Genomic DNA, 288358 nt, shown 5'->3' on the forward strand with positions numbered 1-288358 from the left:
TACTGGTTGCCTAACACTAGTTTCGGCTGCAAGAATGTTAATATTATGGGCTCAAAACGGACCTTAAAATGCTGAATAGAATAATAAAGACACGGCTTTTGAAAATTTGAATGAGAAATGGACAATCTACACAAAATTTGGAATCGACCAGCAAAAACGGCACGTTTCTAGCACTTGTCTTTTTCGAGATCTCATTGTCGAAAAGATTGGAGACAAACATATAAACCTAACATTTTAATATATAGGGTGGCCCAAATGCAAGGGTGTATACCTACTTTTGAGCAACCCTGTATAGATAATAAATTCTGGAGAAAACACCTGGCTATGCTTTACGGATCTAGTGCCCTTCACCTAGGTCTGCTAGGTAAAGAAGCTAGAACATCTACTTATTCACATACGAATATATAGAAATAATTAATAAAATAAAAATATACTGATTTTTAAAAGGCCTCAAGTAATGGCAACAACGTTTCACCAAAACACCACGCATGTGCCATTTATTACTTGTTAGAAGAGTTGTGGTCATTGGGAAGTGTCTTGCCTTAATACAAATACAGCCGACAATTTTGCTGCGCCGACTTTACATACACTCACCTAACACATTTGTAAAAACGCCCAGGCGCTGCACACGGATCTACAGTGTTACCACCTCACACATCGTGCTTGTTGCAAACTACAGGTGATTTCATTATTTTGATAACCGTCGTTACACCATTAGTTTCATGACAAACATAAGAATGAACTTGCTTTTGATTTGTCCAAACTTTTCTCGGAGAATTAATTTATTTCACTGGGTTTATCGCAGGAGTCACATGGCTAGTGACGGAAATTCTGGAGATTTTCCATGAGGTCTTTAATAATCTGTAGCCAGCTGATATCTTCAGGTCGGACAATACAAAGCTTTAAGGGGACGTCGTATCTTCAAAATAAATCTGTATAATCTGCAAAAGCATATAAACTATAGGGAGCCATGCTGACCTGATGGTAATCGCAAATGTCGCACATGATTATGCTGCCCATTTCTGTTTTTTTTCTTTTTTTTTAAATAAGGAATAAAAGATCTTTCAAGCTTAGTTTCATTATGCTAAAAACATACGTATACATAATTTTTTTCTTGCCTGTTACCAATTCACCTGTCTCTACTGAGTGAAGCAATTTGGCTGATGCTAAGACAATGAGTATGCTTTGTTACAAGGACTCCAAACCTATTTTCATATTTACATCCATAGATATGCGCACAACACAGTTAATTTTCTCTGGCCTGGGCAAAATATAGATGACTTGCAGAGGACAAAGGCAGAATCCTAGCCAAACATTCAACCGAGGAGGCGTGTAGCTGTTTTCGACTTTCAGCAACTATCGCAGCAGCCTGTTGACACAAGTAAAAACAAAAATACGAAACGTACTACTGAATCACAACAAACTAAATGCAATGTCCTCTACTTTCCTGCTTAACTGTCTAGGTTCTTCCAAATGTTTTAAATACTTTGATTTTTGTTTTCTTTTGTTTTGTTTTGGAAAATGAAGAAAGTCTTGATCCTGGGAAGGTAAAGATAGTGACTATGCTCATATCCCTCTGTTTCGACCAATCAGCAGCTTTTGCACTCTTAGAACGCACACAGCAGTATTTTGGTTACCTGTGAAACTATTTTTGCGTTACGCACTCTCCCTATGTTCAATTTGCTTTAGAGAAGTTAACTTCTCCCATAGTTTCTGTCGCACGGAATTCTGTTTTTGTTTTCGTAGAAATTTCACAAATTCGCATTTGTCCACGCTTATTCTTTTGAAGGTCGTGACAGCTAATGGTTTTAAGAAATTACCAACTGATCACGAGACAAATGCGAATTATACAGGGAATTATTATAAATTCTAACCGGATTATATTTATATGTTTTATGAATAAGCGGCCATTTAATATCTATCCGTATTGGAACTGGAGTATGGTAAACATTGTCTATAATTTTTATGGCGGTCATTTGGATATTCAATCTCATTATTTTAAACGACAACATGGTGGTACGATATATCAACAAAGGCGATGTTTCAACTGGCGATGAAAGCTTCCTCGCCCACCAAATGAACTTATACATACTTTGTTAGTTTTGTTAAAACTATCGTTAGTTTCACGGAAATAGGGATGCGCACGAGACGAGTCGAGACAGAATTTTCCTGACAAAATTCGAGTCGAGTCACAGCTCTTCCAATAGAGAAATATACATTTTTCGAGTCGAGACATCACTTTTACAGCACATTTTCGAGACGAGACAGCCTCAAATCTTGTCTCGTGCGCATCCCTACACGGAAAACACTGTTTATTGAAAAAATAAAGCGGCAGGCCAACTTCACGCTTCACAACCTACAACGAGATTTCAACATTCCGCCACCTCATATCGTTAGTTTGCCTTAGTTACGCTTAAAAGTATAGTTAGTTTCGCAAAAAATACTTTTTTTTTTTATTCTAGAAATAAAGTTGCTCGCCAAGTGTAAAGTTATAATTAATTCTCATAATTTTCCATCTCATATCGTTAATTTATAGTTGGTTTACGTTAGTTTTGCTAAAACTATAGTTAGTTTCGCAAAAAATATATCGTTTTTTCCAAAAATGAAGGTACTCGCTAAGTGCGAAGTTAGTCAGTCCATAAAAAAATTCTCATAACTTTCCACCTTATATCGTTAGTTTACGTTAGTTTTGCTAAAACTATTGTTAATTTCAAAAAAGATACACTTTTTATACAAGAAATAAACTTGTTCGCCAACTTAACACGCCTATAAACAATTCTCCTAATTTTCCACCGCATCATTAGTTTATCGTTAGTTTACGTTAATTTTTGTTAAAAATAACGTAAATTTCGTAAAAATACACTTTTTATTCGAGAAAAAAATTGCCCGTCAAGTATGAAGTTATCCCACCTATAAACAATTCTAATAAATTTTCACCTCATACTGTTAGTTTAATTTAGTTTTGCTAAAACTATTTTCAGTTGTGCGAAAAAAAAATACATTTTTTTAAAGAAATAAAGTTGCCTGCCAAGTATGAACTTAGCCTGCCCACAAACAATTATCATAATTTTCCACGCATATCGTTAGTTTATTGTTGGCTTATGTTGGTTATGCTAAAAATATTGTTAGTTTCACAAAAATTCTTTTCTTATTCGAGAAATAAAGTTGTCTGCCAAGAGTAAAGTTAACCTGTAGATAAAAAAGTTCATAATTTCCCGCCTCATGTCGTTAGTTTTGTTAAAACTATCTTTAGTTTCGCAAAATACATATTTTCTTCGAGGAATAAGTTTGCCCGTCGAGTGTGATTTTAGCCGTCCCATAAACAATTTTACACCTCATATCTTTAGTTTACCTCAGTTTTTCTGAAACTATGGTTGTTTCCGTAAAATAAACTTTTTATTCAAGTATAAATTCGCCCGACAAGTGTGAAATTAGTCTGCTCTTAAATACTTTTTTTTTTTTTTTTTTTACAAATTTCCACCTGATTGTATTAGTTTTGCTAAAACTAGCATTAGTTTGCGTTAAACATTTTTTTCATATAAAATGGAAGGAAAGCGAGCAGTAGGGAAACGAACACAACTCATCAATGATTTAAAAAATAGAAGAAAATATTGGGAGTTCAAAGAGGAAGCTGAAGATCGAGAAACGTGGAAGAAACATTTCCAAGTCCAAATTTGAAATTCATTAATTCTAGTATTTGCCAAAAGACAGGTGTGTTTCGTGTGGTAAAATATTATCGTCTGTGTCTTTCTACCACAACACTAGTAAACATTCTTGTAGTTATATAGAGTCAATTCGTATACAGTGATCCAGTAAGGGTTCTTGACTATATGTTTTATTTTATTTTTCATATACTATTACCATATTCATTGGCAGCACAAATCTGGTTTTCAAAAATATAGTTTAATTTCGTCCCGTATGTGAGTGGAATAATTTTTGTTAAGCACCGCGTACCACAGGCCCGTAGCCAGCCTGATTGCTTAGGGCGGGCAATGATGAATACTGAGGGGGCAATGGCAGGGACTTCAAGGAACACAAAACTTTTTCTCTCTAATACATATAATTTTTGTTCCTTGAGGCGCTTGCCGTTGTCAATGTCTATGTCCATTTATATATTTATTTATTATTTATGGAATCTATAAGAAAGTTGAAACACTTTACTATGTTGATAAATATTACAGTACCAAATCCACGACTATCAAATATCATCATTAACATTTTTTCTTAAAATGATGGTGTATAATTCAATATATATTTTAATACACTAAGTAGTACTAAAAGTAAAAAATAATAATTTATTTTAGGAACATTTATTAACTGTCATCTAAATTATAGTATTTTGGAACTACAATACTTTTATTACAAGTAGATTATGGAATATTTTTATGGAATATATAAAAATTAAGAAACAACCCTGACATAAGTAAAATAAATATTGTTTACAGTCCTTATGTAAGTAATTACATCAAAAGGAGTTTACGTGAGCACTTCGCAAATTCAATTACAAACTGGTCTAGATCTAGTGCACGCAGAATATCTTTGTTATAAGCCAGGAGAACGAGGTCCGATTTTCTTTCATGTCCCATAGACAGATGTTGATGTCGAAGGAGAGCTGTCAGATGTGAGAAGCAGTTTTCGACCGTGGACATAGAAGACGGAATAATTAGAGCAGCTTCTGTAAGCATCTTTAGTCCCGGGAAAGCCTCGCCATATTTTCCAATTTGTTTTGTGAGCTCTTCCAGAGATGATGTCTTGGTGATCAGTCGATTTGCTAGATCTATTTCCTGCTTTAAATTCTGAAGCACTTTGCAATGCAGGTCTTTGTACTTTACAATATCACACACAGGTTTTAAATTTTCTTCACTTCTTTTCTCGCTCAGTAAGTGGTGAATGCCACCAATCACAGCTGTCCCTGTCTCACTGAATCTGCTCCGAATTTCTTCGACGGAGATATCGAGAACTTCGCAGAATAATCTTTTCAGCTCCTTCTCGTCTTCCTTTCCCTTCTCCAAATTTATGCCTTCCAAATCAACAACCGAATCAGCTAAGCTACTGGGGAGTGTGCATTTGTGTTTCAATGGTTGCTGAATCGAAGTGTTTAAGGCATATGCCTTCATTGCATCGTGAAGGATATTTTCAAATATTCCTTCGTCTTGCCGGCAAGACCTGAGCTGTTCCGTTACCGATCCTATTAACTTCACAGCGGCATCAATGTCCAAATCTCTTCTTGGTAGCAGTGCGTTTGTCGGTTTTAGATATCCAAGAACCCTGAACATGAGCTCAGTAAGGAAACAGAAAGTCTTAGTGGAGATCTGATGTAATAAACCGGTTGCTTCAACTTTCATTGACGCGTGTTCATCACGGGAAGTTTGAATTGCCATCAGCACACTTAATATGTGAAACCTGTCGTCATGAATTACAGTCACTGTGTCAAGATGTCCAGTCCAACGTTGTTCCAACAATCGCTTTAAACTCCTTCCTGCGTAATCTGCTGCAACGCGTCCTTTTCTGAGAAAGTAATATAGTTGTTGACAAATATCGAAGGACTCTTTCAGTTCAGGAATTGTGTCAATGGCTCTACAAATAACTAAATGTAATTGGTGATTGAAACAGTGAACAAACAAAATATTCCTCTTCAAATCCTCAGACAAAAGAGCTTGCACTTCATTTTTCTGTCCACTCATGACAGGTGCTCATCGTAGCACTGTGCTATTATCGTGTCGGTTTTGAATTTTACTTTTCTTAAACAATCTAAAATGGCGTTCTTAATGCTGGCAGCGTCTTGTTTGTCCAACTTCAGTATACCTACGCATCTTTCTTGCACTTTAAAATTCACAAGGTATCTAATTGCGATAGACAAATCTTCCGATTCGTTGCTTGTCTCTGGTTTCATCTGCAAGTAATGAACAGAATGTACTTTCGTTTGCTTCATTTACTATTTTCCTCTTAACAGATTCTGCCATGAAATGAATGATCTCATTCTGAATATCCGGACTAGTGTGTGTTGCATTGGCAGGGATAGTTTTGACAATTTCTGCTAATTTCGGATCTTTACGAATACTAAACTCAAACAAATTTAAGAATAATCCACTTGGTTGTTTTCCGAGTTGCTCACACCCAGAATCTCCCCTAAAGGACAACTGATTCACAGCCAAGAATTGAATAACTTCCATCACACTTTTCACATAGTGCCTATTATTCATAATTACATCACTACACACTTTCTTCACGACCGTTTCGCCCGAGTCCTCACGTTTCCGTTGCTCCAAGTAGCAAGCCACAGCGTGCCTATGAGTTTCAGATTCGGCGTGACGAGAAAATCCCTTATTTTTGTCGGCTGCATGCTTCCAGTCTCTGAAACCATTCCGCACAAATGAGGGATCACTGTTTCTTGACGGATATTTCCGGCATGGGAAGCAAAAGGCAGCATCTAACATAACAGAATACTCGAGCCAATCCCACGTTTTGTACCATATTGAACGAAATCGTCGAATTGAACCAGAAATGTCGGAACCTGGAAAATTTGCAAGATGCGGTTTTGTATCGCCAGGGTCTGATACATTATGGAAATCAACACCAACATGGTGGAAATCAGATGTTTGACGTTTAGTTTCTTCTTGACCTTGGCGATACAGATGACCCTGCTTCTGAATTAGTCTCATTTTCGATAACTTTTGCACCAAAAAATGACTTGATGGATGCCTGCTTCATATTTATGGCGTTATAATAGTCAGTAGAGTAATTGGAAACGTCTGGCGAGGTACATTTGCATGTAGTTCATTTTCTACTGTTTTTATTTCCTTCTGGAAATTCGCGAAGCACTCTGCTACTTATCATTGCGCGCAATTATAATGGTGTGTGACGAAATGTTTTTAAAATAATAGGTTCGGTGTTCTGCTGCCGTCTTTATTTTTTTTTCTCTGAGTGCATATAAGGAATTAACGTTCTCTTCATTCCGTATATTTGTAAACAAATCGTGAAACAAATGGTTCGGGGCCACTCAGAATGGGAGTATTGGGAGATTATTGAGTATATCTAGCAATAAGATAACTGTTGTTTTTCGTAGAATTATACGATACATTCAATTTCATTTGTTAGTAGTAGGAAATGCGCGCTAAGTTCAACTCTATTTAGTAAATAAAATCACAAGATTTTCCTATTTGGAATTTGCTGAAACAATTTGAAACTTTTGGACAACGTCCTTTTTAGAGCGGGCATTGCCCGCTCTAGCCCTTCCCTGGCTACGGGCCTGGCGTACCAAATTATTGACTTTGCAGACGTTTGCGTAAACTTTTATATCTCACGACTGGATGACTCAAAGACATTGCAGCAAACACAATTTTCTTAGCGCTTTCTGTTCTTTAATTTTATATCTTAACATGAAAAACCTTAATTGAACCCTAATAGGTGATAATTACTCTCTAAGTTTAGCATCAAAATTTAACAAGTCCCACTTTTTAGAGCTGAAATTTATAATGATGGGGTGAAATATTAAAGTTGACATTTTAAAAATTATAACTCATATGGTACTATAGTTACTGTAACAATAGTAACAACACTGATACGTGCTTTCTACAACTGATCTTTTATGATTTTTCTAAAAGTTGAAATTTTGTAATTTGAAAAATATGATATCCTGGTGGGACATGGAATAGTTTTCTTTTCACAGAATATACATCTATATAAGGAAAGCTAAAGTAAAAATTTTTAACTTTATTAGTTGACTCTTAACAAAACTTTGAATTTTTAAAGCGTTGTTGAAGATTGCTGGATGGAAGCTGTCACACGCACTACATTTTCCGACCTTACGGACAGAGGTCGGACAGGAGATTTGTTTTCTCAGTACCTCAGTACAAAAACTGTAGCTCTAAACCAGTAGTTCTCAATCTAATTCCTATCGCAACCCCCATTTTATCACATTCTTTTGCCAGCTACCCGCTTATAATTTCTGGTTTGATTTTTAAACAACTCTGCATCTGTTGAAAATGTTTAGCAGGCCTATTTTCTGTTGTTCTTAACATTATATATAAAAATAACCAGTGCATTGCCAGAACGAACTTAAAAAGAACGGAGAGATGGAGAGGGAAGGATAACTGTGATTGTTCCTACATGTAAAAGTAAATATTTTTATCCTCGCCTTCTGTTTCTCGCAAAAATGAGCAATATATCATCTCTCTATGACTTACAGTTCTCGAGATATGGCTGCTTAAATATCTAGAAATTCGAACCTTTTGACCAATATCACGGGAATGGTAAGTCATAAAGAGATGATATTGATGTTAATCAATCCCTCATAGAATGCTAAACATTTTCATACCGATATTAATTGATAGTCACTATCCAACTGGCCACTGGTTTGGCCAGTTATCAGTTGAACAGTGGCCACCGGTTACTGTTTGGTACCAAAATGTTCACCATGTTCTTAGGTATTGATCAACATCAATATCATCTCTCTACAACTTGTGGTTCCCGAGCTATGGCTCGTTGAATATCTAGAAATTGGCCATTTTTGGCTAATATCACGGAAACAGTAAGTCCTAGAGAGATGATATTGGTGTTAATCAATACCTAAGAGTATGGTAAACATTTTGGTACCGATAATAATTGGTGACCACTGGCCAACTGGCCATTGGCCAAACCAGTGACCAGTTGGACAGTGGCCACCGATTACTATTTGGTACCAAAATATTTACCATCATTTTATATATTGATCAGCACCAATATGATCTCTCTATGACTTACGGTTCCCGAGATATGGCTCCATAAATCTCTGGAAGTTGGACATTTTTGGTCAATATCTCGGATAAAAGTGACGCGAAAAATTGAATCACTTTCTCTGATAGTTTTTTATGCTCTATCGAATGCAGGGTTCAAAATTGAAAAAATCGCAAATAACATACAGACGGACAGACAGACACACAAACACACAGACATAGTTCAGTAACGAACTTTTAAGTTCGTTGAAAATATGCCTATCAGAACAAAATTCAAAATAATATTTAAAAATATTTTCCGGTATTAGATTCTAATTATATTTGTCTTCCGCTTATCTTCGCGACCCCCAGGTTGAGAAACTCGTATCATCCTACTTTCGATACAGTAAGATGGAGTTACTTTGCCCACGATTTACGGAATTTTAAAGAAAATTGCATGTAACTTACAAACGTAATGATTTAGAATACTGTATTTTAAACATATAATAGCTAGAAATATGTGGAAAACATTCGTGCAAGTTCATTAGGAAACATTCAGTATGACCATAGCTATTGAAATATAAACTTTGGTGCAAGTCTTATGTGCTACAGGAACTGTCAACTGTCCTACGAGCGACCGATTCGATCTGCTAACTGGCCTATGAGTCACCGATTCGTTTATACTAAGATATTGGAAAAAGATATGGTTCCCTCTTCTTTAACTTGTTTCACGCTAGTGCGACTTAGAGCCTAACAAAATGTACTATGAAAAATTTACATTTTGAGAGGCCTCATTTCTTCCAGCTGTTTCACAATTACAAGGAACATACACCCTTAACAATTAATAATTAAAAAAATAAACCTTAATGTTACATCTATAAGAAAAGCCTCAGTTCCCTTCCTTACTTTACATATCTTTACAAATAAACATCTATACATAAACCATTTCGTAACATTCTGGTAATTTACAACAGGAGGAAAGGTAATTTAAATAGTTTGTTTACCTTTTGGATTGTTTAGAGTGCACTGTATTGCAATTGGTGGGATTGGTTGGGAATAGCCAATCAGATATAAGGAATCTCATATGCTGTCTTATTATTGAAATGTTTTTCTAATTTCGTTCATAGAATCTCTGGAAGGCTAAAAAGTAGATAGCTGGCGAAAATGTTACACGTTTAAATTTTCCAAAATAAAAAATATTGCTTTGCTTAGCGAGTAATTGTATTTGAATTAAATATAAGAAGAAAGAGGATATTACAATTGGATTTTCAGGAATATACTTCTCATAGAAATATCCCTGTTGTCTCGTTAAGTTATTTGATATGTTTTATGTCAAATCTAACTCAAAATTAAGATAAGTTTTATTGCACTCACAGTAAAGAGAAAGATATATTTGATAATCAGTATCAGTGGCACGTACATTTTTCATAGCAAGGTTGTTCGGACGCTAATAACGCCAGAGGCAAACATATTTTACGAGAGGAAATCATATCATCTTCCACCATCTCAATGTAAATGAATCGGTCGCTCATAGGACAGATAACAGTTCCTGTCGCTAATAGTACTGTCGCATCTAGGACTAATTCGAAAAACCCTGCTCTAAAGTCTGATACCCAAACATAAACATTTTTTCTATGGGAACAGAATCATGTCGTCTAAGTCCGAACCGAATAGGAAATGATCGCTAGGTAGTAATCAGAACCACCTTAGGAATATACTCATCCGCAATAAACGCACGATGCTCACCACGCCACGCCATTGTGATTACTGAAAATGACACTATACCGCTATCGGTCAATACCCTCTCCGTCGCCATATTCCCGCCACAACTCACACAGCGCCCTCAACAAATACGGGAGGTCTTTTTGGAGTACCCTGTACAAAGTTGAAATGTTTTCTCTCTTTACTTTAGTTTTCTCTTATATAGATATACAGTATATTCTGAAAAAAAAAAACTTTTTATTCCATGTATACCACCAGAGACATCATACTTCAAACTTTGTAAAAATTACAAAATTTTAAATTTTAAAAAATGATAAGAATTGTAATAAGCACGTATCAGTTTTATTATTCTAGCTATACTGATTAAGTATTATAGTACCATATGTAATTATAATAAAAGAAAATCAAGTTTGCTATATCATGCCTTCATTATAAACTTCAGCTCCAAAAAGTGGGACTTGTTAAAGGACCCTGTGTAAGCTCTCGTCAAAAATAAAAGTTCTATTTGCCTCGCTTTTTTGCTGTATTCCTATAGATATAAAGGCAACTCCTCAGGAAAAATATATTTCGACAACACTTATAAAGATTTCAAGAAAGTAGGGAAAAAATACCGCAAATGTTTATAATGGAATATATGGGAAACTACATGTCATGTTCGGATTTTTGTAGGTACCGTCCACAACTCTGAGATCAATGATTTGCATATATGATGTGCACAAGACTACGGGGCAAATAATAGGTAGAAACGAAAATGGTGTTATGTTTCCTTTGGCTGATACAGGGTGTTGAAATTGGGCACCATCTGGTAGTTTAATAGACTGTATGGGAGAGAATTTGGTGGTTGGGAATTGTATTACGTACCATCAGCGCCTCCGAAATGCAGATCAAGATGATGTGGTGTTCCTCCCGAAGGCAGGGTTGTGACCCGAAGGTCCCTGGGCAAGGTGAACCCACGATGGTTTGCCATTGCCTGCCATGAGATGATGACGTCCGAAGGATGAAACCTACAGTTGAATAAGGGATCCGGACTTCCTCTGTCCCCACTGGGAATCGAACCTGAGATCCCTTGATTACAAGGCGAAGAGCTTATCCATTCATCCACCAGGAACATATTCTGACAAATAAGACCATTGTCATATTATGATGTACAGCAGGGTAAGGGGCAAATACTTGAAGACGTCAGTGGCATTATGTTCTGTTTGACCGATCTGGACGTTTGAGGTTATGTATATGCAAACATTCGCTTCATATTCGCTATCTGTATGTTGCGAGGCTGCCTCTATCGAGGGAAGTACAGTAGAAGCGTCATTGTGGAGATGTTGGTTTCTGTAGAAGCTTACTCGTCTTTAATGACTGCAAGTAGGTGGCGATCGATTCGTATGTTGTGCCTACTTCATTGTGCCTGCAAGAAGTTGCAATTCCTGCATGCTTTCGTCCAGTGACTTTTGCTGTTCTGTTTCTCGCGAATTTTATGCGAACTTTGTTGTTGTGTACTATTTGGTGTTATTTTCTGGTAGGTTTCGCCAGTATGGAAACGTGTAATGCAAAAGCAATATTATTCATTTCACAACAATTTGGTGATGTGTGTGACAAATAGCTTCCGATGGAAGCACGGATAAACATCGGCAATGTTCCGTGTGCGAACTATGGTTTAGAGGGCAAAGAAAGCGCCCGGTGCGTGGAAGTGAGTTCTTACAAGCGGTTAGTTACATGCGTGGGAACGAAGGTAAGTCATTCTAGTGCTTCGGTCCATCAACAGTACTATGTACAACATGCTACATAAAGGCAAGTTCTTCTGTGAGAAGTGTGCAGAAACAACCAGAAATGGGTAGTCAGAGATCGGATCTCAACGTTGAAGATACGTCAACTGTGCCTATGCACATGAAGGTAAACCTCGCAGAAATTCCTGAAGAACCGTTAGTAGTATTCACGGGATTGAACAATGAACAGTTGACTGCTGTGCAGCTTCTGTGACACCTTACATAACAGTAGTGTTACAAGCGTTGAAACCAGACTGGGCATGTTGTTAATGAAACTCAGGCATGATCTTTGTAATGACTTTCTGGGAGCAATATTTGGATATCCATGCCACGTAAGTGTGTCAAATGCATTGAAATCAGTCAGACAGGCTTTGATGAGGCAGTTTGTACCGTCCGTATTGGGTCCAAAGCATTTATCTCGTTCGTTTCTTCTGAACAAGGTTCCAGCTTGGACCCGCAAACTTTATGGGGTAGGGGATGACAAGCTGGTTTTAGTCTTTGACGGAACATACATTTACACCGAAAAATCGACGAACTACACTCTGCAAAGGTGTCTCTATAGTATGCAAAAAGGACGTCCGTCAGTGAAACCCATGATGATCGTTACACCCAGTGGGTACATTGTCGACATTCTTGGTCCATTTGTTAGTGTAAATAATGATGGTAGTATTACTAACTCTATGTTCGCCAACACCACAAATGGTTTAAACCAGCCCTTACAACCAGGGGACTGCGTTTTGGTTGATAGGGGATTCCTAGATTCCATGACGGTGTTGGAGGAGGCGGGGATCATTGCGAAAATGCCATGTCTTTTAGAAAAGGGAAAGAAGCAGCATGACTGCCTGGCTGCAAACCAATCCCGTATTGTCACAAAGGGCAGGTGGTGTGTAGAGGCGAAAATGGCCATCTCAAAATGAAATACAAGATGTTTAGGAATAGGGTTCCAATTGCGACTCTTCCCTACTTACGCGAGTATTTACTCATTGCAGGTGCCTTAGAGAATCAGTTTGCGCTTCCATTGACCAACTATGCACCAGAAAAGTCTGGCAAAAGTATTGAAATCTTATCACGTTCTCGTTTAACAAACGAACTACAAAAGAAACTACAGACATCCGGTGATATTGACAAACGCTCAGCAAAGATTTAAGAACCGTGTGGCGGATCGTCAATTACTGACTTCCCTCGATTAACAGAAGAATACTTATTCAAAATCACGCTTGTAATTTATCAAATCCAAAATACTCACGCATATGCAGCAGAGCACATGAAATCTGTTGGTAGTTTTTCACTGTTCCATTTTCATATCACTCCACACATCCTGAGGTTTAAAATTCAATCTCGACATGTACAGAGTTTGCAGTACACACTTTTCATTAAATATGATCCAGAAAAATCAGGAGCAGCCAACGCTATTCTTGGATGGTACTGCAAATGCCCCAGTGGAGCTCGTGTTCTCGGATGTTGCTCGCATGTAGCTTCTGTTCTTTGTTATCTTGGTGCTGCTCGTTGTGAAACTGTTCATTTTCCAGCTTCGCACCTAAGTGGTATTTTTCTCGACACTAAGGACATACACGGTAATGAACAAACTCCATGGCTCTGGATAAGTAGAGTAACAAATAAAACACAGTTCTGACCAGAGCAGAATGAAATATATTAAAAACTATACTTACAATGTGTTACTATACTTACAAAAAAAAAAAAAACATTGTAAGTATAGTTTTTAATATATTTCATTCTGCTCTGGTCAGAACTGTGTTTTCTTTGTTACGGTAATGAAGATCCAGGCATGACTTAACTTTGGTTATAAAGAAATCTGCTGCACATTTTGACCACTAATCGTGGTGTTGTCATTCACATCTACGGACAATATTGTCCAATCCCATAGAATTTAAAACTTTGTGATCTTTATGTTTCCGACGCCTTATTTGTGTGTCTATGTATGTGTGTGTATCGGTGAGTGTATGTGTGTGTGAAACAGACCCAAACACTTTCTTTTCTGCCTATTTCGTAATATTAAATATCATAATATGACAATGGTCTTATTTGTAAGATTGTGTCCCCGGTGGATGAATGGATAAGCTCTTCGCCTTGTAATCAAGGGATCTCAGGTTCGATTCCCGGTGGGGACAGAGGAAGTCCGGATCCCTTGTTCAACTGTAGGTTTCATCCTTCGGACGTCATCATCTCATGGCAGGCAATGGCAAACCATCGTGGGTTCACCTTGCCCAGGGACCTTCGGGTCACAGCCCTGCCTTCGGGAGGAACACCACATCATCTTGATCTGCATTTCGGAGGCTCTGATGGTACGTAATACAATTCCCAGCCACCAAATACTCTCCCATACAGTCTATTAAACTACCAGATGGTGCCCAATTTCAACACCCTGTATCAGCCAAAGGAAACATAACACCACTTTCGTTTCTACCTATTATTTGTCCCGTACTCTGATGCACGCCATATGTGCAAATCATTGATCTGAGAGTTGTGGACGGTACCTACAAAAATCCGAATATGACATGTAGTTTCCCATATACTCCATTATAAACATTTGAGGTATTTTGGCCCTACTTTCTTGAAATCGTTATCAGTGTTGTCGAAATATATTTTTCCTGAGGAGTTGCCTTTATATCTATAGGAATACAGCAAAAAAGCGAGGCAAATAGAACTTTTATTTTTGTCGAGAACTTACACAGGGTCCTTTCGATGCTAAACTTACGGAGCAATTCTCACCTATTAGGATTCAATGAAGGCTTTTCATGAGCTAAGAGATAAAATTCAAGAACGGAAAGTGCTAAAGAAAATTGTGTTTGTTGCAATGTCTTTGAGTCATCCACGTGTAAAATACGGGTATACAAGTTTATACTAATATCTGCAAAGTCAGTAATTAGCCCGCAATGCTCAACAAAACTGGCTGCCACTCACAAACGAGTCGGAATTAAACAATAGTTTTTAAAAAAAAACAGTTTTATGCTGCAATGAATATGGTAATAGCATGTTAAAAAATGAGAAAATAAATAAACATGGTCAAGAACCCTCATTGGATCACTTTACATAGATTGACTTTATATAAATTATGTGCTAATACCACGAAATTAAATGAAATGAAATATTTCAGTTTAACGTCCCACGATTATGCTCTTTAGACTAAGGGAAACGATGATTAAGGCAAGTGAATGGTGATGGAATAATTGGTGGAATGAGAAAGTGGGAGTAAACAGGAGTACCCCGAGAAAACCCACGGACACGATGTTGTCCACCACAAACTTACTTCGCCGGGGATCGAACCAGGAATCTCACGCACCAAAGATAACCGCTCTACCACTGAGTCACCATTCTCCTTCCAAGATGTTCTCATGAAACTATTGTGTCTCATTTGATTTTCCTTCACTTTATTGTATATAACTATTCTCCTTTCTCTTTAATTTCATAAACACACTTTGGTTGCTTTTAATTTTCTTCAGCTGGCCTTCATAAATCTTCTCTATAGCCACATTTCATCTATCTCAAGTGTCCTTTTGTTTCTTTTTTTTAATGCCCATGTCTTATCCATAGCTTAGTACAACCCATGCAAAGATTCTTACTTGCTAGAAACTTCTTCCTTGTGGTTGCTCAGCAGGAAATTTTTCTTGCATGAAAAGCATGTTTTGCTAGCGCTATTCTGATTTTAATTCGTACGTAGCCTGCGTTTATTTCAGAAATCATAACGAAATGTTCATCTTCTCACCACTCACTCTAATATAGAACAGGAAAATAACATATGAGATAGCAGAACAATCCTTACAAAATATAGAAGCCTTTTGTCTGTTGGATGAAGCACCCACTCATAAATTACTTCATGTGCAAAAAGCATAACGAGATGTCAGAAAAGAAAAAAAAATAGCGTCACAAACATATTCTACTCCAAAAATAACAGCATACCTTGCGAGGTATGAAGAAGAATAGTCATCTATTTTAAGTACCACAATGGCTCACTTGAATAGTTTGCTGCTAACAACTTGGCACATTGCTAGTTGAATAATAACGCGCACAGAATATTCATGAGGTAAATATGTCTTTATAAACATCGTATGTGAACGTTTATAAGACTTACTCAAATCATTTTAAGCACTTGTCATTCTTACTAAACTGTTCGTAATAAATCTTGAAAATGTCGTAAAGAGGTCATATAAGGAATACACGCGAAGGATAAATTTAGAGCTTCGAGCTTATCCTCTATATAAATATTTTAACCATTAGAAATTTTACTGAGCTCCCTTGTAGCTATATGATTAGCGTATGAGCCATTGATGCGGAAGATCTGGGTTCGATTCTCCGTAGTACTCCATGTGATTAGGATTCTATGTTGAGATTTAAGTCTATGTCCCGTATAGTTTTGGCGCTGAAAGGGGCATTAACTAACTATATATACATACACACTAGCCTCTGGCTAGCTGGGGGCTCCGCCCCCAGAACCCCGCGTTTGCTCGGCCTACGGCCTCGCATTTCTTATCTATCGGCCTTTGTATCAACAGTGAATTTCGTGAACTTGCTCTTCATATTTCCTGAATCTGCCCGTCCGGGGGGGGGACTCCGCCCCCACACAATGTCTTTGCTCGATCTACGGCCTCGTGCCTCTTGAACCAATAATTCTATCGTTCTTTTTTTTATTTTAATTATCTAAAAGATAAGATTTTGTATCCCAAGAAAACACCCATTTAAATAGCATGGGAATTTCTTCATCCCCCTTTAGACCCCTAAAAATTAAAAATATTCACTTTTGGCAATTTTCCTATCGGTTAGTCTTGGAAGGCTACAATCATGTCAAATTTCATCGTTCTAATCCTGCCAGAAGTGCCTAAACATTTTGGGGTGTAGAAGACGCCCCATATAAATAACATGGGAAAGATTTTTCGGATTCCCATAAAACCACTCTACGGTTGGAAATTTTTATTTCTGATGATTCTCTTAGCTAACGCTAACGAAAACGTACAAGCATACGGAATTTCAAGTTTTTATTCCAATTCTAAGTACCTAAGACATGAGATTATATGTCCAAAAAAGAGGCCCATTTAAATAACATAGAGAAATTCTTCATCCCCTCTTTAGACCCCCTAAAAGTTACAAATATTCACTTTTGGCAATTTTTCTGTGGGTTTGTCCCGAAAAGCTACAATCATGCTAAATTTAATGATTGTAGCCCCACAGGAAGTGCTCAATAATTTGGGGGTGTAAAAGGTGTTCCATATAAATAACATGGGAACGATTTTTCACTTCCCCATAAAACCACTCTAAAGTTTGAACTTTCTATTTTTACTGATTTAGTTAGGTAGTGCTAACGAAAACGTACAAGCATACCGAATTTCAAGTTTTTATTTTAATTCTAAGTACCTAAAACATGAGTTTATAGATCCGAAAAAAGTCCCATTTAAATAATATGGGGAAATTTTTCATCCCCTCTTTAGACCCCCTAAAAATTAAAAATATTCACTTTTGGCAATTTTCCTGTCGGTTAGTTCCGGAAAGCTACAATCATGCCAAATTTAGTCATTGTAAGGCCTACAGGAAGTAGGCTCAATAATTTATGTCAGCTCATGTATATATATATATATATATATATATATATATATATATATATATATATATATATATATATATATATATAATTATACAATAATGGTACAAAAAGAATGCTGTTTAACCAGAAATATATATACTTCTTGAAACAACACCAGTTATTAAGTTGTTCCCTTTTGGGCATTAGAATTACATGAAACTTCTCAGTTGATCCTTCTCCCTTGTTTAATAAATAGGAGCCTAGTTTTTTCACGTTATGTTTCTTGCCTTCCAAGTTCAGTAATACGTAACATAGTTGTTTCGAATGAAAAGAAAGTATTGAAAATAGAAGAAAGTTTCTGTATTTATTGTATTATAAAAAATGTTATTTAAGTGTCTTTACACAGTTCATATTCATTCATAGTGCAATCATAAAACTAAAATCAGTAGGCCCTATATACTCCCGAAAAGATGGAATCTTTATGTTTCACGGCTTAGATTATGCCGTGTAGGCTAAAAGAGACAGTGATGATGAGAAGGAATCAAATGGTTGAATGGAGAAAATGGAAGGAAACGGGAGAACCTCGAGAAAACACATGCACACAGTGTTTGTCTATCATAGAACTCACTTGGAGCAAGAGTACATATTTGTGTGTTAGAAATAGGTATGCAACATGAAAGAAACAGTGCATACATAATGCTAAGGATCAAAGTTCCTTCCGTCCTTTTTTTTTTTTTTTTTTTTTTTGTTTTGTTATTGTAATATGCAATGCTGTTTCAATAAAGCATATGGACCACCAATTGAAGGGCCCTCTGCAATAACAAAGTAAGTGCAAAATGGATGTTTTGAGTTAGAAAGCTTATAAACTTAAAGTACAACGTGCTAATTAACAGGAGTAAATCTGTGTATATATGCCTATGGAGAAAAGTGGTGTAGCACCTGGTCTGTGCTTTGGAGCATAAAATGGCGAATATCGAAAAAATGAAATAATAACCTAAACCTAAGCTAATGATGAAAAGAAAGAGGACAGTAGGAACACATAACAACATGTATGAGAACGTTTAGGGTCTATGTATTGTAACACATGAGAATTAATCTGTGGGCTGTATGCAGCAAAATCCAGAAACTGCACTGTCCTGAGCCCTGTCCTGAGCCTTTAAAATTCCAAATCAGATATGTCCATTTCAGATTCAGGGCCCGGAGCACAGATTTTTTTCTTTTTTCTTTTCTTTTCTTTTCTTTTCTTTTTTCTTAAAGCAGTGTTCAGCACGCTCTTGTAAAACTGCTGCTTGGCAAGAGTAACAAATCGTAGCCAGAGCTTCCACACCCTTCTTTGAATTCTTGATTCCCAGTTTGACTGATTTCTTGAGGAAGAACAGAATGGTCTCCACTTGTGGTGTCTTCACAGAATAAGCTCTTTCTCCTACACCACGATTCGTTTCCGAAACTGACACAGATCCATGTGGGGAGTTTTCACTCCCTCCCCCTTGCCCGATTTACTAGTAAATCCGAAAACCGGATTCGGATTAGATATCCAAATTAAAAATCATGAATTTTAATTTTTAAATTCGAGATCTGAAATTCGGATTTAAATCCGGAATCTGAACTTTTCGAAATCCGAATATTCCAATATCCAGATTTTTGACAGCACTGTTTGAATTTCCATATTAACATCGAGGAAAGAAAGAACACACTGCATTCCTCCCTGATTTTGTTATATTTCTTTGCCAGAGTTCACGATTTAGTTTCTCTTTCATCCCTTCCGTTTCTGTCATTCTGATTCGACTGCTTCTATTTTGTCCATTTCGAAACAAAATGGTCAAGTATGTCTCCGCACCTGTTTGAATTTTTCTACCTGTCTGGTAGAATGTGATATGCATTTCAGTTGAATTTCATTTTTTCTGTCTCTCTCTCTCTCTCTCTCTCTTTCTCATCCAAGAGGACTACAAGAACAGATTTCGAGGACCAGACTACAGATTGAGAAACGCTGCCATAGCGGGAACTGTGTAAGTTATACGTCAAGTCCTGTTAGTTGCTATGGTAATGACTACGCTGTGAGCTGGTCAGCCGTGCTGACACTGAGATAATATACAACGTGATCAGATTACAAGCACATTATTTACTCAGTTGAAACTACGTTCGTTAAGCAGTATAATAATAATAATAATAATAATAATAATAATAATAATAATAATAATAATAATAATAATAATAATAATAATAATAGAGAACAATTAAAAATGTCCAAAGATGCGGCATACATCAATCAATAGTGTTCATTTCATTCTCAAACTAGATATTTCATTTCTTTTTCATTTCGAAAACAACAACAACAACAACAAAAAAAAGCTTTCTCGTGACTAAATATTTACCATGCACGCCTTCAATGTGGAACACTCGGGTTTGCTTTCTGGTGAGAACTCATCTTCCTTGGACTTCATCTTAAGGTCCATGTCTACAGCCTCTTTGCTGAAAAGTGACGGTAAATCAGTAATCGAGTACTATATAGCAGTTAAAGTTCAAATTTAGGACAGCGCCTTTGGCGTGGGAGACCCGGGTTCGATTCCCGGCGGGAGCTCATGTGGTTCGGATTCCACGTTAATTAGTAGGTCCACGTCTCATATAGCCTCGCTGCTGAACGGGACGTTAAGCTCAAAATCAACTCAACTCAAATTTAGGACAATGATATTGGATATTATTAAGGTTGTTCACTACAGCGAAATTAAATTACCGCAAATTTTAGAGTTTTTCTGTAATATCTTCAAAACAAATAAAAATATTCGAAAAACAGAAACGTAGTGAACTAGACAGTACGATTTTGCATGTGATACCGTTATCACAACTGATCTATCTGCTTTCGATTTGCAACTGTAGATAGATTTAGCATTTTTGAGGGTTCTGTAAATAGCAACATACCAAAAACAGATAAAGGTGAATTGCGGTAAAGGTATCACATGGAAAATCGTATTGTCTAGTTCACTACGTTTCTGCTTTTCGAATATTTTTATTTGTTTTGAAGATATTCCAGAAAAACTCTAAAATTAGTGGTAATTTAATTTCGCTGTAGTGAAGATTTCTCGTTGACCAAAAATATCCCCCCTGGAGAACAAATGTTTCATCCCTCGTAGCGATAACTTTTCCCCCACTGGATTTTTTTTTTTTTCGAATGCAACCTTTTTGTAGTCATTAGGATCATTTGTTTCTTCCATATATAACTTTGGCCCTTGGGGAAAATATTAAATTTGCACACTGGGAATAGTGGTCTGAAAACTTCATTTGCTTAAATTGAAATTTGTACTAAAACACGTGAAAGTACACTTCCCTTAGTTTCCAAGACGAATTCTCGTATACTACCTTCAAACATATAGTTTCTGGTCAACATCATTCCTGAAATTTTCTTCACAGGTTTCCATTATTAAGCCAACGTAAAGTAGTAAACTGAAGTGAACTGAAATGAAATCCTTCTGTTTAATGTCACCCGTTAAGCTAAGGGAGATGATGATTAAGGCAAATGAATGATCATGAATGAATTGGTGGAGTGAAAATGTAAGAGGAAACTGGAGTACCCCTGGAAAATCCACAGACACGATGTTGTCCACTACAAACTTACTTGCCGGGATCGAACCAGAGACCCCACACACCACAGGTAAGCGCTATACCACTTTCTTCAAAAAAAAAAAATAAATAAATAAATAAATAAAAGACAAGAAGAACAGTTAAGTGATTCACCGAGCGTGCCTCATTTACTTTCTTAACTACTTATTACCAGGTTTCTACTTAATTTCACTCGCTTTTCACTCACCTAGAACGACAGGGACACGACCGCAGAAGCATCGAGGACAGTTAAAATTCCAAAGGGTCTCCCACCGGGAATCGGAAACGGAACCCCTACACCAAAGGCGCACGTACTAGCCACTACACCAGCGGGGAGGGCAACCACTGAGCCACCGTGTCCCATGTAAAATAGCCTTACGGATTTATTTGAAATATGCGCAAATAAATTACTTGCAAATAAACCCTGAAATATTGCTTTGAAGCATTGGTGAGTATCAATAGGCTAAGAAAAAAGAAAGGAAGAAAACGAACTTGCTTTCTATTTACAAGCTATTTTTGTTTGTAAATTCAGTGCATTCGCGTTGTAAACCACGTGGTGTACAACAACCACTCTAGTGCTTTGGCACTCGGCCGTGGCTAGTAACAGCTAGTTCAGTCATTGCCAAGAAGTAGTGGCGTGTCCTCCAAACGAAAGAGAGAAAAAAAGATCCCGTACGCGCTTTAATTGGGAAATATTTTTGTGACTTTAATGTTGACAGGCTAGTGCTTTGTAAAAGCGCTTGGGAGTTTTATTCTTAGCCTCTTTACTTACGCTAGTGCAGAATTGGCAGATCTATCTATAACTACGCGTGAATCATTTGCGGTATGTTGTCGTGGAACTTCTATTTTCAGGAACTCATCATTATAGATATGTAACGTACCGTCCGTATATTTGTATTCTTGTTCTCCTCATTGTTGAGTTTCAACTTATATAGAGTGCTCCTCATTTGTTTCTCCTCTCTTTCTCTCTCTCGCTCTCTCTCTCTCTCACACACACATACATACACACACCATATTGTATCAGAAGAGAAGCATATCTCACTCAATGTTGACACAGTTTCAATGACGTGTCAGTTGTAAAGGAATGTAAGCACACGCATATATCATGGAACAAAAGCTGTCTTCCTGTTAGCAATTTATGACAGGAGTGTGTCCCAGTAAAATATTGCAGGATATGTAGGCGATGATTTTCAATTATAAATACGGAGCTCTTGCACTATATTCAGTATGTACAGTCACTAACAAAAATGGGTCTACACCATTGATTCCCAACCTTGTTTTTCTTGCGGCCTCCTTCGTAAACCCTACATAATTCACGCTTCCCTCTTTCCCGCTCGTTGGTTATACCTGCTCTTTGTTTAACCTCTTCTGCGATTTCAGATGCAGCATTGAAGTCTCAAATCTTCAAAAATATTACTACCAGTACTACTACTACTACTACTACTACTACTACTACTACTACTACTACTAATAATAATAATAATAATAATAATAATAATAATAATAATAATAATAATAATAATAATAATAATAATAATCTCACCAATTCATATTTATTTCCAGCAAGACTTCTGCGTATCTTTGTAGCTGCTTTTTACCAGCTTTGTTCTGAATGAAGATGGGAGCCCACAAAAATTTTAATTTAACAATTATTTACTTTCATTAGTCACGTGTTTCCTTTAGCCTAAAGCGATTAACCATGGGACCTTATAATCTAAAAGTTTCATATTTTTTCTTAATGAAATAATAGTTCCGAGTCAATAACCACTTTGTGCTTGTACAGTACTTACTTTAACTCCTCTTTGTTTAGCTCGTAATATTTGTAATTACGAATATAGTTTATTTCCGTCAGTAGCTTGTTCCCCTCTTGCTCACTCTTCACGCCTCCAGGTTGGGAACCATTGGTCAACATCATAGAAGAACATCTTTATTTTGTCGTCGTCAAGGCGTCATCACCGTCCTCATTTTAGTATGTGAGGAGGAATGCGTCTAATACGTTTGTCTTTCGAGGGTGACGGTGACACATGTATTTGAGAATGAGGGCTCTGAGAGTGAGAGTATTAATATTATTTGTGAGTATGCGCAAAAATGTAAATATTAATTAAGGTTGAAGGTAAGTGAGCTTCGTGGAAGTGAATCTGAGGACGAGAAAGAAATCTTGATTTGAGAATGAAGTGAAAGACGATTAAGGTATCGATATTACAATGCTGTGCAAAACTTAAGGATGTCTCATTCTTAAGGAGCACAGGTCGTTGACACTTAAACCATCTACATAGAAATTAGTGTCATAGAGTGATAGAGGAAACAATAATAAGAAACACGAAAATTAGAACAACAAAAATGGCACTGTTATATAGAAACAATAGTCTACACCAGCGTTTCCAAACCGGTGTGCCGCGGCACACTGGTGTGCCGCGAATGGGCCGCTGGTGTGCCGCGAGGAAATCGAAACAAATTATTAATTCTATAGGAACCAAATTGCAAGACATAGGGGAAAATATGTATTTGTATTTCACATTACTATAAATCTACAATTTTAAGTTTCATGCTGTGTTCCTTTTCTGTACATTTTTAATGTTGAAAAACGTATTTATCATTGTCATAACCATTATTGCTTATTTATTGTTGCAGACTATTTCGTAACTTGAAATTTTAACATATCATTCAATAAATTCAACAAAGCAAGCATGCATACAAATTACCTACATTTGTGTTTAAAAAGTATAGGAGATTTGTTTATTTGTTCGTTATTTAGTGATCTTTCCTTTTAGTTAAAGGTTAGATACAGTTTTTGAAAGAGAAAGTGGATTTTTAAAAACCGGAGTCCTATATTTCATTGTAATTTTTTCTATTTTAAAATTAGAATGAAAAATAAGCATAATGATTTACCACGGGGGGAAAATCAATGACCGAGCTTTCTTCTCTGTAAGATGGAGATCAGAAATCACATTAAAATACTACGGTATTTTATATTTACAAATAATAATAGTAGTTATATATATATATTTATATATATATAAATATTTATATATATATATATATATTATATATATATAATATATATATATAATATATATATATATATATATATATATATATATATATATATATATATATATATATATATATATATAATATATAATATATATATATTATATATTATATATTATATATATATATATATATATATATATATATATATATATATATATATATATATATATATTATATATATATATTATATATATATATATATATATATATTTATATATATATATTTATATATATATATATATATATATATATATATATATATATATATATATATATATATATATATATATATATATATGGGTGTGCCGCGAGAATTCAAGTTACACCTGTGGTGTGCCGCAAGTTGAAAAAGGTTGGGAAACGCTGGTCTACACTGAAATCACTTCGGCTTACGATGCCACTACCCCAGTCATTAGAGAAGAAGTGAGCTTTTTCTTAGAAGAGTGTATGACCAGAGCCAGATCCAGGATTGTCTGAGTGATACAATAACTACCAAAATAACCAGTCACACTGAAACTCTTCAAAGTGCTTGTGACAATATTCTTTACCCCTGACAATGCTGATACATAGAACGGAGGGTGGAGTATTCTAAAGAGGGTCACAAGTGCTATGCAGGACAAAATGTTGTTCTCTCCTCCTGGCTTCTGTTTTCTTCTCCACTTGACAAATGCTATATTATTTTGCTTGGTGAATCCTTTTCCTTCAACCTTCAGAAAATCAACTAAAACTATTGCTTTTGCAAAGCTCTGCTTTCTTTTAAGCCCCAAACGGATACATGATGGTAGAAAGTTTTGGAAAGTGTTGCTATTTTCACTGCTAGCTTCTCATTTTAGATAGTGTATAATTACAACGAAGGGGGGGGGGGGATTTGCACGTGCACCGGTGCACCTCTCCTAAATCCGGCCCTGTGTAGACCACGATGAACAGTGATGCATGTTCTGCAACATGATGTCATACTGCTCATAAGATAGGCAATGAGTTGCTATTGTATGGACTTTCATTCCTTGATCAGCGCTGTTGACAACTGTTGGATGTTCCTTGGTGCACCTGGACATGCAAGACGTGTCTTTATAGCATCTCACAGGTACTCGATAGGATTGATATCGGAGCGATGAGTAGGCCAGTCTATTCGCCGAATATCCTCTCGTTCCAAGAACTCCGGCAGTTATTTGTTCGATGCGGTCGCACACTATAATCCATAAAGGTGAAGTAAGGACTGACTACACTTATGAAAATACACACATGGGAAGGAGTACAGTGTCGCAATAACGTTGACCAGTGAGTTTACCGCGATCAAGAATTTGGAGATCTGTATGGCTATGTAACGTTATACCACTTGGGCACAAAACGATCACAATAGACAGTATTCATGACTTCATCGTATTCCTATATTTCGCCAGATAAATGTACGTCCTAATCACTCAGACGGAATCTTTTCTCATCGGACAAGAGAACGCGACTTCACTCCTCCTCGATCCATCCCGATGTTCACCATCGCCACAAACGGTGCCGCCGAGTGCGAGTATCTGCGGAACACAACGTAATTACCGTTGGGCAAAGATATCACGCCCAATGAAATCGACGTGCCACTGTAAACAGCGAGGTTGGGCGCCTTGTAGTTCTGTTAAGGTGTTTGCAAATTCACTCGCTATTTAACATCAGTCCCTTCTTGCCTATTGTATAAAGTAACCATGGTCGACCATCTCTCTTCTTTACACAGCATTGGGTGTGCTTTGGAACACTCATCATGTGGGTGAAACAATGCTGTAGGCAATACCAAACTCCTGGGTAATATTTATCCCATACTTTATTCTTCTTTCAGTTTTCCGATGATTCTTCCTCTTGTGAAGTCATCGAAATTTGTATCCGGGCCGTGTTGTTGTCGGTGACCATAATAAACCTTAAAAACTCTCTTTCTGACACATACTCTAACGTCTGTTTCACTCAACTGCTTCGTGTAGAGAGAGCAGACCCATTCGGCGTTACAGTTACGTTGACTCATACCATACAACGCCTTGCTGTGTGTGCACGGTGGAACTTTAATTTATTTCCACCTACTATACACAATGTTTTACGTTACTTCATCTATTTCGTCCTTCAGCTTTGTATATGAAGGTAATTGTGTGTGAGGGCGAGAACGATTACATTATTTGAGAGTAAAGACGAATGAGGGCGAGGAATAAATATTGATTTGAGTCTGAGAAAGTTGCATTCAAGTGAGAGCGATATTAATTTGAGAATGGTCAGCACACCCTATATATTTTTGTGTCAATAATTCCCAAAGGAATTATTTACGAGTAATTGGAATACAGTTTTCAGCATGTTAATAGTATGTACCCCAGTTGTACAGACAATAGACCAAACACACAGTAGGCTGAAATCCTTAAAAGCTAGTCAAAATATGAAAACGTTGTTCAATTTGCATGATAAAATGAATATATAGGTATTCGAGGTCGCTGATAATGAGTATGAGGTCAAAACATAAATATTCAAAATGGAGGATCCAATATGACGGGCAGACATTTTTAAAGGGGTCTTTCCTGGTAAGATAGTGAAATCGGCCCTTGATCCAAATTGGGTCGCTATTGACCCAAAAGGTTAGCCTTGACCTAAAACTACCTCAAAAAAAATTTTTGACCCCCTGCCCCCTCCCCTTACCGAATTATCGTATCATACATGCTCAAAATTGAATATTTTTAAATTTTGGTGGGGGTGATCGAAAACTTTTGAAAGTTTCACAGATTGTAGATACTTTGTAGATGTAAATGTGCATTTTTTTTTCAAAACTATCGATGCGTATTTTCTTTATTTTATTTTTATTTTATTTTTATTTATTTATTATTTTTTTTGCGTTTGAAAATTTCAAAATTTTTTTAGGGTGACACGTTGCTAATTTTTTGGTTAAAAAATTTGTTATGCCCTTAGATACAACACATATTTTTTTTCGGGGCCTGAAAGTGATGGCAACATTATCAAAAATAAATAAAACTGAAAACAAACGTGTTTTTCGCACAGTTTTTCCACCATTTTAGGGCCCTCAAGGTGAGGGCCTCTTCAAACAATCCTTTGCCAGAGTTCACAATTTTCCTTTCCCTTGCGTCCCTTCCGCTTCTGTCGTTCTTCGGCTGTTCGATTGTGTCCGTTTTGGAATAGAAACACCAACTATATCTCCGTAACAGTGCTTCCACTTCAACCGACTCTCGCACAACGAAGTTAAACACATCTCGCGTCGGCTCCTCGTATCTATCAGAGTTTGCTTTACAGGCCGCATACAGTGGCGCTCTCTACTGCGAGCTGTAGAGAGCGCCACTGGATCGGATCGGATGGGATCCAGGATTTTCTGAGGGGGGTTCACCAATAACTACTAAAATAATCAATCACACTGAAACTCTTCAAAATAACATGCAACGATATTGTTTATCCCTGACAACGCTGATACATTGAACGGGGGAAGGGGGGAGAGAGAGATAGTATTTTAAAGAGGGTCGCAAGTGATAATGTAGGAAAAAATGTTCTCTCCTCCTGTCTTCTGTTTTCTTCCCCTATTTGACAAATGTAATATTGTTTTGCTTGGTGAATCCTTTTCCTTCAGCGTTAAGAAAATTGACTAAAACTATTGCTTTTGCAAATCCCTGTTTTCTTTTAAACCCCAAATGGAAACATGATGGTAAATAGTTTCGAAAAGTGTTGCTATTTTCACTGCTAGCTTCTCATTTTAGTGTATATTTTCAACGAAGAGAGGTGCACGTGCACCGGTGCACCCCCTAAATTCGGCTATATATATAGGGGGGAGTTGTATAAAACGGGGACGGCGGTTCAAACGGGGACATGGTGTTTCTACATGATTGGCGCTGCTTACAGCGGCAAGGCTATGCATTATTGTTCAAGACAACGATTACACCATTTTGGGCAGGAATAAAAACATCATTGTACAATTAGTGTGTATGTGTATTGCTTTGAAGTTTTTGGCGAAATATTTTTCGATGTGTCGCAGTTCAACTATTTGACTTACTCCCTGATTACATGTAGAAATAAATTTGGTAAATACACTAATGCATTCATTAGATTTAAGCTAGTGTATACACGTTTCACTTATTTGGTTATATAACCTATGAACATAGGGAAGCCATGTTTTTCCATGTACCTGTATGTCACATTCTGCCAAAACGGGGACATAGAAGATAGTACAAATTGGGGACGTCCCCATTTTAGACGACATGTAATATCATTACAATTTACTTATAGTTCGCGTATTACAGTCCACTTGAGGCTGCGTATTACAGTCCAGCACATACTAACACTAGAAGAAAGTCTTTTTGGCCTGACACTAACAGATTTACGTTCTCTTGCGTTCGAGTTAACTGAAGCGAACCGTATTTCCCACTCGTTTAACAGGGACAAGAAGATTGCTGGAAAACACTGGCTTACGGTTTTCTCTGAGACACCCTAACCTTTCTTCGCGTGAGACTTTCAAAGTTTTTGATCTATTGGAGTCTTTTTATGAACAATATAATTTCACTCCGAATAATATTTATAATGTTAACGAGACAGTCATCAGGATGGTACTTAATAAGCCGTCTAAAGTGCTTGCGCTCTTTGTGAAAAAAAAAAAAAAAGTAGGTGCTTTGACATCATCTGAAAAAGGGGTTTTAGTGGCTACAACAATATGTATAAACGCGACTGGTAATTTTGTGCCTGCCATGTTTGTTTTCCCCAGGAAAAGGGAAAATCATATGTTGATAGATGATGCACCTCTTGGTTTATTTGTTGTGTATCACGGGAGTGGCTGGATAAGTAAGGAAAATTTTTGGTTTGGTTTAATAAATATTTAGAGTTCGCAAATCGTACTTCTGAGTAACCTGTGCTACTTCTATTAGTCGGTCACAATTAACATGTCAAGAGCTTATAACTGATCAAATCTAGCAAAGAAAAGGAATGTAATTTTGTTCTGCTTTCCACTACACATCCCATAGATTACAACCTCTGGATGTTAGTTTCATGGCACCTCTAAGTAACTACTATTCTGGAGAAGTAAGGAAATGGTTGATAAATCATCCTGGCCGGGGGGCGCGGTGGCTCAGTGGTAGAGCGTTCACCTCCGGTGCTTGGCGTCCCTGGTTCGATCCCAGCTCGCACCGTGTTGACTTTGTGGTGGACAAACACCGTGCTCGTGGGTTTTCTCGGGGTTCTCCCGTTTCCTCCCACTTTCTTTATTCCACCATTTCACTCATCTCTCATCATCACCGTCTCCTTTAGCCTAACCGCCATAACCGTGGGACGTAAAACTTAACGATTTCATTTCATTTATCATCCTGGCCGGAAAGTAACCATTTATCAAGTCGGGAAAACTCTTCAATGTAGCTTTTGTAAAGCAGCTTCAGTGCAAACGACAGTAAATTGCTGTAAGAAAACTGGAATATACTCCTTAAACAGAGATGCATTTACTGATCACTTATTCACTCTGAGAAGATCGAAAGACCATGCGGATCGACAACAACTGCTGAGCTTTCTCAACTTTCTACCTCTGTGCCTATTTATATCCTACCACCAGCTGCAGAACTATCTCAACACTCTACGTATGCGGCCGCCACTTCTCCGACATAAAAATGTTAAACCTTCTCAACCTTCAATATCTGGGATTAATTGGGATCCGGTGGAAAGTTTTTCAAGTTTTCGCATTTCATGAAAATTGATCATACCTTCACCTAAAGAGCTGAACAGAGTTAAGAAACATAAAAATAGTAAAAGAGGGGGTAAGACGGTAGTTCTCACTTCCTCACCGTACAAAGTTGAATTAGAAGCAGAAGAAAAACGAAAGGAAGAAAATAAGAAAGAGCTACAGAAAGTTTGCTAAATAAGACTAATCCTATGATCTAATAGTAAAGAACGAAAAGTGAGCAAGCGTATTGGAATGAACAGTGAGATCTTGTCTGATAAGGGTTATACTCTTAGAGGTCCGAAATCAAAGAAAATTAAACTCGAGACGGAAGCAACACTATCTTCATCGTCGGAAGAGAATTCTGATGTGGCTTGTGTTTTTTGTAACGGACTCTATAGGCATTCAAAAGCAAAAGAAGGATGGATTAGGTGTTCTGGCTGCAATGGGTGGGCACACGATGCCTGTTCTAAAGGATGATATATCTGTTTGTGACTTTTGTAGCACGTAAAGTTTAAAATGTTGCTTACTAGGCAAAAGTATTTTATTTCTAATTAGTTTTATTTATTGCGAAAATCTCATTTTTATTTCTTTTTTGATTAATTATAAACAAGATATTTGTGAACTAGATATGTGTATAAGATATAAACAAGTTGTAAACAAGATGTAAAAAGTTTTAAGCAAAATATTTCTAAGTTTTGAAAGTATTTGGTAAGTTTTTAAAGGCAACCCTATTTTACCCGACTAGTAGTATAAAACGGGGACTTTCATCCTTTTTCAGTTTCCCTTATTTTTTGTTAAAATAAACGTTCTTATGATACAAAAAGGCCTGTTTCATGGTAGCCAACATTCCACTGAATGTTTTGATTTACATCTAGCAATTTTATCATGGATAGTTTTGGTTTTATATACTAAAATATATAAGGGTCCCCATTTTGTACAACTTTCCCCTATATCTATATCTATCTATCTATCTATCTATCTATCTATAACGTTTTTTGTTACTTGTCATAGATAATAGAATAATCCTAGCAATTATCTTAATATTTTTCTTAAGTACGATGCTATTAAAATGTTACGAGGTGCCATTCAAGGAAAAACAAATTCTTGGTTGAGTGCTACGAGTTATAGAAACAAACCATTGATTGTTTAGTATGAGAAAACTTGTTGGTAAATCGCGACCCCAAATTCTTTAAAAATATTTCTGTATGTACTAAAAAAAAATCAAATGAAAGATATTTTTGATTCTACGCTATGACAGCATATTTAAAAAAGAAAGAAGGAGAAAACAGAGCAGAAGAAGCAGAAATTAGCAGCTCTTCTGACGTAGCTATACGCTCATCTCACAATTTACGATGTTGTTATTTCAGTCGAATATTTTGGTTTCACCTGGAGAACTTGGTAAACGAAGAGCGGAAATAGCACTCACCTTCTTTCATAGCTTCTCGTATTTTATTTTTCTTACTCCAACGTTGCAAAGCATGTCTTTTTTCGTATAAACATAACGAAAGGTAGTGTTGCTAAGGGAGAAAGCAAGAGCTAAAGCAGATCAAAAAAGTACGCGGAATTTGTAATAATAATAATAATAATATGATCAGTAGGGTTGTAGTCACGGGAGGAGACAAACGTTGTTTTACCTCTTGAAACGTTGTTTCACCCCAGCCAGTGGTGTATTTAGGGGGAGGGCTATCAGGCTCAAGTCCCCCTCCTGAAATAAATTTGTTATATGCACAACTTTATTAAAATATGCCGGCACCTAAAAAGAAAAATATACGTGCTTATTCACGTGTTGTGCATAGCCCCCTCGAAACAAAATCCTAAATACGCCAGTGGTAACAGTAAATAAAGAATGTTTATAACGCGCAGAATATAATCTGAAAAATAGATTTTAAAAATTTAATCTACATCAAAATGTTAAAATAATTAAAACTTCTGGAAGTTTATTTAAAACATTGCTCTATATCAATTCTATTTGCTTTAAAACAATTCTGAGTTTCACAATAAATGATAATAGCAAATACAGTATAGTGTATTGTGTAATATACATGTTAATATTACTGACAGGAAAGAAAACGTACAACTGTTTGTGAATCTGCCATTCCGCACCATAATGTGGAAAATATGATAACTAAATTAGGCAAACCTATAGTTCTGTGAGGAGAGGCAATGAAAGTTTCCAATACATTACTAAGAGAGTAGAACTTGCAAATACAAACAATGCATAGTGTAGATAAGTGACAACATAAGCGAAATACGAAGGATCTATGAAAGAAAGAAAAATAAAATTGAAAATTCCAAATGAGAACACATGATCTTATTACCACAAAGACATCAATGACAACACATTCAGCGCAAAGTGATCGTGCTTGCTTGTGCATTTGATGTACGTGATCCCAGATTCGATTCCCAGTGGAAGAGCTTTCGGAATTTTAACTGTCCTCGATCTTTCTGTGTTGATGTTCTTGTCCAGTCCAGTAGTCCTGAACAGTTGAAAAAAGGTTAAAGTACGAGCAGGAAGTTGTTTTTCTAATGGTTAAGGCAGTTAATTACGAATCTGAAGGACCATAGTTCAAGCTCACTCAAACTATTCTTTTATTATTATTTTATATACAGTATTATGATTCTTTTACGATTTTTAATAGGACAAAAATTTTAATATTTACTTTAAAGTGGAAAAGAATTCCATTTCATTGGCGATATAATTTTGACGATGAAAACTAAGTTTGTATATAATGGAAAAATAAATATTTAAGGAGGGGGTAAAGATAAGGGGACCAAATAATTTTTGAGGCTGGTACAAGAGAACTGATTCTAGTGCCGATGCCGGGACGAATGATCAACTGGTTTATATTGATGTTCTGGAAAACACATTGCTACCATCCCTTCTTGCAAACTTTCCAGACCAAGAGGTGTTTGTGTTCATGCACGATAACAGTGCTGTGCATACGTCCAGACTACCCAAGCGTGGCTACAAGAACCCAAGACTGCCCAAAACTTATATTCATGAACTGGCCTCTACGGTATCCTTATCTCAATCCAATAGAATACCGGTATATATGTCCATAGGGATGCACGCGAGACGAGACGAGACGAAAAATGGAAAAGTCTCGTCTCGTCTCGCAGCCTCAAATGTTGGTCTCGTCTCGCGTCTCGTCTCGTCTCGCAAATGTGAAGTCTCGTCTCGCGTCTCGCATAAAATTTTGAGTCTCGTCTCGCGTCTCGCGCGAGACTTTCTCGCATGGTCTCGCAGTCTCGCATATATCCTGGGTTAAAATTTTGTAATGTGTTATTCTATGGCTGTTAATGAATGATGATGTGATATTCTGTCCGAAGGCAGGTATTTGACCTAAAAGTCCCTTGGCGAGGCGAACCCATGCTGGTTTGCCATTGCTTTCCATGGGATGAATGTTCATAACATCCTAAGGAGACGGAACCTAGAGTTCAACATGTATCCGAATTTGTGTCCCCTCCGCCCCAAATTAAAAGAAAAGTTGTGCTGGAATTTGATTGCTGGACCATTAATTTTCGTCAAATTAACAGCATAATTTACTGCAAAACCAGCATAAATTGTTGCTGGATCCAACACTGTTTTCCAGCTTAGAGGTCTCCAGCAATATTTTCCAGTATGAAATGCGGGCACATTTTTGCCCCGAAAAAAAAGTCGCCAATGTAATTAGGATATAAAGAATATAACGTTTCCGTATATGTTTATCTGAACTCATTGAACCAAACCCGGATCCTTTACTATATCTATATGTAAATTTCTTCGTCTTTATTTAGCCGGATTTCAGCCTTGTCTTTGCCTGCTTCTAGTCCGAGGAATGCTCTAACGTCACAATATCCAAAATTGACACGGATTGTTCCCTTAGAATAGTTTTGTACTTTCTTTTCAGAAAGTTTAAACTCTCTAGCATTAAATTTGTGGAAGCAGCAGAGAAAATATAACAATACGTTACTTGTGTAGGAGAACAGTGCTGCTATCTATTGTCGCCTATCTCCCTTTACACCAGGCACCAAGGAATAACATTACTTGTGTCAACGGACTTGTGGATAACATATACTAATATACTAACCTAAATAAGTGATATACAACATAATTATCCAGATCCTGGCTTTTTGGGCTATTTTTTAGACTTTCAGTCAAGCAGCTACTGCATCGTCACTATTTATCCTAGGATCATGGTTCATACATCATTCTCTTCAGAATGGAGCTGGCTTTCAAATGGTAACACTTGCTTGCCTATACCGTATACCAGGAGAGGGAAAAGTGATGTCAAAGGGAAAATTTTGAGGGATATTTTTCAAACTTTGGGACCCTCTGGAGCAGCCCTGTGTGAACGTAGAAATCTCAAAAAAAAATCTGATAAATAGTACTTGGTAGACTAAATGTGTGTACCATATTTCAAGTTTCTATCTTGAATAGTAAGGGCGGGAGAAATTTTATCAAGAATCCCCACAATGCCCCAAATTACCGCAAAACACCATGATCTCAGGGAAAAAAATTCCTGAGACATCCCTAATTACCCTAGGGTCATGTTTCGCCCATCATTCTCTTCAGAATAGAACTGCCTTTCAGACGGTATGACTCACGTGTCTCCATCATGTATGTGAGGAGAGAAAATCCCGAAAAACGGGATTTTTGGGTCTAAATATTCCTTTTTTCTACTTTTTCCCCCTCTGGATCCCCCCTGTTTTAACGCAGAGATCTGAAAAAAATCTGATAAATACTACTAGGTGGGCTGAATGTTTATGCACAATTTCAATCTTCTAGGTGCAAAAGTAAGCCCGCCAAAAAAAATATACCGACCATGTCCCATTTTCCCCTAAAAATTCCCTGAGACATCCCTAATTACCCTAGGATAATAATCCGACCGTCATTCTCTTCAGAATGGAACTTCCTTTCAGACGGTATGGCTCACGTGTCTCCATCATGTATGTGAGGCGGGAAAATCCAGAAAAACGGGATTTTTGGGGTAATAATATCCGTTTTTTCAACCCTTTGCCCCTCTGGATTCCCCCTGTTTTAACGCAGAAATCGGAAAAAAAATCTGGTAAATACAACTCGGTAGACTGAATGTTTGTGCAAAATTTCAATCTTCCACGTGAAAAAATAAGCCCGCCAAAAAATAATGAACATAGGCTTAATAAGGGAAAATATATATTTTTAAAATTATGACGTCATCACCTCCTATGTCTGGACGCAGGAAGGTGTGAAACCATACGTAAGGTCTTCTACAATGCCTCTGGACTTGAAAAACAAAACAAAAAAAAAAAAACGGACGAAAAAGCTCAAATAGAAGAGTTATAACGCAATGTACCATGAAACACCCGTATGGTACAAATTGTATCATAGGATCCCCAAAATGCTAATAACAATTATATCAATGGCTCGCAACCGGAGTGCCGCGGGGAATAGTGATAATTAATTTTCAACACTTTAGACACTGTCAAATATGCTATGCACTTACCTTAGTTTCCTTCTTCTGAGGGAAATATATTGTTATATCCTCCTTCCTGTAGCTACTCTTCTGATCTTTGTCGCTGTCGGGGTAGAGAATCGCGTACTCTTTCTTGTGAATATTTTGCAAGTGTTTCTTCAGCCCCGTTATATCACGAGAATGCATTTTCAATTCTATCTTCTTAGGCTTACATACTTTACAAATAGCCAATTCAGCATTCGTCGCAATTTCAAAGTAATCCTGGAACTTACTTTTACGCCCTGCTGTTTTGGGTGATTCAAGACTCGAACTTGCAGAAATAGTACCTGAATCCGTTTCACTTTCAACTGGATCCCCATTTGGCTCTTCTAAAATATCGTCGCCACTATCAACATTTACACGTTTTGGTCGTTTCCTTGAAGGGTGATTTTCCATTATAAAGATGTTTTTATACCACCAAAAGCGCTTGTAGATAACAAAAGAACTTCTCACAACACAATACGACCCAATTCTTTTGATTCGTTCGCGCTTGTAGCAATGTTGCATTATCGCATTTTATCAACTTTCGCTTTCAACTTATATAGTGTTGCAGAAAATAAAATTACTGACAGATATAGGGCTATTCCTACCATCTCCCACCAAACCTATAGGGCCATCCTACCAAACCAGTATTTGAATTAAACTTCTGAACTAGAGGGGAATGTTTTTGATAAATATATAGAAAGAAAATACTTATTCCATGTAAAAAATATCATGTTATTTCTGCGAGCCGGACCGGGGATAAACTTTAACGAGAGGGAATTTCCCCGCCATCCCCCAACATTAATCGTTAGCAGTAATATGAAAAAGCGAGAAACAACAGAAATATCACATTTCGCAGCAATAAGGAGTCTTATTCGCTTTTCAGACCAAAAACAATTGTTCATGTATTCGTGCGCGCCTGCGTGAATGTGTTTGTGTCGCAAAATAAAGTCCTAAATCGATGCTGTAATAAATTTCCAATTTACAAAGCTTTTCTTTTTTAATGATGTTTAGAAACTAAAGAAGGCTTTAATTCTGAAAATCAACCTTGAATAATAATAAATCTCATAAAATGTCTATTGCCCCAATCACTTTTTTGTTCCTGGAGACATTAACGCTCAACTTAGAAAACTCAATAAATGTAAAATCACTAAATATACAATTAAATGTAATTTATAAATGTTGCGAGACTGCGAGAAGTCTCGCGAGACTTCTCGTGCGAGACTTAACCGAGTCTCGTCTCGCGTCTCGTCTCGCATGGTTTAGTCTCGTCTCGCGTCTCGCATAAAATTTTCAGTCTCGTCTCGCGTCTCGCGTGCATCCCTATATGTCCAGCAATGGGGGGAAAGGCGAGAGGATGGAAACCAAGTTATTATAGAAGCCTGTATTTTAGAAATATGTCTGTATTATCGCAATAACCGTGGTTATCTTTCTGCACTTGTGACAAGCAGGAGCGACTGCGTGCAGTTGGGGCACGGTGGCCGTTGGTGATAGTCCAACACTGTGACCGTGGGTTTTCTCGGCAGTTTTTCCGTTTCTCCAACTTCATTAGTCACTTGCATTTATCATCGTCTTCTTTAGCTCTAGTTGAATTACCATGGGACATTAAACTAGAATACTCATGTAGTTTTCATTTCACGATCGTTTGTAAGGTTCCGTTTTTCAGCTATATAACATTGGAGTAATAATGCTAGATGTGTGAACGAGAAGTTCTCGTTCAACTGTTGAAAGCATCATTTTATTTATATGCTCTGCTCATTCCTAGCGGAGAAGGAAATGATTAATAGTGTTCTTTTCGTTTGTTTTATTTCTTATTGATTATTTTCCAGATTACTGTGTGAGTTTCATTTTCATCACTAACCAGCTGAAACGCCCCTTTTTTCGAACGAGAAGAATACATTTATCGAAAGCACGTATTGTTCCTTAGAATGAGCATCACAATGAAGTGTAATAATAAAAATCCGTAATGTCGTCCCTTTCAATACATAACCCCATGCCAATGAGAGCTATACTTGGACTTACGGCATTGAGGGTCTTACTCTACATCTCTGCAAACCGGAAAACTATGAATTGGACACTAATCTCGGTCAATTTCGATTATTTTTACATATCATTCAATTTTTCGCGTAAGTTATGACTCCCCCACTCCTCTTTAATATATGTATTTTAACCAATTTAATACAAAATCCTTAGAAGGTCTAAAGTTGATGATCAAGCAAAGTACAGTATAATTTTGTTGTACTACTTATTGTGTGACTCAATTTTTCGCATAAATTGTAACCCCGCTTCCTTTTAGTATAAGCATTTTAATCAATTTAATATCATATAATCCTCGCTAAGGATGATAAGCATGCTAAGTAGACTTTAATTGGCTCAGTAGTTATTGTGTAGTGCTACCAGACAGACACTAACATTCGCTTTTACATCATAGATTTTATTTCGGATTTGACTAATAGCCAAATATCGATATGTCTGGATCATATGTTCTTGATTCTGTTCTATTCGTATTCCGCTAGACCTTTGTGTCATGTGATTCACAGTCATTTCAAGCATTTACTACTGGACATCTTAAGTGCAAACGCTAATGTAGACGGGCATTATCATCAAGACAGAAACCAAGTGGTGTAGGGAAGAGTGTGTCAGAATTACACGCATACGATCCTTTTTATTATGGGTTCGAATCCCAACTATGAAAATATCTTTTGAAAGGAATCCTAGTTTTCTTAACAACGAAAACTCATCAATGAACGGAAGAAATTTGTGAAACGTGACGCGGGTTTTAAAACGCAAATTAAGTTTACAAACTACTTAAGCGTATTTGTTCTTGTCCTAATTGGTTGTGAAACTTGGAAGCTTGCTTTCTCGTTATTCGACTGCAATTTTCCCCTAAGACTTGTTTTTCATTCAATACTTCAAAATTACACTACTTCCACACGACGGCCCGAAACTTCAAAACCCAAATAGGATCCTCCCTTTGTGAAAGATATTTTCTCGAAAAAGAAAATGAATAAAACAATTGCAATGTTGTATCGTGCAAAATTCAGCACAAGTAAAAATAAATATGGTATCGGTCTCCGTGGCGTAAATCCCTTTGTCTACTGAGGGTTAGATTCTGTTGTAAGCTTGCTTTTCTTACTAATTTAACCAAAATTTGCTTCTATGTTTTACTTCGTCCTACTAATAGACGTGGCCAAGTACGTTCCTAAACAACCTTTTATAGTAGTTCCACGCAGTAATTGTCTGTTCAGTAATGCTTCGGCGCTGTGTTACCACATCCACAAGGACAGATAAAAGAAAACTATGACGAGCTAGCTCATTTCTTTGTTTTGATTGAAATTGGAAATGTTTTGTTTTTCATTCTCTGTTTAAAGTAAATACAAGTAGCACTCGTAAGAATAGGAACCAGTTTAAAACTTTAGTTTAGATTGAACCGTATTGTTTAGATGGTGTAACTTATTTTATTTAAATATTTAGCGTCTTAAACATGTGCACTACGCAACCAGTTACGAGAGAACAATTCCCACAGTTTAATTACTTAAAATGTACAAAACATATCCCTTTGTGTCATCCGAGCATATTCAACGATGCTTGAGATTTAGGCCTACAACTTTTCTTATTTTTATTAAAATAACTCTTATAGGCAGTAATAACACTCAGTCGGTTTGCCCGAACCGGACACTACAAGTATCTCTTCACCTCTAATTCCAGTACGAAACAATTAGTTCTCTAGTACTAGTTTTGAAAATCAATATACAAAATATCAGTAGTAAATAAAACAAACCTGACCAAAGCACCACGTATATATTAATAAAACTTGTGTAACAGTTTCGGCAATGTAACATTGCCTTCATCAGACGCGTTATCAACGCGGATGATGAAGGAGGTCTTAAGCAAAAATGTTGAATTATTTAAAAAATACAGAAAGATTTGAAAGTAATCAGTCAATCAAATTTCATCAAGAATAACTTTTAAGTGTTCAATCAATCTGATTCCACCAATAACAACTTTCTATTATTGATCTTAGACTATGATTTGTGACTAAAGTTCAAAGTGTGATATCGATCAATTTTAATAATTACATGTCCGGTATCAAATCTGAAAATTTTTACACCAATGACGTTAGACTATGAGTTGTAGGTACAATCCTAGAGTTCAAAGTGTAAAATTGTTACGTATGTCAATGCTGAACTATTTAAATTGCACCAGGGGTAGTTTTCTACTAATGACAAACTATTAGTTGGCACTAAAGTTCAAAGTGTGAAATTGTTGTTACATATCAACCGGTTTCAATAGTTACATATTTGGTTTCAAGTCATAAATTTTTCCACCAATGACTTTACAGTAACTACAATCGTAAGGTTAAACAATTTTCAAACTAACATTTTAAAACATGATCAAACAATTTTAAGTTAAAATTTTGAAACCTATTTAAACCATTTTGAACAAAGGTTTGAAAGAGATCAGCCGATGCTACCAAGAATAATTCTTAGAGAACAATTACGAATTTTTTGACAACTCCAAAATTTAAGCTATGTACTTGTGCGGTCTCAAGATACTCATGCTTAATAGAAAACAGTGGGACCTTGTATTCATCGATACGGTTATATGTTACAATCTGTCTTAGTGAACGTTAAGCACAACATTCAAAATTAGAATCTCATGCTAATTCATTTTCCCCACCAAATATAAAGTGTTACTTTTGCATTATGTTATTGACAATTTTATACACATAAAAGGAGATAAGAAGAACCAACCAAATTCAGAGAAGCCCGAGGGAACATTTATAACCACACATTTTTTGACAATTCTGAAATTTAAGAGATGGACCTGGTACCCTCCCAATTTCTAAAAAGAGAGCATCAATGTACCATATGAAAGAAAATCGACCCCTGTACTCAACCACATAACCATATTGTAATAAACCCTCATCTAAGAAGATAAATTAGGTTAACAACCAACTACCTGACAATATGAATATTTTGACAATTTAATGTGATAAGCAGAAGCATCCAAATTTATAGTTATATACTCGAGTCGTAGAGAACACATACCCAATTTTATTTCCTTTTTACAATTCCCAAATTTAAGGAGTGGTCCTATGTACCCCTGCCAAAATTTAAAAGTAAGCATCATTGTACTCAGGTATTATGAAAGAAAATTGACTCCTGTATTCTCTTAGAAATAATAAACGTATAATATACTAAAGTCTCATCAAATATGATATAACAGGTCAAAAACCTCCAAATTTTGAATATTTTTACCCATATAAGAGGATAAACTGGATCATTCAAATGTACAGAAATCTAAATTTCGTTTCCAAGAAAAATTTATTTTTGACAATTCACAAATTTAACCCCTTGCACTGAAATGACAAGTCTAGCTCGTCATGGCCTCCCGGTGTCAAATCGCACAACGACGAACTACACTCGTCATAAACTTTAAACCATTGTAGCATCACGTAGGGTTACTATATTGATGTTTTGAAAGTTATATAATGATAAACCATCTATAATATACTTTTATAACTTACACTTCAATTATCAGAATTCAGAAAATAAATCGTAGTAGAAGGGGTAGTCCTATGTACACTTCCAAATTTTAAGAATCCTTTGGCGTGGGAGACTCGGGTTCGATTCCCGGTGGGAGCTCCTGTGGCTCGGATTCCACGTTAGTCAGTCGGTCCACGTCTCATATAATATCGCTGCTGAAAGAGACACTAAACTAAAAATCCAATCCAATCCAAATTATAAGAAGAAAGCATCAATGTATCCATTTCCTATATAAGAGAACAGATCCTTCTATTCATCCATATAACAATATAACGTGATAAAAACGTCATCAAAGAAGATAAATTATACCAATAACCTACCACGTGATAAGACGTGTTTTCATGTTTATATTTTGGCAACTTTTTACCCATAGGAGGGGATAAGCAGGAACAATCAAATCTACAGAAATGTGTATTTGGGCCAAATTTTATTTTTTGATAATTCCCAAATTTAAGGGATGGTCCTGTTTACCCTACCCAAAATTTAAAACAGGATCATCAATGTACTCATGTCTTATAAAAGAGAATGGTCTCCTGTACTCCACCATGTAACCACATAACGTGTTAGAGGTTCATCAAAGAAGATAAATTATATCAATAAGAGATCACATGGTGAACACATAGCTATACTATTGTTTGTCATTTTTCCCCATATAACAGGATGAGTAGGACCACCCAAATTTACAAAGTTATACCGATTTTCGAACGGGTACCGATTTTCGTTATTTGGCGATTTCTAAATTTAAGAGGTGGGCCAATGTACCCCTTCCAAAAGTTTAGAGGGACACCTCAGCTCTATATCAATGGAACGTGATAAACCATTGTCAAAGGAGATAAATCATGTCAAAAACCTCCAAATTTTGAATTTTTAGCAATTTTATACCCATGAAAGAAAACAAAATAGACCACCAAAATTTACAGTGGCATATATTAGGGTCCTAGTGAATTTGCCAATTATTGTTTTTTTAACAATTCCCAAATTTAAGAGGTGGTTCTATGTATTCCTCCCAAAATTTACGAGGGCTGCATCAATGTACTCATACCCTATAAAAGGGAATGGACCCTCATACTCACCTCTTTAACCATATATGTTAATAATCCTTCATGAAAGAGGATAAAATAGGTCAAAATCCTCCGAAGTTTGAATTTTTGGCAATTTTTTGCCCATAAAAGGAAACGAGAGGAACTCCCAAAACTTACAGAGATACATATCCCGGTCCTATACTGCCATACCAAATTTTTAAATTTTGGGAATTTCCAAAATTTAAGAAGTGTGATTCTAGATTTCCCTGACAAAATTTAGATGATAGCCCAAGGTACACCTGCCAAAATTTAGAGGGGGTGGGTCCTAGGTCATTGACCCTTGGCCATCCAAACATTTTTGCTGACTCGACTAGCCATACAGCTCACCTACTACTATAATTCCTCATTGGTTTTCTCTTCTGCCCAATTAATCTCTATTTCCAAGGGCTAGTCGTCTTTTGTCACGTTTCCCTAATGATTACTTTCTACTCCGTACAGCACAATACTGTACACGAAACATTTGATAGATCTTTCTCCCCAACTCTTTACAATATTGTGTATTTTGAACTTCATCCTGACTATTATAACTACATTTTGTTACATATACTCATACAGTGCATAAATAAATAATAAAATCTTACATTAAAGCGAAAACTGCCATGGGAAAGAACGACATACTTTTTAGTGCCAAAGAAGTTAGATTTTTTTTTACCCTACTATGTCTTATATTTCAACGATATTTTACCTCTACACAGGGACTCACACACGCGGGTTTCTACCGGGTTCAGACCCCCCAAATTTGTAATTCGAAATGCCCTACACTTTTCTAGCAAAACTATACTTACTTAGCGATAAAAAAAATGATATAGCCTAAAGATTTGATTTTGCACTTCATCTATATTCTCTTTTCGACCATGAAAAAAAGTTAGTTCTGTCATTTACTGGTTATTTTTCGTTTACTAGTACGGAAAAACACTGGTTCAATATCATATAAGTGTAGTATCTTGTAGTATAGTGCCCCTCCCCACAAACATTTGAACCCCTCCTAACAAAAAAATTTACGTCCGCGTCTGCTTCTACAGAAATTAAAATTTAAGAATTAATGTTAAATTTAAGGTATATCTTATTACCTATCCAATCTACTGTTGTTTTGCTAGTGAGATAACGAAGAACTTTGTGAGTTAATATCAATTTCACTTCAGTAAATGTAGTGGTCGAAGTGAGACGGTATGCGGTGGTATGCCATACCGCCTCTGGTTTTTCAGTAATGAGGACATACCGTCTCTGTTTTTCCAGTGATCAAGACAATATTTAAATATCCGGTATGTTCAGTCAAAATTATAATAAAACATACCACCTTTGTTTTGTTTTTTTTTTCACTTCGAACACTGAGTAAATGGCTTCATACAGCATAAATTTTTGGGTTTGCCAAAACATTTGTTTTTTTTTTTTTCTTGATTTTCTTGAAAACTGCACATGGAGGTTCACACTTACTACATTTTATTGTGTTGAGCTCAATAAGATTTATTGATTTGTCCATGCAGGTACGTACGCAGGAGTTTATTTCGGACAGGGTCCAAATTATATATGGAGATAAGTTATATTAAAATTTGTAAAATCAACCCTAAAATTGAACTAAAAATGCAGAAAAGTCGGGATATAGAGGAGGAGGGGTCCAGACTCATCCTCTGCGTACGCCCAGGGTATTTGATCCAGAAATAAGGATCCCATCAATTTTACAAATAGACAACATTGTTTATTCTCACAGCAATATACATTGTTCGAAAGAAGACACTTTGCTCTATTTTTCAACATAATCGCCATCTTTTTCTACGCATTTTTGAAGATGATGCTCCAATTTCTGTATCCCAATGTCATGGAACTCCGCCGCCAACCCGTTGAGGTAGCGTTCACCTCGTCTTTGACTTCATCGTCGCTTCGGATGTATTGACCACTCAAGTGTTCCTTTAACTTTGGGAACAAATGATAATCGCTAGGCGCGAGGTCCGGACTGTACGATGGGTGGGGTACTTCCGAAACTGACGGTCTTCCACTCCGTTCTTCATCGTGGACGGCCTTCCATCGGCACTAAACTTCCTGCACCACTTTCGAAGTGTTGAACAGACATACTCTTGTCGCCATACACCTCTGTTAACTGACGATGAATATGCACGGGTGGAGTCCCTTTGATGTGCAAAAAGCGAATTACGGAACGAATCTCGCACCTGGCGGGAGCAACAATGGGTACCTCCATCTCGAACGGCTGCTGAGCCAAGACTGAACGGCGCAACGTAGCACGGCCAGGCGGAGTCGAGAATGGGGGAACAACCGCTCACAGCGGTGTTGCCGGATTTCGCTTCGCACCTTCCCGTGCGGCTGGAGCTCTTTGGGAACCTTATTTCTGGATCAAACCTCGTATTATATATTATCCTTGGACTTTCTTTCGTTAAACGCTAACAATATTGTAGAAATTAGTGGCCCCAGAAAATACGCTTTTCTTATGCCTAAAAATCTTTATAATTTCTTTTATCCTTCATTTATTTCCTGCCCACGCTGACTTTTACTTTCAATAATGATGGTACTTAGACACTGAAAATTTTCATGTTACTTATACTTTCCGTCTTTCAGTATTTTCTACAACTTTTATATACAAAATAAAGTTAACAATAATTTATTTTTCCTGACATAGACTACATTCTTCAAAACTATTTTATTATTTTCCAGATTTATCTAATGAAGATCTACAGTATAAGATTACACTTTGTCATGAACTTTTGGACCTCTTACAACTTCTTCGTGCAGGTCAATGCAGAATGAGAGGTAAGGGAACATTTTTTTAACATATTATACAATATTTCAGTTTCAAAATGATTTATCACAGAAACTCAACTAAAGATTATTAATATGCTAAAAATAAGTACTTATACGACGCTTTTACTTATTTTGATTTTATTAGAGAGGAGATACGTGCATTTCCAGAACACTAAAAGGATATACTTCGTGGTAATTTAAACAATAATTCAAAGAAACAAAGAATTCAACCAGTCATCACTTTGAATCTTATACGAAACTTAAGCAATCTACATGCATTATCATTTATTAAAAGGACATAAAGAACGTTTGATAATGGAACAAAAATAATGGAGAAACCAATGGTGTACAGAGAATCTCATGAAGGGAGGCACTCAACCTCTCAAGATATCTTTACAGGGTTTTGTACACATACCTGGATATGGTAAATGTATTTTTTTTTATAATATCTCATTGAAGGGAAGTTTAAACCCCGTACCCCCCCCCCAACGCACTCTACGTCCCTCTAGGCCTATATGTATATATATAGTACTGGAGTCATAAATTCTGGTACTTAATGGCACTATTGCCTATGTAGATACCTTCGAACTAGTCCCGTTCAGGACTCGCAATATGTAGGACTTCAGAGGTCTGCCGTTTTCAATTTGACTTCTTCAATCGAGGCAAAACGTGTTCCATTGAGGCCAGATTTCAGTTTCATGAAAAGAAAAGCCACATTGTACCACACTTGGCGAGTACCCAAGTAACCAAAATGGTCGGTGTAACGTACAAAATTTTAACATAATTTAGTAGAAAATGCAAAAAATAAACTTATTTTATGAATACTTTTGTTTAAACGATTTTTAAATAAATTTTAATGAATTTTCATTTTGAATCTACTATAAAGATTTAAATAGTTACAACTTTATATTTTTTTAAAGTAATGTGTAAAGAATGATGTTTTATTTTTACAATATGCACTAGTACAATAGTAAAAGAAATTCATTTTGGATTTTCCTCCGTGATAATGTGAATACTCAAACACTAAAATTATCACTAAAACAAATAGAATAATTGTTTTGATCAAGGGCGTCATTTTAGACTTTGTTTGGGGGGAGCAAGACCACCACCGACATAAGACTTTCACATTTTGTACTAGTATATTAGTATACTTGCCGCGACCTTATCCTGATAGCCGAGATTCAGGCGACTCCGCGCACATTACATAGTTCCTCCCGTTACACAAGTAAAACATCCCAGATAGCACAGAAAAATTTTTAAAAATGTTTAAAAATTTGCAAAGGCAAACTAAAAAGTTTGCAAAAAATTTGCCTTTTCAAATAAGAAAATTTGCCGAAAGTTCAATGCAAATAACGAAGTTGACGCTGGCTGAGTTTGCAGCAAAGTTGCCTCAGAAAATGAAAACATCTGCCAATACAAACGAAATGTTTGCGACTGTACAGCAAGAAAGTTTGCCAGGACTTTGCAGCAAATAGTTTGTGCAAATTTTCTTTGACAAAATGTCCGAAAATGAGCTGATGAATTTGGTGAAAATATTAAAAGGTTTGCAGCAACATTGTAGAAAGTGTTTTCACGATCGCAAGATCATGTTTGCTGCAAATGTATCAGGTAATGTTTGCTGCAAATTTATAAAGTGAAACCTAACTTTATGAAACATCAAAATTTTTATAATGTGGATCCGTCTTTTCTTAGTGGCAAGCATTAAACATCTTTAGCTACTTGCCAAAGATAAGAAACTTACGAACGATAAACGCACAGACAAAGGACATCGCAATTTATCTACTTACTCAACGATCATATCCCTGTACTTACTCTCACACACATTCACAAAATAACGTCAGGCTGCCTGGGTCAATAAAAACATCTGATAAGAGAGCAGTGAGTTTACTGGAGTCCTTTGATGTATGGGTTTTTCTCGATTCTCACTTCCCGCTTGTTTTGTCACAGTTGATGTAGCGCAGTGAATTCTGGGTACCATGCGCGCGCACTCTGTAATATCATCACATATTTGCTTTCAGCAAGTTTTTCTAAACAAGTTTTTTACAGAGTTGCAAACTGTTTGCGACGGCAAACTTTCTACGCTATATTTTCAAAAAAGATGCAAATTAATTGCAGTGGTGAATTTATTTTTACAAATCAGCGAAAATTTGCAGATCATATTGAAAGCTTTTAATAAATATTAAAAAATTTTGCCTTCGCAAACTTTCAGATTGTTTGTTCCACTAAACGAAGCAAAAATTTGCCGCAAGTATTCGTGCTATCTGGGATCACTTAGGAGATCAATTCAAAGAGCTAATTGAGTTCAAGTATATAAAAATGTCAATACAGAAACAATATTTAAAATAAATGATACTACATTTATTAGTAAAGGGTTATGAAAATGACGTCACGACTCAGAATCGGAAAGAGAGAAGGAAAGAAAGGAATGAAAAGCCGGCAGCTAAGATGCGAGTCTCTTGCAAGTGTTGCAAGATTATAAACTTGAAAAACCTTATAACAAAAGCAGAGGACCAGTAAAATTACTTAATTGGTCAATGTTAGAAACCGTCCACAATGGATAGGAAATGGCTTAATATTTTTATATGATATATAAATTAAATAGAGTAACTACCCCGTAAGAAACTTCATTGCCTGCTGATAAATGAAACAAAAGAAATAACGGAACTCACATGTAACTTCTGCAATTTTTGTGCAGAGAGTAACACTGCTCTGCCAAATATCGTCTTCGCGCGTGCGTTAGAGTAAGTACGTGGGTGTACTGAAACTGAAACCATGAAGAGTGTTAAGCGCGAAGTTGAAAATATGAATGAATCCGAATTATCATCTTCTCAGTATTATCGCAAACACGAGGAAGGGAAACCTCTTTAAAGTCAAGCAAAGTAAATTGTCAACAATTTGTAAACTCGACTAAGAGAAAAATATGCAGACACAACTATTGAAGAAATTGTTAATATGATTGTTGCCGGTTCGCTGTGGTTTACTCAGTGTCAATGTAGAGTTGCTGTGCTTTTAGAAAAAAATCGTACTTTTAATTTATTGTGTGGGAGGGTGGCTGCTCGTATGTTTCTGTTTATGATTGACCTTTTCCAGGTAGATATATGAGAATAACTTCATTTCTTATCCTTTCTTACCTTAATCAATTGAAATGAATAAGCAAAATCATTTTCATGCTCTCGGGTTTTAATTGTGAGGACTGCAAATACATGACGTGCGAATTTCCAATACATTTATTACTATTGTCGTGTCTTCATGAATTATTAAAACAAATAGACCAAAAAACATATTTTTTGTAAGCGGCAGGAAAAGGACGAGAAATCATCGCTCCGCGCATATCAGCTGAAACTCAGAACAGCGCCAGTTGAAATCCTGGCGATTGAGAGCCAAACCAAAACACACACACACACATACAAAGGCTTCCCTGTGAAAAGGTTCGCGCGCCGACATGTATTAATGCGCTTGTGATGCGGCTCTCAAGTTAACATTGCGTTTAGTATAGACACTCGACTAAAGTATATGTATTCCTCAAACTCTTGGGGGGCAATTGCCCCTTCCTGCCCTCCCTAAATGACGCCCATGGTTTTGATTAGTGGAATTCATGTTTCTGGTCTGTACTGTACCTAACAAAATTAATAAATAAAACCTCCTTTTTTATAATTGTCCTTTCTATTCACATTAAAAAGTATAAAAAGTAAATGAAGGAAAAAAGGGGTAGGCCTATTATAAAACAGTATAAGAAAATTTCTTGTCATTGTCCAGAAACAGTTTTGTGTAAGTATTAGCCTTTAAAATAAATTAAAAGTGAATTTTTAAATTTTCTTCCAATAAGGCCCCAGCCCCGAGCCTAGTGATAAATCCGGGCCTGTCGTTGGGATAAATCCAATAGTTTTGTGTAATGACACTCTCAATACTACCGTTCATGCCAATGGTAAAAGTGTGCACGCTTGGATAAACTTCTAATTGCGCTATTTACACTAATTTGAGGACGGGAAATCCAATGGAACTATTGTTAAACATATCCATCCATAGGACCATGAGAAACAATACTTCAAAGTTGGGATATAAATTTTGCTTATACGATAGGGTGACCAAATCGTCAACTAGAGAAAACGGGACACTTTTTATATCTGAATAGGTTGCTCCCCCAAATATATTTTTTAGCCTCTCTGCTCTCTCTCTCTCTCTTTCTCTCTCTCTTTGTATCTCTCACAAAAAAGGATAAATTTACACTTTTTCGTTTTAAAACCTACTGAAAAGGTTGTGAAATTAATTAGATAACAAATAACTATCAGCAGCTAAAAAAAAAAAATGAAATATTTGAAAACATTACTAAAAATATATGAGCGCTCAAATCTGTCACCGACAGGGTTTATAATTACTCTCAGCATCGGATTCCAACTCCTTTTATTTGCATTTTCTTACTTTTAAACATTATTTCACTTACAACTAGTTTTCTTTTTACTTTCATTTTTATAGTCTGTACCTTTGCTCCCTTTTCGTAGTGTGTTACATCTTAGTCAAATCACGTAAATACTGTACTGTACTGTACTGATGACAGTGCCTCAATCTTCCACCGCCCGGGACAGAGAGTAAAAACAGATTACATTTGTTCTTCATACGACTTTCAGCCCCTTGCACTGTCTTCTGCGAAGTGGGGAGGCCTGATGGAAAACAGTGCAGCCACCACATCCAATATCGCAAACATCGTAATGACGTTACTCAGTAATTAGACATATTCCAATATAATCACATAGCTTAGAAAATAATAATATAAATTAGGAAATTTTAGCGATTCGAAAGATTTTTTTTGTTCCCAACGTACGTAAATACGGGACATTTTGGCGTCCCGAGAAAATTTTTCGGGACACCGGGAATGGTAGTGAAAAACGGGACAATCCCGTTTTTACGGGACGGTTTGTCACCCTATTATACGAGGATGTCAAGCATGTGTACTTCTGCTCTAATTGTCTTGTAGATTGGTTGTACTGCTTTCTGCACTTGCAAGCCGATAATGGTATCATGGTCTTCGCTTGTGACAGGTTTCAACGTCGTTTACACCACAGAAGAGTACCAGATAATTTATTTCAAAGAAGTTTCACCGTCATTAGTATGACTGTCCAGTAGGTGCTGACAAATTATTACACGATTACGCTTGCGCTCTTCAGGGAATTGTTTTGGGACCTCTTTCGCAAAGATGTCCTGCGCTTTCCTTGTCCTTCCTCGCTTCTTCGAATGCATTTAACTTTTCAATCCACTGGTAAACACTTCGCCGTTATAAAACATTGTCCCCATATTGTGCTGAAAGTCCTCAATGCATTTTAGCTCCAGGTACACCTTCAGACCACAAAATACGGATTACGAAATGCCGTTCTATGATGCAAGCGGACAGTGGCGCAGCCTTATGTACTTTGCAACAGATCAAAGAGAGCTGAAGTGCCACAAGCGAAGACAATGGTGCCATCTATCGGCTTTCAAGCGGAGAAAGCCGACCTACAGACAATTAGAACAAAAGTGATTATTGACTTAGTATCTCAGATATTACTGATACGTTTTTTTTAAAAAAAAAAATATTGTATAAGCACTACATATAATTCCTGTATAGCTTAGGTTTTTAATGCAAACATTATAACTACGAAATAATGGGCAAAAAGTAATTTAAAAAACATTAATATGAAAAAGTTGTAACGGGAGCGCGGTGGCTCAGTGGTAGAGCGTTCACCTCCGGTGCTTAGGGTCCCTGGTTCGATCCCAGCTCGCGCCGTGTGGACTTTGTGGTGGACAAACACCGTGCTCGTGGGTTTTCTCGGGGTTCTCCCGTTTCCTCCCACTTTCATTTCACCATTTCTCTCATATCACCGTCTGCTTTAGCCTAATCGGCATAACCGTGTGACGTAAAACAAATATTTCATTTCATTTTCTCCCTGCTGATGTAGTAGCTAGCGCATGTGCCTTTATTGCGTGTGGTCCCAGGTTCGATTCCTGGTGGGAAAACATTAAATATTTCATTTCATATTCTCCCTGCTGATGTAGTAGCTAGCACATGTGCCTTTATTGCGCGTGATCCCAGGTTCGATTCCCGGTGGGAAAACACAAAAATTTAATTCCACAGTCATTCACTTTCATATATCATCCGTCTCCTTTAGCCTGAAACGCATAAGCGTGTGATATTAAACCAGGGGCGTCATTTAGGGGGAGAGGGGGGCAATTGACCCCCCAAGAGTTTGAGGAATACATATACTTTACTCGATTTTCTACTAATATACTACTACAAAACGTGAAAGTTTTATGTCAGTGGTGGTCTGTCCCCCCCCCTTTCCCAAGCGAAGTCTGAAATTACGCTCCTGTATTAAACTTTAAAAAAATAATTTCTTTTTTCATAAAAAAAGAGTTGATGAGACTGTTCAAATATATTTCAGACAGGTAATTATAAACAAGTGTTCATGTGCATAACCATTTTTTAATTAATTATCTTAGTAAGGAACCGGAAATTTAATAAGAAAAAATGTTTGCATATCATTAAGTACTATTTGTATATATATATAATTAATGCAAACACTTGGAGTTAGAAACATTAGATGCATTGGTTGGTAACGGTCAGGCGGCAACCGCAGGGCCAGATTGCCGGTGGTGTTAGGACAAACTCCGAACTTAGGGGAGCGATAGAACGGCAGTGTGTAGTGATCTGAGCAGGCGGTGATAGTATAAAATGGGCAAAATCTCTTATTTCCAAAGATGGCAAATTGTCAGTGCTCCGTTATGTGGTATTAGCGTGACATTAAATGGCAATTGTATCGGACAGTGTCCAGGATGATGAAGGCTTACAAAACTCACTGCAAAATCACATCAGCTAAGAGGAACAGTGATCAGAAGAAAACCTCGAGTAACAGGTGCCGCCGAGCATTAAAAGCAGACTGTCACTCAGAACCTTCATGCGAATGTGGTGTAAGTGACGAAAAAAATCAAGTAATACTTCCCCAACCTAGTCAACAATCATAGTTCGTCACGAGTTACATGACATAGACATACGTGATCTAGTTGCACAGGCGAAACTTGAGGTAAGGGATCATAACGCTTTAGCACGGCGCAGGCCCATAGCCAGCCCCAAAATGTAGGGGGAGGGCGGCTGAAGTTAGGGGGGCCCGATCCAACCATATGATAGTTCATCACCATATTATAGTTCTTTTGCAAGCCTACTGTAAAATTTTAGGGGGCCAACAAAAATTTAGGGGGGCCCGACCCCATAGACCCCCCTGGATACGGGCCTGGCATGGCGGCAATGGTGAACATGCAACATTAACTGCTGATTATTTGAAACGTGATATAGTCGGGTGAGTTGTCGTTCACCTTATTTCAAACCAAGGCGTGTTTATGTGCTGCGGACGCCCAAAGAAGCGTATGATTCGCAGTGTCTCTGCCGAACCACGAAACAAAGTGTCAGCTCTGTGATACTATGGGATCCTAATATCTTGGTTTTCAATAGATGTATGCTAACGTTTACTGATCGCGTCACTGCCCGTGTTCATGGTCACCGATTCCGGGGGATATTCCGGTGCTCAGGAAACCCCCGAAATCTTTGTAGGTCTTCAGTACGGGCACAAAAAAGAAAAGAAAAAATATGAAAGAAAAAAGAAGAAAAATTCTAATATTTTACCACATTTCTTAAAATGATAGTGTACCCCGATATTTTCGATGAACGGAGAACCAGGATATAAAATTTGGGCAGATTTTACGAAGAACACGTAAAATTCTGCAATTCTGGCACTGAGGATTTCTTAAGGAATAAATTCAACAAGAGTTTCTGCATGCTTTTTTTATAGCTATTTTTTCACACTTTTTATATCACAAATGTCTGGCGTTCAGAATGGTGTGACGAGTACTTATCTCGGAAGTTAGAACTCTAGAACATCCCTGGTTACGCCGCCATAGTCTCATCACGATTACATATTTCCTACTGTGATTTAAAAAAAAAAAAAAAAAAAAAGAACAAGAAAAGAAAACAAACACGAAAAAAATATTCTAATTTTATTCAAAAATATGTAAAACTGCATTTCCAAGTAAGTAGATTTTCAAAATTTTCCGGAAGATGGCCCTCGGACACCCTGTTTAGCCTGAATGTTATATCATACTCCGAGATCCTTTGGTCATGAACTATGAAAGCACCAACACTGATGTTGAAACCTGGAGACCTTCCCCGTGATTATGTAGCTATTTTACGGAACCACGTACGTACATCATATGGTGCAGGTGTTGTTTCCGGGCTACAATGCCATATTCCAGGATAATAATACGCCAGTTCATTCAGCTACAGGTGTTGCGACATGGCTTCAGGAGCATCGGGAACATCTTCCGTGGACCGCACGATCCCCAGACATGAACATAATTGAACATTAGTGGTTCGTTTTGGAGACACGAATCCGGCGCAAGTTCCGCCTCCATTCTTTCTCACGGAACTGAACGATATAGTGCACGAGGATTTTATGACTCCATTCCACATTGCATCAGAGTTTTTCTGAGGGCGAAAGAGTTTCCAACGCCATATTAATCTGGAAAGTTGCACTTTTTTAAAAAATATACATATTTCCATTATACTGATAAGTATCTATATATCCCAACTCTGAGGTGATCCCATGGACTGATATTTTTATGGATATCTAGTTCTAATGGATTCCACGTCTTCAAACCGTCATTGTAATACAAGAACATTTCAGGTTGTGTGTAACGCTAATTCTTAGTTCAGAGTTACCCTAATGGTATCTTTACGTATGCTGCCAGCCTGTCGTCAATAGACGGCGCTAGTATGCAGACGATTTGCAGATTCATTTGCAACTTAAAAACTACATTGTTTCAATTAAGGAAAATAGGAAATTATTTTCCTATTTGAAAATATAAAAAGCACGAATTTAACCTATAGTGTTCAGAGAGCCAAAAGTTTGAGGGCAACAACTAGTTAGCTAGTATAAAAGCGCATTTAGAAATCAATCCAAGTGGGGCACTTTTACCATTGGCATAAGTAGTAGTTTTTTACATAAGTATTGCGCAGTTAAAATTAAAATGGGTGAATTTAAAGATTTCAAATATTTTCTTTCATTAACAAATTATCAATTTCCCTTTCGTTTTAGGTTTGCTGCTATATGAACTATATGCTTCGCTTATGGAACAGATTGCCAGAATTAAAGTACAAAATGGCGAAAATGAGACTGCAATTGTGTCACGGATACAGGTATAAGAACTAATAATCAATAGCACGTTTCTATTTAGCTTTATACAAGGTAATCAAATAAGTTCTTGCCGTTTTTGACGTCCCATTAATTATGTTCAAGTAGAGGAAACGAAATGACGCACGTGCCTGCCAAGCGATAGGGAGTTAGTCTGACCTTTAGTAATACAGGCATGTTGTGCACATACAGCAGTTATAGCTCGTTCAGTATCGAAAAGAAATGAAGGTATCGAGGCGTCTTGTTCGCGTGTTTGTTGTGTGACTTTAAAGCGAGCCTGTCAGCTGCTGCATATACCAGGCATTTGAAGAGAATGCAGTAAACGAACGTACCGCCAGGCATTGGCTTCAGAAATTCCGTTCGGGATACATGAGCCTTTCGGATGAACCTCGCAGTGGATAACCACATGTATTGGATGACGAAGCCCTGAAAGCAGTCATCGAGGAGGACAGTGGTCTAAGTTCTGATGAATTAGCAAAAAAAGTTCCGTGTTTCCGCTGAAACAGTCAGACTGCACCGGCAAAGGATAGGAAAATTATACAACTTAAGCAAGTGGGTACTCCACACATTGTAGCAGCCAACAAAGAACAACGAGAGACAGCCTGTTTGTCCTTCCTCATTTGGGACCTGAACACACCCATCTTTGATCGCTTAGTCACTGGTGGCGAAAAATGGGTCCTCTATGACACTCCTAAGTGTACCAGACGTTGGTTGTCGCCACGTAACCCTATTCCTCACACCTCAAGACCACTTTTGCTCCCACGAAAGGTTATGCTCTCTGTATAGTGGAATTGTCGATAAGTGGTGCATTATGAGCACCTTCCACCTGGTCAGACCATCATTGCTAATCTTTAACCGTTGTAAAGGGTGCACCGTGCATTGCGGCAAAAGAAGACGGTATTGATGAATCGCAAGGGTGTGCTGTTCCTGCACGATAATGCTAAGCCGCATGTGCCTAAGAGAACCCGAAGATCCTTCAACAACTTCGCTGAGAGACAGTGCTATGCACCATATTCACCGGACCTTGCGCCAACGGATTACCACCTATTCCTCGACAACCACCTCCGTAGGAGATCCTTCGCAAATGAGGGAGACCTGCGGAGCGCACTCAAGTACTTTTTTGCATCCACGATTGTCGAGTTTTCTCACCAGAGTATTGTGCAGCTCCAGGAACGTTGACAAAAGATGTTGGATACTGATGGAGATTACTTCGAAACCTAAAGGCACGTACTCTTAACTGTATTGCTTTACGCTCACTCACTGCTCTAGAATGGTAGGATTTTTTTTTGGTTACCTTGTGTTTACGGATGTCTAGTTAATAAACAAATCCCTCCAGTATGTTTCAAATTAAAAGTAAACTTAGTTCTAAATAAAGAACAATTACTCTTTCTTCCCAGAAGCGAATATCATGAAATGATAGTTCAACTAACAGCTGAGTACGTACGACATCTTGTTTGTTCCTGAGCTCATTGACTTATAAGAGATTTAATTTTTTTAAATGAACTAAACTTTTAACTTAGATTTTATTGATTTATTCATCAAATGTCTCTTAATTTTTTTTTTTTCAAAATGGATTTCATTACTTGTAAATGTAATACAGTGAAACCTCTGAATAACGGACACCAATGGGACATGAATTTTTGTCCGTTATTGAGAGGTGTCCGTTACAGAGAGATTACAGAAATTTAATTTCTCAACGGTAATTGTGTGCTGTAATATACAGTAAATACATTATGTATGAACGTAAGTACGTAAAATTCAATATGAAAATACCCTATTTAGTACGTATTTGAATTACTGGGAGGGATGATAAGAAATTCATCTCTGTTAAATATTATTATTGCTGAGGGATGTGTTAATATATTCCTATACTGGTACTGCAAAACATAATGCGTGTATGTTAATTTTCTTAAGTACTTGTCATCCCCCTGTAAGCGTTTCTTATTTATTTCAAATTCTCAGAACCTTCTCAAAAGACGCGTAAGGAACCAACTAATCGGCTAAACTCTTTTGTTTATCGAAAAGGCATACTTTTTCCTCTACAAGGGTAATAAAACTCATTAGCAAGTGTCCTCTAAGAAGCCTTGGAAAGAAACATATATATATATATATATATATATATATATATATATATATATATATATATATATATATATATATATATATATATATGTGTGTGTGTGTGTGTGTGTGTGTGTGTTTTGTACTTGCGCAGTATCTTCGTTGGTGAAACGGATGAAAAGGCATATGGGAGTGCATATGTTTACTGACGCAGCCCCAATCACAAAGAATATCCTCTTAGAGAAAGTGAAAAAGAAAGCCGAGAAAACTCCAACCCAGACTTGTTCCAGTACCATAAGTAAAAGAAAAATGTTGCTTTTCCAAAAAAAGTAAGAGAGGAAACATTGCTCGTTGAAAATGTTATTGTAAAACAAACATTGTTTGTTTTGTTATCTATAAAATTGTCGAGAAAGATACAAGGTCCACAGGCAAAATGACTAAATTTGTTAGAGAAGGGAAGATAGTTCGCATAGAATTCTTGGCCATACGACTGACCCTGCACGAATGTTATCGAGTATTGAAGGTTTTCTAGGATTTCCACCAGAAAGCAGTTTATTGCGGGCAGAAAAAAAATTCAAGTTCAGCATGAAGCACTTCTGTTTGATGGTTCACCAGGTATAGACTCATGATAGACACGCTTATGAGGAATAATATATCGCAGAACTCAGAATAATTCCTGTCCGTTATTAAGAGGTTATTGAAACGTCTGGGGGGGGGGAGTACTGCTCGCGTCCGTATCTGAGAGTGTCCGTAAAAGGAAGGGTTTTGTTCCATAAGGGAATATATATTTTTGACGGGACAAAAAATGTGCCCGTATTATAGAGGTGTCCGTTAAGGGGGTTTCACTGTAATACTTAAATTGAACTTGATTATTAAATATTAAAATTGTATAAAACAAACTTTAACTATCACGAAGTAAGTGACATTTAAATAGATTTGAAGAAGAGACCAGTAGAATCAAACCATTGAAATTCTAATTCATTTCACAGTGGACAGAAAAATAATTCTCATATAAATCAATGGAATAAAAGACAAAGATGGCCCGGGATGTGTTAATATATCCCTATACTGGTCACCATTAAGAGTACTGAGCTATTTCTTGACTTAAAATAATGGAAATGTATTCGTTCATCATTAGCTGTAAATATGGAAGTTAAAAACACACGTTATGCCACATTTAATAAAATGGTCAAATTCTTAAACTAACTAAAATTTAATTCAAACAATGTAAGTGTAAATAAAGTACACTGAGTGCTCACTTAATTGCGACCACTTACCTAATATTTTGTTGGTCCCCCTTTTGCTCAGAGGACGGCTTGAACACGGCGTGGCATGGATTCTGGTAGTTGCTGATATATTTCCGTGGGGATCTGACACCATACATTCCTGATGACATCCCACAATGAGCTCACAGATATTGGTGCAGGAGGCATGGTGTGAAGAGCTCGTTCCGCAATAACCCATAAATGTTCTATAGGCTTAAGATCTGGTGAGTTAGGGAGCCAATTCATACGCTGCAACTCTCTGGAATGTTCCTTAAGCCAAGCAAATAGAGTCCTGACTTGGTGGCACTGTGCATTGTCGTCCTGGAAAGTGTCGTCTTCGTATGGGTATATGGGTTGCATTGTAGGGTGTATGTGATTTTCTAACACCTGCACGTACACAACGAATGTCTCGCTGTGGTCTATATACACCAACGGTCCCAGTCCATGTCAACAGAAACATCCCCGAACTATACAGCCGCCCTCACCTCCCTATACAGTATGCACCATGCACGAGGGATCCATAGTTTTGTGCTGTTGGCGCCCACATGCACATGCCCATCCGAAAGTAGTAGTAAAAACCGTGATTTATCGGACCAACACACCCTTTTCCAATCTCCATGGTCCAGTTAGCGTATTCCTATGTCCAAGCGCGATGAAGTTGGCAGTGACGACGAACTGAATAGAATAGCAAATATATGAATTGATCATGCTGATTACGTTGATATTGGAATTCGTCCTTGGTATCCACATTCCCCGAATATTACACCATGTTTCTCTCTGGGAAGTCTGTCAAAATATTCTAAACTCACTACTACTCACTCTTACTATTCACCATGCTGACTTCTTTACCCCAGTAGAAAAAGACCCCTTGGAGTGAAATACGTCAAGCTCTTCATATTTTCCCATGGTGCTTACTTGCTTCAGGCTCAATTGACGATGCAGCTAACTTATTTGCTGACGTCATTCAGGCTGTAGTAAAGACTTTGTACCTTTCCGTAAAAGACCTTTTTCAAAGTTTCCCCATGGTTTGATGAGGAACTAAAGTGCATACTTCGCAACAAAAGTGCATGGAAGCTATGGAATGACTTTTCCAGTGAGTATACTTACAAGAACTTTACAGATATTAGAAAACATAGTAAACATCTTATGAAAAGAAAGTATGACGAGTACATCAAACACATTACAATCGATACAAATAAATATCCTAAGCGTTTCTGGACCTTAATAAACAATCGAAGAAATAGTTCTCGCATACCGACATAACTGACCTACAAAAATCCTTGTGTAAATGAAGAAGACAGGGCAAAGGTATTTAATGAATATTTTGTTAGCAGCTTTGCACCACCCCTTCCCAATTCTCCTCCTTCAGTACCCTCTTCAACCTCTTTGTTCTGAATCTCTATCAGTATCACACCGACCGAAGTACTTTCTTTTCTCTTGTCATTGCCCCAACAGCGCGCCTTAGGGCCAGATAATATCTATACTTGCTTCCTACGCAGTGTTGCCAGTTCGCTTTCTCAACTCCTTTCGGTTTTACTAAATCGCTGTTTCGCAGAAGGTGTCTTTCCTACCAGTTGGAAGAGAGCTAATATCACTCCTGTTCATAAGTCTGGTAAAAATAAAAATGATGTGTCCTCCTATCGACCTATTTCCTTATTATCTCCACCCACTTGTTTGTAAAAAGATAATCAAAAACAGACTCTTTCAATTTGTTGCTCCATTTATTAACTCCTCACAACACGGCTTTTTGCCAGGAAAATCTTGTATTATTAATTTATCAGTTCTTCTGTCCGATGCTGTGGACAGCATCTCAGAAAATTCTCAACTCGACATTTTGTATTTGGACCTGCCTAAGGCTTTTGATTCTCTTCTTATATATAAACTCAGTTCTAGATTCAATATACATGGTAAATTACTTAGTCTTCTAGAAACCTATCTCAGTAATAGGACACAACGAGTTTCAGTTTCAGGTTACTTTTCTGACTTTATTCCCGTAACTTCTGGAGTTCCTCAAGGCAGTTTTCTGGGTCCACTTCTATTTCTATTATTCATGGATGATCTGCCTTCTTTGTTCACAAACAGCTCTAAAAATATTCTTCTATTTGCTAACGATTGCAAACTCTACAGACAAGTTAAATCAGAGTACGATCTCTTGCTCTTCAGCATGATGCTTAAATTCTTCTCAACTGGTGTAACTCTTGGAAAATTAGTTTATAAAAACGGAACCTATAAACCACACCTACAAAATTGGTCATAAGAACATAAATCCTCTCACCTCTTTCAGAGATCTCGGTGTTATTATTGACAGTAAGCTTACTTTTGCAGATCATATAAGCACAATATCTTGTACTGTAATGAGAAAACTGGGACTCCTTTATCGCTTCACTGACACAAAAAATCAAAATTCCTTAAGCTTGTTCTATAAGTCATATGTTGCTCCCACTATTGAGTACTGTTCTCCTACCTGGTCTATGATCTGCCTTACTCATCTAAAAAAAATTAAATTCTGTAATTAATTTCTTTTTAGCCATTGTATCCTACCGAGTACCTCACCTCCGAACACTTCCAAAAAATGACGTTTTAAAATCCCTCAATATCAAACCTCCCCTAGTGAAAAACAAAATTTCTGATCTAATATTTTTGCATAAAATTGCAAATGCCCATACATCATGTGAACAGTTGTTAAGTCAGATCAATTTTCGCGTACCCGCTAGAACACGGTCTAGTGATCTCTTTTACACTCGAGCTGCGAGGGTAAATATTGTCCAAAGGTCCCTTCTAAACCGAATTGTTAGTATGTATAATCAGTTACCAGAAACTGTAGACGTTTTTTTTTTTCTAGTGAGTATACTTTCAGATCCTCTATAACTAAGCTATCTTTGAAATGTTGCCATTGTGCTGTACCACCTTGAGCTCAAATTGTTGTTACATAAATGTTAAAATGTTTCAGTGTAAAATGGCTAGTGCTGTATCTGAAACCTATTATAAATAAAATAAAATAAAACTGTCCGTAGCACCAAATATATATTAATTATATTTGTCTAATAGTTTAGGCAATGTAACATCGCTTTTATCAAACATGTTTCGAAAGATCAACCCAAGAATAACTAACTTAAATATGCCAAAAAGTGAAAGGAGGACACGCCCACACTTTCCAGAGCCAATCAAGATTTCCCTTCACTTTTTATATCCATCTATACAAACCGTAAACTTTTTACATTTGTTCTGAATTTGACACCTGAAGTATTGTTTACTCTTTCAGTTCTTTCGTTTCTATTTTGTCCAGCACTCACAACTCAGGAATCATAAGACCGCTCGTCCAGTTCATCAATACGTCAAGATTGCTCTGTGTCAATGAAATAAAATTGAAGGCGGAGTAAACCATAAACGAACTTTTTTCCAGTTATATTACTATCCATCTGTACTTGTATATTACTATCAGTTTTTGTCCAAGGATTAGGATATCTCACATTTATTTGTTTTCACACTCGAAAGAAAAATGAAACTTCATTCTCATAGATTCTTTAACACTGATATGTTCAAAAATTCGAATGATGTATACATGACAATGACTGAAAATTAGCTGAACAAAATAGGAGGAAAAGGAGCATTCTGACAACTCACAGACATGATGTCCACCAGAAGTCGCACGAACTATTCGCACCAGAAGTGAGAGCTCTACAAGTAAGCAACAGTCTTCTCATAGTTAATGTTAAGAGAGCTGTTAAGGGTTCATACCGCGTATTTTCAATTTTTTTTAAATAACACACAATAGAATTTTATATTCTTTAAATACAAAATACTATACATACCTACTGTATTCACGACATTGTTCTTTCTGAGCAATACTTCCGCCAGTCCATGACGGAGGCACGTTACTTTCCTTTGCAGGATTAAAGGAAAAAAGAAAAATTACGCTTTTTGCTGGAAAATTCAACAAATATCATTACTTAATGATCTGTGATTCTCTCTATCAAGAATTGATGCACTATTAAACTTATATCAGATTTTTAAATAATTGACGTAATTAGTAAAATATGGTGGTAAACTCCTTGTCAATACGTCCCTATGGATATCTTAGTAACTTTTTTTTCTTTCTCAGGAAATAATAAAGCTCATAGTTTTTCAGTTACAGGAATTTTGCTCTCTTTATGAAATCTCAACCATAGCTGTAACACTAAGTATTATCATCTTAGGTTTGCCATATTTAATACTATAAAGAATACTTTTGTTTTAGGAAATTAACTAACTAATTAATTGTTGTATTAATTATGCATTAATTAGCTATTAAATTATGTGTATTTATTCTATATTTAATTATATGAAATAGTTATGTATAAAAATTGCAGATGTTACTAAGAGATGCTGAACAAAGCCTTGGTGAAGCTCAGGACATTCTAAGTGGCGACATTTCCGCACCGGACGATATTAAACACTGTTCGAGCAGGATACAGGAAATCCAAGCAACCATACAAAAGTGTACCTGAAAATATTGCTTAGATCTCCAATGAAATTTAACAGAAATCCTGTAAATATATAAGATTTTTTTACTTTTTATTGATGTAACAATTTGTATTTTTGGACATTTTATTGAAAATAAAAGTTTAACACGGCTTGTAATTTTGTTATTATTCACAATAAGGAGAAAAAGAATGGAGTAGTTTATGATCCTTCCTGGTTATATAAACTAAAGAGCAAATGCTTTTAACCTATAATCTTACGTACATAGTATGTCGTAAGTTTATACACAGAAACAGAAGTAATAGTGAATAACTTACCAAACAAAACAAAACAAACCCTTGCTCCTATCATTATGCAAGCATTCGCAAATCAACTTCAAACATTTTGGAGACAATATTGTAATTCAGAATAATACAGGGCTTTTGTTACTGCTAAGACTATAAAGGTACTGGAAAAAAGAAAGAAAGAAAAAAAAAGAGTACCATGTACTACGGGTTTTCTTACACTAACAATTATTTTAAAAAACTGTTTCCGATTTAAAGTAATGATTTTTCACAAGCGATAGTAAAGCCATCTAACGTGAAGTGAACATCAGCGGTCGAATAGACACATTGGACCTATTCAGCCGTAAAAGGTGTGGTGAATGCTCGTGTCGAAGAATACCACCGATGATCGATTCCCATTGGGAGATAACATAATGGCACTTTCCAATGTGACAATCAAGATAAGCAGGAAATGTAGATTCATCGTGTCGAAGAACAGCAAAGTACGTGCGTTAAAGGGAACAATGAAAGCAAAGGCGTTTCCCATACGCAAAAATAAACCAAGCCCTATCCTGCTAGCCCCGCATCACCTACTATCTAAAAACTGCACGAAAGAACCCAGGTACACAGATATATATTACAAACCGTTTTTGGAACATCAAACACAATTTAAACCATAACTAAACGAGATCTGTACTTGGAGAAGCGTCATAAGGGTTAAGTACATAAACTCTTACTAAAACATATTGCAGAACGTCGCACCAATTATTGACGACTCTACAAGCATCATATAGCGGGCGACAGGTGAAAATAAGTTTTTACATTCGACGACGCATAAATAGTTTCTGTTACAATGGAAAGTTAAACATGCATCATGTTACCAAAAATGCCAAGGTGAATTCCAATCAGACTAGCGTCCTGACACTAATTTATCGCCATGACATTCCTCGCTTGTAAGGAAGCGAGACAAATCAGATATGCCTGCATCAAGTAACACCTCTTACTTATTTTCCTTCAACGAATCGTTATATATATCTCCGTAAAATCTCCGGACGCCTCGCACAAGATTAACAAGATTTATTGCATTTCGCACTTCGGTCTCCTCAAACAGGTCTTGGTCCAGTGCTTACCCTGCACCATTGATAGCCTGTGGAAAGTTTGTGACGAGAAGTGGTTGTGATTGGACATATCTACAACGCATGCCAGTTGGGTATTTATGAGAGTATACGGCGTATACTCTCATAATATTTTTTTGAATCCAGCGGATGCTCACCTTAAATTTACGAAAGAACAAGCGTATGTGGGGGTGGATGTATGCTATATGTTTGAAAAGGACCGAGCGTATACCTACCACAAATTTTAATATTACATCATTGACGCCAGCCTCCTCGAACGAAGACCTAGATGCTGAACCATAGAAAGAAAGAAGGTTCAACATACAGGATCATCGATGGTGCAATTACGGAACTTCCTAAGGTAGGTACTGTACATCTTGAAATCGCCACAATAGATTGAAACAGCCTTTGGGGATATGTTCTTCTTAGTTACTTTAAGATCATTTTTTAAAACAAGGGTGAATAAAAACAAAGACTGATATTATAAATATGTATTTCATAAAACTACTCATATTTTCCAGTCTATTATGTACTGCATCAAAAACTAAGTAATATACACATGAAATGTGTACTCGTATATTCATGTTTCAACTGTCAACATCAACAAACACTACATAATAATAACGTCACCTTCACAACATACGCAATTTCAATTTGTACACTTTAAATGAAAAGTGTCTTATGTCAAATTGGCACACATTCATAAACAAACAATGCACTCATACAGTGCCATTTTATTTACGCTGTATTTCTCTCAAACAACTGTACACTTAATCGAAATAGTTCATTGTCTTGAGATGGAGGCTGACCCTCGCACGTTATTTCTCGCACAGGTAAATTGCAGAGCTGACGCCTGGAAATAAAACAACAAATCACATTACATCATTTTTACATAACTTAAAATCTAATACAGATGAAAAACGCATTTGTTTCAAAATACAAGTCGATATTAATGGACAGTAAATAAATAAGTATAACAGTAATATGTATGCAGTAATATTTTTTCAACACAAAATATGTGCACAAATAATATCTACAAGGCATCAATATCGTGCAGAATCACATTGTATATCTCAAATGCAAAGATAGTGCAGTCATTTAAACAAAATTACTCGCACATATAAACATACTAAAACAAAACTAGAAGACACAAGATAGAACGTTTATTATATCAACTGATATTTTTAAAAAATCAAGTAAAGTTAGGCACCATAAGACATTGATGTTAAATACTTAAAATTTGAAATTTAAAGTGGCAGTTCGAATCCTTAGAAGAGCAATTTACAAAATAGATGTTTCAGTCATTTTACCAAATGTGCTTCCGTAAAATAAGAATAACTTACACACAAGTTTCGTGTATGTCGAAAGAAAATTTTAAATGTTTCTCGATTCCTGCAATCTAGTCCTGGAACCCAGAACTGCTTTTCCGGTGCTGTTCACCCGAAATGCCCACTTTGACGGCACATATGTCTGCTTTAAGGTTATCAAGATTTCTCGGTTTCTCCGCGTAAAACTTCCGTTTTAACATAGCTCCACAGCCAAATGTTATGGGGAATGAGGGCCAATCTACTTCCCTTCAAATTATTGATTTAGAAGTGTCTAACTTGGAAGAGTAATAAAAAGAAACCCTCATTTTGTTGGAAGCGCACGTCATCCATGATAGCCAATGCAACTAGTTAGGGAAAGGGGAATGTCTGCAGCATGTTCAGGAGCTAGCGCCTATCACAATATCATTCTCAAGAGAAGCCCGATTAAGTGCTAAATGGATACGACGCGCCACACATTGACTTTAGATATCTTTACCACAGATTTGGAATTCATGTGATACCCAGAGTCGGCAAATGTGTTGGATCACCTTTCCAGACACGTAGAAGATTGCCTCACCTGGAAACATAATGTTCCTGGAAACCAATGCATCATCACTCTGTAGAATTAGCCCACAGAATTTCAGCCTGATCCTCCTTATTCAGACAATTCTCAGCTTGTAGGGTTCCACGTAAATTCAACTCCGGAGGACCCTAAACATTGTAGACTGCAGCACATGAATCTCCAAGGACCTTTGAGGAATCGACCTCCTCGGGATCCTCGCAATGTTCTTCATCACTCGGTCAACCGTCTCCTCCTTTGTCCTCAGCGGCCACTTAGCAGTAAATACGTGACGTTTCCTTCTTTAGAAATTTTACACTCCACTTCTTCAACGCCGTCGTACAACCACGTTTTCGCGCAGTCACGCAATTATCTCAAATAAAACTTTACTTTACTGAAATATCTGTGTTCGTTAGGCAATTGAAGTGAACTGAAACGTCGAAAACACTTTCGGGAAACTGTGTTTAATTTGTTAGTCAAGAGTGTTTTTATTTTAGAAATTTAATCTGAATCGATTGATTTGCCAATTATTAAATTGATCTTATCAAGGCAAAACTAGCGTTATCCAAAACTGAAAGCATGCATGGAATTATATGGTGTTTCAGCTCCCTTTTAGCCGGTGCGCTCAAGTTCATGAAAGCTTCATTTATTTGCAGGTAGTTTGAAAAACGGCTATGAGATTTAATATCCATGAATCCGTTTTTTACATTGCAGTTCTGTTGTATTCTGAAAAATTCCTTAATGTGGATAACGCGAGTTTTGCATTTAACGGACCCATATAACTATTATGATTTACAAGATATAAATAAACTGATTCATAACCTATAATTTTAGCTTTCCTATTGACAAACATTAAACTTCTTCCATAAAGGATTGACACAATACTGTTTGATTGAGCAATGAAATATTAGATTCATTCACAAAATATTAAATCATTTGTATTGCTAACTGCTATGCAAGTGATCTTCAACACTACACTGACGCGAGTTAAACTTCAGTGTAGCTATCACCATGGCACTACCGCGAAAATTCATGGTAATTCATGACTCAAGATTTAAACAATTTATTTTAGAAGTTACTCAAGTGTTTGACATACAGCCGTTATTTGGTTGCACAACTCTTTACAATATTTTAATCGATCACATATTTTACTCCACGACTAAATCAGTAATTAATTATGGATTATTTCATCTTCAACTTACATAAACAGTTTATCCAGTTCCGGTTTAGTGTAACTCCGACAGAAAAGAAATACCAAAAACAACCTGATACTCAGTTGTTACTTTAGAACATTTGACCTATTCTATGATACAACGGATGCACTGTGAACATGTCCGACTAATGCTTGGTTCTAAAAGGACGTATCAGGATAAAAATCTATTTGAACTGTAAAACAGTGGTTTCCGTTCGTGTTACTATACTACTGTACAAAATCGAATTCCATATTTACTTAAGTGATAGTAATCGTGACAGCGAAACCAATAAGAGAAATAATTACTCAATACGAGGGAAAATCTGAAAGACTTTGTGCTTTTTTTTCGTTTGTTTGTTTGTTTTTCAAGCGTGTAATAAATTTTACTACAAAATCGGGACATACGATCGATGCGGTAGGCTTTTCTTGCAACGGTCCCAATGTAACTTCTAATATGGTTGGAATGCTCAGGATGTCCACGCCATTTGAACAGCGAAGTGTTATTCGTTTTCTATGGTGCAAGAGACACAGCTACAGAATCCACAGGGAAATGGAACCAGCGTATGGGCACAAGTGTTTAGCAATGCCAAGTATGCAGTGGTGGTGCAAGAACTTTGAAAATGGACGAGAAAATGTCCAAAATAATGAGCGATCGAACAGACATCAATCCTCGCTGACACCGTATATGACGCGTGTTGACAAAATGGTGAAAGCGGAATGACGTTTTCATCTGAAGAACTTTGATATATGGTGCCTTCTATGGTAGTATTTATAACACTGTCCACGATTCGTTGGGATACCACAAGATGTCGTGTCGCTGGGTTCCTAAGCTTCTTAATGATGCTAAGAGCAAGTGATTGATCACATAATTAAACCATTTGCACGTTACGTCGAAGAGGGCGACAGTTTCCTGGACATCATTGTCACTGGCGAAGAAGAGTTACTGCATTACACTCCCGAGTCAAACAACAGAACATGATAAGAAAACATTCCGGCTCACCAGTAAGAAAAAAATTCCGAACAGCACCATCGACAAGTAAACTGATGCTCACAATATTGAAAACTGTCGGAGACCACTTCTACTAGATTTCCTAAAAGTGATGAAATCATCAACAAGAAAGCTACTGTCACAGACTCTCTCATCTGAGAGCAGAAATTCGGGATGTTGACGATGTGGTTTTCCTCCATGACAACGTAAGAAAGTACAGGGTGAACACAACAATTGTTAAACTTTACTCTTGGGGGTGGAATATTACGGAGCATCCTCTTGACAGTTCAGACGTTCCCCCCATTATCATCTTTTTGGTCTATTGAAGAAGTTCATGGCAGGACAGAGGTTCACGAACGACACCAAATGGTAGCACATTGTTCGTCGTTAGTTCCATGATCAGCTAGCCACCTTCTATGCAGCGGGCATCGAGGAACTTGTGGAACGGTGGGACACGTGCCTATGGTGATTATGTAGAAAAATAGACAAAGATGCGTAGAATATTGTGTTTTTCGTTTATAATTTGTAATCTCACAATAAATCCAGAGATGCGAAGACTCTTCGATTTTCCCTTGCATTTTTTGAAGCCAGCAACCACGTCCTTCTTGGATAAGCGAGGTAACAAAATCTAGAATAATCGTTCCATCCGAAATAAAAGAAACTTGTTCAGTGGGATTTGAAATGGAAACAGTTAAATATTTTAATACTTTTTATGATGTAGTTGTGTGGACAATGTTGCGTGTACTATAATGCATATTTTCAAACTCTATATCTAGGTATTGTTATAATTCCTAAGGTCTTAAGTTTCACTTTACTAATTCTGTGATTTTTGCGTTCACGTATGATATGCGCACAATTTTGTTGCGGTGCAGAATAAGATAATGGCGCGAATTAGGGAAAACAATATAGCAAGTCTGCTGAACTCCTTATTGAACATATAACAAACGAAGATCGATAGTGGATTTATCCACAGGGAAACATTACATGCTGCCGTTCTGCTACAGTTGTTACGAGTCTCTGGCTGACAACGCAATGCTAACAGAGACTACGGAAGTTATCTCCTCCATATTAATGCAAGTTCAAGTGCAATATAGGCAACAAACGAGGGTTGTAACATGCCCACAAGAAACAGTACCCCCCCCCCCCCCACACACACACACAAACTATTCCATTTCATACCACTTTCTTAGTGTGTATTTCCTAAGTCAAGTTAACTGAGCGGGAATAAACTAGCGATTAACTTTCTTGGTGAATAATCGGATGGTTCCGAGTGCAAATCTAATGAGCCGATTATACTACTTAAAATCCCTTTTTCTCGATATCTCATCTTTCACTAGGCGAATGCCGGGATTGCAGTACCTCCTACTACATGGCATACACATCCTTTCTTACTGTTGTAGCTGCTCACTGTTAATTCTTTCTAATGTAAATTGACCTGGCAGGCAGTATATTGAAATTTGTTTTAAAAAAATCAAAATAAATGGATGATCCAGGCATTGTTCTTCAATGTATATTTAATGTTACTTTGATCGACTTCCCACGTTACATACCTGTAGTACTAGAAATTTATATTTCTTCTTTTACAGCTTTGCTTAGTTAGTAATAATACCTATAATTAAGATTTGTAGTAATATTTTCAACTTCACTTCTTCCAACCAGTTTTTCTTGGTTTGGACGTTACAGTATTACTAACGCAACGCTGACGTAAAATGGACATATTCATTGTATCTTGACCTTTACATTTTTTTACATGGACTTTTAATTACCTTATTTAAATATGCAAGAATAATTATGATTACTAATGGCAGCATTCGATAGTCATTTGACATTATGTTCTATAATATGAATCCAAAACATTTTTAAGAAGTGAAGATTATAATAAAGCTGTTCAGTTGCTGCTGTTAAATACGTCCAGCTCACCTTATGGCTAGATCTCGTCTAGCTGACAAAGCTCGTTTGAATGGTCCACACGTAGAAAATAAAGCCCTCCGACGCGCTTTCTTCTCACGTAAAGCTACATGAATAGCGGCTACTGGATGAAGTAACTTAAAGCTATCTTCAGCCTCATCTTCTTGTACCTCTTCCTTCTTTTCTTCTTCTGCCTCGGTTTTTGTTGCTTCCTCTTCTTCAGTTTTCTTCGTATCTCCCTCAGCATTCGAAGTTTCAGGCCAATTTTCTTTATCTGTAATCAGAAAAGGTTTTTAATTATGTACTATAGACGAGAGGCTTATGATAACAAAAACTTATGCAACGATATTTCGTAAAGGACAATTTTGCTGGGCAAGAAAATTAAATAATACCAGTAACAATAGATAACTTTATTTTGGTAACAATAAAATCGCAACAACAAACTGTATATACAGGACGGATTATTTGAAACGCCCTTGTAACTTTTTTTTAAAATTACTACATAAAAATCGCTAAGAATTTGTTTATTAGCATCGAAACATTGTTTGATACACTCTACAATAACAGCAGATTAACACTGTTCCAAACCCACTATAAAGTTATATTTTCTTCAAATTGTACTACGTCATACTATCACATACTTACATGTTAAAAGAAAACTTAAAATATCTCCTTTATCATTCAGTGCTAACAAACTAAGGAAATTACAGTATCACAAATATCTTAAATATTGGACGCTCTACAACACTAATAATGCAAGTGAGACGGTCGGGGCAATCCAGACTCAAAGTACCTTAGTGTCAACTACTATGATCATATGATATATTTTGATTAAAAAGCAAGAAACTGCAAGGAACTGAAAATATAACTCTTTTCAGAGGCTTCACTTCGAAGAAAAAAAAAGTATGATACCAATGGTTTCCAACAGACGAAAATAGCATAATGATGTTTACAGTAATTTGACCGGCGATATAATAAACATTGATAAAGCTTGGAACAATGCTTAAAACTATGTAACTACGAGATTTGTTGCAAATACAACTTCTGACGCTTATAATAGTAAAAGAAAGTAACGATCATTTTACACATTTCCTACAAATACGTTATTTCAAGCAATACCGCAATCCATGCTTTTCATTCATATATACATCATATATACATAATCGTAATGAACTACCAGAAAACAGTGAAAACACAATCAACGCATTAAAGAAATACAATATAAATACACGAGAAATTAAAAATATAACTTTCGCTAAAGGTTTTATTATATGGGTAGGAAACGTAATACAAAGAAAAGAGAAGACAAATTATAGAAAAACACTAAGTATGAAATATCCAGGAGGACGCCATGTTGCAATGCAGCGTTCGAACGAGGACATGAAAACTACACTCCGACCGGGTAACTGAATAGCGTAGTAAAAATGAAATACGTACTCCTTCACCATCTTAAAATATTTACAATATAGAAAAACCCACAGTGGAAACCTAGAGATGCGAGTATTTATTTACTATATAAAAATTAAACTGATCTTGTCGGTGCTGGGACCAAGAGAAAAAGTCTGAACTGTTTGAAGTCAGTTTTGGAATATAGTTATCCTACTTCGAACTGGATTTCTCCACGACAATTTGATTAAAATGCATATCTTAAGGGAGAGTGGAACAATTTATGAGAAACATTTAATACCTCACGAGTCCGTCAAGTTAGGAACATGAAACTCAGTACAAAAAACAAACATCTCATTATAAATAAACGGACAAGTGATTCAGTGTTTTTGAAAACTCCCGTTTTAAGGGGGTGAAACGGGCCATTTTATATATATTTTTTCTTCACACTGAAAGAGACATTGTCTGATGTTTATGATAGCATCACGGAAAAATGGCTGATCTGTTTGAAATTAATTTTGGCATATAGTTAATACCTTCCTGAAGCTAGATTTCTATCATATTGTTTTGGTTAAAGGGCATATCCAAAGCGGATAAGGAGTTTGAGAGTGTATGCCAAAAGCAGATTGTCTTACAAGTTTCTATCATTTTATTGAAATGCGAATTCTCAAGGAAAAGGTGTTGAAATACTTTCCATAACCCTTTCCTCTGTGCAAAGATAGTTATTTATGAGTCACTCATCTTGATAGGTGCCAGTGAAGGCAGCAAAAATTTGACGATTCATACCTGTTCCATATATCAGTAACACAATACAACACAAGCAAGGTAAGTACTTTTTTAATTTTATTTCTTAAAAACTAACAAATTTTCATGATACACGACAAAAGTTTTTTTTTTTTTTTTTTTTTTTTTTTTTTTTTTTTTTCTACCCAATAGTGCCATAGGTTGAAATTAATCAGAATTTTCATATAATATTTCAAGGTGATCTCTGTAATTTTCTAATATGCAAGAAACATTGTTTTTTTAAGCTTAAGAATTTCCCATATTGCCTGAAGCTGAAATTAATCAATTATAAAAGGTAATTTTCTCTTTCCAACTTAAAAATATAATTCGCTCGGTTCTACCAGGTACGGTACTATCACCAAAAATAATACTAACAAGACCCGCATTTCTTAATCACACTAAAAGGGTAATAGGGAAGTCTAAAATATTCGCATACCTTCCTTTTTCACCTCTTTTGGTATTTCATCCTTTATTTTCGTAGTCTTGGTGGATTCCTTCAACGCCTTTTGCTTAGCAATCAAATCGTCGATCACAGCTTGGCCAGCATAACGCAACGACACTCCAATTCGAGATAACACGCGTAGTCCTTCCCATCGATGTCGAGCAGAACCACGACCAACTTCAGCCTTTGTTCGTGGACGAGATTCAGCTACAAGACTAGCCCAATCCACAACAAGAGCATCGATGCTGCCTATAAAGTAAAAAGAAACAGATCTGTAAACTTGTACACTTAAAATTCAAAAGTTTAGAAATTTAAGTTCTAACTACAATGAGATCGATCTACTGAGTTTCCAAGACTGCTCTCTAAAACTGCGTGAATCTGAATCTTAGAAATTTCAAAAACAAGGTTACAAATCATTTTCAAAAATATAATTGAATAAAATTATCTTTAGGCGATGAGATTACGAAATTTAATTTTGAAAAAAGTGCAAAAAATAAACAATAAAAATTATAAAACAAAACAAAAGCATAAAAAGAAAATGGTCAAATTCTACTGTTTATTGCTCTTATATAAAATGTATTATAATGAGAACTTTTTAAATATGAATACTGTAATAATATAATTAGTACTGCAATTTTGGCGTGACCAAGATGTTGAAATACATGATAAAGTCCATTAATTGAGATGGTTCAACCACGCACATGATTATTAGTCGTTTGGTGTATAAGAAATGTCGGTATTATTAAGATTATTGTAGAGAATTTAATTTAGATGTATTACTGGGCTGATTACTACCAACGTGGTTCAAATTAATATGTGTATGGAGTGGTTGTAGTTGTAGCTCTATGTGAGTTTAAAAACTCTGGTAAAGACAGTAGAATGGGCTATAAATAGCTACTGCTAAGGTCACCGAAAAAAAAAAACTTTTCCTCTATTTTGCTTTTCATTATCGTACGTGTTACTTCTTTATTTTATATTGTATTGTATTTTATATTGTATTGTATTTTATATTGTATATTGAAATTGAGGTTTACGTTTACCTTGTTTAGTACTGCTCTTCTCAAGAAAAAAAAATTGTTTAAGTGCAGAAACTGATCATGAGTTTATCCGGAATTCCTTGTACATTTGTTTTCGAAGATCTAGGTCTTATTAACTCCTCTATGATAATCCAACATATAGAAGATCCTATTAATGAGGCTAAGTACATAGTTTATGGATTACTGAAGAAGACATCAGAGTATGTTGAAATAAAATAATAATCATAATCATAATCATAATAATAATAATAATAATAATAATAATAATAATAATAATAATAATAATAATAATAATAATTCGTTGAACCGAACACTAAAGGTACGAAATCTTAGTTATTTAGTCTGTTCTGTAGTTCTTCAGGTTTATATATTCTAAAAAAGAAACTCTCGAATTTCTTTCTTTTTTTAAATCTTGTTTAAAAGTTTGTACTAGTGGTTTCCTTACAATTTATCGAACAGATCTTCCTCATGTATCGTTGTATCTTCTTTCTTTATCATTATTTATTTTACTTATGTTTGTGTATACTTTGGAAATATATTTTTCTATTACATATTTTAATTCATTTAAATATACCTACCTGGTCTTTCTTCTAATTCATCCTCTGATATTTCTTCGAAATCTAAATTATCCAACATCTCCTCGTCAGGCCTTTCATCCAACACTGACATTGGCCTTCAAAAAGTAAAGCAGAATATAAGAATAAAGCAAATGAAACTTAGTCACTATTACTTAATTAAAAAAAAAAAAAAAAAAAGTTGGTACTTTGTTTCACTCATATTATGTCTCATCAATAAGAAAAGACCAAAGAAAGAAAGAAAGAAAGAAAAAGAGAAAAAACGACAAAAGTTGGTTGTCAAGGAACTCTAATGTAACCTCAAGAAAGTTTGAAAATAACAGAAAATCACTAGGAAGGTGCATGGTTCTGAAGGAAAATGCCGGTTGGTTGACTCAAGTGCGAATGAAACCATTCAGGGTGTCTACTAAAATTCCAAAATAAAATTTCGTGACTTTATCGTGACCTTTTCTTTACCAAATCATAAAATTTAGTAATATTTTCAAGAGCGAATTTGGGTCGAATTAGGCCGAATTTTCCTCCATGCGATAGAAACGTACTTTGCTTGCCATTTGGTAGCGTCTAAAGCCGACAATAGACATTTTTGGAAGTGAAATTTGACATTTTATAGAATTTTTCAATCTGTACTTACATTTGTACAGTTAAAAAAAATCGTGACCCAAAAGCTAAATTTCGTGACTTTTTCGTGACTTTCATGACCGTTTTCTGATTTCGTGACTTTTTCGTGACATTCATGACTTTCGTGGCCGATAGACACCCTGCCATTGCTGAATTGTATCCGAATCATATATCCCCACCAGAAACCAAAACTTGCGGGTGAGAATTCCTTACTTTCCAGAACATTTTTTTGATATTTTCCCTGATATGTAATTAGCCACACAGACTTTCCTATGTTCATGGAAAAACAAGATCAATAAAACATGACAACGATCACGCATAAGCAAATATTTTATTATGAAATTACAGAACGCTTAGCTAATAGAAATTCCCACACACAAACCAACTAATTAAACATCTTCCCTGAAACTTTAATCTGTAACTTTAGTCACATGATGAAAGTCATGTCACATATGAAAAGCCATAGTAAGTAACTCACCGAAAATGGGTAGATGTATGTACACAGTCGTCACAAAATCCTGTTACCCTCTATGTATTACATAAATGTTAAGGAATTGTTGTTTCTTATTGTTGCAGGTCCTGATATACATCTAAATCATGGCTGATTAGTCAATTTACAAAATGGAGGAACGCGTACGTAATAAGCACGTGGGCTCATGAACAACTCCATACAGGAAAATCAATGAGAGATATTCAACATGATTTCACTGTAATGTTTCAGAAACCTTACTCTCCAAAACCAACAATTTTACGGTAGGAGAAAAACTCTTTGCAACAGCTTGCATAAAAGATAGATCATCCTCAAGACTACCACCAATACGACTTTACACATACGTGCAGACTGCAATGTCTGTCAAACGTTCGCCGAAAAAGCCCATTCGTAAGCGATAGTATGTTCCATACTCGACATTACAGAAATATATGAAGAAGGATTTGCAGTTAAAGACAATTAAACCTTTGTTTTAAACGAATTGAGGGATAATGACATGCAGAAACGTCAGAAGGGTTGTGGGCGAATGCTCGATGTCTTTACAACTCTTCCTTCAAGAGAGAAATTGTTTTTCTCGGACGAGTGTGCAATATATCACAGTTCAAACGTTTATTTCTGAAGTAAAGAAAAACACACATCTTTATGAAGTACTTGAACACAATCCACCACATATCATAATCTGGGCTGCAATATCTGCAACCCACTTGGTAGATCCATATTTCTTTGACGGTGCTGTGAATCACATTGCGTATCTCATCATGTTGCGTGACTGGTTCATTCCATATCTGCAAAAGCGGGAATTGCTCGGCTGTGTATCGTTCCAGCAGGACGGAGCACCATCTCATTAGGCTATTGCCGCTATGGAATATCTTAATGAAGTATTTCCTGATAAAAGAATCGGACGTGGTTCTGTTCATTTGCTTGCACCTTTGGAGTATCCACCCGGAAGTTCTGATCTGCCATCTTGCAACACTGTATTATGAGGGGTGTGGCAAGGTTGCTGCCACACGTTACGAGACAGTTGATGAACTTAAGGATGCTGTTCGACGTGCATTTACTCCCATCACGCCACCAATATTGAGAAAAATTTCACATCGTACATGGAGGAGAATCACACTATGCTATGAAAACGACGATGTACACACAGACACTCTGGAATAAACAGTAAAGAATAGTCTCACTACCTCAAAGTTGTCCTCTGCCATAATCCCACATTAATACAACGTGACCATCTATGAATATTTGGACAACACGCGATAGGGGGTAAAGACTCCCTCCCTCCTATTGGATACGAACAATATTCTTTGAACTGCCTCACAATTTGATCTGCTCTATTGCGATTAAACCAATTATTTTCAACTAATTCAACTAAAAGAGGATGCACTTCAACACCAGATCCTACAGAAACATTAAGATCCAAACACAAAAGAGCTCTTGTCAATTTATAATTTAAAAGGTGACTTTTCCAGACGTTTAAGTACAAATTTCTAAAGATACTTTCTGCAATTTCGGCGAAAATCCAAAATATCCAAATCCGTTATTAGCTGACATTTCTTAAAGTTGATCAATGTAAACATTCTTTACAGGGTTTTCTTCATTTTCTGCATGACCTCGAAGAACTAAAAGTTTCTGGTTTTACAAACTTTTGCATCACATCCGATAACGTGTTGTAAAGAATTGGACCAAGAGGAGTGTCAGGCAGAAATTCAATAAAGAAAACTTCTCTTTCTGAAGCAAAGATTTTAAAACTGTAAGTTTAGGAATAAGCATTTTATCTTCTTAAAACACGCTTGACATGATCTGATAGCTTGAAGAACTGGGAAATATTTTATCCTTCCTAATATCTTGAATATACAACAGCAGATACGGATAAATGTGAATGGCTCGCTGAGCAACATTATTGTTTTCCAACCCAAAACAACAAAACTTCACAGGAAAATTTTCTAAGCCTTTATAAGTGTAATCGGAATCTTAGAACAACCATTCTTCCGTTCTTTACCTCACTTTCAGCCTTAAATGATCCATACAAACCAAGAAACGCACAGCTTCCAATAGCAATTACTACAGCGTCATTTGCGATGTCTTGGTATCTGACTTGAAAATATGGAGAAATGTGAAGTTTACTCTAAGGCGATTCAATGAAATTTGAAGTAGCTTTTGCAAGATCACCGGTGAATGCGTTTCTTTGAAAGCAAAAATCAGAAGCTGTAAAATTTCTTAAAAACACTGATGTCAAATAACGCATTCACACTTACCCTTTCACCGTACTTCAGAATCTCACACTTATGTCTCCTTGAACAACTGAATTAGTTCACTACTACAGTATGGTTATAGTAACACGTAAGTGCATATTATTTTGTAACGTTCAAAACTGCATTTTCCTAACAATCTCATTGTCAGGAACATAAATGAAATGAAATCTTTTAGTTTTACGTATGCCGTGTACGCTACAGGAGACGGTGATAATAAAAATAAATGAAATGCACAAATTAAAATGCATAATTAAGTGTTAACTAAAAAGAAGTAAGAGAGTAATAGAGATTTTAAACTAAGGATATCTAGTGAAAGTTAGTTAATACTGAAATAGTTGAGGGGACATGATTTGTTCAATTACCGTTCCGAATTCGATCGAAAAAGTGTAATAGCTGAGTGAAGTTTTTCCTGGGTTTTCCTCATTCACATCAACCAAATGCTGGGATAGTATCTCACATAATGGTCCAGGTCACTTCCTCCACAATTCCCCGGGCAGTGTGATTGCTGGGGGACGTCATCCCTCATACGTGACGGGCTAATATGGCCACAATGCCAAAAGCCCAAAAATCTCATTCCTAACCCTAACCGTGCAAAATAAGTTTGCGATACACTGGATTCTATACAAATCGAAGTCAAATTCCGACAGTAATACTTTGTTTGAAATATACAGGATTTCTGTTGTCAAATTTTCTTTTAAAAAATACAATATCTTAAAATCACTATTTTCAAACCTTTTTTTACCAAGTAGGTAAGCTTTATTACCTAGAATCCGGTGCTTCTTTATTTTCTTGAATAATTCCTGCATCTTTCTCATTATCCTTTTCTTCTTTTTCTCCTCCCTCTTCTTCCTCTTCTTTTTTCTTCTCCTGTTCTTCCACTTCTTTCTTCACTAACTCGCTCACTGCATTTATAGCTTCAATCACGGAGCCCTCCATCGTATTTGAATCCTGCTGGAATTCCATAAACATCAACCATTAATATGAAACTTACCATACAAAACCTTATTTAAAAATAGTAAATCACACGAATAGGAATTCGTAGTTAAATTAATATTTACATATAAAGTAAACTCTCGATTATCCGGCTTACGTACCATACGGCATATTTCCAAAAAAGAAAGAAAGAAAAAAAATCCGTAATAAAATGAGATTTTCTTAACGATTTCTTCGACGTATAACGCTTGAGAAAAACGCAACTTTGCCAGACAAAAGCATTGACCTACCAAAAACTAAAAAGCTGTAAGTTTTGACTCTTTTAGGCGCGTCTTTTCACATTTGTGTAATCATTTATCGATGAAAAGAACAAGTTTAGATCATTTATGAATCAGACCTACGTTTTACGTTAATGTTTTGTCATTTTAAAATTGTAGTAAGTACAGTGTATATCATTTTATGTTACCTAGAGTTAAATTAGACATTACAATTTATCTTAAATGTGTATAATATTTTCATCAGGGTGTCTACTAAAATTCCAAAATGAAATTTCGTGACTTTTCTTTATCAAACTATAAAATTTCGTAACATTCAAAAACTAATAACAGTACCTATATTCTTCACCACTTATCTTATCTCTACTTTCAAAGGCTGTTTCCTGGAGCGATAAAAACTTGATGTCTTCTCACAGTTAAATAAATTGGTTGGATGCGTAGGTGGTTTCCGTGATGCGATGCGATTTGCATCACCACTGCTCAATGATGCCAGTTAAAGGACGATCTGAAGAGCGAATTTGGGTGTGAATTAGGCTGAACTTTCATGTAGGCGATAGAACCGTGCTTTGCTTGCGATTTGGTAGCGTCTAAAGCCGACCATAGTCATTTTTGGCAGTGAATCTTGACGTTTTATAGAATTTAAAGAACAAAATTTTCCAGTCTCTACTTACATTTATACAGATTTTAAAAAATCGTGACCCAAAAGCTAAATTTTGTGACTTTTTCTTGACTTTCATGACCGTTTTCTGATTTCGTGACATTTGTGACCGATAGACACCCTGATTTATTCTTGGACTTCCTTTTTCTGTAATGAACTTTCAATTAAAAGTACACTACAGCACATAATAAACATTTACATGTTCTGTACAAAGAGGTCAGAAAACATGAATAAGTTCAGATTTGGTGTATAAAGTTTGTTTTCAATATTATGAGTGGGGCAAGAAGTAACTAATTATAGAACTCTGTTCACGCTTTTTTGTTAGTCGACCTACCCTTCTGTCATGTTAGGCCTGATAGTTGAAAGTCTACTGTATATAGAAACTAGAATCTTAAACAGATTTAGTGGACAGGAGATTCTATCGGGGTACTTCCGTTTCTACCCAGATTCTCACTACATCAATTCTTCCATCATCATTCACTTGATTTAATCATCCGTCTCCTTTGGCCTAAAGGGCATAATTATGGGACGTTAAACTGAAATATATATATATATATATATTTTTTTAACAAATTTGCGAGGGATGTGGGAAAAGTCATATCTAATTACCTCTATTTTCCTTTTTAGGTGAATGAAAGCAACCTGATCATAAAGGAAGAGCATATTTAAGAAGGTGTATAAGAAGGGAAAATGTCAAGTGACCGGGTCACCAGAGCCTCCACAAGTGCACAAGTTGAGCAAAATCCTAATTTAGAACAGAGAAAACACTAATTTAGACAGAGACATGTGATTCGCTTTCTCTTTCGTAAGGGCGTCAGTGTTAATGAAATTCATCAAAACCTGGTGGAAGTGTATGGTGATGATGCACTGCCGCATCGACAAGTAACACGATGGATAAGTTCATTTAAATGTGGTAAAACAAACGTTAAAGATGAGCCTAGGAGTGGTCGACCAAAAACAGCAACTTCACCTGAAGTCGTGGAAATTGTACAAAAATTGGTAATGTTCGATCGACGAAAAAAGATTAGAAAAATAGCGGAGGAAGTAAAGATTGATATTTATAGTGTTTGGGATATTATACACTAACACCTTCGGCCCACAAAGGTCTGTTCCAAATGGGTTCCGGACAATTTGAACGTTTTTAGAAGCAAACTCGGGTGCAAATGTGTCAGGGAATGGAACGGACTCACTGGTATGATCCAGAATCTAAACAAGAGTCCATGCAGTGGAGACATCAGGGGTCACCAACTTAAAAACAGGGCAAAGAAATCTGCGGGCAAGGTTATGGTAACTATTTTCTGGGACAGGGAAAGAATTATTTTGCTTGAAGCTATACCAAAGGGGCCTACCATCACAGGGATTACTACAAAAGATCTCGAAGATTTATGCCGAGCAGTTCAGAATAAACGACGCAGAGGTGCAAATCGTCGAATTTTGCTTCTTCATGACAATGCGTCTGGACACACATACCATCTTGCGCAGGCTGCTATCACAGAACAGGAAATAATTTAACTTTACCACCCCCCCAAAATCCTGACCTAGCCCCAAGTGATTATTATCTGTTTCGTCATTTGAAAAAAATACCTCAGGGGCCAGCGATTTTCAAGCGACAAGCAGGTAATAGATGCTGTGATTCAGTTCTTTGACTCCAAGGAGAAATCTTTTTATGTTGAAGGCATTGAGTCACTTGAAACAAAATGGAGACGATGTGTAGAATTGGAAGGTGATTACATTGAAAAATAATAATGGTTTTTCTTTCTCAGTTCATTGGTTTTCTTGTTAGCCCGCCATAGATATGAGTTTCCCAACACCCCTCGTATTTATTATTCGTAGCTGATACTTCTTGTTAATCTATTCTGGCGAGGTTAACTTCAAGAGTGAGAGTTATAATTCCTCGGGTGCTTTAAATCGATGTAATATATCGCTATACGAAAAATACTGAAAGACATTATATAGCAAGTAAAATATAAAGCTTCATACTTACCACAATAATCAAAATATTAAGTAGCATTTTCAAGAAATGCGGTCCTAATTATCAGCTTAATTAAGTCTAAAAGCAGTTTAAAAAGAAACATGTGGGAAGGTAAAAAGGCTAAAAATTGATTCGAAGTACATACACCACTTCAGTCAGAAAATAATAATATAGTATTTTGTGATATGAAGTGGTGTATTACGTTGTATCAATTTTTATCCTTTTCACCTTTGAGCGTTATTTTTTTTTTTAAAGAGCGTTATTATTTTTTTTTTTTAATAAACTTTTTTCAAACTTAAATACACTGAGGAGAACCCCGTTCCTCGAAAACGTTATTTAATTTATGGATTACTGTGGTGAGTATGAATATTTTTATTTTACTTGCTATATTATTTTAACTGCTAAATTATTATTATTAATTTGTACTTCTATACTGAAGCAGAATCTCCACATATTCTGTCCACTTTCTTTATTCTACTGTCTCATCCTTTACATTGGACCTACACAGATTCCAACGACCCATATACATTTACTATAATAATAAAGCGAATACACATTGCTCGGTGCTCGCACATCGTTTATAATCAAAAATGATACTTGTCATAAACCAAACACTGCAACAACTTTAAACAACTACTATCAACATCAACAAACGCTTACGGAATATCCAACAGCAATTCCTAGCAGTAAGGTATATGCCTATTTCTTAAGTACTTCCTATCCTTCCACTAACTACTCAATAGTAGCTCCTATTGTATTATAAATGTTATTTCTTCCTTTTGCCATAACAAAAATTTAAGAGGATTCCCCTGGAATTAGAGACACGTCGGAGTAGGTCACGGAAGATGTTACCATGTAGTCTAAAAATATTGAGCCTATTGCGCACGAGATGACGTTACTATCTCAAATATCAGGGAATATGAGTCGCAGAGGGTCAGGGCTAACGCCATTTGACAGCTGACAGTTGAAGCTAGTAGATGTGCAAAAAAAAAAAAAAAAAAAAAAAAAGTTGGTATTCTTATAATCACACGTAAGGTATTGCACTGTGAAGCCGAGTGAAGTTTCCGCAAAACTGCGCTTTTTATTACAATTTTATTTCTATAAAGGCGCAAATGCTTTGCAGGTCCGTGAAGATACATGTGGTGTTTATGAGCAAGATATGTTATCGAAGCAACAGCCAAAAGATGTTTCAGTTGTCTTTGTTCGAGAAATTTCGATGTCCAAGATGCTCCTCGCAGTAAGCGACCAATCACAGAAAAAGTGAATGATATTCTGATAAAAGTCGAGGAATTCCAGTCATGACATCGCCAATGATCTAAACACTCATGATCAAATAATGTTAAAATATTTCGGAAAGATGACTGCAAAAAGAAGCTCGATATTTGGGAGCCACATGATCTGACTCAAAAACATTTACTCGATCGAATTTCCTGTGATTCTCTACTTAAATTATGAACTTGAGCCACTTCTGAAGTGGCTGATCACACGTGATGAAAGTGGATAATCTATGATAACCGTGTGCAACAAAAATCGTGGTTCAAGCGAGAAGAAGCTTCACAGTCTGTGCAACTTAGCCCACACAGACGCCCAGGAAGGTTATGCTGCGTTTGGTGGGATTGGAAGAGTATAATGCATCACAAGCTGCTGCAGTTGAATAGAATGATAGACTTGTACTTTTCTGTCGAGAACAAGTACACCTACCAAGTCAAAAGAAACGGCTAGAACTGGTCAGCACAAAGGATGTCGTACACTATGCTGACATCAGACCGCATATACCTTGACGACCAGTCAGAAGTTACAAGATCTTCCACCGTATAGCCTGGATCGAGCACCGTCAGATTATCATTTGTTTCGGTCTCTGCAAAACTCTCTAAATGGTGTTAGATTAGTTTCAAAAGAGCCCTGTGAAAACCACGTGTCTTTATATACACACATATCAGACCATATAGGTCCTATAGCGACAGGATTATGGTGTTGCTGGAAAAATGACAATAGGTCATCAAACGAAATGGTGCATATGTGGTTTCGCAATATTCTGTTTAATCACACTACATGATTTTTCAATTTTGACCTTTAAAGACTCAATACATTTTAGATAACATGATATTTAAAAGTTTAACGTATATTACTTTATTAAACAACATACACACATACTATTTACATTACCAAGTATGTAAAAAAACACACATGAATGGACTGGTACCCAAGTTTACCACATGTATTCATCGACTCAAAATGTTCCCCACTCATCTAAAATGCAACCTGAATGTTTACTAACTTTAATGCAGATACATTACAGTGCTTATTTGAAGTACTAATACTTCGCCTTAGACAGAGGTGTATGATATATATATATTCCGCATTTATAAACAACAAAAAATATTATAGTCAAGTGTGTACAATCTTGTTCAACAAATTCTGGCCACCTATCTGTTTTTAAAAGGCCCTGTATCTTTGTTCATACATGAATTAAATCAAACAAAAGCTGATCTTTAACCAATCAAGAACTCTCCTCAAACCAAAGAATTATTATTTAATATATAGTGATGCAAGAATACAGTATTTAAAAGAGAGGAGAGTGGCCAGACTTCTTTGTGAACATGATTGTACCAGGGTGAAGCATAAGTTCGTTTCGTTTTTGAACCCATCCGAAAGATTCATATCGTTCGTGTTACGTGGAAGCATCAAGCGTAAAAAGGAGTTTGTACACATGAAGCACTGTCAATCATCATCCAAACAGCTCACGTTTCCGAATTGCAGTCATACTGAGACGGTCAAACATGGAGCTTGATCAAGTCGCAAGTGGGTATTCATATACTGTCAAGACATTATTGGAGGCAAGTGGTTAAATATATACAGGATGGGCCATTTTAATTAATCCACGGAAATATCTGAAAAATGATAAAACATAGAAGAAATGTTTCAAGTACACGTTATTTATTTCTAAGGGGGAAAACCAATTCCGCCAAAAGTACCCCTTCCCGCCCCCCCTAAATGGGGGTAACGGGGGGTAACTTTGAAATGTCAAATGGGAACATGGGTCGAGTAATACCTCGTTCGAAAGGTCTTGGAAAACTGAGTAACGCTGTACCAAAAGATGTTCCATATTGTGCACCAGTTTCAAAATGGCCGCCATGATATGGTTCGGAAACTCCAGTACCCGTAGTATGAAAACCATGGAAGGTAAATGAATGGAACAAAATTGAAATACGTAAATATCATAGGGCAGATCGAATGATGTAATTCCTGTGATCCCAGTGGCCTCCCTGAAAGGGTCTTGTGGGCTAACTTCAAAATTTCAATGTCCGACCGGACAACGGTTCGGGCGTACGCTTGACCTAACCAATGCTGTTTGGAAGGCAGACTTTATGCATAGAGAATTGGTGCACTAAGTTAACGCGGATGGCCACAGTTACATTTTGATTAACTATTAACATTCATGTCATATTGTGAGCTTGAGGGAAGAAACGGTGTGTACGTATATCCCCGAAATGCTTTCTGAATAACCAGCACGCATTGCATAAAAGTTTATCTTTTTTTAGTCACTACAGCGTCATCCTTACAAACAAATGTTTCAACCACACCATACCTATTTGTAAGGTTAGCCTTAATTTACGAATTAAAGTAGAGTTCTCGTTTGAACTTTCACTTTACTTTCCACCCCACTCACATACAGAGCGCAGGGAGAGATTATTTTGCAGGACTTGGATTTCTCTATATACATTATGGCAATTTTACTCTAATATTTTTATCTCTGTTGTATTATTCTCGAGCCTTGGAACGCCTCCGTGGTTTTCCTATTTAATTTTCGTTATTTTCATTCATGTCTAACCGTATTCATACTATGGGCACTAGACGTTTTCTTAGACACAGTCACCATATCTTTGCGATCATTTTGAAAACGGTGTCTCATGTCGAAAATTTTCTTACAGAAGCTGTTTGATATTAATTTGTCTATGTAACGTGATGTTACTCGCTTCAAGCTGCTATTTGAAATTTTAAAGTTGGCCCCGGATACCTTTCAGTTGGCCCTTGGAGTCACCCCGACAACACCTCTCGATGTGCCTTACGTCAGTTAGCTACTCCAGTTTTTCTTTTGTTGATTTATCTCCAATCGCTTTCATACTACGGGTACTAAACCTTTTCTCTGACACGGATACTATGTTTCGGCGGCCTTTTGAGAATACTGCCATTTCACATCAATCGTTTTCTCCTGCAATATGTTAGATTTTGCACGATTTATCGAACGAGGTACCACTCGACTCATGTTACTATTTGAAATTTTGAAGTTAGCCCCCAAGACCCCTTTAGGGAGGCCACTGGGATTACAGGGACCACACCGTTCGATATGCCCTATGATATTTATGTATTTCAATTTTGTTCCATTCATTTACCTTCCATGGTTTTCACAAAACGTGTACTGGAGTTTCTGAATCATATTATGGCGGCCATTTTGAAACCGGTGCACAATATGGAACATCTTTTGGTACAGCGTTACTCCGTTTTCCAAGACCTTTCGAACGAGGTATTACTCGACCCATGTTCCCATTTGACATTTCAAAGTTACCCCCGTTACCCCCATTTAGGGGGGGCGCGGAGGGGTACTTTTGGCGGAATTGGTTTTCCCCCTTAGCAATATATAACGTGTACTTGAAACATTTCTTCTATGTTTTATCATTTTTCAGATATTTCCGTGGATTAATTAAAATGGCCCACCCTGTATATATATATATATATATATATATGAATGAAGGAAATCTGTGTTATGAAAGAAGAGTGAACTATAAATATTCGAGATTACCAAAAAGAAAGTCGGGCGACACGAGCATTGATGACTAATCTGGCGTCGGGAGACAAGTTGCCACAAACAGAGACCTCCCAGGACAGATTGTAACCGATGTAATCACAAGCACGTGTCAATTGGAAATACAGGTAAGATCATCCCAAAATACAGTGTATCGTAACCTTCAACTGGGGTTTGTCTCGAGGTTTCGACTTGTGCTCCACAAGCTGACACTGCAACAATCTGGAAGATGACTAATCTATTACCACACAAAGACCTTCCCTAATACCTTTCTCTTGACTGGGGAGGAAGAAAGAATGGGGAAGGAAGCGGTTAATTTGCTGCTCTTTCTCCTTCCATGGTCGTCCCAACCAGTTCCTCTTCTTCTTCTTATGTTTTCCCTGCACCTACATATTTTTAACTGAGTGCAAAGAAACTAGAAATAATTCAAACTCTTTCCTCTAAATATTTCTTTATTTCTTTTCTTCCTTTTTCGGGATCAAAAAAGCTAAACCATCTAAAGGGATTTCAAACAATGCTATTGTTATAATTACATGGGCGCATGGGGGGGATATTCAAAATAAACAAAAAAAATTGGCTACTTGCCAATGAATCCATCCTTGAAAAATTTAAAGGTTTTGACGTTTCGGAACTCTCAGCTGGTTCCTTCCTCAGTGGCAAGGTAAAAAGGATTAATACGGAAAGGAGAGAAAAGGAGTAAAACCAGGAATACATACCACTATATAAAAGTAACGTACAAAAAAGATCCTGAGATGGATAGAGCAGAATGAAAAAAGAATGAACTGAATAAAAAAGAACGTGGTGTCTGTTAGGTCACTATTGCGAGATCCAAAGTATGCATCAAAAGTAGGTACCCAAGTTCGATCAATGTTGCCAGTATCAAGGTTCAATGCAGGTTTGTATTTATGAATAAAGAACGATTCTTTAATTTCCCGGTTTTATATATATATATATTTTGCTGAACCTATTACCTTAACCTGTTTTATATTATGTGAATGTTGTTTTAGATGAAGCGCTAAACCCGACATGCCTTCTTCATGTGACTTTTTTGATTGTCTAACATGTTCCTTCACACGCATGTTAATATTACGTTTAGTTTGGCCAAGATATGAGGAATCACATTGGCAATGGACGCGGTAAACACCTGCCTTATTTAATGGATCGACAAAATAGCTTTTAAATCCAGTGAGATGTTTTTGTAAACTTTGGGGGGAATACTTGAAGCAGATATGTTATGCTTTGCAAGAATACGTTGATTTTTTGTTGAAAGTTGTGGAAAATAAGGAATTCCAATCTAAGTTCTTTTTTATTCAGTTCATTCTTTTTTCATTCTGCTCTATCCATTTCAGGATATTTTTGTACGTTACTTTTATATAGTGGTATGTATTCCTGGTTTTACTCCTTTTCTCTTCTTTCCGTATTAATCCTTTTTTTTACCTTGCCACTGAGGAAGGAACCAGCTGAGAGTTCCGAAACGTCAAAACCTTTAAATTTTTCAAGGGAGGATTCATTGGTAAGTAGCCAATTTTTTGTTTATAATGCTATTGTTGTTTATCTAGTGGAATATCAATAATTCAGTATTCTGGAAACTCATTCCACACCACCGTGCTATTGATGATGAATAATTTCAGCGAGTTCATGATAAGCGACAGAAATACCTGGCTTTGATGAACAGGGAGAGTTTCATAGCGCCCTGTGTAACCAGTCACGGGTAGTTATCCAGAAAATCCAGGAATTTCATGGATTTGAACTGCTACATCATCTCACATACAGCCCAGATCTTGTCCCTTTACATTATCATTTGTTTCGCTTCCTCATGTATTTCCTACACGGACGAGGATTTCAAATAGCTGACGACTGGAAAACAGCGTATGTGCGAGCTTTTGGTCTCCAAACCACCGAATGTACTCGCTATGGGATTGTGGCTTTCGTAGAACGTTGGCTAAGGGTCATCCAACACAAACTTTCCTTTTCCAGAATAAGGTACGTACACATCACCAATTCTTACATAATAATACTTCATACATGAAAATATGAGCGACCCTAAAAGCGAATATTCTGTTTTGAGGACGCCTGAACATTTTTAAAAGTACACGATGCAAAAAATATAGTTTTACACAGAAGAAAATAACTGAGATAGACGGGTTGAGGAACTTTGGAATACTATCATAATAACAATATTAATAATAAAATGGAATTTCTCATTAACGTCACACAATTATGCACCGAGAATAAGGGAGAACGTGATGAAGATAATGAATGAAATGGTGGAATGAAGAAAGTGGAAGAACGGGAAACTCAGAGAAAACCCACAAACAGGAATTTTATCCATCACAAAGCCGTAGCGCGAGCTGGGATCGAATTGAAAAAAGGACCCACGCACCAAACTGAGCCGCCAATAATAATAATAATAATAATAATAATAACAATAATAATAATAATAAAACTAAGTTCTGACAATGGTCATTTGACTAAACTATAATGGGTCAATCTTGCAAGAAAAAATGAACTGAGATAATCCAGTTTTACGTTCCATAGTTATGTTCTATAAATTTATCAATATGATTACAAATTTCGCAAATTATAAGGTAAAAAGCATTGTATAATGCCAAACTCTACTTTCTATATACTTACAACAAATGGTTCCTCTTTGCTTCGTTCGCTTATATGCGACAATGGCCTCTCAGGAACTTCGGATTCTTGTGCTGTTTCATCTAAGGTTGGGCCTTCTTCTATTTGAGGAGACTGTAAGAAATAAAGCAAGCTCAATGAAATAGTATCCATATTGTTGCTATTATATTGCAGAAACCTATTTATGTCATGTTAAAACTGATACCTTATTCATTTTCAAAGGATGATCAAATCTTTGGGCTCATTTCTAAAGGCGCTTAAACCAAATAAAATAGCGGTGAAGTACAGAACAGAAGGGGCAATTGTATTAACCAGCAAACGTGCTTTTCTGCTATTACTAACATACGGAGAGTGAAAACATTATCACTAAACTGCAATGGAGTCAGAATTAAGGTATTAACAAAAGATGATCAACGTTCAGAACATATGAATCAATCTAAGGTTAATATTTCTTGATGATAATTGTTAAGACTGCAAAGATCTTCAATATTTAATATATATATATAAAATTGTCTGTGTCTGCACGAAAATGGAAGCAAGCTGATCATTCCAGAATTATAGGAGGCTGAAGGCTGGCTTTTGGTTCATAATACTACGACTTACAAAGCGGTTTTGGACGAGGATTTAGTTCCAAAACATGTATGTATGAAGCAACAGTCTGTTACCTTCTACTACTATGCCAAGTAATTTTGATTGTAAGTAAAAGTACTTTCTACTGGATACGTAAAGTTACCTTAACAAGTCTTTCTGGGAGTTTTACTACATCAACGCAAAAGAAGTGAGCTATCTTAAGATAAAAACAAATCTACAGTAATGATTTCCAATTTGTTGCTTACATTAAAAACTAAATGTGTCGCTATTTTATCAGGACATTAAGTTTATCACAAACTAAACAAAGATCATATTAATATTGTGAATTTTGACTGCTGAAAACAAATTTAAGAAATGAATATTATTATAGTGCACATTCAGTAATCACACATTTTTAGTTTATCATGGAACGAAAAGGGGTCGCTGTCTCATCTAATAACAAATGAAGGCCTTCATATTGTACGAAAATATACTTAAGATACTTGAGGCATGAAACACTCTCTCGTTGCTTATCTCTTTCTTCATTTTTCCAACGAAAGTTAGATCACAGCAATGCACTGAAAAAATAACTTTATAATAATCCAATCAAAACTGTTTGTTCGCTATTCAAAGTCAATTACCGAAGACTGAATTTATACTTTAAAGTGAGTTTCGCATCACTCTGTTCAACGCCATTCTATCACTGTTTGAAACAAAGAATGATGAGTTAGAACATGGGTGCTAGTCATCTGGACACTTAAAAGCCTTAAATTATATTTTATTTTCATTTTCATTTTTTTTTTTTTTTTTTTTTTTAGAATATCATAAGTGTTTTTCTTTTTTCTACTTTAAAGAAGGAGGTTTGGAGAAATCCCTATAATTTCTAAATTAAAATGTTTTTGAAGACGATGGAAATGAATAATAATTTGAAGATATTGTTACAGAGCAATTGGAGTATAAAGTTTATTTTGAGCAAAAAATGTACGTCAAAATGCCACATATTTCTTGTAATAGCGGAGTAGTACATGTCTGGTTTTTTTTTTTTTTTTTTTTTTTTTTAAGTAAAGTTTTATTAGCGCACAGTCATTACCCGTCGTTCATCATCAGATAACTATAGTTACGAAAATACAAAATTAGATATGATCGATAGTACTTCTTTCCACTAACACTGACGTACTAGTTACTAAACATATCTGGGCGAGAATTTACTCGATTACTTAATTCTTCGAAATTTCAGATTCAGATGATCAAGAAAATAGATCAAATATAAGGCTAGTAAATATTGCAAAATTTTCCAAGTATATTACAATATTTTTGTTTACATAATTAGAAAAGTATTTGCGTACGAAGACGAATCTTGGACCCTTAAACAAAATAGATCACATTCAAAAAATTTAAACTCGGTCCACGATAATGTGCGCATGACATCATTATGTAACGTAAACAATTTAATTACCCAAATATTTGGCACTCTATAATAAATTTTAAATGTAGATGCAAACACATTAATTATTTAAGAAATCTCATAATGCACACTGCAAAAATTTCTTTATAATATACGTTGACACACTGAAAGCGATAATTCATTTTTTTTCCCCGTTTAGTCCAGAAGTATGCAACTTAAAGCGTGTACGGTTGTATGTGTGTGTGTGTGTGTTTTCAATAGTACCAAAAAACTGTCACTCTTACTACCAGGTGCGAATCATCACAACTCCGTGAAACATTCAACAGAACCTACGTACACATAATTTAAAAAGGCATACTTTCGTAACAATAATGACTCAAAGGATAAACCGCGAACGTCACAAGGAATAAGCCAAGAGAAATTATAAATTTTAAGACACATATCAAAATTTTGCATTTAACTAACTACTTAACCCTTTTTTTTTCTAATTAATATTAGAATGACTTAGATAAATATTCTCTGTATTGTACTTTATTTTTGTGTAATTTTACATCTCAAGCATTTAAAAATGTGAAGAAAAAAATCTCAAGTTTAAGGTCCAACAATTATGAATATTAGAGAAAATGCAACGTGTGATAAGCACACAATTATTATAAAATAAAAATAACAGAAGAAACAAGAGTAACTCAAGAAAGAAAAAAAGAACTATTAACACTGTTTCTGTCCAAAGCTCACTTGTAACCAGGTTCGAACCTGTGACTCCCCGTTATCAGAAGTAGACATTGTATCACTAAAACTTCAAAATGAAACCGACAGAAATATTTTAATATCCCAAGGTTATCTGTTACAGACTAAAGGATTTGGATGATAAAACCAAGTGAATTATTATGCACGAATTAGCACAACGAAGAAATGAGAGGACCTGAGATATTTTCACCAGGTTGTTAAGTACGCGTAAATAGTTCTATTGAGTTTAAGTTCCGAAAGACGATTCCGACCTCGGAAGCGAAAGAAGGTTTCTCGTGCAGAAAAAGGAAGTTTCAGACCATATACCGAAAGACATTTACTGAGACAATCGGTTGTGCACCCGCAACTGAAATTGGTTGTTTGAGAAAATTCGACTTTGGTTCCGGAACCTATATAGGAATGGAAGCGAAATTACGGATACAAGAGAAATAAGTTCTGTAACAAAACCTATCTTTCGTTGCTGTGATTCCCTCAAATCATTATTTCACAGCTGCTCAACATCGTTTGCAGCTTGTAACAATGTTTGTGAACGATGATGATGAAACCGTTTCAGAACATAAACCAATATGACTGGTTTTCGGCTTAGTAAAAGGGACCGATAAGCCTAAATATATTTCAATTCTCTTCCTGAACACGCCAAATTACAGTTTTCGGTTCCGTGAAAAGAACCGATATGTCGAAATGTATTTTGGCTCTCTTCCCGAAGCAGCATAAATTAAAACGTTTATTTAGGCTTCAGACTGGAATCCTATTAACATTTCGGTTTCGTTACCATTAATAACCTTGGTTTTCACTAAATCGAAAAACAATCTGGGTATGAAATTAAATAAATGGCGAGTGCTCTACACTGTGATCACAATTTATCTTATAACAACAAGAGTGTAACATTGTTCAAACAGGTTCTCCCTTGACTACTTGATGGACAAATCATCTCCTACGTTTCTCTAAGATCCTTTATATACTTCTATTGTATTGTATTTTTTGAGCTTTACGTCCCATATATATGATCTTTAGGCTCAAGGAGATGATGAGAAATGAAAGATGATAATGAAATGAGCAGTGAAAGAACAATATCCACAACTTAAAAAACTAATCTGAGACATGATTAAAAATATTAACTTGGACTAACTTGGTACCTGTCTATCATCTAATATAATAATTATTGAAATTTGTAGTAGAATGGCATTTTTTTCTCTTTCTTTAGTTTAACGTTCCATGTTATGTATCGAGGGTAAGGGAGACGATGATAACAGTGGATTGACAAGACGAAGGAAACGGGGAAAACCCCGAGAAAACAAAATGTACACTGGGTTCTGTCCACCACAAAGTCCACTTAGCGAAAGCTGGGATCGAACCAGGAACCTCACGCCCAGAAGTGGACGCTCTACCACTGAACCACCGTGACGCTTTCTTAAAGCATTGTCGCAAACTTAACTCACATCTTATAGCATCACTTGTTATGGTAAAGAAGTACCAAACAAAAATCAAATATTTGTGCATATATGATTTTTACTTCAAGAAGGAAGACTTTTTGTTCTATGCCATACCATCTGACACAAAATGTGAGATGAAGTGTGCATTCAGTGATTTAAGAAAACGCCGCTTAGTAAGATGAAGGTTCCTATGGAAATTTCGGAGATTTTTAAATGATAGACGTACACCAAGGTTAATCCAACACACTAATATTCAAGCCGTGAGCAGGATTGTAACACATGAGATACATATCTTGCGATCAGTAACTTAATACTTTAGACCGCTTCAGTATATCAGCCGACTTCGTATGCTTCTGTTTAACTATTTGCAACAATACAGTTAAAACTTCGAAGAAAGGAAAGAAAAAAAAAATATTATCAATACTTTATAACAAGACTGCATACTTGCTTTGAAAGATGATATTGAATAACTTTGACAATTTTGACGTACATTCTAAATTCTTTAGTTTGCAAAGAAGAATATGCAAACAAAGCGAGACTGACCTTGAAAAGTATCCCATGATAAAAATCTACCAATATGAAGCTAAAACTAGAGTCCTTAACTTTTTATCAGAATGGACGATTTTCAAAACTATTTAATTACAAAATGATAATGAAATAACGTATTTTACTTGTTCAATGCAAATACAAATGCGTATGGTTTTATTTTATTTTTAAATCAAGATCACTATTACCACTCAACCACAGAAAGGTTATTCAGTTCAATAGTTTTTACACTACAAGAAGTGGCAGATTGATCGTGTAAGTGATTATTGCGTTGTGAATATGTCGGTGCCAAATGCAATTATACAGACTTGCTTAATATTAGAGTTTAACTCGGGTACTAAAGCAACAAAGGCAGCTCGGAAAATGTACTGGATGTTTGGGACAGATATGATGGTCAATACATAGCACAAGTGTGGCACCAAATTTGGAGCCAGAGACGAGACCTTCGAAGATCGTATACCCCATTCTGCTCGACCACCAGCTATCGATAAAGTTCAATTAAAGGAAGCTATCAGACAGAATTCAAGCCAAACATTCCGAGAGCTAGCGTAAAGGTTCAACATATCCGCTGAAATCATTTGCTTACACATGCATCAACTCAGATAAACGTGGACGATTAGTAGGGGATATTTCACCAACTGAGCGTAAGGAAAAAGCTCCAGGAACTTAAGCTGTAAACGTCAAAACAGCATTTTTTGACCGCATAGTAAATATAATACAAAATGGCTTATGGGTTATTTACTAGAAAAGAAAGTGTTCTCATCATTATCACCAAATGACTCTGCCTCTTTGACCTCTAAACCAAATGTTCATGTACAAAAGGCAATGTTGTGTGTTCCTGGACCAGTTCTCTTGCACCAGGACAATGAGAAACCATATACAACAAATTTAGCTAGAAAATTCTGCCACACCATACTACTCCCCAAACAGCGGTCCTTCAGATTATCACTTGTTCATAAGCACAGACAATCACATGCGTAATCGACAATTCAAAAACCACAAGATTGCAATTGTATTTGGGTCTAGAGAAAAAGACCTACAAAAACGCTATTTTTGAGTTGTACATCGTTGGGGACAGGTTATTGAGACTAATGGTGATTATTCTGGAATAAAAACAGTGAAAATTTCATTTTCTGTTACTTTATTTCAGTAGTGGAATACAGTAGTTAGTTTAACTGCCTTGTTTTTATTTTACGGTCATTAGAAATCGCTAAAAAGGAAAACGAATTTCAAGGGAATTTTTATAAGATTAATAGTTGTAATATGATTTATTTCCTTTATGTTTCTATACGGTTCTTACTTAAGTCCTTTGTCATGTATTTGATTTTCTACACGAGTATCGAATGAATTTACTTCCTCCATTTTTGTACATACAGTAACAAAAGATGATAAAATACATCCAAAATATGGTACGCAAATAAAGACATATAATCGACCAGTCGATAACTATCTTTTCTGGATACAGATGGTACTATCTAGATACACAAGTACGGGAAGCTATTAAATATTAGTTGTTGCACCCAAGTCTTCGACCCGCTGTACACTATTAAGTTAAAACCTTTAATTGTTTACACTTTTTCAATTTGCCCATCAACTGCCCCATATTTATGATACATTTATTCAAGGGCTTCCTTATACACCACAATCTCACAGGTAGCGATATCTATTGGCGTCAGCCAAGAGTAAGTGATTGCACTTGTACGGCATCATTAGCGTGAATGTTTACTACTAGAAGTCAGCGTGACGCACTGAAATGGTTGTCATTTATTATAAGGAATTGTCATTGTGCCCCTTGTCTTTCTACAACTAACATTACAAATCTCTTAGAAACGTTGTATACATTTCAGGATAGCGTAATGCACAAACTGACATGTTTCCCGTTTACAATTAGGATATATACGAGTTAGCTTAATATTTACGGAAGTTTGAGGCATTGGAATGTCGTTAATTTTCCAAGTAAAGTGAATAACAACAATGTAACTTCTCGTAAATTTAGTAATATTGGGAGGCAAGAAATTAAATCAGTTTATGAGCATGCAGTTATGCCTTGTAGGCTAAAGGAAGTTGATGAGAAATAGAAGTGAATGATTACAGAAGAACTATTGGAATGGAAAACTGGAAGGAAAAAGAACTCTCAAAAAACACGTGAACATAATGACGTCCAACAGAACCACAAATTTTTCGCAACAGAGATGAAGATTCCACTGAGCAATAACAGCTACTAGAGTGTATGGGTTCAACAGAGAACGTGCATATAACGATAAGAAATACCGTTGTAAAGTCATTTGAATTGGTAAAGTATGCCAGAGCTGAATCATGTAACACCCATCCGCGCAACAATAAAAAAAGATTGATAATTTAATTTGCTGCTGGAATCTAGAAGAAAACGGCGTGTTTTTCTGTTGGGACAACTTCGTATTTGTACATAGTGTTCGCAGAACTATTAAGACACGACATTCAACAAGGTGCAGGGCTACACTATCCTTTTGCACTGAATGTATTCCTAGCTCATGATATAAGAATGTTTGCTCAGTGCTGCACATAGTAATTTCAAAGTAAGGCAGAGCAACATACTAAAAATAATACAGGTTGGATTTCAAAATGATTCTATCTATTCTATCTCTGAACTACAACGTTTTGAATTTCGCTCCTAAAAATATCATCGACTAACACAAATGCACTAAGTATATAAGATTTTAAGATTACATATAGTATAACGAACTTTTGGAAACACGGAAAAGTGTCGTACTTGAACTTACAGTAAAATCACAAAAGTGGAGGCTCTACGATACAAAAATAATTCTGACAGTAACATCTAAACGTACGTATAGACCAATTACAATACAGTATTCACTGCCTTAAAAATCACATTATCATAAAAATAACAAAAAGTCTTACAGGAATTGGTCCATTCATCAGATAGGAAAATAAATCTTTTTTATGGAACCCTACTTTTGAATGTGATCATGCCAATCGATAGTATTCCTAATATTGCCATACTGAGTCTTATCACGTCAAAATAATAGTGTATGTATCTAACTAGATCTGTAAAACATTTGCGCTTTTCAAACTGAACTTTTTCGTATTATAAGTAACTAGTGGACACAAAATGAAAAATAAAGGTTCTGGATGTGGAATACGCACATCATAGCCTTCAATCTTATGAAACACAATATGCATTTATGAAATATATGATTAACAACTTACAATTTTTCCTATAGGCCAGGAATGGCCAAACTTTTTGATTCAGCAATCTACCTCAGATTATGAAAATCTTTAACGATCTACCACTGTCCTTTGGCGACCCAAATATGTGCAATGGGCACTGGCACATTCATTTCCCGTAATTCACCTTTAGCAGAAAAATCGGGCTTATATTTCTTTTGCAAAGTGAAAAATGCCCTTCCAAACTGCCTTTCTCTATCAGAGCAACACAAAAATGTTCTCTCTCTTCACGAAAATGTTATGCTTTCACCCTTTTTTTCGAGATCATTTTTACTCAATTCTTTCCAGATCACTTTTTCTACCAAGTTTCGCGATTTACCTGATACCCAACGATGATCGACTGTTTGGCCAGCCCTGCTATAGGTTAATGAAGAATATCCCACTTCCTTCTAGTTTTCAAAACCCACTGTTTCGAACTGTTTAAGTTTTCAGACAGGAGTTTGCCATTTCTTGACACATGTGAATTCTCGATTGTTACAACAATACACAAAAAGCGCAAACTAACTAAAGAAATTGAAATCAATCAGAAAGTATGAACTTGTTTCTTCTTAGGGATAATTTAATTACTATAATCAGGATTTTATTGTTCTACAGAAGTCCTGCGTTATTCGATAAAATCATTGTAACAATTTTGTTTCATTCTCATGTGTAAAGATTTTGAGTCAATTTATTGAGTATGTGTGTAGCATTGTCAAGAGATATCAAACAACAATAGATACAATTTGCAACTTAAGAGGGTACACTTTTCTTACGCAGTATAAATATAAATAAATAATTTATTTTCAACACAATAATATTTATCAATATATCAGATTCGTAAGGAGCGACATACTTTTTAATGCCATAAAAATTAGTTTCTCCCAATTTTCTCGAAAACTATGCACGAGAATTGACCTTCAAGTAACTCATTTTGTTCAGCTTGATGTGATCTATCGATGCATGCGTCTTATCTCTGCATAAACAGTTAAACAAAAACTAAAAGTTTAGAGTTAATCACAATTTTGGACTATATTTCATTAACCACACTGTACACCAGTGGTTCCCAACCTTTTTTTCTTTTTACCTACGACATACTTCACTGAACACCCACAATACGGACACACTTATTTCCTTTATGATTAAAAATAATAATAAGTAATACCTAATTCTGAATATTGAACATCTAGTGTACAAGGGCCAATGCTAACATCTAAGCGGCGCATTCTTGTATATTCAGTATATTCAAGCAGCATGTCGAGCGGCATCAGAAAAATACAAAGATAAAAGATGCCTGGAATCCGATCTATCTATACCGATAGTTCCATTATATATATATATATATATATATATATATATATATATATATATATATATATATATATGGCCGGATCCAGGATTTTCTGACAGGGGGTGCACCAATAACTACCCAAATAACCAATCACACTAAAACTCTTCAAAGTGACATATGACAATTCTTTATTCCTGACAACGCTGAAGCACAGAATGGAGGGGTATTTTAAAGAAGGTTACAAGTGCCATACAGGAAAAAAATCATCTCTCCTCCTGGTTTCTGTTTTCTTCCCTACTTCAGAAATGTTGTTTTCCTTGGTGAATCCTTTTCCTTCAATCTATAGAAAAATTGACTTAAACTATTACTTTGGCAATACTCCGGTTTCTTTTAAGCCTCAAACGGAAACGTGACGGCAGAATGTTCCGGAAAGTGTTGCTATTTTCGCTGTTAAATTCTAATTTTAGATAGTGTACATTTACAACGAAGGGGGATGCACCCCCTAAATCCGGCCCTGTATATAAAGTCCGGAATATTATGAAAGAAACATAAGGAACCTGACAATTCGAGAGTCAGATGGTTTTCGAACTGAGGTCCGCGTGCTCGATTCAAATAAGGTATTTTATTCTCTCCACTCTATTTTATACATCTTTTCCACAAGTTTTACACAATAAAAGCTCCTTCACGCTTTATTATATAAAGACTTTCTGAACGACACATACAATCTATTTTAAAACTCTAAAATTTCGAGACACACCCCACGGACCTGAGTGACACACCGGTTGGGAACCACTGCTGTATATTATAGTCTGGCTAATATCATAATGAAAATTTTGATATCTACGCTTCCGTATCAGATTTCATCTTAATAGGTGGCGTGACATCATGCAGCATCAATTTTTAGTTTACTAAAGAAATAGTTTCTACGGATTTCCTCCAAACTCACGCCTATTAGTTTCTTCAATTCACGATATCTATTGACTGGTATATCTCTAAGCCTTGGATATATATATTGAACGCTAACAATATCGTGGATTTTTTTAGTCCTTGTGTCTATAGATTTAAAATTTGTATCGCATGTATGATCTACTTATACCAGATGTGCAAAAATCTCTCATGCTCATTCTAAACATGTTCAGAAGCATTTATGTTCACTCTTTTTATTATAATTATTTAAATTTGACATACCGCTGTGTCATACATGAATATAGCAATGTTTCAATTGTAATATCAGTTTTAATCAGTTAAGGCTAAATTGAAAAGCAGAACAATAAATTCCTAAACTTGTATTTATCCTATCTTACCCTCTAAATATAATTTACGGATGAATTTTTTTTTTAACGCACAAAGAGTGAAAAAGTGACTAGACCGGGACTCGAACTCGGGACCTCCGGCATACCGTGCCGATGTGTTAACCACTACACCACCCAGTCCGCTTCCCAGAACAGCCACTCACTCTCTCACTCGCGAGGTCGGTGCTCTCCACTCAGACTACATGGGTTGTACCAAAGCTCCCTGCTGTGATTGGACAATACCTGCGTCCATATATTGAGCATCCATGACGGTTTTGACTTCATACATATATTATTGAAAGAGGAAACAACCGACTATATTAACACACCATATCTTCTATAGATGTGAATTCAATAACGCACAAGAGTGAAAAAGTGACTGACTGGACCGAGACTCGAACCCGGGATCTCCGGCATACCGTGCCGATGCGTTAACCACTACACCACCCTACCGTGATCTGAGTAGAGAAACCCGACTTTGAGAGATTTCTGGAAGTTGGTCGCAAAGCTTCACGGATTCTAAAGAAACAGCTGCTGATACACATCAAAGCCAGTGAAACGATTTATGACCGACAATAAGAATAATTGGACTTGACTGGGAATTCTTCAGACGTAAACCCCATTGAGAATTTGTGGACTATATAAAGAAAAGCTGAAGAAAATAGTCTATACCACGAAAAAAATTTGATTTGTGCAGTGATTCGGTATTGTTTTCATGGCCCTCAAACGAAAGAAATTTCTACTACACTAGTAAATTCAATAACTGTAGGGTTAGAATGCTTATTAAAGGTAAGGGAGGACATATTACGTACTAAAAACCTGTAACATGAATGTAAAAAATTATGAATTCTCAAAAAATTATTGTATTTTTTTTTACAAATAAACTGTAAAAAATGAAATTTTCCTGTTGTTCACATTAATATGTACAATCCGCGGCAAAAAACCTGCGACATGAGCATATAAGTTTATTGTGAAATGACAAAGTCTTTTGCTCCAAAATAAGTGTGCACGGGAGGAGGCCGAGGTTTATCTTGGCGTGATTCGTTCCACTTAGACGTTATGTTCATTCCCTGTGCTGTTAGGCGTAGTTTCACAATAAACTTACATCCTCATGTTGCAGTTTTTTTGCCGCTGATTGTACAAGACTGTACAATACTCTTTTGTTTTATTTTTTTAAATTTTGGTGTCTGTTACTTATGCACTGTTGTTATATATTTTTAAGATTTTTTAAAAAATAATAAGAAATATCTCTAACGTATAAAATTTTTCATACATCCATAAAAGCAAGATCACTGCTAATTAATTTGATCATATATCAAAAAAATGGCCCTACTATTTAAAATGAGATTCGAAGAACCTCTGTTTGGTTTTCATCGGAGGCAAGTACCTCCAGCAGGACGACGAAAAACATGCACACTTTCTTTCAGCTACAGAGAAATACTACTTACTGGTTATTTTGCTATTTCATTGGAAGATAGAACTGATAAAGAGTCATTTTCTGATTTCAATCTTGCGTTTTTGCCATACAGAAGGTTATCTTGTTCGGTTGACCTGAACGAGGTAATAGTTATGTTCTAAGGATGGCACTAATTCCTCCTTTTACCCTGTCTGTTTTCAGCTTTTATCTTTTTTCGAAGCGGAACTGATATTAATTCTCTACTACAACTTATATGGAATGAGATTAAAGTTAGAGATCGTTTTTTAGCTTTGAATGAAGAAAAGACTGAGAAGCTAAAAATTGACATTAGTGATGGTTTGTTGATATTTACTACAGATATAGTTATGAAGGGACTGGAGGTATGGGAAGATGATTTTAATATGAAAGTAAAGAAAGATTAGAGAAAAAGGGATGGCGGTTAGGATGGAAGAGAGAAGAAGAAAACATTGACAAAAAAGTGGTAGTAATACGTGATGTGAATTGTCGAATAATGAAAAGAAAGTATTGAGTTTAGGATATAACTTTAAAGTGAAATAACCAAGAGTGGACGCAGAAGAGGTTATATACTTGATAGAGCAAGCGATTGTTCAAGTGCAGGACAAGGAGATAAGGGACAAGATAAGAAGAAAGGCTAAGGTGATAGTGGAAAGGAACATAAAGAAGCCAAGGGGAAACCTTTCAAACCACAAGTACAGTGTGTTGAAATAAATAAAGAAAAGAGAAGACATATGTGTGCAACAAGCAGACAAAGGTGGCGCCATGGATAAGCAATGGTAGAAAGAAAAGTTGAATGATATCTGTGATGATACTTACGAGGTGATAGGTGAAAGATCTATGTGTGAGGAAATTAAAGAAAAAGTTATGGTGTCAATTACAAAAGCAGGTTTTGAAAGAGGTCTCAATAAAGAAGGTAGAATACCGATAATGAAAGGTTTTCCAAAAGTTCATAAGGAGGATATAAAACTGAGACCAGTATTAGATTGCAGAGGGAATATATTTGAACCACTGGAGGAGGAGCAAGTTATGGAAGCAACAAGAAAGTAGCAGTGCGAAAAACTCGATGGAGTTAAAAAGGATAGAGGAAGTAGGACAGAACAAAGCTAAAACAATCATGTTCAGTGTTGACGTGAAAGCTATGTTTCCAAGCCTAAGAAGGAACAACATTCTTAGTCATTACAGAATTGATGAAGGATAGGAGGATCAATGATTGCAGTGGAGAAAGATTGAAGGGGGCCTTGAAGAATATATGTAACAACGGTTATTGTGTTGTAGGTGAAAAGTTAGTAAAAAATAAGGAGGGAATAAGCATAGGTTCCAGGTTGAGTCCAGCTGGCGGAAATTGTTATGAACGACTGGGAGAAGAAAGTAAGGATGAAAGGAAGTGACAAATTAGTGTTTTTGGTAGATATGTTGATGATTGCATAGGGATTTGGAAAAGAACTGTAAGGCAATTGGAAAAGTTTGTAAAAGAAATTGAAGATACAGAGAAAGGCATACAACTGGAGCTAGAGGTGGAAAAGAAAGAGGCTATAGTGTTCCTGGACATGAGAATAAGGAGGAAACAAGGAGTGATATACACAGAATGGTACCAAAAAAGTTGTTTGTCGGGAAACTATTGCCACGCCTGAAGTGATGTGGATCACTCTATCAAGAATAATTTCATCAATAATATGGAGAAAGGAATTATGCAAATAATCAGTGAAGAAGATAAAACTGAACAAAGTATAAAATCATTCCATAAGCAGGTAGAGAAAAATGGATATGATAGAAAAAAGTTAAAGTACAGAAGATGGGAGAACAAAAATGGAGCAAGAGATGAAAGAAGATAAGGAGAACGAAGTGAAGGAGGGATAGGAGAAAGAAAAAGGTGGTGGGGGATAGAAAGTTTGGGAGAAGTAACAGAAATTATTAAAGAATGCTGAACAAAATGGGAGGCATATCAACATATAGAAAAAGAAGCAAGAGACTACTGGAAGTAATAAGGGAGAAAAGAAGGAAGAAGAGTGACGAAGAACAAGGAACACTGATGAAGAAAAAAGGACTTATCTACAAAATTCAGTGCAGCGAGTGTGATATGTGTTATATTGGAGAAACTGGAAAGAGACTCAAGGAACGTATAAAACATCATAAAGATGAAGTTAGGTAAGAGAGGGCCAAAAACGCGGTCTACAAACACATAAGGGACACGGGACATGCAGTAAATTGGAAAGAAGTAAAAATTCTAGGACAAGAAGATAGAAGCATAATCAAAAAATGGAGGGAGGCACGATGTATTGAAATGGAGGGCAATAATATTGATTGATGCACATCTTGTATGTGTGCATATCTAGGTGTAATAGTTTATATATATATATATATATATATATATATATATATATATATATATATATATATATATATATATATATATATATATATATATATATATATATGTATGTATATTATTTACTTAATTATTTAAGCTAATTAATTGTTAGTTTAAATTAGTTTAGTTAAGATCGTCATTTTGTGTTATTAGCAACAATAGCAAGAATCTATATAGGAATTTTTAAATAAGTGTATTTGAAGGGGATTTGCTGCTGCCAGGAGCCAATCAGAAGAAAGATGTTTCAGCTGTTGTATATATATATATATATATATATATATATATATATATATATATGATTATACAGTTATTCTGTATCTCATAGTGTCTGATGAAGCCAAAGAGTTAGTTGGTGAAACTATAACACACATTTATTTTTTAATGAAAATATATGGTTTTGCTCAGCAAACAATTAGTGTCTATACAATGAAGTGTGTCATGGTCTTATTACCGTTTAATTTTAGAAGTATCCATTCAGTTATTACAGCAACTTTCAATTTATTTCTCAATATTCTTTTGTCCCCTTCCTGTACTGGAGTCGATACAAAGAAAGAAGGGAATTCCCCACTAGCCACTGACTGATTTCCACTTCCAGCACTTCGAATAACGTTTCAAGCTTAAAGAAAATGCACAATATGATCCATCAAAATCGGAGATTTTTAGAAATTTATAGCGGAAATGTTGTTTACCACATTTTGTACGTATGCAAATTTCGAAGTTGAGGATGAATTTACTCCCCTTAATCTTGATCAATCCCAAGCAACGAAAATTTTACGGAAGTTATTGCGAAATAGGTAAGCATATATATAAATGTATGTTGAGACAAATGATAAAAGCTCCCTTTAATGATCAGTTTGTTAAATTTTAATGTTCCTATTCAACTGCCATTTATACGATATTTCGACAACAATTTCACATGGGATCAATACATTCAAACAAATAAACGAAACAAAATTTCACACGCACTAACGCTAATAATTTAACTAGCTGGAGGGAACTCTATATAAATAATTAAACTGTAAATCTGTGTTTATATCAGAAATTAAGTTGTAATAATACTTGTATCTTTGAAAAAAATTATATATGGACTTGAACACTAAAATTTTATGTAGGTGTGCTATAAAATATAATGCACTACTTCATTTGTTAGTTTTTGTTCATTATTTTTTTTTTTTAAATAATGTTTTACTCCTACTATATTTTTGTAATTTACAAGTTATCAAAATTGCAACTCAAACAATGACTGATATTATTTAAGTATAGTAAATACACAACTGCCCAATCTTGTAGGGAATATACCAGGAAAAAGATCAAATAAACAAAAAAACATAGGAGACATCTGTAAAAATAAGAAAGAATGTATTCACTCCATTTTTCACTATCTGCAATCGATAGCTTATTAAATGGCTTATTCCTCGTAACTTGTAACAACGAAAATTCTCCAAAACATCAACTGTTCACTCACTGACGAAAATTACGTGCTATAACAAATTCAAACACAGAAAAAGCCACTGCAAGAAAGAAACAGATGTTCAAAAACCAAACAGTGTCTGCGAATTGCCAAGAAATCACAAACTCTTGCTCTGCGAAAAACCCAAACATTATATAAACATATATGTATATATCCGACTCACACGAACAATGTATGTTTTGTAACTCTTAAAAGTAACATGTGATGTTATATAGTAACCACATGAGCCTCTTTTTTTCACAGTTCTTGTAGTTACAATGCGCCTGGTCACCTGAAAGTTAAATATTATTAAATACAAAATACAATGGACAACATATGGAAGTGACTTTTAAATGTAATTTAAATCTCCCACTTTATGCTTGATTATCTTTGGATTATTTTTATTTTTCTCAGAATGTTATTTGTTTATTTATTAATGCTTTTAAACTTCTAAAGATGTAATTTTATCACCCGGTTTTTGCAGTTCTTTTACTACCTACTTTAATCAGGTCTGTTTTATTTATTAGCATACCACCTTAAAAATATGCGAATTTCTCCTACAAATATTACTAAACTATACAAGACGATTGTATAAAACGTTAACATAATTCATTTTTGTTTACGTACTTGTATATTAATATGTAAGTAAAATTAAGTATTTATCTAATACATTTTGGTGGGGCTGTGTTGGCTCAGTGTTAGAGCGTTCACCTCTTGTGTATGGAGTCCGTGGTTCGATCCCAGCTTACACCAAATGGATTTTGTGGTGGACTAACACTGTGTGCGTGAATTTTCTCAGGGTTCTACAGTTTTCTTCCACTTTCGTCATTCCACAATTTCATTCATTCTCATCACCACTGTCTCCTTCAGAACACACAGTATAACCGTGGGATGTAAAACGGAACGATTTCATTTCATTTCAATCCTGAGTACGTCTTGTTTTATTTGTTTACCCGAATTTTCGGTAACTCTTGGGTGTTATCTTTTGTGAGGGACGAATTCGACGAAAAACGAGATTCCAACTAATTACATTTCTGTTTTTTTACCTAAATGTTGTTTCCCCAAAATTCTTATTACACTATCCTGTTGATCGTATTTTTCCTTTGGTTCCCTACCAAGTTATCTTCAATTGTTATTTCCTGAAATATTTAACGCAAATAATAAAACGTAAGCGGAAAGTATGACGATCTTAAGCACAAAACTGCCCATATTTTCTCGCATCCATGTTGCAATATTGCCACGCCCCGAATCCAACAATTACATCTCCATGAGTTGAAGAAACCCCTAAATATGTTAATGAGTAACATTTTTATTTCCTGGGGAGTGTTGATTACTTGATTTATTGAATTATATGATCCAAAAAAATTATCTAACATGCCAACATCCTGGTTTAGTTCTGGATTCCTGGTTTTAAGAAATTATGACTCATACATAATTCTTTCAATTTCTGAAAACGCCTCGTAAAGTATTTTTTAAACCTTGTTTATGGAATGTTTTGTTTCCAATAGATGTCTTGATAAGCCTGACGCTGCTATCTGCCTTGTTCCTGTGAAGCCTTGGAAACAAAGCATTCCATAAAAAAAGATAATACTTCACGAAGTGTCTTCACAAACTGAATGAATTAAATATGACTCATATTTTATTAAAACCAGGAAACCAGAACTAAACCAGGATGTTGGTATGCAAGATAAACTTAAGGATCACATCATGCGATATGGTAAAACCACGGAATCACCACTCCCCAGGAAATAAAAATGTTACGCATTAACATATTCAGGGTTTTCTTCAACCCATGGATATTAAATAATTGGATTCGGTTTGTGACAACAATGCAACATGGATGCTAAAAAACTGAAGGAGTTTTGTGGTCAAGATCATCATAATTTTAGCTTGTTTTCATTATTTGCGCTGAATATTTTAGGAACTAACAATTGAAGATAACTTTGTAGTGAATCAAAAGAAAAATACCAATAACAGAACAGTGCAATAAATTTTGAGGAACAAATCAAGAAAAGAAAGAAGAAAAAAAAGGTAACTAGGAGGAATCTTGTTTTCGTCGAATTTCGTCCTTCACAAAAGATTAACGGTCACGAGTTACCGAAGATTCGGGAAAGCAAATGAAACACGACGTACTTAAGTATTTATTTTACTTATTATTATACATTAAGATGATTACAGTTTAAGATTAATTGACCTGATTATTCATTTTAGAAAAGAGTTTATAACAACAATCGACATACAGGGTTACATACAAGAGCCAAAGCCCGCAACAGGGAAATTATAGGTTCCACTAGAAACAAAATAAAAAATAAAAAAAAAAAAATAGCATCACAGAAATATAATATGTAGGGAAAATCTTTCATGAAACGAAAATAAAAGAAAGATGTAAAGGCAAGAATAAAAGAATACAACGGTTATAAATATTTATTAAAAGCAAAATTAATTTTAACCACTTAACGACCACTTATTTACTTGATAATTAAATGCTTGGAGATTGCATCAGATACAAAACGTATGTTATTATTTGTATATTAAATATCTTTTGATTTACAGACTCAAGAATGCATTACTGTGTCTTTTATGAAAACCCTTTTTCAAGGACGAGGAAACTTAAGGTTAGATTTATATATAAAATACCACTTATTACGACAAACGTTTTTATCACTGTTCTTGCCGCATGGCAAAATCTAGCGTCATTAACAGTATTACTGTTAGCACACAGGACTTCAAATACACACTTTAAAAATATGTTTCTGTGAAATACTTATTCCGACATTTCAAAAATTTACACCTTTTGCAATAATTTTATATTTTACGACTAGAAACCTGGATTAAATAATTATTATTTATTTAAAGTTCTTTAAATAGTATATTGAATTATGTCATCTTTACACATTGCAGGTGTATCTGGGAAGAAGACTGAAAAAACTACTAGACAATTTTCTAGCTTCCCGTGCACTATTTAATATAAGTTGGTTAATTAAGTGCAAACGACAAATTTATAACTTTTATGCATTGTTCCATTAATACAGAAAAATCCTTGCTTAAGACAGAAGACTGTCATCTATAAAATAGCTACCAAAAGTTGCCCAGAAGTTACTATCGAGGAATGACCAACCAGGTAAGACAACAGACTGTGCTGCTGTTAGTTTCATATAAACAAATTTATATTTACAATTATTTTTTCTTTACTTTTTCTACCTAAAATTATTAAAACGAAGAATGATTCAAAAAATGAATGAAACTTACCATATCTTCTCTGTTTAATATTTCGTCGGCATCGTCACTGATGTCACTTAATTCCTCTACCATACCCTCAATGGGTGCAGGAGCAGGAAGAGGTTCTGCAAGACAAATTTTCTTCAGGTCTGGCTTCTCTGAGTCACTGTCTGACCCCTCCCTCAGTCTTTTTGCAGCTGCAATTTCCAAAGCATCTTTTTTGTGCGGAACATCACCTTCCACATCGGCAGACACTAATAATAAATAAATACATAAAATTCCAGTGTAAGAGAACAGACATTTTAACATCATAATGAAAGTTCAAGTAATTTTATATTAAATAATAACGTTCTAACCTTGTACCTCGAATTTTGGTGATTCATTTAGACAGTTTCAGTGTATTCTGACATTTTCTTCAGTACCAGTAACATCTTAAAAGTGCTAAACTGGACGCACAGTTGATTTTCTGCTTTGCCTTGAAATTATCCTACAAAAATTACTAAAACCTTCATCTTCGTAACTTGTAGAAACAATGTTTCTTTTATGGAAACTCGTGTGTAGTACTGTTATGATTACTTATCACTTTTCTTATAAAGTTACAATTAACTTACTATTACAAAAACCTATCTTTTATCTTTTTTTAAAAAAAAAAATCATTCACAGTTAAAATCATACGTAACAGCAACACGAAAAACAGCTTGGTCCAGAAGTCCTTTTCGTTTGTTCACCAGCACGGCGGAGTCTTTTGCGAATATATGTTTTACACACGATTCTGTAATATATTTTATAACGCTATCTTCATATGTTTATATAACCAGTATGTTAGTGAATCTACACTTATCCAGGTATTCATTCCAACATTTACACACACGACCGAGAAAGTTGTCAAACTCAAAGTAACATTTAATCGGTGCATCATACTTTTTCTAAGCCTATTTTGTTGAAGTGTGGAAAATGATTAATTGTTTTCTGGAGTTTCACTAGTATTTTATTCACAGAAAGGATTAAGTATTAAAGGTTAGTGATAATTGTAACAGCACTAGCCACGAGTTTCCATAAAAGAAAAAACACTGCTTCTACAAGTTACAAGGATTAAGGTTTTACTACTTTTTCTACGATAGTTATATAGGAAAAAAGCATACCGAGTATGCGTCCAGTTTAGCAAGTCTGAGATCTTACTGGAGAAAAACGGAAGAGTATACTGAAACTGCCTAAGTTAATCACCAAAATAAAAGATTTATTTTAAAAAATAATTAGAAAAACATATTGCAATAAATAAATAAAGTGAGACATCTTTGCACAACGGGAATTTGGACCAACTGTTAAAACAAAGAAAATAGAAAGAAACGATATAAGTCGATTCTCTCAAGGACAACTACATTAGGTGGGCCTGTTTGGTCGAGATGAATGATTTTGTTGACAGGTACTGAGTAATATTCACATTACCTGAACAGTCCATGAGAATAGATTTTGAAAGTAGTCTCGGTATTTACTGAGTTGCAACAACAAACTCATCTGAAGAAAATACAATCAGTCTTTATATGAAAACCACAATAGCACTGTTTGACAAATACACATTGCCTGAATAAAGAACAATTTGGTTTTGTTACGAAAAACGTGTATCCAGTTTAATGTTGATACAGGATTTTAAGAGCATGACGAGAGAAAGAAACAATTGGGGGAGAGAAACAATATTATAATGACATTGTATAAGTTTTACTCTTTTAAAAATGAAATTAAATCTAATTTTACGTCCCATGGATATTCCATATACGCTAACGGAAACAGAGATTAATGAAAGTGAATTCAATGATGTGAAGCAATTGGTGGAATGACAATGTGGAGGAAATTGGAAATCCCGGGCAAACCCATGGACATGATATTGTACACCACAAACTCACATGGCCTGGGATCGAACCAGGGATTCCTTGCACCACAGATAAGCGCTCTATCACTGAGCCACTGTGTTTCCCCTAACTCTTAATAAATCACCATTTTTTTTAAGGACATTATTTGACTTTCACTTTGGAAGCTGCTGTTCTTATCCTAATTAAGAATGATTCATAATTAGTATATCATCATCTCTGGAATAATCAGCTTTTGAATGATACAACGCACATTGCTCTCAGAAGAGAAATTCGGACAGTTTTCAGTAATCTTCATGAAAAGGAAAATCTGGTAACCTACTTGGGTGACTAGATTTTCGAACCAAAAGCGTCAATTTTTGCACAAATATTACTGTTTGAGAAAGCGAGAGAAAGGGAGGGAGAAAATGTCTTCATCCGTAACTTTAGGTGCAAGAAGGGTTGTAGTAATTTTGTACAGTACTGAAAAAAAAATGGTCACCAACCTGTTTTTGATGCCTGTAAGCTAACTCACACTTGGAATTAAATCTAATATGTTGATTTTCTTAGGCTAATTGATATCTTTACATAGAGCCAAAGCATTTAAATTTCCTACATATCGTTGCCAGAATATGACCTTTTAAAGTAAGGTGGATGGACAAGATGTTTTTTGAACAAGACTTTACACATAAATAACAATTGAATGACACCTTTCTGCAGCTATATGGCGAGTTATTGGTCTTAAGAAGGTTAAGCGAATAATTCTCTGTTGTCATATTATAAAATATGTACTTTTTAGGAAATGCGAAAGATGATATCGCATTATATTCATGCGTCAATTAATGATAATAATAATCACGTTGCACACATATTAATATTTTTAAAAAATGCAATCTTCCTATGAAACAACAATGGGCAGAACGTTTCCTTACTATTTGACAGGGGGAAAAAAGTGAACAAGTTACTTCCATTTCTTAATTAAAGTAGACATGAATATTATTATCACTTTTTTACCTTCAGGTTCTTCTGGCACTGTAAGTTTTGCTTCTATATCGAGCTCCTTTTCTTTCGTCTCAATATCTTGTGTTCTTCTTGCACTACAAGATAAAGTTAAAGAATCATTATTAAAATATATTTACATCAAACTTGACTATTGAAACTTAACCCCAGGTTAGACTAAGCCTAAGCCATTGTTAGTTTTGGAGAAGGAACGTATAATCTGCAACTGTGCCACAAATTACTCTTTAACTATTATTCACAACTAAGTACCTCCACATTCATAAGAGTATTTTCCTAAGTTCTGAGTTAGGCTTAAGCATCTGTACAAAACTGATCAACACACTATTTAATCAAGAGATATTTATTATTCTCTATTTTCACATTTCATATATGATATCTGATTCTAATCGTACTCCAACTAATTCTCATATAATCATAGTAACATGAGAGAGAGAGAGAGAGAGAGAGAGAGAGAGAGAGAGATTTCACTACATGAGAGAACATACGAAATTCTATAAGTACTAATCCGTCTTGATTTGAATGCGATTCTCCATGATTTGTTTATACGGTATCTATCAACCAATATTCTAAATAGAAGCATGTACCAGTATTCCGTAATGTTGTGTCCGTAACATTGTAGCCTCATTCCCAACACTAACAGTGAAATTTAAAGGTATTAATTTAAATCAATTTACACTAGTTTTACAAGCCGTGTGATTTCTTAAGGGACGTACAATGGGAATGGCAACTACAGGTCGTTGAAACCTATGCGTGGAACTGTTAAATGAGTGCCTTAGTGAGTACTTTTCCTGGTTAGTCCTCGCCGCTGGTCTAGTGGTTAACTCATGTGGCTTTGGTGCACGAGGTTCCGAGCTTGATTCCCGGAGGGACAGCTCTAAACCTTAAACGGATTATGGTAATTTGGATTCCATCTTAAACGTCTCATAACGTCGATGTTGAAAGTGATTCTAAACTCCAATCTAACGAACCTTTATTATTATTATTATTATTATTATTATTATTATTATTATTATTATTATTATTATTATTATTATTATTATTATTATTATTATTAATTGATGTGAGTCTAACACGTCACTGAGCAAACCTACATCAACAATCGAAAGGGAAACTTCAAGAGATTTTGGGTTTGACCTCAGCCTCCTTTACACTTGTTAATATTAAAGATGTTTAAAACAAATCACCATCCTTGCTAATGATGATACACTTTTCTCACCACTGTTCACTTACCTTTCCTGTTCAACTTCTATTTTCCTGTTCTCTCTTGTATCCTCCGGCTTGACTATCTCCCTTTGTAAGCCCTCTTCTCTCACAGGTATCATTCGTCCTCTCACTGGAACTTCCGGCCATTCTTCCCAGCTTCTTCTGTCTCCTCCTGTCCATTCGTGAGAGCCTTTTGGAGGAAATCCTGTCCATTCTTCCTCCTGAGGCAACATCAACTCTCTCTCATTCCACTCAGGATTACTGCTATGTTTTGAATCCCATTCTTCTCTGTGTGCAGGATCCCATTCACCAACTGGAGCTCCTCGTCTGCAAATAATTTCAATATTCATTAACGCACTAGTACTAGTACCTTTAAATATACCGGTAAATGTTTATTTTTCTAACAATGAACAATACTATCTAAATTCCACGAGACATTTGCAACACCGAAAACCATGTGGATAACTAGTTCAGTAAATCTCGACAATAATGAGTCTGACCACTGAGCATATACACGAAGTCTTTGTAATTCTAGTCAGAAAGCTACTGGAAAAGCTTTTCTTGTACGCAAATTAAATATGATAACACAGTGTTCAATGCATTACGGACAAACTTCGAGAGATTATTTACGTTATGTTGAACATTTTGAGATAGGAAACTTGGAGTAGGCGAAGCCAAAGTAAGAAGATATACAGTGTATTCCAAAGTGATAACAGACTATTTCAGTCATTTTCAAATCGCTGTGCCCGGCACATTAGTACAGAGTGATTCTTTTAAAACTCACGGATTTCATTTGGGTCTAGAATTTCTAACTGAGGTCCGATTTTCATGCGGTTTGTGGCAAATGATCAAGTAACGAGGGGAGATTTATGGGACTATGTTTACTGGTTTAAGTTCATCCGGGGTAATATCGGCCACGCCTCAAGCAAAACAGCAAATATTCGCCAGTGTCCTTGCGATTGGAATGAGGTTTTGGATTTTTGAAGCGAAATTGCAGAATACAAATTAAGTGTTAGTGAGAATACAAATTAAGTGTTAGCGGTAACACCCAAAAATCCCATGTTGAATAGCTACAGCCGATTTCTTGCGACAAACAACGGAGATATTCCTTGAGCGACATAAGGAGTCGATTAATGACATTTTCCACAAAAGCTGTCTATAGGGTCCGATGCTTCCCTGTCTCACTCAGAAGCGATCCTGTTTCTTCCAATTTATTCACTAGCGACCATAGGTATATTATCTTACTATCTGGGGCAGAACGTGAGGCAAATTTGTTTCTAAATGACCTTCGCGAAGTAACAACAGATTCCGTTTACCGAAAACTTTTAACGATAAACTCATGTTGCTCCAAAGAGTACACTATTCTCACTGCGTCCTGATTATACTCACACAGTAGCACGGAATTGTACAGCGCAATTCCCAATACAACGACCCAGTTTCCTACTTCTTATTGTTATTGACCTTGGTGAGGTTTCCATGTACGAAGAACTCAAATCTTCACACCCCACCGCACTTGATTCCAATTGTAAGGTACACTGGCGAATATTTGCGGTTTTTCCTGAGGCATGGCCGATATTATCCCCGATGAATTTAAACCAGTAAACATGGTCCCATAAATGTCTCATCCTTTCTTGATCATTTGCCACAATCCGCATGAAAATTGGACTTTTGTTAGAAATTGTAGACCCAAATGAAATCCGTTAGTTTTAAAAAATCACCCTGTATATCGCGACGGAACCACTGGTGTACAAGGGAAAAATTAGGACACTGAAACTACGTACGTAAACAATGATGCAGATCTCCGTTAAAGAATAAAGATCTTCGTTTTCTGAAATAATATTTTCTATTATTCAACTGCATTTCTTTTGTACGATATACACAGTAACTTGGAATTACTTGCGAAAAATAAATATTTTTTTATAGCTGCGCCGCAGGATTTTAAATTTCAGTTACAGTGCCTAAAATGGAAACTTCAATGCCAAGCACTAGGATATCCGCAATCCCGTCCCTCTTGAATCCGAAAAAGTTAAGAAAACGACTCGCAAAATCTTTTGTGTGAAGTATTGTACTCTATGAGGCACAAGTATGGATATACCGAAAAAGCGACGAAAAAAAGCTGGATGTTTTCAAAATATGATGTGAAGAAGAATAGAGAAAATTAGCTAAGTGGAACGGAAAACAAATTAGGAAGTGTTAGGAATGGCAGGGGCAAAAAGAACAATTTAAGATATAAACAAAAGAGGAAGAGAATTTAGTTGGAATATACTGAGAAGAAACAGTCATGTTGCCAGGGATTTTTCAAATCAATTTTCCCTGACAATTTCAGGTTTTCCAGCAAGATCTATTATTTCCAGACATAATTCCTTCCTTCAAAGCAGAATGGATGGAACGCTCTCCATAACATCTACCCACTGCCTTCCATTCACTTTTTTTTTTCTTTTGTAAATACGCAATTAACAAGATTTAAATCTTTGATATATCTCTTTCATTACAATAAAATCGTAGTACCATACTTATGATTGCACTCTATATAAATAATTTCTGTTATGGAACTTCACACTAAACAAATTATTACTGTATGTTTCCTTAGTTTCTACAGTTCTCTACCTTAGAGATGCTTTCAAGATTTCAATTTCGTGTTTCAAATTTTGCATTCAATGGAAGTCTAATGAAAGTTTCGCTTCCTTCTTTATAAAATGGTAATCTGTTCAGCTATGCGCTTATTTCCTTTTTTCTTTAATTCCCTTGCAGTGGTTTTCGTCCTTTTCCTTTGCATGGCTTCTTCATAACGTGCATATGACACACGTACGTACTGAAGCATTTTTGTCTATACATAAATACCAAGGGGCCATCTAGCACATTGTCATGAACAACTCGTAAACCCACCGAAGATTCTTCATATGTTCCACCAGTATGTCATTGTTAATTGAGAAGTCTTTCTCAACGGAAGTATTTCCATGGGAAAGGACAAGTAACACTGTAACTATGTCCCACAAATCAATGAACCCGATAGCAGAACTTTCTTTGTTTTTCTGCGATGAGATTCCGTAAGTCAAAAATTTTCTGCAAATATTTCAAAATAAAAACTCAAGATGATACTATCATGTTTTTATTAGGCGTTACATGAAGCATGGTTACAGTTTTCAGCGGTATCCCTAGTTCGAGTTGCAACCTGTCGAGTCACATTTTTTGAAAGAGTTTTGCTAAAAGAAGCAGATTTAAAATATTTATGATACTATACACAGTATTTTGTAATGAGAGCAGCTTTAGGAAATTTTCTTGTTTTATATATATATATCCTGATGGGGGCCATTTAGGATAATGTATATAAGCTGGTCTGTTGTTCCAATATCACCACTAAGTCATCCTTTGCTGCTGGCCTTTTCTCCATCACATTAGTAATCACACTGAACCCCTGCTTTCACATATGGGCTCAGACAATAGTATACTCAAACAAAACATCATTAGCTTTATTGAAACAGAGTATTTGTCTCGGAAATCTGTTACTGCAACTTTAAAAGAGGCAAATTTTCAGGCGCGGTAAATTTTCTGCGATTACATCGCAGATCGCGGCATGTTCTGCTATGGGGTCAACGAATTCACAATTATCAAGCACACTACAATAAAAGACATTTAGCCTATCTGTGTATACATTAAATGACTCGAATTCCTTCTTTGCTTTTATTGCTGGAACACATAATTTGGAAAATTGATGTTTTATTTTTTCAGCTGTGGCAGCTACAACTATATTCTTGTTATGGAGTTTCTCAAGAACATTATATATCTTCCCTTCGCTTACACTTTGGTTAGTACAAATTTTATTTGGAATAAGACATAACAGATTTCGCACTATTTTGTGTTTTAATGGGCATTTTTTCAATAATTTTTGAAGTTGTTCCAGACAGAAAGTTCCTACATTCAAGCAAAAACTCCAGTTTACAACGCTCATTAACTTATTCTGTTCTAAAAAATTCTTTGCAGCAAAACCAACGTTGGAACAAACAACCAACTAATCCACATGATTTACATCCACTCGAGGTAATTTCAAAATAGAGTCTGCTTTCTGAAAAGTGTCTTTCTTAACAAATCTGTTCATGGCTCTTCGATTAATCCTTCACACTCGGATCCCAAAACTGGTGCTAGAAGTTGAGCTGATTGGAATCTTCTCAAAAAAGTTTCTAGATCTGCATGGGAAACAAAAAATGCTAACTTAGCTAGCGTTAAAGGATCATCGATTGCCTTTTGTACAGAAGCAATCTCAACGTGTTTAGGAAGATTCTCTTGTACTGTTGCAGGAAAAGATCTACTGCACACTTTGCAACAATGGCATTTTCAGTCCATCTAATATGACGAAATTTCTTAGGAAAAATTTGTTTTCCAGTACATAACGGAAATCTGCTCAACGTATGGACTGCCTTTGAAGAGTTTGTACAAATCTTTCAGAAGTCCATTTAAATTGCACTTTGTCTGTTGCTAGCCAGTATGAAATGCTCCATGAATTACATTTAAGTCCACCTTACAAATCAGATCCGCTAAAAATTTCTAATTCTCACTGGGACCGTCCATTGATATTGTATGATTTTTGATAATGGCAGCCCACACAAACCCTCCTTAAATTTCGTGGGTAAGTCCTGTTGAGTGTCCAAGAAATACTGAATTAACGTATCTGGTTGATACTTGTTTCAAGTTTCTATTCCAAAACCTGACCATCATCACCTTTTTGTGCATAATGTTATTTAAAAATTCACCAAAACAGAATACAAAATATCGTACCGTTTTTTAGCATGTCCAGCAATTTCCCTTTCATATAAAGTGCTAAACCAAATACAATAACATATGATACTTTGGTTTTTCCTAACGGTAACTGTTTAGCAATGCTACTGTGGGGAAATACAGCTTTGAACATAGAAGGTAATCCACTACACGAATTGAATGAGAATTGCCCACTTACTGACAAGAAAAATATATTACCAAATAAGGTTCATACAATTCGCAAGAATAACATCAGAGTGGCCAATTTCTCTAACTTATGCCTGGTACCTATACACCAAGTATCCACTAAAGTCATCACTGGAAACTGCTTTGAATCTAATGTAAAACAGGTAACATATATCAACTCAAGAAAGGTCCTCTCAAAAAAAAAAAAAAAAAAAAAAAAAAAAAAAAAAAAAAAAAATAATAATAATAATATTATCAGCATACAAAATTCCCTGACATTTCCAGGTTTTTCAGGTTTTCCAGGTCGTTGGCAAGCCTGGAACTACTAGAAGGTACGGTGGAAAGAAAACGAGGGGCGAAAAAGGTACTGAGGTATGACATATAACACAAAATTGCTGTAAGATAAAGTGGTCAGCTGAACGCCGTAATGAACAGAAATTTCTCATCTTGCGACAAGTGACCTGCCTGTAATGACTGAATATTCATGATGATGATAATGATGATGATGCATGTTTATCTTATTATGAATTAGATCATTATGCTTAAAACATGAACGTATACAAATCCTGTACTTACCTTCCTCTTCCATCCCATTCTCGTCGCGTATCTGGATATTCTCGACCTTCCCAGTCTCTTCCCTTCACTGATGCAGTGGCTGGCCTCGATTCTTCTCTATCATAGCATCTCCTCCTATCAGGCTCCCTTTCTCTCTCTCTTTCGCGTCCTTCCCATGTCTCACGAGCACGACCAGGCTCTGTGCTGCCTCGACCTTCTCGACGACTGAAAAGAGAAGATGGAAATAACGAATATTTTGTTACGAAACACTACGAAAAGTAGCTTAAAACCTTACAGACATTTATCAGTCCTACCCACTCATTTTTGTTTTATTTATTTGTTTCAAAATAATATTAGGAGATCAAGTTTAGTGTTTTAGGTTCTTATGCAACATCAAAGATATGAAGAACATCGGTTTCTATTAACGTGAACTCCAAACAATAACCGGGGTTTGAATCTAGTACAGTTGGTGGCTGCACAGACGATCATGCAAGATCAACCTTCGCTGTATAAGACGCTCCAAACAACATTATCTCCTCACCAGCAGACAGTGACGTAACTAGGGGGGGGGCAAAAGGGGCTTGTGTCCCGCTCGCCGGATTAACGGGGCGCAAAACTGGCAAATATTTATTTTCACTATAGGGCAAGGAAAGGAGTTTTAGCACAATAAAAATCATAAAAAATTACCTCAGAAACTTAACAGGACAACAACGGCTCACCAACTTCATCCATAGAGCAGAACTTACGTTAGCTTCAAAGCTATCTTTTGAGGACAATGAGGACCTTTGCAATCAAAGAGCCCGCAAAGTTAAATTTTAGTTTCAGTTTTTTGTGTTTTCATTTAACTTATGTCGATTAAAATATTTACAAAATGTCCGAGTATAATACTCGAGACAACAGCTTGACTGTTTGTCATAATAAAATATTCTATTCTAAAGCAACGGACTATTGATTCATTCTACACATATGCACATCCCGATATAATTCCAAAAACATTGTGATTTGCATTTACTATGATAAGACTATAAGAATATGTCAAGCATGCTACTCTCAGATTATTTGGCAATCATATACTAATTAGTTTGGTGTTTTATCTTGTATTAAAAATTAAATTACATACTGCAATTTTGAAATCAAGCTTTACGACTTGAAGAAAAAATGGAATAGGAGAATTACTGTGTGATGCCCATATCAGGTGTAGTCGGAAAGCCTTTTAGTTTGATTGATCAGGAGGGGGGAGGGGGATGCTCCAGGCGACAACTAGCCTATAGACTGAAATAGTGTGATATCACATCCTTCTCGTTGCCATGGTGATCGTCATTTTATTTTCTAAACAACAAGTAGCCTAAATACCTAAAGAACCTATGTGCAAAACGAAAACAGTGATTAAATATTTCGGAACTGCAAACATTAGAGTAGAACGAATGTTTCTTTTTAAATATTTCTAATGATTGAAACTGAAAAAAAGGTAGAAAAGGTAATTAGAAAAGAAATATGTTAAATAATGTTACGTGCATGACAAGCATTGACACTGAAATTAGCGAGTTCACATGTCTTGTGAAAATTTCCCTCTGATGTATATTTTGAGAATTTCTATATTTTCAGATTAAATTAAACCTTAAAGTGTACTTACCCTGTTCATGATCATATATTAACTTTAAATAATTCCGGAAATTTTTTGATTCAGTAATATGAATATGATATACTATTGCAAATTTGAAGAGGATTATTGTTTAACAGTTGTTATACTGAACCATTCATAATTGGATGAGTAATTATTGTACGTTTTCTACATGCTTTAAAAAAAAAATTGATAGAGAATATAAGAAAAGATATTACCTATATCCACTGATGATCTGGATGAATATTTGTAAAGGCTAGCCTTTTCTTTCTTTTGTAATGTATACTTAGAAATAATACTGTGCACTCCCATTATAAACAGTAGACATTAGAGGTGTAAATGTCCCAATAGAATTAACATTAACATTATTCTAAAAGACTTTTTTTTTCCTTTTTTAAAAATCATATATTTTTACAGCTTTCTCCATGCCGACAGTTTGTCAATCTACACGTTAGGGAGTTTATATTGCGTATAATTGCTTCTTAGGTGAATTACATGATAATTGTGCTTACATTAACTATTCGATTTCTACCTTATTACTTAGGGATGTGGAGCTTTTAGAAATAAGCTCTTTAGTTCCATTAGCATCACGTGTTTGTATAGAAAAAAACATGGCGATCACCATGGTAACGGGAAGGAAATGACGACATCACTATTTCAGTCTATTTGCGTCGCTGCCAACAGAGATGGATTACAGTATTATGCAATTAGTCCTGGCTAAAAAATATTTCAGAAATCAAACTGTAGCATTATAATTTCTCTGCGTAATTTTATAGTAAAGACAAACTACTACTTAGGAAATAACCTACATTAAAATGATCTTCACTCCTGCTCAGTTCGTCGCCTATGCCTACGTCTTAACAATTGATTTGAAGCTACAAACTATTTCATTAAGCAATTATTAACTGACACGATGAGATGCATACTTATATTAAGAGAAGGTAAAATTCTTAAACCTGAACATCCAAATGCATAAAATATGTGAACGGTTTCTGTGTACTCTGCATCCCTTCTTCATAGCATCTAAAGAAACTCTGCTGCTACATAAAGCAGTTAAAGACCGTTAACTGGCTGCTAATTCAAGGTCATCTATTAACTGTATTGACTGTGTGTTATTTATGACCTTACCTAGAAGTACATACTAAGGACTTCTCATTACTATAAATTCAAAAAAGAAGAAAATCTTACTATCGAACTACAAAGTCATCAATTTTAATCTGTACGATGAACAAGAAGAGAATTTCATACATATGTCTTTTATGTGGCAATAGGTTTTCTTTAGATGCGCTGAAGAAGAGGTGAGGAGTCCATTCGAAACTTCGCAGACTATGCATTTGGATGCTTTAAGGATTGATAATTTTACTCATTGTATTTCTCCAAACATTAAATCAATACGTTGAGAATTTTTAGTATTGGTAATCTTTGCTTTCATTAATATTTTGAAAAACGTGAAAAAGTGGTGGAGAAACTCATAAGCACTTTTAGATCTATTTTTATTTTATTTTATTTATTTTTTTAATTAATAATAAATACAATAAATGGATAACTTGACCTAATTTTCTGGAATATAAATAAAAGCCTCAGACAACGTGTAAAGAATCTAAGAAGTGTGTGTATATGAAGCAACCTAACTGATTCTTGTTGCATATCAAAATGAACTAACGTAAGAAATCTACATGCCGACAAGAATGGCCACTAGACAACTGTACCCAAATAACCTCAAGAATAAGAATAAGAAGTCCAAACACCTATTAACTCTTGATTCCGCATTAACACAGTTCTACACATTCCTTAGTACAGTAATATTTTAAACGTGTAACACTTCTAAAAACCTACAACTACATTTCATTCTTGTGTATATATATTCTAACATGTCAATATAACAGGAGTAACATTTCCGCAGTTAAATTATTAAATTCATCTTCGACTCCAGTAAAATATTTCCATTAGCTATCTTCTTTGTTCGCAACATCAATTATCCGAACAAGTGGTACACTTATATTCTCCTGCATTACTACTACTTTGTGTAAGGATTGAACTGTATCATTATAGCGAGGGCATGGTGGCTCAATTTAGAGCGCTCACTTCTGGTGTGAGAGTACCTGGTTCGATCCCAAGCCATATGAGTTTGTGGTGAACAACGTAAGTATTTGTGGGTTTTCTCGGAGTTCCCCACACATTCATTCCACCAATTATCTCAATCATCCACTTTCATTAATCATTCGTCTTCTTTAGCCTAAAAGGCATAATCGTGGGACGTTAGATGAAAAAAATTATGTTCATTTTTTCTAGCATTATAGCCCGAGGGGGTTTAAATTGTACAGATAGTGCACATATCAGGTGTATCGGAAGTTCGGGACCACAGCCCAAACTCTTTGTGAATGAAAATACGAGAAAAATGGAAAGAAAAAGAAGTGTTGGAAATAGGTGGTTTTCAATCTGAAATTGTGAATTTTTTCCAATCGCACCAACCATTTGGGCTCCACATTGATAAGGCACCCTTCGTTAAAAGAAAAAGCAACGTTGTTACTTCAGTAGGCTGTTCGAACGGAATATCATGGCACGCTAAATGACAAGGTAAATGTACATTTTGTTATGTGACGGAATCTAGAACACTTCGAATGCGTTTCCAATAATGCTGTATTGGTGTAGTGAGCGTCCAAAGGAACAACTGGCTGAACTGGCAACTTTGCTTTTTCATTTATTATCGGATGCCTTATCAGTGCGGAGCCCAAACGGCTGGTGCTATTGTAAAGTTACAACATTTTAGACTTCTCTTTCCAACAATTCTCCTTCGAATCTTAACTTGTAATGGAGTTGGCCAATGGCTCCGGAATTTTGATACGTCCTGTATATCTAATTTGGATGGTTTCATCCAAAGCAGTCTACTGTTCACTTTCTGCGAACACTCATTAAAGTCTTTTCAAAACTTGAAGCAAATTGACAGCTCAAAAAAACATGCAGATTTGTTTTGAAGAAGGGAATCTACGTCACATAGTTATTGCGGTCACTCAGCGAGGGTCGAATCAGAAACATAATTTTAGTAACAGTGCGTGGAGGGCAACCTTGGCAACAGACCTTAACATTCCAATGTTGCCACTGCTTTCTTTATACACGCGGTCTCTAAGTTCGATTCTCGGTGAGCCACTTGCCTCGCAAGGTTCTGATCCAACAGGCAGTAATTCCCACTTGAGTTTTACATAGCCTCGGCACTGAAACTTCAATCAAGCAGAACCAAGATCATTTATTTGTAAATATTTGTAGACAAATAACTAACAAATGCATATCCCCCAGGCTCAAAGTCCAGATGAACCCGGACATTCAGAAGTTCTTTATAATTTCTTTCCATCCTCATGATTTGTATGTATTTTTATTTTATTTTTTTAAAGTATTTTTTTAATTATGTACCTTTTATTACATATTGAGAAAATAATTGTAGAATTTGAAAATAAAAGAAAATACATCAGATTATGAAACTACCAGATACAAACATAAGAAATAGTTTTAGTATTTTAAGGTAACATTGATATCGCTAATTTACTTTAATTTGTAATGGAAAAAAGTTTGCATTTTACATTATGATATTATCAAACACAATTATGCGTCCCTTTACCCATTAATTGAAGGACTTTTGCCCCGCTGAACATTAAGTGCGGCCTTTTGCCCCGCTTTACTCTACTAGAGAAGAATTATCTCCTCCAGTTCCCTTCCAGGCGGCAACGTACCAAGAACTGACAAAACGTTGCCTCGTTGGACCGCAATGGATATACGTTGTATTAAGAAGGATGCTGAACGAACATCTCCAGAAACGATAGATATGCGTCTGCCTACCTCTCTGATCAAGGCTTCTAGAACGCCATGCCCCACTGCACTCGATGGCTATTGGAGCAAAAATAAATTTGTCGAGGAGATTGTTGTATTTCCTTTCCTTTTCTGCCTCTCTACGTCTAGCAACTTTTCCAGCATTCATAATAGTCAATGGGAGGCTTGAATGGGCAAATGTGTCCGAACATGTAAAATCCCAAACTAGTGATTTGCCTCTCATCCAAGGTATTAATGTCATGCCGTCAGGTCGTTTACTATCAAAACGACAACAGCCTGACGGTTCACGAATGGAAGGAATTCCTGCCGTTGTGAGGGCTCGCAAAATGATGTCATTAACAGATGAATGTCTGGTGTTCCTGCCAATGCTCTTCATGCATGAGAGGCCATGCAGGCCGCGTTGGGTAACTTGATCCCCGCAAGCTGGACAGCGATGTGGCTCACAAACATCTGAACCGTGTCTTAAGGCTACTGCGATTCGAAAGATTTCATTAGACATGTGAAGACCTAATTGGGGGGAAGGTAACGCATTTAACCATGCCCCAGCATGGGGGGATGACGCAGCAAAAAGTCTAGCTTTATCCTCTGGAACTGGTAACGGATTGTAAAAGAAGTTCATGAAAATGTGCTGCTATTGGTGTGTACCAAGATGCCTGAAAACCTCTTTTGCTGATTTCTGGAAGGTCCGTATCTGTTATATTTATCCATTTACTTGAGCCTTCTTGAACTATTTCATCTGGGTCCAGGTGGTAACCTTGTGGAAGGAGAGCCTCGATTAAACGAAGAGATCCGTAGTAGGACGCTAAAAGGGTAGGAATTGCCATATCAACGGTTCGTCGAATACCAAGACCTCCTAATCCAACAGGTAAGGATGCTTGCATCCAAGAGTCGTCACTCAAGGAGCAATTCAAAATTGACTCCAGACCCATTCTAAGGATAAGATCATATTTTTCCAGTAGTGGAGTCTCATTCCAAGATGGAAAGCATCTTAAGAAGTAGTTTAAACGAGGGATCGATATTTATTTTCTTCCTCATAAGCATTTTAAAAAGTGTTCTATTGTTTAAAGAAAACACGTATTTAAAAAACTGTACTTTCTTTACAATCACAAGCAAGATCTTATTTTTCTTTTCTGTCTCTTTCTGTCACATACACAAACACACACACACACATCCCCCCTTCCCAACATGCACAAACTAGGACGACAAACATATCCTTTCATCCATCCAAACAAAGTAATATTTAGAAATTTTCCTCTTTGTTACGACTCACAGGACAGTTCCAGCTGATGACTCACCGGGGACGGACGATGTGGCAACGTCCAAACGTTAATTTGTTTCTAGTTTTGAAAGCACTATAAACATTCTCAATTTCTCACAATATGTCTTGAGAAGTAGACCTAAGTACATCTTATAGATATGGTGAAGTTTATATGAGGAAACACTGATTAACATTTAATCTAAGGGTAGACGATAGTATGCAACTTACCCTCCTCTCCTTTCTTCAGGAAAATTCCTAGGCTCTGCCGACATCTCATTACGACGACCAAGCATAGCAGGTGGCTCCTCATGTGGTATATCTTCAAAGCGATTTCTCTCCGACTGATCTGAGAATCGTCCTCCTCCCCGTTCTTGACGACCTACAGACAATTAGAATAATCGAAAATATTCTTTTCAAAGTGCACGTTTTTAATAATAATAATTTTAAAATGATATACTAAAAAGCCAAATGAATCACCTGAAAATTTTCCCATTTTTCACCTGTTAAAGTCGAGAAATCCAGTAAATAGTCAAAATAAGATGTTTACATAAACATTTTTTTTAATTAAACCAGTGCATCAAATGTACCTTACAACAAACTGAGATTTTCAAACCAACAAAATGTTAGAAAAATCTATTTTAACATCTCTCTCTCTCACGTATATATATATACACACAACACACATAAATATGAAAAAACTTAACTAACTGATACAGTTTCCACTCACATATCCTTGCAACGCTTGGTCTATCCTTATTATACAAAAGGATATCCTTATTTTAATAAGCACTGGATGTTAATCATGAAATTTGCGTATGTCATGTGTGATTTGTTAATGTAGAACCTGCTGCAATGCTTGACTCAAATCTTCAGAAGCTCCAGTACATCAATAAATAAAGTGAACATTAAACTTAAATTGTTTAGATGAGTATACTTATTGATTTTTATCATTCATTCATTTAATTATTTATTTATTTTACAGAAAATTTCAGTACAGCTCCAGGTCATTTGATTCTGAAAAAATAAATTATATACGAGGAGGAGTCCGAAAATAAGTTTCCCCAGGCGACTGTGGACAGAGGGATGCAAGGGGTGCTGAAATTGCGCAAACTTTCACCCTTATTTGTTGACACAGATAAAGCCTTATGAGCAGGCAACAAAACTGGAAATTGAGCAAAAAATGTTGTGCAACGTTGCCACCATTACCATAAGCATTTCTGTATCATATCTATCTGTAAGATTATTGGAAGCAAATAGTTATTGGAAAACTGTAAGGAAAACAAATTTATACAAAATAAACAAAACATATCTAGAAGTTCCCTTTAAATATCGTGGACAGACGTTCGACCAATCATAGATAAGGATCTGTTTACATTTTTTCCAGATTTGGCCAATCAGAAACAAGCATTTGTTTACAAATTTCAGGTGTATCTACCATGTATCTTAGTAATTGTCCTTTCACCTTTCTACAAATGATCCTTATAATTGCATTTGCATCTTAGTTACTGTTCTTAGGTGATGTGAGAAAGATTTGTTATATATTATTATCGTATAAATTGTTACAAGAATGAGCGGCCAGTGTGCCGGTTGCGGATATAATACTACAATAACATAACAAGCCAATGAGGAATGAGAATCACAACGAGCTAATCAGGATCGCAATGTTAGAATGCTTTCTAAATATTAGAATGCAATACAAGTAAGGTAACTGCAGGTATATAAGCCAGTGCAGCTAAATACGCCAAGTGTTCAGGATATTATTATTTCAATAGAGGTAAGAATCCCGTTATTAGAACTGTGCTAACTCAGAACATTGTCGATTGTTTACATAATGTACGCCTTATTTCGTGTGCGTCTAAGAACACTGTTTTGTAAGTGTAATTTCAGTTTGTGATTTCATTGCTACTAAATCAATACCATGCATAGTGCAGCGAAATACGCCAGGGCTTGTGCAGGACTGACTGGAGAAGGCAAAGATGCTTTCACTTATTCCACATGTGCCGTATAATATCGGTATAGTTTTTTAAAGTCATAGTACAGTGTCATTGTACTATGGAACTTTATTTCAACTTTGGAGATTGTCATTTTTACATTTTAACTTTTTTAATTTCATCTTGTATTTTGGTTGTTCTACTTTTTGCTTCAGCCATGGTGTGTAGTAATATTTGAGTTCGTATAATACAGATGATGTACGCAAATTGCAAGATTTATTATAAGTTTCTAGTAGTATTCTAGACTTGGCGTAATTACCTGCAAGTGTTGGCAAATACGAAATTTTGTAACACTTTTTTCTATTACCTTGGGTGCAAAATAGAAGTGAGTCGCATCATTGCCACATTTTTTTCTACACGCAGAAAAGGCTTCTTTGCAACGCACATGTCTTATTCTTTGTGTTTCATGAAAATTAAGACCATAAAAAATACAACACCCTTAACATGGCGTATTTACCTGCACCTACCTTATATCTCACAAAGGAATGGCGTTCATACATTTTATTTCAGTGCAAAATTTCACACAATTTCCTGAATTATGTTGTTGGAAACGTCGCGGTAGAAACTTGCGCAATTTCAGCACTTTCTGCTCCTCGTTAATAAGCAATAATTACAGAGATTCTGAACGATCTAATCTTTAGAAAAAATTGCGCAATGTTGTTGCACCGGATGTAAGACCAAAAAACAGACATGTGACAATCACCATCAGACGTAAGTACCACTTTCATTGAGACATTTGTTATACCGGTCTATAAGCTTCAAAAACCCTTCCAGGAAAAATTCAGGGAAACTAATTTTCGGACTCCCCCCCTCATACAAATAACGCTTATATGTAGAAAATATGTAACTAAATATGTAAATATGTAACATACATACTACAACACTATATCACATATTTACATTATTTGCTTCGGCTGACTTTTTAAACAATTATCTGTATTGTCAATATTAATGTTCCATAATGTAGAACTGAAATTAACACTAAGTCTTTAATGTTACAATAAGGAGCACATAACAAGCGATAATTTACTGCTTTATAGGAGAACAAATTATGTGGAGTGTTTGATGGATAGAATTACGAATATAGTAGAAGTTCCGAGATAATTTTACCATTTACTATCTTGAAAAATAAAATCACTCAAACAACACTATCTTTCTAAGGAATCAACATTCAATATCAATATTACCTCATGCTTTGATGAACGTAATACAGTTCTGAATAGGGCTATTGTAAGAAAAAAAATTAAGGAGCTATCAACCGAATATATGGCATTAATGAGTTAACTCTGATAGGTTAGTACAACAAGAGCATCCAATGCAGTTTAATGGGACAGGAGCATCCATCTCAAAAGTTATGTTGAGTACTTTTAGATATGGTTTTATTATATTATACAGTATGTCCTTCATTTTCTCGCAGAGAACTGAGAAACGTACTTCTGTCTCGAGGATACAGTAATGACGCCTGCTTTTCTATATGTTAAGGAACACGCCTTCAGAAAAGAATTTGTTGAGTGACATGGATACTCTTTTGTAGGGACAGGTGGGACAGTGAGCCTGCCATGTTGTGACATAGTACTAATATGATCAGGACCAGAGGCACGGTAACTAGAGTAAGTTGTTTACTTCAGCAGACGAAGTGTTAATTGAAGTCAATGAACGCAGAGTGAGCGAGAGAGAGAGAGAAAAAGACTGAAGGGTGGAAAAAATATAGAAGTACTTACTAAACATTTATTTTTAAAGAAAAATGTTTAAAACTATTTATAAAAATATGTCAAAGGAGATTCATAATCGCTAACGACAGTTTTAATTTAATGGAATTTTTTTACCGGAATACTACGTAATTGTCTCCACGAACTAAAATCTATTTGGACTAGTGTTTAATTGATCTAATATGAAGTTACTGTGATTCTTATATTTCAACTGCATAAAACATTTAGTATGACGTTTGAATTCATTAGGATATGTTTCCACAATAACTAAGTAGTGTGTGGAACAAAAGTTTCAGTAATGACAGTAATGATATCTGTAAACAAGGAAGCATCATTATTTAAATCACCATTATTCGATAGGTACTGAGGGATAACATCTAGGATATCCTTTAGGCTATTTCACGGAGGTTTTCGCCATAGTCAGAAGTACTGCTTATGCAAAGTATGATTACTAATCTGCATAATACTAAACACAGGGATACCCATATCTGAAGAATGATTAACTGACGGGAAAAGATTCATAAGAGAAATAAGAATCAAATGAAATAATCTAGAATATTATCGCTTCGAATAAGAAATAAGTTACGCTGACAAAGGCCTAAGCCATGAATAAATGTCAAGAAATTAACGTCATTTGGACAATTACCTATGCCAGTGATCGGACTTGACCAATCAATAGATCAACTGATTTACCTGAGACTCAAAACGACTTTAATTTATTTTTTTTATTTATTTATTTATTTTTTTTCATTAATCTGAAAAATTTCTAGATACTCAAGCTTTGATAACGAAATCCACGGCTTCAGTTGGGTGGGAAGCCTACATAATACTACTAGCACGGACAGTAAAAACCTCTACACCTGTTAACACAAACTATGGCTACTTCACTTTTCCACTTTATTTTGCTTACAAAGTTGCCTAATAATAATTAATTCTATTTGTTTTCTGTCTTCCTATACTACCAGTTCACACGTCAGTTACACATGAATTACTGTAATTAATTTGCTAACTTCTGACAATAGACACCTTATTCCAATTGAAACAAATTACCAATGCGGTAATTTTATTCCAAATACGTAAGTAGGGAAAATCCTCCCACGAGTTCGCATCCTGCTTACAGATTAATCACGTTTACTTAAACAGAAAATTTGCTCGATTATTATGACATTATAACTTTTTTCTTTTTTCGGTTTCAATAGAAGCATTGAAAAAAGTTCACTTACCTCTTCTGTCAAATTGCCCTTCATATTCTTTTTCTTCTGGTATTCTCCTGTTATCAGGCTCCCGATTTCTTCCCCCAAAATCTCTGTCTCGCTCCCTTTCTCTCTCCACATTTCTTTGTCCATGAGGTTGAGCTCCTTCAGCTCGGGTGTCACGATTGCGATGAGGGAACTCCTTGGGATTGTGAGTGAGAATAGTAAGCAGCGACGGAATTTCTCTCTCATATTCTCTGGCCTTGGCAATATCACGGTCCCGATCTCGATCACGGTCACGATCGCGATCTCTTTCTCGATCCTTCTCTCTTTCTCTTTCACGATCTCGTTCTTTTTCTCTGCTCCTGTCCTTTTCTTTCTCTCTTTCCTTTTCTCTCTCTCGTTCCTTGTCTCTGTCTCGATCCCTATTATTTCTATTGTCTCTCTCCCTATCTCGATCTCTTTCTCGTTCTCTTTCACGATCTCGATCACGATCCACATCATGATCACGGCCTGAAAAAGGAACAATAGTGTGTCAGACTTTAATTTTTGGCGACAGAAAACAATGATAAAACACACATTATTGTACTTTAAGCTTAACTTCATTAAAGCCATATTAGTCTTCGCCAGTGCTTTCTTCTAGCTGTATAAAATACCGGCACCTTTCTTCTCATGTTTTTTAAAAAAAAATCTCTACATTTTTTCTTTACTTTTGTCACATAAGTCTGAAAAAAGCTGTCAGAAAGCCTTTGCTTGAAGGACAAATACTGATCTACCTTATATACTAAGACTGTTCGGTTCCAAGTACTGGCCAGAAAATCCTGGATCGGCATTTGGTGAAGTCACAATTAGAAACTTACCATACAAATTCTGCCTAAACGGAAGAAAGTCAGTTCGTGAATATCTTCAAGAATATAAAGAACCGAACATGTTACATCTTATAAACTAGTAATTTTCAACCTTTTGTTACTCGTGAACCAGCAAAGATAGAAACAAAAGTGTAGGGAACCGGAAAAATACAATCACCACAATCTGTTTCGATGTTTCAGTAGTTACTATTGAAATGATGAACTTAAACATTACAAATTTTAGTCTAAAGTGAAATTGTAGTCACACAACTATTTAATTTATTTTCCTTTGGTGGATTAAATTTGGAAACTACAAGATAGAGAGAATCATTACATCCAGTCCATTCTTGTATTTGTCTTAATTGCATAATCTGAATAGAAAGTTGTTTCAGAAACAGTAGCTGAAAATGTCACTAATAATTTCACAACTTTTCTGCTCAGATTCGGATTTTCTTCGCTCGCAGATAACCAAAACTGAATCTATTTAAGTTTTAATGCTTTACGTGCTCCCAAAGGAGGCTTCAGTAAGTATCAAAAATGGTTCCTTCCCTACACTGCAACGTAGTAATAGCTACTGGCTCATTTACGGGAAATTATTTATGTTAGGGTAGTGTAAATGAAATGCATAAATTTTCCAAAGCGGATCAGCAAAATAACTTCGCAGACCAGCGGATATTCAGCTCCCAACTGCAATATCTTCTGGCAAATGAGAAAGATTTTCTCAGATGAAGCTTACAGTTACTTTATCAAGGTCATCTCTGCATGTGCAGCTCATCTTTGTATTGTTGCTAATCAAGAAATTAGGACCGCCTCTCACATAGTATAACCCTTGCAAATATGTTTTACTCACAGCTGCTCAGTGGTCATCAATTTGCGGTTGGATATCAGAAGCAAGAAGCGATCTAGAGACGTCACGGGCATATCGGAGGATACGTTAAATTATGGAAGTACTAATAACAAATTCACCGTGAGTACTGGCACCTTTTTCTTCAGAAACAAAAGCACTGGTCATAGCTTCCTGGTATTATACTGCCCACGAAGGACTATGAGAAATATGGAGCACCTCCAATGTGTAATGCGTGGATAGTAGTATGTTATTTATAAGAAAGATTTATGATTCGGCAAGAGAGATAAATACTTCAAAACTTGCACTATATCATTAGTATGTTAACAATTATCAATCAGTGTGCAGTTTAGTCGTCAAAGTATAACTATTTCAAAATATCACTACATAAGCAAATGTCCAAAAACTAGATTTGCATAAGCACTATCACTTAAAATAAACTTTAGCATCATACGAAATACAGTGTTTTAGCCGCAAAAGATAAAATTTTAATGTATTATTCCAACAACACCAATTATACAATATTTCAACTTCACTTTACTGTCCCAACAGTCACAATTTAAAATGAAAACTCCATACTGTCCCTGAAGCTGATTTCACATAATATACTCCATTAACCACTAATCTGGCTGACTATCCAAATGTAAACAAGGATACAGTTCACTGTATTACGATGTTACAGCTGTCTGACTGAAACCTAAGTCATTCCACATACCCTGTGCTTTGAAAAAATAAAAATAAAAATCTAAGAATTAGAATGTGTGCTTTCAAGAGATGAGGTCTTACATTAATGATACGCACAGAGACTATCAGTATCAGTACAAGTGATACCTTCCTCTCCCTCCAGAAGGTAAAAAATCAGTTGGATGAAACACGTACTAGTAAATGTATTCTATTCAAAGCATGGGAAATTCTTAGCTACTGTCACAGCAATGAAAATAAAGATATAGAAGAAACAGAAATACACTCTCTTCAAAGAATTAACATCGTGAGTTCTCGCAAATTAAGAAGGTTAAGTTTCCTGCATAAAATCATACAACAGATAACACTCTTGCCCAAATAAACTTTCTGATACTTTCTAACACATGTAGTAATAATTTTGTGCGTTCTAACTTATATTTTTACATATGTGGCAAACAGAGTCGTATTTTGCCATTTATTTATGTCAAGAGGATTCTAACTATGAACTTTAGATACAATTTAATCTCTTGTATAATACAGAAGAGGGAAGGAAGAAGTGAAGTGTAAACTCTAGTACACTTACAAACGACGCGTAAACATTTATTTGTTTATTATTTTGACTTGTAAAGTTGAGGTTAAGATTAAAGAAATAAAGATCATTGTAAGTTTTGTTACTAATAAACCACAAATATCACTTTTCATACACGACCTTCACTTACACATACAAATTACATATACAGGGTGTTAATGAACTATACCGACGAACTTTAAGAGGTGATTCCTCACATCAAAATAAGACAAAAAGTTCATATGGACCTATGGCGAGAAGTGCATAGTTTCAGAGCTAGAGCCGTCCAAAATTGCGAAAAAGACAAATTTCAAGAGGCCATATTTCGAATTCGAGAGAATGAGGATAGTGGACCTTATCAGCATAAAGAAAGTCACGCAGACGCAATCCAAAAATGCATATTTCATTAATGTTCAGTGGTTGTACAGATTATTCCCTGCAGGGTAAAATTCCCACACATGCCATCAACCGACTTTTGAGATATGCTCTGACTTTATGATTGGATCATAGTAGGCAAACGATAAGCCTTGATAGCAGTGAACACGGAATCCTTTGGCGCAATGTCGGAAGTTAAGGATCATCAGCAGCACGGTCTCTTGTACTTGGGAAATCGAATGGTGCGACGTTTTCTTTCACGCTTATTAAGTGAAGAAATCATGAAATATACCGTGACGAAATACATATCATCACACATTATTCCGAACAAAAAAACATGGAGCTGCCAGTTGTTAACACTTCCGCCTTCCCTCCAAAGCACTGGATGTCCACTGTGTCAAGGTTTACCCCCTGCCTACTTTGGACCCTTCTTGAAATCAGGGTATATCGAAAACTGTATTGAAAACATATCTGAGAATTACACCCTGTAGGGAATACCCTCTACACCTATTGACAATTGATGAAATATGCACTTTAGGATTGTGTATGTGTGTCATCCTTTACGCTGATAAGAACCGCCATCCACAGTTTCTGGAATTCGAAATAGGGCCTATTGAAATTTAGCTTTTTCACGATTTTGAACAGCCCTAGTTCTGAAACTATACACTTTTCGCCATAGATCCATATGAACTTTTTCTCTCATTTTGATGTGAGGAATCACCTCTTACAGTTTGTCGGTATAGTTCATTAACACCTTGTATATGTGGTTCTTCTGTCCCCTAGATCTCCCATTTGCAAAACCACCTCAGTTACTTTTGAAGGGCAAGTGCAACTAATTACAATTCTATAACCAGAAGTTGAACCGGTAATATGGCTTTAAAAATCTGAAAGCTCTTTACCGCAGAAATTAAAGCCTGCCAGTAGATTCTACCCAGTATCTTAAGTCAATTCAATGATTGCTGTTCTGCTGTTCTTAAGATCCATTTTTATATTATTTCTCCATCTTCTCATTGATGTAACTAAAACACGTGTCCAACCGCAGCCTGTCAACCAACCTTCCGCAGTCCATAAATCTCTAAATGTTAGCACTTTATAATGTAAAAAACAACACATCTGAATTGCTCTGGGTTCAATTACAACTTGTCCCACATAGGAAAAAATAAAAATCGAGATACCATTCGTTGACGTAACATTGCATAACGTGCAAGTACTCGCATTTGAAATTAACGTTTAGCATCTTTGAAAAATTATAAGGAAAGATGTGGTTAAAAAAAAAAAAAAAAATGAATACAGTCCCCTAACAGAAAAAAAGTGGACATTCTGACCTGAAGGCCTCCGAGGTAAAATTCCATTAACAGATGTGTATTTTCCGCTCGAATGACATGGATACATTCATCTCATTTGCATTATAACCTATGAAGTAGATATTATGGACTTCCGCCGCTATGTAACTTTTTCCATGCGCTCTTCTTTCAGCTAGTTTTCAACTAAATTCTCTTCGCAAAACCTAGTTTTTATAGAGTTTGGTTTACAAAAACTCCTTTATACAAGGGATGTTCTAGGAGGAAGTGACAATACTTTGGGAAATGGTAGTATGTGTGATTCTAAGCAAAAAAAAAAAAAAAAAAAAAAAAAACCATATGGACATAAGTCCTATGCTTGGATGTTTGAGAGCAACAAGTTCTCAACTATTCTTGACCTTATGTTTCTTATTGTTCACCCTGTAGTTATGCACAGAGGTGAAACATAGGACTTTTAAAAGGTGATGGAATGGCCTTTTCAACGGTATGTAGTATATGGGTGGTGTCTTTTGAAGGAAAGTACTGAGGGAAATTTGGAAATCAGTGTTGCCATCCAATTCCACTAAATAATCTTGACTTTCCCTTCCAAAGAAACCATGTTGCATACAGCAGGAAGAATCATTTCATCATTTTTCAAATGTGCTATCTATGTATGGATAGATAGATAGGATTTCGAAATTACTTTTTTCACCATTATCAATGTTTTGAATCGATGATTTTTGAACATTTAGCACAGTTGGAAAAAATAATGAAAAATTAATTTTCACTATTGTGCACCGAGAACTGCCTTGAGTTGTAAAAGTTAATAAAAAATTTAATGAATAAAATTAAGGCCACGGAAAAATTAATAGAGTATTATGAAAAGTTACTGTTTCGAACAAAACTAATAATTAATAAAATAAATGTCACAAAACTGAGAAAAATATCAATAAAATTAGGTATTTTCTAATAAAATTCTTGTGTATTTGTAAGTTCTATGACGAACACAAAGGTTAGATTATGTATATGAAAGTGTATATCATGTCAGTTATGCTATATACTAGGTACATACAACTCTTTAATAACGGCGATTTCACTGTTACAAATGCCATGAGTTTATAATCCAGATTTCAAGACAAATTGCAGCACGTTTCAGAAAAGGGGCCTGCATTAATGCACATGCGTAGTCGAACTGCCCACAGAGTTTCTGACAAACAAATTCTTGCAGAATATCCATTTCAAATAATTCTTCAAGAGAAAACAACGATTAGCGTTTTAATTGTTACAATTTTTTTTAACGACTATCAATTAAAAAATTAACTCTTACAAAATTAAATTGATTAAATTAAAATTTAACAACATATTTTTGACTGATTAATGTAATCGTTAAAGTTTTAACGGAATAATTACAAACGTGCAAATTATTATCCGTTTTCTAACAAACGACCATAGATTATCCGTTTTCTAACAAATGACCGTAGATTATTCGTTTTCTAACAAATCACCGTAGATAATCCGTTTTCTAATAAATGACCGTAGATTATCCGTTTTCTAACAAATGACCGCAGATTATCCGTTTTCTAATAAATGACCGGAGACTATCCGTTTTCTAATAAATGACCGTAGTTGCATAAAAGTGAACAAGTCATGTTTGCTAAAGTCAATAATTTAGAAAGTAATTTTATTCCTCTGGTGTCTAGACGTCCTTCTTCAGCATCAAGAATACCGCATATACGCATTAATATATAGTGCACAGCGTGTAATCCAAACTATATTGAGCTTCTACCTGCACCAAAAAACAAAACAGGAAATAATTTTGCCCGGAGGGATTCTCAAATTTAGAAAACAGATATGTGTTTCAAGTTTTCCAACTTCCTTCTTATTCTCTTCCATTTTAATTCTAATGAGATGTATGAGAAATCTGTATACATACTGCAATATATATTTTGAACTAGTGCTTAACAGAGTTTCCAAGAAGGTAAAATTTACTACAATTCGACATCTAAGAACTGAACACGACCGCGTTAAGAAGTCAAATGAATTCCTACAACTTTTAAGTGTTGTGTTGCAATTTAGTGTATTTTATAATTGTTATCTTCTTAATGATTCTTCATGCAATTTTTATCTAAGTTACTTCTTCCAATGTAATTTTCATGTGCATAAAAACCATATACTGTAGAAACAATTACCTAAAATATTTCCGGCCTTTGCTTAACAGAACTAAGATATAAAATCAGCGTGCAGACATTTCGAAGTAACTTTATTTACACGTCTCACTGCGAAGAAACTTCAAATGAATTTGGACTAAGGGAACTTTAAGAAACGTTGAATGAATATCATAAAATTATTAAGACAAATAATTTTAACGTAGTAAAATATTATTTCAAGCAATCTTCTAACGTAAGTTTCAAACATATAATTAGTTAATGGATGTTTTTAGTGTGACGGTGACCACTGCATAAAAACATGTATACGCAACACTAATCAATATAATTACACACCAAGATGAAAAGTTAGTGAAGACAGTGACAGTTTCTGCAATGGCTTATTCTTTGGATATTTCAAAGTTGTGTTTAACGCTTACACATGTTCACAACAGTTCACTCAAAAATAAAACTATTTTTCCTTCTTCTTAGTTTAAACAGCCAATAGACACGCGTGTATTTTAAATGAATTTGACATTTTAAATTGTACTTTGTTGGGAGGCGAGTAAATAAAATTATTTCATTATACCACATGAAAATAACGATCTTACTTTGATTCTTCAATTGAAGTTTAAGATGTCAAGATCAAAAACCTGACATTTCAGCTAGTGACGTCAGACAATGATAGGTGGAAAGAAAAGACAGGAAAAAGGTTTATGATATGAAGGACGAGAGAGTAGCTGGCTTCTCTGGCACATAGTTTATTGCAGTTTATTTTAAATGGCATTAAAGGGTTAAATTGTGAGAATTACTAACCTTTACTAGAGAATTCATGATCATCATGGCTTCTATCAAGCATTGGTTCTCTTCTTCTGTCTCTGCCTGAATCTCTATCTTTTCCATAATCTCTGTCCATTTCTCTTCTGTTATTATCACGATCATCCTTGCCCCTGTTGCCAGATCGATCCAAGTCTCTGGAGAAGACGCGTTCCTTTGAAAGTCTCTCCCTAGATATTCGATCTCTCCTATCATCTCTTCGATTATCTCGCTCGTCTTTTTTCCTATCATCATCCTTATCTCGGCCTCTATCGTAATCTCTCCTGTAAAAAGTGCAGAAAGGGGAAAACTTAGCGTAACTGTGACAGCCTCTAAACAAAAAAATGTTAAACTTAGCAAAATGATATCACGCCGAAATTAACAGTTTCGAAATTTAAGGGAGTGTAACAACTGTTGGACTAAAGGGATCTCAAGCAAACATGGAAAGAAATTATTTACCAGAAAATAGCGAAACTGAAGAAGGTATACTAGATGCACTTTCGCTAAATTTATCACATAAAAAGAGGGAGGAGGAAGAAAAGAAAAAAATAAAACTCAGAAAACTTGCTGTGAAGCAGCCAGTTGGGTGCCACTTACCTTCCTACTATTCCCCTTTCTATCAAAAGAAGTGCTTAGCAAAATAAATTACAATGTACTTTCTTCCCTAGTATAATAATTTTTACTTTTTTTGATGATTCAGAAGTTTCAAACACCCGTTTTCTTCTAAAACGAATACATTTACGGTAGGTCCGATTTTGTCTGTGCAAACCGAATTAGCATGCACACTTTCCGGGCACTTGGCCAGCATCTTGAATCAATGACTCATTCTGTAAACGGCGAGGAGGTCCGTCATGTAGGTTATCAGACAACACGAGGTTTCTCCCACAAACGTAATGTTCTAATTAATTTCCAAGTACCTGTAACGATACAAAAATTATCTAAGGCCCAGTCACAGAATTCGACTTGCCTGTCTGGGTTATCTTCTCACAGTTTCGACGCATTTGTATCTTCTACGAATGAAACTTGGGGTTTGCCGAATTCGCACAATGTATGCCTGATTGACACCACACTTCGCTGGTAGAGTCGTAGCTTCTGGTTGGACTTCTCACAAAGGACAAAAAAATGAAATCTTTCAGTTTTACGTCCCACGTAATGCCGGTTAGGCTAAAGGAGACGGTGATGAGTAATGAATGAAATGGTGGAATGAAGAAAGTGGGAGGAAACGAGAGAACCCCGAGGAAATCCACGTACACGGCGTTTGTCCACCACAAAGTTCACTCGGCGGGGGCTGGGATCGAACCCGGGACCGCAAGCACCGGAGGTGAACGCTCTACCACTGAGCAGCCGCGACCACTTCTCACGAAGGACAACAGGACCATCGTGGATGCGTATGGATTGCCAGTACGGAGATTGTCCACTACATTACCTGTTTTATGAAACTTGGTTATCAAAGATATGACACTGCGACGGGAAAATGGGAGCTCACTCGGAGTAGCTGTGGTTTAAGTTAGCTGTCGTCATTACTTGCAATAAACAGAGACGGTGCGTACCGTTAAATGTAAGTAGCTTTTGAATTGTTATACTCATAAGAAACTAATTACGAAGTTACATTTATGGAAGAATTCTCGCGTTGTTTGATAAACCCGCAACCCCCCTTCCATTTACAAAATGTGGTCTCGATACAATACGATGTCCGCTTTAAGCCACTAACCTGGTTTACACAGATGTGTCGTAATCTTGTCCGTTTCGGAGAAAAATTGGGTATATGGGATTTTTGAATAATTTGCATATATAATGTATCGTCCTGTTAAAACCAGCTGATTTCAATATATATGAATTTTGCACTTAAACTGAAGGTTCTTTAAAGAGAAGATTAATGTAAATTAAGCCCCCTCTAACTCGACGACATACAAAAATTCCAAGTGAACAGGGAGGTGGTTGTTTTTGCATATAAAAGTTAAGATGTAAAGATTCCAGATTTCTATTTAGTAAATGTCTGAATTTAATAAAGACATTAGGACGATACTGAAATAATTATCCAGATAAAAGCTCCCAGGGCGTTGAGATGAGTTCTGTTTCCTTATATTCGATATAGAATGAACTATTTGCAAACTTTGGCATATGAAAGGCATTATTATTATATTCTGATTAAAAAGACTTAAAATTTTCGAAGATCAAAAAGAAAAATGATTACTCCATAGAGAAAGAAGGTTATATTGTATTATGTGGTGAGTTTACTAGTTTCAACGAATGATCCGTATTTTTGCTATTTCCAGAACTGCTACAGTAATGTTCAACTACAAAAACTCCTCTAGTGAAAAGACTCAGTGGCACCAATAACCATATTAAAAATGTGGTAATTAGATTTTGTTTCACTGAATTATCAATTAGAATTTACTCACATGTTTGACGAACTGAAGTAATACTTTAAGTAGGAGAAAAAATCGAACAAATATGTATAAAAATCTTTAAAATTTAGGAGACAAGGAACTTATATTCTTAATAAATACAGGTGTCCACATTACCACAGCGAGTACCGTTCTGTCAGTAATAAAAGCTCTCATTACTGTACAGTTCATGAACCATTTCAGCACAGCAGCCAAGGGCTAATCACTTGTAACTGTCCGAGGCCGTCCCGATCATCGGCCTTTGTGAACATCATACGCTGCAGTTCGAATTTATCAGGTATAGGAGCAACTGTCAGCTGTGAAGGGGAATTAGCATCAACGTAACCACTGTCTCTGAACCTCAACCACATCTCAAATTTTCAGTACCACTATAACAAATTCAAAATTCAATCGTGTTTCCGCCATCTTGATATGAATCATTCGCTATTAGACACTTTATTGATCTAACATCACACTATTTTGAATTTGAACCGTGTTTCATCCTTTCTAATGGAAATGTGAATTTTTTGTCGCTTTAAAACGTTTATACAATTTTGTTAACATTCTGTATATTGCAAAAAAAAAAAAAAAAAAAACTCCCAGCAGAATTATCAAACTACTTATTACTTGGTTTTATTTATTTATTGGATATCATTTGGAAATATGCAAATCACATTTAGAGACAAGCTTGCGACAATACGAACATAGGCTAACTTTTACGAATTTGTGTACGTCTTTCCAACTGAAACTCTCAGCCGGTATAAATTTTCAGTAATTAAAATTAGACAATCACAAAGAAAACTGCATGGCCTTGAATTCTTTCTCATGACACTTTGTATCGTCTGTGATAGAGTTCTACAATATCATCAATATACACAAAAGATTTTATTATCTTCTTTCGCTTTACTTCTACAATTACATTCTTTCTCTTTTCTTCCTTTATCATCCCCTTTTTTCTCACAGTTCGTACTTTTATTTAATGTTTATAAGGAATTACATTACGTGGCAGCCGAATTGATGTTTGACGTGAACCCATGACCCTGCGACGTGCTATTACCAAATTTGCAGTGAGAAATTTGCTTTTACTGGGCGAATAATATGTTGACAAGGTTTTTACATCCTACTAATACGAGAGCAGTTCTTTTTTCAACCTCTGTTAAGCCACCAGAAGAGAATCACGTGAGATAATGAAACGTGGATAAGCCAAATTTATTCATTGGAAGTCGCACATCTCCCAGACCAAAAGACACTCTACCGTTCAATCACTGTAGAGCAGCAAGTGTGAAAACACATCGAATGCAATCGAAGCGCCCGCCAAGTGTGAACTACGTGATGTAATTCGATTTCTCCAGCTACTGAGTTACCTTAAATTCCGAGATCAGACAGTTTAAAAACCATACTCTACTCCTTTCACGTATCACATGGTTTACACGTTTATCAAAGTCGTCTTCCGTCACAAATTTCCACTCTTGGTTACTCTCATCGTGTACGTCAGTAAGTTTTTCTTTAAACTCTTCGTAGCACTTGTGCACACAGCAATCATTTGATGATGAAATGTGGCTAATTACATCATCTAGTACATCCTTGACGAGCGCTTCGATTGCAGTCGATACTGTTCAACGCTCGCTACTCCACAATGATTGAACACCCGAGTCTGTCAGATTTTTAGTAGAGTCTATTAACGACTTTATCGTTATCAACTGGATTAAAGCACCAACTTCAAACAGTGAAACCACATTACTCGTATGTAGATCTGATTGGGATGTGCTCGACCTGCCCCTTCGCCATCTTGATATAAGACGTCATATTGAACTTTCTTTTATCACTTCAATCAACCATGGTTTTTTTAAGAACTAGGGGTCGGTTTGAATCATTCTTTCTTTGAAATAAAGATAAAGAGCTAATGATTTGTTAGAAATAGTCACACTGATAAACTAATGTATGGTTTTATATTTTTAAAAAAATGATACAGATAGAAACAGCCATTACTTAAAAGTGTTTTATTTTTTGGCAATCTTACTTAAGTAACGTTTTAAAGTATATTTCATAATCTTTACCTGTGATCTGTAAATCTTGAAATTTGCACAAACATGGTGGAGGTATAGTCATTTAAATTATAACATATGTTAAACATTTAACAGTAGTGCGGTAATATGGCATAAACTTACCCTCAAAATAATATTGTTCGATGTGAAGTGATTGTTCATTCTCTGGGATTGTCTTAAATTATTCTACGGCCATTCTTGTCAGTGTTGCCACTGTATACGGATATAAAAGTAAAAATAGCTGAGGCACACAAATCAGTTTTATGCGAGAATTTTACAAAAGAATAAACGATTTTTTCTTCAATTACTACGATAATTCTCTTTAATCAGATTGGCAATATTGAGTGCCAGAAGTCAATCGTTTTCGTTGTGTCAATATGTTTATTTGTGTGTAGACTGAGTGTGTTAGTGCTCATTGTTATTAATTTGAAGCAGGATAATACTTCAGGTATTGTTTCTCGCAGCATATTTTGTTGTTCATCCCTGTATATACTACACTAATTTATGTTTTCATTAATTAGTAACTATGTTTTATTGCACAATAATGAGTTGCAGCCGTTGTGTTATTTGCAGTTCAGGGGAAGGTAAACTTGTATGTCCGTCAATCAATAAATCACGCAATTTTAATTCAATATTCAAAGTGTTTCAAGAAATAATTGCAAAACAGAGGTATTACTGAAGAATAAAGCAAAATGTCATAGGGTTTGTCGATTACTATTTGTATTGTTGAAGCTTGAAATAGCACGGGAGTATCGCCCACACAAACGCCAAAGCGATGAAAGTGTGAATGTTCGTATCTCGAAACGAGCATATATGCAAGTTTCAGATTGTTCTCGGTGACAAACGCATCCTTTCCATGAAAACGAGTGAAAAGTTGAAGCTATGTTTGACTCTAAATCTTGAGCAAACTTTAAAATAATAGCAACGGGCTGGATGATACTGACTTACTTGCTCGAATTGTTTCAGGTGATCCAATTGATATTGAAGACAAATACCACAATACTTACCGCATTTCTAACACAAACAAGTATCGTTCCTTAAAAAAAATCAGGACACGTCTAAAAGGGCCACATGTTTTCTCTGAACTGGTAAATCATGTAGAGAACTGTATGAGGAAGGTCAATTTATATTCCAAGCTTTGTGACCTCCATAGGTTATAGGAAAATCATTTGGAAGTTTTAGATAGTAACAAATCTATTAATAAATCTAGGTTAACAGAATTACCGAGTATTTTGCATAAGTTTGTGAGGAACAAAGTGACGGCATCTTTCATGAATGCTTTAACATCGTTCTGAAAGATCCAATTCTGTAATAGTAAGAGTAAAGATACTGTGATAAAGTCGTCTGTTACAACCACTCTTAAGACGGGAAATTGAAGATCTGTACCTTCCAGAATTTTCCGCTTCACTTACTACAAATTTGTCTAAAGAGAGTGTATCTCAGTTTATTTGTGAAATTAAAAATGAAATGAAACCTTTGAGTTTTACGTCCCACGGTTATGCCGGTTAGGCTAAAGGAGACGCTGATGATGAGTAATGAATGAAATGGTGGAATGAAGAAAGTAGGAGGAAACAGGAGAACCCCGAGAAAACCCACGCACACGGTGTTTGTCCACCACAAAGTTCACTTGGCGGGGGCTGGGATCGAACCCGGGACCCCAAGCACCAGAGGTGAACGCTCTACCACTGAGCCACCGCGGCCCCTAAGTGTGAAATTTTCTGGAATATCTCGCCATTCCACTTCACGTAAAACACTACTTCCACTCTTTGTTGGCTTGAACATACGTAAACTTGGAGCAAAAAAAAAAAAAAAAAAAAATATATATATATATATATATATATAGCAGATGTATGACTTGTTATGCTCTTTAAGTTAAGAGAGAAGGATGACTAAGACATGAATCCTGATGGAAGAATTGGTAAAATAAGAATGTGGGAAGAAACAGGAGAACCCCCAGAAAACCTATGGACACGATGGTGTCCATCACAAGACATACTTGGACGGGAATCGAACCAGGGACTCCACATACCAGAGATAAGCGCTCTACCACTGAGCCAGAATATTATCTTCTCTAAAGTAAATGATTTACGGGAATTGAAAGTAATTTCCAAACATAATTCCCCACTGATAAGAAGATGGAACAGATACACATACACAAACACAATTGTTTTATAACAAATGTGCACCATTCACCGCGCTACGGTTAAACGACGAACATATGTTGCAAGTTAAATAAATTATATCTTCGTCATTTTTTATAAGAATTTCAAGATGTATGCATCAAATTAACGGTTGTGAAATATAAATTTACAACAAATTTGTTACTTATCAATATATCCTCCCATGGGACAACTAGATATTCTCCAGACGTATCAGAAAAACAAACTAGTTCCGTCTTCAATGATAAGGGAACAAGGATAAAATGGATGAGAGAAATATGGTAAGCAAAAAGGGATATATAAATATAAATACTCCACCAAATAAATAAAACGTGAGAGATGAGTACTAAAAACCACGAGCAGAGCACAGTGAGCGAAAGAAAGAGCTGAGTTGAAGGAGAGAACGGAGTCCATGTTACGTCACTGTTGCCAGATCCGAAATATACATCAAAGGTAGGTAGCCAGATTTTATCAACCGACTTATATTTATAAATAAAGATTTTTTTCCTGAACTTATCACATTAATTTGTTTTATATTGTGTGTATGTTGTTTTAGGTCAAGTGACAATTCCGACATACCCTCCTCTTGTGACTTTTTGATTGTCTAATGTGTTCTTTAATTTGGATGTTAATATTGCGTTTGGTTTGATTTATATATGAAGAGTCACATTCACATTGAGCATGATAAATGCCAGACTTATTTAGTGGACCAACAAAATTAACTTTTAAAGCCGGTAAGATGTTTTTTCTAAACTTTTCGGAGAGATACTGGAATCATGATATGTTATGCTTTGCAAGAGTATGTTGAACTTTTGTCGATAATTGCGGAAAGTAAGGAATTCTATCTAAGTTTTGCTTCTTTGAAAACTGTTTTAGGGGCTTGCACCGAACTACGTATTTGATTAAACCACTTTTGTAAAGTGTGCAACTTCCCCCCCCCCCTATTTGATATAAAAACTGTATTTCATCATTGAGATCATTTGGACGATCACCAATTAGTAATGCTACGAAAGGAATTCTTCCAAATATTGGTCTTGTATAGTAGTGGATGCACTGATGACTGTTGATATATGTAAGTAGTGCCTCTAGTGGGGTTTACGATATACCTTTGTTATAAATTTATTGTGCAATCGGGTAATCTGTAAATCTAAAAGACATCAGATTCACGCTAGGCGATGAATTTCAGCCTAGGATGCTGATTATTGAATTGTTCAAATATTTGTTAAAGAGTTATTTTCATCACGTACAAGTAGTAAAATGTCATCGGCATAATGGTAATATCTAATAGACTTCAATGTATCCTGCTGTAAAATAGACGTTTCTATCTTGTATCAAACAATGTTGGACATGACTAGACCATTCATGGAGATAAGTGTTACTCATGGCTAGAATATCATTCTCGGAAAAATTCTGATTTTCAAATTGAAATACATCGGTTGTTAAACAGCCCTCAAGCAATTGTAGTAAAAACGTAAGTTTCATACGCAAATTCACCATTTTGTAATAACCAAGATCGTGTACTATTCATAGTTCTAACGGTATGGACAGAAACATATCAACAATGTCTAAGGATGCAAGTAAAATAGCTTTAGAATTTACAAAGGTAACGTCAAGACTATTTTCTACAACACATTTGAAACCACTATTGTAATCACTAAGTTTTTTGTATAAACGTTTGGAAAGTAAGTTGGATGATCGAAATCTGATATAATCGGACGAAGGGGAATGTCGGACTTGTGCACTTTTGGAAGGCCATAGGAAGGAAAGGTGCATGTATTTTTATCCTATCTTTTTCAGAGTTTATCAAGGTGGAAAAAGGATAATAATTTATATCATCCTCTCATGCGCCTATATAATATAAAATATACTTTAAAACGTAACTGAAGTAAGACTGCCATAAAATAAGCCATCTTTAGTAAGTGCTGTCTGTATCAACTTCTTTCTCCTAAAATAAAAAAATGAAAAAGCACATAAAAGCATACATTAGTTGATCAATGTGACTATACCTCGAAACAACCATTAGCTCTTTAATCTTCATTTAAAAAAAAAAAAAAAATCGAATCGACCTATTATTTCTTGAGAAAAGCAGGGCTGAATAAATTGATTAATAAGTTCAATATAATCTTATATTTCAAGATAGTTGAAGGGCAAGTAGTGCACAGCTTCGCAATACCGACATACTAGTAATGTAGATTCACTGTGTGAAGTTTAGTACTTTAATCTAGTCTCTAACGATCGGGCCAATTTTTGACACTACTGGAAGGAATTCCACTACTTGGCTTATACGCGTTCCGCATCTCACGTGTTTCTCCCATGTAGGTTGAATCGGACTCCCACATCTCAGAGTTGGTAACGTCGCAATAAGCAGAGCTCAAGGTGGAACGTCACTTCAGCTGCCGCGCACAATAGTGCACTTCTATACACAAGCATTAAAGATACAAAATGCTAAAACTATATAAATATAAAAATCGTAGTAACATATGCACTGTTTTCCCCATACTAGTTTATTTCGCTTAAAAAGATGTTTTATGCGATCTTTCATTTACCTCTATAACTCGTCATGCTTCTTTTGACTACGTTATTCGAATGATTCTGAGCGTTAATTGTATAGTTTTATAAGTTTATTACACATTCATTTGAAAATAACTAGGTGTAAGTAGAAGTCTTAAGAACTTCAATCAGAATAGCAAGTGTGCACTACTCTAGAACTATGGTCTTAATAATTATGGATATTCCTGCATAAGACTACGGGACAATGATTATGGAAATTTATAATTGATAATATCCCATACCGTCCTACTATGTTCTTCATATTTCACCCCAGATTCAGTTTCTGTTTGCAAATTCTCTACTATAAGTAACTTCTTACTTTCTACGTATGCAGCAATGACAGGCTTTACCTATTTCGAAAGCTGAATATTGCGAATTTTAATCCTATTGAAAATGCATCTTCCACATTCCTTTCTAATACTCTTCATGTTATTTGTAATCATAAAGTCATTCACCACATTGCAGTAAAGTAATTCTGTTTGTTAAGAAAGAAATACTGAAGTGTGACTATCTCTAGATACTTATTAATTTAATGTAAACGCCTGAAGTTGGGAACATGTTAAATGCCCGAGTTGGCAACGATCGGGCGGCAACATCAGCGCCGGACTTTTAGTAATGATGGTGTGTTAGCGCAAACTCCGTAAGGAGCAGTTAAACGGCAGTAGGCAGTGTACATGCAGACGTGAGTAAAATGGGTGACCTCATCTCTGATTTCCAAACAGGAAGAATTGAAATGGAAACATGAAATGAAATCTTTCAGTTTTACGTCCCACGATTATGCCGGCTAGGCTAAAGGAGACGATGATGATAAGAAATGAATCAAGTAATGGAATGAATAAAGTGGAAGGAAACGGGAAAACCCCAAGAAAACCCACGCACACGGTGTTTGTTCACTTAGCGCAAGCTGAGATCGAACCAGGGACCCCATGCACCAGAGGTGAACGCTCTACCACTGACCCACCGCGGCGCAAATAGGAAGAATTGCTGGCGCTCTGTTATGTGGTGAAAACGTGATGAAAATGGCAAGTGTCTTGGGTGTGTCGCGACTAGGGTTGCCACCTTTCCAAACCAAAACGTCGGGACGCTTCATGTGGGTTGTTCTTTTTCGAAACAAAATGTAAGGACACTTCGAGCAGCTATTCGGAGGAGGGGATGTAATAGCGTTTCTTTTTCCGTAATAATGTCTCACGTCTGCGAATTAGTCGATAGTTTTAAACATTTTTACACACTCTTAAAGACACAAACGCACTGTAAATGTTCTCACAGCTGGACTTGGCTTGTCAATAGATGACACAAATCGTTGTGCGTTGTCAGAATCGCAAATGCAGCGCCGACGTGGAAATATTTTGAAAAGATACTTTCTTTAAAAACGTTCCACCGGAAATGGCAAATGCAGAGCCATCAGAATACGTGAAAATATAGTAATAGCGTTAGCGGGAGGAACTAATTTCCAGCAAACGTTGCCCGGTCGGTCTCGTATTTTGTTGCTGGCCCAACTAACACTTCCCGTCCTTCGCCTACAAAGGTAACGGAATTCTAGCTTATGATTTAAGGTGGTAGGCACATTGCCACTGTTGTGAGGTTCCCCCTTAATTTGAAGGATCTGTATAATAATGTGGAAATTACGTTCCAAGCATAATAATACTTATCAAACTCATCAATAAATATGAAAACAAGGACAGGACAGAATTGAGTCGGGGCGCGGGACGTTTTGTCTAAAATCGGGATGGGTGGCAACCTAGTCGCGACAGTGTGCGTACAAAACTACATCAGCAAAGAGGAACTGTAGTCGAAAGAAAACCCTTAGTGACTGGTCTCGCCGAACATTAAAGTAGACAGTCACAGAAAACTGTAGTGCGACTTCAGTGAAAGTGACTGATGAATTCAAACAGCACCTTCCACCGCCTGTGTTGATAATCACAGTTCTCTGTGAGTTACTAACATAGGCATACAGAGCCGAGATGCACGGGCGAAACCGCTGATATGGGATCATCACGACTTAGTATGACGTCAATGGTGATACGATCATGCAACGTGAACCACTGATGACTGGAAACATGTAATATGGTCGAATGATTTATCGTTCATCTTATTTTAAACCAGGGACTGTATATATGTGTGGCAAACGTCCAAAGGAGAGTATGATTCACAGTGTTTCCGCCCAACCGTGTTTCCGTTAAACATAGCAACGACCTTGTGATGCTGAAGGTCGCAATATTACCCTGGTTTTCGGTGAATGCTGTGCTGACGCTTATCAGTCGCGTCACTGCTGGTTTATGTCGTCATTTTAGAAGACTATGAGCGTCCTACGGTCCAGATATTGTTTCCAGGCAAGGAACCACCACGCACGACTCACACATGTTCAACATCTTACTTGGCCCGCACAATCTCTGAACCAATATAATTTAACATCTGTGATTCGTTTTGGAGACATGAATCGAATGCAGATTCCGCCTCCATCCTTCCTCACATAACTGAATGATGCACTGCACACGAATGGTGTAATGTTCTTCTTGCTACCATTTGCGACCTCTATGACTCCAATCCACGTCGCATTAGAGGTGTTCTGAAGGCGGAAATATCTGAACATAACTGAAACAAAGTATTTCTGAATTTGATACGGGAAACAAATGTTTACTAGAAAACAGTAAAGATTTTCGCATAATACTAAAGAAAGTACACTACTCTATAAGCGTTTTCGCTAATCACTTTATTGGATAAGGAGGAAAGAAGTAGGAAGCAAAGAAAAGAAATTGAGAAGTAGCTACGACGCGCCCAATTCGGCGTCACACTGAAATGCAAAATCATGAGATATTATTGCCATGTTGGAAACTGAGAGAATGTAGTCGACGAAGATAAAATTAAGATGGATGCGCTGAGTATAGAGAGCAGGTAAGTGTAATTCTACAATATTATTAGCGTTTAACGGGAAGAAAAATGTCCAAAGATGAGTCATATATGAATTGATAAATCTAATCGAGCTAAACAAAATGATATGCGTGAGTGTAAACCGTCAAGGGCAGTCATACAGACAACCAAGTTGTTGTTGTTGTGGTGGTGGTGGTGGTGGTGGTGCTGTACTAAAACCATGCCACGTATCAAGAAGAAAGTAACACATCACGCTTTCCATTACGATACTAGTAAGACGACAGTACATATTATGATTAATGACGTATAGCCAAAAATTACGATTAAGTCTTAAAGGGTCTATCCGGTTTCAATGTTGTGAACACACTTCGGGGGAGATGGCTGAAATTCAGCTCAATGTAGAAAAGATTATGTACATTCTATATTCCAAAAGCAAATTGTCCTAAAATGGATGTAACGTAGACAAAAAAAGAAATAAGTCCTTCACTTATTTCAAAAACCAAAAGAGGGAGATGGCTGAAATTCAACTCAAATGTAGAAGAGTCTATGTAGATTTTATATTCCAAAAGAAAATTGTCCTAAAATGGATGCAACATAGTAAAAAAAAATCACGAAACATGAACATTAAAATCAATGGCAAATCAATGAAAAAAAATGTCGTCCACATATCTCTAAAACTATAATAAGGAGGAGGCTAATTGAAAGCTTATTGCGAAGACATAATGAAAAGCTTAAAAACGATGTATAGCACGTAAGGTACATATGAATAGAACATTGTCAAAAGTCAGTTGTATGAGTAAGATCAATAATAATGATAAACTATATGCATCTTCTTCGAATTACCCAGGGTGCTCCATGCAGAGGTTACATGCTTGAAATATCTCACATCTGGCTTTGGAATCTCCAGACTCGATTTAATAGGAAACGTGACTTTTGACCTGATCACGTAACACCATCTGGTCCTTATAGCAAACCGAATAGGCTCTTTAATTCTTGTTTGCCTAAAATAGATGGATCACATCGAGGTGAACAAAATGCCAGGTGTGTCGTTCGTTAGTTTCTCTTCAGTTGGTACAAATGATTTATTTATTTAGAGTATGTGTAAAAAATAAACGGTGACACACACACACAGTCCAAACAGTGACACAACAATCCTAACAGTAACGCACGTACTGCTAACAGTAACGAACAAACTCCTACTATTAATGCGCATAACTAAATAAATTACATAATAGCAAGAAAATATTAAAAAACAAGTACTGAAAATGAAAAAAAAATCCATATGTCATAATAAAAGGAAACGAAAACAGCGAAAATTAATGTTTTTTTTTTTCTTCATACTTTTCATTTTGTATTAATTCTCACATTATAATTATTTCATTTTATTATTATGAAATAAATATTTTTCATTAAGTTGTATTTTATATGTTTCCTTGTGTTTTATTCCTTTTCTATTATTTTACACAATTATACAAATATCTTCGTTTATTCTTCCTTTGTCTTGTGTTTTTATTAAACAACTCATCCCATTAGTTTTACTTTTCTCATTTAAATTCCCTCCACTTTCACCATGGCAACTTTTTACATGATTCTGCATTCCAATGTTGCATTCACTTTCGCTTTACAGTTTCCACTCCCTATCTGATAAAATATTTTGAGGAAGTATTGGGTTGATCCATTATTTCGTGCCGCTCATTTTTGAGAATTTTTCCAAACGTCAGTGTTATGGAATACATTAAATTGTACCCATGTTATCAGAATGTGTAGCATTATTTGTGGTTTTGCTGGGGCTAATCAATTTTTGTTTTTTAGGGTCTGAAGTGTGAAGTGTAAAATCGAAACGAAGGATCATCTTTTACATGTTCTCTGTACGAGTTCAACAAAGATTGTAGTTCTAAAGAATCATCCAACCAAATCAACGTAGTGTATGGAGAGGACGCTATTGCTGAAAGGACTAGCCGGAAGTGGTTTGACAGACTCCAAAGTGCAAATTTTGACCCGACGGATGCCCAACGCTTTGGACGTCCATCCTACTAGGATGGGGACCATTTGAATGACTTTATCCATCATGGTCCACATCATAACACCCGGAAATTGACCGCGGGGAAGGGCAGTAGACAGGCAACTGTTGTTCGACACCTTCAACGCATGGGAAAGGCCTAAGTTCGTAGGTGTTGCATTCACTCAGTGCAGACAAGAACCAAAGTGTTGCTATATATGGTTCTTTGCTTCAGTCGGAAACATCAACCATTTCTCTCACGTATTATTACTGGAGATGAGAAATACTGCCTGCACGTAAAGCTGAAGCAGAGGAAGGAATGGATCAGCCCAAACAGAAAGGCAACACCACGTCTCAACAGGATTTGCATTACAAGAAGGCAATGTTGTGTGTCTGGTGGACATTATCCACAGTAAACTTCTATCCCTAATTGCACCATCATTGCTGCTGTATACTGTGGTCAACTGTAACGTGTTTATGCACACTTCAATAAAAAGAAGCCCGAATACATTAATGGCATCATCATCCACATGGACAACGCTAGACTACATGTGGCACATATGACAACTTCTGCCATTTTAACAGCTTCAATGGAAAGTTCTTCCTTATCCGGCGCATTCCCCAGATGTAGCTCCTACAGATTACCATCTTCTCCGGTTCCTATAGAAAGCACTCCATGACACATCATTCGAAAACGATGAGCAGCTGTAAAATTCCACTGATGACTTCTATGCATCCAATCCACCCCGTTTTTCGATAAAAAGCATCCAACAACTGCCTGAACGCTGGGAACGGATTATGAACAATGTGAGAGAATACATTAGTGCTCCATTGTCTGATTAGTCCAACCCTCAAACAAGAAGTGTATCCATGGGTTTCAAAAAGTACAAACTAATGAATCAACGCAATACTTACACAGTATACCTTCCTTAGTGTTATGTCATAATGATTCCCTATTTTCTGGTAATTTGATATATATTAACCGTAATTTTGTAATACGGATCTGCAGATTTCACGTTACCTGAATTACAATTACTACCAAGTACAGGTAAACAGAAGTAAAAGTACTCGTTAATGTGCTGTAAGATACTTCAATTCTCCTTATGCTTTAAGTACATTACTATTTCTTCAGGCAAGTAAAGAAAACCTATTTTTCTCACGTGTTGTTATGTACCTTAAAATGTTTCGCTTCATTAGAACTTCAGTAGATATTTTTCCAAGTAATGAGAATGAGATATAAAGAAACTACACATAGTAGAAATATGCCTGCCCAAGAAGTTGTAGTGAAACAAAAGAAATACTTTAAAGTATATGAAGATAAAGAACACTCGTTTATTGTATTCGTCCTTGGATCACTGTAAAATCACTTATTATTATTATTATTATTATTATTATTATTATTATTGTCATCTTAGGTAATCCTCAATTCTTTAGGTCTCCTTGTTATTTAAATGTAAATAACATCCTTCATTCGAACCTGCAACCTTCTGATTGAATTTTACACCTTAATCCAATAACCTTCTGATTAAATTTTACACCTTAGTCTAGTGAATTATCTATTAAGCGAATTAAAACTAAATTCAAAGCATTCTTAAATGAAAGCCGCAAAAGCATAAGTTAAGTCTTACTTTGCAGTTAACGGTGAATTAAATTTTTTATTCCCAAATGAAAGAAATAATTCAACTGTCCAATCACCTACGCACTAGATAAAAGGAGTGTATTTACCGCAATACAAGCACCGAATTTTGCGATTATAGGTAAGAACCCAATCCTGATTCCCAATCGTATAAACGAAGAAATTCTAAAAGTACTACTGATCATAGACACCATTCCATAAACACTAAATATGTGTGCTACTAGAGGAATAGGCAAAGACATAATACTATTGGGTTGTAGTAAAAGTCATGACGTATTTTTTGCAGTTTTTCAAAAAGCAAAGATTTGTATTTATATAAAGAACGAAGATCAATCAATGATATATTACCTGCCTTGTTCAATAATCTTTTGCTATGTTTTAAAGAGTTCTAGAAGTCCTTCATAGAAGAACCTGTCTACATGGACGAAAAAATTGATCAAAGTGCTGATTTACAGCCTCATCTGAATTGACAACTATACGACGCACAGAGCTTTAAAGATAGCGGAACAAGTAGAAATGTGACGGCACAAGATCAGACTAGTATGGTGGGTGTGGCAACACACCCCATCCGAGTTCCAATAATTTTTGACGGTGATCGAATTAGTGAGTACATTCGCGTTGTCGTGGTGGAAATCAACTCTTTTACGATTAACGAGATCAAGACGTTTCTGGATGATGGATTCGTTATACTGGACCCAGCTGTCGACAGGACACATTCAAACTGATTGTTTGGTTCCCTGGAAAGAGTTCGAAAAATTTAACACTGAAAGCATAACCTTCCTCTGATGAATGACTGCTTTCAATGTTATTTGAAGCATATTAACATGTCGGCATCAAGAACTTTTGCGCATAACATTTCTTTAAATAATCCGTTTATCACCAGTTATCATCTGCTTCAATGAAGAACATTTTTCTGCACATGTAATGAGCATATCGCACATATGCGCCAACAAATGAACTTCTTTTGAGTTCATGAGGAACCTAAACTTCCAGCCTGCTTACGTATCCCAGCTTCCTCGGGTAGTCGAGAACGCCTGAATGACTATGTTTCAATGTTTCGTCAATCTCTCGTGTCATGCAACGTGGGTTTGACTCAGTGTCTTTTATTTTGTCATCAAATTCGGTCGCTTTCCTGACCGATAAGTGTCGCTGAGATCAAAATCACCAGCTTATAGGATACTGTCACCGTAAACTTGAAGCAACTTTTCACAAGCTTGGTGCGCATTCTTCCCTTTACGTAAGTAATACAGTTATACAACCTGCAGAATTAAGTAAGTCACTAAATTCCTTTTAAGAATGAAGCTACAATTATCAATTGTCTAATTACATAGCATAGCATAGTACTGACTTTAGTATTTCCAAAAATAAACTAACATCATCTGTTGCAAAAATTTGTCTTGACTTTCCGACAGTCCAATAGTATATCAGTTTCTAAAACGGTTTTAAGGGCATGCAGGGAAGTTGGTTAGAGGACAAAAATTCTAATTACCACTTCTACCGCACTATTTCAACTGAATTTCTGATTTCATGAGCTGAGGAGAGAAGTTAACATGGAGAAAAGTTAATTCTCTCCTACGGCTTTCTCTTCGACTTGCCATCCTACAGCAGCTCGAATTTCTCCATCCTACTGGGAAGGCGCCAATTCCTTTAGATGTCCGAATACTTCTTATGTTTAAAATTTCTTGTAGATTTATGCTGTTATAATGCTATAATACAATTTCAAAAAATTTTTACCTGCCACCACGGGAGAGGTACCTTGAATCTCCTGATCTTGACCAGTTCTCTCTTCCAGAATCTCGACCGTCGTTACGAGAAACGTCTCGGCGGTCTGAATCTTTCGAATGACTCGGCGATCTCTTTCCACCTCTTCGATCAAGACTAGTATCCCGTCCTCTGCCAAGTCCAGGACGAGATTTCACTGGTGGAGATCTGAAATAAAATTAATTTTAAAAAAACAATGAAAGGATTTCACATTAAATGTTTCCACTGCTCAAAGTTTTGTTACATTACAACAATGATGGACCACTCTAACAACACAGTAAGGATAATGCTAAGCAGAAACTTACCACAAATACGAGGGTGGATCAACAAATAACGCACAACAATTTGTGTTGAAGGAAGTGTAATAGGTAACACATCAATAATAATATATACAAAGTAAAGGCTCATATTAAAGCAGATCTTTCAACATACTTGCCGAGTTTCTCAACAGATTTCTCACATCGTGGCACAAGTATCAAAATGCCTTGTTCATAAAAGTCCGTCTGCGCATAACTAATTTGACAGTCATCGGAACCGAAACATTGCCTGGCCGTACAAAAGGCTGAACATGATGGACAATGATCGAAGGTAGATAAGCCAGTCATTGCTAAATTGTTTCTTGAATGGTTGTGACATCCTATTTACTTGATGCTGTTACTCGAAGGCAGACACGTGGTAAATCCGCAATGTTTACAGGCCTTCTTCAAAGAATTTGTATCACCTGGAGATATTGCTACAGTTTTCCCCATATACGTACACCGTTTCCCCGTGAATTTCAATCGGATTTAGTTCTTTTATCCCCCCTCCCAAAAAAAATCTAAACCCCTCTGCTTTTCACAAGTAAACGACTGTAACACACTCATCATCACTGTTCAGTAGTTCACGCTTCTGCCGCAGAGACACACCTGATCGAACAACTGCCGACTACAGTGAAAATTTCGAAGTACTTTTCTTTCAATTTTCCCGTCCCAGATTCCCAGATTAGTATAATATAGCGTGAAAAAATTGTCATGCATTATTTATTGATCCGCTTTTGTATAATAATACAATATGTAACTTCCCACATCAAGAGTTTCTTTTCTTTTCTTTTTTTTTTTATGTAAATTCAACACTAACATTTTCTCTCTTCCTTCCATTGAGCAGAAATAAATTTACAATTTTAAATTATTAACTGTTAGTGCAAGAGAATGACAAAAATCACAACTTTGTGTGTGTATCACGAGTAATACGCGAAATGTTAATTTTAACACCGCTCATCAATACTAAAAAAAAGATCAGTGAATTAAAATTTGCGATTCTAGGCACTGTCCTCGACTTTTTACCTGGTAGTTTTATCACTCCTTTTCTTCCTAGTATCTGATGCAGAATCCCGAGGCTTTTCGAAAGGTAGCGGAGATATTTCGGCAATTTGTAGTTTATTATTATATTTCTTTGTTATTATCTCCTTTGTACATTCGCTGGTTTGTGACTATCTAGCAAACAGAAACATTTAAGGTTGGTCAAACAACCTTTACTTATAGTTGTATCAAGAATGGCATACCTCAAGGATCTCCTCTAGGATCCCTCTTTTTTTTTCATATTTATTAATGATCTGCCTGAGAAAATTAAATACTCAAATATTTTGCTGTATGCCAATAATTTAAAATTATTTAGAATAGTAAATAGTGAGTATGACAACTACTTACTACAGGAAGATCTAGATACTGTTAGTACATGGTGTAAAAATAACTTATTGAAAATAAACTGTGAGAAAACTAAATATACATCATATACTAACAAAACCCAATATTACATGAGCAAATATGTAGTTAATGGAGTAACATTGCATAAAGCTCAACAGATTAAAGATTTGGGTATAATGTTTTGACGGAAGTATGAAATTTACCTCTCACATTAACGATATAATCCAAGGGACAAGAAGAATAATAGGGTTTATTTTCAAACAATGGCCTGAGTTTAGAAATGCCAGTTCGTATGTATATTTATACAAGATGTTTGCAAGATCAAGATAGAGTTTGGTGTAGTTATTTCGAATAGTATAGGTATAACATTGGCAAACAAACTTGAGTCAGTACAAAAATGTTTTATTACGTTACTATGCCATAAAATGAATAGAGATTACTACTCACGTAGTTATGAATACTGAAATCAATTTTTGGGGATTACAGGTATTGAGCGACAGGAGAAAACTTATTGAAAGAGATTTTATTAAGAAAATATTTGACAATAGATACAGTGAATATTGCTTGCATAATATAGGTATAAGGGTACCAATGTGTAATACGAGATATTTGGTATTAATATGACAAGGAATTATTAATCCGATACTATTTTATTTTATCATTATGTTTTATTGTTTCAGTAGGTATGTTACATTGTACGCAATATGTGCTTTTGTCTGATAAAGTGCCGAATTTTTGCCGTTAGGTTGTTCATGGCACAGAAATAATAATAATAATAATAATAATAATAATAATAATAATAATAATAATAATAATAATAATAATAATAATAATATTCACATTAAAATTTAGTAGAAGAATATGCTGTATCTTCATTACAACTTAAGATACAACAAGTACTGAAAGTTCAACGACGTAGTAGTAAATCCCTAAATTAAAACGACCAACGCATTACATTGTAACAGATCTTTTTCACTAGTTATCTCAATTAACGCTTAGTTTCAAGCATCATATGAAGACTAACATAGTAACATGAAACTGAAAGAAATCGTGATTTCCTTGTTGATACTCGGAAGAATAAAAATCCACATATACGTACATATGCAGAGACACACACTTCCAACTTCTACAACGTAGTTTTCGAATTGGACGATATGATACATAAATCTTGTTTTTTTATAATATGGTGTAGCACAAACTATTTTGTGTTAATTACTTGATTGCCCAAAACCTCAATGGTTTATTTATTTATTTATTTATTTATTTTTATTATGATGTTATCATCTTACCTGTAAGCTTTATCTCTTGAACCACCGGAGTCTGGAGATTCTTTTCGTCTAGAATCCTTAAGTGGTCTGCTGTCCCTTCTTGGCGAGTGCGATAAATGATCTTTGTTTCGCAATGGAGGAGTCTTTCGTAGCGGAGGCGTTCTACTCCTATCTCTGTCCCTGTTTCTCTCCCGCTCTCGCTCTTTCTCTCGTTCTCGCTCTTTTTCCTTTTCACGTTCTTTCTCTCGCTCTCGTTCCCGTTCTTTCTCTCTTTCGCGCTCTCGCTCACGTTCTCTTTCTTTTTCACGCTCTCGATCTCTTTCCCGTTCTCTTTCACGCTCCCTTTCCTTTTCTCGCTCTCGTTCCTTCTCCCTTTCCTTTTCTCGTTCTCGCTCTCTGTCTCTGTCACGTATCCTGTCTCGGTCTCTGCTTCGGTCTCTTGCTTCACTGTGAGGAGAAAGGCTTCGATTTCGTTTATCCTTCCGATCTGGTGACGGCGATCTCTTTGATGATCTTGGCGATTGATTGTAACGATTTCCTGCAAGAAAAATATCGAAAACATTTACTTAAGTTATTGAAAAGTTTGACAATATATAAATTCTGTACAAAATTTTGATATAACAACCATTAATATGGAAAAAAATCACTAATATACGAGGATCGATCACATAAAAAGAAATTATGTAAGTGCTGTTGTAGACTTGGTTTGGTTACGTGCGTGTCAAGGTATTATGTGACTACAGGGAGTACTCGTGCTGCGCAATGTACAGAATGGGCCAAAACTCACGAACATGTTATAACTGCGAATAGCTTCTCTATTTATCGTTGTTTCCATTGATATTTCATAGATTTAAAAATCAAAGGTGGGAGATTATTTACACTTATGTGTGAAATCTAATCTCAGATAGCTGTCCGCAATTATGCGCCTCACAGATACGAATCCTAATGCATAACAGGGGTCAGCACTTCTGGTCCATGTTTGGTTATGTTTTGTTCACATACATTTTGTCCTTCAAACCCCAAAGAAAATAATCAAGCGGAATAAGGTCAGGTGAACGGAAGAACCAGTTTATGTCAGTGTTTTTCGAGATGATGTGGTAGCCGAAAATGGTCCTCAGAAGTTCAATTCAGGCCCTTGTCATGTGTGGTTACCCCTCTTGTTGAAATCACATCTCAAGCATGTTCTCAACTGCAGGACGTACAATAGTCTCAATCATGTTTCGATATCTATCACCGTTACTATATCTTTTACTCTGTGAAATATCAACGGAAATCAATGATAAATAAAATAGTTATTCACAGTTATAACCACTTCGTGACTTGTGCCCACTCTGTATAATGTTTAAAACTCTACACATAATTTGGTACTAAGACCTTTCAAATTGCAAGAGTACAAATGACGGGCATTTGTTGATTTATACACACACATTATATATATATATATATATATATATATATATATATATATATATATATATATATATATATATATATATATTCTTAAATATTCTCAGGCATATTGCTCGTTCTTGGGCAACGTGCAAGAGTCAGCGTTTCAATACTTTGTAACTTAATATATATGACTCCGAAAATGACTGATAAAAATTTAAGAATTACGTATTCGTGAAACGTGCCTTTCACTCATTCTTCCACTATTAAACATACGGCTAAAGTAACATATTCACAAGCCACAAAGAGTCTAGATACAAGACTAGATACAAGACTCCAACAGTCCACTGTTGCCACAGTAATTATCGTTGAAGCATCCTGCTTCTATTAAAGGATACATACAGGGAATAACTGATCTTTCCACACACCATATCCCCTACAGGTGCTAATTCGCTCACTTCTATCTTAGTGCAAATAAAAGTAGTTCAACACAAATGTAGTTGATTTTTCAGTTACAGTTACTCAGTCAGTAAATAAATCCATTTTATGAGTTCCTTATACCTTCAGAACCTAATTTATTTATAAAACAATTAACCTTTTTTTTTTCTTAAATACAGCTCGCAAAGGACAGTAGAGGACTGTCAAAAATTTGCTGTTTGGAAAAAATAACGATACCTGCCAAAGTAGGTAATACGCATCTTGTCCCTCCATATACTGATCACTTTATATGTATATTTCAGTTATTCTTAAATTACCTTCGATAATATGTAGGGTTCCTAACATTGATAATGGATAAACTTCCAGGATATTTGCAAGATTTAAAGAACAACAAATGAAATATCAACACAATCTTTCCCTTCAAGTAACCGAAGCTAACAATTGACAAATCATGCTTAATTCCTTCTATTTACGTTATCTATACAAATGTATATACAACTAAATTTCAATCCCTGTTATACTTGTTGAGTGCGTAGTGTGTGTAGGTGACCGGGTAACATTTCTGAGTAGGTAATCCTGAGTTCGGATACGATCGAAGACGATTATCCTAACAGGTTTTTCCAATTTTACAAGACCAATGCTACAGTACATCTTTAAATTCAAATCCTGACCAACACTTTTGCAAATGTCACTTTTCTCGTTCCATTGTTAGTTATTTCCAGTGTATGAGTTGTTTCATTGAAAATTTGAAGTTACTTAATAAATAACAAATATATCGTAGAACGCCTAGTTTTTTTTTTCCTTACGTTCCCCACCAAAGCTAAGGGAAACGGGGATGATGATAATGATGGAATGATGAAGGTAGGAGGACACGGGAGAACCCAAAAAAAACCATGCATATGGTGTTTGTCTACCATAAAGCCACAGTTGGAAGCTGGGATCAAACCAGGGATCTCACGCGTCAGAGTTTAGCACTGAGCCACCGCATCACCCAAAATTGTTAGTTGTTTTGCTATTCTGATAGGTGAAAGTAATGTTTTCATCCCTTACGATTATATGTAATGTTAGTTCTATTGCTCTGTTGTCTGTATGTAATGCTAGTTCTGTTACTCTGCGTAGTAACGTCGGCGTGCTAGTCACATTGTGAAATGTATGTTATTTAGCGAAAGATCATGTTTGTGAATTACAGTCAAGAGGAGAAATAATAATGGCTGAAGTGTTTGTGAACCTTTTAATGATACGGAATCTTTACTTGAATAAGTGATGTAAAAAGTATTCCCCCAAATAAAATCGATTTCAACTTAAAACTCTAACTTATTTGAGTTTTATATACAAACATATCCTCCTTTTCTTGTTGATGTGACAGAAGATTTCAAACTTCTTATTTCAATGACTTTTCCTTTATGACTATTTTAATGTCTCATTGCTATGCAAAAATGAACTCGAGTTGTTTACAAAATTAATATTTTTTAAATACACCAAAAGCTTTTTTTTTTTTTTTTTTTTTTTTAATAAAATCTCACAGTGTTATATTCCATTTCCATTGCTGACACGGTTTCGTTTAATATATGTAACTCGAAAACAATATAATTAATGTATTTACTACAGTGTTCAGAATTAAATATTCATTAGGGTAATGTCAAAATCATACATCAACTTTCTACATACATATTAACTATATACTTAGGTATTATAGTGCAGTCAAATTACCAAAAAGTAAGGAACATTTTAGTAACAAGCTGAAAATTGGTACAGATGTTCGGAATGATGTTCTAAACAACATACGAAAAGTCCCCTGAAATCCCAGGTGACCTTCGTCACCATATTGAAAAATGGCCGCTGGAAGTGTCAAATGAACAATACCCAGATAAAAATAGCAATATCTTCGCTATGCTTGAACATAAAGAGATAAACTTAATGTCGTTTTATAGAACATAGATAATACAATATTTTTGAAGAGAAACAATTTTTCATAAAACGCATTCTTTTAGAAATATTTAGCTCTAAATTCTAAAATTCCGAAAATTACCATCAAACTGATATAAAATTTTATTGAACAGGAATAATTATTCACAAAATAAAATTTGACATAGATGTTGATAAAGATTATTTAAATGACATACTAAAATCCCACAACTTCTTCGCTCACCATATTGGAAAATGTTCAAATGTCCGAAGTAATTGAAAGATAATATTTTGTTAAGTGAAATCCAAAATCTGGACCGGGCTAAATATTTGAGAAACTGTAATGTCGTCGATCCGACGTCAATTAGGATCAATGGTGGTGCGAGGAGGGAACATTATGACGTGTTTAAGGTTGTCTTCCGCCATCTTGAAATCAACTTGTTTATTTTAAATGGCAACATGACCGTGTGGCATATTAAACAACATCCTCGTTCGAAGAGAAACCCAATGGTAAGGTTATTTTTCCAAAACCTGCAACAGTTCTGAAGTTGTGAATAGATTTAGGATACGTTATATGTGAAATGCTGTGAAATGTGCTGTGCGAAGTTTCAAGTTGAGTTGATTGTGAGTTTAAACGTCCCTCTTCAGTAGTGACGCTATATGAGACGTGGATCTACTGATTAACGTGGAATCCGAACCACATGAGGTCCCGCAGGGAATCGAACCCGGGTCTCCCGCGCCAAAGTGCGAAGTTTCGAATTAAGGATAAAGTAAAAAAAAAAAAAAAAAAAAAGCTTTGTAACATCTCACATTACGTATTCTTTAATAACCAGGAAAAAAGAGAGAGAATACACATGAGACAACTACAATCACATGACATGATCAGCATGCCCACCGTTCTGTTCTATGCATATTCTTAACCGTGAGACCCAGTACTTGTGCACTCTGCGAAGCGTACTTAGTGATATTTGTTCACAGACAGTAAGGATTCTCCTTTTCAGGTAGCCAATGTCAATAATTTTACACTGGTAGACAATAGGTTTAAAGTGCCCCCAAAGATAGAAACTCAACAGAGTTACGTAGGGAGGCTTCGCTGGCCACTCAACTGGTCCATTCTGATCTATCCAGCAACTGGGAAAGTGTTAATTGAGCCATCGATTACATTACGATCATAATGCGGTGCCCCATCTTGTTGTCAATATTGATGAAATCACCCCTTCTCTTCCAACAAAAGTGGCATAAAGTATTTTTAAGTATATCTCAATACTGCGCAGTATCCAAGGTCCCATCAATGAAAACATGTCCAATAAGTTTTTCGCCCCATATTCCACACCACACCATTACGTTAACTGCACGTTGCATCTTTGATGCATCTATCTAATTAAGATTTGTATTAGCCCTGTACCGAACATTCTGCCCAATACCGAGAAATCCTATGGTATTTTTTTTTTTTTTTTTCAAAATCTGCAACGGTATTGAAGTTGTGAATGGATTTAGGCTAGAATATGTTATCATTTAGACTTAAATTTTGTTGTGTGGAACATTGTTTAGTCGGGAACCGACTATCTCTTTTTCTTTTTTCTTGCACGTAGGACAGGATGCTAACTCGAGAGGAAAGAATCGAAATTTTCCTTTTGGCTGCGGGATGCAGTTCAACAATAACATCCTTCCTCAAAGAACGACATCCTAATCGCGAGCCGGTGACAGACAGTGATGTACAAAAACTAATCCGCAAATGCATAGCAAAGGGAAATGTTGATGATTTACCTCGATCAGGACGACCACGAAATGCAATTGATCCAGACACATCAGCACCTGTGTTGGGTATATTGATGGAAAGTCCTACGAAGAGTGTGCGACGTCTATCAAGTGAACATAATGTTAGTGTTCAAAGAACATTAAACAGGGGAAAGTGGCATCCTCAAAAATTATAGTTGAAACAAAAACTGCCAGAGGATGATTGAGATAGACCAATAAAGTTTTGTGAGTAGGCGTTGGAACAGATAGCTCGAGACTGTAACAGTAATGTTCAAAAAAGGTATGAGAAAAAAGTTTTCATCTCGATATATAAAGAACTAATATTGTCTTCGAAGTTCATAGACTCATGATAGATGTCAGGTTTGCTTGTACTTATAATTAATGCTCTATCTTGTGCTGCCATCTATGGACAGTAACGTAAAATAGTGCAGCATAGAACTCGTTACAGTGTGAAAGGTAATTCCTTAGTGTGAAGAAGTCAAATTTTTGCTGGAACAGAGTTGCGGTGATTTACGTAGAATGGAGGAAACTATATAATTAGTTGGGTTTGTAAATGATCGATAGACAATCAGCAGTTTTCCGTATGTAGAAATGTATTTCTATAGTAGTATTTATTTTACCTTTTTTTGTAGTAATTTCGTTACTTTATATTTCTTTATTATTTCAACATAGGGTTGATTACTGATTGCCTATCAATCATAGTAGAGAAATAATTTGGTAATGTTAAATTGCTCTTTCGGAATAACCTCCTCAAAATCTAGAATTAGAACTTGTATCGTAATAAATTCACCACGTGCAACGTATACACGGTAAAATTGATCCAGCAAAGATTTCACCAATCCCTTTCGATATCTTTGTATATAATGTTAGTTGTTTTATATTTATCTCTTGTAAAATTCAGTTTTTTTGTTACAATAAATTGTTAATACCGAAAGGAGAATTTATCTTTATAAGCCGGTTCCTGCAACTATATTACAGCTGGGCACATTAAACCTAACCACTGAGCTGTTGGTACCTCACAGTACCATTACACAGCCACAAGACCCAGTGTTTCTCATAACATTATTTCTAGTGATGGGGCAAATTTCTATATAACAGGTGAGATTAACAACCAAAATGCCCGGTACTAGGCTAACACAACTCTTAATTGGATAGGTGCATCAAAGATGCAAGGTGCAGGTAAGGTGATGGTGTGGTGTGGAATATGGGGCCAAAACTTATTGAACTTTTTTTCAATTATGAGATTTGGGATGCTGCACAATATTGAGATATGCTTGAAAACACTTTATGCCACTTTTGTAATTAAAGAGGAAGGGTAATTTTATCAATATTGGCAACAAGATGGGGCACCGCATTATGGTCGTAATGTAATCGATGCCTCAATGAACACTTTCCCAATTGCTGGATAGATCAGAATGGACCAGTTGAGTAGCCAACAAGGTTCCCGGACCTAACTCTGTTGAGTTTCTATCTTTGGGGGCACTTTAAACCTATTGTCTACCAGTGTAAAATTATTGACATTGGCTACCTGAAAAGGAGAATCCTTACTGTCTATGAACAAATATCAGCAACTATGCTTTGCAGAGTGCACAAGCACTGGGTCTCACGGTTAAGGATATGCATAGAACAGAACAGTGGGCATGATGAACATGTTATGTGATTGTAATTGTCTCATATGTGTTAGCTCTCTCTTTTCCTGGTTATTAAAAAATACGTAATGTGAGATGTTACAAAGCTTTTTTTTTTTTTTTCTTAAACTTTATCTTTATCCTCCAATTCGAAACTTCGCACAGCAAATTTTACAAAATTTCACATGTAACATATCCTAAATCTATTCACAACTTCAAAACTGTTGCAGGTTTTGGAAAAATAACCTTACCATTGGGTTTCTCATCGAACGAGGATGATTTTTAATATGCCACATGGTCATGTTGCCATTTAAAATAAACAAGTTGATTAACAATCCCAAATTTTAACCTGTTAATAATTACTTCCTAAGTTCAATAAAATTTTAAATCAGTTTGACGGTAGTTTTCGGAGTTTTAGAATTTAGAGCTAAATATTTCTAAAAGAATGCGTTTTATGAAAAATTGTTTCTCTTTAAAAATATTATGTTATCTATGTTCTATAAAACGACACTAAGTTTATCTCTTTATGTTCAAGCATTGCGAAGATATTGCTATTTTTATCTGGGTATTGTTCATTTGACACTTCCAGTGGCCATTTTCCAATATGGTGACGAAGGTCACCTGGGATTTCAGGGGACTTTTCGTATGTTGTTTAGAACATCATTCCGAACATCTGTACCAATTTTCAGCTTGTTACTAATTTGTTCCTTTCTTCATTAAAATTTGAGCTTCATTTACTGCACTAATTAAGGCTCTTCGCTCTCACTGGTCAATCCCTATAAGGTGATAAAAAAATTCTTTATTGCATCCATTTTTAATTTTTTATTATACTATTACCACATTCACTGACAGCACAAATATACTATTGCCATGTTCTTTAAAAACATTTAATTCCAATCATGAGTGATAGCCATTTTTGTTAAGAATCGCGTACCAATTAGTGACTTTCAGAGTTAGCGTAAACTTGTACACGTTAGGACTGGATTATTAGAAAGCGCTGAACCGTCGCTTTTTTCAGCTTTTACTGTTCTTTAATTTTATCTCATAGCATGAAAAGCCTTAATTGAACAATAAAAGGGAAAATTACAACCTAAGTTTAGAATCGAAATTGTTTATATACTATTTCCACATTCACTAACATCACATAGCTGATCTTTATATTTGAAGTTTTTGAATAATCCAGTATTAAGATACAAGTTTAAGTTGAAACATCACTAATTGGCACACAATGTTCAATAAAAATGGCCGCTTCACACGAACGGGCTGGGATTAATTTTTTTCTTAAACCAGCTTTGTGTTGCCAATGAATATGGCAATAGTATATATATATATATATATATATATATATATAGGATAAATTAAAAATGAACACGTCTCACGATTATGCCCTTTACGCTAAGAGAGACGGATGAGTAAGACAAGTGAATGATGAGGCAATAATTGATGGAATAAGAATGTGGGAGGAAACGGGAGTACCCCGAAAACCCATGGACACGATATTGTCCACCACAAATTTATTTAGCCGGGAATCGAACTAAGGACCCTACGCATCAGAGGTAAGCGATCTATCACTGAGCTGCCGTGCCCTCCCCTTCCCCCCGACTTCATATGGATCGATACCACTTTTTTAAATTTTACTGAATAACTAAAGACAACAAATAATATCAAGAAGTTAGGAAGTAAGCTAAATAGTATCTGCAAAATGCTAATATAGTTGTTTCCAAAGCTAAACCAAGTTTTCTTATCAGCAGTAAAGCTGTGAAAAGGTTATTAGCAGCCACGTACGGTTTGTCAATCAGTTGGATGTTGCCAATATTATAAAAACTTAGCCGCTCTCTCTGTCGCCAGGGTAAACAATGAAGATTGTAACTATTCTCTGTACTCCGTATTACAAACCAATAATCAGATAAATAAAACAAGAATAACCGTTCAAAATAGAAATAAAATACGTACAGGTTATTCAACGAAGTAATTTTCTCTCCTAATAATATAATAATAACAATAATAAATTATTATTATTATTATTATTATTATTATTATTATTATTATTATTATTATTATTATTATTATTATTATTATTATAGTTGTAGTAGTAGTAGTAGTTGTTGTAGTTGTTGCTGTTGTTGTTGTTATTGTTGTTGTTTCGGGCTACTGTGCATTATGGGTAATGCTCGGAAAATAGAATCGACCCTGGACCGCCCGCTGGACAGGTATTGTATTTTTATCCGTATGAATCAGGTTCGCCCGATTGACCCGTATGAATCGGATTGGCCCATTTGACCCTATGAACAGGATTGGTTTCCCGTTCGTATGAAGCGTACTTTCTCATTATTGTAAATAATGTGTTGTTTCAATTTATTATTGTAACACAAATTGTTGTGTTTATTATGTACGAACTCGTAACGACGATCTATCGGGTCATACGGGTTTATCAGGTCTACCGGTCGAGTAAACCAAATGCAACGGGTATCGGGTGGTATATGTTTACCCGAAAAGTTCAAACACTAATTATAGATTAAAATCATATTTAATTAAGAGCTCTAATTGTTTGCACTTTTTTAAGTTAGCTGATCAATGAACTTAAGGTTACATAAATATAAATGCTCAAATCTAAATTATTGCATTATATTATTGCAATGAGCATGAACGTGATTTACTATTAGAAGTTAACGTGACGCACTACTATATTAGTCTTATTATTATTATTATTATTATTATTATTTCTTGTTTATGCTCTTCATGGAACTTAGAATCAATCTCACACAAAGCACTATATCAGGTCTGATTGAATATTATTTTCAAAATTCTTACATAAATAGATAAAAAAAAATATTGTCAAATGACGTGGGCTGACTGCAAAGCCTAGCAACCGAAATGTACGTTCTTCAATCACGCTAATACTATCTTATATTACTGTAAAGGATACAGATAAAGACGGAACAAAAGCTGTACGATACTACTATGGTAACCGTAATGGGGTTAGCCATACTGAGAGCTGAATATAGTTCTATCTGAGTTAGAGTGGCAACGCCAGAATCTAGTTAGAAAGAAGGATTTATGGTAGGAATAAGTAAACCCTTAGATCTTATGGAAAATATTGGTTTTATGTTTTGAAAGAAACTATACATGAACTAATAATTGTTTTCAAAACCGTTTGTATAGTGTAGAAATTTGGGTACCCAAACATTATGAATCATATCCAGTACAGCCTCGCTGAACCGGATCAGGTTTGTAGACATTCCAGAAACAGCTGTTGACACATGCAGACGCTGCGCACCAGCTGACAATCATCATGGCATACCTGGAGCGTCAGCCCGACTATTAATGATAAACGTTTACGTGACCGTGCTTCATTCACACGTTTTTGAAACAGAATACAGTGGGCCAATTTTTTATTAAGAAATGGTGTGAAAAGTTATCTAATAAACAGTAAGTCTGCTTATTTAAGGATCTGTTTTGCTTATTACTCATATTACCCGGATTTTCGATTTTCCGGATTGCTTTTGGTACCAGTTAGTCCGGATAAACGAAGTTGTACTGTACTGACAATTCAAATCTCTGGTTTACTTTTTTAAAATCTTGGAAATAATTTTTAGTTTATTTAATAGCGCTTTGTTGATACTTTCTGGCCCACTTTCTTCATTTTCGATATTCTTCACCGACTTTTAAAGTTATTCACTAAAATTTTAAAAGTAGAAAGGAGCACAGCGAAGATCCTTAACTTTACTTAGTATTTAACACAGACTCATGGATTGTTACAGGTCACCCTGGATTGACAATTTTTTTTTTTAATTTTTTTTTTTATTTTTTTTTTATTTTATTTTATACATGTAGAGCATGACTTACCAGACTTATTCGCTGGAAGTGCTCGCCCAGAACCAGCACCTTTTCCTTTAGGAACTGGACTCGGTGATCTTTTACGATGATTCCTACTTGGAGATAGAGACTTTTTCTTGGGAGAAAGAAGTGAAGCCTTTGGCACTACTTGTTTCCTTGGAGGAGGAGATTCACGTTTCTTTGTAACTCGTTCTTGCCGCCGACTTTGGAGGACCTTCTTTGACACAACATTTGGACTTGCGCCTTTTAAATTCGCCTTCAGTCTAATGCAAAGAATGGGGAAAAAATGTAATACAAATATCTTAACAATGTTACTAACAGAATAAAATACTAAATCATTAACTCTTTAGTATGATTTCAGTTATACGTACCGGTATATTGTAAAGCTATAAAATATCTAAAGTTTGTATGCAGCAAGAATGTAAATTATGAACTTTTATATATATATAGAAAAGGGTTCTAGAATATATATATATATATATATATATATATATATATATATATATATATATATATATATATATATATATATATATATATATATATATATATATATATATATATATATATATATATATATATATATATATATATATATATATATATATATTTTAGAACCCTTTTCTGATCAATGCATATCTGTACAAAAACGTACCACGACTACACGACTAAGAGAAAGGCAAAGAAAGAGACCAAAGACATATTTCCTGAAATCTATCATTCGTTCTCGCACATAAAACCACCAGTTTAATATTCCATGATCATTTAACATAAATTAATACAACTGATTTAAATGAATAACATTATGAGACAATGCACGTATTCTGAAAACACACCACATACAGAGTTTCTCTACATCACAGATCAAGTAGGGCAAAAATATGAATCAGATGCTCCATTACTGAACTATCGTAACCTTAATATCATCCTATAATTCACTTGATATGATTCTAGAAAACTATAAAGTACAACTTTCAGAACAAATAGGATTTAAATCTTGGAGCTCTGGATTATAAGGCTATGCTGCCAATGCTTACTCTATCTACATGGGTAGAATCATTTCATATATAGTCAAGGGACCAACTCCGGTCCCATATGTACAAAGATGTACTCTCAGGTTGACTCTACAGGTACCTATGGCGTAGTCGGAAGAAGAAAAAAAAATTAGTCGCATGATGTGAATCCTGTCAGTTTATCCAATATGGCGGATTCAAGATGGCTGCTAAGCACAACCATTTAATCAACAAATTGCTTTAAATCTAAGAAGCATATGCAACAGATCCGAGAATTGTTCCATTAGTAATAACTATACGTAATGCAACTATCATTATGTGCAATTTATCCAAATAAAATATTTTTGAGTTACACGATTGGAAGTTATATGTAAATTTTCGTACTATCTTTATTACTTCATTTTTTTTAAATATTTACGGAAAACTATTTACCACACGTGAAAACACTCCGAAACAGAAGTTCTTCTTGTGTACTTTAGTAAGAGAATGAAGCAAGTCACATGCCTCTATCTGACTCCATTTTTTCACAATAGGCTAAAACACGGTGTGACTTCATACTGAAAGTATTATATTTTCGGTCCCTAAATACACGAAAACTGGAGATATAACTTCAGTTCTCAGAATTGTGTGCAAAAGATTCAAAAACAGTCGCACATATAATAGTTATAAATAACGTACCTATCACATTATATAAAATTTGTTTCTTTAAAATACTTTTGAATAACAGAGTTGGAAACTATATGTTAATTTTCATTCTTTTTCATTTTTCTTCTTCTTCGTATTATTGTTTATTTCACGGGAAACCACTGATAATATGCAAAAACATCCCAGAATAAAAGTTATTCTCATGTTCTTAGGTTCATATAGTTCACTGTCGAAATATATCACACTGATTATATTATCCGTATATAGGTATTGAGTTTTACTTTCATTAGTTTTCACATTGGTAAATGTTTGAAAACGCAGTAAGAATTAGTGCTGATAGGACCACTTTCACATTTACAAAATTCACTACATGGTATTTTTCACGCCTCACAGGGGCTCATGTTGTCTCTGTAACATTTCTGGCATGAACATGGCTTCGGAAAGTCATGTGCAGCACTGGTTATTTTACAACTGCTGGAAGAAGTAGGTTATTAATCCTTATATATATCCATATTCTATTGGATTTAGAGACATAGGCGACTTTATGTTTATTCACTGACAGCACTGAAGGTAAGAACATTTTTTTCTTTTTTTATGAAATGATATGGGTGGTGGCATACGATTTTCAAAAGAAAGTTCCTTTTTTTTCTTTCTTATTATTTTTTTTTTTTTCTGAAACTGGTGATAGCAGATGCTACCAAATGCATTAAAATCTGACTGAAATCAGAAACATTTCAATCTCAGAAACCATACTGTCATTGATACCATATTGACTAAACCTTTGCAGCCAGAGATAATCACCTTCTTTTGCAGTTGTAAGAGTTGAGCGTTTCGTGGTGATTTCAGTTGTAGTGCTCATCCACTTAAAACCTACAGAGTAGGAAGACAATATATAACTTATTCTTGTATTTTGCCTGCTAAATTGCGTAGGGGTACTACCGTTGTCGGTTTGTCAACTCTGTACATCACTTAAGAGCTCTTTATATTTGATGTCTGGAAGTGGTGTAAAGCGTCAACAATAACATCGGTATCTGTTAAAGATATAAATATACGTTTTATATTATTTTGAGCTGCTATGTCTGAAATATGTAGAAAGAGTCGAACATCTGCTTCTTCATTCTTAATAAAGATGTGATGGTTAATATACTTCTAAGTCATCTATGCAAAGCATTTGACTTTATCCTCTGTATGTGTGACTCTCAAATTTACAGACGTTTTTCCTTTCCTTCCAGTATCCATCACCCATTATACGAATAACTGCTGAAACTTTCCCTTGTTAGATGCTGAAGCCCAGAATCGTTGTTTCTCCATATGAAGTGATGTGTCACATGTTGGTAAAGCAACCGGAATAGGACTTGTCTTTACTCAACGAAGCCTTTCGTGCTGATTAATGCCTCCATCATAAAGTCTATTCGTTCAGATATTTGTCATATTACAGATTTTCTCGGTGGTTAAACTGGTAGTTTCACAACGAAACCTCCTGATACACATTCTTTATATTAATTCTGAAAATTCACTTCCCAAATTAAAATAATCTTGCAAGAGTAAGGAGCCCCATGTGTCATAACGTACTATGTTAAAGAAAAATGGGAAGGATATAGCCTTTGAAATTGAGGTAACAAATAGTTTCCAACTTCCAAAACAGGTAAAACAGTTAGTTTTCAATAGTAATGCGGACCACTCGGATGCCAAGTAGTAATTCCAAAATGAAAATTTCTCAGGACAGAGCTTTGACGTTCACAATATCTCGTGAACAATTCATACTTATTTTATGATTGCAACCAGAACAATTATGAAGTTTCTTCTCTCAAGCTGACAGTGTATAACATTATCTTCATGTGATTTACCTAAGATTTTGAAGTTCAAAGTTTTCTTCCGGAAAATTTCTATTTTGGTATAACACCTCTTGGTATACAAGAGGTCCATACTTGGAGAAACACTACAGTTTGTAACAATGAAAAATCCTTTAAACATTATAAATATTGCGTGTAATTTTTTGAAAATCCAATTAAGGACTTTATGATTTGGGATGTGCACATTCATAATTGCAATCCATATCTGCCCTTCTCGTGAATTTATGAAAGAAATTACTTAATCCGAGTCAAATTGCACCAATTCTGGGATGTTTTTACAGTCAATGGTTTTCCGTGATTTTTTAATGCATAAAAAATATTTTAAAAAATCGAATGCAGTTTCCGAAACTGTTATTCAAAAGTATTTTAAAGAAACAAATTTTATATGATATGATAAGTACGTTATTTATAACTACTGTGTGTGCAATTATTTCAGAGATTCCTGCACATGATTCTGAGAACAGTTGTTTACATCTTCATCTTTCGTATATTTAGGAACGAAAAATTTTTAACTTTCAGTACGAAGTAGCCCCATAGGGTAGATTACTGTGAAAAAACGGAGCCGGTTAGAGGCATATGATTTCTTGCATTCTCATACTAAAGAACACGAAAAAAAACTTTATTTCGGAGTGTTCTTATGTATGATGAATAGCTTTCCGTAAAATTTGAAAAACATGAAATGTAACAAAAAAAAAAAAAAAGTACGAAAATTCACATATAACTTCCAACCTTGTAACTCAAAAGTATTTTATTTCGACAAATTACTTATTACTTATGGGACAATTCTCGGATTTATCGCATACGCTTCTTAGAATTAAAACTATTTGTCGATTAAGTGGTTTTGCTCAGCCGCCATCTTTAATCCGTCATATTGGATAAACTGACAGGATTCAGATCATGTACCCATTTTTCCTTCTTCGTCCAACTATGCCATAGGTACCTATAAAGTCAAACTACGAGTACATCTTTGTGCACATGCGACCGGAGTTGGCTCCTTGACTAATAATTCTTATTATGTGGAAAACTTCAATCACACGCTCCAAATATAATCTTTAAAATAGACCAGACTTTAAAATGCATAAAGATACAATATTGGTGTTATTATTATTATTATTATTATTATTATTATTATTATTATTATTATTATTATTATTATTATTATTATCTACTAAAACTTAATTCAAAATCAAGGGAAATCATCAACCAAAATCATCATCACTATCAACGAACTAATCTACACTACTGCAGCAATGCATTTTAAGTAATTAACAACTATAACTATTCAGACAAATTTCATAAATTAAGACGTCTAATCACTGCGAAATTAAGATACTGCTAATTTTACAGTAATTACGTGATCGCTAGACAATATTATTTTGAATGTGGAACCGTTATCACGAGTCACTAGCAGCTTTCCGTTTGCAGTCATTTAAAAACGTGAAAATAAATGCCGATTTTCTAAATGGCTGGAAATCGAAAGCAGATAAGTGAGTTGTGATAACGGTATCACCTGTAAAATAATATTATCTACAGAACTCTTGTTCCACTTTTCTATTATCTTTTATCTACTTGAAGATATCACATAATTACTGTAAAATTAGCGGTATTTTAATTTCGCCATGATAGGGTATCTTAAGCAAATTCTCTTACAAGCCCTACGACAGTTTACGATTAAAGTAAAAAATCAACAATTATAGATATATACAAGGTCCTGAAAAAAAAGTGACTAAAAGTGTCACACAATGAAACAATACCTCTCTTAAGCTCTAGTATATACTATATACTGGACTTTGTTTATTACTTAATTAACTACTTCTCACGCGATTGTATCGAGATCACGTCAGTCTCTAAGGAACATCTAAGAAATAATAATATACTAGCCGTACTTACGTAATTCTTAATTTTCTTCAATTCTACCTAACAAGGATTTATTAGATACGCAGTAACTAGAAATTAAAGCGAACAGTCTATGTGATTTACGCTTACCCATGTCTTTGGGGAAAAAAGTAGGTGTTGAAGCTTGGTTTAAAGAAGGTAGGCTGTTTAAACATACCGCTCGTTAAGTCACTATAGGTTGGATAAAAGCAGGATTGGTGAAATATCAAATAAAAAACATGTAAAAATTTAAAAAAACAAATGTAAAGTTAAAATAATATAACTAAAACTGTATAACTGAATTAACATCTTTTATATTATCACTTATAAATAAGTTCGGCGAATTTGTTCTAAACAATCAACGAACTGAAACACCTAATTTAAAAAAATGATTAAACAAAATTTAGGAGTATAATTTAATTTCTGAGCAAATATAACGGCGTAAATTCAAAAATCAAAAAGCGAAGCGAAAGTTGCATAGAATTACAATTCTATTATAATTTTTAAACTAACGGAAATGCGAAAAACAATTGCCTCTTCTGTCAAGAATCTGTTTTCTTGGCACTCATATTCTTATGCTGAAGGAATTTTAAGCAACGTTGTGCTAGCAATTATCTGTGTAATGAGGCCATTATTACTCAGTTCACATATTAAATAGACTTTCTAATCTTAAATCTCGATCCAGTTCCTTAATTTCCCGTTTTCCATATACTTTTTCAGTAAGAGTAAAAAATTGGACATCCTACTCCATCTCGCTTAGTAACCTCACTATTGGGAGGTGGGAATCTAATTCAAAAATGAAATGAAATGAAATCTTTGAGTTTTACGTCCGACGGTTATGCCGGTTAGGCTAAAGGAGACGGTGATGATGAGAGATGAGTGAAATAGTGGAATGAAGAAAGTGGGAGGAAACGGGAGAACCCCGATAAAACCCACGAGCACGGTGTTTGTCGACCACAAAGTTCACTTGGCAGGGGCTGGGAGAATCTAATTCAAGTTTGACTTTAAACACTGCTCTTACTTCGACAACCCACAATGATCAATGAATAACTTCATACTAATTAGAGTGACATGGAAAAAAAAAAAAAAATAAAACGATTTTTCAACACTTCCTGAACTTCAAAGATTTAATGTTTACACTGTTTGACCGGTCTTAAATTCGGATAATAAAATATTACGGCAAATTTTATGGGAACTTATATCATTGTGTTCTATGGTTAAAATCCCATATCCAATTAAATTATATACAAGGGTAATTCGAAGAGTACAGCTGTTCTTTATTTTTCAACATAATCGTCACGTAAATTCAAGCACTTGTCATAACATTTCACCAACTTACAAATTCCTTTTGCATAAAACTCGGCCGCCTGAAAATTCAACCAACTTGTCACAGCATTTTGAAGATCCCGTCGTCAGGGAAGTGCTGTGACTCAAGACATTTATTCATGTGAGTGGGCAAATGAAAAATCAAAAGGAGCAAGTATAGCTTGTGCGAAGAACGATCAAATTTTCTTGACATCATCATTTACTACAGAAGTACTAACATTTCTAAGCTCACCATGAATATTTGTTTTTCTCTTTTTTGAAAACTCTGACGCACAACACCTTCACTTATAATGTTTGGGTCATATCAGCACACAATTCACGATGGAAGTCTGCTTCTGACAGATTTTTTTGCCCAAAGAAAATCTTATTACTTCGTGTACCTCGCATCTGGTGGGATTTTCTATGGCGTCACTCATTTTATGACGTTATTGCCAGCACACGCGCGGCAACACGCTGCTCCCATTGGCACAGTTGAAAGCTTCCCGAATCCAGATTACGTGATGTAAGAACGGTACCGCTATGCCCACTACAACTAGCACTACATCACAAGGCTGCTACTTTTCGAATTACGCTCGTATGATATTATTAATCCTTTTTACTTCCCTTGTGAATTTAAAACAGTAATCACTCAGTTTTACGGTTATGCTTTACGGTGGCCACGGTTATGTTTTGTTAGTTAAAGGACAGGAAAATAGCTACAACGAATAATTACGAACGAAATTTATGTAATAAAGAGGACGGGAAGGAACGGAACTCAAATAAAACTCACGAACACGTTGTCAGTCACAAGCTCACATGTATGGAACTGGACCAAATTCTTAACACAAAAGGCTGGTGCGCCACCACAAAACCACCGTGTTTTCTGCTCCCCATATCCATATCTCATGAACTGGTTAATACCAAACAACACTAGATTGTTTTGTACAGTTTTCCTTTCATGCTAACGTACGAATAAAGTGGACACATATTTACGTTATTTATAACTAATTACATTACAGGGTATCTACTAAAATTCCAAAATGAAATTTCGTGACCTCTTCTTTGCCAAACCTTAAAATTTCGTAACATTCTCAAGGGCGAATTTAGGTGCGAATGAGGCAGAATTTTCATGCATGCGATTAAAGCGTGCTTTGCTTCCAATTTGGTAGCGTCTAAAGCCAACCATAGACATTTCTGGTTGTGAATGTTTACGTTTTATAGAACAAAATTTTCCAGTCTGTACAGATTATATTTGTACAGATAAAAAAAAAAAAAAAAAAAAAAAAAAAAATCGTGACCCAAAAGCTAAATTTCATGACTTTCGTGACCGATAGACATCCTGCATTATTTATAAATACGATAACTGTTCAGAAAGTTCGGGGACTGAATCCACAATTCGGAGTAGGAGTCAGTAGGAGCGTTGGTGAGAGTTTCCTTTTCGAAATAGCGTCCATCACACCCTATACACCGTTTCCAGTTATGTATTAGCTTCTTAAAACACGTTGCAGACCATTTTCTGAGAGTCAGTATAATGTAGTGGGTTGATAGCTTTCACTTCCTGGTCCGTGCAAAACTTACTTCCGCGAAAGTCCTTCTTACGTATCGGAAAAGCCCAAAAGTTGCAGGGTGCGAGGTCTGGGCTGATGGAGAATGAACTAGAGAATGCTCATCAATTTTCTCCAAAGCTTCCATAGCCTGCTGTGCTACATGTGGCCTAGCGTTATCCTACAGGAAAAAGGATCCTTTATATTAATTGCTCGCTTTAAATGTACTTCCAAATATTAGCATAATCATCTCCGTTTGTAGTTTGATTATCTCAAACCAAATGCTGGAGTACTATTTCACGGATACCAAACAAACAAAATTAGCATTAACTTCTTTGACGAAAAAGAAACTCGAAATTTTTTACAGGCGGTTAAGTCGCTGAGTTTCCATAAGTTGGACTGCTGCTTTGATTCGGAATCATAATGTCTGATACAGGACTCGTCAATGGTGATTATTCTGTTCAAGAATTGAATAAATTATACCACTTGTTGCATAAATTCCTACCAACATTGAACACGAGGAAGCTATTCTTCTTTACTCGATGAACGTACGTGGCATCAATCTTGTACAAACACGAGACATTTTGCTCATGATATTTCAGGTGTTTCTTAACAATTTCTTTACATCTTGCTATATCAAAATTAGCTGAAAATTCACAAATCATAAGCGTATATCTTCTTTTAACAATATCTCTACTTTCACAATGTTCTCATCCTTCAGTGATGATGATGGATTCACTTCTCATCTCGTCCTGCACATTGCATTTGCCTTCCTTAAAATGCTTCCACCACTTGAATACGGCCGATCTGCAAATTGCTTCTTCGCCGTACTCTTGTCTTATCATCTCACATGTTTTCTGCCCACTTCTGAGTAACTTCACACAAAATTCAATAGCAATCCTTTATATGGTAAGGTATATAATTCCCATCTGCTATTGTAATACATACTGAAGTTTGACTTTATAGAGAGCAAACAAACGACAACTGTACGATGGCTCTACTTACATTAACAAAGTACGCTACACGCTATCTTCACGTGCGACAAGCACAGACTCGCTTACACAGAATCGGCTCGGTGTTGCTAGTCCACGAACTTTCGAAGCAACCATCATATATTCAATTACTAATGTGATGATTACTACTGTGATATTGTTGTAACATTTTATATATTCCTCATGAGACGAGAGCTTTCTCAAACTATCTCAACATTCGTCTGCTTAAAATGATTTTGTGTGATTACAAGTTTGGTTAACATTAAACAAAAAACTGGCTGCCGCATAGTACTAATAGCTAAAGTGGGCTAGAAACTACTTTCAAAGAAGAATATTACTACTGTATAATTTTATAAACCAATGATGACCAAATATATTTAAAAACATTTATTAAACTTCTTTCAAAAATTTCGAAACATTTTTTCAAGTATATCTTTTGTTCCCCAAAATATATCACAAAACTTCCACAATCTGAACGTAAAACTTTCCAAAGAGATCACAAAAATAACTTCGTTTCTATCAAAAAGATCACCACAAAATATAACTTTAAGCATGACAATCACAATAAAACAATTTCTGCCCAAATATGACATCTCTGAGATTTAAACTTCTGACGATTACTATAATACTGAAAACAGCAGTCTAGTCTTAGGAGTGCTGTACGGTGCGGTGGTATAGTCGAAAAAACATTTACTTACTAACTAGATGGCCCGGGCTCGACTAGACGGCCAATGAAATGGGATTTATTCTCATTTTTCCTTCGTTCAAATGTAGCTGAAAGGTTCAATCAGCCACCTAGGGCAATCTAGGAATACAGTGGCAGAGCATAGTGCTGATCATTTCATCTCATAATCTCAATGCCGAAGTCTCTAAATTATGGGTCCGTTCCTTTACTCCCCTCATAGGCTTATAGCGACATGGCCAAACGAAGAATTGTCATGTTATTGCAATTTGATTCTTCATCAATTAACGGTCATAGAGCAAGAACGAGTTATTTGGCGCTACACGATATGCTGAAAACTGACCACATGGTCAGTTCGTTCTTAACGCATTTTTAAAAAATTTACAGCAATACTTTCTAAGCTTTACTACATTTCTACGTTTTTCTGTTCATCTGAAAATCGGATAAGAAAAATGAATTGATTGTGACTCTCCCCTAAATATATTAAAAAGATATATTCAAGTATAAACGAACTTTGTTATATATATATATAAAGCAAATGAGAAGGAAAGGAATACTGTACTCAAGTATTAGAAAGTACTAGCCACTACATCTCTGTCTTTACTAAGATTTGTTGTTTTGACACGCAGCTCTTTAAATATGAAAGGTCTTCCATGATGCCATATGCTTGCTAACAAACAAACATTAGTTGAACTCATTAATCTTTAAAATAATCTTTTCTTTAAGTATACTTTGGTATCATTCTCTATAGCTCCCGTAAAACTGAATAATAATGGCAGAATAGGCACAATGAAGAAAGTAGGGAAAACAATGACACAACCTTAAGAGCTGCATACAAATTTTTGCCCAATACCAAACCGCATGACCCAAATGCAGTACACTAGACCTATACTGTCCTACAACATTACACAATATGCCGAAGGTATTAAAAATTCCCCTCACTCCCCATAATCTTAAAGGCTACAGACGGTCAGACAGCTGTTAGTTGAAGTAATATGATCAGTACATCGGCTTCCATCTCCATTAATTCTAGCGTTTTACACTGGAATTCGTTACCTCTTAACCGAATTGACTCACAATGTTAGCTCAATATCCTAAATTATGTACCATCATTGGAAATTGATCTAGAACCATGAATACTAAAGGCACTCGCGTTAGTTATTAGGATAAATAGGAACAGAGCTTCATACCAGTAATTATAATTCCAGATAATGCTATTCATGCCTGCACTTCCTCTTCTAGTTTTTTTTTATTATTATTATTATTATTTACTAATTTTATTGAAACTTAATAAGGTTTTAAATTTAAAATCCACCGCTACTATTACTACATCAAAATTGCAAGTAGTAACTCACCTTGCAGTAGACTTTTTAGGAGGCCTTTCACTTCCTGAACTCGAAGAACTTGAGTCTCTCTTGGAAGCTTTCTTTGATTTTACTTTCTTTCTTCGAGAATCTGTTGATGATGATGATGAACTGGAACTTGAATCATCGCTGCTCGACGACGAATCTGAAGAGCTCGAGGAACTTCCTGAGCTCGAAGAGGAACTACATGGTGAACTCTAGGGAAGAATTTTTTACAAATATAATATAATATTGGTTCTCGCTTCTTCGTTGAGATGTAGCTAACCTGGATAGGTGGCCAACTTACACTTAAAAGTATATTTTGAACCAGGCGCTTCGAGAAGAGTCCAAATTTAATATGAGGATTAAAATTTGCAAAACCACCCCTAAAATTATTCTAAATTTACAGAAATCGTGATTTCGGAAGGTAGACCTGGACCCCCAAGATCCACTTCCTATGTATGTCCTTATTTATTAGCAAATAGGTAACCAACTTAGAGTATAGTATATTTTGAAGCAAAATTTGACATATTAAAAGACTTTGGTATACGTATTTTCGATGCAATGACTGATTCTTATCTACGTCTGTAGCTTGTATTTTATGATTAGTACGTAGTAAAAGTTACTTCTGCACTATGAAAACCAGGTCAATTGGACGAGACTTTTAAAAATACTCAAAAGAAATCGGGATCAACTGGAGGGATCATAAACTCATTCGCAACGTGTATACAGGACAAAGAGTGAAGGTGTGAACGAACCAAGGAAATACCAATAGTGTGAAGATTAGGAGAGGAGTCAGACAAGGATGTAGCATATCACCTGGATCAGTTTACACCTCAAGGTTTACAGTGCATACCGGTACTTAATGAAGGAAGGATTTATGAATGTTGCAGGGAGATCAAACGAAGTGAGATATATGGATCACGTAGTTCCATTGCCGAAGAAGACTATAGGAGATGATGGGTAGAATAATTGAGACTGGGAAACAATATGGAATGGAGATCAACACCGTATAGTTTAAAATCATGAGGATATCCCATGAAAGTTTGCCCTTACGGATCAAAGTAGAACAAAAAGAGCTTGAAAGTGTTGATCTATTCAAATATCTGGGAGGTTTTTTTTTTTTTTTTTTTTTTTTTTTTGACAAGAGACACCGTGCAAAACAGATCAGGTCAAGAATTGCCAAAGAGGAATCTAAGAAAAGTTTACTCCTAACACGCAGGATTAACACTGGACTAAGGAAGAAGCTGGTCAAATGATATATATATATATATATATATATAGAGAGAGAGAGAGAGAGTATTGGACAGTGTTGTTCGGAGACTTGGACATTACGAAGTTAAAGAAATATTCAGAGAGCTTCGAAATGTGGTGTTGGAGGAAGATAGAATGGATGAAGAGGGCACCAAACAAAGATGTTTTAAATGGGTAGGAAAGAAGAGAAAGATGAAGATAGAGAAATAGTGGAAGAAACGTTTTTTAGACCCGTATCTTAGAAACGGAAAAGAAAAAGAACTCGTATTATTTCCAGGACCTGCCGATTGGTAGAATACATAACAATAACATAAAAACATTGCATGTAATGAAGATCTTAGTTTGTCATTCATATACTATGATTTAAATTTAGAAGTGTTATTACTTACAAAACGCTACAGTGCATAATTCCATTACTATTTCCACCTATGGCGATAGATGTTGATAAATACTCACTTTCTGAAACACACGAAACATCAATGCTGCTCCATCCACGTACATCAAACACAACTCTCAGTTGAATACATGCGAATATCTACATTCATCTTGCTAATGGGGGTTTATCAAGAATATGTTCACAATTTATTAGAAATGTTCTGGAAGTTTTGCCGAGAAGAAAAGTGTTTCAAAAATAATGCAAGAAAAAAAGGAGGAGAGGGGGGAAGCGCAGCTCAATAAATTCATCTGGACTGAACTAGCAAATATCTTACAATTATAGAATATAAACGGGAAGAACTACAAAATATGAATGGTTTCAATGCAGGAGCTTAGTTCCAGGATACAAAAGTGGCCAACTTACAGAGTGATAAGTAATGCATGTGGAAAAATATGTTCCACAAGAATGATAAGGTTAAACTTGGCAACTGGCTACGGTAAATTTCATGTACATAGTGAAGCAGAAATGTAAAAATGCCAGAATTTCAGAATCTGGCAACTAAATAATTTGCCACAATGAGGAATAAATTCTTACCTGTGAGGGTGATCACCCGGAAATCGAACATCATAACCAAATTTACTATAAACAATTCAATGACTAAAACAATTCTACGACTCGGAAAGAAGCAGTTGGAAATTCAGTATTTGGAACAGAACGGAACTGATCTCTGTTCAAACTAATTAGATTCGAAAATAGTGAGGCAGTAGTTTTTTCTTCTTCTTTCTTTCTTTTCTTCACGGAAACCTCTACAACTTCTTTCCGAATCATGTAGATATTTTAATCACAACACAAATTATAGAAATTGACTTAACCATGTACACTTATGTCCAAAATTATTGTCGCATGTCTATAAGTATGTTGTTGTAGGAATATAATTTGATAACGAATTCATCCGGTATTTCTTATAACGTTAGTATGTGTATAATTGGAAAAGACATGTATGTGGCAAATTTCATGTCAAAAGAGCAATAAATAAGAACAATAAAATGAAAATAAAACTTTCTTGCCATTTAGCAACATTTTGTTTTACTCATAATTTTTGTATTTATAATTCATTTCCTATGAAATTTACCACAAATATACATTTCTCGATTATACACATAGTATCAGTATTACAAGTACTCTGCAAAATCATTGTCAAATTATATTCTCACAAGAAGACAGTTATAGATATGCGACAATCATTTTGGACATGAGTGTACATACAACCAACCTTTTTAGCCTTTCTCTCTCGTTTTCTTTGTTCTTCTTCCTTCTTCATCTGTCTTTCGAGTTCCCTCTGCAACAACTGTCTTCTCTTCTCCAATACTTTCTCGTCTTCATACTCAAGCGCCTTCTGGTCCCAATTTTCCCAGTTCACCTCAGGGCTCTGAGTTTTAACAACCACTGTTGAATGCAGGCGTTTGTTGCTCTCATCTTTACTGCCTTTCGAGACTCCTCGATTCTAAATGTAAAAACACAACAAGTAAATCCACACTAATCACAGCAAAAAACAAAGTTAATACTTTAGAACAATGAAACTAAGCGTACCTCAGCGGAATTAAACTGTATAGAAAAAGTAAGTCTTAGTGAAAATGCTGAAGAATGAGTATGTTCAATCCACTCATTTTATTTCTTCTTCACGAAGTTCTTATATACTTTTTGAATAATCTTAATCAAATTTTGCGCGGTGTTAGAATTTGGAATAAAAATATTGTTCCGTCGAAATTTTAAAGACTCGACCAAATTATTCAGGAATGAACGGCTGAAAAAGCAAAAAGTTCCTTGTATTTAACATTGCAATATAGAACTATACTCTTAAACATAAATTAAACATAACTTTCTTACAAGGCTGTCTGTATTCTTTATTATAAATTAACGAGAAATGTAACAGTTTCGGAATAGTAGTCGGAAGAGTTGAAATAGTAGTCTGAAGAAGGAAGTGATATACTTCCGAAACTGTTACATTTCTCGTTAATTTATAATAAAGAATACAGACAGCCTTGTAAGAAAGTTATGTTTAATTTATGTTTAAGATGGACACAAGGCCTTTTTATAAAAAAGAACTATACTCTGTATCGCAGCCCGTGTTAGTTCAAGTTACTTCAAAATTATGAAACAAGAAAGCACCATATGCGAAAATGTTTGCGCCACTTTGCGATTAAATGTTTGCACCCTGCCGCCTTGCCACATTATGAATTTCGTCCATAAGACACTTCCCTTCAGGTACCTTACTACAGTTCATGGAGCTGGAAAACAATTTCAAACCTCCGATCTGTACAATTATTATTTATACTGGACGAAATGAATAGTATTCTCGAAATCGGTATTTAGCGCAGAATTCGAAAAATATTACAGAAATGAGTTTCTATCACATTGTGAAAATAAAGCAGACTTAGTTACGAAGTATGAGAACTTAAATACTAAAACCAGAAAAATTTACAGATCTTCCAGTTGCAACAGAATTGAAAGGTCCGAGATGGAAATAGTTCTTCGGGCGCTGAATCCATATTAAATCAGTCTCTCACTATCTTTAATGATCATTACTATGCAAGAATCAATATTGAAACCGGAAGCTGTACTAGTTTGAACGACTTTCGAATTCAGCACAAGAATAAGACGCTGAGATGTAACCTATTCTGGAGATCCTGAACACCCACATTAAAAAGCCATTTCTCTCTCTCTCTCTTACCGTTTCTGCTCTATGGAGAGCAATAATGAATCAAAACTAGTAGCAAAATTTCTACTACTTCCGGTTTTAGTAGAGATAGAACCCATTATTGGGAAGCTGAATCGATTCTAAGGAAACCGCACTATTTTTGCTCTGATACATGCCGACAGACAGAGGGATGAACTGATAAATAACTTTCCATACTTATGCACAGCTTAGTTTAAAAGTCTGAAACGGTATGTACAACGAATTTAGCGTCCAAATTCGTCGTCCTCTCGAATACGGTTAATAGTTCAGAAGACAAGAAACGGAATTGTGCGCCCACAGTACAGTATCAAGTCAAGATCTATTAATTCTTTTATGATCAGTTATTTTGTTACGCCCATATAAGAATAGGCCGTCTCCTGAAAAGGAATAGCAGTAAGCGATTTCTATGGTAGGATTAACAGTAGTTAATTGTGATTTTTGTATGCGCACGTTGCTTTTAAGTCAGTTCAGCTTAATTTCACAAATCAAGTGTCATTGTCCGGATTTAACTTCCTTTCCGTACTTCAAGGAATTCTTTTGAATTAATGATTTTCTTCCCTTATTGTTTACGAAGACCATATATACAGCTGGTAATGTGTCAATATGATTATTACAATTAAACTTTTTAAAATATAGAACTTTTAATATATGTTGAACACTAAGAGAAAAATAAAAACAGAAGAAAATACATAAAAATTATGGTATGTATAGTATTACTATAATTTATCAGCAAAAAAATTCAAGTGCTCAAAATGTCAACATGATTTACTCAAAACTACAATCTAAGATAGACCAAGTTAGTCGAGTCACAAAAAATATGAAAATGTCAATGAACATCAACAAGATTGTGACAAAGTAAAGTTACATTCACATCGTTTTACTTAAAGATGACTTAAAATTCAGTGACGGTATTCTAAACGTTCAAAGAAATTAAGCTCTTATCAAATAACTCAACTCCTGAAATTAACTTTCATTAACCATTTTTGTTCTTAACTTAAGTGACTGAGTATGGGTAAAGCACTCACGAACATGAAACTACGCGGGAATAAATAATGAAAACACGTTACTGATCAAAGACTTCAGGAAACAGAAAGAAAAAAAACTAAATATCCTGAAGTTTCAGGACCAGGCAATAAGACACAAGTTCACACATGACATAACATGAAGTTGAATTTATAGAGGACTACAAGACATAAGGAAATATATAAAAGCGACAGAAGATAAATATACGACATCCGGAAGAAGAAACGAAAATCCTACTATGTAGTGGAACAACAAGAAATGAAAGTAAAAAGCAAGGCCTGGAGAGAATGATATAGAACTGGATCTGCAAATACTGAAGACAAATAAAAAAGAAATAAGAAAATAGGAAAAGAAGGAAAAAGACATATATGATCAGAATTCAGTGCATATATGAAAAGGAATACTGAAGAACGAAGAACATATTCATGGACAATAAAAGGATATACAAAGAAACAAGAACAAACAATAAAATGAATACAACAGTGGAAGAGCCATTACGCAACGTATTATAAAAAAAAGAAATGGAGGAAGTACTTTGAGAAATTCCTGAAAGGAAATCTAGTACTGAGTCGGTCACACCCCTGGACACAACAACAGGAGGAAGATCAGACAGCAACATATTAGCAGCAGACGTGTATTGGATGGTAAAGTGTGTGTCCGAGCAGTAAGAGAATGTCTCGTCATTGTTTGGGTAGTAATTCCTGCAGATTTCCGCCTTTGATAACGCAAGAATTGTGCCATTTCTTTGCTGCGGAATATCCTTCCGTAACATTACTGCTTATTTTGCAACTTGAAGCAAATGGACAGAAGGATATGGCATTCATATGAGTCAAGTGAACTGCGCCGATCTGATCATTTCAAGAAACAAATACCAGCGAAACAAGTAAATAAATCATTGAGAACACCAGTAACTTGTTTTAGAAGTGACGGTAAATAGCCCATAAAGAGAAGTTAAAAGAGACTTCAGCGAGATTTTATCAAAGCATGACAAGTGATACGGAACGAAAAATACAGCTATGAAAACCGAAATCCTACTGCACTTCAAAACCTGAGCTGAGAAAACTTAACTAATGATGAAAAGAGAGCAGAGTAGTCGAAGCCCAGAAAGGATCGACTAGGAAATGAAAAAAATCAGGAATACTGTCAATCAACTATGTTCGAAAAAGAGCAGAAAAAAAAAAAAAAAACATTCTAGTAAAAACCTGTGAAAAGACAAGAAAAGATCGAATAGGGAATGAAGTTATCAGGGATGCTCTCAACCAACAGTGTTCCAAAAAGTATAGAAAGACCTAGACGCTGTTATAAACATTTAGAAAAGCAAGAAACAATAGAATAAGAAATTAAATTATCAGGAATACTCTCGAAAAGTGGCAGAAAGATATAGGATATGTTGGTAAAAACATGCAGAAATACTGTAAGAAGAGTATTTTTGCATGTCCTTACATCTAAGAATCTACACTTGATGACTGAAAAATGGACGAGAAAAATACAGAAACTTTTTTTTTTTTTTTTAAATGTCCTACGATTATGCAACGTAACTAAGGGAAATGGTGATAGTGAGATGGATCATAATAATGTGTTAATGATGAAAGTGGGAAGAAACGAAAAGACCTCGAGAAAACTCATCCACACGGTGTTTGTCCACCACACCACTTGGCGGAAGCTGAGATCGAATCAGCGACCTCACGTGTCAGAGATAAGCGCTCTACCACTCACCGCGACCTCCGGAAAGATGAAGTGTTGAAGGATGAGAAAAGAAGAAAAAATACGAAAAGTTCTAGAATGATAAATGACAGTGAAACAAGTCATTCTAAAAGCATCATACACAGACTCACTAAACTGCTGGAATTGGGAATTTATGATGATAAAGATGAATCTTATTTTACTGTATGTAGAAAAAATCTTACCTGCTTCTGTCGTAATTCACCTTCCTTCTTCGCTGCACGCTGCTTCGATGGACTAATCAAGGCATGTGAACCGGAAAACCTGAAGAAGAAGAAGATATTTGTATGACACAAAATGATCCTACACCATTTCGGATTATGTGTAATCCTTCATGAAAAGGAATAAACTGATCAGAAAAAAGGACGTAAAAGTTAAAAATGAACAGGTGAAACATTATTTTTGGAAGTTGTATAAAGTGCAAAGCTTCCATTCGAACATGTGACATTAGTTAACGAAGGCGTCATTTGCAATGAGTAATCAATACTACTATGTAGGAATGGGGTTGTTAGCCCTCTAGTTAAGTTTAAACAACAGAAATTGGGATCTGAGCTAACAATTCTATCTTAGGATATTGCTTTATATATTGGGATTGTAACTTGCGTTACATTGAAATGAAAAATAACACTTTTATTTAATAGAAAGCAGATTATGAGGTAGAGTAAACGAGAATGAAAGAAAGGCAGGGAAAATATAGGTTATTTTAACACAGTACTTCTATTACTCGATGATGTTGACTCTCCGACGTTTTCTTCATGTGCAGAGTAATCGGTCGATGACGAGGGCTTTGGCTGGACATGAGTTTTACCGTCGTTTTTCAGGGTGCTGAACTATGAAGACGGAGTCAACAGCTAAGGGCGTCGAAAGGATGTCTGTTGTTGGTAACTTTCAAAGACTAGCTTTCTCTTTTTTTTAAATCTTAATCGGTGAACCACACTGCTCTTTAAGGCTCTAGGCAAAGATGCCCCAATCAACAGGTTGATTCGTTCTGCTCTATCGACAACCTCAAATTACAAAAATCAGTCTGACAATTTATCACGTCTCAACGTATCTTTTGCTTTTGCTATCAATCACTGATTAAAGTTTTTTCGTCTATTAATACTAATGACGTACGATCGGAAGATACTGTGCATAAAGAATACGCCATATAAACGTGAGAGCTACAGTGTATGAAAAAAGGTAACCAGCCTGCTGGTTTATTTTCATTGATTTTATAATGCAGAAAAGCCTAACTTAACATTTTTAACTTTCATGCCTTAAGGACTGAGCTACTGTGTATATTAAAGTAATGAACTGTGTGTTTATAACTGTCTTTCAAAATTATGTTTCTATATTTCTTCATATCTTCTCTTCGCCTATTGCCAATTAAAACATTTAGCTTATTTTTTATTCTCAATATAGTAAAAATTTATAATCAATTTTCCTCTGATTCCAAGCATTATGCACAGTATAACAAGATCTTCGGTTTGTCGTTCCAACTCACTTTAAGTCATGTAGAGTTTTTACATCTGTAACTATCCAGTAACGGTTCTTTTAAATGTTTTGGTAAATCTGATACTGAAATTGCTCTCTTGAATCTCTTGTTCTTTCACTCAAATCACGATGTTTCTTTTTGTATTTCCGATTTAGGAATTATTGCAAGAACATTTAACTCTGAACATTATTAACCACTTACATTATTAAAAATAGGTTTCAAATTCTGAAAAGTACTTGGAAAATTCGGTATACTCATCCTTATAATGTTCTTTCGCTGAAACTTTCGTGTTATGAATTCTGAATAGTCAAGTTTCACTTTTCGCATATTACTGTCATCTAAACAAACGTTATATGCACGACGATAATGATTTTTTCTGATTTTGTTTTAACCCACAAAGAAGAGAGGACGTGAAATAAACAAATGTTGGTATACCCTGTATTTGTATAGGTTGTCCGTTTTCTGTAATAGTTCATACATTTATTATATATTCTGTATATTAATAATTCCAAGTAACTCTTTTCTACCTATTAACTTAATGTCTGGATTATTGAATTAAAGAAAGCGTAGTTGTGTGAATTCTTTATATTAATGTACCTGTGTACCTGTACTAACATATAAACTATATTTTACTATTAGTTAAGTATTTTTCTTTATAAAAATGTAAAATATTATGCTAAATCATGAAACGTGGACTGCCTATGGCTAACATATGTAAGATTTTCAAACTGAAAGTAATTGTTGTAAAAATATTTTTAGTAATTCAATGACTGATCGACTTACAAAACTGATTTTGAACTGCTTTCTAAATGGATTTACCCACTTGGAATAGAATACGCTGGATGTTTTAGCTCAGATATCGGTGTTAACGGAACTTGTGGTTTATTTATTTTAAATAACCCATAAATGGCGGTAAAAATAGTCAAGCATACTTTACCTTTTATTTTCCCTTTAACAGAAAAGAATCAACAATATTAATCACTTTTTAGAAATCGACCTCAATACTTTTTAGAAATCGACCTCAAGTGTTTCTGAATATCACTTCAAAACTATATGAACCTAATCCATAACAAATTTTGACCTATATATTTATCTCGGGAAAATTATTACAAATTTAATGCCTTTGTTCTCCTTTGTACACAAGGAAATAATATGCTTTCCTCAATCAATCTGAAACCACTTTTTTTTTTTTTTTTTTTTTTTTTTTTTTTTTTTAAACAAATCATGTTTTCTTGGTACCAGTATGTTGGTTAAGTTCACAAAGAAGTTTACCTACCTAGTCCACGGAGCTTTCACAATTCTCCGTATACCAAATACCTCTCAGAATTCCACGCGTATTTTTCAACTTTTTGTCCTTGTTTATAGTGAATTACAATTTACCAAAATTTAAAAACGATGTACTATTTTGGTTCATAGAACGTAAGTCCATTTATTTATTATATCTTTATTAATTAATTGATTTACTTATTTTTAAAAAAAATGTGTCTGAAATAGCCTCTTTTGTAAGTTTGTCGATAAAGTGTTAATTTTCGACATTACAGCAGCAAATTACAACGACGTGGATAAAGTAAGCAAAGTTAACATCTCAGAACAAGATACGGAATTAGCTCCATGGAGACTATGACTAATCTTTGTTGTGCTTCGTTTACACTTTACATTCTCAGATTTTGTTTTTACTGCTCATTAAGTAAATGACATGACACTTAATTATGGGCATGATTGCATTTTTATATTTATTGAAGTTATTGCACACTAGGAATTATGTTACAATGTTCCAGCTATGCATGTTTTGTCTCTTGGTACATTAAAAACATTGTAAATAACAATGATCACAGCTAAACTAGCTCCAAAGTTGGAGATCGCTTAAATGTGGGTTGGGAAGAGTTGCTAACAAAATTAAGAACTTTAAAAGAATGGAAGCAGGTAGCAGCGATTTTCTCAATGGACAAGAGAAAGATTTGTTAACATGGGCCAGACAAAGACTATTTTTCGAATCAGATACAAGTTGAGGTATTACTGACATCCACAAATAAAACGTAGCGAAATAAGAAAATTTTGGAGGTAGTACATTCTATGTTAACCGTATTGCGAAGAAACTAAAAAAAGCACCTAGGCTTGGCGAAAAAGAAAGCGTGATCTAAAGCAAGCTACAACGGAAATTCCTGAGTGACCTTTGTTAAGGGAAGCACTGCAGAACACGAAATTAACCTCAATACAACAAAAGTGTGTCATAGATGGTCATGACATAAATAAATTATGTCAAGGAGTGTGCGAAGAAGGATAATGAAGGAACTCTGGAGGCACAGGGGTTCCGTAACAAGCAAAAACTTATCCCAGTTACGACATAGAATCGGCTTCATCGGGCTAAGTTATATCAACATTTTCAACAATGGAGACCGATAAACAAATACAATATATCAATTTTAAAAATAAAAATAAAAACAGTCAAGGAAGTGTATCTTTTTAACAAACATACAAAACAAATATCGTGTATCTTTTCCTTGGTATTGTTCAGTGATAGTACCATTTATGCACTGAAAAAAGAATGCATTGTACACCACGTAATATTTCCTACTATAGTTAAGATATGGAGATTTCGGTGTATGGAACAGGTTAAATCCATGTTGCAGAAAGAAACGTAAACAGTGAAAAATATAAGGAAGTCATTACGAACTGCATGGTACCAACAATGAATGAGTGGTTTCTATCTGGTGATGACTTTCTTTGTGTGTATGTATATGTATGTATGTATATACATAAAAGACGGCGCACCTTGTCATCGATTAGGAACTTGTTTCGAGGAGAATTTCTTTCTTCAACAACAGGGCAAAACCCTACATATGAACAGAAATAGCCGCGAAATAATCCAGACATGAACCCTATTGAACCATTGTGTGGCACGTACTGACATCAAAATGAAAGCTAAAGGGCCTACGGCAAATCCCTAATAGACAGAACACATCCTTAGCGTTTAGTGAATTTTCAAATTTGTACAAAATATTAATTGAAATTATCCCAACAAGATTTGAAGCCTTAATTGTAAACAAGAAACGGGTTACACCTAATAACTAGTCCCATATTTGGACTTTTCATTTAAAATAATTAGACACGTGTTTCACCGTTTTTCGATATTTGTCCTAGAAGAGAAGAGAAAGCGTGGGTTACAGTTATTAAAATTGGATGGCCACATTTCGAAATCTCTTAAGGTCAGAGATGTGAAATTCGTTATTTAGACTTTTCATCTAAAATAATTAAATCGTGTTTCAGCACTTACGGATATTTCCCCCACAAGGGAAAAAAACAGGCGGGAAGAAAAGGATGGAGGTTGAAGTTGTTAAAATAAGATGCCCATATCTCGAAATCCCTTGAGATTAGAGACGCGTTAAGGATATGAAACCTGGTGTATAAACTTCTTATTCAAAACGAGTGGACACGCCACAGCGTGTCCAGAAATTCCGCTTTTAATGAAAGAAGGGATGAAATTTCTACTTTTTTAAAACCAATATATTGTAAAACTTTGTCCCATACAGGTTAAAGATAGAGCGTTAATAAAAAGAGAGTTTGGAATTGAATCCCACTACCAGCTTTTATTATAAAAAGTATTTTTTTAAATACTTTTTTTTTTAATTTATAAGGTTCGTTATAGGTAGGTTTTGACTATAAGGTTGCAGACAGGTTGTCTGCAAAGCCCCGAAACAGACTAGGCAAAGTGGCGTTACGGGCCCAAAGCTCCGAAGCAAGCTCAGCCTGTATTTAGGTATTTTACGTCCCAAGGTTCAAGAAAATTTTGCACCCCTCTTTATTTGTTCGTATTCAGTATAGGCCTAAACAATGCAGTCGCTTAGATTGAGCCAGTAGCAACGGTTATACCAGCAGACGACTACCAGCATCCTTAGTTCCTAGCGCCAGTAGCACGGTAATGAGAAAATATGGTCATGCTGTGGTACCAACAGTATTTTCAGTATAGATCTTTCTTAAATTTCTCTTCATGGACAGCCTCATTTTTTTCTGTATAATATACTTTGATCTCGATTTTTTAAATACGCCGCTTCTGGATTTGCCACCCTGTAGCTTGTGCGTAAATACGGGCCTAATTGTAGCAATTCCTATCGGTTTTGGAAACTGTTTTCTTTGGCCGTGCGTGAAACTCATCGGCGATTTTCCTGGTTTAAGATCTTTTTACAACTACAGTTCTGGCACCGTTGTGCATTTACACGCCTGTCAGATCAGTTTATAGTAGACACATTGGATAGTCCACTTCGATACACCAACAGATCCATTTACTGTACGCCCAAGGACATACTCGGACACACTTTCCTCTTTCTGCTATTTTGTCACATCTTTATTTCGAGGCAGTTGTTTCGACACAACCAATTACCACACTCACCAAATTAGCTGCAGTGATCACAGGTTAGCGTTAATAAGTAACTCAGTCAGGCGTTACCAATGAAAGATAAAGACAGAAACGGGTCAATGTTACTCCTAGGGAATGGCTTTTGAAGTTCATTTATTTATTTTATCTAATGTGCGTACGTAGGAGTTGAAAGGTAATTCCATAAATAAAGTAGCACACTTGTTTCCTAGGAATTCAAACCATGAATCCACAATAATTAGGGTACGAGATCTTGGTCTTCAAGTTTATGTATGTACAGATATGAGCGAAGTCCCAAAACTATCCTACCTAACAAAGAAAACACAAAAAATTTGGGAAACACTATCTTCATTTCTCAACATGAAGATAGTTTCCTTTTACCATGATACACTTTCCCCAGCGATGTTCAATAGCTAAATATCTTGTTTACACTGTGAATCACCGAGCTTCTCAAGGTAGCCATTAACAGTAGACTCCATCTCTTCAATGGCAACTTTTATATATATATATACCACCAAACCCATTCTTCAAGTTTGGACAGAGAAAATAATCCGAGGAAGTTTTCATATCTCCAACCTTAAGGAAGTTCGAGATATGGCCATCTTACTTTAACAACTGCAACCTCCATCCTTTTCTTCCCTTGTAGGGAAAATATGAAAACCGCTGGAACTCGATTTAATTATTTAAAATGAAAAGTCTAAATACCAAACTTCATCTCTAACCTTAAGAGATATCGAGATATGGCCATCCAATTATAACAACTGTAACCCAATCTCCCCCCCCCCCTTCTAGGACAAATATCAAAAAACGGTGAAACAAGAGTCTTATTATTTTATAACAGAAGTCCATCTACTCTGAGATATGAACATTTTGAGATAATAATTACCACCTCTCTCTCTCTCTCTCTCTCTCCCTTTTCCCACGAATTTCCAAAAAACCTCTCTTAATGGTACCTTACATCACAAATCCTACGGCCTGTATACATTTCAAATTTCTAGCGGTTAGGCCTGGGCGTTGATCAGTCAGTCAGTCAGTCACTTACTCAGGATTTCTTCTTTTATACATGGAGATTACTGTATTAAGTGCATTATTAGATATTATTTTTAAGATACATAACAACGTAACTGACTTCAAGGGCGTGCTGGAAACGGTATTCCCGTTTGACCTTTTGAGTTGCTCGGTTTATAAAAAAAACATAGGATTATTGAGATTTGAATTATCATTGCTCTACTGTAACATGAACTAGAGCTATCATGTTAATGAGAAGTAATATAAACTGAAATTATGTAGAAAAACTTTTTGTAGAAAAAAAAGTAACAAATAATAGTAAAGATAAAAATATGTGTACGGTTGGTTGATTGCATTAGAGTTTAGCGTCCCTTACAACACCGAGGTTCTTTGCGACATGGAACTATAGCTTAACGGAATTCGAACCACATGAGCTCCACCCAGAAATTGAACCCGAGTCTCCTGCGCTGGATTAGTCACTGGTAATGGTGTTAACAAATCGTGATGGAACTATTCTTAATGTGAAGTCTGGACCATGAAAACTATCACTGAAGCCGAATGGAGTATACAGTGCAATTATTACTAATATTTATGCCCGTCTCACAATTCAAACCTGCGTCTTGTGCTTGGCAACCTAACGTCCTGCCAACATTAATATATAGTACTGAAAAAATAATGCAGCAAAAGCACGAAGTTCATAGATATTTAAGAGACTACAATCACCATATATGATACATAACATGAAGAATAATCAACTTGATGGTTATTATTTCAGACGTCAAAATTAAATAAATGACTGTCTCACTCCGTACAAGTTTTATCCGAATTCCAGATTTCATGAAACGAGAATTCATATAATTACTTTTCAAGCCATTAATGTGAATCCCCATAGTGCCTCCGCATCTGTTTCTGTAGATTTTCATTGTAGAAATCAGGTATGGCAGCAGAAAGTCTCATACAGTTTTTACAAGTTTAATCGAAGTGCACTTCTACAAGCGAGCGTAAGTGAGCTGTTAAGTTTGCAATCAGAAGGTATTGGTTTGAGTCTCGTTGCAAATCCCATAGGTTTTATAAGATTTTTCACAGATCCAAAAAATGAATGCCGGGATGATGTCATCAGGGCCGGATTTCCATGTTTTGCGCCCATGGACCCTAGGGAAATTGGCGCCCCTAACAACCAATAGGCCGCTCCTAGCTGCTTACTGCCGCCCTTTTCAACAGATCCACCGACAACTGATCAAACCACGTTAATAACCAACTGGTTTATGACAATATTTGCTACAATATTATCGCAGTCACGGCCATTTAAAGAAACGAAACGGTCATTTAAAGAAATGACTTCTGCTTATTTTATTGAGTCGTTGCTGAAATATGTATTTTCAATAGTTTTATCGTTTTTTTATTTTTTTTTTCAAATTCTCGCCCCTCGATTTGCCGCCCTGGTCCCGGGCCCATGTGGCCCATGCCTAAATCCGGCCCTGGATGTCATAGGCCCTAACGAATTCTTAAATTTCCTCTTCCTAGTATTTCAGTGTAAAATAATATTTTGGCTGTACTGAAACTTTGTTTAATCTCTTGAAGGGTGAACTGAGATGTAGAACGATAGCAGACGGGGCTTCACATCGTGCGTAACTGTTAGTAGCATCAGGGCACTCCTTACTTATGAACAGATGCCAATTTTGCAATCATAAACATACATTCAATAGTCATTTAACTCTCAACTTGTTGACGAACTCATTTCTGATAAGCATGGCCCCAGCTTTGATTTTCTGTGGGTGTTAGATTCAAAATTGCAGTCGACAATGACATTTCGCGACCGAAAACCATTAGAGACCATATAAAAAATGTCTTGTCACTAAATTTAATGATTATTTCTCCCTTTCCAAAACTACACTTTTGCCAAACGCCCAAAGGATATCACACATTCAAACACCAAGTATTATAATCACACATTCTCGCCAACATCATTTAATTCTTACTTTCTAAAACTGCACTTTGCCAAATGCTCAAAGAGGAACATATTATGATCACACATTCCCGCCCAAATTATTTCTTTCTTGCTGATGCAAGAACTAATTAATAAAAGTCTTATTTAACTCTTACATTATGTAAATATGCACAAACTTCAAGAAACTATTAACGGCTGACATTTAGCTTATGTATCAAAGTTTCTTATAATCTTAAGAGTTTAACTCACCTGTCAATCTCCACTATCATATAATTTAGTCAATACCGTGAGACGTAATATTAGAAGCGTAAGTTGCGTGATAGCTTAGTTATAAAGTTAATCTGAATTTTCTACAGCTAGTGGTACCGTGTATAGTTGAAGTGAGCGTTTTAAGTTTGGAGGAATTTTACCGCCTTTTCTCCGATCGATTCTAATCTCAGCTAACAAAAGTAACTCTTAACCCCGAAAGAAATGCACGTCATATTTCATAAATACTGAAAATTCGGTACGATGATTACCCTAAAAATTTCCTTAAATTGCTATCCCTAACTAATTACGAACTCAAAAATCGGACTCAGTGGCAAGTATGAAAGAAAGTACATGCCTAGCTTCATAAAAAACAAATTCAACTTTTAGGAAAATACAGTTCAACTTAATAAAGAGTGGTGATTCACTCTCTTGTCCCTGCTTCATTTAACCACAAACAATAATCTGTATTTCTTAAGTTTGAAAAAATACACCGTTATGTCTCTGAATGCTCCTCATTCTCGCTTTGCAACTACGAATAACTTAAATAAAAATAAAACCGAACAAAAGCAAACATTTATTACTACTAATCTGTGTTACAGCTGCGGCAACGTATCCTTATTTTTATCAGATACATTACCTTGTCTTATATTGTCATTATAATCCAAATGTAATTTCAATACGTCATTTTATTTTAGGTATACGGTATGTTGTTGAGACTGTAACACAAATAAGCAATAATAAGTATCTGTATTGCTTAAATTTTATTTTTACTAGTAGTATGAGCTTAACTGTTAGTTGTACCTATAGCATTCTTACCGGTTGTAACGTACATCTTAGTTGTACAAAAAAATTGGATACAATCTGCTGCTTAAGAATTTTTTTTACAAATTCAGTACATAAATAAAGAAGATTTTTTTTTCCACCAGAACAAAAACTACGAGCTTTATTGGCAACGAACAATATATTCTTTACCATTTTTTCCCCGACTTTCTCGAAAACTATGCATGGAAATTATCTTCAAATAGGTTATTTTTGATCAGTTCGATGTCATCTATAGACTGATACATTTACCAATTTTGGAAGTTAATTTAGTTAAACAGAAATTAAACTTTACGAGTTAATGATAATTTTAAGTTATATCTCATTAAACATTGTATCAGTTCTATAATTATAAAGTATTCTATGTATCTATTTTGTTTAATAAAGTTGATAGGCCCTCACGCGCTCCTGGCGCGATCCTTTCCATATCCTCAGCCAATCACAGTTCGCTACCTGGATCACAGGCTTATAAAACCTGGGATCCAGGGAGAGGGGAGATAGTTGGGCTTGGTTGATGGTACGGTGAAGATCGTGCAGCGCGCGGCGGGGAGCGTTGATTACTGTCATCTTGCTAACGTAATAACTAAGAACTTAATGAGGGTAAAGTTCAGTATTAGTTTCATCTTACAGTACCTTTCTCGTACAGCACCAAATTTTAGGTTTAGAAACAAATTTGTTTTTGCTGATTTCACAAAAACTACGCATGAGATTTTAGACTCGCATATATCATTCTGTGAATCTTAATGGGATCTATCGATTGGTACATGTCTCCTATGAACAACATTTTTTTATATTAAACGCTAATATTGTTGAAATTTAGTTGAATTTCAGTTTAGCGTCCCTTTCAGCAGCGAGGCTATGTGAGACGTGGACCTACTGATTAACATGGAATCCGAACCACATGAGCTCCCGTCGGGAATCGAACCCGGGTCTCCCGCGCCAAAGGTTGTTGAAATTTACTCTACGTTTCATGAAATTCTTACATTTATTGTGGGACAGACTGTTTTTATAATGGAGTAGTTCACATCCTTATTCGTGATTGCTTTAGGCCCAAGCACTGACATGGCTGGTAATCAAAGAAAATATACACCGTATTTCAACTCGAATCATGGAAAATTACTTCTTTCTTATATTATGTATATACGGAAACTTAAAAATGACGGCGATTTTTTTTATTATTATTTCTTTTACACCTCCTATCATTTAAATTCTAAGTAATACGGTAATTTGTAAAAATTATCATTCTAAAATATTTTGTTATGTATGCGTATACTTCCTTCCAATTTGCAGTTTATCACACCCTCTCATTCTTGGCAAATTTTAACCACAGCAAAAACTCTTTTTCTAACCCTTAATGAAAGTAAACGTCAAACTTAATTAAAATCGAATACATTTCACGCAAGTTATCGTGAATCATAAATACATACGTACAAATGCGTGAAAAGTCCAATGAGAAAAACCCGGATACACTGCTCAATAAAAGAGCAATTTTTCCTCTATAATTATAGTCTCAATCGCATAAGATCTGAAACACACACAAATTTCCAAAATATTCACACATAATGATACAGTTATTCTTTGCTCCATCAGAGATCACTTCCAGGACAATTCCATTGCAGCAAAAGTTGCTTCGTTACTTACTTGCCCTATATTCTCAGTAGCTGCAGTAATTTCTATTTTATTGTTGTTCCTCATGTTGAAAAAGAATGATAATATAATGATAATAGTGGGCATTACATATGCGCAATTCAAAGACTCAAAAAATACAGTATAGAAATGAACGAAAACACTACAAACATAAAGATTTATTCACAAACACGTAAAGTGTCTCTTGTAACAGCCAATCCTACCAGCCACTTTCAAAGACATTTCATATAATGTACACTTATTATCGAACTTTCTTTGAATACTTGAAGCCACAACAACTAGCAATATATCATGTCTTGCGAATCCTGTTTCAGCCTACAAACTAATAACAGTACTCACAGACAGCATTCTAGATCGAAATGAGCCTTTTATTAATAAGCACTTTTATTCAATGCGTAGCACACACTCACGAAGACTTCGTGGTGTTTCAGAAGTATGACCTACAACTGAATAGTATTTGGTTTACGTGACTATACACTGATATCTGTTGAGGATAAAAGAAGTATGTTGCTTGAAAATTGTGTAAATGGGACGAGGTTATTCCAATTGTATGGTGGAATCTTGCTTGGAATTTACCTGAGATTCTTTGATATTTGATGTACGAGGTGTTTTCTTTTATTACAAATGGATGTTTAAATACTTATCATAATTTGGTTCAGTATTATTCTTCAATTTGGTGGAGGATTGACTTCTGTAGTGTTAAATTATATCTAGCGATCTGTGACACAAACGAAGCAAACTATGTACATGCTTTTACTGGAAGATTAGATGGTTCGTAAAATAGTATTATGTATTTATATTATTACAATACTGCTTCTTCTTATCTCAGTTGATTACGTCTTTGAGAAATTGTCGTTTCTCGTGTGTGTTTGCTTTTTTTATTCTTGTTCTTTTCATTTATAAATATCCGACTTGGAATACGAAGAAAGTTACAATCATAAACCCTAACAGTATCACTGGAATAAATAATAGTATTAGTACGGCTATAGTAGACTTCTAGGCAGCAAGTGTTGCCTTTTATTCATTATACTAAGGAGAAACACAACATACTATTCCAAACATCCAGAACAACATAGAGGTAATTATGACTAGTATGACAAACATGAGGAGTGATTCTTACATCTCGTCAAGAAGGTACTCAAATAAAATACAAATATAGGGCACTACTTATATCAAAGAAAACGAGACAGCTGACAAAGACATCAGACAATCTCACCGAACTTCTGAACCAAGTTGATGAACAAATAACTTCAAACTAATGACTATTAAAACCCCACTCTTACAACGCAAATGCCAAAGAGAGATCTTATGATATGATCACAATGAAGAAAAGTGATAATTAAACTAGGTTTTCAATAGATATCTAATTTCTAGCTTAATGTGTTTAGCAAAGACAAGAGATAAGAACAGAATCATTTTTAAGTTTAACAAATACAAGAGATAAAGACAGAATCATTTTTTATAATTTATAACATTAAAATTTAACAATTGATACTGTGTTCAGCATAAAACATAAATAATACTTATCTTCAAAATTAGCTTTAAAACAGTAATACCATTACACAGCCTGGAAAACATGGGAGCATGTGGGTTCATACCACACACAGAAAACTGTAAGGATGCCATACATCTGTAATTACATTGTTACTTAGTCTTTAAAGAGAGGGAGAAAAAAAAAAGGTAATGTATTATGTACAAGGATTTAAGACAAATTCGCTAAAATTAACAAATGTTTTGGAGGTTTTGATCAAAAGTGCAAATGGGCACAAAGCCCAGAAATGCACATTCTTTTTCACTCGTGCACGGCTGTATGAAGTGTATAATTCTGCTATTTTGAATATAATCACATAAAGTCATGAGACAAATTTCAACTGCACTCCAATTTTTTCATTAAATATATTGTGAGATACAGCGACAGAATTGTAATTTTAACTTGCGCGATACAAATTCTTCCTTTATTTTCGTATAATACTCTTACGCAAGTATCTCTTATTCATCAACCCTCAATGAAAATATTTAGATTAAGCCGAAATCATTTTGATTATTCAATAAGTAATAAATATACAAAAGAATATCTTCACTTCAAAGCATGATAAAATCTCCATATAAAAAAGTCGACTTGAACGACTGAATGATTCAACACCCATGCGAAACCGCTACGCTAGAGCCTTCAAATTTGAACAGTACACAGGATTCGTGACGTAGGGCACCACTAAGGAAGAATTTTTGGAAATCGAGGAGGAAGAGGGAAAACAGGGGTGGAAATTATTATATTAAAATGTTCATATCTCGGAATCTATTAGAGAATGATATTTGGTATTTAAACTAATCATTTAAATTAATTAAACATGCCTTTAAGCGTTTTTCGATATTTTACCTCGAAGCGAAGAAAACGAGGTGAGAAGAAAAAGGCAGAAGATTACAATTAGTATCTATTACACAAAAGCGAATGCAAGTTTGTCGGATCGAATCACGAAGCATCTTGTTATATCAAATTGATGGTCATAGTTTATGGGAAAATTAGCTGGTGACATGTACAAATAATTGAAAAGGACCAATATTAGTGTCCAATTCATAGTTTTCGAGGTCCTGAAATAAATAGTGACATTTGTGATACCGCTTAGAAATCCCAATTCCTTCCCCATCGATATGGAGAGGGAACGGGGAAGGAGTGACATGTAAAAATAATGAGAAACAACCGACATGAGTATTAGTTTTCGGGAGCGCTGAGATGAACAGTGACACTCGAAGCCGTTTAAGTTCAAGTTCAGCCCCTATCTGCAGAGGGAAGGGATGACATGTAAATATATTCGGCATGCGAGGCGACATTACGGGTTTTTATCATTACATTTTCATTGAAATGTGTATCTAAAGGGGAAAAGGGGTTTAAGGGGGGGGGGGTGGAGACTGGTTTGGGGAAAGAGGTAACACGTAAGAACATTCGAAAACGACCGATATCGTGTCCAATGTATAGTTTTCGTGGTTGTTAAACTGATTGGTGACTTCCAGATGACAACACCAAGTTTAGGCAGAAGGGGAAATCAGCTGGCCCGGGACGTGTTGCTATTCACTAATTATTTCATTCATTTCTTTACTTTTAAAGTTCAGGCTCCACCGCCATTGAGATTAATAATAGGTAAAAATTTTAATGTCGAAAATGACCGAGAGTATTGTCGACTCCGTAGTTTTCGGGACAAATAAGCTGATTGGTGACAGTTCTGATAGGCTGATTGGTGACAGTTCTGATAGCATTTACGCCCAAGTTTAGACAAGAAGGGACAAGTTAGCTGTCCCGGGAATCGATAGTGGCAATGCCAAAGGCGATGCTCTTCAATATTTATTTCACTAATTCCTTTATTTTCAAATTGTACAAACCTTATTCTTCCTCTTCATTTCAGCTGCTCTGGGAATCGAGACCAACAGTAATGCCGAAGGAGCTGCTCTTCGTTATTTATTTCATTCATTGCTTCACTTTCAAATATTTTGTATAAACCTTACTCTTCTCGTGCAAAAACCGAGCATTTCATCCACGACATAATAGTTTCTTCTATTCTAGAAGTATATAGTTTGCAAATTGCATTGACCTGGGGCATTTTCTGCCTAACAAGAATGTCTGTGTTTAGTAATGTATTGGGTCGATGCATAAGTTCGTGCGGTTCTTATATTTTATATTTTATTTTTGTTCTGCTGTTCTGTTAATTTAAATACAAACACAACATAAACAGAACATTAACATATTCTACGGGTATAACAATACATTGCATACATCACATTCAAAAACTTTGCACCATTTCCCGCGTTGTTTGACGAGGATTCTCATGAGGCAATTCATTCAACCCATCCTCGTCAAAATCTGAAGGTCTTCCAGAACGTGGATCATCAGATAAGTCAAGCCGTCCTGCTCGAAAGCAGGAAAACCATTTCTGTGCTGTTCTTTCAGCAATTGCTTCATTCCCGTACACTGCACAAATTGTTCTCGCAGCTTCTGCTGCACTGGATCCTCGGTTAAACTCGAAAAGTAAAATGTGACAGAAATGATCACTTTTCTCAACTTGACATTCCATATTAGTTTGTCTGAAATATATACAATAATACAATCAAGAAAACCTGTGTTTCACAACACACAAACTCCAAACTACGGTAAAATAACGGAATAACGATAAACAATTGCTTCACGCTGCGTTGTTGCCAACCCAAAAGAAAACCACACGAACTTATGCATCGACCCAATATTTATGGAAAATATTGCACAATGAGTTGCAATAGAATTTTCAGCGTTTATACGTGAAATCTGTGAGGTTTGGACTGTCAGTTTGTGGAAACCTCTTAAAAGACGTATCCAAACACGGTATATTTACGTAAATTGTACTGAAAACTGTACACACCATGGCCAGTAGACCATGTTTACTTAACCACCTCTCTAATTTGAACTCTGTTTTGTATAACCTGCATTTGCCCATAAAACATAAATTGCTTATTATCTTACAAATTAGAATCTACGTCCGAAAAAACGAGGTGAAAATTAATTTGAGGCAATCATGGATTAATAATAATTCTTGTATAAGGTCATAATTCTATTTTGGAACTTGGTAGCATTGTAGCAACGTTAGTCCTACGCTGTTAAAATTACTTCTGTATGTTGGACACCTGAATATCCAACTGCACATGTGATAATCTTCATTCCTTAGAAATCCTTGCAGAGCTTTTTTTTTTTTTTTTTTTTTTTGGAAGGTCAATGAACTTGAGGAAGAAAGATGAAAACTTGTCTGTTGAAAGTAACTTCTCCGAAAATAATAATAAATGAAGAGCCAATTCATGTTACAAAGTGAAAGAAAATGATAACAGTAACATCCTTACTAGTAAATACTCATTCCTCAATAGCTGTTGCTAAATCTACAATCAAGTGCCGCTTTTCGTGATTAGCTACTTATCTAAAGACAGCGCGGATGTTTGGAGTATTTACTTCAACTAGCAGTCTTATCTGCATCCATCGTCACAGACGGAAGAAATTAAACCATCAATAAAGAATGTCCCTACTAGTTTGTATGTAATCAATGTATTGAAATTTCATTTGGATTATACCATAGTTGCGAACAGCGAACTTAAGATATGTATTACATGCAACGTTTCATATTACGGAATTTATATTTACTATACACAGTGCGTCATTGGAAATGGAGCAATTTAAAACGTTTACAGAACATAAATAGAACTGGAAAATGTTTATTGGCCCCCACAAGTACAGACATTGCCATTAATGATAATTAATCTGTTTTGCTGAAATCATGTTGTGTAGAGGTGCTCTTTCCTGTGTAAAGTGGTTATGTTCCTATAGCGTTCGACAGTGACTAGTTTCCCTAGCCACATCCTCAAAAAGATATGGGCCCACAATATCACTAACAGCACAGATGTCACACTACACAACCTTACGGCTATACTGAGGAGTTTCATGCAGAATTCAAGAGTTGGTGTCTGCGCAACCATTTAGGTGGAAATTCACCATATCAGACATCATAAGGTTTTTCCAACATATCATCATCATGATCCAGTGTCTCTCCAACAATTCATCATTTTGATTCAGTTTCTCTAAAAACAGTTTACAGAAGTCTTTTCTATGCTTTTTGTCAACACGCTGTAGCTTGTATAGATGATATCGTAATCTTTTCTTCAAAATTCAACGTACTGATGCTTCGGATAGTGCCGTGTTCTTGCATGGCGACGGGCTAATCTTTGAGAACTTTGATGCAAAACCTCGACACAAGATAGATATTTTCTGGTGTACGCACTAAGTACCTTCAGGGTTCTTTATGCTTTTTGCCAATCACAGATTCAGTTTCTCAGCATTGTTTCACCCACTTGAGATATAGCTGGCATGGCGAATACCGCCGCCACGAGCTTCCATTTGGCATTATCGCTTTTAGCTTTTCGTCTATTTCCCATGACGCACTCTGTATATTATTTATCGAATACAAACTAACACATTAGAAATTACAATCTACAGTGAAACCATCTGAAATCTAGACTGATAATTTTCTCAACATGTGGCGCGGCTGTGCATGTGAGGCAAACAAAAGAGGGATGTTTTAAGAATAACTGATACCAAGTGCATTGATCTTGACTGACAGTTACGTGTGTGGACATGGTGAATGTAGATCGGTGTTGTTAAGCTGCGTCGTGAGTTCAACATGGAACAAAGAGCGAACATCAAGTGTTGTGCGCGTTTGGATAAGACTGCTACTGAAACTAATCAGATGTTGCAACAAGCGTATGGGGCCACTTGTTTATCCCGTGCCCGCGTATATCTATAGCACAGGCGTTTCAGGAAGGAGCGGGAGTCCATTGAAGACGACGAACATCCAGATACAGCAACGAAAGTAAGAATACAAGAATTAATGAGGAAAGTGAGGACACCAATCACGGAACCAAAATGCGACATTGCGAATCCTTGCTGAGGAGTTGCACGTGAATAAAGAAACTGTGCGGCAAATAATAACCCACGATTTCAACAAGAAGAAGGTCTATGCCCTTTTCGTGCCTCATTCCTTAACAAATGACCAATAAAGGGACACGGCTGATCACTGCAAAAAACTGATTGCTACTGCCAATAGGGACCCTAACTGGGGGATGAGACAAGTTTTTCAATGCACTGTCGACAAAACGTGGAGTACAGAGTGGAAGTCTCCTAACTCTCCCCAAGCCAAAAAAAACTGCGCCAGTCAAAATCCAAAACAAAGCTTTTGATCATGTTTTCTTACGATAGCAGAGTATTATACATAAGGAATTTACGCCTACAAGACAGGCAATTAATACCTTGTTTTACCTTGAAGTATGGAAGAGGTTACTTCAACATACCACGCAGGTGAGCCCCGAGTATCGGGATGATGTCCAGTAGCATCTGCTTCAAGACAATGCCCAAGTCACAAGCCAGTGATTGTACAAAACTTCTTGTCCAAAAGAGAACCCGTGTGGTCTCATCCTCCCTATTCACCAGATCTGGCCAAGTGCGATTATGTTCTATTTCCTAAACGTAAGTCTGCACTCAAAGGTTCGTACTTTGATGACGTAACGGCAATCAGGAGGACTACAACAAGGGTTTTCAATAGCATTCCACGAAAGGATTTCCAGCAATCCTTCTATGCACTTACGGCCAGTGCGCAACGATGTATGGATGCAGGATGGTCGTACTTCGAATGATAGAAGGTACGAATTTTTCTATGTTCATTCTCTCTTCTTCTACAGCTCTAGTCTCGATTTCAAAGTGCCGCACTGTGTATAATAGTTTTTGCCTCAAAGTACACTTATTTACTGCAAGTTAATCAATTTTATTTAGATGGCCAACATAAGACAGATTTCACTACATTGGCAACCCTAGGAAGATTTCCAATATTAAGACCTCGAAAACAATATGATTAATCTTCACGAATTTGACCAAACTTGTAAGAATATTTAGAGATTCTTGAATTATTAAATTATATCGACAATAAACGAACTTTTACCACATGGTGCTCCCATTAACTTCTTAAATAGTTAGAAGCTTATACATGTAACCGTCTACCAGTATGCACTTCAACTATGAATCGTGATATTCTAACCCATATTTTTGAGACCTCTGATGGAAATATGCATATAAAAAGCTGAACGTACCTTACATCGGCAAATACATCTTCCGTTTCTGGTGTACCTGCCCAATTTGCCTCTTCATTAGCCCATCCATCACCCTGAAGCACGGCACTCATGCTCCTGTACAGTAAAATCTACTTTTACAACAACTCCCATTACCACAATGAAACATACTTATTGCAAATGAAATAAGAATAATATACACTCAAAGCTATGCAACACAACTTTGTTAAGTCTGGAAAGAAACATACAAAACAAGCAACAAGCACATTCAGAAGATTTATGAATATACACTATTTATACACAAGTGTAGCAAAGAAGATTGTTTATTGAAAGAAAAACTGTAATCTTATACAACAAACCTGCTATTTTACACAAGGACGAGTTTGACCCCGTAAAATTTCATATAAATATCTGCTCTCTCGTTATTAGTTCATTACAACGGCACAAAAATACAAGATAGATAACTACCTCAAAAGTGAACACTCAAAGTTAGTAAATTACAACTGTCTTCAAAATTTCAAGAAAGTATTCTTTTTGATATTAATATTTTCTTTCGTCAAATTAACATTATCGATATAATGACATTTAAGGATTAGACCAATAGTCTTATGATTTAGCGTACATTTAACTGAAAATGCGAAAAGTAATTACAATTTACTTCTTCGTTCATTCTTGTATATACTTAATATTTAGAAGAAAAAAATATTATTACACAAAACACAAAAACAGTGAAAATACGTAGCACAACGTACAACTTAGACACACCTTTCATAATAGAAGAAATGTTGAAGATAAGCAAAGATAGACAATATATTTTATGATGAACATATCAGCAATATTTCTACTTTTAGGCTTCTTAAAAGCGACTTTAAAACGAGGGATATTACAAAGTTTGTGAACTGACTGCCTAATATTGTAAAATACTATCGAAGAAGCGAAATATCTTGCTGACCTGACGATATTTCATTTAGGTACATATGGTGGCGAAGTCCATTTTATATTCAGCTCAATTTTAAATGGGACCAGAATCATAAATGGAAATTAGTTTTAGGGTTAGAATTTGCGTAGAAACACTAGTGAAGTAGATTTTGTAATATCATGTTCCAATATGGCAAGTCTCCTAGCATGTTGATAGGTATAGGTGGACATTGCACCATGTTTGAATTCAGAGATTCTCAACATGAGAGAGAAATGTAATTAGCTCTTATAAAATAGTAAACAAAATGTTTTGATTCGATTTGATTTCAGTTTAGCATCCCTGTCAGCAGCGAGACTATATGAGACGTGGACCTACTGATTAATGTGGAATCCAAGCCACATTGAGCTCCCGCTGGGAATCGAACCAGGGTCTCCGAAGGGGCGTAAATAAATAAAATGTATTTATATGCTTACTTTCTTTACAGTACACTGATTTCGCATTTTGATATAGAGTATGCAACAATTTTGTCATAACGTAAAGCTCCTATGAAAACAGTCACATTCAAGGATCAAACCATTATCTTAACTTAGGTCTCCAAATTATTTTAAAAATAAAACAAAGGAAAATAATAAATTTATGAGATTCTATAGTTAAAAACCTTTAGTAAAGAGGTGCATTATTATTTTTCTTAAACACGTGCTATATTTTATTTTATTTATTTGTTTTTTTTTACAGAAGTCTTCCATTAAACCACTTTGTAGTTTATTTATTTATTTATTTTTATTTTAAGAACAACGTTATTCAGTTTATTTTCATACTGCTACCTTACGTTTTATATTTAGTTCTTACCAATTCATGTTTTTAAACTGTAAAAAGCGGTGAGTGTGCACCTACGAACAAAGAAACAAAAAACAAAGAAAAAACTGTTTAAATGAATGTAAGTCAATATTATTGAAAAAAATTTTAAATATATTTTATAAATCAGGGATGTTAAATTATATTCCAAGTTACAAAATTTTTAACTTTCAGCATTTTACAGAAGATACACATGCCTAAGAAATGGCAATAATGAACTAAGAAATAGCAACATGTGAAGAAAGAAAAAAAAAGTAGCACTTCACTGTCGAAAGAAGAAAAACCGAGAAGTTTTTGAAATGTAGCGAAAGTCTGTGCACTTTATTTCCCTTCATGGAACATATAAGAAAAAGTGTTCCACAATATTATTACTCTCAGTTAATTATGGTAAGAGTTAGAACTATTTAAGTGATATCAACAAAATCACTGCATATCACCCCAGACTGAAAGGGTTTACATTTAGCGAAACATGGTATTCTCTAATATGTTAATTTGTAATTAACCAAAAACAGAAATATTCGGTTACCACAGCATGATGCTCCATCCCACTAACGTTCTAGTATATCAAAAACCAAATTTATCTTCGATAGAGTGCCTTGTGCATATATATATACAGTAAAACAGGAATGGGAAGTATTTACAAGCTTCACACAGAGTAACTGTTCCCTCACCCAATTACCATCATAGCATAAGAAACCTGCAGAAGATACGAAAATCAAGGGAAAAAGACAAAAGACTCTTATATAATTACTTAGAATAGTACTGAAGGCACTAAATAAAATTACCTAGCTTTCAAACCTCAAACAGATCACTGATTAAGAGTAGGAGTATTGTGGTAGAGAGAATTAATCGCTGGTAGTATGCCACTGTCAGATATTTTGTATGTTTGCTTATAACACTATACCTATGTTATCCTAACGACAGTAAAAAAAATCTGCAAATACTTCAAACACACTTGTATGACTACGTTCGTCTTCGGAGCTAAAAGAATAGGTAGGTATGTCTGTACGGAGTTTAAATGCTGGTGATCTCCGATATAATAATAATAATAATAATAATAATAATAATAATAATAATAATAATAATAATAATAATAATAATAATAATACGAAAAAGAAGAAGAAGAGCAGTTTAATTTTACCGATGTGAAAGAAATATTATTTTTTCCGGTGATGATTCCGGTCCCTGGTCAATTTCATCTCACATTTTATGTGTTAGCTGTATTCCTGTTGCTAGATGGATTTCTAGTGTGGATGTAGAGAAATTCAATAATAGAAGGATTACTACTAACACTCCGATAAAACAGGTATGTATGATATTAGGGATGTACCGATACACTTTTCTACCGAAACCCGATACCGATATTATATATATATATATATATATATATATATATATATATATATATATATATATATATATATATATATATATATTCTTATATATTATCAGGAATTTTCAGAATGAAATTATCCACATTGTAATAGGGTATAGGGTATATTAGATATAAGGCCAATATTTGACATACAAAGACAAAAATCAGAATTTCATATTAAGTTCCACACAAAATATATATTTCCTCTAAATTCAATGCACCTTACATAAAATGAACTGAAGAGCAGCAAATACTTATATAGTGTAAACTTAATTCTAAGAGTCAATGACTGATATTTAGAGTGATCATGTACTTTGATAGTTACATTCTATTTACTAGTTTCTATTACATACATATAATAGAAACGGATACTACCGTTACAAATTTTTATTGTTTACAAAATTATGCGTGGTGAACCAGGTGTTGTTGTGTATACCATAAAAAAAATAAGAGGGTTATTTAAGCGAAGTCGAAAACGATAAAACCATTTATTAACTTTAGAACTCATTGTTTTTAACCAGTAAGTAGAAGAAAATAATGACAAAGTGAGCGTCTTGTGGGTTTCTTCCATAGCATTTTCTTCTGAATCGAAACCTCTGTCTCATTTGGGATTCAAATTATGGGTCTGCCATCCTGACCATAGGCACCCGAAGGGGGAGGGCAGAGTGGGACCCGACCTGGCTCACGAAAATGTATACGTAATATAGCAAACCACGTATATTAAATACCAGACGTAATATAGCAACCATGGAATACTCCCCCCCTTAGAAAATTTTCTTCGGGCGCCCATGATCCTGACTGAAGACCTTTGGCTTTTCTTCACCACTATTTTGGCATCGAGGGACTAAAAATATCAGTTGAGTGCGAGTAGTGCAAATCAAAGGCGTACACATGCATAAAGAAATTGATTGTACAATTGATAATAATTTAGATCAACTTTAAGTCTAAAAGAAACCAATGAAATATAAGTGTCACTCTTAGTATTAAACAAATTGAAAATAGTTCGGAAAATGTATCGGTAAATATCGGTGTCCATATGCTGATACCGATACTCCCAAAAGTGGTCGATATCACCGATACCGATATGTCGGTACATCCCTAACTTTTTCCCCATTCGATAACTTCATTCAAGGCATCTCTTTTATCCTTGTGAGATTTTGAAGAAGGAAATCAAACTGTTGCCTGTTTCAATAGAATGAACTATCATCCAACTATCTACAGCAATGTTCGATAAGTTTGTGGTGTGTGTGGGTTTTCTCGGGGCACTCCTCTCTCCTCCTACATTTTTATTCCACCAGTTCTTCCATCATCATTCACTTACCTTAATCATCCGTCTCCTTTAGCGTAAAGATCATAATCATGAAATGTTAAACTCAAATATTTCATTTCAATATTCCATATGGGGGACAACATTGTTATTAACCATTTCCAAATAGAAATAAACTCAATCGATTAAAATATACAAATACTTTAGATAGGTTGATGATTTGGAAAAGAAAAATTTCTACGATTAAGGTAAATGTAAAGAATTGACTATCGCCAATAGATGGCAGCACGTTACCCCTATCATTCCAATATATTTTGTAAGAAGCGACAATATTCAAAATAATTCAATCAAATTGAAGAGATCAATATTCAAACTTTGTCCCACGACAAGTTAAGTAATCAGACAATAATCCGTGTAGTTGTACGTTACTGTATTTCTTGCATTGTTGAGAGCATTTGATTTTACTCTTCAGAGCCACGCTCCCAATAATTAAACTCTGTCAACAATGAAAGAAACCTAATATCAAAAAACTATACGGATTATTTTTCCTCATTATTGCTTTTAACTCATAAGATCGAAGACAAGAACAGATTCCTCGCTGTTTCGTCCCCGGTAATCAGTGCACGGCTTCAAGCCCTACCGTCATTTTTTGTTGATCTTCATTTAAGCAATGAAAGTTTCCGTATAGCTACAGCTCTGCGGTTGGGAACAGACATTTGCGAACCACATCGTTGTCGTGCTTGTAATGCTCTCGCCGATAAGAGAGGCTTACATGGTTTATCATGAAAGAGCAGCGCAGGTAGACAATCACGGAACTCCAGAGTGAACGATATAATTTTGAGGGCTCTCACATCTGCAGGCGTCCCTCAGTACGAAAACCAAACGGATGCAGTCGTTCAGACGGAATAACTTTAGTTGGAAAAAAAGAAAAAACTCTAGTTTGGGACTTCACCTGCACAGATACTTAAGCTCCTTCCAATCTTCCACATTCATCACGCGCAGGTCTCGTAGCTACTCGTAAGGAGACCGACAAAAGGAATAAATATATTGGTTTCCTTGATAAATATTGGTTTGTTCCAATATATTGGAAAGTTCTATAAAAGCAAGAACAATTATGTATTTGAAGTACAGAGCTATTGTAAATGATCTTCCCAATTTTAGAGCTTAATGCAACTTACGTTAAGTGAAAGAAAACTTCAGATTTTTTTAAATACATACATGTTATGTTCCACGTCAAAGATGTTCAATATGAATGCCTTTTGTAATTCGGCACATATCAGTCTGATAGTCTAATTTTTGTCACACTCTTTCCAATATCTCAGAGTTAATAGATGCAATTACTTCTTAAATGCGTACTCGAAGTTCAGGTAACAAATAAGTTTTATTAAGTGAAGCTTATTTTCGTTGGCCTGGTTTCTGGTTTCAATTGTCAGTGAAAGTACATCTGCTGGATGAAATAGCTACGGAAATCGAACACGAGAGGGAGTGCTCCAGTGTAATGTCTGCCAATGCAGCATTCTTGGCTGCTGTGCGTCATGCTCGGTTCCCGAAATGCCAACATTTACTAGCACCAGACAGACAACAATTACACAGTTTCGTTGCTGTAGCTGATAGTGTATCTCATTTTTTTTACATTAGAGGGTGTTTAGTAAAGATACACGCAGGCTTTAATAACGCTTTGAGAATCAGTAGAAATAAGCACACGACGAAACGAAAGCTGAAGCGCATAATTGAAAGCAAGCTTAACCATTGTTATTTCAGCAGTAAACATTGAACACAGGTGATGTAGACTAAATTCCGAACTGTCGTCTTCTGTATGAAAACACAGTCTACAGAATTCTCATGAGGTACTACTCCAGCAACCTGAACTCTTGCTTGTATTCTTGGGCACTTGTGTGTTGTTTGGTAAGTGATGACATTCGAAGGTCGAGTCTTGGTGAAAAACACACACATGAAGGAAACAAAGAGATGGTCGCAAAAAATCTTCTGCGATGAAACTCATAGGCACAAACGTGCCACGGACAAGTAGCCTGGGGACGTCCTGCATGTCGGTCGTAAATTTGTTCACCACACATCGAAAAGCTGCAGGAGTGGTCAAATACAACGCACATAGAGTGTATAATTTCTGAAAAGTCTCGCAATCATAGGGTAACGGTGGATTATTTGCTTCTGTATAAAAGCTAACAATAAAAATAATATGAAATGCACCAGTAGATAGCCGAATGCCCAAGTGATGAATAGTGTCAAGTTAACTGATGCAGTGATCTGGCGTCAGTGCACCGACCAAAGCAGTCCTCGATCGGATCCATAGTCAAGGTGTCTATCGGTCACAAAAAAGCCACGAAATCAGAAAATCGTCACGAAAGTCAAGAAAATATCACGAAATTTGGCGTTTGGGTCACGATCTTTTTATCTGTTAAATATAAGTAGAGGCTGGAAAATTTTGTTCTATAAAACGTCAAATTTCACCGCCAAAAATGTCTATTGTCGACTTTAGACGCTACCAAATCGCAAGGAAAGCACGCTTCTATCACATGCATGCAAATTTGGCCTAATGTAATTTTAAGATTAGTGGGTTTGTGAGTGTTTGCTGTTGGTTAGTTACCAAACAAAACAGACTATATACAATGAATATACTGAAAGAGATGTGAGAAACATCAAGTTTTTATTGCTCCAGGGACCAGCCTTTGAAAATGGATATAAGTGCTAAAAAATATAGGTACTGTTATAAGTTTTTGAATGTTACGAAATGTTATGGTTTGGTGAAGGAAAGGTCATGAAAGTCACGAAATTCCATTTTGAAATTTTAGTAGACATCCTGATAGTGTACAATTAAACTCCTATTGGTTAGTGCCCAAACATCAATCTATGTTTTCCGATGAAACACGGGTACCGCTTCGCTCCGATATACAACAATAAGGTTTGGCGACAAAAACAACGTGGCGGAAGAAGTCCATTTATTTTGCAGTGGTGGAGACATGTTTTGGAAGGGAATTATGTATGTACGTCACACACCAGTGATATTTATACGAGCAAGATTAACTGCCCAAAAGTGTGTGGAAAACGTCCTTCGTCTCTTCTTCCAACCATTTCGTGGACAGTATGGTGATGAATGGGTGTTTGTGGACAATAATTAGGGGGCACGAGTTTTTTTCGCACTAAGAATTTGAAAATTTCGCATTTCCTTTTTCATATTTCGCGTTTTGTTGCATAGCTCTTGTGGAAAAGAGATTCCCTTCATTTTTACAATTGTTCCTTTTATTGATAGATCACTACAGAAATTTAAAAAAATAATTACCTAAAAACAAAATATAATGAATATTTCACTTGACACTGTAAATTTCACTAACGTGGGTTCCTGTCACCACGGCATGGCGCGTCCTAGGTTGCGGAACGAGGAGAAGGCTTCTAGATATAGAGGTTAGCTGGAAATATACTGAATAAGCAGTCGCGGACAGACGACTAGGAGTGGTCCTCCAGCTTGGGGATTTGGGTAAGGCTAACAACCTTATCCTGTAAAAAAAAGGCACTTGTTCAGAAACATTCACAAAAGCCTCGGACAAGGACTGATAACTTGGCACGACCTCAGCAAAAGAAAATGGACATGAAATTTGGAACTACAGAAAATTATATATATATTTTTTTAAATCAAACTGAGGGAAAATCAGTAACTAAACTTACTATGAGTAGGAAAGTTTTGCTGTCTTCTGAAAACACAGGAGAACAAGTTACATTTAAGCACTAAACATAGACCCTATTTTGAAGCATAGGTCGTATCTTTAAGCATAGACCCTAAGCATATTACATGTTTCCACATTTCCACATTTTCCTCCTTCATTGTTGTACGTTTGTCACTTATCACCAGTCCATACTTGGAAAAAAAAAAATATCTCACAGTTAGTATTGCTTGATGGAAGCCACTCATATGTAAGTGCATTTACAACAAACTGCAATCATCACTTCGAAACTACTGTCCATTCAAAACATTCACTACACTGCACTCTCCAGACGAATCACTTGTCAAGAGTTCATAGGCCGGTTTGTAAAACTCCAAATACGGTACTTCATATTCCAGTTTTTTAAATGGAGGCAAAACTTTAAAAAAAACTTCCTTAATGCAACAATGTTTGGATCATTACTACACGCAGCTGCAGAAAGATCAAATAGCTTTCCCAAAGCATCATATATTTCTGTAGTTTGGGAGTCTTTTCTTTGGGAAGAAAGCTTCAAGAATGATCTTTCAGCACATGTTTTGAAGTCACATTCAATACTAGCCCTCCTTTCTCTTGGTAACAAACGTAAGTGTGTTTTAGTTTTTTTCACCAAAGAGGCCCTCCCGCAAAACGCTCAATCAAGTACTGAGTTTGTCAAGACGACTACTCAATAGATGTGCTGTCGGAGATTTGTCCGTCTCACTGAAAGCTATAAAATCGACAAGGTCACCACAATTATCACTAACAAAACTTAACTGAACATTCAAAATTAGCTTCTTGTCTTTCAAATAGCTGATGAGCGTTTTAGCTTGAGAATTTAGAACGTATTTTTAAAATTTCGCGTTATTTCGTGTATTATTAGAAATTTCGCGCAAAATTGCTAGTTTCACGTTTTATTGCGCAACGGAAACCAATGAAAATACACACAGAATATCATAAAACGTCAAGAAACTAAAAATTACTTAATTCTGACACATTTCGTTTTATCGCGCATTACGAAAAACGATAACGCAGACTTTATTGTGAAGGACCGGTACAGAACTTCGTGCACGTGGCTAATATTCGCCACATAAATTTGCACCCTATACCACCAAATAGATACGAACTGCATTGAATATATGTTGAAGATGTTGAAAATTGCTGTGTTTAGTCGTTCTCTGCCTCCACAAACACTATGGATCTCATTTACACCGCTTACACGAACTGGGATAACTTTCCCAGGATGTCTCAATGTATCAGAGAACTGTCTTATTGCCTGATTTTCCAGGGTCCATAATTGCATAGTATAATAAACGTCGTACTGCTATATTTCCTTGTCTTATCCATAATATTCCAAACTTTCTGTGAGGAGTATAAAAATATACTCAAATAGTTAATGATAGTACGCAAGGATTAAGTCACAATAGCATAAAGTATTTACAAAATTCCTTTCTAGGGTGTTTTTAGTCTTGAATCTTCGGTAGCTAACTTTAACATTCTGCTAGGTCTGTTGCCGGAAAATTGTTAACTTTAAAATCGTAAAATACCAGTAAGTTTTCTGTGATTTATTTTCGTATTATCAACAACTCTTTTCCGATAATTGACCCGATAGAAGGTAACAGTACTGAGAATTCTACAAAGGAGTTTGTAAGTACTGCGTGCTATTATGTTGAATACTTGTGTTAATTTCCAAGTTATTGAGAAAGAGAGATTTTATAATTAATTACCCTCTTCGTTGGCGTCGTCCGTAGAGCATCATATCTCATTCGAACAGAAATTTGAATCTTGTACTTGCACGCACAATAGGAGCTAGAAATTGAGATTTCTCTAGCACTTTTTCCAGTCGCTTTAAATTTTGGTGGCGTTCATTGTTTAGAGTTCACTTAATAGTTAAGCTTTCATAATATATTAATCGGTAAATATTTCAGCATTAATTGTTCTGTTCGAATATTTTGAGAAAATCCGAACATTAAACGTTTTTCTCCTTTTGGATTATGCAGATCAGAGCCCCCAAAATTCCAAGTGTACATAGGATAAAACCTGTTAGTTGCGTTTTCAGGATTTCAGTCGAAATGGGAAAACAATAATTTGTTACACTTTTTGTTTTCTGTTTCAGCACAAATAAATATTTAATTATTCATTATATCTGAAGGAAAAAGAGGAAAGACTTTTGAGAATGTAAAAGATTTTTTTCTCTAAATAAATTTTTTAGAAAAGTTCGAATCGTGGACGCGGTGAGTTCTTCAGTTTCAGTGAATGCTTTGTAGTTTTGTGATTTGGAGAACTATTATAGTTTATCGTTTAACCGAAGACATAATAGTGTTAATAATTGAAATATTAATAACATCAGTAATGAATGTTTTTCAAAATAATATTTTGTTCCACAGAATTATAATTGAAAATTTTATTAGAGCTTCCCCGTGGCTATGTGGATAGCATAGACAGTTTTGGCGTGGGAGATCCGAATGCGATTCCCGGCGGGAGCTCGTGTGGTTCGGATCCCACGTTAAGCTATAGGTCCACGCCTCATATGGCCTTGGTGCTGACAGCGACGCTAAACTCAACTATCTAAATCTAAATCTCGTAATTTTAATATAAAGTAAAACCAGTTAATTACATGAATCAGTGCCTATAAATGTGTTTGAAATTCGAGAAGGAAGAAATTATTTTCGCTATTATGAATTTTTGTTTCAAATATATTGATATTTCTGTGAATATAATAACTTTTACTCAATATAGCAATTCATTTTGTACTCAATATAGCAATTCATTTTGTATTTTGCAAACAAAACTCACATTACGCTTTTAAAATCGAATGTACGAAAGCCCGTAGAAAATCGTGCTTGAGCTATAAAATGGTGTGAGTTCATTTTAATAAAAAAAAATAATAATTAAAAAAAACAAAGAAGAAAAGGAGAAAAAGTGGATTTGCTATTGTTATTGCCTATTCTTTCATTTACTTTTCTTGCCTGTAAGTTACTTTTCTTGCCTGTAAGTTTGAAGATAGGTACCTCAAGTAAACCAAGTGCATATGTAACTTTTAAGATTGATAAATTTAGGTTAGGTAACCAAACAATATACATGACAAATTGACAATATACAGGAAAATAAGACCATGAAACAATGGCTCTTCGAAAGTAAATTAATATAAATGTTCTGGATCAAACCTAGGGCAACAAGTGCTGTGTAGTATCAAATATACCTTGTGTAACATCGCCTTTATCAGACACATTATGAAAAATCAATCCAAGAAAAACAACTTTAATATGCACCGAGAGTGCCAGGATGACACACCTATACTTCCAGAAACAATCTATTTTTCCCTTCACTTTTTACATCCATCTATACAAATTTTTTAATTAGGTGCTTGTCACATACTTTCTGCAATAGCTCGCGCACTTATTTTCACATCTGGAACTGTGGATATGCCCTCCTGTCACTTCCTATGTATATATTTAAGTTGTTCTTCTTGGATTGATCTTTCATAACATATCTGATGAAGGCAATAAAACATTGCTAAAACTATTATTACACAAGTATTATTAATATATATATAGATAGATATTTGATACTTTGGTCAGTTTTGTTTTATTAATACTGTCGGATGTTTCCAAAGCTATACTGAACAAGATACATGTTGAATTATCTGTTCAAAAGCAAAAGAAGTTAAATGAAAAAATTATTCGAAGCTAGGAAACTGAAAGTTTACGTTACTTTTCCCGAAAGCTTGCTTTTTATGGACAGAAAAACTACCATCCTCAAAATGTTGGATGTTTTGCAACTAATATAATAAGCTGACATTAGAACGAAAACGTTATAAAAAAAATAGCTTAAGAAAAACTAAGGAATGGAGGTGAAAAGTTTTTTATTTATTTATTTATTTATTTCTGATCGATTATACACAAATCTAGTTTATATACCATAGAAAAACAGAAGACAGTGAAAGCTCTAGTAGTACCTAAAAACTGTACTATCCATCGACAAGAAATCTGCATCGACATAATCATTTCAGCCAACAGATCTCCTAAGAAACACTCAAAAGTTGAGACGGTCATTATCTAATTTGAAATTAACTACTGAAACAATCTGTGTACCAAAGTTGATCATTTCTACAGAAAATAGTCAATGAAGTCATAGATTAAGATAAAATCCGACGACAAATAAAAAGGGCGTTTTTTTTTTTTTTTTTTTTTTTTTTTCATTTGTTGGACTTTACTTTGATGGTAGGATAGATCAAATAACGATAATTGTGGATAAAGAAATAAAAGATACCGCCAGAGCTGAACCAGAACCGATTGTGTTCATATCCTTAAAATATCAAGCAAGAACTTTTGAAATAACAAGTAAGATGTTTCACCATTTAAATGTTGATTTATTTCTCTCTTTAAATTTGCGTGACAGTTAGTTGTGAAACGATTGATAGAACAGAATGATACATTCATCATGAAGGTATATACAGACAGAAACTCTTAATTAGGGAAGTAGGTTTTCTGGCGTCTTATCTAATTGTCACGGTATAGACAGCTATAGTCGAAGTTATTCACACCAACTGTTTCTTGAACAACAGGAAAATACGGCATTTTATTATCCGTAGTGCATGATCCATTGCGTACAAAGAGAAAGCACTTCATAACAGGAAAAGAAAAAAAAATGATATTTTCAAAAACAAATTGATTATATTCAGGGTAGATTGATTTAAATCAGTCGGATTTAATTCACGATTTAAATCACTTGATTTTTTTAATAAAAATCGTTGATTTAAATCAAATTATGAAACAACATAATTTAAAGTGAAAATAAGTAAAATCCCGTTTCTGTTTTGTTGTTTCGGTTATGGGAGATTCAAATGTACAGTATGTACAGCATAGTATGAAAATAAGTGTCATCCACTGGATGATTAGGGAAAATCCCGTTTTGAACGAGTAACAGAGCAATCCTGCTTGTTTCTCTTCGTAACAATGGGTTTGGGTTTTTAAATCGTTAACTATTCCAACGGGGAAATCACCATCGACATTTAAGACGAAAATTCTATCGTGTGCGCGTCTGCTTGTTTGTTCCCAGATAATAGGGCGTATTTAAAGGGGTCCTATCCCCTCTCCGATTTTTTTAAAGATTTATAACTTTAGGCAAAATTTATGTATTTCGTGCCTCAAACTAGATCCTTTTTTTTTTTTTTTTTTAATATGCCCCTACCAAATATTAGTAACTTTTGTGAAAAAAAGTGTCATTTTGATAAACGTTGCTATACTTTTTCTTTAATGCTTAACCTTTTAAATTATATTACCTATTTTTATTCTATTAAAAACTGAATCTTCATTGTTCGATTCAAAAAGTACCAATAAACCTTTTTACTTCGTTTTTTTCAAGACTGGAGGCATTGTAGAACATGTTACATATGCTTTCACGCCTTTCTGCATCGAGACATAGTGTGTAATGACATCATAAATTTAAAAAGATATTTTTTGTTATGCTTATTCTCTTTTTTTGGCGGGCTTACATTTTGCATTCAAAAGACTGAAATTTTGCACACTCGTTCAGTGCACCCCTTAGTATTTTTCAGATGTTTTCAGATCTCTGCGTGAAAACAGGGGGTCCAGAGGGGAAAATATAAAAATAAAAAAAAAATGGATATTTTTAAGAAAATAGCTTTTTTCGCGATTCAGATGGAGACATGAATGGTACAGTTTGAAAGGCTGTTCTATTCTAAAGAGAATGATGTACGAAGCATGATCCTAGGATAAATAGGGATGTTTCATGAAACTGTTACCTGAGATCCTGTTTTACACGGGAATGTGGGGTATTTGGGGGATATTATTTTTCGCGGGCATACTTTTGCACCTAGAAGATTGAAATTTTGCACATTTATTCAATGCACCCCTTAGTATTTCTCAGTGTTTCAGATCTCTACCTTAAAACAGAGTGTTGGTCCAGAGGGGTAAAAAGTAAAAAATGATATTTTTAACAGGAAATCCCATTTTTTTCGTGATTTTTCCGCCCCAGATACACGATAGAGACATCTGAATGGTACGATTAAAAATCTTTTTTTTTATTCTGAAGAGAATAATGCACAAATCACGACCCTAGGATAAATAGGGATGTCTGAGGAGATTTTTGTATTACATGCGGGTTATCTGGGGCATTGTGAGGATGTTCTTAGCTCATTGTTAAATATTTTCCCCGCCCTTACTATTCAAAATAGCTTGAAATTTTATACACACATTTAGTACAAACCTTAGTATTTCCCAGTTGATTTTGAGATATGTGCATTAACACAAGGGAGTCCAGAGGTGATCAAAATTTGAAACAAGAATCAGAAAAATCCCATTTTCTCTCAAAATTTCCCGCTTCAAGGACACGATAGGGAAATGTGAATGTTACCGTTTCAAAGGCTGTTCTATTCTGTTCGATTTAAATTTAAAAAATCATGATTTTTTTTCCACCCTGATTGTATTACTTCTGGCTCTGCGTACCTAATGATATGTGGAATGGATGTGAGCTCAGCAAACAGCCACCGACTACGAGTAGGTGGAAGAAAGTTGCATCAATTAACGCAACAGAGAGACAGTATCTACTTTCAGATTGTTTCACATTCAAACGAAATTAATGCGATAGGTAAATTATGTAGTAGCGAGGAGAGATGGATGCCAAAAAGCCTTCCAATTTCTTTCGAAGTAGAGTAAATAACAGTATATTTTTCGAGAAACTTAAAAAGTACTGAGCAATTAAATTGAATTACTCTTGATTTTAGAGACAGGTGGGTAAGATAAAATTCGAAATGGAGCAATGTCTATGTAGTAGGTTCTGTGTTAATTAGGTAATACTAGTGAGCTTCTTTCATCTGTCATATATAAAAGTGTTAGTTTTCAAAATTAAACTGTCTACCAACACTGAATTAAACAGTTGCACTTAATAATTTCATGCAATTTTCCACAAACTATGACAATGTTCAGATGAAGATGAGTGCTTCGGTTACATTTTCCTTTGAAATGCCTTAAAATAGGTATCTCACATAGTGGCAAGTTTTTACCATTAGAGACTTAAAAAAAAAAACTCTGTCCTTTCAAATCTTGATATCCGTTTTCGGCCCACTGTAATCTATTGTTGTTGGCAAAAGTGCGTACCTGTACGTGCCAGTAACTTAAGAAAGAAAAAAAAAGAACTATCGACTGTACGTGTTAAAAATATAAACATATTTCCATCTTTTACAAGCTTTTTTTTTTTTTTTTTGTACGCGCACTTTTGATGCATAGGGTCCTGGGTTGGATTTCCAGTAGAAGAGCCTTACGTTTGAATATATTACAATGGTTCGGATTTCACCGTAAACTGTAGATCAATGTCTTATATGGACTCGGTGCTGAAAAGAACGCTGAACTCCAATCCAGTCCGATTAACCAATTGCCCATAATACTTCAAATGTAATACACTATATTCAAAATTGCGTGGACCCGGGTTCGATTCCCGATCAGGGTACCTGGCGCGGTACAAACTTGGGTAATGGTTCGGATCCCACTTTATTTTTATTTACTTATTTAACTATCACCAGATACAGCTCAGAGGCCATTTTATACTGGATATCTAATAATAATAATAATAATAATAATAATAATAATAATAATAATAATAATAATAATAATAATAATGGAAAGGATTTGGGAAGGTATCGGCCAGGACCTGTTTAGTAGATACCATCCCGGCATTTGCCTGGTAAGACTGAGGAAAACCCCAGTCAGAATGGTCGGCAGCGGAAATGGAACCCGCGACCTCCCGAATGCGAAGCCAACGCTTTACCACTTAAGCTACTTATAAAGTAGGTCCCGACTCATGAATTCCCAATCCTAAAACAGAACGATAAATCAATCCAGTTCAATCCAATTTTACTTTTAAACCCAAAGAAAACCAGAAGTTCAAGTAATTTTCAACTCGAATCTGTAACATTATACTTTGCTGCACCCATTCTCTGTAAACCATATGAACAGATAGACAGGACAGGAAACAGAGAAAAATCTTGAGGCGTTGGTAATAACCAAACAAAAACATAATGAGGCCAAGTCAATGATCTTGAAGATATAGCAATCGTGGATTCATGGCTATTCGTACAACATAAACCCGTCTTTGGTACATTATCCTTATTTATTTATTTACTGAGAAAATCAAGGGAACTTTCACACCGAATGCGTAGTTAAAATTTTGTGCGACATAGCATGTGGACACAGTTTCACGTGGGATGGTAGTATGTGAATTTTCAACGGAACATACGTTTTTTTCCCGTGGGAGCTCTGTGGTTCGAATTCAACTATTAACTATATGTCCAACTTCTCATATAGCCTCGGTATTAAGAGACATTAAACTTAAAACGCACCGAAAACTTTTGCATATATATATATATTCCTTATTACATAATTTATTTACGTTAGAGAAATATTATTCAGTAATGAAAATATGTTGACAATATTTTGTATTTTACAGTATTAATAAAACAAAACTGACCAAAGCACCAAATATATATTAATAAAGCTTGTGTAACAGTTTCGGCAATGTATCATCTTCATTAGACACGTTATGAAAGATTAATCCAAAAATAACTAAACTACACAGAAAGTTGTTATTGTTGGATTAATCTTTCATAACATGTCTGATGAAGACGATATTATATTGCCGAAACTGTTACACAAGTGTTATTAAGAGTCCTCTTCCCGGCGAAATTAAAATACCGCTAATTTTACAGTAATTATGTGATATCTTCAAATAGATAAAAGATAATTGAAATGTGGAACAAGAGCGCCCTAGACAATATTATTTTGCGTGAGGTACCGTAATCACAAGTCACCTAGTGGCTTTCCGTTTTCAGCTGTTTAGAAACGCGAAAATAAATGCAGATTTTCTAAATGGCTTGGAAATCGAAAGCAGACAAGTGAGTCGTGATAACGGTTTCTCATGTAAAATAATAAAATAATATTGTCTAGGGAGCTATTGTTCCACATTTCGATTATCTTTTATCTATTTGAAGATATCACATAATTACTGTAAAATTAGCGGTTTTTTTAATTTCGCCGGGATGAAGACTCTTAATATATATTTGGTGCTTTGGTCAGTTTTGTTTTATTAATAATGTGGAATACTTCCAAAGTTATAATGAACAAAATACAAGTTGGTATTTTAGAGCTTAACATTTTGTATATACGCCAAATTACAAAAGTCACTCATGTTTATATGGTTAGCATATTATTCTCGGTGCGAGAGACTATGGATTCGATTCCTGGTGGTAGCTCATGTGGTTCGAATCACTCATTAAGCTGTAAGTCCACGTCTGATATGCGTTTTATGTTTATAAGGAAGCTTTCCAAAACATCCAACCAAAACAATAAATCGCGTTCCAAAATGTTAGTATTGTATTTCAATTTACGCTTTATTTTTCACAATTTTGAGAATATAGAAAAAACAAAATAAAATTAATAGTACTACAATTTTACAACAGTTTTACAAGTCATATTTTTATAAACGCATTTTCACAACAATATATAGAATAAAATATTTACTGAATTACTGCAACAACAATACGTAGACAACGATTTACCAATATAAATCTCTAAGCAACAGATGAGCTCGGAAGTCTTAGAAGGTGAACGTAAAAAAAATTTTGAGCGCGATCCGAATGGCTTCATGCACATCTAATATTTTCACACACGTGAAAATAAGATCACCGAAGACCATGGTGGTCTCTTCCACATCAGCTGCTACGTGTTTGCCACGAAATCTGCCTGCAACGCTGTTAAAATGCGATGAAACTGTCGCCTCTACTTACCCGCTGAATACGACCAGAACTGAGAATACAGCACGACTTTTATCTTGTCGTCGCTGGGTACCACGGTGCATAGCATGGATGCGAAGAGTGACTTCTCGCCTACGAACGAGAAATACTATTGAACCTGCTATTATGATAGTAAGAGATGAGTATGAAAAGGTGGTTGCTAATACATCATCACAGTGCCATCTTTCACTGAACAACAGCTCCAGAAAAAGAAAAAGGGTTATCCAGTATTTAAGTTATTCATTTGTCCAAAGATGTCTAGCAACAACCAATCATTTGATGATTATACGTGGTGCAACGTTGTTATTTGGAATGGGAAGGCTTTCTGTTTTGCCTACTTTTACAACACATCAATTTGAAGACCAAGGCCTTCCATATGTATTCTGTGATGAGCTCCAGGTTTTTTACGACGCAAACAGACATTATGTTACAGTAATTGGCAGTGACTGGCGTGGAACGGTGTCTCTTTTTACTGTTCAACACTTTAATGTTACTGTGGGATGCTGCATCATCGACTACGGACCAGTAGCATTGTTTACTTTCATTGAATGGTCTATAAGGAACCATGTGCTGGGAATCAAAATCCACCCAATAACTAGAGATAATGAAGATATTTGTCACTGGGCTGCTGCTGTTATTATTCTCGATTTAAGAACCAGAAGACTGCTGCGATGTGGTATAGTAAAGAAACCGACATTATTTAGGGATTGGGTGAGCTTGTTGTCTAAGGGTGAATCATCGAAAGCACATGAAGAAAAGGCACCAGAAACTGAAGAACAAGACGATTCTAGGTGTTCAGTTAAGAAATCTGTGAACTGGTATCAGAGTCGATTGTTTGTAAGAACATTGCGTCCTCGATGCAGCAAATGGATAAACAGATGGCGAAAACTGTTTTCGACACGAACTGAAAGAAATCTTCAAGACGGAACATCGAAACCGAACGATATCTCGAAAGGCCTTCCTATGGACAGAAGGAAGAGAATACTGTTCCGAAAGATTATCAATAATATGCGCTGGACACTTCCGTATAGGTTTATTTCCTCGATCTATACGCTCTTCACTATAAGAGGAGAAACGTTGTTAAATGGCATGGGCCAGCTCTCCGTCTTGCCTTCTTTTTCAGAAGAGCAATTCGACGATCAGGGACTTCCTTATGTCTTCTCTGACCAAATACATATTTTGTTAGACTTATCCAACAACGATGTCATTGTTGTTGGAAGCGATTGGAGAGGAACAATATGTCTTCCAACAGCTGCTGATTACAGAGTGATTGTTGGTTCGACTATTCTTAACTATGGTCCAGTTGAATTGTTCTCCTTTGTTCAGTGGAGTGTTCAGAACCATTTACTTGGACTTAAAATTCATCCAATAACCAGAGAGTCAAATGACATTTGTCATTGGAGTGCTGTACTTATTTTATTCGATCTGAGAACCAACAGACTGTTAAAATGTGGGTTATCAAAGAAGCCGAAATTATTTAAACACTGGGCAACTTCGTTGTTTGAAAATGAAGCGGTGAAGACATCTAAAGAGAAGACGACTGCAGCTGGCGAACAAGAAGAAAAAGATTCCAAGGATTTGAAAAGCAATTCTGACTTAACTGTGAGAGAGCATAGACTTAGATTTTCACTGACAGAATATCTTCCTCGCTGCAGAAGATGGTTTAATAAAAGATGTCGGAGACTTTTCCGCCGTCGCGTCAGATGCTATTGAAGTATAAGAATCAAGAGCCAACTAGGTACATCGAATGCTCTGTACATTTTCGAAACAATCTTCAGCGGGTACCAAAGAGGAAAAGAACTGTTTGTCTTAACGTTGTTGTAATACGACATCTAGAATTAATGGTGTATTCGAAGCGTTTATACAAGCATTTATACAAGCAGGAAGATGAAAATGAAAAGTAAAGGTTGTATCGTTTTTTTAAAGACAAATTATGAAGATCTGAAGGATATTGAGAGCAAACACGTACGACAATAAATTATAAAAGCTGATGTTCTTAGCCTCACTACAAGGATTTGCTGCAATGGACTATCTTAGGCACCGACTCTGTGGTGAGAGCACTTTTATCTGGTAATACTCAGTGCCAACTTATATCCCTGTTTATTAGCAGCATGATTGTTTCCATCTTTTATCATAAAGGGATTTTTTTCTTTTTCCTATTCTTAATTTGTTGAGTTAATCTGACTTCTTGATTATTTTCTAACAGTTCTGGCTTCGCATTGCTGAATTTAATATAATTTATTTCGCCAAGTGAGAAATACTTTGGATCATATCTGAAAATTAAAATTTTACAATGTTCATGTAGCAACAAGTAGAGGAAAACTAATATTAGTAGTGATAGTAGTAGTAGACAGATGGTAAATAAGTATTAATTACACCACATGAATCAATCTAAATTCAATTGAAAATTAAGTGTGTTGTTACCAATTGTATATACTGAAATTGTATTGGGTGCTATTGCATATTAATAAATTAAAGAGTACGTAATCTTGCTTTGTGTGTATTACTATTGTTAATGAAGATAGTTTCAGGTTTGAAACGAAAATTATACTTCTGACTTTGGGTTGATGTGTGGTCTTGGCTTTCTAGACCGAATTCGCTGCTTGTTTCTTTAAAATAGTTCCTTATTTGCCTGACGACTCTGGGTGGACGCTGCAATGTTAACACCATCTAATGAGTATGAATGCTTAATTTCTTTTCATTGACCAGACCCAGCTATGCTTGACTTCCGCGATCTCACGAGAAATAGTATTCCAGTATGGCTAGGGCATCGCCACTGTAATAATAAACTAAGTATCTATATTACACTACTTTTACTCTCATATTTTCTGAAAATGTGATCCCTATACCACTGACTACACAATACCATTTTGCTTCTAATTGCCATATTATTATAAAGGGTGTTTCAAAACAACACCGATAACGTTTGGGACATGATTCCTGACACCAAGATAAGACCAACCTGGGTGCACAAATGCTTCCGTTCGGAGTTATAGGCTGCAGAAAACATGAAAAAATGAATTTTAAAGGTCCATAGCTCCAAAACGATGGGACCTACCATAGTCGGGTCAAGACTTCACTTAGGAACTGGTATGTGCCCTATCCAAATATCCAAGTTTCAGAATGCTGCGGTACTTTCGCAACAATTTTTATAGAGGTAGTTGGTGAATGCTTCAAATTAAATGCGTGTACCCAAACTCCCTCTATACAAACTGTTGCGTTAGTATTTTCGGATTTTGAAACATGTATTTTTGGACAGCACACATATTAGATCCTAAGTGGTCTTGACCCGACTACGGTAGGTCCCATAGTTTTGGAGCTATAAACTTTTAAATTTCTTTTTATTTCGTCTTTTTTTTTATGTTTTCAACAGCCTATAACCCCGAAAGGAAGCATTTGTGCACCCAGGGTGGTCTATACTTTTTGTTTTGTATTGGAGTCAAGAATCAACTCGTTGTCTGTGTTGTTTTGACATACCCTGTATAATCACGCTAAGATCCATCCAGTTTGCTGTTAATCTATGCGTAAAAGTATTTTTCTATTTCACAAACATATTTGATGGAATTTTTTTCAAACGGACTGTCTGTTTGAAGAGTATTGGTCGTCAGAACTCAACACATTTGTATATCACGAAAGATGTGCACATTCTCGCCCACACAGTCACTGTATGAGAACACCGCATTATCAGTGAAATTCCAATTTAAATAAAAAATAAAAAAGTATTTTTCGTTAATTCGTTTTCATTTCATTTCTAAAGTCGCAAGGAAAGAATAGATAAGTTTGATCTTTGGCTCAAGAAAGAGGCTTCCTGGATCATCGATATATTTGTTGCGTTTCTTGCGTAAGAGCTTAATTTCTTTCTTTTTTTTTTTTTTTTTTATTTATTTATTTACGAGCAAAATAGCTGTTCTTCTTAGTAGGAGAACAAGGTTTATGGAAAATATTTTAAATATATCCAATTATTTTTCTAGTTTTAAAATATTTGTTGTTGCAAGTTTCGTTTCACTGTAAACAAATAAATGCTCATCGTTATTTCGACAATTCGTAAAACTACATCTTATTGTTAGCCTTAAGTACATGGAGAATGTTTATACAAAATTCGAAGGTTCTATCCTGGAGATCCGAAGAACGAAAAAGAAAAAAAAATCAAGCATCTTTTCTCCCGTAGAGATCGTATTTCATAAAATCCCGTCTTCTATACTGTCTAGGGTATAAGGTATTATTTATATAACAGTTTAATGCTATACTTTTTTTTTTTTTTTTTTTTTTGTAGATCTGGTAAACGGAAAAAAAAATTCAAGCGATCTCTTCTCCCTTCCCCTGCCCTTAGGATTCCCACTGTTGGAACCACAATTTCAAGATTCTACGTGTAATAATTTCGTACATCTGGTAATGAATAAGTCAGTGAGTGAATCAGTGGAATTTACTTTTTTTATAATGAGGAACAAACTTTATTATAGGTGCTTCTCCTGTAACAGAGTGTAAAGGTAATCGCGAATACTATTGAACTTAAACACATGGAATGATGAATCGTAAAGGAAGTTATGCCTGCTATATGAAAAAGTATTTTTGATAATTAGAGTGAAGTGGTACTCCCCATCCATACTTTACTGATGAAAATCCCTACTTGATGATGGCATCCTATTCATAGTGGATTAAGCACCATATTTACTTAGTGGCACACTATTTTATTTCTTTTTGTCAGGTGAATATTTTCAATTGTAAATACATGGAGAAATAGGAAAAATTAACATAGAAGTTTGAAGAAGACTTATGCTCTGCGGAAGGATGAACAATAGAAAATAAAGGAAGAAAATTCCACCATGAAAAATAAACTATATTTTCCCGCCTATGGACAAATATATGTTAATATTATTATGGACGCGATGTGTGCCGTTGAACATACATAATTATTCATTTGTTTATTTTTAAAATTCAATTATTCATTTATTACACTTTTCTTTTCCAACTTTACTGAATATTAAGTCTGCACATATGCACTTCCTGTCTCTATGTACAAGTTTTATTCCCTGGCCCTTCAGATGGAAAAAGTAATCACATCATTTATGTTCCCTACCTCTATGTCTCCCTGTACGCTCCTTGCCCTTCCTCCACTCAAGAGATAATATTTCACATATGCATACAGACATTTCACTGTTTGTTTGTTTTAGTTTCCAAATCTCCTATTTCAAACTTTAAAATAAACTTGCAACCAATAGGAAACAAAAGTGGAATTGCATCAGAAGAGCCCTTTTGTATCTTAAAACAATAACAGAACAAGTGTATGAAAAGAAAAGTGGATATTGAGCGTAGGAATGATCAGTTTTCAAATTTCGGAAAACAATTGTTGGGTGATCTGGGGAGTTTAGGTATGCAATAATGAACATTGAAAAGACACGAAGTTCTAACGTTAAGTGCTAGTTCATAAACGACAGTTAAATGAAAACTTCATAGTAAATATCTTTTTTGATGATGACACCATACCTTAACACAGATATTATAAAATGAAGACTGGGTGTATAGCGTAAACTGAAAATACTGTATCATGGCAAGGTGCAAATCCAAGGAAAGATGATATATTGTGATAACTGTTGTAGTAATTGTAACTTTAACATTAGGAAACCAACAGTGTACGACGCAACAGTTATAACCGCATGTAATATAAAACTGACTACCAAAAGTTATAACAAAACACTCAGTTCCCTCATAAATAAAAAGTAAATGGATCAACCTATGTTTTGATAATGCAGAAATTAATTCTTAACACTTAAGTACTCGCGCGGGGTGTCCACAGACCTCCAAACAATAAAATTTTGTGTTGCTAGCCAGAAGTCCTGATGAAAAAATATACTGAAATGTCTCAAAACGAGTAGAAGAAACACCTAATTGCAGCAAATACTTTTGAAAACATATCTAGAGTTATGCTACATTGTCTTAGTTATATATAAGAAATTTTTATTGTAAAAAAATAATATCAATTTGGGAGTCTATTGGACCCCCGCGCGAGTACTGCTGTCACAAAAAAGGGCGCGAGTACTTACGGATTAAAAACAATAGTAATATTTTGTATTTCTGATACATATCCACTCAAACTTATTTTTTTATATATTACAGCTAACCGAGAATATCATGCATATTACGTTATCTTAGTTTTATTATTATTATTAATTTTATTTTAATGTCTAATCTATTCATTATCATGTTTCATTTAAATATCTTATTTTGCCCAGTCACTATAGGTAAACATAAAATGTACCCGATTACTTTTAACCCTTGTTGGTTGGTTACTCAATTCATCTGAAGTTCCTTTTCGGCACCAAGGATATATGAGATGTGGATCTACAGCTAAGCGTGGGATCCGCACCACACACGATCTCCCACAGGAAATCGATCCAGGGTTTCCAGTGCCGAAATCAAGTATACTGCGAACAGACCTCTAGGAAAGTTTTCTTTTCATCTCTATATCAACTGTTTTAGTACTTCATAACGCTGAATACCTCCTAGTGGAAAACTGATATTATTAAACCTAATGAAAAAAAAACAAATATGAAATCTTTGAGTTTAACGTCCGACGGTTACGCCAAAGGAGATGGTGATTATGAAAGAATGAAGAAGATGGTGGAACCAATAAAATGGGAGGAAACGGGAGAACCCCGAGAAAACCCACGCACACGGTGTTTGTCAACCACAAAGTCCACTTGGCGGGGGCTGGGATCGAACCCAGGTCTCGATGCACCAGAGGTGAACGTTCTACCACTGAGCCACCGCGGCCTCTTTAAACCTAATGGAAAATTAAGGGCGTAACTTGCAAACAGTCCCTATTATTTAACCTAGACAATTTCACAATAAATCACTTTATAATTATGAGCTTTACTGGAAGTTAAGCTAACATCTCGGATCATAATTTCAATAATAATGAAAGCCCGGAAAAAATTTCAGTCAAACAGCTGGCACAAAGACTCAAATTGTGTAACACCTACGGTAACAAAAGAAGGCTCACACCTCTTTCTATTCTAATCATGAATATAGTGTTTCTTTAGTTCAGTAGTAATACACTTATATCTCGCGTGCAGAGCAAAAAATACATTATCGTCATGTCTAATGCCATGAGCATGAAACGGCCTTCTCGCAGAATTCTGCTTTGTGAATCTACCAATTACTCAAAATAATTCAGTTACATTTCTCATCCTCCTTATTGTGTTATGAAGCACAACAATGATGTACTAGTGTAGTAATATAGAACAATCCCAATAACAGCGCTATGATGACTGAGAACGAAATAAAATATATATATACGTACTTGAAAGCATTAACTCCCAAAAATGTCACATTATATTAAGAAATTGGAATTTCTTTGTGCGCATCCAATGTTAGCAAGTTGAATTTTGATATTAACAGCACTTGCTATTTTTGCATACATCCTAAAAACCTAATCAGTACCTCTTTACTGCGTCGGCTGTACAATCAATTTTGTGCAAGGGAAAATAAAGAATATCGAATATGGAATATCGTAACTCGTTAGAGCACATTTTAAACAAGAAAAGCTAAACATATTATTATTACTAACCCAGTATAGAGTATCGACTTTCAACGTTCATACAACAGAGTTGTTAATTACACGATATAATACAAACAGAGAAGCAGTAACTATGCACAAAAATAGCAGAAGTTCGCTAAAAGTTAATGTATAAACATCACTTACCTTCAAAGTTACATAAAAAGCAAATGAAACATGTGCGTTTTGACACTAATATATTCTGCAATAGAATTAACAACACTGATTTACAGGTTTAAATAAATCGAATAATTATATTATGTATTGAACGTACTTGCAAGACTTCCCATAAGGACAAGAACCATTCTGAGCCCAATGCCTACAAAAGTTTTCCGTAGTCGCCTGGTTGGAATTTGAAGAGGTTGCTTTAGTGCCGAGTCTTTCAAATACACTTGGTCGCCGTTGATCCTTATGCTTCGTCGGTGCCTCTACTGTAATCTTCCTCTTGGTTTGTTTCGACATGTCTTTGCGGAAGCACGTTAGATGAACTATCTAAGGAACTGAAATTAAGAGAAAATAGTAAAACATCAATAATCAGATCACTATTTTCACTGATTTATGAAGATGATGCACTTTCCTGCCACTTAGAACATTTCTAGATGAATTAAGCCTCTTCGCTACGTTTCCCGTTTCTTTTTTTGAATTTATCTTAATAATCCAGATAACAATATATAATTTTGAAAAATATATGTGTGTATGCTATTAAATGATGTGCTAGAGACTTTCTATTTCAAATGTGCCCTTGCTGGCGCTGCTATCGATGTGTGTTTTCCCGTACCTCCCTCAAAAGAGTAGGGACACGTTGCTATGGCCGAGATTCTTCAATATTTGGATGCGAACAGGGTTGCCATTTCGAATTATTTCCCGTGCTTCACTGTGCACTGTCTTCTTAGCTACTACGATCTTCACTCGCCAAAACCAAACGACTGAATGACAAATTAGCAACACAGCGGAGGTCATTCACTTCTTCTTCCAAAGCAAAGAGATTTCCTCTGTAAGAAGGCAGGGGAATGGGGCCGAAGTAAATTCCATATATTTTCCAAGGGCACAGCTGAAATAGACAGGCTCTGGTTATTTACAAGATTTTGCATACAGTCTAAAAATGATAATATCAAGAAGTTATTATTATTACTATGAAACTACCAGAGTGAGACAAAGCTATTTAGATTTCGGCTACGGAATTCACATTAGTAGAGCAAAATCAAGTTATACCTTATTCTGCAAAAAAAAAAAAAAAAAAAAAAAAAAAGAACAGCTTTAAATAATTTTAAGTGTATCTCCGGTTTATTGTGCTAATGTTCTAATCTATTCGCTACGTTACCAATCCGTTCCCTGAGCAGCCACATCTTCCACTCCTAAGGTAGGACAGAGTTGTCAAAAACTATTTAAAGAAAGAGGTTTTGGTTTAAATAGATTTGCGTTACTTATTTAATTATATGGATAGAAATAAATTTGTTTGGCCTTAACCTTCTTATGCAACAACCCGATAATGAAGGACAGGACTTACACTTTAACTGAGTTGCCACATCTTACGCACTTCCCGTAAGTTTACGTAATATTTTTTTTTAAATTTTTTCGTAAAACTATTTCTCCCGCTTTCTTAATAAATCAATCAATCTTGTACATTTTAAAATGTTATATACGATTTTGTTAATGCTTTAGTATTATTATTATTGTATGAACTGATTTACTATACACTGTTAACAACGCAACCCAACAATGTAACTTAGTATTCAGAGAGAAAATACAATAGTTTCTTTTTTTACCTCCTATCTAGACAGCACTCCAAGCTTATGATTAAGAGTAATTTGATCTCTGCATCTAGTCTTCATCTATCAACATCATATTATAGTTTCTATCGATCGTTATATATTGATGCCAGGAAAAGTACTATGAACTAAGAAAGGCAGAACTTCAAGCGCTTGTGAATCTCGATAAGTCCTGGAGATATTTTTGAACGTATAAAAAATAAAATGTAGGACTGTTAAAAGATGCAACCTTCACTAAAATTCAGTTAAAAGGAAACAAGATTTGTGTAACATACTTATTTGGTTGAGATTGAGTCTTATTTGGTTAGGTTTCTTTCAGCACCAAGATTACATGAAATGAGGACCTACGTCTTAACGTGGAACCCGAGACACATGATCTCCCCCTGGAATGTAATACACTTTCTTGTGTCTTATGTTCTGAATTGTTTTTAATGAAACTCATTCAGTTTTCAATCAAAATTATTTTGAGCTATTATGTGAAGCCATAAATTATTGTTTTGTAAATTTTCAACATCACGTATCTTCCATTCTTCCCCCTACAAATCTAAGATCCCCCTTCTTCTCTCTGAAAAAGCTGGCAATCCTAATGCTTTAAAGTGGAGTCCGAACCACCACTCGATCTACACCCGAGAGAAATTGTCCTCCAGCTGAACTCGAATGCGGGATCTTTCGATTACAAAGACGACACTATGGACTTATCTACCGACTTACCTATGGAGGATACCGTATAGAAATACGTTGAACTGATCTTATATACAGGGTATTCAAAATGATCTTCCCGATTGCAAATTTTAATAAGTCACGTTTATTAGCAAGCACATATATGAAAGTGATATCAAATGAAAAGCGAAACTCAAAAAGTTTCAGTATCTGGCAGAGCTGATGTATTAGTTGCGCAGCTCGCTGCAACGGTGACAGTAACACAAATGGCAGCGAACGAAAACAGAAAAGATTTTTGTGTGCTAAATTTTCATAGTAACCAGTTTCAAGGCTTACAACAATATCAACCCGTGTGAATAAAATTTCAGTCGCTCGCAGAAAATCCTCCACAAAGTAGGGTGAGTTATTTGCAATTCTCTGCTTGCTTTCACCATGGATTTCTGTGGACTTCTCGTGAAACTGGCTCGAACATGCTCCACTGTTTCCGCATTTGCCGATGGGCGACCGGACGATTTCTTCTTGCAGATTCGAGTTCTTGCTTTAAAATCGAACCATTCACGAATACCGTGGCCGCCAGAAGGTTCTTCTCGAAACTTAGTTCTAAAACATCTTTGGACACTAATAACAGACTAGTCACCGTACTATGAAAAATTAGCACACAAAAAGTTTTCCTCTCTTCATTTGCTGCATTTGCTTGTAACTGTCGCCCTAGCGGCGAGGTGCGCAACTAATACATCAGCTTTGCCAGATACTAAAACTTTTCGAGTTTCTCTCTCATTTGATATCCTTTCATGAATGTACGTGTTTAGAAACTTGAGTTATTAAAATTTGTAATCGGGAAGATCATTCCGAATAGTCCCGTACTTGTGAATATTTTAAGAGTCACTTCAGGAGGGAAGAAAGATACACAACTGCACAAGTGAAATCACTACACCCAGTTATGCCTATACACATTATTAAAATAAATGGGCAATTTCAAAAGAGTATAGAAGATTTAATTTAATCAAAGTTAGTTCACAGTCAGAAATACAGCAACTCAATTCAATGTGCGTATCAATAAAAGACGTGAATAAAGACACAAATCATACAAGTTCACTCTGACTCTGAACTATTCATATAAATACATACGCAGAAAATGTTTTTGATTTCACTATCACTGGTATTCGTGTACACTGATTTTTTTTAAATTATTTTTTTTATCAAATACCTCCTTTAAGCCAGTCATTCCTAGTGGGTCCTCACACTTTTAGACCATTAGACCTGAGTTTGATATCCAGGTCAGTCCTGCAATTTTCATTCTTCAAGTTTCATCGAAATTGCACTTGTGGAAGATATGGTGTAAGGAATATTCGTGATTTTTTTTCCATTTTCCCATATAATACCGAGTTCATCCGTCATAACCACTGAAAGAACTAAACTGAAGCATAATTATAACTATGGAACACAGGAGCCTCATCTAAATATTTAAATGGGGGCCTATGCGGCACCACGAAGTTACAGCAGTAGGGAGTTGGCACGTTCTGTGGATATACGCGTGAACGAAGATCTGTTACAATTTTTGCATGCGTAGAGATGTCATATTCGTGTGTTATACGCATTCTTAGTTCTCTGTTAAGCTACTGAGAATTTATTTCGTTAATTCCCGCCACCTTTTCACCATCAAAATAGTAACTTATGAATAGGTTAGGTTAAGTTAGTATAGTTTACGTCAGATTAGATTAGTTTAGATCACCTCCACTTAATAACGGTTAACTGCGAAGATGACTATCTCGATATATATATATATATATATATATATATATATATATATATATATATAAAGAAGTATGGAGAAATGAAGGGTATCAGACAAAGCATTTCTTCGTTGTAATAGAATATTAAAAACAGGTCCATGTGACTGCAATCCGGAGCCGTCATCAGCAGAAGATTAAACCTTAGCACACAGCTTTGGTGCGGCGGGGCTTATCGGTATTTACCCCACTACTTAGCACACAGCTGTATACGTAGTTGAATTTTTACTTTGGCATTACTGCTGTATCCCCAGACTGGAGAAAGATCGAATAAACAAACAAACAAAAAGAGATTAGGATTATTTAGTTTCTCCCCCAAAATACTAGGTTGTGACCCCGGCACACTTGGTAGCGATTATTGTTCGAAATGCAGTGTAGACGAATGGCATAAAATCTAGTACACAGAACACGAACCAACTTGTGCTAGGTGGCCACTAAAAAGCACAAACGCTATCTAACCGAGTCGGAGCAGGAACGCAGCAGGGGAGCGATCGTAAGCGACGGTGTGTGTACGTAGGAAGCAGGCGTGTCAGCGACGGAGTGTATATGCACAAACGATGATAGTGAAAATACACTTTGTAAGTCATAAAGTGCGTAGCTTGTACTTTACAGATTTGGGGTAGAATTGAAATACTATCAAAAAAAAAAAAAAAAAGTATCGAAATGTACTAAATTAGGTTAGGTTAGAGTTCTTTATTTCTGTAGTTTCAATTCATCTCTAAACGTATGACAAACTGTTGGCCTGTTTAGTATACCATGCCTCAACAACTGACTCTCCGTATTTTTCGTACAACTTCATAAAACTCAAACACGATACGTGACTTTCTTGTCACTTCTGCACCATTTGCACATTACTTTCCCATAAATCATAACAAGTGTACATCTCCGCCAAATAGTCCATTCCGCCTCCACTTATAGTGCCGGTTACAAACATCAAAAACAACTAACTATAACAAGTATTTTCTTTACTTTAACTATCCCCCTCCCCTGACTTTCATTCATTCTTCCTCATAAACCAAAATAAATTTTCCAGTTCATCTGGTAAATTTTCTAAAATTGGTCAGGCGATACAGCAGTTAACCCTTTACTTTTATCAACGAATTGAAAGCTAGTAGGATTGCGTTAGAGTAGGGTAGAGTAATGTTAGGTTAGGTCCGGCTAGTTTAGTTTAGGCTAGATTCGTTCTTTTCTAGTCCCCTTCTGCAACACTTAAGCCTCTTGTTAGTAGGAAGGGGAAACCTATATGGTTATAGTTAAGGAGCCGTACTTCCCATTTAGGGAAGGACGAGAAGCGCCATAATTTCAGGAATTATTCATTGACTATTTAGGATGTTAAAAAGTAGGTAAACCGGTAATAGTTAAGAACAGCTACCCTCATCTCCCATGCACGAGGATACATCTTACTGTTGCACTACCTACAGAAATGATTCTGTATCATGTATAAGTGGTAATAGAACACATAACAAACCCAGATCAAGTATCTACGTGCACGGGACATGCGATATGTGTTTTCAAATCCCCCCACATAGTCACACACTAAGTACAAGGGCACATTATTCCCATACGATATAAAAAAACAGATATTCCTAGAAAAACACCCTAAGTACAAGGGCAAGAACTCAGTCTATTACCTACTTTTTAACATCCTAGATAGTCAATGAATAATTCCTGAAATTATGGCGTTTCTCGTCCTTCCCTAAATGGGAAGTACGGCTCCTTAACTATAACCCCAGGAAGCATTCATTTTCACATACCTCAAATGGTTGGAGGATTACAAGGGCACTACAGGGATACACATTTAAGTACAAGGGCTAAATTAAGAAATGCAACGAAAAAGAGAAAAAGGGCCAGGAAGCATTCATTTTCACATACCTCAAATGGTTGGAGGATTACAAGGGCACTACAGGGATACACATGTAAGTATAAGGGCCAAATTAAGAAATGCAACGAAAAAGAGAAAAAGGGCAAAGAAGAATTCATTTTCACATACCTCAAATAGTTGGAGGATTATAAGGGCACTACAGGGATACACATTTAAGTACAAGGGCCAAATTAAGAATTGCAACGAAAAAGAGAAAAAGGGCCAGGAAGCATTCATTTTCACATACCTCAAATGATTCAAGGATACAACCGAGCGACTTCAAACTTTCTTCTTTCCGTGAGGTAATTCTTATTTCAACAACACCATACTCAATAATATTCCATGAGTCACACACTCACATAACTATAATCACTGGTAACCACTCCCCCCGACATTTTTTTCCTAGCGTGTTCTCAACACATTCCACGTGCAGCTCGTCGCCATATTGCTCTGCCTCCTCCTTCACTCAGCTGCCGCCTATATCAATCTCCGCAGACGCACTTCCATGATTCAGTGACGTCACATAGAACATGTGAAAATCGCAACTCGTCAATGTAAATAAACAACATTCAAAACACAACGAGAGCGGAATACACACACGTCTTCTTTTATTTCAAATCACTCATTAACTAATTAAAATTGGGTATATTACCAACTTTTTAAGTAGGTAGATATTCAATGAATAATTCCTGAAAGTATAGCGTTTCTACTCCATCCGTAACCGTGAAGTTCTTTTCCTTAACTATAACCGCTTCTTGGCCGTTATTCTCCTTTTCGTTGCATTTCTAAATGTTGCCCTTGTACTTAATATATATGTTTGTCTACTGCCCTTGTACTTAATATATATTTTTGTCTAGTGCCCTTGTACTTAATGTATGAGTATGTGTGGGGCAATTGAACGCATATCGCATATTTCGTGCTCGTGGATACTTCTTACTGTTGCACTAACTATAAAATTGATTCCATTTGATGTACAAATGGTAATACAACACATAAGAAACCCAGCTCACGCTGCATTCTCACTTCATATTGGAGTGTGAATACAACATGATCTGGGTTTCTTATGTGTTGCATTACCACTTGTACATCAAATAGAATCAATTTTGTAGCTAGTGCAACAGTAAGAAGTATCCTCGTGCACCGGAGATGAGAAGTAGCTGTTCTTAACAATTACTCTATTACCAACCACTCGAAATGGGTTAAGTTTAGAGTTACCCCTCCGCTTTTCATAAAAATCAGGAAAATTTACAGGAGAAATGAGGTAAGAAATGATAATTTGAAGTTTTTATGTGATGTTTAGGAATGTAACTTCGGCAGGAGAGTTATGTTTAATATGAGAAAAGATATGTGGAAGTTAGTACTACTTGCCGGATGCGCAAGCATTCGCGGAAGGTTTCGGCAGCATGGTAGTTGTAAAATATGGCGAATATTGCGAACAGGTGTAACGGATGAGCAAAAATAATGAAGAAAACCTTTTAAATTTTTGGGAAGCCCACGGAGTACTGAAGTTAAGTGAAATGTAACAATTTTTAATACTTTAAGCACTGTTTTTTTGTATGTTGCAAAGTCCAAGGGCAACTCTAAACTTAAGCCCTCGAAATACATGTAGCACAAATATATAAAATCTCCACATACGCCGGAATAGACGCACTAGCGTTGGTGTGCCTGGGTTTTCTCGGGATACACCCGTTTCCTCTCCTACTCTTCATTCCACCATTTTTCTCATAGTCACCATCTCCTTTAGCCTAGCCGGCATAAGCGAGGTACGTAAAACTCAAACATTTCATTTAAATATCACTCTTCCCTTTTAGATTAAGGATTTTTACCTATAAACTCTTATTTAAAAACATGTCCCCGGATTCTTATTTTGCACCATTTGCTGTATTATTATTATTATTATTTTATCACAAATATGAACTAAATTGACAACGATTACCATTATTTGGTGTTTCAAGATGAACGATAAACATCAGAGCTAAAATCAAAGAAACAAAAGTATGGTTTACTATACACATAAAACATGCACAAAAATAAATTTCATACCTTCATCTGCAAACTCTTTTGAAGTTTAGACACATAATTTCATCCATAATTATTACATAAACCCGCATATCCCATTATAACAAGCAAACGCGATTTCTACTTTTCTTTAGCTGAATTTTTTAGTTTGCTATTTATAGTTTTTATTTTGACATGTTATTCCGTATTTAGTTTTTCTCTTTATGATCTCACGCAGACATTGAAATGACGGAAATTTCGGCGAAGTAACGTACCCACAAATCAGACAGGAGACAGAGAAAAAGAGCGGAGAAATAACCAAAGGATAAAGAGAAATAAAAGAAACTATGCCTATTTAAAGTAGTCCATCATAAAATAGATACAACGTTCCTGAATTTCCAAATTTCACACCTTCGAGGAGAAAGGAATAAAACACGCCACAATGGTTTCTTTTAGGAAGCATACCATGTTGTTTTCAGTGCAGTGTTGTTTTTCAGTGAACGATTCTGCATAAGATATATATATATATATACTATGGTTGCTAGCTACATTATGGGCGAATCAGTAGGCAACTTTATTCTGTAAATCTTACAAAACTGTGGATCCGTACAGTAAATCTGCACCGAATTTTCTTGTATGATTTCTTTACTGTTACTTACGTTATAGATATACCTCCTGTGTAAATTAACTACCTATTTATGCAATACTCTTTCGGTGTGATATAACATATTTCACTTACATATTGAGTAATGGGATACATCCATTGTGAACTTTAACTACCGGTGGAGGGAACTCCTATAACGAATCTACTGGCATATTCACAGTCGGCAATGGAGTGCCGGATATACGGGGGAGCAATTCGGGGCATTTGCCTCGGGGCGCACCTCGTTGAGAGCATGTAGGGGGCGCCATTTCGAGACAAGATTAACGATGGCAAGGTTGGAAAGGCGTATGGACGATGATGGGATGGTTGGTGGAATGAAGAAAGTGGAATAAAATCTGAGCTGAAAAATGTTCTCGCACTATTTGATGAAATTATAACTACTTCCTCTAATTCAGAAGTCAAATCAGTTGCCACAAACTTAATGAAATCAAAGATCTGAAATTTGTAATTAATTTAGTATTTTCGGACTCGGTTTTGCATGAAATTGATGGAGATAACAAAGAAATACAGAATAAGTTGTGTTTCTTTTAGAAAAAAAATGTTGCTTGGGGGGCACTCTTAGTATTCAAAGGGGGCACATATTATTTTTATACAGTACTATTTTATTTATTATTATAGACGTATTATTTTGTTCTCCTCCGGAAGGGCATTCTGAGAGCTCCGGTGGGTAGTGCCCACCTAGAAACATGTCTGGAAGAAACACTGAGAATGAAGATTTGACTTTGCAAAGGTCTCTTGATTGGTTATCTGATCTTTTAAACACAATCTCCATGTTTAGAATTATGGATTTGACAGATGGCTGTTGGAAGCGAAGGTTACTGTTTATTTGATCGATGTGGAAGATCAGTTCAGAGAAAAGTGTAACTTGAAGAGAATGTCAGGAAAGGATGAAGTAAGACTTTTTACTGAAGAGAATCGCCTTAGACAATCTTTCTTCAGAATTCTTGACCTTTTACGGTGAGAACCCTTCAGTAGAGTGGACAAGCTCAAAGAAGTAAGCAAGAACTTCAGCTTCCTCGGAGGAAGCTAATTGTGTGAAATTTCTTCGGAGGATCTGAAAAAATCGTGCGCGGATATCGGTTTGAAATGCCAAGGCGATTTGAATGCTGTAGAATTATGTGTAGAAATTGAGTGTTTTAATGACCAGGCTGTTGTATTCTTGCCGGACCTCAAGAAGCCAACCCCAAGGAATATACTCGACATGATTACCGAAAATGGCCTTCAAAGTGTCTGTCCAAACGTCTCAGTGGCTCTTAGAATTTTCTTATCCTTCCATGCAATCTGGCAACTTGTGAAAGAAGTTTCAGCTAACTAAAACTCACTAAAACATACTTACGTTCATCCATGGGACAGGAAAGGCTCTCATATTTGGCAACATTAGTTATAGAGAACAAGGTTGCTCAATCAACATCTTATGAAAAAAAATATTGAGGACTTAGCACAAAGGAAAGCCAAAAAACTATTTTTGTGAGCGCATGTTACAAAACAAGAAGGGAATTATATAGAATACCGTCATTAACAGATACTATAAATAAAATTATTTGTTTTCTATATTTATTGTTACATATAAATGGTGAAACGTGTGTAACTATCTAGCCTACCTTATCTAAACTTAAGCATATTACTAGAAGAACTATTTACACACAGGTAAAAGGCCCACATATAGAGTGAAGCCAATATACATGCGCCATGTGAGAAAAAGGCAATATGGACAAGTGAAAAGCCAATATACACATGAAAAAAGTCAATATCACTTGAGAAAAGTTGATTTTGATACTAATCTACACAAAGGTAGAAGGCCCGCACATAAAGTGAAGCCAAGCATACAACTTGCTATCCATGTGATTTCTTAGAGGTACATAAGGTACACCTTGTCTCAAAAAGGTTGAGCACATTCTTTACTGCTGTTTCGAGGCAAAAATTTTCTAAGTCCAACTTCGGGTATCTTCGGGAAAAAGTAAACCAGGTTCGAACCTTAAAGCCAACCTTTGCAATCGGGAAAAATCTTGCAGATGTGTTTTTCTTCTTTTAAATATAATAAGACTTGTTACCAATTATATATAAAAAAGCAACATTGATTGAAATACTTAATGATACAATATTTCGAAACTTTGTATTAATGTCAGCTCATGCTTGTTTGTCATTTTATACGTAAACGAATCTTTCCATATGTAAAAGAATGGTGAAAGTTAAGACATAGAACATTATTCTCTCCTGAGTACTAAAATAAAAGTCAAAGTAGAACAAAAACAGCGTTTGCAGTGGATATGAATGTAATTATTATCTTAAATACAGCTATATATCGCTAGAAGTATTCTTCGAAGAGCGCTTGTGTTAGCTCACTGGTACGCCGTTGGATTTCAAATCTTAAGGTTGAGGGTTCGATTCCCATCTGAGTCAACGTTTTCTTTATGAAATTCTATTTTCCGCAATGCATGAAAAATTATATAAAATAATTACATTAAAATACGTCAGTTGTATATATATATATATATATATATATATATATATATATATATATATATATATATATATATATATATATATATACAACATATAATCATTGCAGAACAAAGTGATTATTATGTTTAAAATATAACAGGTGTTCACAGTACGTTGGTATTCTAATATATGTGAATGTTAAATTCAAATTAGGAAATAATATCATCGCAATAAATAAATTATGTAGTGTATTTTTTTGCAGCTATTTGTCATATAGAGGTTACTTCTCAACATTCGTATTACAGCATGTCATTGATATTCTTGAAAAAATATCCGAGGCATTAAAAGAGGGTATAAACAGAGAATCCAAAGTCGGAACGCTCTCAAGAAATTCATGAACCCCAAAGGTCACGTGAGGAGACTGGAATTGTCCTTATGAAGCATGCCACAGCAGAAGGTCTTTACATAGATTTTCAATTCAATACCTGATATATGCGTTTGCAATGTGGAAGTGGTGATGCCTTTGGTCGCTCTCTCTCACTTTCTCGCTCGCTCACTCTGTATTTATATATATGAAAGTGGATGTATGTGTGTGTTTCGACATAATTCTGATATGTCTAGAGCAATTTTAACCATATTTCTTACAATCTGGAAAAGAGTACTGTCGGGATACATATCAAAAATGCTAGAAAAGGATCGATATTAGTATCGAATCTATAGTTTCGTGGTCGCTTAGGTAAACAGTTCTACTTTCAATTCAAGTCCAATTAAGCTCCCATTAGCACCCAGGGTGGTTACGCAGCGACAAAAAAAAATCGAAATCAACCGATATTAGAGCCGAAGCGTAAGTTTTCAGTGCCGCATTTCCCATTAGTCCAACTAGGCCCGTGCCTAGAGGGCAACATATTTGAAGAGCGCAAAGTTTAAAATTTTAATTTTCTTCGTATGAAAAAGTTTAAAAAAAATCGAGAGCAAATGTACTATTTCATGAGCAATCCTCTTTTACTATTCTAATATATTTAATGATAGCGTAAGAAATCTGAAAATAATTCAGAACATGTTTCCCATTTATTTTTTTGTTACGTAGTTGTAGCTGTAGCATGTAGTGAGTGGTATTTAACTGCAATAAATTCACTAATTAAGCATATTCGAATTAAGTTTTATTTGTAAGTTAGGGATCAAGGGGCGGAGAAATATGTAGTTATTGGGGGCGCCGAGAGCAAAAGTGCGTAGGGACGCCGAGCTTCTAAATGCAGCACTGTTCGCTAAATTAATTGGTAGAAATTTTAATGCCATTTAAGACCAAATTTAGTCATAGCGGTGGCAGTATCCGTTTCCTGTCCTAGGAGGAATGAAAGGGGCTGACATCAAAATTATAAAAAAAAAGACCTACATTAGTGTCGAATCTATAATTTTGGAGGTCTCTTAGATAAAGAGTGGCACTTCCGATGCCATGTAAGTTAAGCCCTCATTAACACAATGAAGGAGTGTGTGAAATTTGTGACATGTAGAAATAATTGAAAATGACCAATGTTAGTATGCAATCCATATCTTTCGTTGTCCCCAAGTTCATTGGGAGCAGTTCTGATGACCTTTAAGTTTAAGTTCAACTTCCAGTAGGAGTAAGATCCCCCAGCACATCTAATAAGGAGAGTCGAAGGGAGTAACATATACAGTGATTCAAAACGACCGATATTAGTGTAGAGTTCATCGTTTCGTTATCACCGAGATAAATAGCAACACTTCTCAACGAACATGTCAGCCTGATTTTGAATTTACAACGGCAGCATCGAAGGCATTGCTCGCACAGCTCTATGTATTTTAATGTTCCTGTATAAATGAATATTCCAGCGTATTTCTGGAATGTCTGGGACAACCTTTACCAAACTTGGGGGACATATTACTTTCAATCTAAGAAGAAAATATTGTAGTAGTATGAAGTTACGGAATTTGGGAGGTGTGACATGTAAAAATAATGTAAAACGACTGATCTTAGTGTTTTATCCATAATTTTCTCGGTCGTTGAGATGGATAGTGATGCACCCAATGAAGGTTACATCCAAATTCATCCCCATCTTCACAGGATGATGGCCTGGGAGAGCTAAAAATAAAATCTCAAAAATTACTTTAATATTTGTCGAATTCATAGTTTTCGGGGTGAGAAAGCGTTTCTAATAACTTTGGAAGGTAATTTGTACCCACTTCAAGATGGGGTTTTTAATAATATCAATTTCTCACCTTAAGAAGAAATTACCATTACAACTATGATATTAAGCCAACCTTCGCAATCGATGAAAAAATTATGTGGATGTATGTTTCGTCTTTTAAATGAAACAAGACATGTTAAAATCAAAGATGGAGTGGGTAAGTGGGTCGGTTGGTAAGTGGGTGAAATAGGTCGAGATTTGCGAGTGGGTCAGTGGATCATGGGTCAAAAGGACGTGACCTACTGCGAAACACCACTCACCGTGACTCACACTGGCCCACCGGGTGGCCACCCTTTTAGTCCAAAGATATTTCGTCCAAAGAACATTTCATCCAGAGACATTTAATCCAAAGACATTTGGTCCAAAGGACAATTCGTCCAAATGACATTTCGTCCAAAAGACAATTGGTCCAAAGGACATTTCGCCCAAAGGAGAATTGGTTCAAAGGACATTTCGTCCAAAATACAATTGGTCCAAAGGACATTTCGTCCAAAAGACAATTGGTCCAAAGGACATTTCGTCCAGGGATGTTTAGTTCAAAGCACATTTCGTCCAAAGAACATTTGGTCCGGTAACGCTTGGGAGTCAAGGGTTTGTTTCTATTAGAAGAGTAAAAGTGATTCATATAACATTGTGACTCAGTAGCTTCTTATTTCTAAAGGAAATTTGAAATAGAGATTTATTCCGCAATTTTCATTTCGATAGAACAAATAATGCTGAGATATTCAGAAAAACGTAAACGCCTGGAAACAAGATGGCCGAACAACAGGAGTGAGGGAAAGGTTGCAGTGTGAAGTATGTTGCTGTAATAACTGCTAACATGACATCTAAAATTTTCATGTTGTGAATGAAATAGTTCTAAAATAAGTAACGGTAACTAAAATTAATGGAGTTTAAATTTGAATAAGTTAAATATTAGGTATTCAAACCCTTGTGTTAGAAAAGTGAAAAATTATGTGTCAAGTATCTTTGAAGAAATACTGAGAATAGAAAAATACACATGTGTGAAATATATTCTTAGTGTCCAAAGATAATACTCTTAAACAGTCACATTCTTGGCTGCAACATTGTGAAAAGTGATTGACAAATATAAGATGAAAGTTGGAACATTTCGTGTAGAATATACGTATCTTTTCAGGTTAACCACAAGTCTGGTTTCTATTCGTAGACTATTGATAGTGTGTAACTTCGGCAGACGTTTCTACATAATTAGTGAGTTGTACGACAAACCAGAATTGTTAACTTGTCTTGTATTTTTATTTCAGTGTTACTCCTTATGCAAATATAGTATATAGTTTTGCTTTCATATTAATTTTCTCGATACAGCACAGTACATTTAAGATATCCATTGCAAAGTCTCAAACCAAATACAAGACCATGCGGAGGCAATGTTGTCCGCAAATGAAGAGGGAGTATGCTCTTCAAAGGGTTGTTTATCATTTTGGGAGGTGAATTCCTTAACCAACGAAGCTACAACTGTATTTCTACGAAGCTAAAACTGTATTTTTGTAAAATTATTAATGAAAGCAAAGAAAGGTGACCATTTAGTTTTCAGGCGTTTACGTTTTTTCTGAATATCTCAGCATATATTTGTTTTATCGAAAAGAAAATTGCGGAATAAATCTCTATTTCAAAATTTCCTTTAGAAATAAGAAGCTACACAAGTAACACTTCCCAAGTGTAACACTCCAATTTTGATAACAATTTGACAGGCAGATACTACACATAAAATAAATAAATACGTGTTTTTTTATTTTCTGCGGAAAAAACGGTTTTAGGAGGCAAAAGCCCCCACCCAAAATTTTGAAAGTTGTCACCCGAAAGGCAAGAAGAAGTGGACCGAAATGAATGAAATCGTGCACAAATATTGTAGACGAAAAATGAGAGAATACGGGTTTCGTGTTTTTCTAGAAAGAATGGTTGGGTGGGGCGCGGACCCCTCCAAACCTTTGCTCATTAAATATCAAAAGTGCTAGTAACAGTATGTCAGAAGTGCCTAAATTTACATGAAGAATTGCAACGAAACTTTGTGTATGGACAATACGCAAAAAATAATTGAACACGGGCTTTTTATTTTCTGCGAAAAAAGAGTTATAGGGTGCAAAAACTCCCACCCAAACTTTAGAAAGTTGACGCCCGAAAGCCAAGAAGAAGTGGACCGAAGTGAATGAAATTGTGCACAGATATTGTATTTTCCTGAAAAGAAAAAAAAACTGTTGAGCGGACCGAGACGTTGAGTGGCGGAAGGTGTGGACCGAAGCGAATGAAGATAGATATTGGATACGTAAAATAAGGCCTTTCGTGTTTCACAAGTGTCTCCATCTGATTTCTTCAAATTTGGCAGATCAACAACAAGCACAAACAGTATAGTGTATTTTATAGCATTTCAGGAGGCACCTTTAACCCTTACAATGATTTTCCGCATAAACAAAAACACGTGTCGATTAATTTCCTGTTTGCTGTTGATGTGCCAAATTTGAAGCAAAGCGGATAGGGACACTTCAGAAACACGAAAGACCTTATTTTACATAGGGTCTCTAAAATGTCTACCTACAATTTCATTTGCTTTGGTCCACTACTTCCTGCGCTATTACGGTAATATTTACTTTTTTTTGGAGGAGGCTTAGGCCCCAACACTGTTTTTCCGCACAAATTAAAACACGTTTCGTTTATTGTTTTGCGAATTGTCCCTATACGAGATTTCGTTGCAATTCTCCATACTCTTTAAGAACCTCTGACGTATAATTATTTGCACTTTTGACATTTCGTAATCAACAGTTGAAAAGGTCCGTGATATACGCAACCGCTTTTTTTTTTTTTTTTTTTTTATAGGAAAATACGAAACCCAATTACCTTAATTTACGTCTACAATATCTGTGCACAGTTTCATTCAATTCTGTACACTTCTTCTTGCCTTTTAGGCCTCAAATTTTAAAATTTTGGGTGGGGGATTTTGTCCCTTAAAACCGTTTTTCTTCAGAAAATAAACTCGCATTCGTTTATTTCTTTGTGTATTGTTCCAACACAATGTGTCGTTCCAATTCTTCATGTTCTTTAAGCACTTCTGACATACTTTTATTAGCACTTTTGATATTTCACGATCAAAGTTTTGTAGTGGTCTGTGTCCCACCCAAACCTTTTTTTTTTTTTTTTTTTCAGGAAAATACGAAACCAGTATTCCCTCATTTTATGTCTACAATATCTCTGCACAATTTTATTCACTTTGGTTCATTTCTTGTGACCTTTCGGGCCTCAAGTTTCAAACTTTTGGATGGGCGCTTTTGCCCCTAAAACCGTTCTTCCGCAGAAAATAAGAAACGTATTTATTTATTTTTTGCGTATTATCCCTACTCAAAGTTTCGTTGCAATTCTTCATGTTCTTTACACACATCTGACATACTGTTATAAGTACTTTTGATATTTCGTGATCAAAGGTTTGGAGGGGGTCTGTGCCCCACGTAACCATTTTTTCCAGGAAAATACGAAACACGTATTCCCTCATTTTAAGTCTGCAATATCTGTGCACAATTTCGTTCCCTTCGATCCACTTCTTCTTGCCTTTCGGGCGTCAACTTTCAAAATTTTGAGTAGGGGCTTTTGCCCCTCCCTAAAACCACTTTTCCGCAGAAAAAACACGTATTCGTTTATTGTATGTGTAGTATCTACCTACCTATTTTTTTCAAAATTGGAGTGTTACACTTGGGAGGTATTACTTGTGAGTCGTAATGTTATATGCATCACTTTTACTCTTCTAATAGAAGCAAACCCTTGACCCTCAAGCGTTACCGGACCAAATGTTCTTTGGACGAAATGTGCTTTGAACTAAACATCCCTGGACAAAATGTCCCTTGGACCAATTGTCTTTTGGACGAAATGTCCTTTGGACCAAATATCTTTTGGATCAATTGTGTTTTGGACGAAATGTCCTTTGGACCAATTGTGTTTTGGACGAAATGTCCTTTGGACCAATTGTGTTTTGGACGAAATGTCCTTTGGACCAATTGTCTTTTGGACGAAATGTCCTTTGGACCAAATGTCTTTTGGACGAAATGTTCTTTGGACAAATTGCCCTTTGGACCAAATGTCCCTGGACCAAATGTGTTTGGACTAAATGTCTCTGGACGAAAATTCTTAGGACGAAATATCTTTGGACGAAACGACCCCCAACCACCCACCGTCTCATTCTGTTCAGTGCATTGTAGACAGCATCTTCTGAACACTTGTGAGCTTGTCTACGTTTTACTTTCAAGATCTCAATTTTTCTTATTTTTTCATTTGTTTCTAATGAAAAAAAGTTCAGGCATTTTTGAATTTTGATATTTGCAATTGTAAGAGTGGCAATAACAATAGGAGTTCAATTTTGAGATACAGCTTGTGAGCTTTTAGAGGAGCTAACTGCTGCAAAAAAAATTTGAATCACCTGTAATATATGAATTATTATATCTAGTATAAAAAACTGAAAGTAACTATGTCTGCGTGATTATCACCGTCAAATTGCAAAGTCAAATGAAATTACATTTGGTATATAATCAGGCCCCAATCCCAACTGGAAAGTTATCATACGCGTATCCTTAGTGGGGAATAGGTGTCCGAATTTTTGCGAGAAACTGAGTATCTTACAAGCCGTTCAACTTAGAGAGCTGAAATTCAGTATATAACTCTTTATTAAAAATAAACAGAACGTGTCCTGGCATTTTTAAAAACGTGTTTTATGAGCGGGGGGGGGGAGGATTTTCTATATATTGGAAATTGGTAGTGGGTTGATTTGTAAAAATTATCGAAAACGATTGATATTAGTTGAGAACCCATTGAGGAATGAAAAGTACAGTCATTTGCATTTTATACCCACTGATTTCTATTATAATAATTGCTGAAGCTGGTGTTTAATATATGAATCGTTTAGAGCAATCAAACCATAAAGTTGTGAGAAAAATGGACATAACATTTGTATTCCAAGCTTAATTTCATGAGCATTTTAAATTAGTACGGCATGCTTCATTATATGGAAAACTAGTTTTTCTTTCTCTTTTTCTTACGTTGGTCTACTTTATCTTCATTTGATACTTTCAAATTTCATCCTGTTTTCTACTGAAACGTATATGTAAGCCAAGAAAGAAATAATTATATATGATAAATTTAAATTCATCTTAATTTGGAAGATGAGAAACACTTTACCATTGTATATCGTAAAGGTCAGATCCACCAATATTGTAACAGAGCAGTGCTTGAGCGATTGACGGTAGGAATTCAAACTCCGATAAGTGAAAATTTCACAGTCTTGTTTTTTTCAAGTGTAACCTCTTTAGTCAATGGAGAGAAGGACGTGGATCATGGGTCAGAGTTGATTACGTTGGTGGATCGGAGTTGGTCACAATGGTTCAGAGTGGTTCATAGTTGGTGGTGGATCCATTCTGTATTCTACCATTAATTTCATAATTAGCAATCACCCTGTCCTTTAGCTTAAAGACACAATCGTGGAACGTAGAATTTAATATTAGTGATGTAATAAACCCATAATGGGTCGCTTCTTGTTTTACCTTGGTGCATTATACTTTTGCAATGGTAAGACAAGTGTTTACCTCTTCTGGATAGTTTCACAGTTTCACATTTGTAGAGGTGGTCACGGAGTTTTCAATGAAGGGTTTTTTACCATCTTGAACGCTCGCTATTTTGCACAAGTTAGCATAAAGACTCGAGACTCTTACCATTTTTTTATAAATTTTAGTAATACTTTTAAATGACATACTACTTGATTCCCCTTGCCATTTTCAAATTTTTAGTTGCACCCCTCCTGAGACCCTATGGTAAACCTTGGGGCAAATCTTTTTCCTGGACACGGGGTACCTTTGAAATTATAAAATACATGTTTTCCGGTGTTGACATCTGTTTCATCGTTTCAGACTTTTATAAGTGTCAACGGGCTTCATGGATACCATGCTTCTTTATTCTCTTAGTTTTCAGATACAAGCCCCCATGCCGTAAGCGTCAGTGGACCACCGATGCGCAACTGGCGACTTTTCGCCAAAAGTTGGTGATTCCGCAGGTACGATCCGTGGTGGCCCCACTTCGGTTTTGAAAATTATACCACCAGCGGCAGAGACTCGACGAAACGCCAACGAACCACAAAATTCCTCCCCCCCCCCCGAAAAAAAATGTTAAATCGCCCATATGCTTGATTTGTTTATATTCAGGTGAGTGTAAAAAACACTAGGGAAAAAAAAGCAAGTATCCCAAGGTGGGCGCGAACATTCAACCTTAAGTTTACTTGCCGCATATTCTTCTGACTTCGCCACGGAAACGATGAAGAAGATCTCGCTTGTAGAAGGATAAATTATTGAGGTCTTAATTTAGACAATCAAACAAATCCCTCTATTTCGAGTTCTGTGAGATGGTACTGTGAACCGTTTCGAGATTTATTGCTTTCTGGTGGGGTACTATCTATGTGCAAAATTTGAGAAAATCGCCGACGCGCACCTTCGGAGACTCTCCTTTTTAGTGCAATGTTGACCAAAGATGGTGTGGGTCAATGAAACCTGGATCCACAACATACTGCCCCACCACACATCGTGACCCACAATGACCCAACGTGACCCATTCACCCACCATGACCCACTCTGACCCACCACCAACAGTAAACAACTCTGAACCATTGTGACCTACTCCGACCCACTAAAATACATCGTCATTAAATTTGATCCATTATCCACGCCATCCTCTCTACTGACTTAAGAGGTTATATTTGCAACAAACCAATTTTTTCCAGTAGTTAGCTCCTCTAAAATCTCATAGCCTGCATCTCAAAAGCCAAGTAGTAACTTTTATTGCCATTGTTACAACTGGAAATATCAAAATCCAAAAGAGCCTGAAATTATTTTTTCATGAAATGAAACCAAATGAAGTAAAGAAGAAAAATGGAGGTCTTGAAAGTAAAACGTAGACAAACTTGCCAGTGTTCAGAAAATGCTATCTAGAAGGCACTGAGCAGAATGGGTTGGTGGGTCAATGGGTCAGTGTGAGTCACAGTGATGGTGTTTCGCAGTGGGTCACGCCTTGTTGACCTACGATCCACTGACCCACTAACAAATCTTGACCCATTTGACCCACCGATCAACTCAATCTCTGATTTTACATTTAGTATATCATTTAAAAGACGAAACATACATCTACACATTTTTTTCTTGATTGCGAAGGCTAGCTTGATACATATACTAGTTGAGATGGTAATTTCTTCTTAAGGTGAGAAATTGATACGATTAAAGAGCCCATCTTGAAGTGGTTACAAAATACATTCCAAAGCTCTTAGAAACGCTTTCGGACCCCAAAAAACTATTACTTCGACAAATATTTAAGTAAGTTTTTACATTTTATTAATCATATCTCCAAGCCCCTCATCCTGTGAAGACGGGGATGAATTTGGATATAAAGCCATTGAGTGCCTCACTACTCATCTCAACGACCCAGAAAACAATGCATAACACTCTACAATCAGTCATTTTACACTATTTTTACATGTCACTCCTCCCAACTTCCATCCCTTGAGGTATCTGAATTCCACAATATTTTTTTTTCTTAGATTGAAAGTAATATGTCTCCCATGTTAGGTAAAAGTTGCTCCAGACATTCCGGAGTTTCGCTGGAATATACACGTATACATACATCAAAACATTTAGAGCTGTGTGAGCAATGTTTTCGATGTTACTCCTGTAAATTCAAAATCCAGGTGGCTTAGTCGCTCATACAAAACGTGGCATTAAATGACATTGTGTTTGTAACAGTGTCACGAACTCAAACTATGGATTTGACACTAATCTCAGTCATTTGAGACATTTTATTTTTCATCCTTTATCGCCTGCCATAATAATGGGTTTTGAATCGATTGAATTGAATTTGAGTTTAACGTCCCGTCAGCAGTGAGGCTATATGAGACGTAGACCTACTAATTAACGTAGAATCCGAACTACATGAGCTCTCGCTGGGGGCCGAATCTGGTCTCCCACGCCGAAAGCGTGTACGCTATACGCTTAACCACAAAGGAGCTTTACGATGAGAGTTAAATTTGGAGTTTAACGCTTTCGGAGTTGTAATTATTAATACCTGGAACAACGAGAAGTATGGATTCGACACTAATATCAATCGCTTTTACTTTATATATATCCCCCTCCAACTCCCAATAGCTTACCCCGAGAGTACTTTTTAGACTATAAGCACTATATGTGGGAAGTTTGTTTACATGATGGAACATACACACTCTCTCTCTCTCTCTCTCTCTCTCTATATATATATATATATATATATATACAAGTATATAAGAGGCGGAGAGAAAGGGATCACATCCATATACAAAAGCCTTGCAGATTATTGAACTGAAATCCTTTGGAAAGAAATCCTATTCTGCCTTCTTTCTGGAGTATAAATAAGTCTCTTAGATTTGACTTCGTGTTCGTAAATTTCCTGTTTACATGCTTTTGGGGATCGGGAGTTTTGTGTCTGTAACGAAGATTGGAGTTTGTATAATAATTTCTGTTTATACCCGAATAGTCTCTTTACCTTTCAGAAAGCGTAAATCAATTGCTATAATGAGAAAATTCAGAAGTAACTTCCGATGACAAATAGCTGCAAATAAATACACTACATAATTTATTCATTGCGATGATATTATTTTCTTAAATTGTATTTAACGTTCACATATACCATAGAATACCAACGTAGTGTGAACACCTGTTATATTTTAAACATAATAATCACTTTGTTCTGCAATGATTATATGTTATATATATACAACTGACGTATTTTAATGTAATTATTTTATATAATTTTTCATGCATTGCGGAAAATAGAATTTCATAAAGAAAACGTTGACTCAGATGGGAATCGAACCCTCAACCTTAAGATTTGAAGTCTAACGGCGTACCAGTGAGCTAACATAAGCGCTCTTCGAAGAATACTTCTAGCGATATATAGCTGTATTTAAGATAATAATTACATTCATATCCACTGCAAACGCTGTTTTTGTTCTACTTTGACTTTTATTTTAGTACTCAGGAGAGAATAATGTTCTATGTCTTAACTTTCACCATTCTTTTACATATGGAAAGATTCGTTTACGTATAAAATGACAAACAAGCATGAGCTGACATTAATACAAAGTTTCGAAATATTGTATCATTAAGTATTTCAATCAATGTTGCTTTTTTATATATAATTGGTAGCAAGTCTTATTATATTTAAAAGAAGAAAAACACATCTGCAAGATTTTTCCCGATTGCAAAGGTTGGCTTTGAGGTTTGAACCTGGTTTACTTTTTCCCGAAGATTCCCGAAGTTGGACTTAGAAAATTTTTGCCTCGAAACAGCAATAAAGAATGCGCTCAACCTTTTTGAGACAAGGTGTACATACTGGACACATTCCCATGTTCCTGAGGAAACATGATAGGCATATGCGTGCTATGTGATTGTGCTGTTAGGGGTGTGAAGATGCATGGAACTTCAGACCTTTGTGGAGTATAAAAAAATAAACCACAGGATTATTTTTTCCATTATTGGGAATCTGAGATTGGTCGCAGTATACACTAGAAAAAGTACTGAAACACTGAGCACAAAGTTATTTTTTTTTTTTAAAAAAAAGGACATATCACTTATATAACACTGGATATAAAACACAAATATAGTTAAAGTTGAAGCAATAACAGTTTCTTCTCTAGCCTAAGCAGGATCTTTTACATTACAATATTTCATCTCCCTCAGAGGAGAGGCTATCGAAGTTCTAACGGTTATAATTAATATTTATACACTAGGTAAGGGCTGTAGCACATTGTTGTGAAGTTCACACGTCATATGGTGCTACTACAAAAGAAAAGTGTCTAATTTTGTTCTAGTTCTCACTAGTTATATCGAACGGATGATAGAACTCTCTTACAATGAGCGTTAAAGCTACTGCTCTAACATGTAAGAAGCGTAGTCATGCCGGAAGAAAGTTTGTCAATTGAAAGTCTTGATTTTCTGGACACTCTCTCTATATATAATTTATAGTTCCTTATGTCAGTGACAAGCATATGAGTCGCAGCGGAGAAGCGGAAAACGCTTTTGCTAGCTGTGTGGAGATCATTAACTCAAAGCGGAAACGAAAATGCTGAGTTGCAATTTTGTTCATTGAAGGAAATTTATAATGCAGACAGTTTGAATGACATCAAGCAGTGAGGCAAGGAAGGGAGAAAAATATTAAAGACAAGGGACTTGTTGTAGTGTATACTAAGGTAAGTACTAGGTTTTATTGATTCAAAGATTTGGCCTTATCATATTGTATGTCTTGTAGTGTAATCTTGTTTTCTCCTATTCCGTGTTTTTTTCCGCTGAAATATAAAGAGTGCTTGGTATGTGTCCCTGATTTGTATCTGCTAGTATCGTGTTACTTTCTTCTTCTCTTCTTTTTCTTTTCTTCTTTATGTCTATTACGTTGTTCATTTTCTCTATATTATAGTCGTTCTTCGGCATAACAGTAAGATTTTATTCTATCCACAGTTATGTTCTGCTCTTTCTCTCTGACATTGTCGGGCACCCGAATTCAGTGTAGATTGTTATTTAATTTTGAAATTATGGTCACTGGGCCGCTATATCTATCGGCTTATTGTGTGCATTGTCCTATACGTCTAAAGGGATAGTAAATTAACTTTTTCACCGCTTTGGGGAGTTTCTTGTTTATGTCTCTTCTCATAATATTTCTTTTGTTGCTCGTGAGCCTTCGGTAGATTTTAACGTACTTCCTCTCTTAAGTTCATAAGGTGGTCTCTTTCGATGTGTAGCTGGGGGACTATCTGAAGGTTTACCCAGTCCTGAAGGTTTCTGAATGTTTAACGACAGGAATTCAACATATCATTACGAAACTTAAAAAAAAAAAAGGAAAACTATGGAATACAGTTAAGAAGAGTGGAAAGAATCAATCACTGTTCCAATTCACAAGAAAGGCGACAAAACTGAATGTAATAATTATCGAGGCATTTCTCTTAACAAGATTGATTCCATACGCAGATGAATTTATTGGAGATTATCAGTGTGCATTTAGGGAAATCGATCAACTATCGACTAGATATTTACTATTCGATAAATACTTAAAAAGAAATGGGAATATATTACCCAGTACATCAGCTGTTTATTGGTTTTAAAGAGGCTTACGACTCGGATAGGAGGAAAACATTGTACAACATTCTTACAGAATTCGGAATACCGAAAAAGCTAGTTAGATTAATTAAAATGTGTTTAAGTGACTCCCAAAGTAAAGTCCGAGCAGAAAAATTCTTGTCCATGAGCTTCCACATTGAGGATGGCCTGAAAGAAGGAGATGCGTTATCGCCATTATTGTTCAGCTTTGTTCCGGAGTACGCTATAAGGAAAATTAAAGATAGCAACCAGGCCCTAGAGCTGAATGGTGTTAACCAGGTTATGGCATATGCTGATGATGTAAATTTAATAGGGGATGATAGGAGAACAATAGAAAGAAATGCAGAGTCCTTATAAAACGCTTGCAGTGACATTGGTTTAGAAGTAAATGCAGAGAAAACTAAATACATGGAAGTTCACCGGGATCGTAATATGGCAAATTATGGATGCGTTAAAATATCATATAATACTTTCAACAAAGTGGATACTTTCAAATATCTGGGATCAACATCACCAGACCAAAAACATATCCACAAAGAAATTAAATGTCGACTGAAATCAGGAAATTCGTGTTATTATTCAGTTCAAAGTAGTTTGTCGTCGCGAATTCTGTCGAGGAATTTAAAGCTTAAAACATAGAAAACGATAATCATGCCTGTTGTGTTTTATGGTTGTGAAACATGGTCGCTTGAGGGAAGAACGCAGACTGAAAGTATTTGAAAATAAAATCCTGAGACGAATATTCGGACTCAAGAGGAACGGGAATGAGGGAAACTTCCTAACGAAGAACCGCATAACTTATACGGTTTACCAAACATCATTATGGTCACCAAGTCTAGGGGGCTCAGGTAGGCAGGTCATGCAGCCAGAGTGGAAGAAGGTAGGAACGCTTTCAAAGTTTTAACTGGAAATCCAATCGGAAAATGTCCATTAGGGAGACTTATGCACAGATGGGAGGACAATATTAAAATGGATCTCGCAGAAATAGGAATACAAAGTAAAAACTGGTTCCAGTTGCCTAAGGACTGAAGTCAATGGAGAGCTTTTGTGAACGCGGAATTGAACCTTCGGATTCCATAGGCCATAGAGAGAGAGAGAAAATGTATTTAAGTTAAGCCCAACTGCACAACAACCATGAGTGAGTGGTTAGCTTTTGCGCTTCTATCGGGAAGTCCGGGATTCAACCCCGCATTCGACCATTTTTGACAAAAGTTTTTCTTAATTGTGTCTGTGAATGTAGAGATAATGCGTGTACTGTGAGTTCTGGCCGACTTCCTTTCTTATCGTTTTTAAATTGTTGTTATTACTAATTACCAGCAGTGACGGATTTGCGAAGGAGGTTAGGGTGGGGATGTTTTACGGGTGAAGCTTGTACCTCGAAATTACAGAATTTCTAAAACAAACGAAATATTTGTTATGTCTTTACTCATAAACTTCAAGCTCTTCTCAAATAAAAAGTAGGTATTTTTAGAAAAACTAAACATTAATAAGAAAAAAACCTCCCAAAATACTTTTCTAAATCCGCCACTGATTATCAGTATAAGATGGTCTTCAAGGTTGTATCCGGAAGGTTATTGCTGAATATACAAACAAAACGAAATATTAGTTATGCTTGTACTCAGGGCTGGACTGGTCATAATCAAGTACCGGCCCGATGGCCGCTGCGCCCTCCTCGGGAGAGGCTAAAACCCGTCTTAGCCTCGGGAAGGAACACAGTTTCCTCTCTGAACACAATTAAAAAAAAACAAAGCTACATATTTATTTTATAAATTCGCTAGTTTTTGGCCAGCTAGGGCTCCATCCCAGACCCCGGTATTTGCTCGGCCTGCGGCCTCGCGCTTTCTGTTTTTGACTTTGGGAATCATTATAATGATCTTAGGGACGCTGAAATTTATAGATTTGACTCTAATATCGATCATTTTGGATGATTTTTATACATCAACCCTACCACCCCCACTGCTCCGCCCCCAGATCCAGTCTTTACTCGGCCTACAGCCTTGCCCTTTGGCCGAGTTTGAGTGTTTATATATCTTTCTTTGGGCTTCTCCAGGAAATTCAGATATTTTTGAAAGAATTCCAGAAACGACTTGAGGTGTACTTGGAACAAAACCCAAGCGTCCGTCTTGAGGCTATTGGGATAACTCGATGGAGAAGTAAAAGCAACGTTGCTGTAAAAATATTTGGACACTTTTATTACTGGGCACCCGACTCAAAGGATACCAGACCAAGAAAATCAAAACCAGTATATGTGGAACTCGTAGCAGCTTTAAGTGTGATTGGCAACTCGCAAGAATTCAATTCCAAAGTCAGACATGATGTAATGTCTCTCATTCAAAAGTTGTGCTCCTTTGAGACTATCATTGTGGCTATGATGTTTTTATTGATTTTTCAGCATACCACACCTTTATCAGACTACTTGAAAGCAGAAACCTTAGACTATGTCCAAGCATGGCGCCTGATATCCTCAACTCAAAATAAGTTGAAAGAAGCTAGGGACCAGTTTGACAAAGTCTACAAAGCAGCAAAACACTTTTCAACAGAAATATCAAATAGTATTGATGGACTAATTACAGATGTTCCTAGTCTAGAACAAGTTATTATAGAAACAGAATTGCCTGAGGTAAGATGTAGAAAAAGAAAGAAAATGGCAGGGGAATCAGCTTCTGATGAAGTAATTGAAGACAGTAAATACGGATTTGAAGTAACAATTTTCAACTGTGTTCTAAACCAAATTTCTAACAGCATGCATTAACGATTTGCTGAAAATCAAAGCTTATACTTAGATTTAGAGTGTTTTGATCCTAAGAAGTTCAAGAGTTTAATTCTGGCTTCGTTGTCACCCAAAAGAATCACTGAATTAATTCCTGATTGTGAAGAGGGAAAACTTACAGAAGAGCTTCTTTCGTTTTCATCAATGAGAAAAGAGTTTTCAAAATCCCCTTTTGAGAACCAAGAAGTTGTTGAGGTTCGTACGATTGAAGATTTGATTGAAGAGGACAAGTTTTCTGAATATTTCATGGAGGATGAGGAGGAATATTTGGGGCCAACTGACGATATTGTGGATTTAAGGTCTATAAAATGTGATGGAGTGAAGTGCAATTCCTGCTTTAAGTGTGCCTTCGATGTGATTCTGCAGTACAATATGTACTCAAGACTCTACATATAATTATTCAAAGTTTATAAGTATCTCCTTACATTACCGGCAACACAAGTGTCCTGTAAGCGAGCATTTTCAAAGCTCAGATACATAAAAACAAGACTCCGTTCAAGACTTACAGATGAACATCTGGAATCATTGTTCTTGATGAACTCAGACATTCTGACCAAAATAGACAACAATCTTATTATTGACAAAATGTGTGAGAAAAGCAAGGAGATGCGAAGGCTCCTTCAAGCATAAAGCAGTGACTTTACTTTCATTTTCCAGTTTTGTTTTTGAGTTTCTTTTTTCACTAGGTAGGTATATAATTCTAAATCAAGGATCTTATAAAATAGAGGATCTGCCCTTACAACAAAATCTTGAAGCCATACGTCACAGTTTTGCCACCCCTACTCTGCCCATTCCGCCCAATAAGATCGCAATGTTTTGAGCCAACAATCATGGCGGCAACCAGGCCCGTGCTGGGATACTAATGAGGGCGGTGGCCAAGTCTACTAACAGGGCGCCCATACAAACGGGAATATATATATATATATATATATATATATATATATATATAAATCTTATGTACAGAATTTGAAAGAAAGTATATGTGCCGTTTTATAGCTGAATCACCACCAAATTTGTTTTAGTATTAACGTAAATAGGTAATTTCTGAAAACATCGAATCCAAATCCTCGATACTAGAGAAAAACTTTTTGGTTCCTGTTAACAGCATTTCTGTCAAATATAAAGAAGATAAATATATCAACAACTTAATGTAGCTCTTGCCTATGGACACTGGAGGTTCAGTGCCACGTTTGCAAAAGCTCTCCATTGATTTCTGTCCTTAGCCAACTGGACTCAGTTTCTACTTTATATTCCAATCTCTGCGAGAACCATTTTAATGTTGTCCTCCCATCTGCGCCTCGGTCTTCCTAATGGTGGTTTTCCTATTTGAATTTCCAGTCAGAACTTTGAAAACGTTTCTAATTTCTTCCATTCTAGCTACATGACCTGCCCATTTGAGCCTACTAGACTTGATGACCCTAACAATGTTTGGTAAACGTATAAATTATGCACTTCCTCGTTTTGAAGTTTCCGCCATTCCCCATCCCCGTTCCTCTTGGAGTCCGAATCTTGTTTTCAAGTACTTTCAGTCTGCGATTTTCCCTCAGAGTCAGTAACCATGTCTCGCAACCTTGCAGCACAACAGGCATGATTATCGTTTTATATTTTAAGCTGCAAATTTCTCAACAGAATTCGCGACAACAAAAGATTTTTAACTGAATATAACACGAAATTCCTGATTTCAGTTGACATCAGATTTCTTAGTGATTATGGTTTTGGTCTGTTAATAATGATTCTACATATTTCAAAGTATCCTCTTTGTCGAAAATAAACATTATCTGATATTTTAACGCATCCGTAAAATGCAGTATTACGATCCTGACAAACTTCCATGTATTTAGTTTTCTCTGCATTTACTTCTAAGTCCATATCCCTGCAAGCGTTAATTAAGATATCTGCATTCCTTTCTATTGTTTTAACATCTCCTATAAGATTCACTCTATCAGCATACTCCATAACTTGGTAAATACAATTTATCTCTAGGACCTGATTGCTGTCTTTGATTTTTCTTATAGTGTTCTCGAAAACAAACTTAAATAATAATGGCGACAATGTATCTCCTTGTTTTAGGCCATTCTCAACGTGAAAGCTCGAGAACGGGAATTTCTTTATTCGAACTTTACTTTGGGATTCATTTAAAGATATCTAACATTTAATCTAACTTTTTCGCCATTCCAAATTCTGTAAGCATGTTGTTCAATGTTTTCCTCCTACCCGAGTCTAAAGTCAATAACTGATGTGCCAGGATATTGTATTCCCATTTCTTTTCAAGTAGTAGTCGAATGGTAAATATCTGGTCCATAGTTGATCGATTTTACCTAAATCCGCTCTGATAATCAATAATTTCATCTGTGTATGGAGGCAATCTTTCTAATAGAATGTTTAAGAGGATTTATTTAATGTTGACGGAAGGCAAATGCCTCAATAATTGTTACAATCAGTTTTGTTGCTTTTCTTTTGAACTGGAACAATGGTTCTTTTCACTTTTGTGGTAATTCCTCCTTGTTCCAGATAAGGAGAATGAGTTTGTGTATCTTGCTGTACAATTTTTCCCCTCCAGCTAAAATTAAGTCAACCAGAATTTCGTCTACAGTTTCTAAAAGTGTGTTTCTTTAGTTTTCTAATAGCGATTTCTATTTCTGTCTGGTTAGGTCCTGGAATGTACGATTATGCTGTGTGCATTTCACTTTCTCCACGAACATTAGTTTTTGGCTATATGTTAAGCAAATCGTCAAAGAAATCTTTCCATCTATTTAAGATGCTATCCTTATCAGTGAGAACTGTTCCGTTGGCTTTCTTTAATATATAAGCACGAGGTTGATATGCTTTCTTATATTCGTTGCTCCCGTTATACATGTCCCGAATGTTTTTGTTTTTTATTATTATCTTCAAGTTAATTAATTTTAGCTTTCAAAACTAGCGTTCCTTTGTTCTGAAAAAATTGGAAGTTTTCCGCCAGATGACAATGAAATTTTATGTAGTTATTTCGTTTCGATTTTTTAGCCAACGCTGTTTCTTCTATTTTCTCTTCTTTGCTACTTTAGTACATTCCTGGTTGAACTATGGTTTGTTCCTACGTACCTCTGCGTGCCCCAGTTTTTCTTTAGCTGAAATTTTAATATTATCTCTAATTTCAACCAAGTATCCTGAACACTAGTGTACTCCGAACCTTCTAAAATTAAGGATCTATTTGACACTTTAATCTGGCTCCCATCTCACCTGACTCTCCTCAAATTTCTTTAAATTAAACCGCTCCGTTTTCAGATATTGAATATTTCCTTTATTCAACGATAGTCTCTCCCTCTTATTATCGCTGCTACCAGGTAGTAGCCAGTGTCACAATCAGCCCCTCTGAACGACCGAACATTAGTTGTGCTATACTGTTTTCTTCTGTCTACTAAAACGTGATCAGTTTGATTATGTGCTTTTCCATCTGATGAAAACCAAGTATATTTATGAATATCGCAATGTAAGAATTTTGTAATCTTCACGATAAGGTTTCTGGACGTTGCAAAGTTCACGAGTCTAACGGCGTTGTCACAACCTTTCTTATACAAACATTTATTCCCTATAATCGGTTTGAAAATACCCTCTCGTCCTACCTTCGCATTGAAACGGCCTAACAGAAATTTCATATGGTATTGCGGGAGATGATCAAATACGCGTTCTATTCTTTCGTAAAAACTGTCGTCTTTATCGTCATCGTTATTTTATGTTGGGAATGTTCATTTAAAATAATAATATTACACCACCGAACCTTAAGAGAAGTAAAAGAAAATCTATCGTTAACAAATTCAATCCATGTAATTGCTGATATTATTCGTTTGTGAGCTGATAGCCCTGTTCATAGTTGGTAATTTTTAATTCGTTCCCCTTAAAAGAACGTAAAATTTATCGACTTGACTCCTCCATTTCCTTCTCATCTAACTTCCTGATATCCCACTAGGTCCATCCTCTATTTCTAAACTAACTCATTCCTTACAAATTTTAACGCCGCTACCCTATAGAGACTTCTTATATTCCATGTTCCAAATCTGATGTCGATTTTACTTTGCTGAGTTCGTGCCAAGTTATCAGTTCTAATCCGGGGATTCTGCGAATATATCTGAACAAGCCTTTCTTTTTACAGGATAAGGTTGTTCGCCCCACACCAAATCCACAAGCTGGAGAATCACCCCTTGTCATCTGTCCGCTACTGCTTATTCAGTATATTCGCAGCTAACCTCTATATCTAGAGGCCTTCTCCTCAATCCACAGCCTGAGAACGCGCCATGCCGTGGTGACAGGAAGACCACATTTCACAGAAATTAATATAACTATATCTTAGAAATACAATAGGTACTGATTATCCGAACACTGCTTTAAAACACACAGGAACAATCAGTATGCTCGGATATATGGATGCATATTAAGACTGTGCAAGCTTCGATGCCGTAAAAATCGTAAGAGACTAGTGTCAATGTAGTATTCATGAATGCATCGTACGTTTGACTATCCGAAACAACGATGTATCACATTGTTTCGCTTTATAGCTACATAACTTTACAGTTATTTTTGTAAGTGCTTATACTCTTTACCTGATCTCCACCAATAACAACTGTATGAATTTTTATAACACAAAACTGGTATCCAGAAGAAAAAATTAAAAAAATATATATCTATAATGTGATAAAGCACAGGGCACCTTACGTAAGGGGCGCCTTGTACCCTCAGTTTTTTTTTAATTAACAGCCGCTATTTTAATTTATTATACAAACCTGGTATACAGAACAACTAAAAACACTTATCTATAATGTGATGTTTCGTAGGGCGCCTTATGTAAAGGGCGCAATGTATCTTTCACGGGTTCTTTACCAATAGTAACTGTATGTATGTATTGTACAGGACTATAGTATACAGAAGAGTGAATAAAATCGTCCATTTTTGATGTGGTTTCACAAGGGCGCCTAATGTAAAGGGCGCACTGCACCTTTCACGGGTACTTTACCAATAAAACTGTAAGAATTTATTATTAAAAACTTGTACCTTTATTTATACTGTGATGTTTCGGAGGGCGCACCGGGACACGCCCCGGTGTCCCGGTGGGCCAGCACGGGCCTGGCGGCAACGAAAGTAGCGAATCAGACGATGGTGGAAACGAGAATAACCAATCAGACTTGCCGATGTTCGGTTGTTATTTGGCTTCATTAATTTAATACGATGTAGATACATATAGGCAGATCCTCTATTTTATAAAATCCTTGTTCTAAATTTACTTTTGTTAATTTGTAGTAAATGTTTCATGTATACTTTTAATCAACGGTTTTAAAAATAGATGAAAAATAAGTTAATGTTATGATAAACATAGTTTTAAAAGGACGGAAGTATGAAAAATAGCATAAGCCCCAAACTTAACTCAAATTTTCAGTTATAATTAGGCTGTTAACAAATGTAGCCGAAGAACTTAAACAACTGGTGTGATTTTTGTAGTCTCAGTTAAAGTGTGCAGATTTATATAGGCCTAATATATTTAGTGCTCAAAGTCTCTTTGTTTGTTTATGAAAATATTGAATTTGTATAATTCTATTGTGATTAACTGCAATAGCTACTTAATCTTTTGTTGTTTTTTATGTCCTAATTTTCCGGGGGAAGCCCCACGGGACTTCCTTTTATTAGGAGCTGGTATCTATATATATAAAAGAGAACGCACAAATCCTTTGTTACCTCATCACGCTAATACGGCTGAACCAATTTCTTTTATTTTTGGGGGGTTATTAGGATTTGGACCCTAGATGGTTTTTATCATATCACTTTAATTTTTAATTACCAGTGTCTTGAGATAATTGACCATTCAAGTGTCCATAACGTACAAATCCTTTGTTAGTTCATCATAGGTAAAAATAAACGTATTTATATGCAACCCGCATGACCGTGTCACTCGGCGGGTTAACATAAATGACAGGCGATATAATGTTAACATTTACTGCAATCTACTATGGTTTTTATCATATCACTTGAAAGCGACAACTTCCGGGGTGACCGCAGCGAAGCGGGGCGGGTTAACATAAATGACAGGCGATATAATGTTAACATTTAATGCAATCTTCTATGGTTTTTATCATATCACTTGAAAGCGAAAAAGTAAAAATTATCTAAGTAACAAAGTTTATTGCGTTCCGGGGTGACCGCAGCGAAGCGGGGTGAACGCTGCTATCTATATATATAAAAGAGAACGCACAAATCCTTTGTTACCTCATCACGCTAATACGGCTGAACCAATTTCTTTTATTTTTGGGGGGTTATTAGGATTTGGACCCTAGATGGTTTTTATCATATCACTTTAATTTTTAATTACCAGTGTCTTGAGATAATTGACCATTCAAGTGTCCATAACGTACAAATCCTTTGTTAGTTCATCATAGGTAAAAATAAACGTATTTATATGCAACCCGCATGACCGTGTCACTCGGCGGGTTAACATAAATGACAGGCGATATACAGCGGAAAATAGCTTGAATCTTCTGTTTAAAATTTTTTAATTGATTTGCTTATTTTTACAGACACTTTCCAGAGTGGGTTGTCCTGACAATTTATTTGTGTATGCTCCTGATAAAAAGACAAAAAACATCGTCTATCAGAGAGCACTTCGATAAAAAAGCGAAAGAGAAAAAAGGAACCACCTCTCGCCGTATTCTACGGAATGAATAAGGGGCACACGCAGGGCCATAGGGGCAGTTCCTCTGCGCGCTCAAGTGTGAAATGGTAACTTAAAACCAGATAAGATAGGGTCTACTCATGATAATGGTATCCGCATCGACCACAATACTCATTTACAATTATCTCCTGAACGGCTAATCACAATTTAATAAAACATTCTTCAATTGGATTCAGAATCAAAAAATATATTAAAGAGGAAAATATCAACTTGGGATGACAAAGGGAGCAAAGGCATAAAAAAAGTTAGTTCATGTAAAAAAGTTACCAAAGTTATACGTGGCCCTATGGCCAAAGTTATAAATAAAAACTTTTTAACTTTTTGTAGTCTATGTTTGATTAATAGATATTTAACGCAACTTTCGATGCTAAATCGTTTGGTGACCCAGGGCCAGAGGGGCAATTTCGCGCTCAAGCTTCAAAGCGAAAAAGTAAAAATTATCTAATTAACAAGGTTTATTGCGTTACGGGGTGACCCCAGCGAAGCGGGGTGAACGCTGCTAGTTACACATAAGCGAAAGCCTCGGATGGACGGCGCCCTCCCAGAGTATGTGACCGCGCCCTTTTTACATAGCCAGTCCACCTCTGCTTGTACTCAAACTCCCAAATAAAAAATTAGGAAATTTTAGAAAAACCAAACATTAAGCAGAGAAACACCTCCCAAAATACTTTTCTGAATCCGCTACTGATTATTTGTATAAAATGGTATTCAAGTTTGTTTCCGGAAGGTTATTGCTAAATCATTGCACAGCTATAGTATAACAAGAATGTGGAAGTACGCTTTGACAGATATACTGACAAACGTACACTCTGACGGATATATTGAAAAACATAAGTTTAACTTATGTGCTAGAAGCTAGAGTAGGCCTACTAATCTCTAAGAAATGAAACACGGATGACTAAAAAGAAATGACGTAGAGAAGAAAAAATGTCGATAACTCAGAAGTTAAAATAAAGTTAAATATCTTCTATAGTTGCCCTCAAATACTACGTACTGTATGTTTACTTTAATTCATATAACATGTGTTCCATCCATCATGATGGTGAATTCCAGAGCGAAATATAAAATTTAGGTCATGAAATCTTATTTAACTTTAGAGTATACTATAAGAAAGCTATTTAAATAGAAAAATCATGAAAATGAAAAAAGCCAACATTTCCAAAATTCTCGTTTTTTTTTCAAAAAAGGCGGCTTTTTATGTGCAAAAAACCATCGATTCAAAAAAGCCGCCTCTTTTTTGCATCTCTACGTAAAATTTTCGCTTGTCGTCTTTTACCGAAACACTTGCGGAATCAGGATTTATATCAGTTATCTTTCTGACTTAAAAGTAGTACACACATACGCAGTTGAATTGGCTCCAGAAGCACTATGCATGCTTAAATGCAATGCTTCTATTATTTCATTAAAGTTAATTCATTGCAATATTGTTAGATAATCTGTGTTATATTTTTGTAACATAATATTGTTTCATAGCAACAGTAATAATTAAAAGTGATGAACTACGTTGTGGAAGAGTACAAGTATCAGTGCCACTTGGCTTTGTTTCTCATGGTTTAGAGGTAAGACCGAACAGATAATAGTAGTTAAATTAAGGAAAGCAAAGATGATATGATTTAAATATGTTCTGCAATTAATAGTAAAATATTATCCTCTGGATCTGGTAGGTCTCTTATTAGATTTTAGTATTTCTTTTCGGTTAGATCACTGGTTGGAAAACCTCCCAAATTGCCTAAAATGGTAAAATGAACAATGCAAAATTTGTCTGATACTAAAGAAAATATTGAAAAGTTAAAAAAATGCTGAAACATCTTAAATTAATTGATGGTGTTAGTCGTCTACAGAGTAAATAAAAACATCAAAACCTCTGCAGAAAGCATTTCAAGTAATGTTTTTATAAAACATCATTTATAGATATAAAGAGGGAAATATCTAAAATAGGGCCCACTTAGAATCACTCCATACTCCAGTTATACAAAATAACACTAAAACCTAGAATCATGTTACATTCACTAAATTTAATTGTATATACACTCGTACAGCCTTAACACACAACTTCACTCATATATTGCACTACAAAACAATGGAAAAGATAGAAGTTGTTTCTTATTACGTTTTCCCCCCTTACTTTAGAAAGAAGAAAAGACATTTTAGGAACTGTCAATTTTTGTGCAATTAAAAAATAACCTGTGAAAGACTTTTTTTCCTTTCGCAAAATGCTCTCTGGTTAGTTTCAAAGCGGCGAGCCCTTGTAATAAGTGAAAGTATGCTGAAATTGTTGTGCTCCAATAGGTTAATTTTGGGGTTATAATCTGTGGCAATTAAAACGCAATTCCTGTAGTTTTCTTTACTCCACGGGAAGACAACCAATACATACTCACGGAACGGCAATATATGGCACCATTTCTTCCTATGAACCAGTAAATACATACAAAAACTTTACTTTTCTAAATAAAACTATATGCATTAATGGGTTACTTCAAAAAAAGTGAGGGGGCAACTGCCCCCTTTTGCCCCCCTAATCGCCGCCCATGTTTACAATACTCCGTCATTATAATATTATTTCATTTTTTTTTATTCTATCGAAGCAGGCGCCCGTACATAATGAGGGGCGACAAGAGATAAAGAAAATGTTTATATATCTGCTTGACTGTCATATAGGTATTTTTTTTAAATTTTATTGTATCAAAGGCACCCTAGACAATCAAGACCAAAAGGAACAAAAAGAGTGTTCATTAGTTATAATAATACAAAGCACTCTATATTTTGTCGAAGATTAGGCAGTGCATACAAAACACTGCTTTGTATTCTTGAATCGGCTGTAAAAGAAGGCAAAGTAATCATTAGGCGCCTTCGGCACCCCCAATACCAAAACTTAGGGGAGGCAATGCCCCCTTGCTCCTCGTCTTGTTATGCCACTAGAAACGATATTGGATGCTGCAAAACTTTTGCTATGTTCAGAACGACAAACAAGTCATATTTGTCTCACAATATTTATAGATAACTTCAAAATATCACAAGGAAAACATATACAATGTATTTGAGAGTTAACCTGCTTCAACCAAGGAAGTACATATTTATCCAATACTACTGGACACTAAAAATGCAACACCAGGACGTAGCATCTCCAAATGTGACGGGCAAGTAGATTCAGATACTTATTCATCTGTGTAACATGTCTGATCACAGTGAAACCCTAGTAGAAAATCCAAAGTTTAGTAATGCATGAGTTCACACTGAGGGTCCAAAATGTTTGTAACGAGACGAAAGGTGTGGGATGTTTCTGGTGTGTAATAAGCTGTGCAATTATTATGGACCAGACGTGCTAAATCAGGAGATATCAGGTAACGCAGCTGTCAAGAAAACAATAGATTATCGTGTTCTCCTAGGAAGTTCAGGACTTTCGTGCCGCATGCAGTCGCGCAGTATCTTATTGGGGACTGGCTTCATGTAGAAGAACACTAAAGGGTCTAAACTTTATCGATGTACCATGGTTGATCAAATGCCATGCAAATGTATTCTAGACATGAGGTAATACGAAAACAAATGTGATCCCTTATCATACGATCAGGCACGTAGCCAGAATTTCGTAATAGGGGGGGTCCGTGACAAATTACTGCGGTTATCACACCAGGGGTTCAATCATTCTAAACTATTTTACTGCAAAGATATATTGGTTCGTTTAGCCAGGATTTCGTAATGGGGGGAGGGGCATGACATGGAATAGTCTGGTTACACACCAGGGGCTCGATCAATCTAAACTATTTTACTGGCAACATACCCATATTGGTTTGTTAGGACTATTAAATTAGGATATGTTAGTAAGTATTTTAATAAAGAACTATGAAGAATCTCGAGTAAAGCATATAAAAAGTATTGAAAAAGATATATTCTTTCAATCTTCTTAAGTTCTCCTGAGAGACTACCTGATAGACTAGATTTATCGATCGTCATTTGTAGTCCATAGGATGACCATGGAGCTAGATGAAATTCGGAATGCTCCGTTATAATAATATTCAATTTCAACTTAACCGTCCCCCCAGTTTCCTCCACACAAAGCTCCTCATAAGAAAGAGTAACCAAACGCTTGCTGTAACTTTTAACGCTGATTCTTCTTTTTTTTCTCGTTTTTTTGTCCTTCCTTAATTTTTTTTACATTTTTGGTTCCGAAGGGGGGGGTCCGGACCCCCCGGACCCACCCCTTGGCTACGTGCCTGATACGATGCATGTTACTACACACGTGTGGCGATACAGAATGCAGATGTAAACCCTCCAATTGCCACGATATCACCAGATAGATTCAACCATCATCATGCTTGAGACAAAAACCTGTATTCAGTGAATACACTCGAGAGAAGGATCTTGCACCAGGTTCTCTGTGTGCGGCTTTTGCGGCACCACTGAAACCATACACAGTTATGCTGTTAATCAAATGCAGCAATGAGCTCCATGCAAATATGTCTTGTCCCACAATACAATATAGAATTGTTAATGGAGATACTGGCCGCTACGTCGTCCTGAATTCGTGCCGCGGTGTTCGGGGAATGGGTGTCCATTACCCCACTTCAGTACAAACTGTAGCTATTTGGCCTCCCACTGATTGATGTTTTAGATATATTTTTACAGCACATAAATCACCACAGAACTGCACTGCCAACGATTTATATTCTATATATGATCCTCCAATTTTAGGATCAGTCCCATAAGTCCTTTCTGGTGTTGCATCTTAAGTTTAGCAGTCTATATATAGTAATCATTTACACGAAGAAGTATTATTTTAGGTATTTATTTACTTGAAGTTCCAGTCAATAACTTAAAAAAAATCTAATATAAGCCTAATATATCAATTCTCAAAAATACTGAACTTACATCTATCACTATTTAATAAACATTTTTTTTTATTTCTTTTATCCGAAAAAGGTATGAGACATCATATGGAAAGATTCCTACAGAGATCACAATTTAGGGAAGAAAATACTATCATATTATCTATAAAATCACCAATTATCTAAAAGATGTTACAGTACTTCACGAAACCTATCTCAACAGAAGCCAACTACTCATTTTACATAAGTATAATAATAATCAACAATACACGGGGCGATCAAGTCATCTTCAACATATTTCACAACGACCAGCGGTACGAAGATGATTACGTACAAAATAAAATATCTATAATGGTAAGATGTGTTGGAAAAGTCGACAATATAAAGGGCGACCCATCTTTATTATATATCTTGCAACTGTAATTTAGTTAACGACAAAGAGAGCAATCTGTATAACATACAAACTACTTAAGGTATAAATGTGTTTATATAAACAATGATCCAGAACACAAAAACGCAAGAAAGGATCTATTCAATAAAAGGTGTGGATTCCATAAACATACCAATACAGACAGCGACCACAACAATAAAAGACCTACCTAATGTAAAAATGTGGTTTGAATAAACTTAATATAAAATACATGATTTCAGTAAATGAGCCAAGAGAGAACCCACTTAATATAAAAACCTCGTTTCAATATCTTCGTCCATACAGATGACGACCAGGCCAAGAGAGAACCCACTTAATATAAAAACCTTATTTCAATATCTTCGTCGATACATATGACGACCAGGCCAAGAGAGAACCCACTTAATATAAAAACCTTATTTCAATATCTTTATCGATACAGATGACGACCAGGCAAAGAGAGCACCCACTTAATATAAAAACCTTATTTCAATATCTTTATCGATACAGATGACGACCAGGCCAAGAGAGAACCCACTTAATATAAAAACCTAGTTTCAATATCTTCGTCGATACATATTACGACCAGGACAAGAGAGAACCCACTTAATATAAAAATCTTATTTCAATATCTTCGTCGATACATATGACGACCAGGACAAGAGAGAACCCACTTAATATAAAAACCTCGTTTCAATATCTTTATCGATACAGATGACGCCCAGGACAAGAGAGAACCCACTTAATATAAAAACCTCGTTTCAATATCTTCGTCGATACAGATGACGACCAGGACAAGAGAGAACCCACTTAATATAAAAACCTCGTTTCAATATCTTTATCGATACAGATGACGACCAGGCAAAGAGAGCACCCACTTAATATAAAAACCTTATTTCAATATCTTCATCGATACAGATGACGACCAGGCAAAGAGAGAATCCACTTAATATAAAAACCTTATTTCAATATCTTCGTCGATACATATGACGACCAGGCCAAGAGAGCACCCACTTAATATAAAAACCTTATTTCAATATCTTCATCGATACAGATGACGATCAGGCAAAGAGAGAACCCACTTAATATAAAAACCTTATTTCAATATCTTCATCGATACAGATGACGACCAGGCAAAGAGAGAATCCACTTAATATAAAAACCTTATTTCAATATCTTCATCGATACAGATGACGACCAGGACAAGAGAGAACCCACTTAATATAAAAACCTCGTTTCAATATCTTTATCGATACAGATGACGACCAGGCCAAGAGAGAACCCACTTAATATAAAAACCTCGTTTCAATATCTTCGTCGATACATATGACGACCAGGCCAAGAGAGCACCCACTTAATATAAAAACCTCGTTTCAATATCTTCGTCGATACATATTACGACCAGGACAAGAGAGAACCCACTTAATATAAAAACCTCGTTTCAATATCTTCGTCGATACATATTACGACCAGGACAAGAGAGAACCCACTTAATATAAAAACCTCGTTTCAATATCTTCATCGATACAGATGACGACCAGGACAAGAGAGAACCCACTTAATATAAAAACCTCGTTTCAATATCTTTATCGATACAGATGACGACCAGGCCAAGAGAGCACCCACTTAATATAAAAACCTCGTTTCAATATCTTCGTCGATACATATGACGACCAGGCCAAGAGAGCACCCACTTAATATAAAAACCTCGTTTCAATATCTTCGTCGATACATATGACGACCAGGACAAGAGAGAACCCACTTAATATAAAAACCTCGTTTCAATATCTTCGTCGATACATATTACGACCAGGACAAGAGAGAACCCACTTAATATAAAAACCTCGTTTCAATATCTTTATCGATACAGATGACGACCAGGACAAGAGAGAACCCACTTAATATAAAAACCTCGTTTCAATATCTTTATCGATACAAATGACGACCAGGCCAAGAGAGCACCCACTTAATATAAAAACCTCGTTTCAATATCTTTATCGATACATATGACGCCCAGGACAAGAGAGAACCCACTTAATATAAAAACCTCGTTTCAATATCTTTATCGATACAGATGACGCCCAGGACAAGAGAGAACCCACTTAATATAAAAACCTCGTTTCAATATCTTCGTCGATACATATGACGACCAGGACAAGAGAGAACCCACTTAATATAAAAACCTCGTTTCAATATCTTCGTCGATACATATTACGACCAGGAGAAGAGAGAACCCACTTAATATAAAAACCTCGTTTCAATATCTTCGTCGATACAGATGACGCCCAGGACAAGAGAGAACCCACTTAATATAAAAACCTCGTTTCAATATCTTCGTCGATACAAATGACGACCAGGCCAAGAGAGCACCCACTTAATATAAAAACCTCGTTTCAATATCTTCGTCGATACAGATGACGCCCAGGACAAGAGAGAACCCACTTAATATAAAAACCTCGTTTCAATATCTTCGTCGATACATATTACGACCAGGACAAGAGAGAACCCACTTAATATAAAAACCTCGTTTCAATATCTTCGTCGATACATATTACGACCAGGAGAAGAGAGAACCCACTTAATATAAAAACCTCGTTTCAATATCTTCGTCGATACATATGACGACCAGGCCAAGAGAGAACCCACTTAATATAAAAACCTCGTTTCAATATCTTCGTCGATACATATGACGACCAGGCCAAGAGAGAACCCACTTAATATAAAAACCTCGTTTCAATATCTTTATCGATACAGATGACGCCCAGGACAAGAGAGAACCCACTTAATATAAAAACCTCGTTTCAATATCTTTATCGATACAGATGACGCCCAGGACAAGAGAGAACCCACTTAATATAAAAACCTCGTTTCAATATCTTCGTCGATACATATGACGACCAGGCCAAGAGAGAACCCACTTAATATAAAAACCTCGTTTCAATATCTTCGTCGATACATATGACGACCAGGCCAAGAGAGCACCCACTTAATATAAAAACCTCGTTTCAATATCTTCGTCGATACAGATGACGCCCAGGACAAGAGAGAACCCACTTAATATAAAAACCTCGTTTCAATATCTTCGTCGATACATATTACGACCAGGAGAAGAGAGAACCCACTTAATATAAAAACCTCGTTTCAATATCTTCGTCGATACATATGACGACCAGGCCAAGAGAGAACCCACTTAATATAAAAACCTCGTTTCAATATCTTCGTCGATACATATGACGACCAGGCCAAGAGAGAACCCACTTAATATAAAAACCTCGTTTCAATATCTTCGTCGATACATATGACGACCAGGCCAAGAGAGCACCCACTTAATATAAAAACCTCGTTTCAATATCTTCGTCGATACAGATGACGCCCAGGACAAGAGAGAACCCACTTAATATAAAAACCTCGTTTCAATATCTTCGTCGATACATATTACGACCAGGAGAAGAGAGAACCCACTTAATATAAAAACCTCGTTTCAATATCTTCGTCGATACATATGACGACCAGGCCAAGAGAGAACCCACTTAATATAAAAACCTCGTTTCAATATCTTCGTCGATACATATGACGACCAGGGCAAGAGAGAACCCACTTAATATAAAAACCTCGTTTCAATATCTTTATCGATACAGATGACGCCCAGGACAAGAGAGAACCCACTTAATATAAAAACCTCGTTTCAATATCTTTATCGATACAGATGACGCCCAGGACAAGAGAGAACCCACTTAATATAAAAACCTCGTTTCAATATCTTCGTCGATACATATGACGACCAGGCCAAGAGAGAACCCACTTAATATAAAAACCTCGTTTCAATATCTTCGTCGATACATATGACGACCAGGCCAAGAGAGCACCCACTTAATATAAAAACCTCGTTTCAATATCTTCGTCGATACAGATGACGCCCAGGACAAGAGAGAACCCACTTAATATAAAAACCTCGTTTCAATATCTTCGTCGATACATATTACGACCAGGAGAAGAGAGAACCCACTTAATATAAAAACCTCGTTTCAATATCTTCGTCGATACAGATGACGCCCAGGACAAGAGAGAACCCACTTAATATAAAAACCTCGTTTCAATATCTTCGTCGATACAGATGACGCCCAGGACAAGAGAGAACCCACTTAATATAAAAACCTCGTTTCAATATCTTCGTCGATACATATTACGACCAGGAGAAGAGAGAACCCACTTAATATAAAAACCTCGTTTCAATATCTTCGTCGATACAGATGACGCCCAGGACAAGAGAGAACCCACTTAATATAAAAACCTCGTTTCAATATCTTCGTCGATACATATTACGACCAGGAGAAGAGAGAACCCACTTAATATAAAAACCTCGTTTCAATATCTTCGTCGATACAGATGACGCCCAGGACAAGGGAGAACCCACTTAATATAAAAACCTCGTTTCAATATCTTCGTCGATACATATTACGACCAGGAGAAGAGAGAACCCACTTAATATAAAAACCTCGTTTCAATATCTTCGTCGATACAGATGACGCCCAGGACAAGAGAGAACCCACTTAATATAAAAACCTCGTTTCAATATCTTCGTCGATACAGATGACGCCCAGGACAAGAGAGAACCCACTTAATATAAAAACCTCGTTTCAATATCTTCGTCGATACATATTACGACCAGGAGAAGAGAGAACCCACTTAATATAAAAACCTCGTTTCAATATCTTCGTCGATACAGATGACGCCCAGGACAAGAGAGAACCCACTTAATATAAAAACCTCGTTTCAATATCTTCGTCGATACATATTACGACCAGGAGAAGAGAGAACCCACTTAATATAAAAACCTCGTTTCAATATCTTCGTCGATACAGATGACGCCCAGGACAAGAGAGAACCCACTTAATATAAAAACCTCGTTTCAATATCTTCGTCGATACAGATGACGCCCAGGACAAGAGAGAACCCACTTAATATAAAAACCTCGTTTCAATATCTTCGTCGATACATATTACGACCAGGACAAGAGAGAACCCACTTAATATAAAAACCTCGTTTCAATATCTTCGTCGATACATATTGCGACCAGGACAAGAGAGAACCCACTTAATATAAAAACCTCGTTTCAATATCTTCGTCGATACATATGACGACCAGGCCAAGAGAGAACCCACTTAATATAAAAACCTCGTTTCAATATCTTCGTCGATACATATGACGACCAGGCCAAGAGAGCACCCACTTAATATAAAAACCTCGTTTCAATATCTTCATCGATACATATGACGACCAGGCCAAGAGAGCACCCACTTAATATAAAAACCTCGTTTCAATATCTTCGTCGATACAGATGACGACCAGGCCAAGAGAGAACTCACTTAATATAAAAACCTCGTTTCAATATCTTCGTCGATACATATTACGACCAGGACAAGAGAGAACTCACTTAATATAAAAACCTCGTTTCAATATCTTCGTCGATACATATTACGACCAGGACAAGAGAGAACTCACTTAATATAAAAACCTCGTTTCAATATCTTCGTCGATACAGATGACGACCAGGCAAAGAGAGAACTCACTTAATATAAAAACCTCGTTTCAATATCTTCGTCGATACATATTACGACCAGGACAAGAGAGAACCCACTTAATATAAAAACCTCGTTTCAATATCTTCGTCGATACAGATGACGACCAGGCAAAGAGAGAACTCACTTAATATAAAAACCTCGTTTCAATATCTTCGTCGATACATATTACGACCAGGACAAGAGAGAACCCACTTAATATAAAAACCTCGTTTCAATATCTTCGTCGATACATATTACGACCAGGACAAGAGAGAACCCACTTAATATAAAAACCTCGTTTCAATATCTTCGTCGATACAGATGACGACCAGGCAAAGAGAGAACTCACTTAATATAAAAACCTCGTTTCAATATCTTCGTCGATACATATTACGACCAGGACAAGAGAGAACTCACTTAATATAAAAACCTCGTTTCAATATCTTCGTCGATACATATTACGACCAGGACAAGAGAGAACCCACTTAATATAAAAACCTCGTTTCAATATCTTCGTCGATACAGATGACGACCAGGCCAAGAGAGAACCCACTTAATATAAAAACCTCGTTTCAATATCTTCGTCGATACAGATGACGACCAGGCCAAGAGAGAACTCACTTAATATAAAAACCTCGTTTCAATATCTTAGTCGATACATATTACGACCAGGACAAGAGAGAACCCACTTAATATAAAAACCTCGTTTCAATATCTTAGTCGATACATATTACGACCAGGACAAGAGAGAACCCACTTAATATAAAAACCTCGTTTCAATATCTTCGTCGATACATATGACGACCAGGCCAAGAGAGCACCCACTTAATATAAAAACCTCGTTTCAATATCTTCGTCGATACATATGACGACCAGGCCAAGAGAGCACCCACTTAATATAAAAACCTCGTTTCAATATCTTCGTCGATACATATGACGACCAGGCCAAGAGAGCACCCACTTAATATAAAAACCTCGTTTCAATATCTTCGTCGATACATATGACGACCAGGCCAAGAGAGCACCCACTTAATATAAAAACCTCGTTTCAATATCTTCGTCGATACATATTACGACCAGGACAAGAGAGAACCCACTTAATATAAAAACCTCGTTTCAATATCTTCGTCGATACATATTACGACCAGGACAAGAGAGAACCCACTTAATATAAAAACCTCGTTTCAATATCTTCGTCGATACATATGACGACCAGGCCAAGAGAGAACCCACTTAATATAAAAACCTCGTTTCAATATCTTCGTCGATACAGATGACGACCAGGCAAAGAGAGAACCCACTTAATATAAAAACCTCGTTTCAATATCTTCGTCGATACATATGACGACCAGGACAAGAGAGAACCCACTTAATATAAAAACCTCGTTTCAATATCTTCGTCGATACATATGACGACCAGGACAAGAGAGAACCCACTTAATATAAAAACCTCGTTTCAATATCTTTATCGATACATATGACGACCAGGACAAGAGAGAACCCACTTAATATAAAAACCTCGTTTCAATATCTTCGTCGATACAGATGACGACCAGGCCAAGAGAGCACCCACTTAATATAAAAACCTCGTTTCAATATCTTCGTCGATACAGATGACGACCAGGCCAAGAGAGCACCCACTTAATATAAAAACCTCGTTTCAATATCTTCGTCGATACAGATGACGCCCAGGACAAGAGAGAACCCACTTAATATAAAAACCTCGTTTCAATATCTTCGTCGATACATATTACGACCAGGCAAAGAGAGAACTCACTTAATATAAAAACCTCGTTTCAATATCTTCGTCGATACATATTACGACCAGGACAAGAGAGAACCCACTTAATATAAAAACCTCGTTTCAATATCTTCGTCGATACATATGACGACCAGGCCAAGAGAGAACCCACTTAATATAAAAACCTCGTTTCAATATCTTCGTCGATACATATGACGACCAGGCCAAGAGAGAACCCACTTAATATAAAAACCTCGTTTCAATATCTTCGTCGATACAGATGACGCCCAGGACAAGAGAGAACCCACTTAATATAAAAACCTCGTTTCAATATCTTCGTCGATACAGATGACGACCAGGCAAAGAGAGAACTCACTTAATATAAAAACCTCGTTTCAATATCTTCGTCGATACATATTACGACCAGGACAAGAGAGAACCCACTTAATATAAAAACCTCGTTTCAATATCTTCGTCGATACATATTACGACCAGGACAAGAGAGCACCCACTTAATATAAAAACCTCGTTTCAATATCTTCGTCGATACAGATGACGCCCAGGACAAGAGAGAACCCACTTAATATAAAAACCTCGTTTCAATATCTTCGTCGATACAGATGACGACCAGGCAAAGAGAGAACTCACTTAATATAAAAACCTCGTTTCAATATCTTCGTCGATACATATTACGACCAGGACAAGAGAGAACCCACTTAATATAAAAACCTCGTTTCAATATCTTCGTCGATACATATGACGACCAGGCCAAGAGAGAACCCACTTAATATAAAAACCTCGTTTCAATATCTTTATCGATACAGATGACGCCCAGGACAAGAGAGAACCCACTTAATATAAAAACCTTATTTCAATATCTTCATCGATACAGATGACGACCAGGCCAAGAGAGCACCCACTTAATATAAAAACCTCGTTTCAATATCTTCGTCGATACAGATGACGACCAGGCCAAGAGAGAACTCACTTAATATAAAAACCTCGTTTCAATATCTTCGTCGATACATATTACGACCAGGACAAGAGAGAACCCACTTAATATAAAAACCTCGTTTCAATATCTTCGTCGATACAGATGACGCCCAGGACAAGAGAGAACCCACTTAATATAAAAACCTCGTTTCAATATCTTCGTCGATACAGATGACGACCAGGCAAAGAGAGAACTCACTTAATATAAAAACCTCGTTTCAATATCTTCGTCGATACATATGACGACCAGGCCAAGGGAGCACCCACTTAATATAAAAACCTCGTTTCAATATCTTCGTCGATACATATGACGACCAGGACAAGAGAGAACCCACTTAATATAAAAACCTCGTTTCAATATCTTTATCGATACAGATGACGCCCAGGACAAGAGAGAACACACTTAATATAAAAACCTTATTTCAATATCTTCATCGATACAGATGACGACCAGGCCAAGAGAGCACCCACTTAATATAAAAACCTCGTTTCAATATCTTCGTCGATACAGATGACGACCAGGCCAAGAGAGCACCCACTTAATATAAAAACCTCGTTTCAATATCTTCGTCGATACAGATGACGCCCAGGACAAGAGAGAACCCACTTAATATAAAAACCTCGTTTCAATATCTTCGTCGATACAGATGACGACCAGGCAAACAGAGAACTCACTTATTATAAAAACCTCGTTTCAATATCTTCGTCGATACATATTACGACCAGGACAAGAGAGAACCCACTTAATATAAAAACCTCGTTTCAATATCTTCGTCGATACATATTACGACCAGGACAAGAGAGAACCCACTTAATATAAAAACCTCGTTTCAATATCTTCGTCGATACATATGACGACCAGGCAAAGAGAGAACCCACTTAATATAAAAACCTCGTTTCAATATCTTCGTCGATACATATGACGACCAGGCCAAGAGAGAACCCACTTAATATAAAAACCTCGTTTCAATATCTTTATCGATACAGATGACGCCCAGGACAAGAGAGAACCCACTTAATATAAAAACCTCGTTTCAATATCTTTATCGATACAGATGACGCCCAGGACAAGAGAGAACCCACTTAATATAAAAACCTCGTTTCAATATCTTCGTCGATACAGATGACGACCAGGCCAAGAGAGAACCCACTTAATATAAAAACCTCGTTTCAATATCTTCGTCGATACAGATGACGACCAGGCAAAGAGAGAACTCACTTAATATAAAAACCTCGTTTCAATATCTTCGTCGATATATTATTACGACCAGGACAAGAGAGAACCCACTTAATATAAAAACCTCGTTTCAATATCTTCGTCGATACATATTACGACCAGGACAAGAGAGAACCCACTTAATATAAAAACCTCGTTTCAATATCTTCGTCGATACATATGACGACCAGGCCAAGAGAGAACCCACTTAATATAAAAACCTCGTTTCAATATCTTCGTCGATACATATGACGACCAGGCCAAGAGAGCACCCACTTAATATAAAAACCTCGTTTCAATATCTACGTCGATACATATGACGACCAGGCCAAGAGAGCACCCACTTAATATAAAAACCTCGTTTCAATATCTTCGTCGATACAGATGACGACCAGGCAAAGAGAGAACTCACTTAATATAAAAACCTCGTTTCAATATCTTCGTCGATACATATTACGACCAGGCCAAGAGAGCACCCACTTAATATAAAAACCTCGTTTCAATATCTTCGTCGATACAGATGACGACCAGGCAAAGAGAGAACTCACTTAATATAAAAACCTCGTTTCAATATCTTCGTCGATACATATTACGACCAGGACAAGAGAGAACCCACTTAATATAAAAACCTCGTTTCAATATCTTCGTCGATACAGATGACGACCAGGCAAAGAGAGAACTCACTTAATATAAAAACCTCGTTTCAATATCTTCGTCGATACATATTACGACCAGGACAAGAGAGAACTCACTTAATATAAAAACCTCGTTTCAATATCTTCGTCGATACATATTACGACCAGGACAAGAGAGAACCCACTTAATATAAAAACCTCGTTTCAATATCTTCGTCGATACAGATGACGACCAGGCCAAGAGAGAACCCACTTAATATAAAAACCTCGTTTCAATATCTTCGTCGATACAGATGACGATCAGGCAAAGAGAGAACTCACTTAATATAAAAACCTCGTTTCAATATCTTCGTCGATACATATTACGACCAGGACAAGAGAGAACCCACTTAATATAAAAACCTCGTTTCAATATCTTCGTCGATACATATTACGACCAGGACAAGAGAGAACTCACTTAATATAAAAACCTCGTTTCAATATCTTCGTCGATACATATGACGACCAGGCCAAGAGAGCACCCACTTAATATAAAAACCTCGTTTCAATATCTTCGTCGATACATATGACGACCAGGACAAGAGAGAACCCACTTAATATAAAAACCTCGTTTCAATATCTTCGTCGATACATATTACGACCAGGACAAGAGAGAACCCACTTAATATAAAAACCTCGTTTCAATATCTTCGTCGATACATATGACGACCAGGCCAAGAGAGAACCCACTTAATATAAAAACCTCGTTTCAATATCTTCGTCGATACAGATGACGACCAGGCAAAGAGAGAACCCACTTAATATAAAAACCTCGTTTCAATATCTTCGTCGATACATATGACGACCAGGACAAGAGAGAACCCACTTAATATAAAAACCTCGTTTCAATATCTTCGTCGATACATATGACGACCAGGACAAGAGAGAACCCACTTAATATAAAAACCTCGTTTCAATATCTTCGTCGATACATATGACGACCAGGACAAGAGAGAACCCACTTAATATAAAAACCTCGTTTCAATATCTTTATCGATACAGATGACGACCAGGACAAGAGAGAACCCACTTAATATAAAAACCTCGTTTCAATATCTTCGTCGATACAGATGACGACCAGGCCAAGAGAGCACCCACTTAATATAAAAACCTCGTTTCAATATCTTCGTCGATACAGATGACGCCCAGGACAAGAGAGAACCCACTTAATATAAAAACCTCGTTTCAATATCTTCGTCGATACAGATGACGACCAGGCAAAGAGAGAACTCACTTAATATAAAAACCTCGTTTCAATATCTTCGTCGATACATATTACGACCAGGACAAGAGAGAACCCACTTAATATAAAAACCTCGTTTCAATATCTTCGTCGATACATATTACGACCAGGACAAGAGAGAACCCACTTAATATAAAAACCTCGTTTCAATATCTTCGTCGATACATATGACGACCAGGCCAAGAGAGAACCCACTTAATATAAAAACCTCGTTTCAATATCTTCGTCGATACATATGACGACCAGGCCAAGAGAGAACCCACTTAATATAAAAACCTCGTTTCAATATCTTTATCGATACAGATGACGCCCAGGACAAGAGAGAACCCACTTAATATAAAAACCTTATTTCAATATCTTCATCGATACAGATGACGACCAGGCCAAGAGAGCACCCACTTAATATAAAAACCTCATTTCAATATCTTCGTCGATACAGATGACGACCAGGCCAAGAGAGCACCCACTTAATATAAAAACCTCGTTTCAATATCTTCGTCGATACAGATGACGACCAGGCCAAGAGAGAACTCACTTAATATAAAAACCTCGTTTCAATATCTTCGTCGATACATATTACGACCAGGACAAGAGAGAACCCACTTAATATAAAAACCTCGTTTCAATATCTTCGTCGATACAGATGACGCCCAGGACAAGAGAGAACCCACTTAATATAAAAACCTCGTTTCAATATCTTCGTCGATACAGATGACGACCAGGCAAAGAGAGAACTCACTTAATATAAAAACCTCGTTTCAATATCTTCGTCGATACATATGACGACCAGGCCAAGAGAGCACCCACTTAATATAAAAACCTCGTTTCAATATCTTCGTCGATACATATGACGACCAGGACAAGAGAGAACCCACTTAATATAAAAACCTCGTTTCAATATCTTTATCGATACAGATGACGCCCAGGACAAGAGAGAACCCACTTAATATAAAAACCTTATTTCAATATCTTCATCGATACAGATGACGACCAGGCCAAGAGAGCACCCACTTAATATAAAAACCTCGTTTCAATATCTTCGTCGATACAGATGACGACCAGGCCAAGAGAGCACCCACTTAATATAAAAACCTCGTTTCAATATCTTCGTCGATACAGATGACTACCAGGACAAGAGAGAACCCACTTAATATAAAAACCTCGTTTCAATATCTTCGTCGATACAGATGACGCCCAGGACAAGAGAGAACCCACTTAATATAAAAACCTCGTTTCAATATCTTCGTCGATACAGATGACGACCAGGCAAAGAGAGAACTCACTTAATATAAAAACCTCGTTTCAATATCTTCGTCGATACATATTACGACCAGGACAAGAGAGAACCCACTTAATATAAAAACCTCGTTTCAATATCTTCGTCGATACATATTACGACCAGGACAAGAGAGAACCCACTTAATATAAAAACCTCGTTTCAATATCTTCGTCGATACATATGACGACCAGGCCAAGAGAGAACCCACTTAATATAAAAACCTCGTTTCAATATCTTCGTCGATACATATGACGACCAGGCCAAGAGAGAACCCACTTAATATAAAAACCTCGTTTCAATATCTTTATCGATACAGATGACGCCCAGGACAAGAGAGAACCCACTTAATATAAAAACCTCGTTTCAATATCTTTATCGATACAGATGACGCCCAGGACAAGAGAGAACCCACTTAATATAAAAACCTCGTTTCAATATCTTCGTCGATACAGATGACGACCAGGCCAAGAGAGAACCCACTTAATATAAAAACCTCGTTTCAATATCTTCGTCGATACAGATGACGACCAGGCAAAGAGAGAACTCACTTAATATAAAAACCTCGTTTCAATATCTTCGTCGATACATATTACGACCAGGACAAGAGAGAACCCACTTAATATAAAAACCTCGTTTCAATATCTTCGTCGATACATATTACGACCAGGACAAGAGAGAACCCACTTAATATAAAAACCTCGCTTCAATATCTTCGTCGATACATATGACGACCAGGCCAAGAGAGAACCCACTTAATATAAAAACCTCGTTTCAATATCTTCGTCGATACATATGACGACCAGGCCAAGAGAGCACCCACTTAATATAAAAACCTCGTTTCAATATCTTCGTCGATACATATGACGACCAGGCCAAGAGAGCACCCACTTAATATAAAAACCTCGTTTCAATATCTTCGTCGATACATATTACGACCAGGACAAGAGAGAACTCACTTAATATAAAAACCTCGTTTCAATATCTTCGTCGATACATATTACGACCAGGACAAGAGAGAACCCACTTAATATAAAAACCTCGTTTCAATATCTTCGTCGATACAGATGACGACCAGGCCAAGAGAGAACCCACTTAATATAAAAACCTCGTTTCAATATCTTCGTCGATACATATGACGACCAGGCCAAGAGAGCACCCACTTAATATAAAAACCTCGTTTCAATATCTTCGTCGATACATATTACGACCAGGACAAGAGAGAACTCACTTAATATAAAAACCTCGTTTCAATATCTTCGTCGATACATATTACGACCAGGACAAGAGAGAACCCACTTAATATAAAAACCTCGTTTCAATATCTTCGTCGATACAGATGACGACCAGGCCAAGAGAGAACCCACTTAATATAAAAACCTCGTTTCAATATCTTCGTCGATACAGATGACGACCAGGCAAAGAGAGAACTCACTTAATATAAAAACCTCGTTTCAATATCTTCGTCGATACAGATGACGACCAGGCAAAGAGAGAACCCACTTAATATAAAAACCTCGTTTCAATATCTTCGTCGATACATATTACGACCAGGACAAGAGAGAACCCACTTAATATAAAAACCTCGTTTCAATATCTTCGTCGATACATATGACGACCAGGCAAAGAGAGAACTCACTTAATATAAAAACCTCGTTTCAATATCTTCGTCGATACAGATGACGACCAGGCAAAGAGAGAACTCACTTAATATAAAAACCTCGTTTCAATATCTTCGTCGATACATATTACGACCAGGACAAGAGAGAACCCACTTAATATAAAAACCTCGTTTCAATATCTTCGTCGATACAGATGACGACCAGGCAAAGAGAGAACTCACTTAATATAAAAACCTCGTTTCAATATCTTCGTCGATACATATTACGACCAGGACAAGAGAGAACTCACTTAATATAAAAACCTCGTTTCAATATCTTCGTCGATACATATTACGACCAGGACAAGAGAGAACCCACTTAATATAAAAACCTCGTTTCAATATCTTCGTCGATACAGATGACGACCAGGCCAAGAGAGAACCCACTTAATATAAAAACCTCGTTTCAATATCTTCGTCGATACAGATGACGACCAGGCAAAGAGAGAACTCACTTAATATAAAAACCTCGTTTCAATATCTTCGTCGATACATATTACGACCAGGACAAGAGAGAACTCACTTAATATAAAAACCTCGTTTCAATATCTTCGTCGATACATATTACGACCAGGACAAGAGAGAACCCACTTAATATAAAAACCTCGTTTCAATATCTTCGTCGATACATATTACGACCAGGACAAGAGAGAACCCACTTAATATAAAAACCTTGTTTCAATATCTTCGTCGATACAGATGACGACCAGGCAAAGAGAGAACTCACTTAATATAAAAACCTCGTTTCAATATCTTCGTCGATACATATTACGACCAGGACAAGAGAGAACTCACTTAATATAAAAACCTCGTTTCAATATCTTCGTCGATACATATTACGACCAGGACAAGAGAGAACCCACTTAATATAAAAACCTCGTTTCAATATCTTCGTCGATACAGATGACGACCAGGCCAAGAGAGAACCCACTTAATATAAAAACCTCGTTTCAATATCTTCGTCGATACAGATGACGACCAGGCAAAGAGAGAACTCACTTAATATAAAAACCTCGTTTCAATATCTTCGTCGATACATATTACGACCAGGACAAGAGAGAACCCACTTAATATAAAAACCTCGTTTCAATATCTTCGTCGATACATATTACGACCAGGACAAGAGAGAACTCACTTAATATAAAAACCTCGTTTCAATATCTTCGTCGATACATATGACGACCAGGCCAAGAGAGCACCCACTTAATATAAAAACCTCGTTTCAATATCTTCGTCGATACATATGACGACCAGGCCAAGAGAGCACCCACTTAATATAAAAACCTCGTTTCAATATCTTCGTCGATACATATGACGACCAGGCCAAGAGAGCACCCACTTAATATAAAAACCTCGTTTCAATATCTTCGTCGATACATATTACGACCAGGACAAGAGAGAACCCACTTAATATAAAAACCTCGTTTCAATATCTTCGTCGATACATATTACGACCAGGACAAGAGAGAACCCACTTAATATAAAAACCTCGTTTCAATATCTTCGTCGATACATATGACGACCAGGCCAAGAGAGAACCCACTTAATATAAAAACCTCGTTTCAATATCTTCGTCGATACAGATGACGACCAGGCCAAGAGAGAACCCACTTAATATAAAAACCTCGTTTCAATATCTTCGTCGATACAGATGACGCCCAGGACAAGAGAGAACCCACTTAATATAAAAACCTCGTTTCAATATCTTCGTCGATACAGATGACGACCAGGCAAAGAGAGAACTCACTTAATATAAAAACCTCGTTTCAATATCTTCGTCGATACATATGACGACCAGGCCAAGAGAGCACCCACTTAATATAAAAACCTCGTTTCAATATCTTCGTCGATACATATAACGACCAGGACAAGAGAGCACCCACTTAATATAAAAACCTCGTTTCAATATCTTCGTCGATACATATGACGACCAGGCCAAGAGAGCACCCACTTAATATAAAAACCTCGTTTCAATATCTTCGTCGATACATATTACGACCAGGACAAGAGAGAACCCACTTAATATAAAAACCTCGTTTCAATATCTTCGTCGATACATATGACGACCAGGACAAGAGAGCACCCACTTAATATAAAAACCTCGTTTCAATATCTTCGTCGATACATATGACGACCAGGCCAAGAGAGCACCCACTTAATATAAAAACCTCGTTTCAATATCTTCGTCGATACATATTACGACCAGGACAAGAGAGAACCCACTTAATATAAAAACCTCGTTTCAATATCTTCGTCGATACATATGACGACCAGGCCAAGAGAGCACCCACTTAATATAAAAACCTCGTTTCAATATCTTCGTCGATACATATGACGACCAGGACAAGAGAGCACCCACTTAATATAAAAACCTCGTTTCAATATCTTCGTCGATACATATGACGACCAGGCCAAGAGAGCACCCACTTAATATAAAAACCTCGTTTCAATATCTTCGTCGATACATATTACGACCAGGCCAAGAGAGCACCCACTTAATATAAAAACCTCGTTTCAATATCTTCGTCGATACATATGACGACCAGGACAAGAGAGCACCCACTTAATATAAAAACCTCGTTTCAATATCTTCGTCGATACATATGACGACCAGGACAAGAGAGCACCCACTTAATATAAAAACCTCGTTTCAATATCTTCGTCGATACATATGACGACCAGGCCAAGAGAGCACCCACTTAATATAAAAACCTCGTTTCAATATCTTCGTCGATACATATTACGACCAGGACAAGAGAGAACCCACTTAATATAAAAACCTCGTTTCAATATCTTCGTCGATACATATTACGACCAGGACAAGAGAGAACCCACTTAATATAAAAACCTCGTTTCAATATCTTCGTCGATACATATGACGACCAGGCCAAGAGAGAACCCACTTAATATAAAAACCTCGTTTCAATATCTTCGTCGATACAGATGACGACCAGGCAAAGAGAGAACCCACTTAATATAAAAACCTCGTTTCAATATCTTCGTCGATACAGATGACGCCCAGGACAAGAGAGAACCCACTTAATATAAAAACCTCGTTTCAATATCTTCGTCGATACAGATGACGACCAGGCAAAGAGAGAACTCACTTAATATAAAAACCTCGTTTCAATATCTTCGTCGATACATATGACGACCAGGACAAGAGAGCACCCACTTAATATAAAAACCTCGTTTCAATATCTTCGTCGATACATATGACGACCAGGACAAGAGAGCACCCACTTAATATAAAAACCTCGTTTCAATATCTTCGTCGATACATATTACGACCAGGACAAGAGAGAACCCACTTAATATAAAAACCTCGTTTCAATATCTTCGTCGATACATATTACGACCAGGACAAGAGAGAACCCACTTAATATAAAAACCTCGTTTCAATATCTTCGTCGATACATATTACGACCAGGACAAGAGAGAACCCACTTAATATAAAAACCTCGTTTCAATATCTTCGTCGATACATATGACGACCAGGCCAAGAGAGAACCCACTTAATATAAAAACCTCGTTTCAATATCTTCGTCGATACAGATGACGACCAGGCAAAGAGAGAACCCACTTAATATAAAAACCTCGTTTCAATATCTTCGTCGATACATATTACGACCAGGACAAGAGAGAACCCACTTAATATAAAAACCTCGTTTCAATATCTTCGTCGATACATATTACGACCAGGACAAGAGAGAACCCACTTAATATAAAAACCTCGTTTCAATATCTTCGTCGATACATATGACGACCAGGCCAAGAGAGAACCCACTTAATATAAAAACCTCGTTTCAATATCTTCGTCGATACATATGACGACCAGGACAAGAGAGCACCCACTTAATATAAAAACCTCGTTTCAATATCTTCGTCGATACATATGACGACCAGGCCAAGAGAGCACCCACTTAATATAAAAACCTCGTTTCAATATCTTCGTCGATACATATGACGACCAGGACAAGAGAGCACCCACTTAATATAAAAACCTTATTTCAATATTTTCGTCGATACATATGACGACCAGGACAAGAGAGAACCCACTAAATATAAAAACCTCGTTTCAATATCTTCGTCGATACATATGACGACCAGGACAAGAGAAAACCCACTTAATATAAAAACCTTATTTCAATATCTTCATCGATACATATGACGACCAGGCCAAGAGAGAACCCACTTAATATAAAAACCTCGTTTCAATATCTTCGTCGATACATATGACGACCAGGCCAAGAGAGAACCCACTTAATATAAAAACCTTATTTCAATATCTTCGTCGATACATATGACGACCAGGCCAAGAGAGAACCCACTTAATATAAAAACCTCGTTTCAATATCTTCGTCGATACAGATGACGACCAGGCAAAGAGAGAACCCACTTAATATAAAAACCTCGTTTCAATATCTTCGTCGATACAGATGATGGCCAGGGCAAGAGAGGACCCACTTAATATAAAAACCTCGTTTCAATATCTTCGTCGATACAGATGATGGCCAGGGCAAGAGAGAACCCACTTAATATAAAAACCTCGTTTCAATATCTTCGTCGATACAGATGACTACCAGGACAAGAGAGAACCCACTTAATATAAAAACATCGTTTCAATATCTTCGTCGATACAGATGACGACCAGGACAAGAGAGAACCCACTTAATATAAAAACCTCGTTTCAATATCTTCGTCGATACATATGACGACCAGGCCAAGAGAGAACCCACTTAATATAAAAACCTCGTTTCAA

General features: G+C 35.8%; 3 protein-coding genes, 1 long non-coding RNA gene and 1 other non-coding gene across 9 annotated transcripts; 1 reads left to right on the top strand and 4 right to left on the bottom strand.

The window, feature by feature from the left end:
• Nucleotides 1–4460: 4460 nt before the first annotated feature.
• LOC145692303 (zinc finger MYM-type protein 1-like) lies at nt 4461–5684 on the bottom strand. The gene has a single exon (XM_081767601.1). The coding sequence runs from the start codon at nt 5682–5684 to the stop codon at nt 4461–4463; it is 1224 nt and encodes a 407-aa protein (XP_081623727.1).
• A 159-nt stretch (nt 5685–5843) lies between these two features.
• LOC145692304 (zinc finger MYM-type protein 1-like) lies at nt 5844–6662 on the bottom strand. Its single transcript, XM_081767602.1, has one exon. It carries the CDS (start codon nt 6660–6662, stop codon nt 5844–5846), a length of 819 nt encoding a protein of 272 aa, XP_081623728.1.
• Nucleotides 6663–44769: 38107 nt separating this feature from the next.
• LOC145693210 (uncharacterized) lies at nt 44770–62004 on the top strand. The gene is made up of 3 exons (XR_014132727.1): nt 44770–44862; nt 53970–54070; nt 61741–62004. It is a non-coding gene; the product is annotated as an uncharacterized LOC145693210 (long non-coding RNA).
• Nucleotides 62005–63706: 1702 nt separating this feature from the next.
• LOC145693208 (uncharacterized) lies at nt 63707–238270 on the bottom strand. 5 transcript variants are annotated; one of them, XM_081768995.1, is made up of 22 exons: nt 238116–238270; nt 230267–230492; nt 204543–204638; nt 185567–185645; nt 181173–181403; nt 178282–178487; nt 167027–167280; nt 156084–156600; nt 153107–153280; nt 135708–135991; nt 128182–128664; nt 123487–123637; nt 116579–116782; nt 111092–111391; nt 109856–109938; nt 107028–107251; nt 88044–88154; nt 77531–77718; nt 73411–73505; nt 71790–72044; nt 69197–69458; nt 63707–64083 (listed from the first exon to the last, which is right to left on the bottom strand). In XM_081768995.1, the coding sequence occupies exons 2-22, from the start codon at nt 230452–230454 to the stop codon at nt 63969–63971; spliced, it is 4500 nt and encodes a 1499-aa protein (XP_081625121.1). In that variant the 5' UTR covers nt 230455–230492; nt 238116–238270; the 3' UTR covers nt 63707–63968. The 5 variants fall into 5 exon arrangements, with proteins under 5 accessions (XP_081625121.1, XP_081625120.1, XP_081625118.1 ...); XM_081768994.1 differs by having other exon boundaries at nt 77531–77715; nt 153086–153280; XM_081768992.1 differs by having other exon boundaries at nt 153086–153280.
• TRNAT-GGU (transfer RNA threonine (anticodon GGU)) lies at nt 98594–98666 on the bottom strand. The gene has a single exon. It is a non-coding gene; the product is annotated as a tRNA-Thr (tRNA).
• Nucleotides 238271–288358: the final 50088 nt, after the last annotated feature.

Source organism: Thermobia domestica, chromosome 8, assembly GCF_964235325.1.
Source record: "Thermobia domestica chromosome 8, izTheDome1.hap1.1, whole genome shotgun sequence".
Classification (NCBI taxonomy): Eukaryota; Metazoa; Arthropoda; class Insecta; order Zygentoma; family Lepismatidae; genus Thermobia; species Thermobia domestica.

What these genes read in the sequence shown, in the direction of transcription:
- LOC145692304 (XM_081767602.1), bottom strand. Translation starts at nt 6,662, where the DNA reads ATGAGACTAATTCAGAAGCAGGGTCATCTGTATCGCCAAGGTCAAGAA.
- LOC145692303 (XM_081767601.1), bottom strand. Translation starts at nt 5,684, where the DNA reads ATGAGTGGACAGAAAAATGAAGTGCAAGCTCTTTTGTCTGAGGATTTG.
- LOC145693208 (XM_081768992.1), bottom strand. Translation starts at nt 230,454, where the DNA reads ATGTCGAAACAAACCAAGAGGAAGATTACAGTAGAGGCACCGACGAAG. An exon ending in CCTAAAAAGTCTACTGCAAG is followed by an intron (nt 167,281 to 178,281) that starts GTGAGTTACTAC and finishes TCTTTGCATTAG; the next exon opens with ACTGAAGGCGAATTTAAAAG. An exon ending in TATTAAACAGAGAAGATATG is followed by an intron (nt 88,155 to 107,027) that starts GTAAGTTTCATT and finishes TATTTCTTACAG; the next exon opens with TCTCCTCAAATAGAAGAAGG.